General features: G+C 38.3%; 1 protein-coding gene across 1 annotated transcript; it reads left to right on the top strand.

The window, feature by feature from the left end:
* Nucleotides 1-31,335: 31,335 nt before the first annotated feature.
* On the top strand, nt 31,336-254,060 carry csmd2 (CUB and Sushi multiple domains 2). The gene is made up of 73 exons (XM_055058804.1): nt 31,336-32,527; nt 55,527-55,743; nt 77,083-77,195; nt 98,247-98,441; nt 103,547-103,754; nt 139,186-139,298; nt 141,246-141,323; nt 145,543-145,630; nt 146,145-146,269; nt 149,632-149,753; nt 152,688-152,791; nt 154,575-154,687; nt 159,018-159,200; nt 160,406-160,596; nt 160,837-160,972; nt 164,726-164,920; nt 166,904-167,042; nt 168,944-169,131; nt 169,941-170,129; nt 170,696-170,812; nt 171,234-171,449; nt 172,571-172,759; nt 174,010-174,179; nt 174,314-174,470; nt 175,147-175,338; nt 177,331-177,457; nt 186,222-186,424; nt 186,554-186,745; nt 186,964-187,102; nt 187,308-187,495; nt 191,201-191,395; nt 193,337-193,453; nt 195,287-195,400; nt 201,367-201,462; nt 201,889-202,092; nt 203,197-203,321; nt 206,136-206,232; nt 206,604-206,708; nt 206,864-206,982; nt 209,283-209,352; nt 211,279-211,395; nt 211,565-211,774; nt 214,251-214,439; nt 216,616-216,793; nt 218,461-218,606; nt 218,703-218,783; nt 219,329-219,442; nt 224,932-225,120; nt 225,787-225,933; nt 228,554-228,742; nt 229,781-229,966; nt 231,479-231,673; nt 231,847-232,020; nt 232,109-232,282; nt 232,675-232,848; nt 236,975-237,163; nt 237,358-237,531; nt 239,110-239,292; nt 241,063-241,239; nt 242,536-242,715; nt 242,870-243,043; nt 243,241-243,414; nt 245,083-245,156; nt 245,765-245,817; nt 245,909-245,943; nt 246,006-246,185; nt 249,580-249,645; nt 249,791-249,952; nt 250,128-250,240; nt 250,877-250,964; nt 251,982-252,114; nt 253,339-253,516; nt 253,816-254,060. The coding sequence occupies exons 1-72, from the start codon at nt 32,332-32,334 to the stop codon at nt 253,496-253,498; spliced, it is 10,803 nt and encodes a 3,600-aa protein (XP_054914779.1). The 5' UTR covers nt 31,336-32,331; the 3' UTR covers nt 253,499-253,516; nt 253,816-254,060.
* Nucleotides 254,061-273,821: the final 19,761 nt, after the last annotated feature.

The following is a 273,821-nucleotide window of genomic DNA, read 5'->3' as shown; positions in this document are numbered from 1 at the left end:
AAGGCACTGACCTCATTAAGTAATCTATAGTATACAGCATTTCCCTTGATTCCACCACTCTCTTGCTCATGCACTCTCTGTCTCACACACACACACACACACACATCCCCACACACCCCCCCTACACACACACACACACACACACACACACCCCCACACACACACACACACACACACACACCCCACACACACACACACACACATTAAGATACCCATAGTGCCAGCTTGCAGCATTATCTCCAGAGATAAGTGCTTCAGTGCAGTAAAATAGCCACATTGCCTACCTTAGGCGGTGGCAGTGGGGCGTTGGCTCAGTTTGTTCACAGACAATCAAAAGTAAAATGCATCTTTCAATAAATTTCTCATCAAAAAAAAAACTTAACAAACAAAGAAGCCACACAAGTGCTTTATGGCAAATAGAAACGGAGAATGGGTATGTTTCTTTTTTCTTTAAGGGAATAAAGAATCACATTGCCAACAGAAAATTAATGATCACTGCACTTCGTTTTAAGTTAAATGTTTCCTATTTAATTTGCCTGTCCAGGTGGTGACTGTTTTTGGCCAGGAGGAAATAGTGTTTAAGCAATGTGTTTTCCAAGTCTGGCAAATGAACTGGCAGAGTGAAACGAAACAAAAACAATTCAAGATTTTTATTTATTTTTTCGTTTGTTTCTCCCCCTCACATCTAGCATTGTTTTAGAAAAGCCAGACCAAAGAAACAGGCTTCTCAGTCAGCAATGAGTTTTTTAATTGGGGCGTTTCACATTAACAACCGACAATTAACTTGTACATTGTTTAGTTGTTGTTTTGTTTTGTATTTTTGCCAGTGTTTTATCAAAACAAAGCGTCTGTCTCGTCTCAGGGGATGCATCCTTGGAAGGCTGCAGTTGAAGCCCATGATGAAGGCTGTTTATATTCAGAGGCTCATCCAGATGTGGCCTTCAGTTGTGCCCATAAAAGGCTTCCATGCTTCACAAATCTGGTGATTAAGTGTTCTGGGCTAAAGTTGGGGTCTGTTCCAACTGGCTCCCAGCACAGATATTTGATTATTGGACTGATCTTTGCTTTTATCTGGGCGTATTGTCAAAACGTTAAGGTCAGATATTGTCCAAAAGCTAGTTTTTCCTCATTAAGTCAGCCTTTACCAAAAGCATTTTGCCTGCTGTTGCCGACATTGCAAAGCAGGAGCAGCTTGGTCACGAGCTCCCGAAAGTCCCGGTAGCACAGACAATGGATCTTTGCTATTAGCCGGTTGGAATGAAGTATCTGTTAGATTATTAGTCTCCAGATGAGAAGGTTTTTCTTTTGTTGTTTTTTATTTGATGCTGAAGTAGCAGCATTCAGTTTCTATGCACCAGAAATCTGCAGCAAACCTGCAGAAACCTGCAAACCTGCTGAAAGACTGAGCTCGTTAAAATCAAGGCTAACCTCCCACCACCACCTGTTTAGAGCGGCGCTGGTGAATGCAAAATTGATCAACATATCCGATGTGTATTTGCTTGATGATGGCGTTCGAAAAAGTGTAATGCTTATTGCCTGTTTTATGATTGTCTGCACTTGTGCAACAAGTCCAGGTCATAAATTAAGAACATTTTGTGGATGTGCTTAACGTTATGGTAACAGGAAGCTGCAATGAACAACAAAATAAACAAAACTACCAAAAACACGGGACAAGAAGGAACAAATTGGCCACTCTTGGCAACAAGCTACTTATCTTTATATTACTTAAAGCTGAGTTTTCATTTTTCGAGCAGAGGCAGAGGGGGAAGCTTCACAGGCCTGCTCCTACTTCCAATCAAATAAACTAGAGCAAGCCAAACTTCCAGTTCAGAGGCGAATCCTCTCATTAATCAATGGCCCCTGAGCTTTGATGATCTCTGGAATCGATTCCCTGCCTCGCTGATCATTGTCTCAGCATTAACCAATCAAGCATCTATCCAGCAAAACAAAGACTGCAACCACTGAAGGCACCGAAGGAAGACTTGACGACACTCGAGTGATACAGCAAAAAAAAAAAAAAAAAAAAAAAAAACAAAACAAAAAAAAACAATATGGACTGAAATTCCCCTTGGAAGAGAATATGAAAACATAAGAGTGCTTAATATTTAACTGACTTGATGAAAAATGTATTGTAGCCCAGAAAGGAGGAGAAAAAAAATGCAATGATTTAGATGCATTATGTATGAGAAGGTCCACTGGCGAAAATGACACTGCACTACTGAATACTGAATATTCACTATAACCCCCTTCACTGTGAGATTCTCTTATCGCGGCGGAATTCATTTGGAGACTGCGGAGCCTTTGTGTTTCGTAACTGGAAGTTAATTTGCCTTCGTAGACCACACCGACGCCTGCTAATAAATCAAAGCGCTGACTGTATTGCACAACCGTGCCGCAATGTCACTTGTTGAATCTTGCTGTGGTCTGTCCTCCGTAGCACAGAACAGGAGCTGGTGAACGATGCAAGCGTTTATTTCTTTTTCCTTGTTTCTTTTTTTAGAAGAGAAATCATAAAGGCTGATGGGCATCTGAAGAGACAAGGAATGCAGCGTCGAAGGGATTGCTCCGTTATCATAAATAGCCTGGTTTATATGATATACATCCAGCCTGAAAGATTAAAAAATAATTCATTTTGTACTCTTTTAATTTGTTTGACATATATGCAGTCTGAAGGCAACTTCCTATATGAATAGTAGTTCTATATTTCTGTGAGCGCTTTGTGGAGCACAACAGTTTCTCAGTCGACACGTATGGAGGGAAATCAAAGGACACGGCAATACCTGACACACACTTTGTTTCGTACCGATACAGTAGTTCTCATTTTAAATGCATGCTTTGCACACAATTTCCAAAAAGAAAAAAAAAACTTAACGTGTCAACTCTGTCAATCCTTTGGGTGTGCCATAAGTAGTAAAGATAAGACCGACTTCTATGTGCTTCGTGTTTTTGTCACTTCGCGCATCTTATAAAACCTGAACCCTCACGCGGCCCAGACAGCCCCACACTATTCAGCACCGACACCCAGCTGCTGTCAAAAGCAGTCGACGAGTTTCTCTTAAACATGAAGATGAATGTAAAAATAAATACGAATAAAACAGGAGCAATGAAAAGCGTTCAAAAGAAAAAAAAAACTTTTGAATTGAAGCCCAGAAACTCACAGCTTCACAGTTGATGTGTTTCACCTTCAATAAAGAACTTTGAGTCAAACCCAGATGTTCTGTGTTCGCTGAGGAAAACATTAAAGACTTGGGGCCTTTTGCTGGGTCAAAAGGCAGCCGTGTCTTGAGTAACACTTATAATTTTTTCTATTTCTGAATATGTTTGAACGGTTAAACAGTTTTTGCTTTGTTTAAATTCCTATATCAAATTGTGCTGGGAAAACAAAGAGTCCAGACTAAAACATATATCATAGATATATGATAGCTATATATATCTAATATTGGTGAAAGAGACTGGGTTGCGATAATTGCGTGACCTGGTAAAAAGGAACACATTAATTTACCTCAATGCCGCCTCTTGAAGTAAATTAACGATTTGAAAGTGATTCAATTTAGCTCTGAACGTTTTGGGAAGCGACAATGTTGAGCTGAAAAAAAGGACGCCTTCTTGATCCACGAGAGCTCGGTGGAAACCGGGAAAAGGACGGCAGCGCGGAGACACTCAGGCCAACAGCAAAATGACTTTTCATCAGAAAATTAAAAACGCAAGCAAGTGAAGAGTTTCCATGAATTGGCAGCTTGTTGCCAGACTGCCTTCAGCCTGAGTTCAGTTTTCATATGTATTAGTTTCTACTTTGGCCTTGTTTTTCTAGAAACAAACAAAAACAAAAAAACAACCGGTGATGATTAATTTTTGAAATAATCTGATGACATTCATGGCTTCGTAAAAGCAGAAGGCATCATCTCAGAAAACTGTTGATTTTCTTGAATTTTTATTTATTTATCCATTTAGATTTTATCACGTTGCAGCCCCAAATGTCATTGTATTTATATATTGTATATATATGTTAAAGGACCAACACAAAGCAGTGCATAATTATGAGGTAAAGTTTCAACAGGTTTCAGTTTGTGTGGCCCAAGGTGGAGTTTCTGGGTTTCAAAGCCTGTGTGCTAGCAGCGCCCCGTATTTAATTTTGCCTGCTCAGAATCTGACAGGCTTTTGTAAAGCACATTTTGTGATTACGTCAAACTATGCTTATTTGTTTAATTGCTATGTTGCAATATTCATAGCGCTTACGTCAATAAATGTTCTTTTGTATTATAAACTCTCTTCCATCACTGCACATTGTCGTCTTTGATTTTCTCTTTTGTCGATCTGTCCTCTCTGCATTTCTACTCTTCTGTCTCTTCCTTGTTGTTCCTACCAGTCACTTACCAGCCCTCTTTTGTTGTTTTGTTTAGCAGGATTAGCTATGCCTGTTTTGGATTCTAATTTAGCCTTTGTCTGCATTTCTTGCCCCGCAGCTCTATTGTTGCACTTTTTATTCTTTTTTATTTTTAAAGTTTTTCTCTTTTATTGCTTTTGTCCACCTGCCATCTTCTTGTTTGCATTTGAATGTTCCAATAATACAGTGGAAAACTTTAGCATTATCAAAATCAATGAATAAATATACATTTTAAGCATACCCTGCTTTGAAAAACAACGTGGCTGTTGTGCAGTGACTGAAGACTGTTTTTACTTCTTTTTTTTTGCCTTCTGATTTGCAAGAAGTCTCAGCAGATTTATCTCACAAAAGCTGATTTACACGCAAGCGATGAAGTTTGAGCTGCGCTTTTTAGTAGCTTTATGGTCAAGCAGAAAAGAAACCATTTAGAGGTTTGGGTTTTTGTTTTTACATGAGGCTTGCAGTCATGCGATCATTTTGTAACTGCGAAGTACCAGATGATCAGTTTGGCCAAAACTGGATCTTTACAGTGAAAAGGATAAAGCAAAACAGGGCTCTGCTGTTGTTTATCGCTTCTGAGGTGAGAAGCTTTTGACAACATCCAGCAGCGTTTTCACCCTCATGGTTTTTAGGGTGTGTGTGTGTGTATGATTAGCAGATTTACTTAGATCTCCCTCATTCACATTCATGTATGCAGTTGATGTCAAAACAGTCTAAACATTCAGGACACTAGAGGGTAAAGGGAAGAAATATGGAAGAAATATACAGATCCCTCATCGCTGATTGATTGTCCTCGGCGAACTTTGCGCCGAGCCCGAGTCGACGCTTTGCTTTTCGAGATGGTGGTGGAAGTGCCGTGGACGTGGGTGTGCGCGTGTGCACTCAGAGGCAGGTCCGCCGTGCCTTGTTGTGTGCGGCCATGTTCCTCTTTCTCGCACCTAAATGCTGAAGATCTTGTAAAAAAAAATAAAAGTCAAGGCAAAAAATAAATAAGTCACCTGTTTGGGTTAAAGGCAAACATCAGGTTCACTGAGATACTGGCTTTTCTGTTAGAAATTTGATGGGGATTAACAAAAAAACAAAAAAACAAAACAAACTTCTCTCAACAGTCTCTATGTGAACACAAGCTTTCCTGGAAAAGTCTATCCAAAAGAAATCCAAGTGTTATTTGATTTCTCTTTTACTCAGCATCCCAAATTAAGTTCATTGTTGTCTTTCTGCTTCTTTTGATTTAATGTTTTGGACTTTGGCCTTCAGAATTTCTATTTTTTACTTCTTTATTCAATAATTACTGGTGTCTTTATCATCATTTTTCTACCCATTTAATCTTTCTATAACAGGGTGAAAGAGGTAGTCTGTCATGTTTTATTTTTTAAAAGCGTTTCCAGTAATAAAAGGCTATGAGAAGTTAATATCTTACCTGCAATATTAACCTCACTTTGAATCTTTATTTGAGATAAACTCAATTAGATGGTGATGTGTTAAAGTTAATGGGCCCCATTAGTTTTAGCCTAATGGGAGGGAAGGGGTGACGTACTTTCACTCCTTTACTCCAGTTTTAAAAAATGTCCCAATGGTTCAAAAGTAGAACTTGTAAAGTTGTAGCAAAAAAAAAACCCAAAACCTGGATTTGTTTAATTTGGTGAATTTATACTCAGACCACTTCACTTTTCCATTCAGACAGACAGAAAAGTCTGTCTGTCTGAATGGAAACGCTTCACATTTTGAGCTCTCACTGTGGACTACTGTGTAAATTTAACCACTCAATGAAAATATGAAGGTTTAAAGGCTCATAAAATGTGATTCACACAAGCTTCTTTAAAGTTTTTGAGACTGCAGGGTCGGTCTTGGTTCCTCTCAAGCTACCAACCAGGTCCGACTCGCTAAAATTCAAACTTCGCTTTATTATGTCCCCAAAGGGCAACACGTTCACACAAGCCTTGTCCTGCAAGGTTCTACCTCTGGGTCCAACGAATACAAAGTGAAGGTGCTAAGAAAGTTTTGTACTGAAGGTAAAACTTTATCTGCTCATAACAGAAACTTCAACTTAAACACCTGAGCTCTCCCTTTAAGAGCAAAGAAAAAAAAAGAAGCTTTACAAGACGGCCTCACCCATCTACCTTCTCTCTTTAAGAAAAGTCTGTGGCTTGTCAAGGAAACATGAAACAAAAGTCATGCTGGAGGGACTAACTCATTTACAGATCCCATCTTTTTGGTTTGTAGGTATCAAAAGCTAAGCTACACAGTCATTCTGGTGGGCTTTTAGGCCTACCTTTCTTTCAGTCATGGCTCAGAACAACTGAGGATGTGTTGGTTGTTTTGAGATACGGAAGAATAAGAGCTATGTGTGTTTTGTTGCTCTCACACTGCCAGCAGTCATCCCGTTTTTCTCTCTTTGCTATGTCACAGTTTTCTGCTTTGTTCCATCTTCTGTTTTTCTCTCTTTTTTCTTAAAGATGGCCTTCTGGTTTTAAAATGGACTTTGCCGAGTGTTAAAAGAGGGAGTCATGGTCACTTCTTGTCCATTCATGGACAACATTCATACAAGGTAAGTGTCATCAAAAGACAGCATCTATTTTTTGATTCATTTATTTTTTTCACTTTGACCAAAAAAAAAAAGTTTATTATTGCAGCAGTGCTTTCTTAGTTTTGCAAAACCAGATTATTATTATTATTTGATCAAATTTGCATTTACCTGTTCTGTTGGTCCCTAAAGTCTCCATCTTAAACTCATTGATTGAGCTCATTTAATTCAACTTTAATAATTAATTCATCTATTTATCAAATTATAAATATATTTTATCTATGTTATCTATTTTATCTACATTTTGAATTTGTATTTGATCACACTGAATTCCATATTATTTATCTTTAATATTATACACTTGAACTTCCATTAATATTTCAGCCTTTGTTATCTCCTCAGACATTATGATTTTCTCAATTCAACATCTTATATAACCTGCTGTTTGTTTGCTTTTTGTGCTGATAATAAAAACTTGTTTGCGATTGTTTGCGTACCGGTTCTGTGCGTCAGAACAAGTGCATTGAATGTCTTGTTCTGATAAACATCAGATTTATTTTTCTTGTAATTCTTTTGTGCATCTATAGATTGCGTGAAAAAAAAATCAGAATATTAATTTTGAATCACATCGTGGCCCCCAAATTCAGAATCAAATCCAATCTTGAGATAGTAAAAGATTCCCACTCCTAATAAACAACTTTGCAAAGTGCTGTGTATGACATACTTGATTGGTTGATGAGATTCAACTCACACACATATAGGCATGTATATATGCCTCTTTGTATCCCCCACTGCAAGTTCAATGAAAAATTGTACAGTTACATGAATGTGGAGACACATTTTATTCTTTTCTAAAGTGGGAAAAAGAAAAAAACGCAACTGGTGTGGCAGAGGTGTAGAGGTGATAAAAAAGGGTCAGAAGAATGGAGCAGTCAGGAGCAGAGGTTGGGCAAGATTGAGAGGAGCATTAAAAAGGGAGAAAAGAAAGGTCGTCCTTTCACTTTCTTCGGCTTATGTTCCCAAAATGGCAGCGCTGAACCATTCAATTCTGCAGCAGTCACCTCCGACCCCGCCTCGTGTCTGACACAGATCGGAGTGTGGTGGCTTGACACCGGTAGTGGCCCTCACCGTTTGTTGCGGAGAAAATGCCCGCCGCTTTCGAGCCTTCAACCCACGTGTTCACTGGGGACGCGCGCCGGAGAAAAAAAGCAAAAAAACAAGAGGAAGAGAGAAAGCGGCATTTTGGAGAAAACAGAGAGGCACAAAGAGAGCGTGATAAAAAGAGAAAACAAGAACGGCATTGCAGAATTTGTGAAGGATGGGAGAAGGCTGCACTGCTTCATTTGGAATATGTTGTTTTGTTCTCTGCCTTTTGATGCTCAAGAAGACAGCTTTGCTTGATGATGGAGAATAGAATTGATTTCCGGGGTTTCCGTTTCCATGAATAATCCTACGGCTGCAAACAATGCAGCAACATAACAAAGATTATGGAAAAAAATATTAATAAAAATAATAAATGGCCCATTGGATTTTTTTTTTTTCATTTGTTTCTTTGTCTACCTGGCCCATTTATCCTTAAGTAAGAATCTATTTTACAGAAACATTACCTTCTCTTTTCCCTCACTTCAGCTGATGGAGCTGCATACTGGATGAGATTCCTCTATTCCTGGTTTATAGAACAAAATAAAGCCATTTACAATAGCGGCTGTGAATGAGAGTCCTCACTTAGAAAAGTGTTTGCTGATTTTGGATCAGTAGGAAACTGCCAGTCTTACTTTGTATTTCTTTGCAGTGAGTCAGGCTGTTTGTTTCCTCTGTTCCAGTCAGATGGGCTTCATCTAAAGAGTGGAGATCCTGTTTCAGTCAATGTGTTTTACTGTGACTTTTGAGCAAAAACAATCGCATCCGTTCATGATGAAGCAGCCCTGAGAAGTGAAAAGAACTAAAACTTGAATGTGACTTAATCCAGCTTTTGAACCAAGTGTGCTGACATTTGACTTTGCTGTCTTTAAAAGCCACTTTTGCAACACTTACAGTTTATATTTCTCGACACCAGCGGTCTTTTAGATGTTGCTCTGCTTCAGCACACCTGGCTCCAATATTAGCTTACAGCTCTATAGAGATTGACTGCAGGAAACTGAAGCAGTTTCAGGTGTGTGGGTCCAGGGACATGTCTGAAAGATGCAGGCCTCTCAACGTATCTATCGATGCATGTAAAGGGAAACAGACATAAAAACGATTTTGAGGATTTACTTGGTGCTACGAACTGCAAAATTTTAACATCAAGCTCAAGTGTGAGAAAGAGTAGAATGGATACATCTGAGGAAGACTATTCAAGTCTTCCTCAGAAGCAACCAGTTTAAGCGCTGTGAGGTGTCCCCCTTAGTTTGCCGTTTCCATATTTGTAGGAAATGTCCAAAGATTTTCCCACCACTGTATGCAGGTAATTCAGACTGTTAAACTGAATACCAGGTAAAAGCTGTATTCTGTCTCGGCTATAATCCAATTGGACTGAAGACACAGAACAGATACCCGGTACAAATGTTACAGGCAGCAGGAAAAAAAAAAAACATCAGAAGAAACTGTCAGGATCATCTGCATTTGTACCGCGCTCACCTGTTGATCCCCATACTTGCTGCAAAGAAAGCAAATGCTGGGTTTCTTTGACGCGTCTTTTTGAGATGTATTCATACTCTTTCTCCTACCTAAGAGCCGTTTGTTACTTTTTAAACCAATACATCTTTTAGTGATGTCAATATCAGAGTTTGAGCCAGAAAATATTAAAATTGTCAGTAGTTTTAGTTGGTTGTGATTGTATCATTTTGCCTCTCCTTCATGGAAAGCAAAACAGTGACATGTTACATTTGAATGCTTGAAATTATTCAAATTACAGACTGTGTTGTTAAATTTACAATATTATGCCAGGTCTTCCCATTGAGGTGACTGGAGTTCTGACAGGTGTGCCCACAGACACAGCATGTTCTTGTCAAACAATAATAATAATAATAATAATAATTACTCAATTACTCTGAAACTCACGTTGTTGTCAAAGGAGTCAGTAGGGGGTACAATAATAAACAAAATCTTATTCAGTGAGGTAGAAATATGACTTTAAAAAAGGCTCTGTGATTAAATACCAGAAAGTGATAAACATTTATGTGAGCTCGATCAACATGCCTTATATTTTTGCTCTTTTTGAATTCAAAAGCTTTAACGTGAGATTTACAGTATTTTTGGATTCTGTTCTGCTTCATTTGACGACACTATATTTTCCTCAGAATACTTCTCGGTGTGCTACGTTCACCAACGAGTTTAAATATCGTGTTTTTTGACTTGAATGTAAGCTATAATCTGTTTGTGTCGCTGTTTAATTTCATGAGCCAGTAAAATGTATCAAATATTTTACGTTTGCACTGATCATGCGAGAGTCTGGAGTCTTAATTTTAAAAATGCGGGAAGAACATCAGTTGTTATAAAGTTAATGGCGGGAACTCGCCAGGTGGACAGTAAAAGGTTATTTGGGTCGTTCTTTTATAGGGATCGTGCAGCTGTGGTCAAAAGGAAGAAATCCTTCAGTGAAATCTGCTAAATTATTTACCAGTGTTCAGCAAACTGACATGCAATCCAAGAAAAGTGTTTCTATTCTTTGAATAGAAGAACCTTAATGGCACACAAAGCCAAGGGCAACTTGGAGTAACCAGTTCACTTAACAGTCGTGTTTTTGGACTGTCTGAGGAATTGCTAAAGACACAGGGAGTCAAACAGATCATGCATTTCTCAGTCTGGCTGCATGTTTTGAACATGATCCATCATTTAAGCGAGCAAATCTTTGGCCGGGCGAAGCGTCTATCCTGACTGCACACTAAACTCTCTGAGAAAAAGACTCCTTTTTAAAACGTTACAAACATTTAGCGTATTTGGAAGGATCTCTCGATGAATGTTGGTGTTCCTCACTCATTTTTAACTGGGTGTCAAAACCAAAAAAAAACCCCAAAAGCAACACCACTGCAGACCGCAACACCCACCTGCCATTCAGTCTGTCGGCATAAATGTCGGATTTGATGGAACATTTTATTTTTACAACTAAAAACTGCAAATTTGTCTGAGTGTTGATTCTTCTAGACATCCGAATGCAAATGAACCATTGGGTGACAAAATGGCCACACCAAGTAAATAATTTGAGGTGCTGAAATATTTTGGGTTAGAGAATGATGCACAGAAATTAAATGAATTTTTAGTCAATCCTATTTATAGCCACTTATATCCAGTTTTCTTATATACCCTGCTTTCAAGGGTAAATGTGAGTGGCATCTTTAAATATTTTCTGTTTACAGATATGAATACATTTGACCAAAACCAGGCTTCAGTATACCAAAAGTCCTCTTTCAAACCATTATGTCTACTGTAATTGTAGCTTTAAAAAAAAAAACAACAACAACAACAAACTGTACATTTATGTCTCTAATACAACAAATAGACATTTTGTTTTAATTTGTTGCAATGTGTAATTTCATTTATAGAATTTCTTCTGATAATTTACAAAAGTCTCATTGAACAAGTCACATTTTCAGAGAAAGGTACAGTAAGACAAAGAAACAATACATTTTTTAGGTTTACTAGGTTGTAGAATTTGTAAAATAACTTTTCCTTCTGTATTTCCGTTGTAAGATTTATGTAAATGAAAGGGATAACCTTAATGAAGCTCACAAATTCATACCTTCTTTTCGTGCCTCTGCTATTTCATCGCAATTAGATATCAGTGTTTCCTTATACTGCTCCTTTGTGTGTTTTAGACGTGTCACTAGTTCAACACACCTCACTGAAAAAAAATAAAATAAACTGCTTTACAAGCTGTTATTCACAGCAGGAAAGCAAGAAAACATCCAACCTCAATATTAAACATGGGTTTACTATTAAGAAACAAAATGTTGAACTGCATCGATTTAACTGATCTTTCAACGATCTAGGAATCCAGCAGAGACTCCTAAAAATTTTCATTTTCAGTTTCATCTCCTCTTCACCTCCTCCCCCAGTTTTTCCTCAAGAGATTATTTAGATTAAATAAATGTTGCAAATTGAAAAGGTGGTGCAATCTGTTTCCTTCTGGTCTTGTGAGAAGTACTTCTTAACATTTAATGTCCTACCAACACAGCCAGCACACAAGTCTGGAGATATAAAGGCTCATGAAAAAAAATTAATAAATAAACAACTAAAGCCAGCTAAACGACTACCCACAACATTCCTACTACACCAGGCAATCCGCAGTGCTTTACAAGAAATCAAAGGGAAACAAAACATAGCAAAAATAGCAACAAAAAAAAAACCTTTGAGTACTGCTTAAAAAGATATCTCAATTTGTCCAACGGTTAAAACTTCTAAAATGAAGAGACGCATTTTATCTGCAGAGAAAAACAAACCGATAGGGTTTATTTTGCATGAAATTGTTTGCCGCATTTTCTCATGAATTAACAAGGATTGCTTCGTTTCATTAGGTGCAAAGTAGCTGCCAAAAGTATCCAGTAGAAAATAACTTATTTGCAAAGACACGGTGATTTTGTTTTTTTCAAACGTTTTCAGCAGGAAACTAATTACTGTCGGAAAGAACTAATGCAAATGGTGAAACGTATACCTCTGTTTTTATTGTTATTATATAAGTTTTCTTCAATGTGGGCCCCGTTCTAGTAAAGATGTCAATATCCAATAAGAAAAAAGTAAGTAAACATCGAATTATAAGGACTTTCACATGATTCTTTTATTTTATTATTTTTTTCTAAATTAAAAACATCCTTAACCATAAGAAAAAAAAAAGTAAATAAGGTGACCAAGGGCAGGTTGCAAATATAACCTGATGACATAACCTCTATGCTAATTACAGGCAGAGGCCGTTATAGTCCACAAGAAAATTCATGGACAAATGAGAACGAATTAGTAACATAACAGTGAATTTAGTTGCTTAGGTGATGAATTATTAATATGGCATAAATCAGAATTGACCTGTGTGAAGAAGTTCTTGTGAAAAGTCAACTTGATCTCTTCCATTCAAAACTGAGAGGCAGACTGAAATACACGAAAGCCAATGAAAAAAGATTCTCATTCATCCTCATGTGTTTCCGAGTTTTATGCTTTGACTTAAAAGTTGATGACTGCGTGCAGGGGCTAATGCAAATGAGGAAAAAAAAAGAAAAGAAAAGCTCGTTCTAACACATCTTACCGATTTTCCACGAGTTCTTGTTGAAGATCGCACACATCCTCCTTAATTAGAACAAACCAGACGCGACGTGTGGCAGCATGAAATGCACGGCGACGCCAAACAGAGAGAACGGGCAGAAGAAGACTAAGCTCTCGTCTTCGAGGTGGGAAACAAACAAAAAAAGCAGACGAAGAAGGAGGGTGGAGAGAGGGAGCAAAATTGAAGGATGATTCCTGATTGTACTTGTCTTATGAGGGGGATCCATCAAGGTGACACGTGAACAAATGAAAGCCTTTTTTTTAACCCCTATATTTGATTATGCGACGTGAGGCACAGATGGTATCACACACAGAGCTTTTCAGTCCAAAACGTCCTTCACTTTGCGTCATTCTAAAAGATTACAGGCTAATCGTTGCTGAATGACGTCTGCATCTTTAATGACACATCTCATATGGACTGGAGAGAATTCAACAAAAAAATAATGGATAGATATGAGCAGTTCAACAGAAAGTAAAAGTTGAAGCAAGAAAAAGATTTTTTTTAAATACATGCTTGGAGACATGGAGGAATTAGTCAATGTTTGACCAGGCCGAAAGTCAAGAAAGTGTCAGTGAACTGTGGAGCTGGGGTATTTATTTATTTGCAGACAGGCAGCATCACATTAACCGGCCTTGACAAATTAATAATTAATATAAGGACAAGCTCAGTCAAGTTTTTTCTTATTTCCCAACTGCTCAGTCCTAAGGCTTAAAATGCTGACATTGGTTAAAAATAAAAAATAAATAAATGAATTAAAAAAATGTAAAAAATGTTGTGGAAAGCTCTTTCTGAAAAGTAACACAAATATTTAACCTGCAAAATAAGATAAATTCTGAAGTGCCTGAAGGTCTTAACAGATTAATGTCAGTTAAATATTAAATTTAACCTGGTATTTTGTTTGAGGAAGACGTGCTGCGATCTCCATTCAATTCACATTGACAGATTTCTGCTCATTGGGATAATGGAAAGATTTTAAGGAGAGAGAGTCTGCAATATATGATTCTTTGAAAGGCTCTGAAATGACTGTGAGTATTTTAGTATTATTAAAAAACTGACACACTTTATCAGTAATGTGTAGTCTTCTCCACTTATGGGGGGTACTAACTTAACAATATATAAGAGATGACAAAACTGAACCTTTTGAAACATCCACAAACTAATGTCAGTAGATTTTATATATATATATATATATATATATATAAAATTCTCTTCTCACCCACCGCGGGTGGTTCTTATCCTCTGAGCTCGGGTCCTCTACCAGAGGCCTGGGAGCTTGAGGGTTCTGCGCAGTATCTTGGCTGTGCCAAGGACTGCACATTTCTGGACTGAGATGTCTGATGTTGTTCCTGGGATCTGTTGTAGCCACTGCTCCAGTTTGGGGGTTACTGCCCCGAGGGCCCCGATGACCACAGGCACCACTGTGGTCTTCACCTTCCAGGCCCTCTCCAGTTCTTCCCTGAGGCCCTGGTATTTCTCCAGTTTCTCGTGCTCCTTTTTCCTGATGTTGCAATCACTTGGTATTGCTACATCTACCACAACGGCTTTCCTCTGTTGTTTATCCACTACGACAATGTCTGGTTGGTTCGCCATTACCATTTTGTCTGTCTGGATCTGGAAGTCCCACAGGATCTTAGCTCTGGCGTTCTCCACCACCTTTATATATATATATATATATATATATATATATATATATATATATATATATATATATATATATATATATATATATATATATATCCAGGTAATACACTCAGCAGCTCCTTGCAACAGGTTAAGACAAGCTAACTACGAAACGACGGAAATTAAAATTAGACCAACATTAGAAAGAGCGTTGGTATGATATTAGGTGAACACAGCAGCCCCAATTAAACAGACAGATAGACAAAGACTCAGCCGGTTCTGTAGTAATATTAATCCAAAGAAAGAAAACGTGTGTGAACCAGCACTTTTAATAACCCACTAGTGAAAAGAAAAAAGACAAAAAAAAATCCCTCCTAAGATTTGAGTTTTATGCATGTACGCTTTTGCTGGTGGATTTGTCTGATTATGTGTTGTTAAATGTAAAAAAAATAAAAATAAATAAATAAATATGACTCATTATATTGTGTTAACCATATGGTGCACATATGATAGCAAAAAAAAAAAAAACACCCAAAAAAACATTTTATTGCAAATCCTCAACAGAGGAAGTCATTTTCAAGCTTCCAGAAAAATATGATGTGATAGATCATTACTGGGAGTATGCGGATTGATATCACTTAATGTGTACTGTCAGGGCACACGCAATGACCTCTGGGATTCTTCTTAAACCAAAAGCTGAGTTTATGTTGTTAGGACAAAGGTGGGGTAGTTTTAATACCCCACCATCTGCCCAACAAGATGGCAGAGGAATCATTCTACACAGAAGAGTGTTTTAACCGATGCAGCAACCGAATCTAACGATAATTAAATGGATGGTGAAATTACTTATTTCAGAGGGTTTGTGAATAATTATTTTATTTAATAGCAGAGTAAGAGTTGGTTAACTTTGGGTGTAAATTGAATCACAATAGGAGATAAGTGCCGACAACGTTTTGCAAATATAATTAATATATTAATTCTATACTATGAACAGTCAAGCACAGTATAGGACGGTTTTTAACCATTTTCAACATATTCAGTGGACTCCATCCAATTCACAGATCTTTGTGTTGAGCATCACTAAACTATACCAAATCAAATGCTGCTTGGTAAGCTAAAATACCTGGATGTCATGCTATTAGGCAAGCTGTCATGCTATTAGGCAAGCTCCAAGTCGCCATTTTCAGTGAAACACTAAAAGAATGTGCTCCACTGTATTGTCCTTGTATTCATTCCACACGATCCATGTCGTGCATGCTGGTTCATATTTGACCAAAATGTTCCAAAAACAACACAGTTTAAAACTGACTAGTTGCCATTTGACATTGTATTTATTCATGGTATGCAAACCGAAATGATCAACTTCACTAATTGGAGCAGGAATCCAGAATTAGAGTCAATTCATCCTGACTTAAAACCAAATTCCGGTCATAACAATAAGACTTCTTTCTCATTTGTGTTTTGGATTAAGAGAAGTATGTCTCGTGGTGCCAGGCGCTCAGTCACTGCACACACCCTCCTCCATCTTTGTGCATTTTAAAAATGCCAGAATGTGGGTGTTGGTGGGCTGTTGCAAAAATCTCTAAAATCCAAAAAAACCCTCATTTTTTGCTTCGGCTCAACATTTTTAACATCTCCCTTCGCATGGCGGCTGAGAGCGCCTGTGCAGTCAAAATGACTCTCATAATGATGAAATAATGTTCAGCAACATTAACTTCTGTACCATAGAGCCTGGTTTGGTATCGTATGATACCAAACCAGGCTCATTTCTCTGACTATTAGGCCTCCTCTGCACCATCTGGTTTTTCCACCCCCATCATAGCAGCCTCTGCACAGGAAGCCATATTCTTTACAGGCTTTGATGTACATTCTCTTACAGCACATATCACGGAAACATCGAAGTCCCGTTTTGTTGCCGCCTTGCTTTAACGGTTTTGTTGGAAAACTTCTCAACAGTAGAGACCGCATGCCTGTGATGGGATGGACAAAACTGCAATAGGGTTAATGGAAGAATTTTTTATTAACATGATATTGAATACCAATTTAATAAATGCAATCAAATTGAAGGGTGTCCGTCAGTTAAACCTGATTTTGAGTGAAAATAAAAGCTATTTATTTTCCGGTTTACATTTAATTCTTCCGCACATTTTTTTTCAATAGCAAACAAATGCTTTGTTTGAATTCACATGATGGTGCAGTATGAATAAAAATCTTAAAAGTGTGGCAGACCTCTATACATAACAGCATGTTTCCATCAACTTTTCACCTAGAAACTTTACAAAGCTGATTGAAATTAAACAGAGCAGCTAATTGTCATTTTTCAGTTTTCAGTGTCTTGCCACAAATTCTAAGTTAGATTTAAGTCCGGGCTTTGACTAGGTCCATTTTAACACATTAATAATTTATCATTTATCATACAACGTTCTCCCTGACAGATTTGTTAAATGTAACAATGTAACAATGTAAATGTAACATGTCTACTAAACAAGTGACATGGGTCACTTGTTTAGTAGATTTATCCTACTTGTTTGTACCAGACTTTACTTTACTCAGGCATATTAGAGGAAAGAGGATGACTTAACATACAAGCACCTTTTTTTTTTTTGAGATTTTCAATTGTAAAAAAAAATAAAATTCTAATTTTTCTTTAAAATTTTTAAAAAATCATGATTTTCCATTAACGTCTGAATAATGTGCTGCTTTTTTGACCCATCACATCAAATTCCAATAAGATCTAGCTTGTGAATGTAGTGTGTCAAAATGCAATCAAAACACTGTAGGTGTTTCACAGTCTCACAAAATGTTTGAAACACACACAAATATATCATTCTCCAAAGACGGACTTAGACAGAAAAACGGCCACCTGCCAGATAGTGGAAGCAGAAATGTGTAGCCAAGCAACAGCTTGGAGACGGGCTTATTAGATGGAAGAACAAAGAAGGAGCGCAAGAGGGGAAAACTTTGGTCTGCTTCTCTGCCACTCACACATTCGTACAAGCTGCGGGGCACACAGGCTCAAATACGCAATCCTTATCCCTGCCAAACCTCCTCTCACATCCCTCCAAATGTGCCTCGTTTCTGACAGTCCGACATTTTCAGCAGCACATCGATCACAGACGGCTAAACCAAAGGATTTGGCAACGCGCTTTTTTTTGCTCTCTTCTGCCAAGAGTGAAATATTTTGGATTGTTAGTTTTGTTGCTCTGTTTTTCTTTTGCTCAAATACAGTCAGAGGTTTGGCTCATCATTTTGTTGCAATTGCAATTCGAATCCTTGTTGTGTGGTGATGTAAACACGATGTAGCTGCAGAAAGGAAGCGTAGAACCAGTTCAGTTTTATACTCACTTAAATGAGTGACCTCAGTGTTTTCAGAAAAAAAAGATAAAAAAACTCCTTTCACAGTTTATTGTCATTATCGACGCCCTGAACAAAAGCTATGTAGCTCCTCCTTATTTGATTTGTTTCAATGGTTTTTGTGTTCTCTTATTTAAATCAAAAAATATTTCAGAGTTATTTCGTACCAGAAGAAAAAGTGAAACAGGACTCAGCTAAAGTCTGAGAAGAGGATGTTCAAATACCCCAGTGTCTAAAAGAGCTCTCATAACTTTTTCACACTCCTATAAGCATTTACTGACATCTCAGCGTTAGCTGTTTGGCTGGCAAAAATAAAACTCTCTCTCCATCACCTTCACCTATTTTATTGTCTCTTTCTCCTTGTTTCCTTTTCTCCTTATTCTTCCTTTTCTAATTCCAGCATGTGTCTGTGCATCTTATTTATCTGCTGACACTGAGAATCCCCTATTTTGCCACATCCACACTCACACACACATGCACTCAGGGGGGAAGTGTTTGCAGCCTCTGTAATTATCCCGCTGGTTGGGAAGCGATGAGGCCAAAGGGCCAAAGCCTCAGAGTGCAGTAAGCCTCGCTGCCACAGTCACTGCTGTAGAGAGCAGACAAAATTTCAATAGGTCTGAGCTGCAAATGGGGAGATGATAAAGGGCGGTCAAAAATAAGAAGTAGAGGTACTTTGTTTCTATGCGACAAAAAAAAAAAATAGTGATAATCGAAATTTTTAGACAAAATTAAGGCCAAATCTAAAAATCACCAACCAGAGAATTATGGTCCTGCACAAACTGGAGTTTTACACGTCACCCCACGAAGAAGAGCTTGCGGCTGAAAATAGAAAAGTTTTAAAATGCCAAACTCTTTCCTCCGAACTTTTTTCTGAGGGGGTCAGCATTATTCCAGAGAGCCAGCAGCTGCTTAGGTTTGAGTAACAACAGGGAAGTGGAGGGAATCGTTTTCTCCAAAGACAAAATAGCTCGCAAAGGTTTGTCCTAATATTAGCTTCGTATTAACTCATATTAGTTTAATATGAACTAGTCTTTAAATTAAGGTGTTTTATGTCGTGAGGCAACAATGTTTCGCAATAACTGCTATGTCATTTATTTTTAGACATAAAAATCATCTTTTCTAGATTTTTCTTTTTTTTTACTGCCTTGAAATTTTACGTAACAGGAAAAGTTTGGAAGCAAAAATTTGAACTCCATGTGCATTATTAATTTTCAAGAAGTATCAGGTTTTATTAAGGAAATTTAAAGTATTTTACAGCATTTGGCCAATAATATCTGCTTGTAATTCTTGTTCAATTTGCCATTTTGTATTCCTATTGCAGAACTATTCTCTTGCATTCATGCTTTATATATATATATATATATATATATATAATATATATATATATATATATATATACACACTCTGGATTTATCCCGTTTTTTTTGTTTGTTTTTTTTTTCGTCTGTTTGATGATCTGAAACATTGAATTGTGCAAAGAAAGCACAAAATAAAAAATAAATATCTGCAAAGATGAAGGCAAGTTGAAAGTGCAGCAGAGTGCTTTATCAGTTAGCAAGTGGCTGGCCATTGGAAAAATCACTGGACTCCAGCCTTGGACAGTTTTATTACAAGAGTAGGTACTTTTGGGGGAAAAAAAACCCAATAACAACAACAACAAACGTTTAAAAAGTATCACATAAAAAGCTGACAAGACGCAGGATGACTAAAAACTGTTTTTCACATTTTTGACGCCCACTTGAGTCTACTGATGTGTCACTGGACACTTCTGAAAGAGTTTGGTTCTCTATTAAACCAAAACAAACACTAGCAACAATCCTGCTGGCAGATGCTGTGTAATGGCATTTACCAGCTGGTAAATGCCATTTATTTCAAAAAATGAAAATATAAAATTTCCCTCAGTGATGCCCAAAGTGAATTCACAAATTCAGGTTGGGGGTTGCAGAATCCTCTTCAGGAATCAAATTTGTTTGAAAAATTTCGGGGGAAATTAAAAAGAAAAAAAAAAAGAAAAACAAATAATGCTTCCCCCCCCACCCCGAAAAACTGCATTCTGGCAGTGGATGCTGTTTGTGACGTCTTTAAATCCTTCTTTAATTGACTTTGCAGCAATGCTTGTATGCTTAATCCTCAAGCTCCTTTCGCTGTTTTTTAAGTACCTGTGGAGGATTAGCTCAATTTATTGGCCATCCAAATAGATGTAAAAACGTACCCATGCTCTGTACAAGTTAAAGTGCAGATGTCCTTTTTGTTTTTTATCAGATAAAGTTGCAATTATTCAAACATTAATTTTTAATGACAGACCATATTTTGGTTTACTATTTCTTTACCTCCCTTCTCCATCTCGAGGACTTAGTTAGCATGCTTCTTGTTAAAACCATAGTGATTGTTATATACTTGCTTATACATATGTGTAGCAGTAATTCATACCCTCCCTGGTAAACAGAAGGGTTGTCAGGAGTAACAGTGTGGGTTAGGGTGTGGGAGGTGGAGGAACATACTTATAAAGAAATTTTGGCTTGGCCCAATGCTCTGTGTGCACATCTTCACGAATGTAGCCAGGAGGAATCATCCAGACAAACTCAAAAATCTTAAGAGTTTGTCTGTGATCAGAAGGATCAGAGAGATCCTCCTGATCTCTCTGGGCTGATCACAGCAAGCCCCGGAAGCCCGGAGTTGCTTTTTGCAAAAGTGGCACTAAAATCTGAATTAAACGTCCACTGAGAGTGTCAACTTTGCATCAGTCGGTCAAAAGGCTCAATGCAAATTTGCACAAGAAGTCGATCAAAAGTGTCAACTTTGCATTGAAAGTGTCATTATTTACTGAATGACATGTCATGCCAAGAATCATAGACATTCATGAAGACTCCTTCATGTTCAGAACTGTCATTTTTATGACACTCTCGTTTCAGTCTTATGCACCCCTTTAAATAAAGTGTTACCAAAAATGTATCATTTATTTGGCATTTTAATGCAAAAAATACCATTAATATGAGATGATAAGCCTATTTCCTCACGCTCAGCCTGTGTGCATTGACGTGCCTTATTTTAGTGTCGCAGTGAATGGAACATTCCAACGGCAACGAAATCGCCGACACAGCAGAAAGTGATCCAAAGCACGCATTAATTTTTACTGCATTACCCAAACATCTTTTTGGGAGATCGGGTTGCCTTCAAAGCAATTAAATATGCATGACACCTGAAATTTGACCATTGTGTACAAACATTTGCATGCCACAGTAATTTCATAGTGACATGAATAATTGACACGTGAGAAATCTGCACAATGCACATGAGGAACTCAGGGCAACGGGGGGCATTCTCTAGTCTTGTGCTTAGGTGGGATTAAAAAAAAAATGCACTCAACCAGTGATGACCATAATAAATTCTTCATGCACTCCACCAAGAAACGTAATATCCATGAAAGACTCAACATGCATGCACAAGAGACGCTATAACCTTACCTTTGGCTCTGTTAATGCCAACCGGGTGTTGAAAGGTACAAGGGCTGGCTTTCTCCCGGGGGGACAGCTGCTTGCCTCATGCCTGCCTTGGCAGCGCGAGCTCAGGACCTGGCATTAACACCCACACCATCTGTACCTGCAACTGCAACGTGCACAGCAAGGGAGGGGGGTACGGATTAGTGCTTCAGGTATTTCACATGCACGCTGTCTTTTCTCACCTATGTCATGTTAAGTGTGATGCAGAGGGCAGGCTTTAACGAGAGCTCTGCTCCGTTTCCTCTGCGAGGGAATTTTTCAGCAGCCTAGCCCTCGGGGCATCGACAAAATGCTATTGAGTCAACAGAGCTATACTATCAGCGAATAAACTCTATCATATCAGCACTGACTGTAAACCGCTGGAGGTGTGTTGGGAGTATATATCAAATCCTCATTTATTGGGCAGAGCAGAGCAGCCTTCAGCTAAAGTTATACACCTGTTAAGTAGCAAGAAGAAAATCAAACGAACCTAAATATGATGGTACAGGATTCATATATATATATATATATATATATATATATATATATATATATATATTATATATGTGTGTGTATATATATATATATATATATATATATATATAGGAGGTGGATGCCCAATGTAAGGCATGCAAGGGGTACCAAAAGCATCTCTGTGTTCTTGAGTTGATGCTTTTTTTTCATTCTTTTTTTTTTTTTAAATCTATGCCTATTGCTCTGCTCAGCACCAGCGGTTAGGTCTGAAGGCTCGGTGTGTAATTTACTCTGCCACTGCACAATAATCCCCTTATTATGAAAACTTTTTTTTTGCCTTACTGAGCCAAGTCAGGACGCAACAGCAATGCAGAGTCACGGTGTTGACACCCACACAGGAGAGATGCAGAGGGTTCTGCATGTGCACGGTCGTGTGCGTGGGCAGCTGGTTGGCGTCACCCCGACTGACTGATTTTGAAAAGCAGTTTTGCTTAGGCTGTTTTGGGTTTGAAGATACTCTGGATCAAGTCTCGAGGTTTAATGGTTAAGCCGCTGAGCAAGTGCAGTGCTGTGTCACCTGGGTAATGGCGTAAAACATTTATTCAACGAGATCTCCGACATGCCTGTTTTAAATGCACAGCGTCTAAAATGAATATTCATGTCAAATTCAAAGCAAATGCAGTAGTTGTAAAATTTAAACCAAGGAAAAATCTGATGAAAGCCGTTAAGGCTGGAAGCATAAATGAGGACAACTTCTCCAGAAAGAAAGCTTGGTGTATTCGTTAAGTCTATAAATACTACATGCCAATATGAAAGTGCTAAGCTTTTAGCTATTCACGTCCTACAAATACATGCAGCAGTAGCATGCAGTATGTCCTTTGGCTTCCTTGCTTTTTCTTGCGTTATGAATTGCTAATGTCAGTAGCACCAGCATAAAAAAAGCTTATAGAATATTATGATTTATTTACCGACATGGCTGCCACATAACCAAACAATGAATGGATCACAGAAAACCTACAAAACAAGAAGTGGCCGTTGGGAGTGTTGAATTGCTACTGTTCCGACTTCCTGCAAAAGACTAAATAGCTGCAATGCTAGCTAGCTTGTATTAAAATGAGCTAGCTAGAATTGCTAGCTAGACTTTATTTCAGCTGGCTGCATTTCTATTTAGGTGGCAAAGCAGCTAATTAGCTGCAATGCTAGCTAGCGTGTATGGAAAGAAGCTAGCTAGATTTGATTTTAGCTGTTTTTTTTTTTGTTTTTTTCTGCCTTCCTTCATAGCACCACAACAGGAAGTACAAATTTTGTCAGCATCACTACTATTTTTGCTGCAAAGTGAGCAAAGTTTATTTTAGGTTCACGCACCTCGGACAACTTCCATCTTTGTTTCAACAACCTGTTGGTGGAGCCCAAGGTTTCTGTTCTTGTACAGAGTTTGTATTCCTCGCAAGGACACTATTCTGCAAGGTATTGTTCATTTGCTTTTGTTTTGTTTTTCTGTGAACCACTTAGGCAAAGTGGTTTCCTAAGTGGTCGCCTAAGCGGTTAATAGGGGAGAAATTGAACCCTTTCGACTGATGTCATATTTACCTCACTCTTAAAAGTGTACAACAAAGCTGATGAAATGTTTGGTTTCCTGTGACCATGGTGCCCACTCAGTGAGTCCTAGACTGTAATGGGTTGAGAGAGATCCACCTGGTAACAACAGCCTTCAAACCAAGTGAGCATTTGTGAGAGCAGTTGCAAACACAGTAAACCTCAAAGGGAACCTTGAAAGTATTCCTTCCGTACAAGAGCAGGACACAAACTCACGAGAGAGAGACACAACGCTGAGTCACATCTTCCAACCAATACAATGAATAATGTCCTGTTCTTTTAACTAATGAGATCTATGTGATTGGTATATAAACTGTATTTACATATATGTATACTATAAGTCTAATTATGAGACAGACAAATGGCAGATCTATTACCTGTAGGAGGCATGTGGTTGTTGGCCTTCATTTTCTCACAGCTAACTCTGGGGGAGTTGGGCTGGCGAACCAAGCCAAATGTTTCAAGGCCCAGTGCTGATTTTTGATCTCCTGAACAGATGGAGGAGCCCTCACGGGGCACGATTTCCACTCTTCTCTTGTGGGAAACCACACTGTCTTGGCGATGGTTTGGCAAGAGGGTAAGACCTCTTTTTGCTGCTGCCGCTCTGGACCATGGGATTCCCCATGATGCACTTCACCCAGAGCTAAAGTGGTATCTGGGGGGCAGAAGAGGCAGAAAGTCAGCCAGCAGGTCGGAGGCCCTCTGCAGCACCGGCGATGTGTGGGCTGAGGAGTTAGTGTGGAGCTCCTTGCCTTGGACTGGAGCCGGCACAGGGGCACTCGTGCCACTCACCAAAGTGGCCAAAGTGGCAGTGGGAGCATGGCGTGGGTGGAACGAGAAGGGAATCTCCCACTGGCTCTGCACCTTCCTCGAGGCTGAAGGCTCAGTGGGACAGGGTAGGATGCCAGCCTGGTTGGTAGGTAGCTGAGGAAAGTCTGTCTTTGTGTTAAATAGAAAACCGTGCTCTCCGTTAGAGCAGCTCCTTTCAGAAAGGTCTGGCATTTCTTTTTTTTTTTTTTCCCCCTCTCAAGGTTTCTGTCAATCTTTGCTGCAGCCTTCCTGCTATCAGAAGCATAAATTTGTACCCTGAATGGAGTGACAGAATTATCATCATCACTAGAATTAGTGTCAGAGGTTTCTAGTGTCTCAATCACATTCACTTTGACGTGAATCCCGGTGTACTTTCGCAGGACAAAGTGAGAAAGGAAGGATCTTTATATTCTTTTCATGTTCAGAGCTAGTCCACAATTTTCTCCCACTCTTCATATTTTCTTTTTCACATTTCGCCTTACATGACAGAGACATTAAAATATTGAAAATCACTGGACTGAGTTGTTGTTTTTTTTCATGAAAAGCGCAAACTGCTAAAATATGATCAACTTTTATCTTAACTTTTCTGCTGTCTTGTCAGTTTTTCCCAGGCTTCTCTCTGCATTCACCGAAGTGCTCATTACCTGTGCAGGTACGGCAACACGGAGGGAACATGCAGCCAGAGACGGAGGGGCTAGGCAGACTGAACCCAGCGTGGTGTTGTCTCTCGTCCCTCACATGCTGGTTTCTCAGAACCAAACACTTTGTCTTTTTTTGTTCCTCATCATTCCTGAAAAAAGTCACAAAAAAAGAGAGGAGGAGTAGGATTTTTATTTTATTTTTTCAGACACTGCAGAGTGTCTCCCAAAACTATTCACAACTCTTAAATATTTTTCCAGTTTATCAGGTTTCAGCCACAACTTTTTCCAAAGTGAAGTGATTACAATTGTGGTGTTGGGTGACTTTTGAAGGTATTTGACCAAACTAAATTTTATTCACTATGTCAGTCAACTGGTCCGATTGTATGTAAAGTGCACACTTCAGATTTTATTTGAAGAATTAAAATGAAGTAAAATCAAGAAATCAAAATCTGTCGCATAAAATCCTTATACATTAAAGCTGAAGGAATTAGAAGGTTTTGTGAACTTTTGACTATTTCAAAGTTATCTTGAATGCTGTGTATGACATTTCATTTGATAACTGTTGCAAGATTCGTACAGATTTTTTTTTTAAGATTTAGTTTTTAGTTTGCTTGTATTCCAAATATTGTAGTGCAAACAGTGTTAAAAAAAAGTTGGGGCACACATTTCTGCAACAGGATCAAATTACAACAAATAGCTGGAAAAGGAATATAAATGTCCTGCAAAAGTACTAAATATAAAAAAAAAAACATTAAAATCATAAAGTTCAATAAAAACATTTGATCCTTCCGTTGTTATACCCACTTATCCTGGCAGGGTGGAGTGGAGCTGGCCCCTGTCTCCAGCGGTCATTGGGTCAGAAGAGGGGCACGCCCTGCGCAGGTCACCAATCCACCGCAGACAACCACACACGCACAGCTGAGGACAATTTAGAGACATCGACCCAGAGGTTTGTCTTTTGGACAATGGCGGGAATCCATAAGTGGTAAATAGTTCCTTAGCAGGTGATGAGTTCCTCACGACTTTGGCCCTTATTAGGATGTGTTCGAGAACCACAAAATTTGGTGGGATATTACGGATGTAGCAGTTTTTCCAAAGATTCTGTTCCCATTTCTTTGATCGAACATGCAAATAGGAAATGTACCAAAGACTTATTTGTTTTTCTGTCAGCCTTGAAATGATTTACCCCTGTGGTAAAATAATGTTTTCCATGCTTTAGCTGACAGTGATCAAAATATTACCAATGACGCCTTATGTTTGCTAAAGATTATTTTTATTGGAATAATACATATTCAACATTAAACCAACAGATTACAATGTTTTTGGGCTTTTTTTTTGGGGTTCCTTGTTGAATTTTCAGTCTCTCAGTATTATTACTATAATTGGTCTTTTTCTCTCCCTCGATTTTATGTTTATGTTCACATTAATAAATTGACACAACATAAAACAAGTTGCGCTACAACAAGAAAAAGTAGGTCTGAGGTCAATATCTTATAATTTTCTATAATTGTTGCTAAAATATATTAAAATTTTGTATTATTTATCTTTATATTTCAAATGTGTAACACTAAACATTTGCAAAGCATTGTTAAAACAATCAATAGTTTAAAAAAAAAAAAGAATTATGAACTGCAACATTTTTTAACGTACCAAATAGTTTTTTCGCTTTATTTTCTGTGTTAAGATCAGATAAAACAAGTCAGTGCATTTTTTTTTAAATCAACCCTGGATATTTACAACTCCTCCATACTTTGTGGAGCCGAGGCCCGAAAGGTTTGGGCAAAGAAGCGCGAAGTCGCTTCGGTTGTTCTTCTCCTCGTCAGAGTCCATGTTTGACACCAAGTTAACTTTCCCCCTCTGCTGCTCGTCATTCCTGCACAGGAAGACAGAAGTCATGAGTTTATTTTCGTAGAGATTTTTTGTTAACTTTTGCTCTTTTTTTCTGCTTTGTGAATTTTTTTTCTGTTTGATTGTTTCTGTTCCATGACTGAATTGATCAGCATGTCTTGTTTTCACCAGTTTTTCATGTAGTCTGAGTTTAACTTAAACACTGTGATAGTCTGATGCCATGCAGCTACTGTATGTAGGATCAACGTATCAAAAGAAACTAAGCATCTATTTCGTTTTAGCTAAACAATAAATTCAAAGCAAGCACTAGCATTAATGCTCTTGTTTTCAGGTTTGGACTAGGACAAGAGTGTGCACAGGGAGAAGAGGAGAGTAATAAGAAAGCTTTTGATAATTGCTGATATTTTTTGCAATGATTGCTTTCTGGATACTAAATCAGCCTTTTGTGAGGCTATTGCACTGAACAACTATAGACGTCAAAGTTCAGCATTTCTACACCATCGATTTTAAAATTTCATGCTGTTTAAAAATTACATGCAAACCTAAGATAATTCTTGGCTTTCTGCATGGCATTTCTATTTTTCTTCAAGTGGTCTGGGAAAGACTGCAGACTCACACATTACCTGTGGTCCTCCATAGATTGTGTTTCTGGAAGGAGATCATCTTTCTCCTTCTGATTCCCATCAGCTCTAGACAGAAAGAAAAACACTGACATAAGTAATAGAGTGGTGCAGCCAAAGGACAGATATAGATTTAAAAAATCACTCTGAAATTGTTTTTATTTGGGGGCAGGGAGAGGTTGTTCTTTTCCAGTCCACCTATAGAATAATCTCAAATGCATTCCCATATTCTGAAACTGTGTGGTTGCTTTCAAAATATATACAGAAGAAAAGTGTGAAACACAATTTTCCTCATTGGTACAGAACCAACATTTATATAAACACTCTTCGGATGGTAGGTGGACCTTGCTGACCTCCGGTCAAAGACATAAGGATAGGGAAGAGTAAAGTCAGTGGATGCCTTGTTGCTCTCCTGACACAGCGTGTTTGCACCTGAGCAGAGTCTCTGCTTCCTGTGTTCTTTAGCCAAACACACAGACAGGAGAGGGACTGTGATGAACGAACGCATTTAATCATTGTTAATTAGGCCAATTCTTTCCTGGGCTTGCATTTCTAAAACTGTCATTTGCGAAGGAAGTTTTCATTTGGCTTTCACGAAATTGCCGAACGTGAAAAAGCGAAGTTTTCTGCGTGGGGATTATAATGAAATCACAAGAAATTACAGGGATTGTGAACATTTTAGCATGGGTCTTAATTGACATGCAAATTCAAGTTTTTTTTTTCTTTACTTCATAAATACTACATAATCACCCCTCCCCCCCTCCACACACACACACACACAAAAATATATATATATATCGGTTGGACGATAGAGTGCGTTCTAAGTGTCACTATGTGAAATATCCTTGATATTATTATCGACAGGAAAAATAACAATCTAGAGGTCACCGGTGACACTTTCAACATTTTGCTGCATGGCATCATTTTCAAAGCATGGCATTTTAATGGGGCTTCTCCTTCGGCACCAGCCTTTTGACTGTCAAGCTGTCAATGGAGAACAGACGCTCCTGTGAGACCAGGATGCTTATGACAATGGAGACCTCGTGGAACGTCCAGGTGGCTGGTGAGCAGATGGTGTACATTAACATTGTACGGTGGCACTATAAGGAAATTCTTTGATAACTCTTATGGGATGTAGGTCACAGACAGGCTTTAATTTCCACCCACACTTCCTACTATCCAGCTATCTGACCAACCAGATGACTGTATCGGCTCCTAGGGGTGCACTGTAGGCGAAAAAAATCAAAAAGACTTCTGAAGATAACATTTTCATCACATAAAAATTGTTTATTTTGTGGGGTTTTGGTAATCATTACTGTCATATGAATCTTAAGTTGATCAAATGCGAACATGAGAAAGCAATTGCCATCATTTGGAGATGCAACCTTGCATTAAAATAGCAGTTTTGATACATTGCTTTATAGCCATTTTCAATTATTTTGTAAACAAATACATTATTTAACAGACCCTGTTGAACAGCATGTACTGAGAATAGAATAGAATAGAATAGAATAGGACACCGTTTATTGTCTCACAGTGGGGACAATTGGGGCATGTATTCTAGACTGAGATGATGCATCTATATTATTACATAACTCACATAAACAGTAAAAAAAATAAATCCCTAGAAAGGCATATAAGATGCAAAATAATTTACTTTGACATTATCCTCAAGTCGCATACTCTACTGAGATGTACCAGAATTAATTTCCATAATTAAGGTTAGTGAGAACCATTGAGGAGGCCCCCACTACTTTCCTCGGGAGCAAATGAAATGATAACACCCCATAAGAACAAAATGATGCAGCTGCCAGAGCATCGTTTAGGAAGATTTATTAAGCCCTGAAGAGAAATATAAAACCTGATGTATGCTGTGAAAGAAAAAATAAAAAATCAAGAATCAGCCTACACTGAATCACTTATGAGCTATAGTAGGCACACGCATGCTAACACACACGAGTAGGAATCTGGACAAGTACAATACAATGCAAAAGTATCCACACCCCTTGAACTTGCTTTTCCATCATTCGACTTTCTATACTTTAGCTCATTCGACAACAACAACAAAAAAATCCAGCACGACCAATTCCATCCAGACGTTTCCTCTAGGAGCTTCTATTAAGTGTTATTTTTTGTTTCTATCAACAGCATGAATGAAGAAAGAGCATCATGGACACCCAGGAACACACCAGGCAGCTCGGGGGTTGAGTTTTTACAGAGATCCAAAGCGGAAAATGCGTCACACGTCACTATCCAACTTTTTATCTAAAAAGGGAAAAAAGCGCGGTAACCTCTTCAGAAGCATCAAGCGTTGACCATTTACCCTAAACTGGAAGATCAGAGAAGGAAGAACGAGGCCTATCATAAATCTGGGGGAGCAGCAGAGATTCACAGGCACTCTACAAATTTGACTTTTATGTGTGAGAGGTCAGAAGAACAAAAGCCGCCGCTGAAAGAAAGCCACACAGAATCCTGTGTAGACTTTTTTTTTTCCATAAGGAAACATAGTAAACGTGTGGGAGAAGGTGCTTTTGTCAGAAACACTGAAGTTGAGCTTCTAGCGCTGCACATCACAGTCGACTCACCATCCCCACATTGAAACGTGTTGGCGGGCGCATGGTGCTGTGGGCATGCAGGAGCAGCTGAACTGCAGAGCTGATGGGATGATGGAGGGAAAAAAAATAGAGAGCAACTGGAAAAAATAAAGTCAGAACACCCGAAAACTCGGAGTTTTGTTCCCGTGGCAAGAGGAAATGTGTGCGCGTGTGTGGGTGGTGGTGGGGGGCGGGGGACCCTCAAGGGTGTAGATTTTTTTTTTTTTTTTTGCCAGGCACTCTCTCCGCAATTCTCGATTCTGCCTTACACGTTACTCAGCTCGTGGTCAGAGAAGACGTTGTCCGTGTCCACTGGTCGCTGCGCCGAACTTTCACCTTTGGCCCTCTTCAGGTGGGCGGTTCTGCTCCAAATGATCTCACAGACCAGATCAAAGTCATCTCTGGGCGCGTTCGGGTGAATCCATGTGCGGCGCGGGAACGGAGCGAGGGCGCCGAAGCGTGCGCTGGCACTAAGTGGCTTCCAATGATCTTCTACCATTTGTTTGTTTGTTTGTTTGTCTTCTTCTTTTTTTCTGTTTTTTTTTTGTGTTTTTTTTTTTTTGTTCTTTTTAGATTTATATATTTATATATGGGGTGGAGTCCTAGTCTTTTGCGGTTTCGTTGCTATTCTGAGCACGAAGGGAAACAGTCCACCTGGCGCGTTCTTGCTGCCATGGAAACGACATGCAATTCCGGAAGAACTTAACAAGTGCGTGATTTGAGCGGGAGCGTCCCGCGTACATCTCCTCAGACTCGACAGCACGCAGCAAGAATCGCAATCGCAAAACTTAGTGACTCCATGCAGCGTGCAAGTCGGGGAAAAGTCGTTGTCCAAGCGCGTCGAGAACTAATTCTAACCATTTTGTGCAAAAAAAAAAAAAAAAAAAAAAAAAAATAGAAATGAAATTCAAACTTATTGAATGAGGGGGGAGCAACAGTTCCGGGTAGTTAGGCAACAATTTCACGTGTAATAAGCAGAATGTGAACATATAGCAGGTTAAACTGCTGGGCAATCCAATGATTGATCTGAATGGATGGACACGATGGCTCCCAACTCAGGCCTTAACAAAACAGAACAAGATTATTATTATTATTATTATTATTATTATTATTATTATTATTATTATTATTATTTAAGATTTGGTGAGTAGAGTGGAGCACCTTCATTCGTTGACTTCACTGCAAACATTTTCTGAAGTGATCTCAAAGGACAGAGGAGTTAGAAAGTGAGAGAGACAGAGAAGTAGGGAGTGAGGGAGGGAGAGAGAGAGAGAAGGGAAGAGGCGGGTGGGCAGACGCCGAGGAGAGATAGAGGCGCGCAGAGTGGAGAGCAGGTCTGCAGTCTGAGTCTTGGCGTCGCGCAGACCCCGAGACGACGCTTCGTGGCCGATCGCTGCGATAGATGCTGGGATTACCAGGGACAGACCTACCGCATCCTCAGATCACTGACTGTGCACGCTCCGAGGCTGCGGGCTCGGAAACTTCTCCAAGCCGTCGAGGAAAGAGGTTCTCTCTTTTTTTTTTGTTTGTTTTCTTTTGTTTTTTGCTTTTTGTTTCTCTTGTTTTCTTGGATCGTTGGATAATGTCTCCTTGGACGGGGCGCTTTTGGTGAATCTCTTGTCTAACGACGAGCTCAGACGTGGATTTACTGGAAGCGAAATCAACCTGCTGTACAGATTGAAGAAAAGGAGGAACGAGAGAAATTGAGAGAGAAAGAGAGCCGAGCTCTGTTGGATTTGGGTACCATCAGTTTACATTCCTGGAGCGGAGGAGAGATTTTCGTGATCTTATTTATTAATTTCATTTTGGAGGTGGTGGGTAAATCACTGGCCAATTCTCTCTCCCTCTCGTTCTCTCTCTCTCTGACACCCCCCGCCCCCCGTCCACCGACCCCAACCACCACCTTTTGCCTTTTAGGTGTGAAATCTATCTTATCAGAGAGAGACTCTGAACCCCCTTTCGGTCCCCCGCATGACATGGTTCAGTCCAGCTGTGAGATCCGAGCCTCCTCCATGCATTGGGATTTTTCTCAGCTCCGACACCGAGTGAATCTCCCTTTTCTGAGCATCTGAGAACTCATCGTGCCTGCCAGAAAAAAAGAAAAAAAAGAGCGAGAGAGGGAGAGAGAGCGAGCGAGAGAGAGAGAGCCCCTGCCATGACCGCCACTTCAAATCGGGATCGGGACGGCGCACCGGGACTTGGAAGGAGAGCGGGATCCGTATGCAGAAAGGGAGATGATGGCATTGGGATTTTAGTAGCTCTGATGAAAGCTGGAGCTCAGGCGCGCTGCTGTCGGAGCCGGGTGCTGCTGCTCTACATGGGGCTGCTGATGCTGGTCGCCACAGTTGAGGGTGAGTCCCCCCCCCCCCACACACCCTCTTCACATTTCTTCCCCAATCGTTTCAGCTGAAGACGTGTAAAAAAAATACATATATATATATATATATATATATATATATATATATATATATATATATATATATATATATATATATATATATATATATATATATATATATAAATACAGAAATATAAATAAATAAATGCAGCAGGCTTTACCCCCGCACACTCCACCGCCCACTCTTTCCCTCCACCTCATCGGTCCTTGACTGAATGCAAATCACAGCAACCTGCACGCCAGAGAAGCTCTTAAAAAGAAAAAAAAAGTGTTTTACTCGGATCGGTCTCGGTGTGATGTCGCTGTTTGTTCAACCACGAAAAGTTCAGAAAAAAAAAACAAAAAAACAAAAAACAAAACAAAAGCTAGCTAGCTGCTGGAGGTTGGCTGCTTTGGTAGCAGCAGATCCTCAGGATTCGACATCCTTGACTCATCGGATTCTGGTTCCATTACGAAACTGGATGCTTGTTTTGGGGAAGGTTCCTTTTTTTGTTTGTTTGTTTGTTTTTTTCTTTTCTTTTAAAACTCTCTTCCCGTGGTAAAAGAGAGCATGCATTTTTCCTCATGAGGAAATCCCGTTCAGCTGAACAAGAAGGAGGCTGATTATTATGCAGTTCAGAGTCCGAGAGCTTGTGTGTGTGTGTGTGGCAGAAAGAGAGTGTGTGTGAGAGAGCGTGCATATATAAAGCTTACTCTTTTTGTGCTATCTTCTCTCTAAAGTGGCGTTGGTGATGCAAACAGTTTCTTTCGGCCCCTGTCTGTTCAGGTCGGGTCGTCCTGCGCTCTTGTACGTGCGCAATTATCCCAAACCTTGAAGCAACCCGGGTTCGAGCATTCAACAGATTGCCCTTCTTCCCGTTCATCTGCACCTCCGCTCACTGAGTGGGCTCCCTTCAAGGTGATGCTCATCTGCATCAAGAAGAAAGAATGAAAAAAGAAAAGAAAAAAAAAACTCAACTCACCATGTTATTTAAAACCTTCTCCGGGGGAAGAACCGCAATGGATCTGTTTTGGCAGAAAGAAAGGCAGCCGCTCTATCTCTGTCTTGGCTCTGTGCCAATAAACGAGCACTTATTTTAGCAAACAAACAAACAAAAAAAGCAAACAAGATATATTAAGAATACTGCTACAATATGAATCTGACTCTCCTAACCTTTAACTTGACATCCACAGGTGAGTTTAAGGGAAGGGTCTGGAAACTGGAACCTTTCCGGCCTTTCTACGCACATTATTCCCCACATTTCGCTCCACCACGTCACCTGGACTGCTGAAGCTCAGCTCGCTCTTTGATTAGAGCAACACGTTTTCCCTCGACTTGAGTAAATCCCATTCCACGTAATATTGTTTTATTTGTACCCAGGGAGCTTTTTATTGGCTCCACTCTCTACCGGGGGTTTCAGCCAATAAATCGACTCCAACTTATTACACACCTTTTTTTTTTTTAAGGCATGGAGAGCGACAGAGACTTGCAACAACGTGAGCTTGGAGCAGCGGCAGTGAACCGGCTTTTATGTTTCACGCTTCCCCGGTGCCGATGAGGGCTGGCGGTGCTCCTGCAGCCACCAGCAGTTGCCCCTTCCCCCCATTGAGCGGCACCAGAGCCTCGCACTATACAGCGGAGAGGGAATAGGACGGGACCTTTCCTGGTCACTTTTATTAAAGCCGAAGCAGCATTTCTTTCTTTATTATTATTATTATTTTTTTAAGTCCAATGACTGAAAAGAATGCGCCAAAATCACAATGAATCCCAACTGCCCGCCCCCTTTTTTTCAAATCCCTGCTTGCATTTGTTAACTATTCCTCCTTTGATTGCTTCCTTCTTTTCTAAAAGTGTCAACAATTTAGTTTGAATAGTAAGCTGGCCCAGATAACCCCCATCTTAAAATAAATAAATAAATAAAAAAGTCAAATAAGCTTCCATTCATTTAACAGCAAAGTGAAGGGGAAGGGAATTGGTTGAGAGTGACGTGTCTCCCCTCTCCCCCACCCCGTGTGACGCATATTTTAAATTTTTTGTCTCCAACTTCATTCGTCATGACGTTGGTTTACGCCAGACCACGTCGCCTCATCTGTGATTAACCGTAAAGCGCCCTGTTGCCATTATTGTGTAAGTCATGTTGATTTTGTTGAGGGTCTGGATGCTTGAAACAGTTCGCAACTTACTTTCTAACTCTGCGGGCGGCCGCCTGCTAGCTCGCTAGCTTAGCGGCGTTTATTCACTATTTCTCCGACTAACTGTTCCTAGCCACGCGAGCTCGCTAGCCTGGCTTGCTAGCTCGATTAGTTGCTGTGGTGTTAGCGCACACAAGCGTCTCCCGTATTTGAGGCTGACTGAATTTTGTAATTAGTTCAGCCAGCACCGAGTTTCTGGAGTCGTCCGAAGGCGGCTGACATTTTCAACACCCCGGAGAGCGACAGCACGCAGCGGAGTCCGCCGCTCGGATTAGGAAAGTTGCGATCAGCACCGCGGACAGTTCCCCAAGCAGCAGAGTCCGCAGCAGGAGCGAACACGTAATGCGGCTGCAGCGGAAGTGAATCCGTCGCAGAGAGCTATATATATATATATATATATATATATATATATATATATATATATGTATATATATATATATATATATATATATATATATATATATATATATATATATATATATATATATATATGTATATATATATATATATATATGTATATATATATATATATATATATGTATATATATATATATATATGTATATATATATATATATATATATATATATATATATGTATATATATATATATATATATATATATATATATATATATACATATATATATATATATACATATATATATATATATATATATATATATATATATATATACATATATATATATATATATACATATATATATATATATATATATATATATATATATGTATATATATATATATATATATATATATATATATATATATATATAATCAACGAGTTAGTGACTAGGCTTCTTAGATCATATATTTGGTGCGTGTGTGTTTTAGGAGGAAATGTTCTCAAAGCTGTTTTTCCTTTTCAAAATCCAATAACATTATGGCTGTTTAAGGTATTTGGCTTCATTTTCAAAGGGAAAACCTTTTAAAAAAGACCTGAAATACTTTAGACTTTAGATAACTATTTAACTTCTCAACCAAAAAATAAAAAATAAAATAAAAATAGATATGTACATCTGGATCTTATTTCATCAATCATTTGAAGTTAGGTAACACCATTTTTTATTTTGAACAAATATTTTCTCTGGGAGAGTTAAATGCTGCTTAATGCATGTTGGTGAAGCAATAGTATCAACTTCCACTCATGTTGACATAAATAAATTAATTTCGGTCTATTAGTGGTTTATCCAAACTATTGAATTCCCAGAGTGGATTACAACTAGCAACTTCAATGTATTTTAAACAGAAGAGTAGAAGGAAAAGGCTGACTGAATTTTCTAATTAGTTCAGCCAGCACCGAGTTTCTGGAGTTGTCCGAAGTGGGACTCTCGCATGGGGTGACTGTGGTCCAGTGGGTGGAGTAGATTCCTCCTGGTACTTGGCAAGGCTGCAGGTCCAGATAGTGTCAAGACACTCTGACCCAAGTAGTCTACTTATCTGTGTATTGGTCTACAGACACGTGTGATTGGGTGAGAGCTTGTTGAGTAGTCAGTATGACTAGAAAAGCTATTATTAACTTCAATTTGTTTACCACTGGTTTCCCCTCTTCATCCCAAAACATGACTGTCAACAACAACAACAAAAAAAAAGAAAAGTAAATAATGGGACTCGTTTTATGCAAAACTGAAGCGTGCTCAAACATCTCGAAAGTAAGACCTTCTCGTGGCAAATCAGATTCTTTGTCCGCTTGGTGAGAAAAACTACTTATCCAGAGACGACCTGTGACAGAAACAAAAGATGATAGAGATTGTTTGTTTGTCTTGAAGTCAGCTAGAGAGGTCCAAATAATGCCAGCCTCAGGGTCACAGAGGTTTGTGTAGAGCAGCTGTGCGAGATTCTGCAGCACTTCTTCAACCTCAGCCTTACTCAGGAAAGGTTGAAGTGCTGTGGAAGACTAAGTGCCCTGACATCCCACATTATAAATGTAAAGTCATATCTTAATACTGTTAAAGAGTACAAACCCATTGGAAAAGATACAGTTTTAAAGTATTAATGTAAATTTTTCTGTATGTATTTGAGCCTGCATGTATAATTTCAATCCTGTGTGGCTTGCACATTTAATTCTAACTTTTGTGCCCAGTTACTCAAATATTTGTTGTTTTTCCTTTTTTTAAAAAAAAATCTTCCCAACATTTATTTATGATGTTTAACAGTGTAAGTGAATTTCTGACCAGCATCATTAACAGTGGATTAGATGTCATGAAAACAGTGATTTAGGTGGTCTCACTTCCCATCAGCTCTTATAGTTCAAACAAACCTATGATCTGCTTTTCGCAATATTTCAACATAAATTGTGGCTGAGGAAAACCGAGCGCTATCCCTGGTGACATAACTAGATGGGTAATGCTGCCTTGTCATCGTTTCTGTGCTTTAGCAAAAGAACCAAAGTGATCCATTGATAAAGATATTGATCATAAATATTGGTTACTATGAGAGGATACACACAGAGATGGAAAAAAGGGAGGATACTGTTGTAGATGGGTGGTAATCTTCTGGCAGCTGAGCGTTAATTTGACCTCTATGTTTTGGTGGATTTTAGAGCTGGGTGATTCCCCTCACCCCCTCCACCCTTTCTGGGCAAATCATCTATTTGGGGAGCTTATTTTCTTATCAGGAAACAAGCAGGCACCTATTTTAACAACTAACAGCTTGTAAGTAAGCTTGTGGGCACATGTATGCGTGTGGTTGGCTGACTTTGTGAGTTGCCGCCTCCATTCACTCAGAGAGTGATTAGATGAAACTGTCTACAACGGAGGTTGTGAGCTACGCAAAAAAACAAATCTGCAAGCGAACCCACAAAGCTTTTGGATTTCCTTGCCTTAGTTTACCTATCAGCAAGCGGATCTGCCAGTGCACTCCTCCGTCTTTTTCGTTGGACCCTCGTCCCTCTGGGTTGCTGCTCCCTCCTTCGTCGTATAGCTCTGGTGATTCATGCCGTCATCTGTCTCCAGATGGTCTGAGCTCTGTCCCTGCACTCCGTCACGCCGATCACAGCCCCGCATCGGTACACACACATAATTTCACGCACATGCAGACACCCACCGAGATAAAATGCAGCCAAACATCCAACTTTGCCAGTTACGTCACAAAAAAAACATGAAATGAAACAAAGCTTTACATTCGCAAGAAAAAAATAACACAGACATCAGATTTGCTAAAGTTTGACGTTACCCTTCTTTAATTTTACTCCAAACATGTTAACAGACAATTTTTTATGTGCCTGCAGGCATCTGTTATAAAGACAGTACCTTCAAATCTACCACAATTTGAAAAAGTCTTTGTTGGAGAGACACATACATTATATACGTAGCGTATAATTTCCGCTATGCCCCTGAGCTTACGATTAAATTAATACATTTGGATATTGGCAGCTTCATTTCCCCCACCCCCAAGGAATGCAAAAGAAGCCCCACCTAATTGTTCTTGCTGTTCTTCGGCTTCACAACAACCAACTACAACTCACTTCTGAGCCTTTCTGTTAAACGCCTTCTGTTACAGCACATTAGCGTCTCACCTGCATTAAATATGCTGGCTGCTCAGTGGAATACATTTGAGAGTTGTGCTTAAAAGTATGAGGAAAATTATGTGAAAATTGATGACAGTTTTTACTTACAGGCACCATTTTTGGTGCCGTTTTTAGAGTTCTGTTCATTAATTGATCTTGTATTGCAGTATTATAACAAGTACAAATCTTCTTGTGGTAATTATTGACTTGGTTGTAAGTTTTGGATCATCATACTGAAACAACCAAGAAACTTCCTGCCATTTTAAAGGAGCTTCAGATGACTTGTAATCAAACAAGGCCTTTTGAAACAGAACCAAGCCCACAGGATCATAGAGCCCCCATCATGCATGAAAGAGACTATTAATATAATAACTTCTCCAGAGGCTACAATAAATAAATCTGTGTCACGTCATTTTTATATGTCTCAGAATCAAAGGCTCTGGGCTTGCATATTTTAGGTTCCTGGTATCTTTGACTGCTGTTCAAAAGTAGAGCATAAAATGAAGAAAACAGGTAGGTTGATTTCTAATCAAATGTTTTGTCACTGTTTTGTCAAAACAGTGACAAAATTTCTCAGAAATTTATCTTTTTCCCACCTGATCAAATGTGCTCAAATATGACACTTGTGATACTGTAATAAAAATGACGTCGTTTTTATAAGCTGTAGGCGACTTTGTCAAGGATTGTTATATGGATATCTGCATCTTACGTTACAGCTGTGGGGAGCGAGAAAGCCTGAAGCAGCTACTGTAAATCCCTGAAAAGCAAAAGATAGACACAGATGACCCGTCTGTCTTGTCACGACAGAAATTTAACTTGCAGTGTTTCTTTAGTTTCTCGAATTACACTGCTCTTATCAGACACCAGTGATCCAAGAGATTGAAGATTAGATATCATGAAGGAGGTACCTTGTCCTTGTCTTTTTCTTCCCCACTTCTGCCTTTCTCACCATTTGCCGTATAGGCAATCTGTCACTGGCCTTTTTTCCGGGAACAAGGTAGAGTCATCATGTGGAGAGAAGCGTTGAGAGTGTGTGGGAGGCGACTTATACTCCCACACCGGGGAAGACTATTTTGAGATTTGTTCAAGTTTAGATTTTAGACCAGCAGAAGGCAAGCCAAAGATTTAACGATGCTCTGTTTGGATGGCTACTGATGGAAAAGGATTTAATTAACAGGAACAAAAAAGTTGGTACTGTAATTTTGGACGCCAAGTGGATTTTTTTTTTTAATCCAAAGGTTACAAACGGTGGGTTTTAATTTATTGAGAGCAACAACATTTCGAGAAATAAGAATTGTAATTTGGGAACAGGTACATTTCCTAACTAATGCAACACATGGCCATCTGTATGTATTTTAGAAGAGTTGCACAAATGTCCCAAATTCTTGTTCTGTTTTTTTTTCTTTCTTCAAAACAGCAAATAAATATTACAATAATAATTTTTCCTACATTACTGACTAAAACACAACCACATCAAACCAATATCTTTCAGTTTCCTACGCTTGTCTTTATTCACTATTTTGCTTTGTGTTGACAAAAACAACTGTAGATTTAAAATTCAATACAGCCATGTTATATCTGAGTGCATCCATTATCTCTCATCCCCCCAAAAAAACAAACAAAAAAAAACTTACGTGCAAGTCAATGAGTTCATGAGGACTTTGAATCCCATTTAATAATTTACCCGTTTATGTGAATACTTAAATCCAGTAAGCCAGCGTGACTGTTGCTGCAACCAAAAGTCTGCCGAGAGTACTAATTATACATCTGCATCTGCACCGGTTATGGCTTTGTAAATATTTGCAGTAAGAGCCCGTTGCAGCAGCTAGTAATGGCCAACATTCATAACAATGAGAGACACAGCCAGTCATTCAGACTCCAGGTAATACAATCCAAATGTAACAAAAACTATACTTTATATGTGTGTTAATGTGGGTTAAAAAAACAACAACTTTAAAAAGGTTTAATTAGGTGCACATCAGGGTGATAATAATAAAAAAAAGAATGTAGTTCTTGAATAGTTGTCATCCTTTATGTGTGAAACTGCTAAGGCAAACATTTATTTTGTAGCTACGGGGTTAGTCACCGAGGATCTTGTGTTTGGGTCAGTTTAACCTAATTTTATGACACTTGTGTCTTTCTTTAAAACACGGGTTCAGCTGTCCACTAAAAATGGCTCTGTAATATTAAGGGTAGGTACATTAAAAAAACAACCACCTTGGTAAAATACATTCATTGGGTATGTTGCGAGAAAGACCTGCTGCTTAAGATGAATGCTATTGTAACCAGCTTATCATACTGGCTTGTTGAAGTACCTTCACAAATCTTGAAAACTGAAGAAGATCAGCAACCTTCATTAGGCAAAAGGTTGCCAAATGAAAAAACTAAAAAAAGTAACGTATTGATAGGGACTTATTTCTTTTGAAGAAAAGCTTACTGCAGTTTTTAGCTGCTTTTCTATCATCCTGATTGCACCTAGCTGTGCTACAGTGCTTATTATAGTGACCACATAAACATGAGCAGGTGGATATTTGGTTTCTTTTTTTTTTTTTTTCTTTGTACGAATAAAAGATGGAATGTTTGATGCCAATTTACAGCAAAATAACAGTGGAATTCAGCTGGTGTTGCCCACAGTCGCCACCCACTACAATATCACCAGGATTTTGGAAATTATGCGTCTTTGAATCATTGATTACCGCAACTACAGTTGATGTCCGTCAAATCAACATGAACTCTGTTTACCAAATATTTGAAATACATTTTCACTAGACAACACCTTTTGTCAGCTCAGTTGTAGTTTCTTTTTTGTTTTTTTCTTCTTTATATTTACCATAAATCATGTTGTGCTGTTATTTTCTGAGAGTGATTCATATCATTCTAATGAATATTTGTTTTGCTAATTAGTACAAAAAATAAATAAAGCTTCCTGGATTTAGTGTTGATTTTAAAATACATTGAATGGAATAGGAATGAACCCTGTGTCTTACATGGTGGGAATTAAACTCAAGCTGATAGATTATTGAAACTATAAATTACACATTTCTAAGTTAATTGATTCCTGACTTTGTTACGTTTCTGACTCTGGCAAAAAGTTATTTATTTATTTTTTTTAATCTTTTTCTAAAGCGTCAATAATGGATGATGCTTGTTCCACATCCCAAATGGACATGCATGTGGGAATGCAAAGTGCCTGTAACCACACATGTAGCAGGAGCAATATAATTACACATGAAACTCATCACTTGCAACTGTGCATCACAAGCTGACAGTCGAGCCTCCCCTGGGGGCATGGTTGAATCTGAGTTGAAAGGTTAAAGTGTACCATTGCGAGAAGTAACTCAGATTGATCGCCTGCTCATCCAACTCTATGTGATTGATGGAATTGCCCTGCTGGGACAGTCATAGCCTGACCTTTGGATCAGTGCTTACACGCTCTGGCTTTAATTCAAGCTCGTCAAACAGGGAGCACATTCTCACGTCTGATTTTTCGCTTGCGCTTCGCTCGGACCGCTCATCTTTGCCTCAGAGGCACGTCACACGTCAAACACGCGACGCCGTTGACTTAGACTGATTTCTGGTGTAATTTTAGGCGCAAACTTGTGGGAGGTAGCATGTGGCGTTTTTTTTTTTTTTCCTTTTTTCCAAAATGGGAGCAAACTCCAGAAGCTCTGCTCTCGCATGTGAGAAGAATGAAAATGAGGTGATAATTGACTTTCACTGTTTCACACATCAGTGTCACACACAATTGTGATTACAAGCATCAAGGAGGCATGAGGAGGGGGTAGGGTTTGGGGAAAAATAAATTATTTCAGACATCTGAGTAGTGCATTGTAATGCTGCATGCACACCCCGGTGGTGGGTTTGTGTGGAAAAAGCAAAATTCGCACATTAAGCAGACTTAAGTAAAGATAAATGAATGGTCTTGCCTTTTGTATCCGGCTGTATAGTGTTGTCAAGCACCACTTTTTTTTTTTACTCATCTCCCCTTTATCATTAGATAATCCAGGGTTTGCCTGAAATGAAATGCTAAAGATCAGACTTATATGTTTCACCAAGCCTTTGGTCTCATTGAATTATTTTGTGGGAGGCTCATTTCTACTGAGGCTGAATAGAAGCGATGCACAAAGAGAGACGCCTCAAGAAGACTATCTTTGACTGTGAATGAGCTACCTTCTATTGATTAACTCAAAACCTCTGTGAACAGGTTGTGGAAAGGGTTCTGTTGGTCAGAGAGAGGCCCAGCTAATGCATACCTAGTTAAACATTTTCATGCAAATAAGGATACCCCCCCCCACAAAAAAGTTTATTTTAGTGTAACAATTGTTTTTTTTTGTCATCTGTGGGGATAGAATTGGACGCCTTGCATGTCTCTTTGGCAGGAGTGACAGTACCGTGGGTTAAATATGACCCAGCTGGAAGGAAACTGCCCCTCTCCTCCCTTCGCTTCCTCTGTCTGGGAGGACACATGCTCCATTGTGCTCTTTTCACCAGTCCCTGATAACAGATAAGAGTGTGAGCATACATTCATTCAAAATGTGTATTTCTCCCTGCTTCTCATCTGTGTGTGTTATTTTTCTTGTTTTTATTTTAGCATGCTGAGCCGCAAATCTATGGGAATAATCTACGCATGTGGGTTGTTGCTTGCTTTTCCACAACACACATGAGCCCTCCAACCAGATCGAAGCATATTTTTTAAGCTCTTGTGCATGTACGTGTTGCCATAGGCATCATCAGATCCTCGAAAGAAATTCAAGAGACTGTGGATGTCATAACTGGGACATCTGCGCTGTCAGCACGAAGCAGTATACACATGTTCCCTTATTTACAGTTTTATATATGTTTGTCTGAGTGTCTGCTGGGTACATATTGAGTGTCAGCTCTGTCTGCTTTTTTGCTGGAACTTGTGCCGTGTCTTTCTTTGACTAGTTCGTTCAGCGGAATGCCATCTAAACATGACTGTCTTTTTTCTTTTTCTAATTTAAAAGAATATGATTTAAGTTAAGTTTAAGCTAACTGTAGCGATTTTGTTTCATTTTTATTCCCAGAAAAAAAAGTGTCATTTGCCTCACTCAACAGTCACGGATTTCAAAGAGGTTGCATCAAAATTGTGTTAAATAATCCTGTTTAGCCTACTGACTCCGGTCAAATCATAATTTAACTGAGAGAATAACTGAACTGAAATGCAAAACCATTGAGTCTCCCAGCAGAGCTAACTGTGTCAGCTCTCTGTCCTGATGCTAACTCGCGAGTCGGGAAGCACTGAGGTGTGGAGATGAGGCGTAAAAGCACCGCATCCGTCTGTTCCTTAAAAGGGTTGTTGCAGTGCTCCGTCTTTCCCACTGACTGCATCAGACAGAGGGAAATGGAAAACTTTATGTGACATCAGGCTAGTCCGATGGGCACAGCAAAACATTTATGAGTTCATAATTATTGTAACGTTGGTGCCCGTGTGACGCCGAGATGCGGTCATAAAAATGCAGCAAAGGAGCTGCGCAACGCTGCTGGTGGTGACATGCAGCCCCATGCGGGCGCGCACCGCCGAAAAGGTCTGATCTGTTGTCATCTGTATTCACGTAAAGAGTTCTCAACTGTTGTAGCGACTAGATCCTACAGATATTTCCTTGGCTAAATGTGGGTTTACACTGAATACTGGAACACTGGTTTGTTGTTAAATTTGCACGTTTCTCATACTGCGGAGGCAGACTGCAATCCACTGCTAAGTGCAGACTACAACTTCTGTGTATCACCGCGGTCTGTGGCCAGTCATACGAGCATTAATAATAGATCAACAATCATTAAAAATAAAAACAATCCTTGAAACAGAATGTCAAAAGAAAAAAGAAACGGCATTACATCATTTTGAAACGCATGCGCCACTTGGTTTCATCGCTTTCTTCCACATTTTTCTTTCCATTTTTGGACATGACTAGGCATTCAAGAATGTTTGTCCTAATGGAAATGCAAACTCTTTTTTTTCCATTTAAGAAGGGTTTTCTGCGAGACGCCAGGCCGTGAAATAAAACGACATAATATCACATGTCAAAGTAAATTCCGACCCACAACCTGCTATCTATCTCTTTTCTGTCAGTCTAAACCAGTGGGACTCCAACTTGTAAGAACAAGTAGCATCTCAGTAAATACTAATTTCTTCAAGTGATAGGCAGATGAAGCACGCCAGTTTGACAGGAGTTTTACTTTCAGTTTTTGGGGTCCTTCTATAAACTGCATGAAAACCTAAAAATCAGAAGAGTTCTGATCCTGACATCAGCAGTGTAGTTGGTAGACTGTTGCCTTGCAGCAACAAAATCCTCTTGTCCATTGTGAATTTAAACATGTCACATATACTACATATAGATATAGTAAACTTTGTCCTTTCATCGCTGCTTTGCAAATAGCAACTAGCAAAACGAGTAAATCACTGGACACATTTACCAAATTTTACTAAACTTCCATCTTTTGTTTTTCCCAAATCCTTCTTTAGATTTCAAAGGCAAGTAGGACAGAGTTTATGTGGCAACTATACTTTTTTCCTTATTCACTGTTACACAGTTTTGTGTGTAGACTCCTGGGATTTCTTGAACAATTCTCCACCTGCTTTTCCTTTCAAGAGTTTCCCTTTATGGCAAATACTATACTTGACCAGCTGATCTTTTTGGTCTGATTGTTCTTTACTCTGTTATGTAGTTAATTGTCTTGGGGTTTATCATACAATACCAGCGGTTCTCAACCTAGTGTTTTAAGATTGACATGCTTATGAGTCTGTGTTCGAGATTCTTATTTTGAAGTAAGAAGGAGGAAGTTTTCAAGTTTTTCTGTTGTGTTGACAAAACTAGCTAGTAAAAGCTGGGTTTGTTACCAACTATGGACAAGAAACTGTGATCGAGTGATAGACAAGATAAAAATGGTTTGCTAGCATTGTACGAGTGCCGCAAATAGCTGAACGTAAGCTTTGGACTGAGATAAAGCTTAGCTTTATACCATCTGTGCTCAGCTAGTTTTTTTTTAGTTTTTATTGTCCGGACTACATTTGTTTACTACTTGTTCAAAGTCTAATGTGCATTTACCTGGTCTGTATCATTGTACAGTGAGCAAAGATTCAGCAGAATATAGTTTTTATTTCACAAAAAGCTTCATTTCAATTATTTTATGTCATTTAACACGCCGATAATTAGACACCCAAGAAATATACCCATGAATAGCTAAAACGGATTGCTCTTCTCCGAATTCAAATTACTTAAAACACTCATTGTAATCTGTGAATCTTTTGATTTATTTGTGAAATAAAAAAAGGAGGAGTCTTAATTTTAAACATTGGCTTTTTCCTATACTGTCTAAGCTGAGGCTATTATTGCCTCTCTGCTTTTTAAAACTCAACCTTTACAAGAATGCACTGTGAGGAAAATAATCAATAAATTATATATATATATATATATATATATATATATATATATATATATATATATATATATATATATATATAAAATAAAATAAAAAAAACTGGTAAAGAGAGCACAATGCAGAACAAAGCCAATTTCCAGCCCCTTCCACTACATTTGGCTTGTTTGGAATGGCAGCCAGTGCCGTCATAGGCTGGGACATTATCCTAATGCAGGGAGGCGAGCAAGACAGCTAAGCTAACCCATTTCCATTTTAATGGTGGCCATCTCGAGGTTAATTTGGTTATGATGCGGTCAAGGCGGGCATATGCGCTGACACGTCAGGAGACAGATAGTGGTGCTGGGACGATCTATGAGGTGGAGGGGTTTATCTTCCCACCAAGGAGGTAGTTTCTGGTACACTCTCGCACACACAAGTGAGTGCTCTCATACACACACGGACAGGCATAAAAACCAAACATTTCGTTGTTTGAAGTTTACTCATGGGGCAGGCTGTAAGTAACAGTGAATAGCTTTGTTGTTGCTCTATAAACTCTATGGGGACCCTCTTATTAGGCCAGAAAGTAATCCACATCTGCTCATATGAGGTGCTTATTTTCTATGAACATTGCCCCCTGTGGACTGCATATATGCATTCTTTTATGAAGAAAAAAGAGCTGAATGCCGTTTTTCTATGTGATATGGAGACTTATAATGGATTCTAATTTAATGGTGAAAAGTGTGGTCTGTTCTGCACACAATGGCAGCTCCAACTCCAGCAAAGCTGCTTCTTTTGCAACAGCTTTTCATTTTTAACATAATCCTTGCCAAATCCAGACGGTAGGCTTACTCCTATTAACAAAGCCAAAGACTTTATATTTTTTTGTCCATGAGCCTAACTTTTTTCAAAATCCTAACTTCAAAAAGGTGACTTTTGTTATTCCCTTCATGTGTTCATCCTGCACATCATAAGCCACTTCTCTTATTGACCGAAAGTGCAGGTGACTCTTCACATCGACGCCAAACAGGAACCACTGACGAGTGGACAAATTAGAGACAGAGAGGGATAACGAATCAGAACGAAAAGACAGAATCTTTTCTTTGGTATCTTTTTATACCAAAATGCAATTTTGGTATTAAGAGAATAAGATGTTAGGATTATGTTTGACATGGTGAAATGTCTTTCCATTCATAGTCTCTGTAGGGGATGGAGGCTTGTATCTGTCAGACATGATTGCTTCCCAGGGTAAAGATTTTCTGCACATTCTTATTTATTTATTTATTTTTTACATCTTGATCTTTTCTACACTTTGCCATTTAACAACTGCAAACCTTTAATCAACATTTTATACATGATAGACCGACAAAGTAGTGCATTATTGTGACGTGGAAGGAATGGGAACATCGTCGATGTTTTGTTTTTGTGCAAAATGAGATGCATATTTGTATTCAGCTTATTTTTACCCTGTTTTGCCTGTTACCCCTACATTAAATATAGTGAAACCAATTGCCTTCAGAAGGCACTTTTTGAGTAAATACAGTCCAGCTCTCAGTAATGTAATTGCTCACTATCCAAGAATAGAAAGAGTATGACACTAATCAGAGAATCGGTCAAGAGGACTATGGTAGCTTTGGGGGGGTGAGTTGCAGAGAGTCTTTGCTTAGGATGGAGAAGCTGTCTGCAGGCCAGTTATTAATTGTGGACTCTATAAATCTTGTACATTAAAGAGTGGCAAGAAGAAAGCCATAAGAAGTCCTACTTGTAGTTTCTACTATAGCACGAGTCATCTAGGTGACACAGAAGACATTTGAACGGTTCAAACCAAACCAGATTGGAACTTTTTGAGATGCATGCTGTGGTGTGAAACCAACACCAAAGACAACCTAGTGTTGAAACAGGGGTTGGTTTAACAATGTGAAAAAACATAAACAGTCCGCTAATGTTTATAAACCCATATTTTTTGCAAACAGTGCTGATTTAGTGGCCTCTCATGAATGTCACACCTTCTAAACCTCCAATCCCATCCAACCTTAGACTATTCAGTCACCCTCATTCTCTACGGCATTATCTCTTACTGCCCTGACATGTGCTTTCTTACGTTCCAGCACTCCTTGCTCACTTTCTCCCTACAAGCATTAGAGCCTCCAAATCTGTTTCTTCACATGTCCAGACTTACCATTGGCCTCTACCTCCCCATTTCCTTAAAGCCCTGTCTGTTTCGCTGTACTTTACTTTCTTCCTGTCTGTTTCCTCCTCTTTCCCGCCTTAGTGCGGCAACAGTGACCGCCGATTTATCAAACTGTCAGGGCGCACTAGCTCTGCTCTATACGCCCGCTGCTAAACAACTGTCCCTGCAAAGCAAACAATAGCAGCCACACAAAGCCTTGCGCGCACAGTCCATGTACAGGTAAAGTCCTGGAGTTCTGCCCGAGCAAGGTGACACCGTCTCTCTGTACGCTCACTTGGCAGCACGCGCACCAAACACGGCTGGAGCAAAGCGGCTGCTGCCAGCGACACAGTGGGCTGGGCGCTGCACAACATATCTGTTGAACATCCTCAGACGTTGGGCATAAGCAACATTGTGGCGAACGCCAAGTAAACAGGAGCACAAAAACATGCGGCGGGATAAAATATTAAACACTGAAATAAGACAGCAATTACCTTAATTGCTGAAGCAGCATTTATGGTGCTGCTCCATATTCATAATGGCACACCTGTGCAAACACGAGCCAAGAAACTGTAACCTTCTACTTTGCTGGTGGTCTAGCAGGGGCTAAAACAGCATGGCCAGCAGTCTCTTTATGGGGGGGCTTTATGGTTTGTCAGTGGGGTCAACTGCTGGATGGGCTTTTCCCAGCAGATTTACACGGAGGAGCTTTAGAGTAGGTCACAGACTCCCAGCAGTTAATTTCATAATGCACCTTGGGCGAGGCTTAAATAATTCAACCAGGGCTGGAAGTGAAGGATCTACTTAATCAAAGGCTCTTGGCTTTCAAAGAATGGCAAGAATTACAGAGCCTCGGTTACCTCATTTCTCATCCTTTGATGGTGAAATACTTTCAGGGCAACGACTAAAGTTATGAAGATGTAATGCAGCATTCTTGTTGCCAATTAGGAGCGTGGTCTCCAGCTCAAACATGAATGCGTGTTAAGTGAGCCCAGACAGGTAATGTAGACCTCAAACCGAAAGAGATTTACAGAGAGGCTATCGAATTTACCAACTTGAGCAGTATATGTGTATCAAACGAGCGGCTTGACCCCGTGAGTGGTGCCGTTACTTTTGTTGGCAGTTTTCAGAGAGGATTAATTACCATAGCACCAGAACACTGAGGAGGGAAGAGATGTAGAGAACTACAAAGATGGCGGAACTCTCAGTTCCTACAGGGGAGAGCAGAGCTTCCAGTTAGAACTTCACAGACGCCACCTTACTGCAGGAACACTTAACACAGACAAGATGGCAGAAGAGCAAAGGAAGTAAGTTCCATCGGACTCATGAGACTTGATGCACCTAAACTGACAGCCACTTTGGACTGTCAAAATTAGAGCAACACATACCCAACAGATTAAAACTCTTCCTTTTTTTCCCCTACTGCAGGTATTTGCTGTTTTGGGCATTATATGATTGGTTTAACCCAACTACTGTCACACAAGGGATTAGTGAGGCCTTTTGTGGGCGACTGTGGTTGTGTGGCAGAGTTGTCGTCTTGCAATCGGAAGGTTGTAGGTTCATTTCCAGCTTCCTCCTGCCATATGTTGATGTGCCTCTGGGCAAGGCACTTAACCCCAAATTGCCTACCGGTCTGCGTATCGGTGTATGAATGTGTGTGTGAATGGGTGAATGTGACTCTAGTGTAAAGTGCTTTGAGTGGTCAAAATGACTGGAAAAGCGCTATATAAGTTCAGTCCATTTACCATTTAAAATGAAGCTTACTGCAAATGTCAAAATAAAAGCCTGAATATTCCCCTGACAGGGCTGCAGATAATACGTGTGCCTTTAGTAAATTGTATTTTTGTTTAATTATTTTGATGACCTTTTCTTGTTCTATCACATAAAATCTCACTGAAATTTAATATACAATCCCATTGAAATATGCCGACTTTTGTGGCTTTTTCCTAAAAAAAAAAATAAAAGTAAGAAAGATTAAGACACACAGTGTGAAGCACGCCTTGTGTGCTCACTATACTGCAACAACACACAAGCTATAATCCTCTTTCAAAATGTCCTTTCCCTTTTGTTTCCCTTTTCAATTTGCACGGCAAGTAGCCATTGTGAAACAATTTATTTCTTCTCATGTTTCAATTTAATCATGAGACCTATTACTACCAACTAAGTTGCTTTGACCTCTGCAGCATTATTCTGTGGTATTACCCAGTGGACCCAACCACGTACAAGCTTCACGATCAACCCTGACCTCCATCAGCGCCGACCACCAGGCTGAGCCATTGATTGGCATTTGTCTGACAGAGGCTTTGTAATGAAAGAGATGATGAGGGGATTATTGCCCAGACTGCGTTTATGAAAATCAGCTGCGACAGGTGGATGTGAGGCTTTACCTGGATATTGGTATTGACCTGATTGTAATTGCTGGGTGGAGATCCGCTTGTGGAGCCTATTCAACGTGTTTAATGAAAAATCAGATAGCGATTGCTCTCAATTAGATCTGTTTTTTGTGTGCCTTTGTTCTTTTCTCTCATTACTGATTAAAAATTATGATTGAGAATACAAACAAGGAGGGGTCACTAGAGTAAGAGCAGTGTTGTAGTACTTGAAAACGGTCTTGGTCTCGAGACCGGTCTTAAGACCATTTTTTGATAGTCTCGGTCTTGTCTCGGACTCGACCACATTTGGTCTCGGTCTTGTCTCGGTCTCGGACATTGAGGACTCGGTATTTTATTTCAAGACCGGTCAAGACCACAACTGTGAAAATAACGCTAAATCATCAGTATCAATTTCTTTAAGATCCTTCTTTTTATTGGATGCACTCCTGATTCAAATCCAAGCAATAACCCGTCTCATTGGTAAATGCATGTTGTTGTTTTTTTTAACTGCTGTCGCCCCACCCCCTTTCACCTTGAGCTGCGGACTGCAGCACTTCGATTGAAAGTTACAAGTGGTTGTCTGGGAAGGGGATAAGATGTCGGCCAAATCATCGGTTATAAAATTTGGCTATTTAAATCACAAACAATACATTTGTAAAGCAACATTGAGAAAAAAGCATACAGCGCAATGTAAGTTCTGCAGTGCTTCACTATCAGAGACGGTGGGGACTACGTCCAACTTTTATCGACACCTTGAAAGAAAGCACAAAGAAGGTAAGCTGTGTGTAAAAGTGATATTAGGAAAGCTAGCAAGTTAACATAAGCAATTTCCTCGGTATCAAAATTATTCTACCCGGCCATCACACAGTTCTTATTTCAATATTAGCTACACATATTAAGTTAGCTAAAGTTATATATGTATGCTTTATCTTTTAGGGTGAACGTTCTCCTTTCTTATCCGCTATTTGCCACCTAGCTTGATGCACAAGTTGTCACCTAGTAGTAGTGTTTGTGAAAACATGTCGGACATTACTGATTTAATTTAAAGAAGTGTTGATTCGTGTTGTGCATGGACAACGCTGTTTCAATTACAGCTTTCCTGAACATGTCTCCGTATTTCTGTCAGCTTCATGAGTGGATTGCAGCACATAGGTGGAAGCAGAGCAAAAATAAAAGTGAATAGATAATCGTAATATATTTGGGTTCTTGTTCAATACTTCTCATGAAGGAGGAGACTGATGTGGAAGTCTCTACCTATGTTTATTAATAACCATAATAAGGTGACGTACGTAACCATGACAGAACAATGGTTCGTAATGGTTCTGTCAATAAGTAACCATGACAGATCAATCTTTTTTTCAACAAATTATCTGTGTCATAACATATTGTCACAACTTGGTGATAGATATAGATTTATTTAAGAAAAGTTATATAATGTAGCTATAATCTGTATACGAGAGAGAAACGAGAGAAATGATTGGCATTTTTTCAGTTTTACACATGTGCACATGGTTTTGAAATAGCACATTTAAAAACAACATAAATGTATGTACTGTTCATGAAGGCAGGGAAAATACTATTTTGATCGACTTTGATTGTTTGAAATTCTGTGATTACAACATAGAAGTACTAAATAAAGATGTTTGTTTATTCCAGTTCTCTGTGTAAAATATCTAGGTGTTTTTACGTGAATGTGGGTCTTTTAGATCAATTTTAGTGATTTTGATCATGTTTCACATTTTATTGTCACATACTGGCGCTGGTCTTGGTCTTGACTCGGTCTCGACTTCCCTCGGTCTTGGTCTTGACTTGGTCCCGGACCCTAAAAGTCTTGGTCTTGTCTCGGTCTCGATACACTCTGGTCTTGGTCTTGTCTTGGTCTCGGGTTAGGTGGTCTTGAACACAACACTGAGTAAGAGTAAGTGCTGCTGTGTTTAGTTCTTTTCTCTGCGTTTGAGGGGCGAGTGATCTGGTTTTGTCTGCCGCTTTTATTTGGCTTCTTTTCTACTTCCTTTTTTTTTTTTTTCCAGCAATGCAACAAGCTGCCTAAATATATTCAAGTTGTCAGAGTTCAAGCACTCGCACATTAGCATCTTTTGGAAGAGGTCAAGCAGATATGAGGATCTGGAAAGTGACGGCTGAGAGGCTACTGTCGATTTTTTCTTTTTTTTCTTTCTTTTTTGCTGAGACAGGCCTCCAGGAGTCAACAGCACCGTGATGGATATACTCTGACTCGAGATGATACTATTCTTGTGCTGCTGCTTGTGATGCCATGCAGAAACCACATCCACTCTTCATCCTCTCAGGAGTGTATTGTCATTTACTTGCAACCAAAAGTTAATATTATTTTGTTTGCGTGTGTGTCACGGCATGTTTTCCAGCTGCAAGCTGGAATTCACAAAAGGCCTGATGTGCCTTCCTTCAAATGATAAAAGCCTCGAATAAAGCTGGGACAACAAATGCCGAATTTGCTTGTGTGCCTAACCAGGGATTAACGATGTCCATGCTCAATTTGTGGCTCCTTTCTTCTCATTTTCTTTTTTCTGCTTCTTAAAGAAAATATTTATTTCAGTTGTAAGTAATTCTCAGACGACTGTTTTCCTTGTCATCTCGTTTTCATGCCTGCTGTCTTAGTGCCTAGTAATCCATGCACGTGTGTCAGACATGAAAAATATTTCGGAGAGAAAGTTTGGAGGGATTCAGTGCTTTGGGGATTGAGCTAGCCATTAGAGACTGTGGACAAAGTAGCACAAGTAACAACAAATAAATTAGGTGGATTATTTATTTATTTTTTCCAAAGTAGTCTCAAATGAACATATTTTAAAATTGTATTTTATTTATTCAATATTTCCTTCATGCTGTCTTTTAGTTGATCATTTGCATTTTGTTTGAGCACATTTCTTTCACAGACATGTCTACAGTACTCGTAACAAATGCATTTTAGACAATATGGCAATCCATTTATAACTGAGATTTTATAACTCAATACTTTTTAAAACCACTTTTTGTAGCGTTTACAGGTGCAGGTCCTCTAGAGATAGATTTATGCCGATTCCTCTCTTAAAATGGCTGAAAATAGGAAGAAAAGTATCTGTAAAAATCAATTTTCAGTTGCACGTTCTTAACTGTATTAAGGTGCAAACTGTACAGTCTTCCGGTGAATATGCTTTGGACTAAGCCATGTCATTGTAACTTCATCTACAATTCCAGGAATGTAAAATTATGCAACCACTTTCAAGTCTTTTAAAGCCTTTAATTGGTTTTCCTCCATCGCTGCCCTGTGTTTAGCTCTATCCATGCCAATCTGGTCCCATGTGACTGCTGAACAGAATCTTCCCTTTGACATTTTTTCTTCCACTAAGACCAGCTTTTTGGAGAACATGATTAACAGAAGTACCATCAACAGTTGCTGGCACCTGAGCCTCGGTATATGCAGCTGCTGCAGACCTTCCTAAGTGGTTCCCTGATTAGATTCAAGATTCCCTTTGTCATTGTACTGATATATAATTCTTTTTTTCATTGCACTTGGGTAAAAAAGAGCTCACAAAAAATATTACTTGATACCATATTTGCTTGGACTGTTTAATATTGGTTGGACTGTAGTTCAGAAAAGGAATTAATCGGCATCATAAGATATTAAAAGCTGGAAATATTGTCTTATAACCAAACTCTGCATTAAACTGCTCTATTAATTTATCCCTGGCCTGCCAGCTGTGTTTCTTGGTTGTGATGCTGCTGCTTGTTCACTAATGATCTCTGACAAACCTCTGAGGATTTCACAGAGCAGCTGTATTTACTAATGTTATCTCACACATAGTTAGGCTACTACTTCAGTGACTTGCAAGGGGTTTCACCGGATTTTGTTTTGAGATATCAGAGGAATGGGGCCTGAAAAAACATGTACATTTTTCAAATGTTCTTTTTGAAAGAAAGAAAAAAGAAAAAAGTGTAACATTTTCCTCAATCTTCACAATTAATGGAATGCTTTGTAATCACGAGTTTATTGAAATCCCAAATCAATGAATCACTATAGGAAAACAACAAAATGTAAAATTCTTGGAAGGGCTTGAATACATTTGCTGAGCACTGAAACCTTTGCAAAGTGACCTCGAATGTTATGAAAGCCACTTCTAAAAAAAACATTTGTTATTATTAACCTCTTTCATCCATTCGCTGTACTTGATCTGTCTTTCTAGCGTTAGCGAGAAGCAATTCATTCTCCGTGATATTGGTGCTAAACAATCATTTCTAAAGAACAAAACAAGTGGCTGCATTGACCATGTTATTTTCAGAATGCAAATATTATAAGTAATAATTGCATTCTAATTACATTATAGGAAGACTCCAGTTTGATTATATTTTTTATCTAAGACAAAAATAAAACATACATCCCGTGGAAAAATAGGACCCATGTGAGGGTGCTTGTCTGCACAGGCGGCTTTTCTACAGCTTGTATGACAATGCAACAGTCCTGCTGCCAGTCTCTAAAAATCAGATTGTGTCCTCTCTTCACTTGTTGGTAACAGACTGACAGCTGACTGCTCACATTTGCTACAGAGGAGATTTAAACTAGTTACTTCAGTCCACTCTGCTGAGGGGAGATAACCATCGTTACCAAAAAGATATCAAATCACTGCAACATCAGCTAGGGAGCGATACCAAAGCACTTTTATTCATTTGTTCCCTCGCAGTCAGGCATTCACATAACATGGAGACTTGCACAAAACATAAAACAACAGTTCGCACAGTAAAACATTATTTCCTCCCGCAGCGAAATCCATGGAGATGGAGCGCATAGACGCAGAATTCCCATTTTACGTACCCACCTCAGATAGATGGCAACATGTACTATTAAAATTTCATTCCGTACAACCCGATTGGGGGGTGGGGTGAGGAATCAGGAGGTGACATCAATTAAAAAGGCACTCAAGTGTGTCTCTCTGCATCCTCTCCTCCCCCTTGTCTTCTTTGCTTGAGCAACTCTATGTCTTACATTAATATGAGAACCAGTTATTAATGTGGAGCCAGGCCCGGTGGCTGAACATGTGTGTGACGGTAGAAGTGGTAAAGAGGTAAGGAAAGCAGTGGAGACGGTGAGCCATTTAGCACAACAATATTAATAGCTCATGCTGCAAGCTGTGGGTGATAATGGATGTTGCAGCACTTGGTCCAAACAGTTTGACTGTGGGTGTGCGTCTTCTCTAATTTTCTTTCTTCAAAGTATGTTGGTGTAGGCAATAGCATAAGAAAAGAAAATCATCTACACTGTACCTGCTCTAGCATGCCCTCTGGTCTTTTTTTAACAGTCTTCTTTTGTTATTTTTTTCCTCTCTCTGCAGCTCAGAACTGCAGTTATACTCTACACAGTCCCAATGGGACGATAGAGAGTCCTGGATATCCTTACGGTTATCCAAACTATGCCAACTGTACATGGGTCATTGTGGGAGCGGATCATAACCGGATACAGCTGGTGTTTCAAGGCTTCGCCCTGGAGGAGGATTTTGACATCCTGTCTGTGTATGATGGGCCGCCAAGCCCAGGGAACCTGCGAACAAGGTAAACATGCCATCAACGTTCATTACATGTGCTCGTGTTTCATGCAAGCTTTGACAAATGACGATCTTATGATTATGTGACGCTGTGTCAACTCGACAGCGTCCTTTGCTGTCACCTTTAGTCAAAACTGTAGATGCATCATAAAAATGGATGGAACTAAAACTGCTCCAGGTGCTTTGGGAGCAACATTTTTAGTGACTAATCCCACACTGACTCTGTGACATATTCAAGGCGATTCACTGGATTTTCCCTTCAGAGCTGTTGGCACTTGGGTGTAAACACAAAAAACATTTTGTGAGCCAACATTCAGACACTCAGGTAGCAGTATCAAATGTCCAACCCAGAGAGATTACACCAAAATATGAGGCTGGTATTGCTATGCTTATATGTTTGATACCATATACTATGATAAGGTATGTGGTCTCTACCACTACTAGTAGTATGGACTACAGCACTGGTCCACTGTGTTAAAAGTTGACTGGAAACTTAAATATATTAGATAATTATGTATTGTTGGTAGACATTTTTGACAATACCTAAACACCAACAATAAATCTTAAAAAAATTAAATATAAAATCCTACAATTAAATAATATACATATTCTACACTAGTTGAATCCTCATCAAGTATTCACCCAGTGAATCTTAAAATAAGCCAATTAATGCTGGTATTGTTTAAAAGCAAAAATAATAAAAATAATAAGAATAAAAAAAAATATATATATAGATATATTATGGATACAGATTCTTTGTTACTGATAGTTATGGATACTTTGTATCCTTAACTAAGTATTAGAGTACAGAATGAATTGGTTGTTATTTCATAAAAAACATTTTTTTGCTATATCCTACAGTTTTGTTTGTTATTGTCTCCCATTTGATGCAGTGTTTGATTTCGCTGGCTGTGATCAGATATTATTCACTCAAGCAAATGCAGTATTGGCATGGAATGCTCTAAGTGGAAGGAGAAGACTTGTCTGTGTTTGGCTGGTGGTGTGATTCATGTGCATAAGCTTTTTCAAGTTTCAAAATCAGACACAGAGCCAAGCATGTGTGTGACGTTGACATCTGGACTGCTCACAGTAGACTGAAATCATTCAGGAAATGTACCAAACCATTCACCCATCATCTATACCCACTACCTATCTGTAACATGTGATAAGTTTTAACACCATCTGCATAAGTGTCACCAGACTTGGTGAAGTGAAACTCAGGCTTTTCTGAGACAAAAAGGAACAATATTCATTGCACCGATTCCCTGTTGACCTTTTCCTGTCTCTGCTTGCTTCGCATCCCTGTCAACTCTTCTCATCCCCTTCCATATCCTGAGTCTCTCATTTCAAGCCAGTGATGCCTTCACTGCACCTCCCCACAGAAAAGAAATGAAAGTGAGTAGAAAATCCATTATGGATTGCTTCTGGTTTGTCCTCCTCTGCCGTTTTCTTGTTTGGACCCCTGGGCCTTGTTTAGTATGCTCCAGCGGGACTTAGGGAAACTCTCTGCGCGTTGGATAAAAGGGAGAAGAAGAAATGAAGAGTGGACTTGAAAGCCGAAGGAAAAGGGGGTCCATAGAAGAAAGGAGGAAAAAAAAAAAAAAAAAGACCAAAAGGAGATAGACGTAAAAACACAGTAAAGCGATCACAGATTGTTTTTTTTAGATTTTACCAGCTTTCTTTGGCAAGTTTCTTTTTTAAAAGAAAAACGTCCAACTTCATCTCTGTTTGAGCTTTGACAGTCTGAAAATCTGCTAGGATGTCTCTCTTTTGGTGCCAGCAGTCTGACTGAACTTGCAGGAATATTTTCACCAGCAAACACCTCAGCTGAAACCTCACCAACCTCCAAAAACACACGCACACACCAAGATGTAAAACTGATAATTCATCCATCTTTTTCCTCTCATCTCCCAGTTGTCAGAAGTAATTTTCCTTCCATCTTTCTTGCTGCTCTTCTTTCAATTTCTTTTCCACATTTCATTTACGTTCAGTTTTTTTTTTCAGTATCTCATCTTCTTTCAGTATTTCCCAATTTATGCCTTTCCATATCATTTTTTTTATTTTCATTCCTTTTATGTGTACTCTGTGGTAGGTTGTAGAGCTTGGAAATTTTTTCTTTAATCTTGAGCAATCATCAAAAATGTATGTATTTTTTTTTAAACCCAACTTCAAATGGTGAAACTTTATTCACAGCAGTCACATTCCTGTAGATTTGTTTATCCAGTCTGCTCATGCATTCTTTACTGTGCCAAAGAATCTACCAAAATATAATCTGGATAATAACTGCTAAGAAGAAATTAACCAAACGTGTGTTTCTCTACATGTATACACCCCGGGGTGTGTTTGTGGGTGCAGATGCTTTATGAGTCATAGTCTCCACTTTAGATAAGCATATGTGAGTCAGTCTGATGGTGCAGCACTTCATTACACTCTTGATCAAAACCGACGCCTGGAAAGAAGGCAGAAAATACGATGGCAGCTTCTCTGAATAGACGAGGGCAAAAAAAAAAAAAAAATACTTGTTGATGGGAATCCTAGACTGCGAGCACAAGCTGCCGCTCGGCTCTTTGATCGCTGATAATTAAAGACAGCGTTTATCTCCAGAGATGGTGCGGTGATTCGGTGCGTCACAGGCAGGTTGGGGCCCTTTGAGGCGGCTCTGCACACGGTGGAGCAGACGCACAGCAGAACAAAAGCCAAAAGGAAAAGAGTCTGCAAAGCTCAAAGACAATGTTTGAAAAAAAGGATTGTAATAAAAATAGAAATATTTGGCGTGATGTGATAACTGGAATTAGGGAGGAGAATTCTATATAAAATTTCTTTCTAAACTCTTTCTGGAAAAAGTTTTCTTAAATGAGCGTATCTATCTTACCATATTCTTAAGAACATGTAAGGGCTACGTGTTCTTAATAGTGAACATTAGACACTTATATAAGTGTTTATAGACCTACAGTTCTGGTTGAAGATATATATCTACTCATTTTGGAATTTAACATTTTAATAGCTTGTATAAACATTTTCTTTCCCTAGATGGGATAAAATCATACAACTCAAAGAAAAAAAAATGGCTAAGAAGGTGACAGAACAATTTAGAAGATCTCCTTAGGCTTTTTTTATTATTTCAGTCATGTTGTACCAGCTCCATGCTGAGCTGGTAGCCAGGAGCGCCACATGGAACTGCTCTCTCACCGTCTCTTCTCACTTTGCGCATCTCTAACTTTGAGTGAAAAACAGACTGCAGTCATTTGTAGAATTAGTCCGTCAGGACACTGAGGATAGAAAGATGGTGGGCCACTTTGCAGCATGGTGTGGAAACAACCATCTCATTTTGAATGTGAACAAATCCAAGGAGATGATTGTTGATTTCAAGAGAAATCAACAATCTGTTCTCCCGTGACAGAAACACTATTTCCATCGTGGGGAAAGAAATGGAGGTGATGGAGGAATGTAAACACCTGAGTGTTTACCTGGACAACGAACGAGACTGGAGTTGCAATAATAAAGTTGTCTGCAAGAAAGGACAGAGCAGGCTTCTTGAGGAAGTTTTGCTCCTTCATTGTTTGCAGTGAGGTAAATCTGTAGCGAGTGCACTGTCTTCTGCCGTCGTCTGCAGGGACGGCGGCACCAGAGCCAGGAACTTAAAGAGGCTAAACCAGCTGATCAAGAAAGTTGCTTCTGTTCTGGGGACTAATCTCGACTATCTGGAGATTATTGTTCTTTTTGAAATCAGGAAAATCACCTCCTTCAGCCATCAGATAACTTGCAGAGTAATGGCTCTGTAAGGGATTATGATACTACAGTTGCATGACCCTATATTTTTTCACTTTATGATTGTAGTGTAGTTTTTCAATAGGAACATATTATTTGGTTGGATTACCAGCCTGCATACTCTGCTATTTTATAAATATTGCTTTAAATATATAAAAAAATGTCATTTGAGAAAAATAATGCAAAAATTACAAGGACCACATGCATTGTGGATATGGTAAGGTATGCAAAATGACAAGTAATTTATTTCCCTATTAAAATGACATGTAACATGTCTAACTGTGTATTTAACAGAGCTTGTAAAATTGACTGTAGTCAAAGAGGACATGTGACGGCTAAAGCAAAATTCAACTTGACTTCAGGAACGTAACTTTAAGCAGCTCACTGGCTGCCACTGTGGGAGAGAGTACATGTTTTTTAGCATGACAAAAAAAAAAAAAAGATATATTTTTTTTCACTTCTTGTATCACATTTCACCTTGTAGCTGCCAGTCAGGGTACACTAAGTACATCTCAGTGCGGGAGAAAAACTGCTGGGGTGTGCAAAGTCGTCCCTCTCCACATGCCTTCCTCTCACTGATGGAGTGACGGTTCAGAGGGGCTTACAGCCTGGTGGTCTGAGACACGTGGGGTTAGTTGGGGAGAGGCGTGAAGGGGGACAGATTTTCGGCCTGGAGGCAGGATTGGACCTAAATCAGGAACACTAGTGCATAGTGATGGGAGCGGTACTAACTCAACAGCTAGCCTATGGGGCTGCGAGGGAAGGCATTTCAGCGCATATATTTATTTCGTTTTTTTATTTCAGTGTTTTCTGTGTGTTTGTGCGAATGTGTGTGCAGGGAGAGAATTGCAATGTGTTTTCTTGGTGGGTTCTTACTCAAAAGCGATGTGGAGGGAGGGTTACGGTTAACAGCCCATTACACGAAGCCGGTTGATTCTCAGCTAAATCAAGGTTTGTTGTGATTCAGATAAAACGAACCAGACACTCAACTGCACACACGCTTTTAAGGACTAAATACATGGCATTGGGCTGGAAGAGTGTTAATGCTGTACATTTTTAGACACTCAAACATTTTTCTGCTCTCAGCACAGCATTTGTCCCACATTATCCCAGCTGCTCGCATAAAAATATGTGGTTGTTTAATATTTTATGGCCCTTACATTTTACTTAAGATCAGCGCAACAGTATTATTTTATTACATCTGAGTTAAAGCTAGTCATCTCCCGGGGTGGGGGGTTCTCCATAGTAGTTACTGTTAGCACGGAGCATCCGCTGCTTCATCTTTTATCTCTGCTGGCATTTGGAGAGCTAGAGTCTATCTGGAGTTCATGCTGAGTGTGTGAATGACTTGGTCGGTGAGTCATGCTTGTAAAGAGCCAGAGTTCGAGGGTCAGGGTGAAAATGGATGACGTGCAGTGCCACCTCCCTTTTGAAGACTTGCCTGTAGCAATGATTCTTCTGCTGTGAAGGCCTCTGGCATCAATCTCTCAATACGTAAACTCTGGAATATGACAGGAGCATGTGAACACTCTTATTTATTGAATGTGTGTTTGCATATTCGTCCCCCACTTTGTCTGTTCGTTGTGCGGCCGTGAGAGGACTGCGTAAGGAAAATATGTCTAAATCAAGACACTGGGTCCTTGATTCCCAGTGTCAGAGATGTATCACCTGAAGGTTGCGCAGTTTTATTAGTTTGCGGTGCTCATGATTATTCAGGCAATCCAGATCGACGTATGGAGAGATGCATTTGCGCATCCCGCTGCGTGCGTAAGCACATTCATTAATGCATGAACACACACGAACGCGCACTCCCGCAGACGCGCACAATTTTGAATTTATGGCTCCTTTGAGTCTGGGCTGTTAATGGGAAGACTGCCACTTATCAATGCCAGCTTTAACGACAGACTGCTAAAAACAGGACGAAGAGTGATAGTTTGTTTTTCATCATCTTCCCACAGGAGAAAAAGTAAAACGATGCCAAGATTTATAACGTCCACTCACCTGTAAGGCAGAATTATTAGGCCCAGCAACCCAAGATTAGATAAATAATCAAATAGAAGCCTGTAAATTTATACACAGCACCCTTTGTATCACTCATTGTGTGGCATCACTATCGACTTTCTCCCGTGTCAAGGCCTATCAATATACTTATTAGGAACACACAACCGAGAATGCACTGTTTGTTTCTGTCAAAAGTCAAAATCAAACCAAGCAGTGCCTCCCATAGAATGATGAACCTTTTTAACTCCCCCCCAGGTTTGGGTTCATATTCACTTAGATCAATTATAGCAAATTTTGGAGGGTAGCCACTTAAGCCATTTAGGCTTTTACTGATGAAAATGTAACCATTTAAAACACAGGTGTAATTATCCTCCTTTAGAACTCGCTGTTCAAATTTGATCCTTTCTGAGAGCTAAAAAAATGAGAAAAAAGAACATAATTATATGTTTCACTTTGTCCAGGTCCACTGGCATATTTTTTATGTTTTTTAAAGAAGTTCTTTTATGTTGATTTTTAGCTTCAACCTAAAGTAACCTCACTGACTTGGACAATTTAATCCTGAGCTACATAATGATTCCATCTATTAGCATCAATAGTCCTGTTTAACAAAGGGTGGGCAGGACAGGCTGTTTTTCTGATCGACATTCAGTGCCTCGCAAAGTTTGCATTCAGACACCTTGAAGGTTTTTTCTAATTTTGCCACATTCCAACCATGAATGTTGCTTTATACTTTGAAGAATTACTTGACAGATGAATGAAATGCACTGAACGATTGAGCAGCTGCAGGAAAATATATGGCTTTTAAAATGCTTAATGTGGTGGTTGCTGGTTCTGAGACGTTTTTATTCAGGTCATGACTACAAATACTGTAATCTTGTAAATTTAGAGGCAGATTTGCACAGTTTGATTATCTTCAGATAATCTTGTGGTGATTTCTTGCACCTTGTGTTATCTTTGATGTTTGCAGGCATGCGTGTTTGTGTTTCCACAGTTGTGTGTTGATCATTGATTTCATCATTTTCTCCCCCCTTTCTCTTCTTCGTCTCTGGGAGACACAAAGCATGGCGGTCTAATTACTCACCCAAACACCTTGCAAATTTGATCATGGATACAACACATTACATGTAGCACACACACATAGCTGCCCTGTGCCAAACTGATTTTTCTAGCTTGTAATTAAACGCTTACTGCACGTAACCATTTGTGCTTGTGCTTATTTTGCTGTTGGGAAATCAAAGGTTAACTGTGCCGTTCCCGTCCTAAGCATTCCATCATTGATTCCGTCATTAATGATGGGAAGAAGTGAGATGAATATACATACAGTGCAGGGAAGGGATGCTGAAGACTTAATTAGAACACATTGTTCAGGACTTCAAACCAGAAAAGCACATAATTAGGAGACAGGCATTAATATTAAGACCTGCAGACAGAGAGCAACCAAAGCAGAAATCTGCACCGGTATCTCTGTGCTACTGCTACGAATTCCAGATCCAGGGTGTTATTCAGGATACTCATGTGCACACACACGCACACACACACGCATATTTATATTTGCATGCAAGGCAAACACCCTCCTTCTCCTACTCTCTCTTCCCTCTCCATCTTCTTCCTTCTGCTGCTCTTTGATCATCCTTCCCACCGGAGTAAAAGAAGAGTGATGGGTAGAAAGTCAATGGAATTGGTAGGGAGCTCCATCGGTCACTGTGTCCCTTTTAGCTCTGCTGGCTAATCGGATCTTCCACGCAATCTTTTTTTGGGCTTTATTGGTTGCGTTCCTTTGCAGTGGGAAACACAGAGGATCACAACAACGGAGAAACAAGTGCGTATTATGTCATTTCGAATAAAGATTCATAAGGGATTTATAATAAGGTACCGTCGCTTAAATTCTATCATTTATGTTGGAATAATCCATCATGGATTCTGCAGACACCCACATTCCTTATTTACTGAATCATTCGTGAGCAACTAACACTGCGACTAATGGGTGTTTCAAGACCTATTAAGGAATATTACACCTTTTGTCTGTGTAGACTTCTGATAGATTCAGAAACCTGGCTGCAAACGTTTGCTGTTATTCAACCACAAAACATCAGAGACTGACAAGATGTAGCATCATCATATTTGGCTGATGCTGCAGACATTTAGGTTTTCCACTCAAATCAAATAATTTATTTGTGAGCCATGGTTTACCTTATTGCTTCAAATAAGCTCCCTGTCCAAACTGCTTCCTTGAAATGAATGTTAAATGAAACAAAAAAACATTTTGTGAAATGTCAGGCCTTTTGATCTTCTGGATGGGTAAATGATCGGTTCATTACATTTCAGCTCTAATCTTTAAACGTAAAGTGGGTGTATATTACTTTTATTACAGTACAAGTGAAAGATACATTTGTGTTTGTGCACAAACCTGTACATGGTTAACCCAGAAAATAGAAATAATAAAAGTAGAGTTGAATCTGCACACAAAAAAAGCTGACTTGTGAAGGATAGTGTTATGGAAAATTTTAATACAAGTCATTTTGCAAATTAACTGCAGAACTTTTTTTTCCCAGGTCTTTAAATGCTATCCACTCCTGTAGCAATATTTGCTTTTGCCTCCGTGTAAGATAAAATTTTGTTTTGTTGGAGTGTTAACTCCGTCAATATAAATTGCCCTGCTGCTGCTCTATGAAGAAGAGGGCAGGAGGGAGGATTAGTCAGAGTCGGAGCAAAAGCAAAAGCATCAACTTGTGAATAAAGGATTTGGTCTTTTCTCCACGAAGAGGCAAATTGACAGCATTTCATAAAGCTTGCACTCTCGGCTGTCGCCCAAGTGTAGACTATATTTTGGGATTTGTTTATTTCATCCATTTACTGATATGTCCGTCATGTCATACGCACACTAGTACTTTGTTAACCTTGTGTGCCTAACGCCTGAAAAAAATTGATGCTTGCCAGGATTTTGTCTCTTCACAGTGTTTTGTATCACTACTTTATTTACCGATGCAATAAAATATTTGATCATTTGAGCTGAGAGAAGACAAGTCAGAAAACTAAATTCAATTCAAATTCAGTTTAATTCCAAAAGACTTTATTGATGCAGAAACAACAAATCAGAGCCAGGAGGAAGGACCTGGACCTGTTTAGCTGTTTCTGAAGGAGACGACCCTCCCGTCAGTTTGTGACATTAACCTCCGGCACACTCGGGTCACGCGGCACGACAGTGATCTAGAAGCAAGCCAGCAAGTTCACCTCTGAATGACTCAAAACAACCAAAATGAAGAGCGTTCCAAACTTCCTTCACAACGATGTAAAAGATTAATTAACGGCCATTTTTAGGTGGCACAACCATTTATTATGTATGTGAGGGAGTCAATTTTTCTCACAGGAGCAGCTTGGTTTAGACAGTTCTTTCCTTTATAAATGAAATAATCTTTGGAAAACTGCATTTTGTATTCATTAGGTTATCCTTGTCTATTTGTGTTTGTACATAATGTTCTAAAACAAGCAAAGGATGACAAACAAGCAAAAACAGTAGCAGTATGTAGAAGGGAGAACACTTCATCACAGTACTGTCTGTTTCTCCTGCAGTTTTTTTTTTATGTCTTAGTGTATTATTATTTTTATTGAACACATTTTGTATGCGTATATTTGTTTTGTGTGTGCCCCAGTTTATCACATAAATAAAACAGACCGACTTTTTACATTTTTTTTTAGAATTAAAGCCTGAGAATCTCCTGATCTTTCTAATGACTGCCTCGGGACATGGATAAGAGGTTGGATATTTATGCTTGATAATACTGCATGGTAGGACAGGATTCAATGCAATAATGCACAGTGAAGATACAGCCAGCAGATTTTAGAGCACAGATGAGCACAGATCTTCTCTTACAAGTTTAAAAAGTATTGAGTGGAAACAAATCGCATGCAAAGAACTCTACGCCTAGAAAATGCAAAAGCAAATTGTAGCTAGGAATGTACATAATATTTTTTGGGGAAAAAAAACCTAGTTTTATTCGTGTAAGTATGTGTTTTCATTTCACTCAGGAACAGAAGTAAAATGCTGATAGATTGAGATTTGATCTATCAGCATGTGCATTTGTCATTCAAATGGAAAAAAAAAATGTCTGGCACTGGCACATTTTATTAAAAATAAAACCAGCAAAGATGCATTTAATACTCTGCTGTTTTCTGCATCTCTGCAGTAGAGTCGTCCAATGACTGATTCATTTTCCATACCAATGTTTTTGAGACTCAAACCTGATTATAATATTTCCATATTTTACAGACGTTAACACCACTTAAACTTCATCAAAGCACAGTATAAAAACTTTCTACCACCTTGAATATATTCAGCATCTTGTATATTAAAAACGAAGCACTTTTTCACAAACTTAATTTCTACCAATTGCATGAGATTGCAGGAACCACTTTGATTATCCTCTGGACATCTTAGCTTAATGTGACACATTTTTTCCCCACTTTGTTGTTACTTCAATACATACAATTATTGAAGGCAGAAGTTATATAATGGAACTAAAAGCTCTGTATGGTTAAATGCTGGTTAAATGGTCCAACATTAGAAAAACATTTTCTAATGTTTTTTTATTAGAACATTAGGAAATGTTCTAATAACGGCTATATTAGACTTTTTAAGTTGGGAGAGATTTTCTGTGTCGTGCAGTCGGTGTCAAAATCTGTTTCAGCTCGGTTCAAAATTACTCGGTTGATTCGAAAAGAAAAGAACACGTCTAAATGCAGAAAATATAACTACTTATTTTATACACCTGAAACGAAGCATGCATTAAATACTATCCACTCCCTTAGCTTATTTGTCAGTCGTGCAGCATTTCTTTCATCTTGCCTCCTGTTTGATGTCAATGTGATCTCTCATGTCTGCCCTTAGTCTCTCCTTGATCATTTTCCACAGCCTTCTGTGTCATAATTGCTCTGTTCACTTACCCCCACACACACACACACACGCACACATGCCCTAATACACGTATGTTTTCACAAGGAAGCAAACAACTGCATGTCTCATAACTAGTGCTTAGAGTTGTCACTTTGCTGGGGACAAGAGGGGCACAACATTGAATTAATTTTTTTTTATCCCTAATTATTTTCTGCCTGAGGATTATTGCAAAGCGATTTGCGCAGAGCATTGGAAACACCGGGGAGGGAGTACGGACGTCACCTTGTTCCATTTGTCAGCTTTGATTTGTTTGCTGTGGGCATAATTGACTTATGTCTGTACAGAGGGGGCGCAAGTAAACAAAGAATTTAATTCTGGTTTGGTTGTTGAACTTTTCTCAAGTTGGACTGAAGGGTGCACTATTTTAAGGAATAAAAACACTGTGCCTCGCATTCATTTCACGTCAATATTTTCACGGTTCTGTTTCATGACAACAGTAAATTTCAGTATTTTATAAGGGTTTTCGATCAAGCAAAAACAGAGCAATGTATATGGCTGACGCAGAAGCATTGAACTATTTTTTTGTTACTGAAATACAATCAATTAAAACAAGACGCTTTCAAAAGTGTAAACAGAGTCCACCTGTGTTTGTTGTTATCGCAGAATAAATACCGCTGGGAAGTATGAGAGTTTGTTTGCCTCCACAGTTTGTTCTTTGTTAGACAGCATTAGTGAGCAAACACCATCATGAAGACCACGGAGCATTCAGACAACTTTGAGCTGTGCGCTCGACAAATTTGGCCGTAACAGACGAGCGACAAAGACAACCGCTGTTAAAAGTAAATCGGACGAAGACTGAACATACAAAAGTCACGTACAAAACTGATGCTGCACCTCACCCTAAACTATATCCCCGGTGCACAGTAACATAGTACCATACATCACTCTACGGGGATGTTTCTCTTCAGCAAGAGTTGATGTCCTTGCAGTAAAATGAAAAGCCTTAATAAATAGGCATGGCGACATTAAAATTGTTTCGAGTGAAGTATGTTCATGAGGTGGAATACCTCTGAGGATTTGTGCCAAGACTTGTCCACAAACTCCCTCTGGATTAAGTTTGACTGAATGTGAGCTAATTTCAGAAGAAGAATAAGCACAAAAATATGCAACTATAACTATGTTGACAACTATGTTGACAATTATTGCAGACAGTTTTGATTCCAGTGTAATTAATACGAAAGCAGACCACACATTTCAGATTTAAACTTGTGAAACTTTTTCTCATAAATCGTAAATAACATTTGAATGTAATTTGGCATGCAGTAAAGTTTAGGGTGCGCTGCACTAGACTATTATAATTATTTTTAGACCTTGTAGTTTCTTCAGTTTATGTCCTGAGTGGTTTGCATTTGAAAATATGCCATAAAAATTCAATACGAGCAAGTATATCTACTTCTTTTTTTAATCAGACATTCAGGCTAAACTTATGGATAGATTATGCATCTTCTGCACATGTACTAGGCATACTAAGTTGCTTCAGAGGTATTCATAGTACTGGGGAGATGCAGATAACACTGGCACAATCTAATGTGCTGTTTAATGGATTTTAGATGGCTCACAGATAAACCAGACATGCTAACTTGCTGACTGTTGGGCGCAGGAGAAGAACTACATCTATGAGAATGTGTGGAAGCCATTATGCTCCACTTACTGCAAATCCTGGGTGGAATTAGATTTAAGAGACAGATCCGCTCTAAAATGACGGCCCGACTATCTCCAGTAATGCGTTGGTACAATATCCCATAAACCTTCCACTTATTTACACTCATCTTTTAATGTGGAAGGTGATTACTTTTGTCATTCCACAAAGCAAATGATTACTAATTGGCCCTTAGCTGCTGCTCTTGTCTTCTTAAAGACCAAAAACCCAAGGCACTCCATGATTGTTTAGACACTATAAATTGCTCTCCAGTTTTCTTCAGTGCGTTGGTTTTGTTTTTGTGCTCAGCAGCTCAGATTCCATTATTTTTCCATTCTCACATGCAGTTTGTTTTTCACTTCCAGCATCATAACATGCTGTTATTTAGTTGCTCTGATTTTGTCGAGTGTGCCTCATCTGTTTAAAATCTCATCCTGTCTGTGCAAATATGTGTTTCCTTCTCTTCTCGTATCTTCTTCCAACGCCAGCCTTCCGCTCTGGCTTTTCTCTCTCTCTCTCTCTCTCAGCCTGTCTTCGTCCGTGTCTCCCCGCACCCTCCTTCTAGAGAGGCGCTGGTTTCTTAATGACTTCGCTGTGGTTTGACTTTCAGCTTGAACTCACTCACCGTCTACGTTTAGCGTCGGAGAGATCTGAGAAGCTCTCCTCCCCTCACAGGTTGTCCATGCGTTGCTGATATCTTGCGATGTCATGTAGGGATGTGGCTCCGCTCATTGCGGCTTGACTTTCCTCACAAGACAGACCGAAGGAAAAGACCTTTATGAGTCAAAACATGCCGTGAAAGCTGTTTTGTTTTTCAAAGTGTTGTGGCTTCTATCGAGATCCACCTTTACCAAACTGAGAACTTTTCAGAACGGTGACACTGATGCCACTGAAAAATGTACATGCATACAGACAGGTTACATTGAATATGTGCTTTCATGATAGTTTCCATTGTTGAATCAAAATATGCAAGTCTCAGTTATGAATCCTGGTCATCAACCCTAAAATGAGATGGGAATATGTGAGGGAGATCAGATTAGGAAATCTGGCGTTGTTCAAGGAGCTTTATCTCTTCAGATACTGTCAGTCATCAGCCAGAACAGTTATTGCAAGATAATTGTATTTATCAAGAAGGAAGTGAGGTTCTTGGATTAAATCAAAGGAATCAAGTAGGAATTAGTCAGAACAGTTCAAGCCTGAATGGTGCCAATTGATGAGCAGCTGAAAACTAGCACTATGAATACCTCTGAAAATTCCCAAGTCCACTTTAAGACATCTCCCTGCATTTTCGTTTTTTCTTGTGAGCTTCAAAAACAGTGGTTCTTGTGTAGTCAGATGCATCTTGGGAATGAAGGTCAGATGAAGCACCCTAAAGCGAGGGGTGAGGCAGAAAAACGAGTGCAAAGCAAGAGTTACAGTAGTGTATCTGGTTTGCCGACAGTTTGTGGGCAAACAAGCTACTCCACCAAGGGTTGTGGTGCTGTGTCTGCAACGCTAGTAATCACTGGCCCAAGTTGCATGATGGTATATGCAGGATGTTGGGGAACCTTTAAGAAGGATCAGGCTGAAAGAAAGCGATGTTGGGAATAAGCAAAATGCCCAAGTGATGCATCCTGATCATCTGAAAACTTGTCTACTGACATACTGAAAACACCTAGTGAGCCCAGCAAAAAAAAAAAAAAAAATCTAAGTTAAGTTACCTGAACTAGTCTTTGAAAAAGTGGTTCTCTAAAAGTCAGAAGAAGTGATGCATCTCTGTGATCTTCAAAAATATATTTAAAAAAAAAAAAAAGAGAAAACCATCAAAGATTTTAAAATTCCATTTAGGTGGATCATGACATAGCTGTGAAGTTCTCACACTCTTCCAGGACAAGATCTGAAGAAAAAAAGCTTGTTAGAGACAACTGGGAAGATCAGAGTGGATCATGGAAAAAACACACCTTTTAAAAGATCTAAAGAGCTTTAAATTAGTCTGAATCCATTTGGAGTGGGCAGAGCATACGGAATGCTGCATGCAAAAGAAGATCTTTGCTCTCATAGTTATTCAGCAGTCTCTCACTTTTTAGGGAAAGTAAAAGAAAGGAACACCAAGCTCAGTGGAAATGCGGTTTTGGGGATGGGTTGAAGTGAAAGAGCACTGCAGTAAAACCTGACAAAGGGCCCATCATGTGGTGCTTTGCTGCATTTTGTAATAAAAGGAATAATTTATGACAGGGAAATTATGAAATCAGATAAGTAAAAAAAATCATTTTCACACAACTCCGGTACAATTTTTTGTTCAAGAATGTGTAAAACCAGCATTTTGCGTGATTAGGATTGTCTTCGTCTGGTTTTGATGAAGTTGATATTATCTCCCGGCACGGCACAGGATATATAAAACCCTGAATAAAAAAAAAAAAAAAAAACGGTAGAAAAAAAACCCCAGTTTAAAAATATTCCCCCTGCAGTGTTGATGAAGTTTGTATTTCATAATTTTTTAAAGATATATTTTTTTCTTAAGCCATTTAAAATGACATGCTTAAAATCAACAGGTGCCAAAAAGTTTACATCGACTACTGTCATTGTCATTAGCAATTTTTTTATTTGTTGTTTTTCTTTATTGCCTTTGCAAAGCCATTAAGCAGCATAATTAGCGCTTAATACACCAAGAGTTTTAAATGAAACTGAAAGCCCTGAAGGCAACGCTATCAAGGCCAGATCCTGCCTCAGGCAAAATGACGTGGAGCATTATGGTTAGGCCAGGAAAAGAAGAGAGGGCTGATGGGGGTAAAAAATATATATACTTGTAATTGTGTGTTGCTAACTAATTGCGTGTGTGTGTGTGTGTGTGTGTTTGGGGAGGGGCGGGTAGTGAGTGAAGCACCATGATGACCTCTACTTCGCTACATATATATATTTATTTTGTTTAGATGGGGAAAGTGATAAGTTATAGTCATAGATTTTGACGGCAACCGTTTTAAAATTTGGACACAACAGCAATTCCTCTCGAAGCACGCACAAAAAAAGGCGGAGACTGAGAATTTGTTGGGTTTCGTGCGTGCGCGTGTGCTGCAGAGGCGCCGTTCCAGGCAGGATGAGGTTAGCTCACAACATCGCTGCGTGTGTGACAGGCAGTCAGAGGAGAGTTAGAGCTCCAGAGAACAGCTGAACATCAGCCTCCGGCCTTGACCACTGACGAGGTGCACGGGGTCCTGGAAGGGAAGGATGTGCCACACATGAGCTCACGCTCACGCACACGCACACGCGCACGCGCACACGCCCTCACAATAAAAAAAATACACCCGTTCTTCTCCATGCACTTTCCTCCCTTCTCTCTAACCACCCATCATTTATTGGCTAATGTCTCTCCTCGACTCAGCTATCAAAATCTTGCTGCTGTATCTATTTTTTTTTTATCCTCCCTCTTCCCTCCTTTAGGGGAAAAGGAAAAAAATCAGCTGCATCAGCACTGTGCTTACCTTCTACCCTGAGAATACACTCTACACACACACACACATACAGGCACACATTGAGTGAACAAGATTAAAGGATGAATGGCCTGATTTGGTCTATGCTGTTGTAGGCATGCATATATTTTCAAGCGGAGAGCACAAAACATACACAAATGTTTAAATAAGTGAGTCCCTAAAAGCAAAGTATGGGAGGTTTTCCAGAGTAAATGAACCTTTGTCACTCTCTTCTGAGAGGTTTGTACGTTTCCAAAAACATCGGCTTGTAAATCATTTCATAGAGCTTGAATTTTTTTTTACATTTTGTCAAGTTGAAATAGTGTTGATTCATTGAGATTTTATGTAATAAACCAACACAAACTCAGGTCTTTGGAGTCTGGTAGCCCTAATCAAATCCAATATGAGGAAATGCCTTCAGAAGCCACCTAATCAGGAGTTGCAATCTTCTTTGAATATCTCCTGGAAGACTGTTCAATCAACAATGCCAAGTAATGCACGCTTTCCGCTCTGCCAAAACATGGTCGAAAATGAACTGACGGGCCTGGTGAGGACAACATTTTTCACTGACAGAGACAAAAAAAATCCCATGACAACTCCAGAGACGCTGTATTCGCCCGATTGTGTTGGCACCACCTCCACCCTTTTCTCTCCTCTCTCACGGCAACACATTTACTCTCCGACTTCATCTCCCCCATCCGTTCATCCCCTCCTCCCGTCCCCATGGGGCAAGGCTGGACTAATTGGAAGCAGAGGTTCTTCATTGAGATGACTCTGAAGCCAGTCAGGTGAAAACTCTTCTTAATGGACCTCTGGTCTCCCACACACAGCAGGAATGCCTTAATATATATATATATATATATATATATATATATATATATATATATATATATATATATATATATATATATATATATATATATAGATAGATATAGATATATAGATATATATCTATATCTATCTATATATATATAGATAGATATAGATATATAGATATATATCTATATCTATCTATATATATAGATAGATATAGATATATAGATATATATCTATATCTATCTATATATATATAGATAGATAGATATATAGATATAGATATATAGATATATATCTATATCTATCTATCTATCTATATATATAATCAAAGGAATATACATTCCTTTGATTTGATGTTGAACATACAAACACATACGCATATCCTTCTCTCTGGAGTACGTCATTGTTCCTTTTGTTTTTATAATCGAAAAAAGAGTTCTTTATAAATCTCTCTGTGCCTCTTTCCCCCGCCCTTCTCTTCATCAAACTGGCGTTCACTTCAGACACCTGTGCAGAAAATCTTTTCTTTACCATGTCTGTTTCAATATCAACATTTTCTTGCCGCTTTCCTTCGACAACAGCAGACTCCTGTAGCAGTTTTTTTTTTCCCCTCTTCATTTTCACAAATTCACAGATTGCCGTTGCCCGTATTGCATAGCAAAATGTCATCTTTCCAGCCTTCACACATTAAACCGGCGTCTGTGTGTCTCCAATTTTATCTGTGCTTGGCATGTGATTCAGGGCCGGATCTGGCTCATGCCTGACGATCGCGATTTGGACGCTGCGAGAATCCCTCCCAGTTTGTAGACCGCCCCTTCTCCTCGGGCTCTGCATTACACCCTCTATCTAATCCCACACTTTCCTGCAGTGTTGCTGCTGCTGCTGGACCAAGATGGCTGCCTTCCAACTCAATTTGTGGTCAAGTAAAAGGGCTATTTGCGTGAACATGTGTCCCGTCGTTTAACATGTGGCAGTCTTTCTTGGATTCCCTCAGGCGTGCATTTGCAACTCTTCTTTTTAGTTCATCATCCATAGGCGGTGTTTTTTGGGGGGGATTTTTTCCCTGCATTGTGACACTTAAACACATTTCAACGTTTAGAAATAAAAAAAGTGGGATGGAATAAATTGTATAAAATGGAAACATGTAATGAATGAGAGACAGCACATGTTGCAAACGGGAAAAAGAAAATAGAATAAAAGTGACTTTTCAATGGTTAGCCGAGCTTGGCAAGCAATGGCGTCCTCTGTTAGAACATGTGCACAAGGATCTTGATTCTTTATGGCAATCCACAGGCAGAGGCAGATCAGTTTGTGGGGATGTGCGACAAATGAGCGGAGGACACCTGCGTTTCAATTTGCCTGTGTATGTCTGGGTTTGTGACTGATCTCTGCTGCTCTGTGGGTGGTAGATTGTTTTGATTGCTAAAAATGGCAAAGCTGCAACGAAATGCTGTCCCCAAAAAAGGCTCTTTGCCAAAACTACATAATTATTTTTGCCACGCTGTGTAAGATATGCTGATCAATCCTAGTACCTTTTAAAAAAATTGCGATGATACTTTTGTGGCTCTTTCAAGCCTTCCTTTTCAAAACCACAATTAAATTGACAAACTTTATTTTATTGGCCCACTCTTAAATAATCGAAAAGCGTTTATGACATAGTGTTTTACCGGTTATGAACTAGATCTAGTGGCTGTGATAATGCTATGCTATAAGATTTAGAATAATGGACTGCTCTAATTGGGCTGTTGTGCAATTAGCAGCATTATAATGAAAGATAACAGATTTGATTAGTTTTAAACTTAATATAAGACGTATTTCAATTTTTGACTGTAGGATAGCGACGTGAAAGGGGTCTTAATATTTTTTGTGAAAATTGTAGGAACAGTAAAGATGAGTCACACAGGTTGTTTCAGTTCAGGAGGGAGCAGAGTTTTGGAAACGTGGGATACAAATCCAAGAAAAAGCTACAAGATCACCTACCCAGACAACAAAATCTGATAGATACGAGTTAGTTCCCCAGCTATCAAATCATTCATTGACTCAAACAATAATGACTAAGATGCAATGTTTAGAGGAAAGTTCTCTGAGAAAGAGCTGCATTATCGCTTTTTTTACATTTTTTTATTTAGATATGACTAAATTCAGCTTAAATTATGTGAGGTAGACAAAACTGAAACACATCATGAAAGATGCATAAACACGCATGTATTTAAAACGTGTGCAAACTTTGAGTACAGACATGCTAGAAACCCAGTGACAAATCTAATACCATCACATATTAGCTCTGATTCCCAGTGACAACACCTTTAGGTATCCAAATTCTTTTACTGCTGTTTCTCAACAAAATATGCCCTTGAGGTTTGTCCTTTTTCTTGGTTTGAAACATATTATGTAATCATCATGCAAAATAAAGTGAAATAAAAATCACTTTTTCACAAGGGATTCTTGATAAGGATTAGGCCGAATATTGATTTAGCTTTAGAGACGTTTGACTTCAGCAAAAAAAATATAAAATTTTGCAGTAGTTTTTAAGTGTTTCTCATGAAAAATAGACTTTTCTCCTTCTGCTTTTTATAGAGTGGAACAAGTCTAAAAAGTTGAAATGAGGTGTTCAATAAGCTATGTGTTAAGTGAATATTTTCAGGCTGAGTGAAACATGGCCAGAAAGGTTTATTAGGTTGTGGTGTTACCTTAATTATATTGTTTGGCGGTCCTCATTTGAACCAATATCACTGCATTTTACATATGTCTTCTTTTCAGGAGAGTGATGCAATGCCAATGTAGAGGGAATAAAACCTCCAACAATCTGGCATTGCCTTCTACGCATTTGGAACTGTAGCTTACTCAGTTTGGCTGCCACAAGCTAAACATGTTGGAAGTGCCCAATGCATGACGCTGCAGCTCTGATCCACTATGTATAAAACACATGTGCGATATTACAAGTCAGTTAATTCGACGGTGAATCAAAAAATCCCAGTAAAGCCCTAAAAATGCAATTGCTCAGCTGTTGATGTTTCATATGGCTCCCTTCGTGAATGCTAGAAAATAAGTGACTCATGGCACGACTGACTTTGAGGAATTACCTGACCATGTGGGGACATAGAGGATGTAAAAGTTTTTTTTTTCTTTTTTAATCAAACAATTTATCCTTAAATACTAAAAAAGTAATAAGGGAAATGTGAGATGGTGATGTCACAAGAACCAGAAAATTTTGTGGTAATAAAACCTTCATTCAGCTTAGTACCATTCACTGGGCCATGCAACTGATTACAATATATGCAGTCAAGGAGGCAAGAAAATAACACAGTTGTTATTATTATTATTATTAATATTATTTTTTACTTCCAGTGTAATCAATTTGACACAATAATATGTACATTGTCACTAGCTTTGATCTGCTGTCTATGTCTATGTATGATGCACAGATGAGTGACTAGGTTTCAACATCAAAGTTCTAGTTTGCATAATAATATTTACTGACTTGTGGTATGGTTTTATTTGATGCTTTAGCCTGTACTTGGAACAGAATTATCATTTGATGTTTCTTTAGAACATCTGGAACTTGCAAATCAAAGATAGAACAAAAAATAATATATAATTTCTACTGCATGTTCTCAATGTGAAATAAAAAGATAAAAATAGCACTTTTTTCCATCCCTAAATGTAGGTGTTTTTGGATCTTTGATGTGTTATTGGATCTCAGAGGTGTGATGATCGCAGTTTTTATTAGCTGCCCGTTAGTGCTGCAATTGTTTTGTTCCATTTTTAAAAGTGCAGGACGCTCAGACTTTGTTACATTTGAAACTTATTAAATCAATCAAAAAAGAAATGTACATATCGTTTTTCTTTCTACCACCAAATTTAAGAACCTCTAAAATGATAAGAAAGTAATGTTTACCAAAATACCAATTACTTATATCGTGGAAAACAAACAAACAAAAAAATAACTATTTCCTAACACTGTTCAGGTAAAATCACTCAATCAGATCTATTCATGAATTGTGCACAACTCAGAGATCTCGTAGGACAATCAATAATGAAGCAAGTCTGGATGAAAAGCTCTGCCAAAGCATGGGAAGCAGACTGGTTCCATGCAGCTGTGAAACAACTTTCAACCTTGTACATGTAACCCAAATAGCATCATCTTGGTGGGACCACACAAGAAATAATAATTAAAAAAAACATATAACAATTCAACAAGCAGATGTGACCTTATTGTAGTTTTCCCACCACACTTGTGGGATTGGAGCTGAAATTTGTTCTAGAATTAGAAAATTGACACAATCAAATCAGTCGATTTAGCTAGATCTTTTTTTTTTTGTTTAATTGAGAATGTAAAAAGTCTTTAAACATCTCAAAGGCTATTGACCATTGAAAAATCCCATCTAAATATGACACATTGGTAAATTTAAGACTTACTCAATCTTAAATTTTTTGGTATCTGTCTCTGTTGGTTTATGTTTGCAGTAACTGCAGTCACACCATTTGCTAAAGAAATGCTAAATATGTCAAGTTGTCATGTTTTATTTAGAATTTTTTTGACAGTGTATGCATGAATTCAAAGTTTTCTTTACAGTTGTATTGGTAAGTTTGCATTTAGGTGAAAAATACAAAACAAGCTTACTTGAGAGTTGATGTTTTTTTTTTTTTAATACTTTTGCAATTAATTGTATTGTGGCTTGGATCACAAGACTGAATTTTTTCCATGTGTTTTTCCCACCTTAGGTTAACTGGGTTCCAGCTGCCTTCACCTATTGTGAGTACAGGCTCCAGACTCACCTTGTGGCTGCTATCTGATTATGCTGTCAGCGGGCAGGGATTTAAAGCAGTTTATGAAGGTAAGACTGGTTAGATGTTTCATGAATACCGAAGGTTGTTGTTTTTTTTCTTCTCATTGCTGCTGCAGAATACATTTTTTTAGCAAAAGAATTGAACTGATAGGGTCTTGAAAAACACAGTGCAAGTTGCAAATAAATTCTATTTTTTTTATTTACATAATTCTAATCATTTGAACTTTACAAAGTCAAATGTTTTGTCATAGCAGATAAAAGCATGTATATATATATATATATTTATATGTTTAGTGCTCAATATATTTCAAGGTATTTAGTTTTGATCATACATGAAGTAAACATTTTGTCCACACAGTGAATTTTGTGAAATAATAGAGATCTTTACTCCTGTGATAATTTCAGTGCATGCAGCAACAGGAGGAATTTGCACAAAGTCATAATTACCTGCCTCCTTCCTCACATGACACTTGCAAGCCCCACTAGAACGACCTATGCCATAGGGGAAAAGATAAGTGCTCTGCTGTGCTGACATGTGGTGCTGCCCTCTAAGTTACAGTGAATGTTAATTGGATTGTGAAAAATAGAAGTGATATGCAAATAAGAGCCGGCTCTTTTTAGCTGTGCATAGGACTAAATTTATGCACTGATGCTACATGTTTTATCTGAAGCATTTGGCAAAGACATAAAGCTAAGGGGAACGTTTCATTTATGTCTTGCCACAAAGGAACACAATCAGGTCTTTGTAAATTGTGGTTAATTAATATTGGATGGAAGCTGAGAAACCCCAGGATCATATCATGTTGCCTTTCGCTGATCAGTGCAAAGGCTGTCTGACTGGAAGCCACTATCGTTACCTGCTGCTACGCTTTGATTGAATTCAGTTTTCAGTCGGCAACAGTGCAGAATGGTCAACAATGAGCAAGTTAGTGACACAAAAATGTTTACGTATCCTCCATGATACCTAAACATGATACTTTTACTTGATGTTGCTTAGTATTCATACGTACTGCAAACTTGCTCCTTCAGGGCTCATGCTCAGTGTGGGTTAAGTTGTTCATTTCAAACTCGGTGTGAGTCTATTGTTGAGATGATTGATGTTTACTTTTGCAGGTCATTTCATAGCACTAAAGTAAGATGGACAACCACAAGCCTGTTTGCATGCAGGATTTGCACATAACCTCATTTTTGCACATAATCTCTCATTTATGAAAGTAGCAAAACTGCGTAGCGTGGTTCATTCCAAGCATATGTACATCATTGGGTTACTTTATTCACCTTCAGCTTCAGGTGAATGAAGAAACAACTAAGCTGGAGTTTGAACGCTCATGCGTTCGTCCAAAGTGGAACATGTGGGTGCAGAGTGATGGAGGGATTTGCTTGGTCCACTTATCTTACAAGATTGGAAATGTGGTATCAATTCACTGTCAAATATGATGCATGGATATTGCCTGCGGTTATGTGTCGTTCTAAATGTTTTTCATTTTTTGGGTTGTGGGAATCAGACAGGATATCTTATATGCTTATACTTGTCACTTGTATGTTGGCATAACACTAGTCATTGCATCAAATTCTGCTCTGCTGTCTGAATTTTTATTTTGCAGTAGTTCGCATATTGACTTTTACTATATTTCTGCAAATGCTCTAAAAAATTTCAGCAAAAGGTTCCAGTAAATTTTCAGTTAAGACTGCTTCCAGACAGCGTCTTTGGAAACGAAAGACATTTTGGCACTTCAACAAACTGCTTTGCCTTGTTCTGAAGTGTCCAAAAATAATAACCAAGTTTAAGTTTATCTTAAAATTACAGATCTCAGCTGATGAGCATTAAAAAAAACCCCAAAAAACTTAATGGCGCTACTTCCGAATCCTTTGTTTCATGTCTTTACTCTTTGGTATAAATATAGTCCCCCCTCCGGGGAGCTGCATAAGATGTGTGCAGTACAGATGTCATTGTTAAAAAGCACCAGTCCAACCATGAAGGATACCAAAACACTGAGGAACAACTCAGCCGAACGCCTCATCAAGCAATGCCACAGAAACTAAACACAGACTCCAAGCCCAAGCAATTATTTGGGCATCTAACACAAACATGAAAACAGCTCCTGTTCACTGCTCTGCTCAGACTCACATCACCACTGTTAGCAAACCTCACACATTGGAAAGCAAAGACATTGCTCTTTACAAAGAGCTGGTGTCCCATCCCCTGTCTGACAAAAACTTAGCGTTAGCAGTAAAAAGACAGAAATATATATATATATTTGTGGTCCAAATTTCTCTTCAAGTTCTGAATACTGCTGGTACTCCTCTGACCCTGTACTGATTCAAAATACATTTTGATAACTTGCACAAAGAAAATTCTCTTGAGTCTGGCTGGTTGACTCATCAAAATTGACCAGTCAGTGGCTTTAATGAGATTCTGCCTTGCACTTAGGGACAAGCTTATGCAAACTGGAAAATGTTTAGATCTCTGAGTGAAGTGTCAGAGTGAGTCAAAAGCAATTTTATATGAATAGCATGAGAAACTATCAGTAATTAATTTTCTTGTCAGTGTGTGAGAAAGATCAAATGGTAGATACGTTGACAAGATGTAGCCAAAAGGCAAACTGGACATTCTGCCTTCCAAAGCTGTGTTAAAATTTCTGTTAGTCTGTTTAGGCTCACTCTTTTAGCATCTAAAGTACATTTACTGATATTATTTGATATTATTCCATGGATATAACATGATTCAGAGGTGGGTTTAAGAATTTTATTTTCGAGGGAGAGATAAAAATGTAACATTTCTACAGTGGAAATGTTACGCTGTAACAGTGACATTCATCTTATGACTTGCACTTTTATAGTAATCACAAGTCTTAGCTTTACTTTGAGACACAAATTACAAAAAGTAATGCACACACACACACACACACACACACACACACACACACACACATTTCTTGTTTTAAAGAGGTTAATGATGAGTGGTTTTAGTTGGATTTTTTTTTTTTTTTTTGCCTTCAGTATGTTTGGATGCAAATGTCAGAATCTGTTTTCAAGCTAATTGGCTTCTAAAAGTGGAGCTTTTGGCAGTGAAGCCTCAGCACACCAACCTCCTTTTTATATTAGGGCTACGCTTACCAACCACCATTTTGGTGTGAGCTCATCTCGTCTACATTAGACATGTTCAGCCCACACTGCAATAAGCCTAAGTGCTGCACAGTCCATCTCCCGAACGCGCTGCGTAATGGCCGAGACCACTCTGGAATCGCTCCCCTCTTGTCACCATGGCAACCACAAAACTCCTTTTTTTATTTTATTCCACTCCATATTCTTCCTTCCCCCTCTCCTCTGTCTCTTTCCAAACTCTTTACTCATGTTTAATCTGTAGCAATGGAGAAGTAGCTAAGGGAGGCACAGGGAATTGGGAACATTTGCTAAGCCTCAGAAAATATCTGCTGGGAGTGTTAAAGCACCCTTATCTTCTCATATGTTGCTGCAGTCCTTGTGCATAACCACTGCATCTTTCTCTCTTCCCTTATCTCTTATTCTTTTTCCTCCATGCACTCTGCACCTTCTTTCTGATTCTTAGTATTTCCTGATTTGTGTTATCTTCCCTGTTCTGCCTCTTTCTTTAATAACGTGCTGTGATCATCATCAAGCCATGTCTGTCTCTGTTGCATAATCAATGTGCTTCCCAACTGGGTCATGTGAAGCAGAACCTCGGCCAACTCTTCTGCATGTTTCGAGCTTTCTCACTCCCTATCTAGATAATCTTTGTAGGTGTTTGTACAAAGAGGTCCAATATTCATAAGCAGACAAGTAAACATGTTTCTCTTGAATTAAAATCTTAAGGCTGTTAAAACTGGTTTTCTTCTGATAAGTTACTTTTAAAGAAGGCTCAAGGGAGTGTCTGTGCAGCTGTATTGCTTTTTATGCATCCATTAAAGCTGATCCAGATTATTGACCATCTTCTAACTCAACCAGCCTTGGCACTTCTCCTCCACTCCGCTCTGTTTGAGAGAAAGGAAAGTGGGGGCTGACTAAATAAAGGTGATGGAAGAACAGCAGAACGTCGGAGAGTTTAGCGTCTGATTGATGACCGAGCCTTGTCCCTGTAGTGATGTTTTCTCCAAATGAAAGTAATGACGAAGGTTAAGATAAAGATAAATATACTCGGCACCAAGTCTCCAATCTTGCCTTTTTTCTTTTTTTTTTCTTTCAGAAACGCAAGGAATAAGAAACATTTAGTGAAAGATAGTAATTATGACCGCAATTGTGCATTTCTGTTTCACAACCCCCCCCCACAAAAAACAAAAGGTTTCTTTGCATATTGTTACTGGTCGCTTTGTTGAAATTGATTTGGTTAGGCTGAATGTGTAAAAGTAATCGAGGTAATTCCAAACACATTCACGTCTATTATTAACTTTATGCGGACAGCTTTATTTGTCACGGTAGATTTTGCAGATATCTAGCTCACGCATTATCATCATTATGGTCATGTTGGTATTATTGGATTTTTGTGAGTAATAAACTGGGTCAAGACAAATAACTGTTTCCTAATCATTTATCATTATTTAATTTGTATACTGTTCTACATCTCACAACCAATTAAACTAGAGAACCGTTGCGCTGTTTACTAATAAACCCGTACAGGATTCATTCCAAGTAAGCAAATGAGGATTAAATATGCATTTTAGCTCCGGCTATATGTTAAAATCTAAAAACACGGCTGTAATTGTTTTACGTGGCCTCAAACTGCTCGGAACCAGAGTTTGTAAAATTTGAAGTGTATTTGATTATGAAAACACCTCAATACATACGTGATTGGCTTTGATATCTTACTTTAATTCAGACAGGTCGTACAATTACATTATCTAAAAGTTAATTTTGAGTCCAATCTAATTAAACTCTCTTGGAACAGGAATAAACAATGTTTTTCATTTACTAAACCCCCAAAGTAGAGAGACATTGGTAATTATTATTGACTAATTAAAGCTACATTATTCTTGTTTTTATAAAATCATGTAGATGCAGATCATACACATTTTCAGCGTTTTGCAATGTGCATAGAAGTTGCATAATGCACTTTATTATGTATAAGCTGGGCTACAGCAAAACTGTATATCTGCATAAAGAATCTCCTGAGATGGGTTTGAAACCAGAGTAATGATCTGCATTTTGAAGGCAGTGTGAACTATGAAAGCTTGGGATTGGTATTTGAAGATAAGACTTTAGCTTTAGATGCCAGTACCAAAGTGAATATGACACATTTTGTGCTGCGTCTGGACTACAAGTGTTTATTCAACAAATGATACTTCCTGTATTCACCAATAAGAATCTGTAATCCCATAGGTGTTTGTGAAGCTCTGCTCTCTGATGAAAAGAGAGCAGAGCTCTCTGTTCAATACCCAGTCACATTTCTCAGAACCCAAGCAAGAACTGAAATTTATTTCTTTGACTTTTACTGGACTTATACGAATAAGTTCATTTCCTGTGCAGTTGGAAGTCATTTTATTTTTAGTTAACATTCAGATGTCTGTCCTCTACGTTGTTTTAAATCTCCTTTGCAATAAACAACCTCAGAGTACAATCTATTTCTCTGGACATTTGTCTAAATTGTCTGAAGTATGTTTGTCTGTGGCACAGAGACATTGAGAGGCAACATATTTCTGGAAAAGATACAATTTGTATTTTTTTTTAATTGAAGCTAACCATCTTACTCCTATAGCACTTTACAGCACATCCTGAAATACTGAAGCCTGAAATAGAGTTAGTCTGTAACATATATGGTCAGACAACGTTTTATAGGTTCAACAAATTCAAATGTTAAATGTGTGGTAATAAATAAATAAAACATCAAAATTCAGAAAAAGAGGTAAGCAGATAGGGTGAATGCAGGTATTTGACATTTGGTGAAATTACTGAGCATTAGTGAAGCAATAAACCATGATGATGACAGATCAAATTTTGTGAAGTTTTCTGGGGAAACGAGCACAACTAATAAAGATTTTTTAAAGAAAGAACTGTTCCCATGATGCCTTTAAGAAAGGAAGAGATTGTACAATATAGTAGTTTGAAGGTGCTGATTGGTGTGGCAGAATAAAAATGGAAGACATGAGCCACAGTTTCACCAGTGAGTTATTTTTAAGAAAATAAAATCATAAAACTTAAAAAGAACAAACAAACAAACTTGCCTTTATGTACAATAGAAGTAATAAACCAGCTAAATGCTTTAAACCTTGTTAAGGTTTCTAAGCAAAGGTAACGCCTAACTGGCTGTGAATTTAATGCATATTTAAAAAGACGTCAAAGTATTTCTTTAAGTTAGTAATAGAATGTCACTGAAATAATAAACAATCCCTTGATTTAGCTACATCTCCTGACATTCCAACGTCCGAGCACTATGACATTTTCAATAGTGTTCAAGCAAAGCAAAGGTTTTGATGCTCGGCATTCTTTAATTTCACTGCTCATTTTGTTTTGGAAACGGAGACAAATTAAATGCTCTGGTGGTTTTGCGCAGCAGAATGCATTTCTAATGCTTTTCGGCGTCATAGAACTGCTCCGAGGAAAAAGTTCTTTGTGTTCTTGATGCGGTATGTTTATTCATGTGGCGCAATGTTTGCTCTGAGGAGATAATCACAAAAAGAAGTCTATTAGGAAAAAGAGAAGCGCTTACTTTAAAGAAAGCCTCAACTGAGCTACAGTACTGTGTGCCCACATTTGTTGCCGTTTGGAAAAATACAGTGTTTGACTGCGAGTAAGCAGATCACTGTTTGGTAGGTTGTGGTTATTTTTAGTTACTGGAGTCAAAGTCAACTTCTCGGGCGTCTGAGACATCACGTTTGATTATTGTGCTGCGTTTCCTTTTACAGCCTGAAAAACATGTTGCTTCTAAAGTTTCCCAAAAAAGCTCAGGTACTCTCACACATACCATTTCCTGCTAAATTTTTCAAACTTCATTTTCCTGATTTTTATCACAGGATTTGATAAAAGAAAATATGTGTTTATTTTTGTGAGTTCAATGTAATTCTTTTTCTTTTCTTTTTTTTTTTTTACTTCCTGTCTTTGTGAGCCACTTTGTGATTAAACATACTTGAATTACATGGGTGCGGTCACACGATATGGAGGTTTTAGATTGCATCAGTTGAGATGGAGACTTCACAGAGTAGTTTATATTCATCTTGTGATGCTCATTTACGGTAAGCTTTGCAAAAGATCGAAGTGTTTCTGGTGATTTTGAATGCCTTCACTTTTTTTTTTGCAATTTTTTTTGATAGACCTCACAAGTGAAGACCATATTTAACAGTTGCGGTTTCTGCACAAGCCATATGCCAGCTTGTCATTTCTACGACAGGCTAAACAGGACACAGTTTTTATTATGATCTTCTTTCCCTTCCAGAGCTCCATCCCCCTCCCACTGGGTGATTTGGTTGCAAGACATGGTCCGGCCTGTGGTTAGGACAGATAGGAGCATTCCTGCACCGCACTTTCACAAACACTTCACACACACTACACAATCACATCCATTTTCACAAATGGACACACAATTCTCGTTTAGACTTCACATCTGCTGCTCGGTAGAGTGTGCACAAAATGGTCATTATTCCTTGTGACGCGGTTACTTTGGGAAGGTTTCCAGGGTTTCGGGAGCTGTGCAAACGTCCCTTCCTAATAAATCATTCTGCTCTATTACATCTGCCTGGTGTTATATTTTATACATATTTCACTAGGCAATTTGAAAGCACGTGTAAGCTCAGAATAAATTCAACACAACCATGATAAAAGGGATGTTTCAAGCAGATTTTTTTTTTTTTAGGTCAACTGTCGAAAAAGGAAGTCTTACTTGCTTTCGATTCAGTGTGATGAAACAGTGAAAAAATAGAAATTAGAACATCTGCTGCTAGTTATAGTAAAGGTAACACTTCATGTGACTATAAAGAATTTGCACACACTATTTATAATTAAAAAATGTCATACTGTTATCTATTTAGGCAGTGAGAGTGAACTTTAGCTCTGTGCTTCTGTTTTTTCAAATTAAACATTTTGAATCGCACCGTCTCTTAATTATCATGTTTTAAATGTTTCTTGAGTCTGATGGATCAAGATCCTACAAAATGAACAAAATGTGGTTAAATGTGCTCTCAAAATGAACCAAGAGTGTGTTTTGTTTCTTTTTTCCCCCCTTTTAATGTGGGACACATTGTGATGGTGAGTGTAAAATAATCATGACATGCTTTTGTCACTACAGAGATGCGATGATGACAACAATGTCTCGGGTCGTAGATGAAGCTATAGGGAGTCTTTTTGCACCACGTCGATCGAGGTCATCCTAACAACCATATCAGAGAAACACAAGCAACGCCACATGGCAGATTTGCTGTGCCGTTACTCATGCACAGCTCTGTCTCTTCCAGTGCCATGGATCTTTTAGAGGATTAGCTCATCTCCCCAGAAAGCCCCACAAAGCCAAACTGCTTCCTTTTCTTCCTTTTGGGATAAAGGGATCAAATGTAACCTCAAAACCACTTTGCTAGTAAAGTGGTTACCTGCTTTATTTAAACTCGCCAAAAAGTTATCGGTGTGTTAGTCCTGTACAACCCGAGCGCAGTAGTGTGTTCCTTTGTTTAAAGTGGCTTGTGGATTTGCAGCTTGGTAACGTAATTTTTCTCGTCTGTCCTGAGGTAACATTAATTAGTATTTTGTTTCCTTTTTGCCGTCAGATGAGGGGATAATTCTCTTTTTGTTAAGGGAGGACAATTGGTTAAATAAGATTTAATAACAACGCAAATAGAAACTTCAGTTAGTCTGTTTTTTTCAGCAGACGGAGTACATATGAAATGCTGACTTGTTTTCTGCTCCGCTGTAATTAATATGCATTTAAACAGAAATGTTGTTCTACATACAGTACAGAGCTGCACAATAACACATGCTGTAGAAAGTGTTTGTGCTGCCAGGCTATGAAGAGCGATTGTTGAACCCTGAGAAGGTTAAACATGCCGTGGAGGTGTGATAATTGTGTACAATTTGAGGGTAATTTGCCATGCTTGACCTATGTTTGAAAACTTTATCTTTAAAGTCAGTGACCCATGCATTTTCTATGGAGTGAGATAGATTTGTTTCTTTTCTTTTTTTTTTTCTTAGATCATATCTATTTTTGGGTGCACATTCAAGTATGTTTCGGTATGATATGTTATTGGCTTTGTTGTGCTTCTTACAGGCACCCGGAAAGGTGACCATTTTAGGCCCTTATTGGCCTCTTGACACTGGCTGCCTGTTTCATATCAAATACATTTTAAGATTCTTCAACAACTTATAACGTTTTAAATGGGTTAGCTCCTCCTTATCTTCAGGATCTTTTGGAATTTCATTCTGTGTCAAGAACTTTAAGCTCAAATAATCAGCTGCCACTGAAAGTCGCTCGGTGTCGACTCAAGAGAAAAGGAGATCGGGCTTTCTCTGCTGCTGCTCCTAATCTCTGGAATAATCTACTTTTCCAGATTAGATCTGCCCACGACTTGCATCTTTTTCAGTCGCTTCTTAAAACTAATTTTTATTCTTTTGGCATTCAATTGAGGCCTGATACAGTAGCTCTACTGTTATTATTTTATTTATATATACTGAGTTTTTTTTCTTGTATTATTTCTCCTTTTCTTTTTATCAACTTACTTTATTATTGTTTTTGCACAGCAATTTGGTGGAGTTTTACGCCTCATGAATAGATTTGACATTGACGTAAATGGAAAGTATTGTGATTTTTTTGTTGTTGCCCTTTTCATGTTGAACTGAAGATTTCCGTGCAAGGTGTAATCACTATGGGCAGAAAAAGGTTAGGACTTGCAGTGCAATTGTGTCCATTTGTGCTTTGGGACTTGAAATGCTAGCCTAGAAGAATTGTGAGCCTTTTTGAAAGCAAAATGTAATCCCAGTTTCACAGAGAATGGAATTAATGCTATCCGCAACCACGTTTTCCCATAAAAACTTGAGCCATCATATTAAGACGTTGTCTATTACCTTTATGCTTTAAACACCTACATTTTCATGCTTAAGTACAGCACTTTGTGATTACAACAGGTATGTTTTAAGTTCCTACATTTCTCACTGTGGATGTGAAAATATCCTATTTTTACTCCAAAGCTGCAGAGAACCTTGAGCAGATGTATTATATTGCCTAAGAAAATATATATTTTGATCCTTGTGGTGCTCTTTATTAATAATGTTTTAGTGGTTGATAAATTTGTTAACATAATTCTTGTTTGTAGCTCGGGGCTCTTTTATTGTTTGTTCTTTGAAAAATGTAGTGCCCCGGACAATAATTTGTACCTGTTGATTTATTAATTTATTTTAGATTTTGATCAAACGAGATTGGTTTATCTTGTTTGATGAGCCAAGAGAGAGTAAAGCTTCAAGGTGAAGGGGTGACAGTTTTTGCAATAATAAGATCTTAAGCTCTGATACTCTAGAGCTACCGTCCTGCAACCTATGAATTCATTCCTACGTGGACACAATTGAATTAAATTGCTGAATTATCTCCTCAGCATGTCATCACATGCACATTTCTGTCTCCTCTTGCTAAAAAACATTTTAGACATGCTTTCTGTCCTTTACATGACTTTTGGAAAAGAACCAGTTTTGCAAGGTATTCTACTTATAGACTATTTTTAAAAAATTGTCAGACGTGACATGTTATTTGGGATCTAGGAAAATATTAAAATACACTAAGAAACATTTTAATTTTTATTTTAAAAAATACACTCAAATTCTCCTGGTGACACTGTCAACATTAATTGAACACATGAGTAGTTTCTAACCTGATTCTTATAACATTAAATATATTGAATTCTCAAAAGAATTCAATATTAACACAGTCACAGTGAACAGACCGTGCATATTTGAAGTATTGGGTTTTGCATATTCTGTGTGCAAAACCCAATAATTGTTCATTGTACTTCCCAAACTTTCCCATTTCCATAAATCCCATGAACCAGGAAACCCTTGTGTTTCTTTAGTTTCTCATTGTATGGTGTTTTGTTCCTACTTCTCAAAGGTAATTATTTGAGAAAAATAAAGTAAAAGAAGATTCTGTTGGATTCTCTTACCCTGCACTGCACCATTGGCTGAACAAACTCTGGATGGTGTGGAATCCGTTGTTATGATCTAATATACAACTTGAAGTGGCAAAAAGAAAATCTGTTTTTCAAGTTAGTGTGCAACTGGAGAGATACATTTCTGCTGTTAAGGTTTTGTTCTTAGTTTAATTGTATCTGGCTGAGTCAAGTAAACGATGCATTCCTGCCATCTACTGAAGTGCTGACAGGAGATGTGAGTCCAATTGTGCCGTGATGTATGCGTGACACGGCATAGCTTTATTATTCGTGTCAAAATCAATTTTATGATTATTTTTTCTACCATTGGTGTGGCGTTCACCGGCTTGTTTCTAAAAATAGAACACATGAACGTAATCAGTTTTTTATGCTGTTTTTTTTATGGATGTCTTATTTGTTGTATTTCATGGAGCCCTTGATTCCCCTGTGCTGCTGTTGATGTTTTGTTTTTCACTGGGACTGAAGTCAAGTATAAGATGAATTGAATGTGCTACTTTTTATTATTAAACAGCTGTTGAATCTCGTATATCATCAGGATTGCGGTGGTTTCATGTTACCATCCATGATGAAATGCTCAGTGATGGCTATACAGCAACTGGTGCATTGACTCATTAAAATAATTGATGCTAACCAAGTGCCTCCTCCTTCGTTGACGTGTTCAATCTTTTCTGTGTTCACCAGATTGCTTTGATCCGCAACTATTCATCAGACACATTCATTGATGAGCCACGGCCAATTTTCCCCACAAATCCTTTCATACTTTATTGACAGTTCATTATTCACTTGCTGACTCCTTAAATGCTATGGTCAAAATCAACTTCTTTTGTTCAGGCAAGTTGTAATTTTTGTCAAATTATCTGTGGCAGTTTTTCTATGAAATTATTTTCTTTGATTTTTCAGTCTGTGAATTTAATGAACCAACCCTTGCTTTCATTAAACAGATACGCTGTTAAAAGCCACGTCAATGCAATGATTGTTCTTTGCTGGATTGCTGAAGGACTTGGAGTTCTGTGTTGCAACAGAACAGAGCTGAATCTTTACAAATGGCGATCGCGCTGAAAATATGCGTACAAACATGCCGAAGCGATTCACAAAATCTGCACTGGCTTTCCTTTTCATTGACAATGTTTGCCGTGCTCAGCTGCACTTTCACTGTTTGTGAACCGACAGCAGAGACCCGCCCTTTGAATGATTTAATGGAAAAAAAGAGTATGATTTGGAGAGAAAAGAGATACGAGGTGCTGTGGAAAAACAGACATATATTTTTCATTGGCTGATTGCAACTCAGAAATATCTTTACAAGTCAGGTACCTTGAGATGACATCTTGTTGCGAGAGGAACTGAAGCGAACCTGAATTGAACTTGCATAGAACAACTGCAGCATGGGTTTGGATTTGTGTTACATCTTTAACATCAACAAATGCCCAACTGAGGTTAAATATGGATATGCATGGAGGATGTGGGAGAGGGTCTCACAGTTGAAGGTATTGTTATAAATAACAATGGTATTATCTAAAACAGTCAACAATACTTTTATGGATAGCAATACTGCACAGCAATTGTGCCCTGTAGGGTTCCTAAATGACTTAAATAAACAGTTTAATTTACAGCCATATCATGGAGGATATGATTTATTTATACCAGAACAGCTGACACCAGGTCATTTAGAGTGAACAAGCATGCAAACCAACAACACATTCTTAAACTATTAAATCATACGTATTTTCTACATGAAACCCATATTGCATTTCTGGTAATATTTCAGCATGTAATAATAAAGAATGTCAGGGACAAGGTTTCTCTAGGACAACCACCTTTTTGACATAATAGTGATTTTTAAAATTAAATAATATTCGAAAAATATATTTTATCACAGCTTCTTAAGTTAAGAATGAGGTGAGGAAATGGGAAGCTTTAGTCAAAGTTCAGCGCTCAAGGCTTGTAATACCAAAAAAATGGAAGTGACTTGAATTTTACTGTTCTTTTCCCCTTTCAATCCTGTCAGATTTATGAATATTATAAGTAAAATCTATGCACAAAAGATCCTGTCGATTTGAATGTGTCTACAGTTATTTCATGCCCTTCAGTCAAATGTTTTTTTTTGTTTGTTTTTTTTTTTTGTCTGAGAACGCAGGACCCTCTAAGAAAAAGAGATGCACAAACCTTTCTAACGGCACTTTCACACATCAACACTTTATCTACCATAACGTTCTCTCTGGTGAGCCTTTACAGTTTCCAAGGCAACCTGTAAGTGCAGAAAAGAGGATTGGCTTAGAAAATGGCAAAGCAAGACAAATTTAAGAGGCCAGGTGGAGGACTTTTTATGTTTGGCTTCACCTTTTAAACTGGTCCACTTCAGTGTTCGTCCAACCCTGTTTGCATTAAGGGTTTATGTGTTTATCCATACCGGTTAAATTGTAATAAAAAATTAAAGCTGCGAGCGGCGTTAGAGGCCCTCGAAGCGAAGCGAGAAATCTTTTTGATAACTTTTGACCTTCAATGCCTCAAGACTGGGCTGAGTGATTCTGAAGTCTGTATCTGAAAAACCGTGGGACAAGTTCGATCAGATCCGACCTCTGTGAAAAAGAGAAAATGACGGCTTTGATCCAAGATGGCCGACTTCCTTTTGGGTTTAGACCATGACTCTAAGAGACTTTTTTTGACAAGATACACATGTACCAAGTTTTATAATTCAGCCTCAAGCCCACCTGCTTCGATGGTGGGTTCGAAGCAGGTTGGAATCCACAACACACCAACATGTCTTCTGTCTCTGGACGCAGTTTCATCTTGATTAGGTCAAAGGGTATTTTCTATGCATCTTGGGGTGTCTACAAGTAAGGTCACAGCAGAGAGTATTTAGAAAGTTGCAAAGGTGGCGCCATTGAGCCGTTTCTTTCGCAATTTTTTAGACGACCGCAAAATGTGTAAATTTCACACAGGCTTGATGCGTCTGCCAAGTTTGGTGAGTTTTTGAATATGATAAAACCCACAAAAAGCTCCCTCTTTAGGGGGGCAGAATCATAATAAGAAGAACCACTATCATGACAATAGGCCTTCTACAACATACATGTGCTAATCCTAACAATGCTTTGGAAAATACAATGAAACATACATGTTTACTGTGCACTGACAGTCTGGAAAGTATTGTCTGTGGTTTAAGCAAAATTTTTAATTTCAATTAATGTGATGACATTAATTGCTCTCAGCTCATTGTAATGAGCCTCACCTCATATCCTCTATGGAGGTGGCGTAAGACTTTGGCTTTGTATCATCAGGCTGCATTTCTGGACAGCACTCCAAATTACATTTAAAGACAATTATTTGTGGACATTAGAAATGTCCACACCTGATTCAGATTTCAATACTGTGCCAGCTCAAAGCCCCTATATCGACTTTCAGCTTTGTTCTTGGTGAAATTTAATTTCTTAAATTCTTGAAGTGGTTTGATCAAATTATGAACCATGAATGTTGTGTAGTAAAAAATTCTTCCCTGCTGCGATTTGTGGAGCTGTATTCAGAAACTGCACTGATAGGAAACATTAAGCATCTGCATGAAACTCTTTGTATGATCAGTTTCCTCACGGTTGATGATATTATTAAACTTCTAAATTTCCTATTCATACCTCTGACATTTCTAGACTTTTGTTGCCCCAACCAACGTTTTCAAGATGCTGCTGCTACCCATTTTAAAATCAGATTATTTATTTATTTCATTAATTTATTTTTTTTAAATGAAAATACTAAAATTTCATATACAGAATTTATGTGGATGCGATTTTTGATATCCATATTTAAAAAAAATAAAAATATTTAATGTAGTTTTGAACTATAATGCAGCGGTTGTTGATTGCATTTAAACATATATTTGTTTTACTCAATTTTCACCCTAATTAGCAATTACAGCTTTTAAATTTAGCTCCATGTGGCTGATAAGCTTTTCTTTTTCTTAAGTTGTATAAAACAACATACACAATTATGCAATTATGTTGCTATCATTAACTCATAAGTTTGCTTTTGAAGTATTAAAACTCTAGTAGAATCCTAAACACTTTATTGCATCTCGCTATAAATCTGCTCCAGTCCATATTTAAAAAAATATAGTAACAGTCCTTGTACCTGACTTTGAACATTTGTACAGTGGGATTTCCGGGGTTATATGTTTTCTCTGTCAGTAGAGAGATAAGCCTGAAAAGCCATATGGATTTAAATGGGAAAATAAAGAGTCCAGGCTGCGCACACATGCACCCGTCTCCCCTCCAAACTTCCCCGAGACACGTCTCTCATCTGTCTCCCGGCTTTCCTTGAAGTGTCTGATACTCCATGATCCCTCCTAGTTTAGTCTCGAATATAGCGAATGGGTACTGAATGGCACATTATTCCATTTTACAGACAATGTGGAGTGCCATCAGTTCTGTATGAGTTTCCTCAACAGCTTCCACACAGCAATTGGCCCTGTGCTGTGCTGTGTCTGAGTAAGAAAAGACAAGAATTATCTCATTCAGTTTAGAACTTAAATAAGGAAACTATTAACATCCCATTTAATTGCACCAAACAGACACCAGCAATTTTAATGTACTATTTTACTATTCTATTTACTATTTTATTGCTATCAACAATAATATTGTTTGATGACCTTTTTAAGTGGATGTAATGGTAATGACATACTGACACAAGCACATTCTGCCAAAAATAAATACACTTTATTTTCAAGAGAACACTTAACACTGGCACAAGTAAACAAAAAAAGACAACCAAAAACAAAAATGAAATGGACTCTCAGTCTCCGTTCACAAAAAAATGGACTTGAATAAACACTAAACGCATCAAAAAACCAAAGTGGAAAGAAAAACTACATTCAACCAAAAGAGTACAGATTATGAAATCTGTATACTATGTTGCCCTTCAGTAATCTTTGGGTTTAAATATAGAAGATGTGCATATCTGTCTACCTGATGCAATTGTTCACTCCTCCCTTACGTTAAGGAAATGAGGAAGGGAGGGTGAGTGGAGAGCACTGGAGACGAGTCTTTTTATCATCCAGTATCATTTAAAGAAAGAGAAAGAGGCTGGAAGAAACGATAAAGCCGATAAATTAAAATGAGGTCAATAATTTCCCTTTATCACTTGATTAATTGATTTATTATTTATTGCAACAGGCCTACCTACTGGAGCTGAGATTGATGCAGAAGTCCTTACTGGTTCTGATCAGAGTGCACGAGAATACACTGTGCATTAGTTTGTTACATATTAGACTGCAAAGCTGTCCACTCTGTGGTACACATGCAGACTCCTATCTTCTGCCTAACACCACAACAATGAGAACATTGGACCATTGTGAAATGTAAACTGTCCTTTTTTTGTACAGTCCCTTGACAAAACGTTTGTTGTGAATCTGTGGACCATAAATGCTGAATTCAATTGTCATGGTTTAATGAATCATGGATAGCAAAATACCTGTGTCGCTTGCCTGGGAATACCTGGCAAGCGACCAGGAGACACCATGAGAAGAACGCAAGTTGGAAGAGAAGATGTGATACTTTGGACAATATTCTGACAAGCCCTGGTTTCCATAAATGTCTTGTTGCCGGCTGCAAACACACTTTCAAGAAAAGAACATTCCCTAATAGGCCATGGCCTCTATGTGAAGCGGTAATGCACCCCGTCATGAAACAAAGATAGTTCAAGTTTAGTTTATGGAGCACAGCGGCAGGTTTGAGGTTTTGACTTGACCTCCAAATTCCCCGGGTCTCAGTCCAATCAAACATCCCCAGGGTGTGATGAAGAAATGAATCCAATCAATGGAAGGCCCACCTCACAATTTACCAGACTTAAAGGATCTGCTGCAAACATCTTTGTGCCAAATACCACAGCATACCTTCAGGGAGTCCATGCTGTGATGGATTAGGGCTGTTTTTAATGAAGGGTTCAAGAAAATGTAGCTGGTTGTTAACATTCTCCAAAAACCTGTGTAAATAACACATTTATACTTTATAAAAGGCATCGTTGCTTCTTTTAATTAATGTCAAGAAGACACAATTCTTGCAACAAAAAGTCAGTTTTTGGCATTCTGCAGCCTCACTAATCAGAAGCGATCAGAGTTGCCAGCTTTGTCCAGTCCATATGTAGTGAACAGAATGCATTGATTGAACTGCCGCTTGACAAAGCAGAAACTGCTTATTGAGCTAATGCACCTGTGTGTCGGGATCGATCTCGCAATGTCACGTCCAAAGACATGGCAGGAAGAAGTAGAGCAACTCAGAACCGGAGGGACTAGATTGAAGACTCGATGTGCAAGAACTAAGAAAACATTAGTAAGTTAAAAGTTACTGAAAGGTGAAAATACAAAATGTTACAAGCGTTAATTAGACCAGATCATCAAATTTATTTATTTATGGTATTTGTGCTGTGAATGAGAAATAAAGCTAAATAAACTGAGGAGTTTAGAACTGCAGTAAAACATCTGTCAGATGCTCCACAGACCTTTATTATGCACAAGTCTCTGGTTAAGGACAAACATTTTGGACATTGTGCTCATTTTCCTATGTGACTGTAGTCATTTGAAATCAAGAATTGTGTCTTCTTTTCTATTATTACGCATACAGTATCATGTTGATAAACACAATTCCAAACTATGACTAAAGTTGCTTTTCACTTTGATGCTCTATCTTTTATATTGCAGTAAGGTCTGGACCATAAGCCATTTCATTTTTTTTCACATTCTTTGAACACTGTCTTAAACAACGATACAGATCTGCATCAATGGCTTTTTCCACAATTTACCACTCGGTGCAGATGCACAAACATTTCTACCTAAAAAAATCTCTACCTTAGTATTAACTCTGACCTAAACACATCTACATACAGACACTGAACTTTGGTCATTCTTCTTTAATTTTGATGAAAACAAAATTAAATTAAACACGTCTCGCTATTGGGGAGCTAACATCATGCTGAAGAGTTACAGAGAGTTTACTGTGTTGTTGTATTGATGAGATAAGGCTCAAAGTTGAAGCAAGTTGTACTTATTTTTTTCCCCTTTCTTCCTTTCTTTGCTATGGCCTCTATCTGCCAGGAAATGTCCTGTTAAAATTCAATTAAAACAAGAGACAATGAACTTCTAGAACTTCCAGGATTGAGAGCAGCACATTAAAATCCCCTCCAATGACTTTTCTTAATAATGTCAATAAAATGGATATTTACCATCTCTATTTTGCAGCATCGGCTTTTTAAAACTATGTATTATGGTTCGGACAATGAAAAAGTTTCTACAAAGGTCTACAACCTTCACCCCTTTTTCTGGGAAAGGCATTGATAAATAGAGGGACAGACTTGGAAATACCTGGGAAGACAATGTGAGGCTTATGGAGGTCAAGAAGCCTTCCCACGGGAGAAAAGCTCCGTTGTGCCTCCCTCCTTCCTCTGCTCTGTTTTAAGCACCATAAATGGGAGGCAATAAATGGGAGGCAATGGGGATGACACAAGAAATAATGAAATATTATAGCCTGAGAAGGTGACTGATGGATGACATGACGGATGGCACGGCGACTCATTTCTTACAGAAAAAGCTTGCAAGCTCTTGTGTGCGTCTGTATGCCTCTGCCTTTGGCCCATGTGAGGTAGAGCGAGTTGCAATGATGTACAAGAGCATCATTTGCCACTTCAGCAGTAGCATTGCTTATAGGATTCAGACCCCAGGGACAGGCCAAGTCCCCCATTGCTGTGAAATATGAGCCTGCTGCAAAGAGCGCCTCAAGGTTGCTGTTGTTGGGTTAGACATGAGGAGTTGGGGACCAGTCGGATGACAGAGGACACTGTCCCCGGAAAGAATGAGCCTTGAGCCTAATCCATTGTTCAAGCTAGTACATAGAAACTGGTTTGCAAAATTATACATGTGCAAGACCATTTAAGTGTCAGTCAACATGTCTATGTTTAAAAGTTCTGTGTGAGAATATCGTCCTGCACTATTATTAGCATATTTACTTTGAAGCCACTGTTAAAATCGATCAGTTCTTTTTTCTGACTTTGGCTTATTAGATCATGTTAAAACTTTTTTATTTTGCGTAAACACCATCAAAAGTGTTTTCTTTTCCTAAGCTTTCACCGTGAAAATCACCAGTCCATTCCTTATCTGTGGCAACAAAAATGCCTGCTGCTCTTCGTGACAATCATTTTCTGTGTTCTTAAATTTCTCATTGTTTAATTTTTTTCCTTTTTGCTTGGTCTTACTGGGCTTCATTTTCTTTTGGAGCTTTTTCTTCAGACAGTCAGAAATTCTTTCTGAAAGAACAGTCAGTCTAGTCCCAAAAATAAACTCGGCATGTGGTTATCCTGGTAGAGTTTCATGGACGGAAAAATTTGCATCACACAAGCCTCTCATTTGCACGGCATCAACTAAAGAAACCTCAACTGTACGATCTCAAGCAGGAAATACGATGGTACACAAACAGAAAGCCACAAGTGTTCATATTCTGGATTTTCTTTTCTAAACTGAGATGTAAAAATGCTCATTTTTCCCCCCTCACAGTTTTTTATTTCTACATTACTATGCAGCAAAATCTCAAGGGGAATGCTACCTGTGTGCCAGGAGCCTCCAAGTTGCCAAGCTGTAGCATTTGTCCCAGCAGCTAATATGCTAATTTGAGTCCTTGTGCATGTGCTAATCTGGTAGTGATGGAACACAGGCTGTAACAAGGTAGCCTTGGCAGATCAAAATAAAGGCTACAGCACAGTGGAGCTTGAAAGTGACAAGTTACTCTATCATTAGAAATCTGATTAGACCAGAGGGAAAGAACCCAAGTACTAACCAGGTACTTTAAAAGGCAAATCAGTGCTGAGTAATTTAGGGCATCCTTGGTGTGTGAGCAGGTGTTCTGCCTTCAACAGATGATGGAAAACACCTGCTATGAATTCACTAATGGTATAGCTTGCAGCTGGAGTCCTTCACCCCTAGTGAGTTGCTTGTGATTTTTACCCTCTAAAAATCTCATCTCATAAGGTGATGTTGTGACTGATTTGCATCCATGCTTGCCAAACAGGCTCATAAGGAGCTCCTGTCAAAACTGTGAAACGCTCACATACATTAAATGGCAAATTTCCTGAAAATAGGAATGTCTGCAGAAGATTAGCACTGTAACTAGACGAGTTTGCAGTTGCAGTCATTGTATAACCACAACAACCCAGCAGTGAATAGAAGTAGCTTTCAATAATGTTGCTTTACTTTACTTTTGGGATGGACACTTTTGTCTGCCATTTTCTAGGTTATATATAATACAGTAATAAAATTTGATCACTTGAACAAAAGTAGATGCATTTTTCTGGTGGTGTGGAAACCAATTTGCAGAGGAAGGGCAGTGAGACCTAAGATGACAAAATACTCAAATAATTCAGGGACAGAAAGACCTGATCAGAACATCCCTCGGTGCATTCCTAATTATGATGTTTTCTACCTCTGCTTAAATATGAAGAAATGCAAGAAAAGAAGTATTTCTGAGGTTCCTTGTAAATGTTTCTGGCCAAGGTTATGTACTCTTGAGTATATAGTTATGTCACATGTTATTTCTGGTTGGTCATTAGTTCTTATCTGAATTGCATCAGGAACAAAACAATTTAGCTTTGATGGGATTTCTTTTAAATGTGGGTTTTAAAGGGAACTGTAATTAATCACGTCTTTCTATAGTACTTAAGTACCAGAATTAGATGAGGTTCCGTTGAACTTCTTCATTTGCAGGGACAACTGATTGCCGGAGCATTAACTCCCGCGTCGCATTTGCAAAAAAATCCATTTGAAGAGAATTCCATATTGAAGCGTAACACTTTGTCTTTTGCAACACGACGTTTTAGCAGCATTTTCTCCATAGAGGAGACTGCTACACGAGTCACAAATCCGACAACTTGATGCTGTTTTTTAGCTCTCCCTTTTCTTGCTTTCTTCTTTTTTTCACTGTGTCACAAACCTTAAGGTGTTTTTGTTTTTTTTTGTACTCAGTACATTTTGTGTTCTTTCCTTTCTCTCCAGCTCTGCCCAGTTACACTTGTGGTAATCCTGGCCAGCTACTGAATGGCTATCAACAGGGGTCCACTTTCAATATTGGGGATAAAATCCGCTACAGCTGTAGCCCTGGCTATGTGCTGGAGGGTCACACCACACTCTCCTGCCTCGCCACTTCAACTGGGACGGCTGCCTGGGATTTCCCCCTTCCTTACTGCAGAGGTAAGCAGCAAGAAATACATGCAGGCCTACAACTAAAACTAAACTTTGTTAATATTGCTGCTTCTTTTTTACTATTATTATTTTGTTTTTACAGTTTCAAAACACAGAACACAAATTGATTATGTTTTCACTTTTGTTTATCAAAACCCAAAAAACATCTAGTCATATTACAAAATCGGCTTGAAATATTAATTTTTTGTTCCAAGTGACATAATTGCTGATTATTTCTTAACCCTACTAGCAAAATACATTAGTCCACTTAAAAACACACACAATCAGCCCAGCTTTTCTGTTTTGCTGATGGAATTAATCGTCTCACAGACACACATTTGTGTCTATTCACAATGTTTGCTGTGTTCATACTGATATCTTATTTATGATGGCGGGACCTCTTGTGTTTGCTCCCAGTCAGGTACTCGTGCCAATTATTGTTCCCTCAGAGCTAGCAAACACCCCTGCTGCAGTGACACCTGCCAGTGTGCATTGTCTGGCCCAGATTGACAGTTTTCAGATTTGAAAAACATCTAAAACAAACCAAAAGCAACACTCATTGTCAAAAATTTTGCATCATTCATATTCGTAGTCAAATGAATTTCCAGAACCGTACCAGACGCACATGCTAAAGACATGTGAGCTGGCATGTTCGTGAATGTCCATTTGTGTTCGCGTGTGCATGTGTGAGTTCTCTTGTGTCCATGTGGCCAATGGTTTATGTCAGTGTGCCTGCTGAGCAGAGCACTGAGACACTATACCATCTGTAGCCAGGCCGGGAGTCAGGAAGCCCACAAAGGAGCACACATGGCTGGGCACCGAGCGCCAGAACAGTCCCCACCCACCCATCACATGCAGGCACATGCACATGACTGGACAATGCATCTCAGAAGAGACTATTGTTGGTGTTTTTGTCACTGTAATTTTTACAAGCTCGTATTGGAAAAAGTGTTGCTAAAAACAGGATCCATGCACAGTCTGAAAAAGTTTTGAATTTGACTTTTGTGTTTTTGGTTGCGTGGGAGTAGACCACGTAAAACCGAACGGTGCTTGTATTTTTTTTTAGCCATCATATTTCCTATTCTTTCACTCTTCCTCCCCCTGTCTTCTTGTCAGTTGTGGGTTTTACAGATTCTGTCCAAATTAAAATGTCTTAAAATACATTGATGTAATTAGACTACAAGAGAATTTCCAGAATTGCGAATGTGTCAAAATCTTTTAGTCCAACAATGCATGTAACAATGATGTCCTTCTTAAAATGAGTAATAATTTACCAAAACAAATAGTTTTGCTACTTATTTCCCATCAGGCAGAGAAAATCTCCTCCTTTGGAAAGAAAATTCACAAACCCTCGCTGACGTGATTAGGCCATCTTTCCAGCTGAAATTACACGCCAACAAGTTTTAGGAACTAGCAATTTTGCTGTGATTAATCGAGGTCCCTTCGAGGCCACATAAAAGTCAACTTGTACACCTGAGTGCACTTTCATAATGCGCAAGTGTATTGTTAATGTCACTCCAATTATAGTGCCTGCCCATATGTGGAGGTGTAAAGCTCCCACTTTCATTTTTAGCAGGCAGGACATTTTGGCATGGTCACCACTTTGGACTCAGAGCGCCAGCAGTGTTGAGCCAAACATTACACACAGCTAATGATTGTACAGATAATCTTTTATAAGCCCTGCTCCATGCTCATGAAGTTGTTTTATCTGTATTTGTCAATTAAGATATAGACACAGTTCAGCCACAATCTCTTTTAAAGGACACTTTGGATGTGTTTTTTTTCTCTCTCTCTCGTTTTGCACTGTTTTTGATCGAAAACGACATTTTATGAACCCCCAGCAAGAGCGTTTCTATGAAACACGTGAAAGGTGATTTACTAAGAAAATGATCCAGCTAAAAAGCACAAATCACAGATGTCTCGAGAGGCACGTGTGTCACAGAAATAAAACTTTAGGCCCATTTTAGATTTGACCTTGGACTCCTTCTTAGACTGTCAGCAGACGTTTTCTGATGTTTCTCCTACTGACACAACATAAAAAAGTCTAGCTCCTCTCGCGCTACTATTTGGAATGCGTAGTATTGAAAGAGGTGGCACTTATTGCAGATTGTAAATAGTCTTTTATAAGTTGTCACATGTTGTGTTTCTGCTTTGTAGGTCAATGGTGCATCTGAACAACCATTTCTTATTGAATGCCTTTAAAATACTTTTAGCTTGCATGCGTTGCAATATCTGGTTTACAATGGTGCTCACATAAATAAATCAGCCCCCTAAACATGATGGGAAACTATGAAAGTGACAGCGCTAATATGTGCATGCTGCTGTTCAGTCATGGGTTACAGATTCACATATACGTTTTGTAAAAGAAAAAAAAATCACCTTTTTATTATTTTTATATACACCTTTTGGATAATGAAAAATGCATGTTCAATGGGTCCTACCTGGGTTTTATTGCTGTATTTTGTTCCTCTTACATCTGGTGGCCAATAGCAGCAGGAGAGAGCCGAGGGAGTTGAAGAGTCGAGGCAAAGGGGAGAGTTTAGAGTCAAAAAAAAGCTCCTTTCAAGTGTGAAGAAACATTCTTGTGTAGAATGTCAATATATGTCTCTGTGCGCTTTTTTTCTACATTCTACTTCCTGTCTCTCCCTCTGCAACAATCACCTGTCATTCCTTGTGCCATTTTTCTCTTTCTTTATTGTCCACATTCTCTCCACTATATATATATATTTTTGGCCTCTTCCTCTCATGTCACCAGTCATCCTCTTCATCCCCTGTTCTCTTCCCGCTGTCGGGATTTTCCCCCTGTTGAAAATCACACCCCCAGGTTCCGGCTCGTCCGTGCTCGCCCTCCCTTAGGGGGTTTGCCATGGTGACAGTTTGAACGAATGATGGACGGCCTTCTGAGGTCCTCGTCACCGCCGGATGCTCGGCCACTATAATCTCTCCCACTGACACACGTTCTTACATAGGACATAACCGTGGTAAAAGTGCTAAAAAATACAAACTGATGACCCCCCATCGCTTTATTTTTAAGCACACCGGTACTAATCTTCACACATTTCAGTTGCAACAAACATTCTCGGCACAATATGACCAACTGTCTAGCAGTGTACTGGTGAAGCTTTTGCTGCAAAAATATAAAAAAAAGATATACTTCAAATATTAGGTGGGCCCGCCATGGATGAGACTAGTTGGTCTGGGATTTCCTCCTCTTTTTCAAATAGTTTAAACATTGGTTCAAATTCGCCTTTGTCTTTCCCTCTTTTCGAAGAAATTTTAAAAAAGCTTCTTTTTATTTTTTTTATTTTTATTTTTTAAATAACCAAAGTTTAGTTCCTTCTTTGTGTCCACCACTTGGTGAATGAAGCTGTTTCTGATTCTGAACTGAGATCTGGGGAATTGGGGAATAAAATCAACACCTCAAACTCACTCCTTGTACATTTCGTTTTGTGTCGGGGCAAATTATACTGCTGAAATAGGCCATGGCAGTCAATGAAAACAGGCACGAAAGGGAGTACGTGATCTGGAACAGTGTTTTTTTTTTTTTTTTTTTTTTGTAGATTTTAGTATATTTTGACCACTGCTCGCTCCACTGGTGATGCAGTTTCGGAGGCGCTCTGATGCAGTATTAGTTTTCTAAACTTCCTGAGATCTATAGATTTGCAATTTTATTCAGCTTTCAACACTTCAGCTTTGAGGACACATTGAGTATTGTTCCAACATCTAAGACATTATGAGCATTGTCTCAGCACCACATTATGTGAACGACTTATTATTTAAGCTTTAAGCTGAGTCGTTTTGATTAACTAAATCCCGCATTAGTCTGAATTGAATCATGTCCCTCCTTGTTGCATTACTTTGCATCATGGCCTAAACCTTTATTCTTGCTGGCTGTAAAACCAGTGTAAGGGACTTTGAAACTGTAAGACTGCTGCGTTTTGCCCTCTGGCAGACTGTTGGACAATAGAAAGATATTCTGTAATTCACTGCAGTATCTTTTTTTTAGTGGTGAATAAAACAATGCTGTTTAGGTTTCAGCAGATTTCTGTGTGTTCAGAGAACACAAAGATTTGTTTTATTTTATTTTTTTACTTTTTAAATCCACATGATGCTACTTAAAAACGTCCAGAAGCAAGTTTTCACAGAGTTACAGTCTGGTTGAATAAAACTTAGGAATACAATGAGCTGGGAGACAGTGGATGGGCAGCAGAGCAGCTTGCATGGCATGGCCTAAAGCTGAACCACATCAAACAAGACAACCACAGCTCCTAATGTGTTCTCCCTTGAATAACAATATGGATTATTTAGAGCTGCAAGAAAGAGTCTGCTCTGTTTTTCTTCTTTAACTGTCGACATTGGAATCACTAACTGGATTATACCAGTGGCGTTTGAAGCTAACTTCCTTCCTCGCATGTTTTCGGCTACTTGTTGTGGATCTCTGAAGGAAAGCTGTAGAAGTGGTGAGGACTACCACCCAATCTGCTAGAACAACAAGATGCAAAGGAGATTTTGAGTGCAGGGTCTGAAAAAGATACTGTTGACCAATACATTACACTGATTCTCTCTGCTGCTTGGGCAAGTGGAAATGCAATTCTCTGTCAACTTTGCCTCCCCAAAAAAGCTTTAAACATGAAATATTTGTCGTTCTCTAAATGCTAACAGTCTCATTTAGAGGTGGAAAGGCTTGTGGGTTGACACTATCTGAAAAGTTAGTTCCGTTTACTAATAGAGAAAAACTCCTGACGGTCAGAAGTTTGATGCTTATCAAACTTTACCAAATGTATCGGTATATCAGTATTGGTGATACTGATCCTGTATTTAGTTTGCTGGATTGAACCAAAATGTTCAGCTTTTCCCACCTCTAGTCTCCGGGAAAAATACAGTTTTTCCCGCTCTGCAATAGACAGCTCATTTAGGTATTGCAGAGTCCTAACTAAAGGTGAACTTTTAGCTGCATTAAGCTGCAGTTTGCGTTTATTGACCTTTTTACTTTCCCTGCTCTGACGCGCTAATTTTTCTGGACATCAGCAGTTATCGCTGCAGTTCACCGTTGGATCATCATTGTGCTATAACAGTGGTGTGTTGAGACTTTCCTAACTTTCTTTTCCTTACAGCTGATGATGGATGCGGAGGGACACTGCGGGGCCAGAGCGGGGTGATCACCACCCCCAATTATCCAGCCGAGTACAACAACAATGCTGACTGCACCTGGACCGTGCTGGCCGAGCCCGGAGACACCATCGCCTTGGTTTTCTCTGACTTTCAGTTGGAGGACGACTACGACCTGCTGGAGGTCAGCGGTACAGACGGACCTTCACAGTGGTAAGTGTTCTGCCAACAGTGTTTTAATCATGGAAGGAGCTGAATAGTGTAAAAAATAAAATCAAATAATTAATAAACTATCCCGTAGCATCTGGTTGCACATGGGCACCCTGTGTGAGCATGAGCAATGCTTGGAGGTGGGTGGGTGCTAAATATGTTCTGCCAAGCTGGATCGTCCCAGTCATAAGTGTTGTGAGTTGTCTTGAAAACGAAATCGACAGAAAACAGTAATTTATTTGATAGGCACTTCCTAGCTTTCAAACTCCTTTGTGGCGTATCGTGTGTTTGGTGTTTCTAATGTGTCATTTGAACACCCCATCTTGGTTGCACACTCATTCCCTCAATTACCGAGTCTCGCACAAACACACATGCTCAACTCCAATGATGAAGAGGCCGGGTATCCTGGCGTCAGTGTGGGTCTCTCACCATCTGTGACAGCTCCTCCTCTTTCTGACAACTCTCTCAGCTCAGGAAGTAATTAGTGAGCTCAATTACCACCAGCAGCCTTATAGTGGTGTTTTATACACACTACTCTTTTATCTCACAGTAAAACACTATAGTTAATATGGGAATGTGCACAGTAATAACTCTACACTGCTGCCTGTAACCCTAAAAAACACCCTGGGGAAATATTGGTGTATGAATCTCTTCTGATGGACATAATATGTGTGTGTATGTGTGTCCTGACTTTTACTTTGGTATAATCTGTTTAAAGACTCGTATATGGCTAGCAGTAGAGATAAAGAGACAGTGAAAGAGATTTTGAAGTCACAGCCACAGGCAGCAGTTCGCAGAATAATACCACAAAATGAGCTGTTAAACACAAAGAAAAAGGGAAGCAAAGATAACTGTTTAAAAAAGACCTACAAATACGGTACCTTCCGAAAGGATCAACAACCATGAAGAGTAATTTAGTAGATTTGATTTACGGTCATGTTGATTGGTTCAGTAGGAGAGTTTTGTTCATGAGAAACTGCATTGTAAATGAACCGCTAATGTTCCCATTAACTTGAAAAGACAAATTTCTTGAAAAAGTTTGCTTTTTAAAAGAAAAATGAGGGGCTGAACAATTCTAATTACTAAGCAATTCATGCAGCACTGACGCAAGCGAGCCACACGCTCAAATGTGCTTTCTGCTATCGCCATATTTCTAGGGCAGAGTGGGACATTACTCTCTTGAGTTTCTTTTCACCATGCCACCTGATTTATTATTGTTCTTTTTTGTCATATTACACAAAATGTTTGTGAACTCGATGTTCTGAACATGGCCAACAGTTTGGATTCATTGGGCATTTGGAAGTGACCCTTTTGCTCACATACAGAATGCAACATCCAGAGCAGCTCTTAAAGTCCAAACTTCTTTATTTGTTTCTCACTGCAAGACCTTGGTGAGTCATAAGCTGAGAAGAATCTCAATAAATTGGCCCATGCATGTGGTGGTGATTTATTTTTTGGTGGAAAAAAAGATGAGTCGTTGGAGATGTTGGAATGGTTCTGGGAGCAGCAGTCGGCTGTCTCTGCAGCTTTGCCCCCCCGATGTGCAGAGGAATGAAAGCTATCTCTGCACTATGACAGGGGTTGACATAATGTCAGCAGAGATGTGGTGAAAGCTTTCAGGGCTCATGAATGCTGGCGTATCGGGAATATCTGAATATATGTCCATATCCGTGAGAAATATTGTGGTTTTTCTTGTGTAGCTTCTGGAGCAGATAATCTGCGACCCTAAATTCTCTGCGGTCTAATACAAAAAAAAAAAAAAAAAAAAAAACAGCTAAACTTGACTGCCTTAAGTTATAATGGGCAGAATTACATTTACTTTTTTCGACAAGTTCAAAACAATGTTTTATCTTTGTTTAGGCCCATGCAATTTACAATGAACCTTACTAAAACAAAGTAATCTTATTTATCTATCCTGTTTACCCAGGAAAAATTATTAAATAAATTTGAGTTAGTCATCTTGAATTACATCCTAAATTGGGGTTAAAGTAATATAGAAAATGTTATCAAGTTTTCTTATTTTAATTTAAAATATGAGAATCGTCACTGTTGGGATGCTGACAATGAGGTCGGTGGTGGTTTTTCATGACAGTGAATCATCAAAAGATTGAACAATTTCAGAAACTGCAACGTGAGAGGATATAGGATTTAATTTTCTTGTGTTTGTGCCTGGAGGCACCATTAAACATTTATATTTGAAGCAGAGGTTGCATAACGGTTCTTAGTGGAAAAATAGGTTGTTGTAAAGCTGTGTTTTAGTAAAACTTCAAAGGACATGATTAAGAAGTAAAGACATGTAAAACTGGCTTTAACACCTTATAGATTAGCATGGCTAGAACATTCTTCAAAATTTAGAAAATTTTGCAGAATCTTAACTTTATTTTAAATAAAGTTAACATTTATTAATTTCCAGGGAAAGACTAACATTTTTATATCCACAACGTTTCTTACTAAAGGTACATGGCACACAACAGTGCAGTTATGCTGTCATACAGGGGAGTCAAACTCCAGTCCTCAAGGGCCGTTGGCCGGTGTGGTGTCATTAGCAAGGCTCTGGAGAACGTATCTACACAAGAGGGAGGTAATCAAGCCATTTCTTTCCAGTGTTTCGTACCTGTGGCACATCTAAAAACTGCAGGACAGTGGCCCTTGAGGACCGGAGTTTGACACCTGTGCTGTAATTTGTTCTGCCTTTCTGCTACTCTTGCTCTTTCACAGCCTGAACAAACTACAGTCCTATGTTAGCATATTAATCCCTAAATAAGCCACAGCATAGTTTTTTTTTCAGAACCCAATACTCTGCTATGAATATATTGCTGGATCCATAATTGTGAGCTTTGTTTATTTATGAAACATGAACTTCCTGCAACTTTCTTTACACTGTCTGGAGACAGTTGTGTCATGCGTTATCTTTTACTTAAAGACTCCTTCTCTAAATGGAGCTGGTGCATTTTGAGGTGTATAAATAACTTATAAGTACATGAGACAGAGCTCAAAAAGTTATACTTTTTTTTTTTTTCGGAATGATACAACAGCCATTGGATGCTGAGTAACGGAGCTAAGCTATAATAAAACCTCCACAAAAAGTAAATGTCCAACTGAACAGGGTGAGAAAATTGGTGGAAAACAAACAAAACAAAAAAAAAAACTAAGGCAGGTTCAATGAAAATATTACATCCATTTGCTCTGTGTGCAGGACACACTTGATTTCTTAATTATTGGGTTTTTTGGTAACAAGTTTGTAGTCTGCATAGCCTCCTCACATCTAATCTTGTAAACACACTGATGGCCCAAATCAAGCAAGTGTTCGTTCAGGAACAAAACTGCAAAGTAGATCCAATGTCTATTTTGCATGTAAACTTTGTGCTTTGTGATATGACAGCAGGTAGGAGATGAATTGTGAATTGGATCTCCGGTCTCAGAAAATTTCTTTAAAAATGTAGCAGACAGTCTTAAAATTACCGTAAAATAAATACAGCAATAACAGAAACCACAAGCTCGAGGCAGACTGTAAAATGGAATATAACTGTATTATCAGAGGAAGGCTTAACAATTTCAAATTGTTATAGTCTAAACTGTGTTTACCAGTGGAAGAATTAGGGAAAAAAAATCCTCCTCCATTTAGTAACATCCTGATGAGATGGGATGTACAGTGTTTGCACACATTCTTGAGCTATTATACCATCTGTATCCACATTGATTTCTTTCCTCATTCAGTTTAAGGCTTTGTAAATAACACTTATGCACATCAATTGCCAAATCCTCATTTGCCCACTTGCCACTAAGTGAAAATCATAGCTATTTGACTTGCAATTTCCTTGGATGATCACTTGTTTTCCAAGGGAGTGTGATGCATTTTCATCTTCCGGCAGTGTTCCCTTAAGATTTGAAACGCGGCTCCCAAAGCACCTTTGATACTGTAAATAGAGAACATCAAGTGCCTGTACTTGAAAGCATTCTGAATATTGGCAGTATTTCTTTAGTTCCACAAAAGGGAAATGAAAAAAAACTATCAGCAATACCACTTTACAAAAAGTCTTGTACAACAAAACTTTTATATGTTCTCGTTTCCATTCTGGTAACTTTTACAAACTTCATTTCCCCAAAAGTGTTTTTTCTTTCTTTTGTTTCCTGTTTTTGATGCTCTTTTCTCTGACAACACAAAGCTCCCGGGGTCACTGCAGCTTATTTCTCTTTACTAGTAGATCTTAGAGCCCAATGAGTTTTGATCTCTCTAGGTAGCTTCCAATCCTCCCCCCCACCCTTCCTTTAAACACTACGCCGTACAGACTTGAGACACTGACATTTAGTCAGCATATGGATTATCCCTGCTGATGTGCGTCATCTTGTCCCAGTGTGTGTGGGGGTGAGGGAGACCATGGTTGTGTGTGTACGAGAGAGGTAGTGAGAGATAAAGACTTGTATTGGGAGCACAGAACAGTGGATGTATATTGATTGGCTGTTAGGTTTACTCACCTGAGCGTGAATAGTCCATGGAGCAGCAGTTTTTGCTATTTACCTTCACTTTCAAAGAGCGCTGTTGCAATACAAGTAGCATTTCATATTTCTGAAGATTGATTCCAGTACTCGATATGACCTGAATACATGTAGAAAGACAGACCAAGGCTGTAAAACTCTAAGGTAAAACAGACATATTTGTCTGTGGTTTAAAACAACTTTTACTGAGATGCAGATATGATGTCACAGCAATGGCAGTTTGTCCAAAGTTTGTGGAATAATGGATGGGTTGTCCACTCCCCACGTTTCCTACACTTCTTCCGTGGTTAAAAGAAAAAAAGCTAAGATGTTTGGTAATGTTTTTGCCTAGAAAATTGAGGAGTGTAGAAAACTACACCCAGGTAAGGATTTTTTCAAAGCCACATTGTGCAAGATAGAAGCATTATGTCTGTCAATAATCTACCGTAGGTTTAGGGTTAGGGTCAGGGTTAAATGTAGCCCAAATAATCAACCAACTAATATCAGTCGTACTTGTTACTCTTGAAACCTCAGGATGAAGAAAACAACAGCGGCAATGTACGATGTGCTGCACATTCAGCAACTGAAAGGACTCTCTTCCTCATGGCATCTGTCAGTGGGTGGGATGTATTAAGCAGCAAGTGAACTTTTTGCCCTCAAAGTCAGTTGTTTTCGAAGCTGGGAAAATAGACAAGTGTAAGGATTTGAGCAAGTTTGACAAAGGTCATTCTTGGTCTACAAGGTTCATTGTCCATCAAGAGAAGTCCAAAGAAATAAAGAAAGTGAGGTCTGGCCCAGCAGAAGAGCTAATGTAACTCAAATTACCGAAGACATTATTGCCATTTCTGGTAGAAAGCTGGCAGCGTAACAGTGCCTCTTGGGTTGTTGTGTTTGGGTTTTCGTACAGTCCAGTCAGAGTGCCCATGCTGACCCCTTTCCACCTCTAAGAGCCAACAATGAGTAGACACAATTGTTACGTTTCTGAAGAAACATTAGACATTTGGATCTTTTCATTTCCCTGGTCTGAAAATCGAAGACATTTTATCCATGCAAATGTGTGGCAAACCTTGATCTCTGAAAAGATGATCATCCTTCACCCTCTGCTCTGCAGTGGGACTCCACAGTAGTGCTTGTCATATCAAGCTGTTGGCTGGCTGATGTGCTTTCTCTTCCTGTTGTTGTATGGTCACACTGAGAGTGTTTAGAAGTGAGTGATTATGCAGGATGTCCACAGACTGCTTGCCTGGGAGCAAAATTATAGAAAACTGCACATGTGATTACCATACACATGTGCATTCCTGCCCAAAACAGTGCCTTAGTGTACATTTTTATGCTTAGAAAGTAATGTTACCATGCAAATAATCTTTTAATAGTGTATGATGGAGCTATTTTACATAAATGTGTTTTAAACAGCTACATTGCGGTGGTCAGATATGCATTATTCATGGAATAAATGCTGGATATAATCTCACAGTTTGCTTTCTGCACAGTCTGCAGGGATGAAGAAAGTATTTTCCTATATAGCCATACATATAAATCATAAAACATTAAGTTGATCATGCATCTGTGATATTTCCTTTTCCCTTAGATGTCCCAAGTCACACAATCTGTATCACCATGTCATTATGGCATGAGGAAAAATGTTGAGTTGACAGTCTGCCAGCTTCTAAGGTCTAAAAGTGAAATTGAAAATATATAAAAAGAAACCTCACTGCGAGTTAAGAATGAACAACAAGAGAAGCCTAAAGGCTCATGTGGGGGATTGTACTGATGTCACAACACATATCAGAGTCCAATATGTCAAAGAATATTGAAAGAAAAATCCTAAATCAATCTTTGATTGAGAAGAAGTTACCAGTAATTTATCACACCTTACAATTAGCTGTATTTAGAGACGTTTCAGAACTACACTGGGGATTAATGCTTAGCAGGGTCTGAATTCTGGCCTGAAGTTTTTCTGCACGCTATTTGCATGTTCTGCATGTGAATGCGTAGGTTGTCTCCAGGCTTCCTCCTCCCACAGTCCAACAACATGACTGTTAGATTAATTGGTTCCTCGAATTTGCCCTTAGGTCTGTGCGTGTGTGTGTGTGTGTCCTTTGCCGTCTGTCCTGGAAGTCTGTTTTTTGCTCTGTGAGGGACCAGCGACCTGTCTAGAGTGTATGCTGCCTCTCCTCCAATAACCAATGGAGATGGACGCCCTGCAAGTTAAACATGGAGTTGTTTTTCACGTTTGGTTGTATGTGCTTACAAATGGTCTAGTGTTCTTTTTTTTAAAATTATTATTCAAATTCCATTTGCGACAACCCTCTAGTTGGTATTAGACAAACAAAATAAATAAATAAATAATCTAAAGTAACCCAGTTGATTACATGCAGTCCCAGTATTTGCGCCAATCTCTCATACTGAGCCGGGATATGCTGCAGTTTCAAGAAGAACTCAGATTTTAATATAATGTAACCTCCAGAGAAACAAAGCTCAGTTTGACCAGCCAACAGCCATGACTGACTTCATCATGACGTCTTCTATATGTTTAAGAAGACAGTAGACACAATAAACACCAAAGCTCTGGTCCACGAGTAACAAAAATATAATCCAGTTATTTCCTATGACATTGCTTATAAGAGTGTCATCTGGGAGTTTTGAATGCTGGTCAACTCTGGCAATAATGACCCAACAGTAAATGCATTTACTCTTGTTTGTGAAAAGACAAAGAATTTTTTTGTTGCTTTTTTTGCTTTCAGTTCACATGATGAACACTATGTGTAGACAGTTTAGTCTTCTGGTGAGCTATTCGACACCGACCAGAGGTTCTCTTAAGTCAGTCTGTTATTTGTGAAACACGTACGTGGTTGGTGAAAACCAGAAAACAGGATGCATGTTAAAATATAATGTTCTGTGATCTTATCTCATTCCCTGGATCTATGCGGTTCCATCTTGGTGAATAGTTAAAGTGATTGACCGTATGCCACACTCTGCAGGAATGGCAGAAAAATGTTGTTGCTGGGTTTCCCCAGAGTGAAGGCCGATGTCGGTGCCTCAGCTGGGTCACTGCTCAACCACACCGCTAATCTGCACAATCTCCAACAGCTCCTTCTCTCAAATGAAAACAAATCAACATGGAGCACAAACACGCAGGCAGCGCATGCAGAGCGTTTGTGTTGAAAACCTAGTCTTCTTGACAACATAACAAGTGTGTTGCCACATATATTCATTGCAAATCAGCTTTCCCGTATTGATTCAAGTCCCTCTGTACCGATAAGAAGAGATGGAAATAAAAAGATGTTTTTTTTGTTTTTTTCCAAACCCAGCTGGCCTATTTAAGCTTTATTGATTTAGTCTAAAATACAGAGATGTATATTTGGAAACAGTTGAAAATCAAGACTCTGCTCTGACCTTCATAAACAAAACTTAGTACAGGATAGACAAAAACTGTGACTTTGTAAATATCTACAGACATCCATCAAGCATCCAGACATTTTGTGCTTCCAAAGAATGGAGGCAAACAAGGTTTGCATACCGAAATGCTCAGAGGGACACCGACTGACGTATGTTTGTGTTAGTTGACACAAGTAGCAGCTGTTCCCTTCTCATGTCCTGCTTTCTTTGTGCACAGCAATGAAATACTACTCACCTGTCACTTTCTCACACATTGGCTGTCATTGTACACAGTGTGACACCAGGCCAACCTGAATATATTTATAAAGGAACCTTCTGAACTCTAATAAATGCACCATGACTGACCATTACGAGCTGCACTGCAGAGTGCCTCTATGACAATGCTCCCTAACAGCATCATAAACTTGAGAAAACAGGGGTGAGGAGCAATGTCACTGCGGTGAGACAAATTCAAAATAAGAGTTAGAAACCCCACAAAAAAGGTTCTTGTGTTATTTTGAAGAGTCAAATTGCAATTATTGAACCCAAAAATGTTTAACCAAGGCCACTTATTAATTTGAATAATTACTACTGGTTGCACAGGGATGTGTATTCATGAAGGTAGAGTTTGTTATTATTAATTTTAATGGCTGCTAAATGTTTCTCATTTGGTTTTTGTTTTTTTCTGCTCATTACCATCTACAAAAAGAAAACAAACAAACACAAATCCATTCCAATTTTGAGCATTTCGACTACATCTCTTACCGCATTTAAATTGTTACTTTCTAAATGTATTCCTTTGTGAGATTTAGTGAAATAGAAATCTTGCAGCCAAGGTGGGAATTGGCACCTCAAACATTGTGTGGGAGTTTTTCTTTTTTTTTTTTTTTTTTTTTTAGCAAGTGTAGGTGGAAAGATGTGGAGGACTAGTTAGCTTGTTGGAACACCTTCTTCAATTATATCGACTCGGTGTTCTCTATTGAAAACCAAAGGAAGGGAGCTTGAAGGAAAAACTGACATAGCAAACATTATTTTGAGAAGACATTGGGTTTTATAGAAAAACTGTGAAACTGCAAACTCGAGAATTTATAATAAGCTTTCTCAAGTCGTCCCGGGATGCTACTGTTCCAGTAAAGACAGAGAAGAGTCACTGCCTCTGCATAGGTCAGAAATGTGTCTGATCAGAATTTCTTCTGCTCCCTTTCGGATTTGTTTAGGCGTGTTCCCAACGAAAAGTATGCAGTGAGATGATTTTACGTGATGCCCAGGTAGGTATAGGTGGGCATCTCCTCTCCTGTCTTTGGACCGTGTCCTTGTGCATGTTATTGGTTTCTTCCACCAATAGTGTGCATTTGACAAAACACGGAAAAATGTTTTGTACATTTGTCCTTCCTAAAAATGTTCAATGAATTCAGTCAAGTATTTTTTTTGCCACCTTCCTCCATGCCCAAATAAGTCCAAGATCAAATTTAAATATGGATTTTATTGAAATCTGCCTTATAGTCAAAACTTCAGTTCTGTTTCACTAAAATCACAAAAAAAAACGTCTTCTTTAACACTGACATTGTTACTCTCATTCTTTTTAATGCCTCCCTGCTTTCCACTCTCTGTGGTCTTTTAATTAGATGACCTGATTAGAAACCATCGGCGAGGGTTTTATTGGGTGTTAAGAGAAAAAAAAAGTGGGATTAGTCCAGTTTGGGACTCAGGCAAACAGAATTAACAGTTTGTGCAACCAAGCTCTATCTTTTGCAGATCAGTGTTTCTAATATCAAAGCATTATTATAGCTGCTTTATTCTCCCCAACTGTGAGATAACCAAGGATTATTGAAGGTGCCGGGGCCGCTGAACCAGGGAAAACGGTGTTTTGCCGCAGCATCGCTAATTAATGCAATGTTTGCATGAGTGATATGAATCGGGTTTAAAGCCAATCCTTTGACAGAGGGCCAGCATGGAGGCTTTTTGTAGCTCGCTCCAAAATAGTCGTGTGTGACATGCTGCTTTGTTGTGTACAAATACAGCATGCGGTTTCTTTGTTGATCAGAAAATAGAGTTGTCAAAAGACAAAACGACTGTATAATATGGTTAACAATCACACTGTGGTCTAATTGTTGCGATTCCTTGAGTGCTATGTAGTGTAGAAGAAAGACGTTTGATATGCAGTGCCTTGAAGTTATTTCACGTTTTTTTTGTACAACTATTTTGAAATGACCTTTGATTTCACAAGCCAAAGCCACAAGTTTTTTTCCCCCCCTATATTTTCAGTGCTCCAACAATTTTCGGGACTTATCTTGAATCTCACTTAATATTGCATGAAATGATTTATCCTTTCATAAGGCAACCTTTATCATGCGATGCTCTTTTCGCTCCTGTGGGTTCAGTATTTATTGCATATACATCAGTGAACAATATATATGTGAAATGGCTCTCTAATTTCTGGAGTTATGAAGTTGCTGTTAAAACCTTTAGAATAAATTGGTGTTGTTGCTCTCCCATTAACTCCAACAATACTATTGCAAAGAGAAACTCTGCATTGTGGTATCCATTTTATTTTCTAACATTGGATAAAAAGTTGCGATTGTTTTAAATACTGTCCAGTTTTGTCAATTGCAAACTGATAGCCAATCTTAAATGGATTTTTTTTTCTGGTAGTGATGCAAGAATAAATATTTTTCTGCTTGAAGCGATTTTTCTGGGATGTTCTTCCCAATTTTTCATCTACGTAGAATCTGTGACTCTGTTAGGAGTAACTTTTATTGAATTTTTAGGTTTAGTGTCGGAGATGACGGAGAGCCTTTTTACTTATTTAATGAGGTGGAAATGCTGCAGCTCCCTTGCATGCCGGCTGATAGTGTAGACGCTGATTGTCTCTGCCTGAACCTCTTTGTGTGTAAGCTATACGGATAAACTGCAAAATGGCAGCAAGCTCTAATAAAGTCAATTTCACACTCATTCTGTCATGTTGTTGATGTGATTTTCTGTGGTTGGTCTCTCTTATCTTGTTTTTCTTCTTCATTACAGCCACTATCCAGCTTTTGTATGTGCTTCATCGTTCAATGTTTGGTTGATGCTGGGTTCATATATCAGAATCCTACACTGACCTGCTATGAGATGATATCTGTCATTTTTTGTGCTTGCCTGCGGTTCCAAATGATTAGTATATTTTTATCTTTAAGCTTAAACACATCAAATCTTTATCTCAACATCTTTTGCTTTCTGTTGTATTTTTTTTTTAATTCCGTTTTTTTTTTTTTGCTTTCTAATTGTGATTTACTAAGAATTGCAAACCCAAAATATCTGAGCCAAGCTATAGTTGAAAATATTGCAGCATTATTTGCTCACTTTGAATCTGTCCCTTTTTTTTTCCTTCTTCTTTTTTTTTTCCATTCACCCCATGCCATGTTCTTGCTTCCAGCTTCTGGCTTGGTTTGGGCTCAGAAAACCCCACAGCAGATAAGCTCTAGCTTTAGCTGTGGTTCTGACATCAAAGGTGCTGGGAGAGGGCAGGGAACAGCAGAGGAGCAGAGACACAGGACAGCAAACATTGGCATCAGTGCAGAAGGGATGGATAGGGTGGAGGGAATGAAATGAGGTTGAGCATGGAGATGTGAAAGATGAAGAGCTGCATTAACGAAACTGGGGGCAGAAAAAAAAAATTATGATCATTATTGAAGGTGCACCGAATGTTTTGGCTTTGACCTGTTGCATTGGCCTGTTAGTTTAAAATGATGAAAGAACAGCATTAAATGCCTATTTTTCCCACGCCAATAGTAGGCACTAATTATATATATTGGGAGTAGAAGTGGTTTTTGTGAGCGGTCTAGGTAGCATAATTTTGATGGTTTTAAAACAAAGTTGTTTACAATTTGAACTTCCCTATACTTAATCATTTTATGAATAGTAAGCTCAGTGAGTCACAGTTTCAAAAACCACAGCAGATATAAAGCATGCAGAAGTAAAAAAAAAACAAGTATTATTAAACAAATCCTATTTATTTATTTGTTTATTTTTTTTATCTAGGCAGCTGATAGTTGGTAAAAGATGCATACCAAAAATGAAAATGTTTCCCAGCTGAACACAGGACCAACACAAAGTATCTAAAAATGCATTTTTGTCTCTGCACGCGATCTCCGCTGAGAAAGACGTCTGCAGAAGCCAAGGCTAACACTTTTTTTCCTCTCGTCGATGACATGATGTGGTTGATATTTCGGATCGGGGCGTGTTGTCTGTGCTGTTCCACTGAATTGTGTGAGGACACGTCTTCCTGCTTCATAAACAAAGCACTTTGCTTTGCAAGTCATCATAATAACAGTGTTATGGTGCAGTGAGAGCTCCGCGAGGCGGCTGTCTGTCTGAGGTAGAGCTGTGCTTCGGCTGAGCAGGTCACTAAACAGATAGCAGCTTATCTGTTACTCATCTTTCAATGTGGATGTCAGCGTGACTTGCACTTAGCACTGCAATTTGGAGATCTATAATATCAAAAGCACAAATTGCCAAATTCTGTGATATTTCCCAATTTTCTGTATTACAAATCCTGTACAGTCTTCCTGTTATGGGCTTTGACTTGGTCTCTCTCCCTGGCTCACCATCTGAATTAACCTTAGATGCATGCTGTGGAAAATACTGTTTTCTCTGAAATGGCTTTCTGTGCTTTCTTTGGCTTCAACTCCTCTCTAAAAACGATCCTAGGAAAAGAAAACAACAAAAAAAAAACTAATACAGTTTTTTTCTTCCTTATTCAGTAACAAAAGCAGCATCAAAGAGTATTCCTACTCATGCTTAGCTATAGTGTATTCACTGAATGGAAAAGATGAGGTTTTTCCAAACCAGCCGGTCAGTGATCAGGGTCCACCAAGCCGAAAATACTTTGACTCTGGAAAAGAACTGATTTCCTGGTGCATCTTTAACCTTTAATTTCTCTGCAGGTGCCTAGTAAAACTTTTATTTGCCATCCATAAACATCATGTCGAAAATTCATTGCAAATGTGAAAACATGTTTGTTACTAGTTTTTGTTTTTCTCCCCCTCTCTTATTCATTTAATTATTTATTTGTTTGCTTGCACATACACATGATGAACTGTGACTTGGGGAAATTGTACTTCTTATTTTTCCATAACAGCCACTGTTGGAAGACTGATGGGATCCAGCGCCGCAACCCTGTGACACACCATCACATCACTAGGCATGCCCATTCACAGCTGTGTGTTATGCCGAGTGGCCATTAATCTAATGAATGTGTTACTGAAGCACAAAGTCATGAAATACTTATCAGGCCAAGCAAATGCATTTGCTGTTCTGCATTCTCATGGCATATGGTGCGACTCTTTTAATTATATCTCAGTAAAAAAGATGTAGACCTTTGAAGGGCAAAATGGCTTTAGCTCATCACTGTTGTTGACATACTGCTAAACTATCCAGCTCACACCAGCAGTGTAGAGACAGAAATTAGCAAAGTTCTTTTCTTTTTTTTTATTTTGCTTAAATCTATTTCTAAAATTGCATGTGAATAAACAAAGTGTATAAAACTCTAGACTTTAAAAAGGGAATGCTTTCTCTTTCATATGATTGTACAAGATTATTTTTATGTTTTTTTCTGACATGCATAATGCTTTCATGAAACCTAATTTTTGTTCAAATGATTTTTCTTATAACTTTAATTACTTTATTTGTCCTTGGTGTAGAACTATTATTTAACAAAACCTGTTATCTTCTGCTTTAAAGGTTGAACAAATTGTATATATATTCTTTTTTTGAAAAAGCCCATTGCTAAGTTGCTTTGTTTTGTAATAGATTTTTCAAAGAAGGTCAGCAAGAAAGGTTGAACTGAAAATGAGCAAAAACGCAATACAAGTCCAGAGTAAAACCTTGGGAAGAAAATGCATGAGAAATAAACATGATTTTGTGGAAACACAAAAATAAAAAAATTGTTTTGGAAGATCTTCAAAATGAATTAATTATTTGCAAGAAAACAAGGTAATAATGTAACAAACCAATGTTTTTCACAAACTTAGAATGTTAGGCTTCATAGTTTGATCACATCATAAGCACATAATGAACCTTTAAAAATGGGAACAACATACTTTCTTTTCCTTTTTTTTCTACCATTATTTTAGTCTGTGTAAATTAAGTTTCTTCCATCATTTTTTTTCTTCCCTGAAGCAGTTTTCTTTCCGACAGTCAGACTTCTGTCAACAATAGTGACAAATTTGAGAAAAATTGCAAAGAACTCACAATTACTCAATGTAGTTTGTGGAAGATCAGCAGACAAATAGGTGCTCTCACACACAAAGACACGCACACAAACAGGCGACGTACAATATAGTACCTGCAGCTCAGTCGTCATGACTATTTAGTGTTAGCACGCTGTGCAATTTCCATACCTTTATTGTTTCGTTTTTGTTTTAGCTTACATGAAATATGTCACACTTCAAAGTTAGCCTCCTCTCTCTGCCTGCTGTCTTTACACATATATTTTTAGTCTGACGACAGGCACTTGGTTTATTTTTAACCCTAACCCGAGGCAAGACATTGGCAGATGTGAGATTTTCACGCTGGACTAAGATGTATATGGGAAGTCTCTTAAGAGAAGGCCAGAAATTTGGAAGACGTAGTTCATGTGTCTCCACCTTCAAAATTTGTCCCTCTTGTATAGTGGACTAACATGCATTACTTTACCTTCGGTAACTGTGTTACCTGAGGTTCAGCATAAGTCTGACTGATGCTGATTGACAGCTAACACAAGGTCCCTGTCAAAGCCCCTGTAATCACAGCCACCCTGGAAAAGATGAGGCTGACACACTGTTTGATGCTCCGACAGCATCAGATTGTCACTTGCATCTGAACTTTTTAAAATTTTTTATTTATCATAGTGTAGTTAAATATAGCAAAACCAAAATATATGCAGAGCTATGCACCAGGCGTAAATCAGCCAATTGTTTTCTGTTGTGTTGAGAATTAAATTGCTTCCATTAGGCTGCGGTCATACTGAAAAGCACACCTGCTTAAAGGAAGGTTGTGTGCACTTTGCAGGCTTCTTGTGTTTTTGAGACGTATTTGTGTTTTCCTAAAGTTTCCGATCATGACACTTGAGGTGGGAGTCATATGACTGCACAAAGAGGTGGGAGTCATATGACTGCACAAAGACTCTCCGTTTGTGCAGGGACTTGTATTTGTATTTGACTTGTAAATAGTACAGAAAGCAGTTTTTGTATATTTTTTTTCATAATTTGAACCCCAATAAATGCCTTAAATTGCTTAACACTTACAGTGATGCTATGCGTTGTCGATCATCTTGTTCTATTAGGCCGTGATTCGCCTTTTTCTTAACTTATAATACAGCTTTAGTTCTTGTCAAAGTGACTCCATTCGCACTTCCACCCCCACAACCTATTCGATTTCTCTTAAGAACCTACTGCTGGGGGCTCACTATTAATGGGAAGGAAATTAATGGCAGTGCTGCTTTTGTGCTGCCATTAGCCTACTCCTGTCCCAATTATCTGAAGCTACTGCTGTCAGTCGCATTATGGTTTCTTACCAATTGTGTGTTGATGAAATAAATTTCAGTTTCTGTCCATTTTGCGTGAAGCCTTTTTAGGCTATTTTTAGGCTTTTTAGGCATCTATTTAACTGATGAGCGCTGTCAGTTTTTAAAACTGATTAAAACATGAAGCAAGATGAGAAATTGATGTCAAGTGACATATTGTGCACGAGGAAGACCGATTTCACTAAGTGCTATGGCAAGCTTTCTCAGCTGTACATATAAATGAATGTAAATGTTTGCAATGTAAGCTATGAAAATGCACAATTTATTCACTGAGGGTATGTGTGTGCACAGAAATGCAATATAAACTGCATTCTGATGCTTGAAATTGCAGACTTGAAACGATTCCCAGTCAGTGGGATTTGTCAGAGTTGGCATCACTTATGTATTTCTGTTCCAAAATCATGCAAAATTGAATAACTCTACACATCCAGCGAAGTGAAAACAGCTGCTACTCAAACACAAGCATTATTGTTTCAATTTTTAGAGTTTAGGAAGATTTTTCTGCTGTGAGATGAGAAATGGTCAGAAGCTTTATGCTCAGTTTTGTAACTAGGAAAATAAGAAACTCAATGAATCCATTTTATTTCTGCAAAACTGAATACCATGATTACTTAAACAGAACTAGCATGGCTAAATATGAAGCTGCTTTTAGTTTCTGAAAGGGTTGGCTCTTGGAAGCTTGTATAAATTGAGGTGCAGTTTTGGACTTCATGTTGATGCCAATTGACTAATGCATTTGCAGTTTATGACTCAATGGTGTTCACTGAAATAGAAACGTTTACACAAATTTGACTGTCTGCTATATATTCTGTCATTTTAGTCGTACATATAATTGAAATGTGTGACATGTCGGTTTCTCCTTGAATTAGTAAGATATTGTCTCTGAATTGTACATCTTTTGAGAACAGAAAACTATTTTATTCTATCACCGTCCCGTATTCATTCTTTGGTTTATGTCTACAAAATGGCCTGCATTATACATTAATGACAGAATCTCCAGGGCTTTGCAGTCCACTCAGTGACCACCCATCTTAATGACATGGGCTATTAAGGCTTCATTAATCCAAAGTGAGGGAATGGGGATGGAGATAAAGTCTGCCCACATACTGCAACCAATGCAATGCTCTTTCACTCTGCCTTCATTGTCGTCTCCAATGCCGAACCATGGATTCATTCACGCCGAGCTTACATGCAAGCCACTATCGATCTGTACTACTAGATCGATACTTTTCAACTTAAAAGTGGCATCTTTTTCTTCATGTGGTTTGCATGATGAGGGGGTGTGAGTTTGAAGACATCTCTTCGTTGTGCCAGATGCTAACATGTGCTTGTTCTAAATAAAAATGAGGACATTCTTCTTTAATTTGCAATTTTGAGATCCAATGATTCACTTCCTGCTGAAGAGCACCCGAGTGGTTGAAGACAAATCCACAGAAAAGCCGCATCAGGCTCTGAGCCGCATGGTTCAACGTGTGAGAAATATAGTCCACAAAAAAAAAAAAAAAAAAAATGTATATATTTCTTAGACACAAGGGAGCCGTATAGGGGGAAAAGTTATGACAATTCTAAAGGCTCCTGACCAACAGGGGGCCCTCTGCAATTCATTAGAATTTTATTTTATTTTATTTCTTTCATAGAAATAAAAAGAAAATAGGGCCCTGTTAATTACAAAATTAATCATATTGTGTTTTCTAAAATAGTTTTTAGCAATACAAATCAAATGTTGCCCCTCCCAGTTGCCCCCTCCCATTTCTATATATATCTATATATATATATATATCTATATCTATATATATCTATCTATATCTATATCTATATATAAATATCTATATATATATCTATATATAAATATATATATATATATATATATATATATATATATATATATATATATATATATCTACCAGAGGCCTGGGAGCTTGAGGGTCCTGCGCAGTATCTTGGCTGTGCCAAGGACTGCACATTTCTGGACTGAGATGTCTGATGTTGTTCCTGGGATCTGTTGTAGCCACTGCTCCAGTTTGGGGGTTACTGCCCCGAGGGCCCCGATGACCACAGGCACCACTGTGGTCTTCACCTTCCAGGCCCTCTCCAGTTCTTCCCTGAGGCCCTGGTATTTCTCCAGTTTCTCGTGCTCCTTTTTCCTGATGTTGCAATCACTTGGTATTGCTACATCTACCACAACGGCTTTCCTCTGATGTTTATCCACTACGACAATGTCTGGTTGGTTCGCCATTACCATTTTGTCTGTCTGGATCTGGAAGTCCCACAGGATCTTAGCTCTGGCGTTCTCCACCACCTTTGGGGGTTTTTCCCACTTTGATCTCGGGGTTTCCAGTCCATATTCTGCACAGATGTTTCTGTACACTATGCCTGCCACTTGGTTATGTCGCTCCATGTACGCTTTCCCTGCCAGTATCTTGCACCCTGCTGTTATGTGCTGGGCTGTCTCAGGGGCCTCCTTGCACAACCTACACCTTGGGTCTTGTCTGGTGTGGTAGATCTGGGCCTCTATTGCTCTGGTGTTTAGGGCCTGTTCCTGGGCGGCCAGGATGAGGGCCTCTGTGCTGTCCTTGAGTCCAGCTTTTTCCAGCCATTGGTAGGATTTACTGATATCAGCCACTTGGGTTATTTGCTGGTGGTACATCCCATGTAGGGGCTTGTCCTCCCATGATGGTATCTCTGGCACCTCAACCTCCGTTCCCTGTTGTCTGAGACATTCACTGAGCACATTGTCTGTTGAGGCTTTGTCCCTGATGTATTTATGGATCTTAGTTGTTTCGTCCTGGACAGTGGTTCTCACACTCACTAGTCCTCTGCCTCCTTCCTTGCGGCTCGTGTACAGTCTCAGGGTGCTGGATTTGGGGTGGAACCCTCCATGCATGGTTAGTAGCTTTCTAGTCTTAATATCTGTGGCTTTTATCTCCTCCTTTGGCCAGCTAATTATTCCAGCAGGGTATCTGATTACTGGCAGGGCATAGCTGTTTATCGCACGGATTTTGTTCTTGCCATTGAGCTGGCTTCTCAGGACTTGCCTTATTCGTTGGAGGTATTTAGCTGTGGCTCCTTTCCTTGTGGCCTCATCGAGGTTGCCATTTGCTTGTGGTATACCTAGGTACTTGTAACTGTCCTCTATGTCTGCTATTGTTCCTTGTGGGAGTGAGACTCCCTCTGTGCGCATCACCTTCCCCCTCTTTGTGATCAGCCGACCACACTTCTCTAGTCCCTGATGTATTTATGTATTTATTTATATATATATATATATATATAGATAGATATAGATCTATCTATCTATCTATCTATCTATCTATCTATCTATCTATCTATCTATCTATCTATCTATCTATCTATCTATCTATCTATCTATCTATCTATCTATCTATCTATCTATCTATCATCTATCTATCTATCTATCTATCTATCTATCTATCTATCTATCTATCTATCTATCTATCTATCTATCTATCTATCTATCTATCTATCTATCTATCTATCTATCTATCTATCTATCTATCTATCTATCTATCTATCTATCTATCTATCTATCTATATCTATCTATCTATCTATCTATCTATCTATCTATCTATCTATCTATCTATCTATATATATCTATCTATATATATATCTATATATATATATATATATATATATATATATATATATATATATATATATATATATATATATATATACACTTCTGATCAAAATCTTAAGACCAGTCAAAAAATTGCAAGAATTTGCATTTAGCATTATTGGATCTTAAGAAGGTTCTAAGTAGAGCTTCACAATGTTAAAAGAAGAAATCAGCATAAGAGACAAAAACATTTGAGCGGGGAATTAATTGAAAACTGCATTTATACTCAAACATAATTTTTTCAGCTGATCAAAAGTTTAAGACCATAGCTCAAAAAACCTCCAAAACCCCCCAAAACAGAAATCAAAGTGCCAAAAAAAGGACTCAGTAATGAGTAGCTCCACCATTCTTGTTGATGACGTCAAACAATCGTTTAGGCATGCTTGATGCCAGTGTTTCCAGGAGGCTAGTGGGAACATTGCTCCAAGTGTTGAAAATGGCTTCACGAAGGGCATCCACTGTCTGGAACTGATGTCCATTTTCGTAAACTTCCCTTGCCATCCATCCCCAAATGTTCTCAATTGGGTTTAGATCCGGGGAACATGCAGGATGGTCCAAAAGAGTGATGTTATTCTCTTGGAAGAACTGCTTTGTCAGGGCATTGTGAACTGCAGCATTGTCTTGTTGAAAAACCCAATCATTACCACACAGACGAGGGCCCTCAGTCATGAGGGATGCCTGCTGCAACATCTCCACATAGCCAGCTGCTGTTTGACGCCCCTGCACAACCTGAAGCTCCATTGTTCCATTGAAGGAAAACGCACCCCAAATCATGATGGCGCCCCCACCACTGTGCCGTGTAGAAAACATCTCAGGTGGGATCTCCCTGTCATGCCAGTAACGTTGGAAGCCATCAGGATCATCAAGCCAAAACTTTTTCTCATCAGAGAAGACAACTTTCTTCCACCTTTCAATGTCCCATGTTTGGTGCACACTTGCAAAGTCCAAACGGGCAATTCTGTGGCGTTGAACAAGACATGGCCTTTGAAGACGTTTTTTGTTTCTGAAGCCCTTCCCTTGCAGATGCCGTCTGATGGTTATCGGGCTGCAGTCGGCACCAGTAATGGCTTTAATTTGGGTAGAGGATCGTCCCTTGTCTTGACGGACAGCCAATCGGATCCTGCGGTTCAGAGCTGGTGAAATTTTTTTGGGTCTACCGCTTGACTTTTTGTTCCATAACCCTCAGGATCATTTAAAAAATGCAAAATGACTGTCTTACTGCGTCCAACCTCAGCAGCAATGGCACGTTGTGAGAGGCCTTGCTTATGCAGCTCAACAATCCTGCCACGTTCAAAGTCAGTGAACTTTTTTGCTTTTGCCATCTGGAGGTCTTGACAGTGTAAAGACTTCACAGAACATGACATGGAATCCAGATTTTTGCACAGCTTTTGGCTTTTAAAGACTATGGTCTTAAACTTTTGATCAGCTGAAAAAATCATGTTTGAGTGTAAATGCAGTTTTCAGAAAATTCCCTGTTCAAATGTTTTTGTCTCTTGCACTAATATTTTCTTTTAACATTGTGAAGCTCTACTTAGAATCTTCTTAAGATTCAATAGTGCAAAATGCAAATTCTTGCAATTTTTTGACTGGTCTTAAGATTTTGATCAGGAGTGTATATATATATATATATATATATATATATATATATATATATATATATATAGAGAGAGAGAGAGAGAGAGAGAGAGAGAGAGAGAGAGAGAGAGAGAGAGAGAGAGAGAGAGAGAGAGAGAGAGAGAGAGAGAGAGAGAGAGAGAGAGAGAGAGAGAGAGAGATAGATATATATATATATATATATATATATATATATATATATATATATATATATATATATATATATATATATATATATTAGAGATAGATATATAGATATAGAGATAGATATATATAGATATATAAATATTTTTTTTATATGACATAGAGAGAGAAAATAAAAACAAACGTTTCCATTTCTAACCCATTTTTTCTCCAATAGTGGTGGGTACACTGTGTGAGATTATCAATCCATTTAGCATAATTAGCTCAGCTTCAGATTACTGTTTGCCTCCATTTCACTAGGAATTAAGGAAAAATGAATTAAGGAAAAAAAAAACAACATAGTCATATATTTAACTTGGACCTGTAGCTCTTATCATTACTAGTGTATTCCTAACATTTATCCAAAACTGAATTCACACTATACATGTAAACATATCTAGTAGAGCCCATTCTAATTGAAAAAGTGAGGATAAGGGTAACATATTACCTCATTTTGTTGGAGAAAAAGTCTATAATAATGTTGTACATGTAGTATGCATGAACACACAGACATATCTCCCAAATTTTTATTGTTGTAAAAGAATTATTGAACATTTCAGTCGTAAATGGACTAATCTGGAAATATTTCATGTATTTTAATACTGTTGCAAAGAACTTACTGACTTTTTTTTTTTTTTGCCATAGTTCAAGCCTGTATTCAAATCATTTACATATATCCATTTTAATGAGCTGCATGGTACTGCCCTCATGTGCGGTCCTTATAATCTGAATAATTGCTCGTTAAATAAGTGGTGGCATACATCTAAATTAGAAACAAAAGTTCAGCAGAGCAATTTCTTATTATAATAAAGTATAAGCTTGAAGAGTATGCAACAGTCCTCAGCTGAACTGCAGTTGCACTATATATGCTCTTTGCAAAACAGTTTTGTTTTTGTCTTGGGAATAGAACAAGATAGATGCGAATGCAAACAAGATAAAGACAGGGACTGGGAAATGATGCTGAGAGGCACGTTTTTCCTTCTGTGTTCTGGCAGAGATGTGCAGCTTGTTAAAAAAAAAAAACAACAACTATATTTAAATTGAATGCAACACCGGTGCATCTGAAATGGAGCTCAACAAGGACTTGTTAAAGGTAGTGTAAAACTGCACATCTGTTTTTAAGACAGTGTTTATTACATGTATAAACTTCTATTCGATAACTTTCTGATGGTTGCTTCTCACCGTAACATGTGATGGATGCTCCACAGATCAGCTGACAGGTGGGGTGAAGGGTCACTGTTGACTCAGGAGGAAGCAGATTGAGTCATTTTAATTAGATGGTGGTTTTATGACAAATCTATCATAGTTATGGGAGATGTATAAATGAAAGCTCATCTCTTCTACCTTGAGGTGTTTTCCATCCTTGCTGCTGCCACTTTAGTTGATTGATGACGTTAATATTTACCTGCAGTATCCGCTCTACGGTGCAGAGGGTGATAAAAAAGTCTAAAGCGGAAACACGGAAAATAGGTTAATACCTGTTTAAAGTTGAATAAAATATAGGCAATAAAAAAAAAAGGTATATGAGCCATGCTGGTTAAATGTTTTTTTTTTCTTTTTTTGACTGGAAGACCAATAAAAACTAATGGAAAGTGACATCAAGCTGTATCAGCGAGCGTGAATATCTCCGCTCTGTGCCGTCTAATGGAGGAGAACTTGGCCCACTTCCACTTTCCTCAGATAACTTTGAAGTGCAACTCTGCCTGCTTTGTACGGCGTCTGTTGTTAGATATGTGAGTGAAGATCAAACAGTGCTTTAGCGGTTTTAAGATAAAACGCTTCTTTCAACCTGGACTTTAACATGAACGAGATCAGAAATTTAGACGTCAGATAAAATTCCAAGGCATCACAGTTTCTCCGAATTGGGTTGCTGCAACAGCTGGACCTGCTACTTATCATGGTTGATGGACCACTACTTAACTTTGCAAATACTTTTAAAGAATAAATAATAGCAAAAAGATGAGACAGTTTAGGTAAGAAGCTTTTTGGTGGAGGAGTGCAGAAAACCAAGAACGTAACTCAGATTCGCGGCCTTGTTGGACTTCTTGAGTCGGCGCCTGAAAACTCCAATGACCTGTTGTGTTAAAAAAGAGATGCTAACCAAAGGGGCTGACAGGGTTTCCCTATGTTTCCTGAGGCAATTAATATTAGTGGAGTGTATTTTATTTTGCATTGCTGATCAGGTTATATCAAAATTGCTTATTTAAGATGCATCAATTAATTTGCTAAATCAGTCAATTTTCACTTGATTAACTGGTTAGTGTCAAATAATGAAATAATGGAGAACTTTATGGAACATGATTCATTAACTGCATGAATCTAATAATTCCCACCATTTTCTTTCTGCAAAACATCAACCAGCACCAGCAATTTTGACTGTTTCACTTAATGCAACAGAGCTGTATCAGATTTTTCTCTTTTCTGGACTATTGTCCTTAAAAACAAACAAAAAAGGTGTCAATTCCATGCTACTATAACGATTAAGACTTTGTAATGTATGGCACTGATATGAATATGGACGTTTTTGTTTGTTTTGTTGCTAAATCTCATTATATTGTTAAGTGGATACATGTTTCCCTAGAGTTCTTTCTATCTTCTGTCAGCATAAAACTGTGTGACCTAGGCGTGAATTTAATCGGATATCCACTCCTGAGAGGATTGTCAACTTTCTGGACAATTTTCACTAGTGCATAATCACACTCACTGTAGCATGACAGCTTCCAAATTGTTTGGAAATTGCATTGTAATGCTTTGTGGAATGATGGGCAGCAACAATTGCTTTTCGGAGATTATGGCTGACGTCTTTCCTCCCTGGAACCATACTACAGCGGCCTGAAGGCTCCAGAAAGGAGAATTGTTAGAGGTTATTTTCTTAGAGAGGTGCTTAAACTCACTAATGATCGGTTCATCAAACCCGTCTGATTTCCTCAAGTTGCCTGTCGTCTTCTTAATTCGACCAGAAGCAGTTGGTGTGTATTTACCTTTTAGCACTGTCTTTTTACTTTGTAGAGGTTTGTGTGGTATTCATGCACCACACGGACATTTATGATGTTGGTAATTATGCACCAACATTATTAAGTTTTGGTCACAGAATCGTGTTTTATAAACTGCTGGCTTTTACATTAAATCTTAAAAAAAAAAAAAAAAAAAAAAACGTTAGGACAATCATTTCTTTATGTTTTACTTTCTGTGAAGATGGCAGCTTTTGTTAAAAATCAATTATTATAATCAATCATCAATTATTACTACAGCTGGTATTTCGTCCGACCAGCCAAACAAGCTCTTTTATGGACTGTAGCGACTACAGTGACTTTATGCAGAACGTCTTTTCCACAGTTCTGTATTAAGTAGAGGGTTAATGATAGACATGGCTTACAAGATCATTTAATACATGATATTTGGTTTATATAAAAAAAAAAAAAAAACAAGATACAATTTTGGAGAAAACAAATGAGTCTTTTGAATTTTGATATAAGTTTTCACTTGCTTCTGTCACCTGCTTTACTTGCCTCTGGCGCCGCCACCAATTTTCTTTTCACAGAAAAACTTCCTCCGTCAGCTTTGCACACTGGTGCGCCTGTGAAGGTTGCCGTTTCTATTTTGAGCACTTCTGCCACCTGGTGACCGGAGGTTTGTTTGTCATTCACGCATAAATAGGTACTCTCGTGCTAAATAAGTTCTCTTGCCTCTCAATTGTCAGATTGTCCAAAAGCTGTCAGACTGATTCAAAACAAATCACCCTTTAGCCTACCACCTAATGGAAACCCCATACTCAACACAAATGTTAGCCGTTAGCCGCCGGTTGTTACAATATTTTGACGGTATTCACAACCAGCCAGAAAGACATGGATTTTTAAAAGGGTCAAGGACTTGTATATTTCTGAGAACAAGCACAGTGGTAGCTTTCGAGGTGGCTTGATTTTACCCACCTTTTTAACCAGCATATCATCTCTCAGTGTGACATATATCTCTTTTTTGTGTCAGACAAATAATGAAACGAGTGACTATATACCAAGCGCTGCAATTATTTGCAAGCCGTACCCTAAACAAAGCCATGGGGAACTGTACCGACAGAGAGGGAAGGATTACAAGGAGGTTTAGCAATAGAGGGCAATGAATCCCTAATCTCTTCAAAAAAAGGCTGTGAAAATCAGAGGTGTTTGTGAACACTTCCACTGAATAAAGTCGTCCTTTCTCTCACAAATTAGCGGAAATCTTTGAGCTCACAATAGAATCGCTATGTTTGTGACTTTCCAACTAATTAAGAAACAAATGCTCCGAGACCCATTAAAACGAACTCGGAGAGAGCGAGAACAATGGAGACGGAGAAGCAGTGAACACATTTGATGTGGCCTTGTTTTGGAGGCTGCATGAGTGAATCGTTCGTTTCTCTCACAGCAGTTAGTCAATTGTGTATTTCCTCTGAACTTGCATCACTGTGAAACAACTTTTCTCCTTTATAAATTTTGTGAGGACTGGTTAGGGTTGTTGAAATGATTTTGAGGAGTTTGACAGATTTTATCATCTTTAAAATGTTCTGTTTTTCTAAAACAGAAAATGTTTCACTGTGACGTGGATGCAACAGCTATTGATGAAGAAAGCAGTTTGACTCGCTCTTGAACTTAAAACACTTTCAGGCTACATTATTCGTACAGAGGAACATTTTTTTTTTCTTTGCCAACATTCCTTTAGTTTCATTAAAAATACTGTTGCTAATTTGATGGCAAACTTTCTTGCAGATTGTTTCAAACACACCTCTCTTATTTAGAAACGTTTTTGATTTGAGCTATTCTGTGAATCGCATCGAATAACATTTAGTCTCATTAATGCACATCATTAGGATTTTATGTGATTAACCAAACAGAACATGGAACATAAAGATGAACCAAAAGAAAACGACTCGAAGATCTACAAAGTGTGACATTGTAGCGTGATATTCAGTGCAGCAAATTGCCTTCAGAGGTCACCTATTTAGTGATGTTTCTGTCTTTGTGTAACTTGCTCATTATAACTATGATGAGTGTATCATATTTGCTTTCAGAGGCTTGTTGGAGAACAGTTTGAGGCCAAGGAACACAGACAGGTCAGGGATAAAGTTATGAGGTGTTTAGAGCTGATTAACAGACTACGAAAAGGTATCAAAAGATTAAACAAATATTATAAAGCTCCATTCAATTCATGGTTTGAAAATGAAGGGAAAAAAACACAACTGCAAACCAGGGCTGCGGCGATGTAGCCGAAGAACATATCACAATATCAGCAGAATAGGAAATTGATACATTTGTCTTTCTAAGCTTTCAAAATACTGTCAAACTGGCATGTTTATTTATTTTTTATTTATTTATTTATTTAATGTAGCAAAGTCTGCACATGTTGCTCTAACAAAGACAATACTGAAAGAGGAAACTAACTGGGAATAACAATAAAACGGTTTCAGCTCCAAAATGGATTTGATCTCACTTTGCCACCCCAGGCCTCAACTGCGGATTATAATCATCCACAAAAGTCACAGGTTTGTACACTATGAGTTTGGATGCCTTCATGAACTTGCCCTGCTGCATTTCAGTCAATTGTACGTTTTGGCCCATTTTAGATTTTCACCAAATTGTCGCCTCAGTTGTTCTACGGCTAAACTAAAAGATAAAAACAGTCCGTTTGCCTCCTGTTGCTCATCCACTCACGAGGTACTAAACTGTCTTGCTACTTTCTTCTGTCAGGCTTTTGAGCCATTTCAAATTCGTTTTGCTCAATTGCCTACAAGTGCATGACCACTGGCTCTTAGATAAAGATATGAATAGTGGACTTTTTCATGCCTGTGTGTGATTCTTCAAAATGCCACAATAGACAGTGGGAAATACAGATGAAAACAGAAGGCAAAACTACAACAAGTCAGAGTAACAGGAAGTTTATCATTTAACTGCTTGTCGTTTTCCTAAATGACATTTCATGCCATGACTCTCCTGGGGAAATGGCCACTGTATTTTATTCTAGTTTGATAATACTTATTGGTCAGGTTGAGATGTTCTCATTAGCTTTTCAAGTTACACTGGAAGTAATTTTCTGTCATTTTCCCAAGCGTCTTACCTTGTAGATGTTTGTGTGACTTTGCTTTAATCTGATGTTCCTTCTCCACGTGGAAAGCGGCCAGGAAGTTGTGCAGTGGGTAATGAGGAAGGAATCAATGGCAACTACCAGGAAAGATAAGACTACTTAGGGAAATCTAGGAGTAAATGTAGCAAATGGATGGTGGGGTTGGCCATTACGGTTAAAACTTAAGTGTTTAGTTAGAAGCTACTAAATCCACAGTTTGCGGGTTTACACACTCGTACCCACTAATGTCGAATCAATAGAAGTGTCTGACCTTTTGAATGTTACTGTTTCTGCTTCCTCCCTTCCTTCCAGGATCAGTTGGGCTCTCAAATGTTCCTCTCATTAAAGCAGCCTCTTGTAAAAAAAACCCCAAAAACTACTGGACAAATAATCTGACATTAAACATAGACAGACTCTATTACATCATTTAAACACACTGCTGTTTTGCATTTTTATTAAACAGCTTCATGCTCTTGCTTCTATGATATATATTAAGGACTCTACTCTTTAAAACAGTAGAGCCTTGGGGTTTACACTTTCAGGGCTAGCACACTAAGTCTGCACTATTGAGCACTTTTGATATAAAATGTTTACTCTTTTTAAAGCCACATAGGTTTGCATGCCATTAGGTTTTATGATTTCCAGTGCGCTGCAGTTACAGATGGTCTGCTGGCAAATCAATCATACACTAAATGACCACAATGACCTGAAAAAATCTGTGAGAATATAAGAGGCGTTTCTCAATGATGAAATCAACATATGCTACATAAATTTTATAGTTGTTGCATTTTGTTCCTGCAAACACAATCATCTTACCTTTGCACTGTATCCAGCCATATAGTACAGAGACTCTGCTCTCTGTACGATAAACATCCAGCGATAAACATATGGAATATTGTGCTAATAATTTATGCATACTTCTTTAAGATGAAGAACTGAAGTACAGTGATGTTTGGTTGACATCTTGTCTCATTCTAAATGTGATCTATTCTTTTCATTTCGACTGCACCTGTTTGGTGCACTTCAGTTCAGTCCTGCCCACCACGGAGATGCACTTAAAATGTTCAAAACATGGGTCAAAAATATTTCCAGTGAATATTTTGCAACATACAGTGCAACGCTGCAGGAAGATGACTCTGCTTTTTTTTTTCCTGTTTCACCAAGAGAAACACAAAAGTCGCTAGAAGTTTTGAGAAAAAAAAAATAAATCAAATGTTGCTTTCTACAAAAGTATGTTCTCTTTTCTTTTGGCTGTTGCTTTTTAAAAAACTCATATGTTTGTACAGGTAACAGGAATCTGAATGCATTTCACAAAAGTCACTCTCTTGCATGTTGTGAGTCATCCACTCGTCCTAATACAAATTATTAATCATCAGTCACTAAAAGGGATATTAAGGTTCCTTTATCGTGCATAAATGGCTAAATTAAGGAGTAATTTAATGTGTATTGTAAAGAAGTAATTTGTAGATTTTCTGTGTTGCCGAGAGAGGTCTGCAATTTCGGTTTGGTTCTAAGAAAACAATTGTTGAACATGATAAATGGATGCAGACGGTATAAGAAAATGTTATTATTTGTAATTCATAAAATAAATTAAAAAAACAAATAGGCCTGAATTTGAGTCACATCATATGGCAACAGAGAGAGAATTAAATACCTTTTGGTTACCTCTGCTGACAAAGTTGACATTTTCTATTCTCAATTTTGCAACATAGAACAAATGAAGAAACCGCAATATAAAAAGAGTTGCTGAATCTTTACCAGGTTTTTGAGAAAGTGTCCCGTCATTGTCCTATGCACTTTATCAATAACAGAACACATCACCGTAGAAATTCCTTGATGAACCCGGCACGCGTGAGGCAATGCAAGCTTTTAAGGTGTCAAGGAGAAGCTCGATATGACAGACATAATGATCACTTAGAGCTTTGGCAGAATACAGGAAAACAGACAGGGGCGCACGCCCGCGACCTCTCCACAGCAACGTCTGAGTAAACCCTGCCCTTGGTGGGAGCAGTTTATGGATGCCTGCAGAGTTAACAACTTGGCTTTTTACTCTTGTTATTCAAAGCGGTAGGAATGAAGTGGTTATGAATAAACACCACGTAATGATACTGACATAGACGAAAGGTAACATGGGCAAATTAAATCTTGAATCATTAGCAGTGAGTTCAAAGCAGGAAGGCTGAATCGATTCTGTCTCCATTAAAATGTCTTAATGTGGGAGGGCCGACTGAAGTCGAGGACAGTTCGAAAGAAAATTCTGACATCTATGTGCTCGAATGAACAAAGCTCTAAGTTTCTCTTTTAATAAACACAGAATCCCAAGTATCTCATATGTCGTTTATAAAGACTTAATCAAAATCATGCAGAAATAAATCAAAACACAGATACTTCAAAAGCTTGACGCCAAACGTACCGATGTACTTATTTAGGGATGCCGAGACGTCGGGGGAATACAACGAGCCGTGTGTGTGTTTGGGAGGATGTGACAGTTTTGCCAGGTTCAATATCATTAGCATGGTTTCACCTGTCTCCTCGCATACTGCATCATCTGAGAGTCACTTTGAGAAAGCCCCTGCTCCTGAACACCAGTCACAGAGCAACACAAATAAAAACACGGAGAAGACGAGGATGCAAAATTCCCAACATTGTATGAATACCAAACATAAACTGACAGATTCTGAAATTATTAATGTCACCAAAACAACTGTATGAAATCCTGTTTTGAGAAGTTTCAGCATTTCATTTGTTTTACGGTTTTCTTCTCGCACGTTGTTTTGCATGCTTCACCGAACATGACTCGCGAGATGAGCAGTAACGGTGACATGGTTAAATGCTGGAGCTGTTACCGGATTTATTCATTGACACTCGTGGGGAGACGGCTTTGTTTAGAGCCAAATCCTAAATCCAACTAAATAATTCAAAAGTAGTTGTTGAGAATGATGGTATTTCTTCCATTTCATTGCCATTTGTGTTAGCTGCCTTCCCTAGCCACACATTGATGGTTCCTTTGGAGCCCTTTTCTGTCTCTTTATATCTTATGCCTCCTGAAGCAGAGAATTGTAATGTCCCTGTAATCAGCCCCGGGATATTATTGGAGTTTGTTTATTGTTGTGTTTGATAGATCTACATGGAACACTCGCTTATCACAGCTGCTTTTAAGTATGACCTTGGAAGCTCATTTGCGTTTGTTTTTTTTCTCCGTTAACCACGTATTGAATCCTGCCTGTGATTACAGAGAGACACGTTCATTGTTTTATAGCGTCACCCGATTATTGGTGTGTTTACCATGTTTATCAGCTTGGGAGGTGACAACGGTCAATGATGCAGGGTGTGTGATGGATTTGACGGAAATTAACAAAAAAGAAACTGAGGAAATAGTGTGTACTTCAACTGCGAAGGTGATCCACGATATTAGGAGTGTATAATTTCTTCATCAGCTCTCATAAATTTGTATTTGTTAAGGTCTTTTTCTAGCTTTGTTGCGTGTTTCTTTTATTTACTGAGTGATTTTATTCTGATTAAGTCCTTGATCATTCCACTTTTTGGTTAGAATGAAACAGTTTAACTGAATTTTTTTACAGATTTAATATTCTAAGAAATTGACTCAATGTTTTTCTTTAGTTTTAGTTTTTTTTTTCATTTAGTGGCACACCAATCCTTTATGAGCAATGACTTGTGACTAACAGGTGATGTATCATTATACATTGTTTTGAGTTTAGTCAAATCAGAACAGCTTTGAAAATAAGATTTTAGCTTTTTTTATTTTTTATTATGGACTCTGAAGTGCATTTGTATTATTTTATGCTGAATGTATTCCCAATTTCACAGAGAAGGATAAAAAAAATAAAAAATAAAATTGACCTAAATGAAAAATGACTGTAGAAAATGATTGATCTTGAAATGCTAGATTTTACAAGCTTCTTTTTTCCTGCAATATCTGCATAGAATTCACACAGCACACCAACTCATGTATTTATGTAGTTATGATAAATGTATTTATTCATTTGTTTGAAATTTTTCTTTCTTTCCAATTATTGAAATAACTAAATAGACCCTTAGTAAATTTTTATTTCTCACTTTGTACAGTCTTGATTTATTTATTTATTTTTTTTTCTGAAACCTAAAAAAAACAAATAAGCCCAAAAAATAGGATTTTACTTGAGTAGGTATTTCTTTCCTGCAAGGGATCATGTAGGTTTTCTGGCACGAGGTAAAACTTATATCGTAAAAGTGAAGAATAAAATTGCGTTTTGGATAGTAAGTTTGTGTAATTCCAGTGCAATCAGCCTTGACTGATCTTGAGTTTTTAACGTACTTTACCACTTCACTGAAAATGTGTCTTTTTTTTCTTATTCAGTGAAGAGGAAAGAAAATTAATTAAATGGAAAAAGTGAAATTTCATCCAAGGCAACAGCATTTCCTTAAAATATCTGAAATAGAAGTCAGTCTTGGAGTCCTAATATCCATACCACTAACTATGAATTTACCTAGAAAATAAAACATCCGCAGTAGCTTTCAAGCTTTCTTTTTTTTGTGTGTCATATACGTGCTCCAAGCAATTTGACAGAGTAAATGCTTGATCAAAGCACTTTTACCCTCATGTCGTTGCTGTCTTTAAATATGTAGCCCAAGTACTGGATATAAAGCATCTGGTTGTGGACTTAAGGATGCTTGATCGATCAGGCTTTTTACATTCCAGGTTATTTCAAGCCCTGGCGAACAAAGCTTGCGGTTTTTAGATAGCCGCTTTTCACTGATACATTTTTGTGACCGCAGGGAGCCTTTTAGAGGGTGATGAAAAATGATAACAGACAAGCAAGAACTTTTAAAATGGAGTACAAGAGTGGGAGAAAAGATGAAAAGTGTTCTTCCCAAAATCGCGTTCTTCGCAAAAGGAAATATCCTTTAATCAGTGTCCTATTATATGTTCTTTGAGGCCAGGAGATGTTTTGTGGGAAGAGGAAGAAAGGAGTCTCTCAGAAGATTTAACAACTTCTTCTGATGAGGCCAAAGGTCTGCCCATGAATAACACATGAGAAGTGAAAGAGGAGGAAGAAGAGACATATTGGCTCCGTCGAACCAGGGAGCGTATGGTTGGAGTAGACATGTTGGCTCTGAAGGGTCTGTAACATTTCTTTTTTTTTTTTTTCTACTCTGCACTTCATTTCAGGAAAAAAAAAAAAGCAACTCATGAGACATAATTGCCCTCTAGGCCTCTTGTTGTATTTTGGCCTCATCCTCTCGAGTGAGTGAAGGCTTTTATTGATCACTTGGATAATATATGTGTATATATTGTTAAAGTAATAATGATTTGGGTTTCACGTTTGTCGCAGAAGTGGTTTCTTTAAACTCCTTTGTGCTTTCCATGGCTACATCTGAAGGTCACAGCAACTTGTCCATTTCCTTAACATTGCCATTCTGGGCTTTCAAGTCGTCGCTTTGCCTCATAAGGAAGCAATGTTATCTCAGGGAAAAATAGTTTGAAAGAAAGAGTAAAAAGCAGAGTGTCTTTTATTACACTAACTGTTGCCATAGGTGTGGTGGTTTGAACATTTTCGTTTACGGTAATTCATATGATCTCATTAAAATGCTGAAAGTTTTGGCTTTAAAGTCACTGTGACCCTGAGGTCTGCTGCAAGCATCAGTTTCTGCATACTGAGCAGAGCTCTGATTGATCTCCCTAAGTGAGAGCAATTATTGGGAATGTTCTTTACAAAGAAACTGCCTCTCTTTCTTTTAAGCCCAAGCAAAACACCCACACACAAATCTATGTCTCTTCATCACATGGTATATTAAAATGAAACTATATATATAAAAAAAAAAAAAAAACTTTGAAAGACTTTGATCTTGATTTGGAGCCGATGATCTTTGGCTCCTCAACTCTGGCCTTTGCTGATTATGCATAGAATAATTTGACCTCCTAACCTTTGAATGGAGAATAGCAGTCATGAAATGCATAATATAAACTAGAAAATGGACACTTACATCTATAAAGTTTGTAAAACAGGACGAGGGTGGTTTGTCTAAAATCCTTCCAATGAGTCGGAAGTTAATTTATGTCAAATTAAATGGAAATTTTATTGGTGCTTGTGCAGTTTAGTCAGTCAGTTTAATGGATGCCTATGCATTTGCATCCGCTTCTCTTGCTTACTTTGGGCACAAATGACAGCGGGTGTTTTTTTTTTTTTCCAGATTGAGTTAAGGATATCCTTCAATAATGTAGGATAGCGGACAGTTTGGCGTGGAGGGGAAAAGTCCATTAGCAACTTTTGAAGGACGTCACAGTTGGCAGAGTGAAAATGCATGTTGTGTGGTTAGACCTACATACACAGTAGCTCTAGCTACTGTGTATGTATCTAAAGTTCGCCTGAACAATGAGCTTGAAATTTAGCAGGAAAAAGCAAGAAATGAAGAAGAAAATTAAACACTGAGCTCTCTTCATCTGAGATGTATCAATATTTGTTTCATCCTTAACTCTTTTTATCATCTAGAGTTTGCCTTAGGAATCAGTATTTATCTACATCTTCTCTGCCAACAAGATTCCAATTAATTTCACATTATTAACTTTACTGCTTCATGACTCTGTTGTGACCCGGCCATTTGTTCAAGAAAATTGGGTGGATCACCCTGTTCAAGTCATACTCCTGCATTTGCAAATGAAGGCTCATTTCACGTTTTACACTGTTTTTTTCTTTAACATTTTGTTTGGTGTGTACTGATATGGATGTAAAAGACAACTACTTATGTGAACATTGAGTATGAACCATAGCTCTTTTCATATCAAGCCACATTGTGGCGTGGTTATTCTTTACATAAGAATAAGAACAAAAACACTGGCCTTTTATTTTGTGGTGAAAACTTTATCTATTGTAGAAATCCCAAACAATCAGAAAAATGACACATCATGCAGTGAAGCTGATAAAAGTTCTGTGCGCACTGCAGAAGTACAGTTCGTCCTTGACATCTTTATTGAACAGAAGCTGTGTTTGTGCACTTTTTTGTAACAAGGCCTTCATTTAGAAGTCTTCACTGTGAGCGGATGCACTCAGACCCACCTGCTGCCAATATTTAATAAGCTCTACAGTGTTTAGAGCAAGTCCTATAGTTCACTCCTCAAGAGGAGACATGCCTGTAGCTTTGAGGACTCTCTCGGTTGTCCTTAACCCTTTTTCACCTTGAAATTACTAATAAGAAAGACATTTTTTTTTTCAAATGATGGAACAATTTATTTCCAGCATGTTTGAAACATAAAGCACTCCTAGTAAGAAAATATTTAATGGCATAAGATGAATCCGACCTGTGTGCTTTTCTTTGCATTGTTTGGTTTTGTTTGTTTGTTTGTTTGTTTTCACCTGGGGCCATCTGTCACTTTTTGACGAAAAATCTGTTCTGAGAAAAGTGGGTCGTCACATTTCTATTTAACAAACTGAGCACATGTACACGAAGAGTGAGTTATTTCAACAATCTCAAGTGTTATATATTCCTCCCATGGTTACCATTCTGGCATCAATGAAAAATCTAACATCTTATACTGCAAGTATTCAATGTAACCTTGGTTAACATGGGCACCCACTAGTGTAAGCAAATAATACAGTTAAAAGAATGTTTCTTACAAGATGTCCTCTCTAGTTGTATAGATGAATAGTTAAATAAGTTAAATAAGATCAAGAAAAATGTAATTTGCACATCGAGACAAATGCATCTCAATTTTTTTCTGTGAACACAAAATATGTGTTCACAGAAAAATGTGGCTGCATGCTTGTTTTTTCTGCATTTTAAGATAAAACGTGATGTGTCTCCAAATGACTTTGGCTCCAACAACAGAACAAGGGCATGATGTGCAAAATAATTCATTAAAATACAGATGAAGAGGCAGTTTAAGTGTAAAATTCACCATTGCTTCTCCAAAGCAATTAAATAAATTGTTTTTTTTTCTTCAAAAGTCGGTAGTGGTTTGCCTTAGTTCTTTTTAATGTTGGGATCGTAACTTGATTAAAAGTTGCTAATGTTACATTTCCTCTTAAGCACCAAAACATTCACTTTGATAGCTCTTCTAGGAGTACCCCATTACCACCTCTTAAGTTGTGGATGCATTCATTTTCAAGTTTTTGTGTAATTAAGAAAAACAAACAAGGCAATCACTAGGGAAAACTGGCAGTTTCTGCCAAGTGCTATGAGATATTGGGTGTCATTAGGCTTGATTTTATGCAAAACATAATGGATTACATAAATGCCATATGCCACTAAAGCAAAGCACAAGCATCCCCAGTGTCAAGTAGTAGAAGATTGAATGGAAAATAATACATAACATATTGAGCAAGAGAAGCTTGTTAGATTTGTCTGAGTGTCTGAGCTCAGGTAGGATGTATTGATAGACACACGGGGAACTTTGATTCATATCTTCAATTTACCATTTAATTTATGTAGGAAGACGATGACGGTGTTGCTGTAACCTGATAATTGTGGTTAACAGACTTCTTGATGATTTTCTGCGTCTCTGTTTTTCATTTTGCAGGTTTACTGGTCCCAACCTTCCCTCGCCTATCATCAGCAGCAAGAACTGGCTTCGACTTCACTTTACGTCAGACGGCAACCACAGGTTGAGAGGTTTCAGCGCCCAGTACCAGGGTAAGACAAAGAGATGCATTAACAGAACATCAAAAAGTATTATGGACATATTGGTAACTGCGTGTACTGTGCTCACCTTCGTTATAACTTTTTTAATATTATACATAGATGCACAAAATTTTACTATCTGATTTCCAACTTTTGTTAAAACCAAAAATACTAATTCTGACTCAAGTTGTCAGAATTTTAGTCATGACCTTTAACCTTATTTCTGGTTTAGTAAATGTTTATCAAAGGGTTAACGGTAAAAATATTTCACATTTTGATTAGAAGTTTAAAAAAATAAACATAAGTTTATTGGATAAATCTACAAATAGCATAACTAGGGTTAGTGACAACTTTGCTGGGTAATGTCTGTAAAATGGTTTTCTCGTTCACGTGGAACTGTTGCCGATTTACCAATTCTGAGCATTTTTAGGTAGAAGAAGAAGCAAAGCACGTTTTCTGTATTGGCAGAGGACTCAACATTGCTCTGAAAAGATGGCAAGATCCTCACTTCTGAGCCAATTACTTTTGTGCAGAAACACCCAAACACGCACACATGCAGAATCGACACGCACAAACACACACACACACACACACACACACACACCCGCTAAACCTTTCTTTTGCAACGGGCATCCATTTTCTTCCTCATAACTGTTAGCAGCACAGGGGGCACCTCTAAGAGGGGATGAGCTCTGAAAAAGGATTAGATCTTCTACGAAAATGGTCATATGTGAGGATTTTACCTCCAGCCATCCACCGGCAAGATAATTGGAAGCGGGGGGAGTACTGTGAAAATTACAAAATAAAAAAGGAGAAATGCCCAGAATGTAAAATATAATCTTATTCAATTGCAGGTTCGGTGTTTGATAAATGTTGACCAAGATCAGATTCTAACAGAGAACTGATAGGAGATTCTTTTAATTTACCCATGGTGTGCTTAGAAAGTAGAAGAAGAAAAAGAAAAACAGGATTTAACAATTCAATGATTTATAAGCGGCTATATTTATATCATAAAACTTCTTTCAAACTACCTTGTTCTTCAAATCCATTCTTTAATCATCTGAACACCGAAATCAGCTTGATCGCAAGATTCATTTTTATGTGTCAATAACGATGTCAGAAAGCTGGCACATTGCTTTAGAACCAGAATTTGTTGTCAGTTTAGACACCAAATACAAGGAACAAGCTGTTTTTATTTTATTTATTTGTTTCGTTAAGAGAGCACATTGTTTTAATTGTTTTTCTTTTGTCACAACCATCTTAAAAATACTTTTTGACTCATTTATCTTTGAACAAGGAAAACCCCAAATACAAAACAGAACAAAGGTTGTCATTTCAAAAAATAATCCTTAATTCCACTGTCACAAAGAGACAAAACAGTTTATTTGGGTCCTTGATAATGCAGAAGATATATATATATATATATATATATATATATATATATATATATATATATATATATATATATATTTTTTTTTTTTTAAACTGAGGAATAAATGTTAGCTTTTTATACCATCATGACTTCGCTTTAATTCTCTCTGCTGCCAACACAAGGCTCCACTACTTAAACCACATCCTTTGTTTGTACAGTTCCTTCATTAATCATATTATCTGAATAAAAATGTTTTCCTCAAGGACTCCACAGGAATGAAGACGTTTCAGATTGTTGAGATTTCTTCCTCAGTCTAAATTCTTTATTCTTATAAATCAAAATAAACAACACCATCATTCTAAACATAAACCTTTTTACTATTTTGCACATTTTGACAATGATCCAGCTGCTTAGCTGCTTAATAAATTACTTTCCCCAAATCGATGTAAACATAGCTCAGTGGGTAGTGCTATAATCAGCAGCATGGAAGTTATGTGCTGCAGTCATTAAGCTCCTAGATGACTATACTGGTGTCATTATAAACTCCTCTTTTTATGCTTTGTGTCTGTGCTGTGTTTTGTCAACAGTGAAAAAGATGACTGAACTCAAATCTAGAGGTGTGAAGATGTTGCCAAGCAAAGACAACCACCATAAAATATCAGTGTGTAAGTTATAAGTCTTACTTTTTATATTTTGAAATAATTTAATCTGACTGTATTTCTATCACAGTTGTCCTCCATCCACGTGGATGTGAGCTCTTTCTCAAGGCAATCTTTCTACCCAGATCTTTGTTTATTCATTTATTTTTTTATTTTTTTTTTTACCTTCGATGCCCAGTGTCGTGGTCCACTTCATCAAAATGAATCAAAATCAACGATTTTAGAAAAATCATAGTTTGCTTCACTGATCTGTACAAGAGTTTCGCTGCACATTTGCACCTCCCGGAACAAAACGTACTTATGTACGTATTTGTCAGCTGTTCTATATATATAGGTTTGCCATGGCAATACTGTTTTATTCTCAGCACTTATACTGTAACTTTGACAGATCTTGATTAATGGAAGTTAACTTAGGATTTCAGAGTTTTTGCCTCACCCAACACATGGAGAAGGGTGGCAGCATTGACATTGCTTTAGATGAGTGAAATAAAGCTAAAAGTATATATATATATAATTTATTCTCATGACTATTGACATTGTAGATTCACACTGAAGGCATCAAACTATGAATTAACACATGTTGAAATATGTACTAAACAAAAAAGTGTAAAACAACTGAAAATATGTCTTATATTGTAGTTTCTTCAAAGTCGCAACCTTTTGCTGTGATTACTGCATTCTCTTGATGAGCTTCAAGAGTTTGTCACCTGGAATGGTTTTTCACTTCATAGGTGTGCCCTGTCAGGTTAATAAGTGGTTTTATTGCCTTATAAATAGTCATGAAAATAAAGAAAACCCATTGAATGAGAAGGTTGTGTCCAAACTTTTTGTCTGTACTGTATATATCACACTATGATCCATCCTAGTTTAACCCTTAGGATGGATCATAACATCATCCGAGTGCTTGCATATTTTAAGCTAATTAGTGGAGCTATCTGCTTGAGTAACCAGCTTATTGCCACTTTACCACCTGCTTCGTAACAAATCTGCATGCAAAGCTTAATTTTCGAGTAACATTATGGTAATGAGAGCAATAGCTGTTGCTCCTTTCTTTTCCATACCATGACTGTTTTTTCACAGCCAGAAATATTTCCAAAAGCCAAATTTTGCTTCCGTTTGAGCAAGAAAAAAAGTGTCACTCATCCAGCTGACAGACAGTGCGCAGCGATAGGTAGAAGAACGGGGTAATAAGATGCTGTGGATGCCTTTCACTTTGGTGCTTTTTCTGGCATCTCAATAGCAAAAGCTTAACCTGTAGCATGGATCTGATATAAAATGTTAGCAGATTGAAAACTGTGGCTGTAATGCGAATAACCAGCTCATGTTTGATCTTTTTATAGGTTGGTTGCCATTTGCAATTTTGATTCAAATCTTTGCCAAATGTTGGATTTGACAAAGATCAATTCATATGTTCAATGTAAGTTGATAAGAAAGCATTAAAATGGAAAAACGTCGCCACAAAATATTTTGTTGCTCTTAAAATAGATTCAAGTGCCTGGAATTCGATCACTACAAAGTCAAAAGTTTTTGTCTTTGCTCCTTATTCTTTTAAAGTACCCATTATGCATCAAAGTCAGTTAAAAACAGTGATGATGTTTAAATACACACTCGTACCTGTGAAAAGACAGCAATAATTGTCTCCGTTGCTATTTTTACACCTCTCTTGTCCTCTCAGTTTAGCATTAATTTCATTCAGCAATATCTAAACATGTGAACAGTAACAGACTGAGAGGACTAGGTCATCCACAACTACACAAAGTTGCAAGCTGAAAATACTAGAAGATGTCTCTTTGGACACTTCTGTCTGGAAAGCTCCTTTTGTTGTGTTGATTTTTATTTTCTCCAGTTGCTACTGTAAAACTCAGATTTTATTTTTTTATGTATACTGTTTGTATATTTTGATATTTTATCATCATATCTACCGATTTACAATGCAGGAGGTATTTTTTTTACCAATAAATTACACTTTTATTTTTTTTTATGGGATACATTTGCAGACATGTAAATTCGTGACTGTTTGCGAATCATAATTAGTGCCTGTGGGAGTATCCAGTAGAACAGGTGAAACCCCAAATTTGTGCTAATCTTCAAACACAGGTGCAAGCAGCTCATTACTTTAATAGGCCAAGAGGTGTAGAAGGAACAGGCCAAATCAGAGCAGATCCCGAACAGCAGCGTGTGATTTAATGACACTGAGCTTCCCTCATATAAACTCAATTACCTTGTGAGGCATTCCAGATATCCTCATTGGCTCAAATAAAATTAAAAGAAAAAGAGTACTTCTACTGTATATCAAATAGAAGACTGTACGTTGATGATCTCAAAGCAATCTCTTTAAATTGTGAGCAAGTTCTTTAATGGATAAACTGAGTCAATCAGTACTGTAATAGTCTCAGTGAAGAATATGAAGACATGTGAAGAAGTGGTAGTTTTGTTTCAGGTAGCATTAATGGATGCTTCCTTCTGTAAAGTAATAATGTCACTTAAAAGTTGCAATGATAGTCATTTGACTTTTTTCACACATACATCCTATACGTCCAAATGTATTGGGAATCGGCAAAATGATTAAATTCAAGGGTTTCAGTCACATCCATGACGACAGGCCTGTGCAGTCAAACCTTAAAGCATGGAGACTGCGTCTATAGATATTTGTCGCTTTCATATTCCCAACATTGGATGAACGTGTCGAGGATGGAGCCCTCCTGTTTCAACATGACTGCACAGCAGTTCACAAAGCGAGGCTCACGAAGGCGAGGATGCACAAGTCTGCTGTGGAGGAACACGACTGACCTCTACTAGACGGACCAAACGTTTGGGATGAGTTGAAGCAGAGCCTGGAAGCCAAGCCTTCTTGTTTGACATCAACCTCAAAAATGTGCTCCTGAAAAAATGGGGGGACGGCGAGGTGGAAAGAAATCCAATAAACATAATCCTAAACCTTATGAAAAGCCTTCCAGGAAACGCTGAAGCTGGTATAGCAGCAAAATGGGTAGGCTGAAGTCATATTAAAGCCTTTGGATTAAAACTGGGATGTCACTCAAGTGTGTGTGTGTCTGTGAAGACAGGTGAACAAATATTCTTTTGCATTTTGTATTGATATTTTTTTATTGCTAAATAATGCTGCTTTTGGCTGTAAATTGTACAGCACAAAGTTTAGAAGCCCATCTTTAATTCTTTTGAAAAAAAAAAAACATCAATACTAATTCAACAAAAGCACATACAAGATTCAGTAATTTAGTGCTGCTATTCTGTGAAAAATTAAACAAAAGGAGTCACATAATTGCACTAAGAGGGACATTACTGAAGGCACAGCACCTTTGTAAATATGCAGTTAGATCTATCAGGATCTAGTATATTTACAAATCCAGCCTTCAAGCTTTAATTATTGTCTTTTTTCTTTAAATGCGCTGTAATAGTTCACAATTATGTTCTTTTAAAAATTCTCAAAATGTGTTTTTTTTTTCTCCCCAGAAAAGCTTGAAGTAAATTCAATAAACAGCTTTCTTCCAGCTTTATTTATTCAGAGTTTATTACATATTTTAGCACTGGGAAGCTCTGCTGACACTGCCGAGCCTTGTTTTGAATTTATAGCAGTCTCGCATTAGTCTGCGACTCCGGCCAGAGAGCAGGTGTCCCATTGATTGGACCCTGCAGAACTCTGACCCCTGGCAGTCAGTCAGGGCTTACCCACTTTGCCAAGTTTACCTGACCCCTCTTGACACTGAAACTTCACTGTTTTGCCCTCAATGACATGATTAAACAGAGATTTAGAGATTGTGGTTGAAGAAACATTTTTTTTTTGAAGAAACTTGTCTGTAGATAGATAAGCAATTATCGAGATGTTTGATTTGATTTCTTTCCCAGTTTTTTTAAAATACATAAATACATAAAACTTCTACATTTTAATCACAAAGAAAGTGAACCTATACTGGCAAAAGAAATAAAAAAACATAGTGGACAAACAAAACAGAAGATGCATGTATAAAAACTTGAATTCTAAAATGCAAACCATAAAAATAAAAAAAACAAAAAACTGACATTCATTTAATCACATTTACCTTATGGAGAATATTTTTTTAGTGGTTAAGCATTTAGTGTAAAACGAACCATGCATTCTGCAGTATGTTATTTTTGTAACATTTGGCACAGGATTTAAGGAAAATAAATACTTTGTCCTTGACCTGCTGAACAATCAATACTTTTTTTGTTTGTTCTCTGTCAATAGTGTCTCAAATGGGTGTAGCTCAAGGACACAACATGTGTCCAGATCCTGGGATTCCGGATCGGGGAAAAAGAAAAGGCTCTGACTTCAGGTAAACAAGAGGAACACTAACAGCATCAGATAATTTAGTTTTGCCTTTCATTTAAATTAATATGGCTGAAACAAGAAAGAAGCAACATTTCTTTTGATAGCTCATCTGGCTTTGCAACCTCCTGGTGTTTATTTAAAAATGTGCTCCAGTGCCAGACATTTCCTCATGAGAAGCAAACCAAATGACTCAAATGTGTATGCAGATTCAGGTCCCCTCCTATTTTAGCCACAGCACAGCAATAGCTTCCCTCTGGGAGACAGTAATATTGCCTTAGGGGCAATGAAGCCTTGTTTCCTGTTAAAGCAACTGTCTGTATCAGTGGTCACCTGTAACGGAGACAAATGGGCATCATCTGTATCCAGTATTTGTGTCATTTTGTTTTTAAATCAAAGCCAGTAGGGCTAAGAAAATATACATACATACTTTTTTTTTTTTTTTGTATTATCAGTAAATATGTTTTCCTGGTTCTCCAACATTTTAGCTCATTTATTTTCTGTGCTTTCGCTGACTGCAGGCGAGGAGCGACAGTGCATTTCTCCTGCGATGAGGGTTACGAGCTGCAAGGCTCAAAGAGCATCAGCTGCCTCCGAGTGACAGACAGCTATGTGGGCTGGAGTGATGACCGGCCCATCTGCAGAGGTAAGCTTTGACATGTCGTGTCTATGCACGTATGTAATGCAAGCGGGCTGAATTTGACCTCTATTCATTCTTCTGCACCGAGGTGCTCAGCCCGTGTTTGCTTATAAGGCTGCTGTTATTTTGTGTGGGACTGTAGTACACTTCCTTTTCTTCTCTCTATGGAGTTCTCACAAGTTTATGAGTGGCCCGACTTTGACCTTTTCTCAGCATTATTCTGCTTCTGTTGTTTAGCCATGCATGCATTGTCCATGCCCATCAATCATGTCGTTTCTCCTTATAACCTTTTGGTAATAGACGATTTATTGAAATTTTGAGCTTTTTGACATCTGTGCAGTTTTTAAGTATCTGGTGTTGAGTGCATTCTTTCTAAAACAGTATTATGGATTCATCAATAGATTGCTTTACCGTAATGGTAAACTCGGTAGCTCAAAAGACATTCCGGAGTGTTCCTGCACAGTCAGAAAAAAGATGGCATTTGATTTAAAAAATAAAAAAAAGAAGAAATTTTCAGGCACGGAGAAAGAAAATAGAATCTGCAAAGTTATTTATATTTCATTCTTTCTCTAACTTGAGGTAGAGATTTCTGTTCTCTACTTTAAGGGTTTGAGAACTCTAATAAAACTTTAACAGGTAGTTTAATAAAAAAAATAATAAATGAAATAAAACAGCTCACTATATTAGGATGTTCAAAGAATTATAAATTGCTGATTAGATGTGAAAGTGAACCATTTCTCTACAGAGCAGGCAAACAGATTTAATGGAGAAAGATAATTGAATGATAAGCTGTCAAACAAAATAGTTTATAGCTACTTACTCACTAAATGAATTTGAGTTTAAATCCTTAGAAGCAAAATTATTAGGAAACTTATGATGTCCCAAAAAAAAAAAATCCCAGAAAATCAAAAAGCATTTTATGGCAATCGCAATAATTTAGCAAAAGTTTTATTTCTATATTTTTGTCAACAACAGCGATGGTTTTTGCTTTGACTGCGAGAGCTGTCACTGATTTTCTAAGTTTGGTACAACTGGTCTACACTGGAGTATCCACTAAACAAATTTGACTTCTTAGAAGGGCTGTTGGAAATGTGGTGCTAATTAGGTTTGGTTCCATCTGCAGTCTTGTCACCTGCATTTCAGACGATACGTTTGTGACATAGTGAAGCATAACATCTTGTACTGACAGTTTTCTACCAACAACATCCATAATGTGGGTGAGATTTGTCCTGACAAATGTCTTCTTTCAGCAATCAGCAATCCATTATGAACCCTTTCATGCTGCGCCTTTAATCAGACTCACAATGCTTAGATAAAGATGAAACATTCTCAGGGAGCAATTAGAGTATCTTAAATTAGCATCAGTCATCATTACATTTAATTCGGCTATCATTAACACTTTGGGATAAAGTATTTACAAATTGATTTCTTGGCATAAGGTCCATATTTCCAATTTCAATTATATGTTATTTAGCTCTTCAATCTTACTTATTTTCTTCCCTACCAACAGACCCCTGCTAAAGGTGTATAGGACCAAAAAAACAAAGAAGCAAATAACAAGCTTAACTTTCTTGCTATACATTTTTAAACCAGTTCTAATTATCAACAGTATTTGCAGTTGCATGATTTGCTCCTAAATTTGCCAGGTAGATTTAGATGTAAACAGGTTCACATTGGTGATATGAGGATTTTGCATTCAAGTAATTTGTGGTTCTTTAACACCCTAAAGACTTCTTTCAAACAATTTATCAAACTTGTGTTTTAAAGCTCAGGTATTTCCAAATAATGCGTATGTGACATACAGGCAGAGGACTTCCTAAAGTCTTGTTTTTAATTAAATGTTGTTGTTTTTTTAACTGTTCCACCATGCTGATGCCCTCGGCTCTCCCTAAGAAAAGTCACCTTGTGTCTTTTTAAGCCTGATTTGCTAATTCCTCACCTCACTGCGAATATTTAAAGGGAGACTTATACTGTTTCCTTTCCCTGTTGATTAGGTTACATTTTAAATATAGACAGGTGGAATAAGGTCATTAAAAACTTTTTACTGACTTTCCATGAGTTGAGTGGATCTTGATTTCCAAGCAATCTGCTTCCTTTGTTATGAAGTTATAATCAAGGTTTATGTAATGTTCACAGAGAAATATGTTTAGTGCATAGTGGCTACCACATTGTATTAAAGTGATGTTTGGTGTTAGTCTTGTGCCAAACATTTTGCATGTTGGCTAAAATGTTTTGTCATAGGTTTGCTCTGTTCCCTAAATGACTTGTTGCAAACTCCAAGTAGAAGTTCTGATAATTTTCTTAACAATAAGTTTTTTTCTTCTCACTTTTTCATTAAAGCCAGACAAGAGGTCAGACAAGAGCAGCCATGTGGCAAAGGCTCATCTGATTAGGACAGACTTTTTAGATTTTCTTAATTATAACTTCAAAAAGGACTTCCACTTTGTACTTTTGCGACTTTCTATTGTTTATCACATGAAATCTTAGTAAAATATATTGGAATTTCTGATTTTTTGTTGACATAAAGCACTTCTTCCTGCCTTGTTGCTGAAATGTGCTGCACAAATAAACTTAATTCATTGTTACTTTGAAAAAAGGGAAAGAGAGAAAATGAAGTAGTAAAGGGGAAGACAACAGTCCAACATTCATTGGTTACAGCACTAACTATTCGTTGGTTAGTGCTGACTAGCACTAGTCAGACTCCACATCTTTGAAAGTGCATGACATTTGAAATAGATCATTTTATTACTAAGAAAGGCATTGTTTTTAATTAGAATATTATTAAAAAGAACGTTTATTGAAGTAACTCAATTCACTAAGTGAAAATATTTATATAGATTAATAACTCTTGTCTTCAAGCCTTTACTCAGTTAATTGACAGCTTAACAGCAATACATTTCCAGATAAAATAAAATTAGTCCAGCAAAAACATAACTTTCAATACAGAAATGTGGGCTTAATAGAAGTATGTCTTAGCACCTGGATCAAGGTTCCTTTCAAAAGGTTTTATAAACTGACAGGCAAGTCTGATTGAAATGCATATTCCAATTTATTGAGAGTGCAAGTCAATAGGCATAATCAGTTACACAGTCTAAGAGCTAGAGCAACTTTGGTGATTAATTAGTTTTTTTTAATACAGTGTTGAAAGTAGATCCTCTAGAAAATGCAATCAGTAATGTCTTAAATATAAACATGCAATCCAATCCTACACAGATGTGCAGAAATACAGTTTGTCTATAGGAGGATGTCTGACGTTTTTGTCATTTTGGGCAGTGACAATATGAAACACCACCATTTCTGTGATTACACTGTGTGTCTGAACTGGTCTTTAACAAAACATTCGCCTCTTTGTGTCCGTTGTCTTGTAGCGCCAATGTGCGGCGGTCAGCTAAAAGGACCCAGTGGTGTCATCACGTCTCCTAATTATCCCGTTCAGTACGACAACAATGCCAACTGCACTTGGATCATCACAGCAACTGACACGTCTAAGGTACTTCTCACGTCACATGAGATCCGAGTTGAAACCGGTTTGGATTTTCAATTGACTTTTGATTGTTTTCTGTGAAAATGTTAACGTGTGTGAAGCTGTGAAATTCAGCTTACCTGTTTGAAAAGAGGATGCAGCGTTCTGCTGCGCAAGACTCCTTGTGGGGTTTTGACAATCGGTACAGGAAACTTCAGGGGCTTTTCAGCACGCCGAGTGATAGACTGAAACGTAAGATACAAAGAAATTAAACGAGAGAAAATGACTGGATGTGCCCCAACAAAAGCCATAAGCAGGTTGTTAGAATTACCTGTGGTGGCACAAAGAGGGTGAACTGGACAGCAGAATAATGGTTTTTAAGAGCATGCTTAGAAACCATGCTCTCACAGCATTGACTTTGGAGTTGTGTTCAAGGCCATTCAGCTGCTCTTCTGCCAAATACCCCTCTCTAAAACCGAGCAACGTAGTTGTACAAATTGCTTTTTGTCCCTTTCTTCTTTTTTACTGCAACGAGTGAAAGCAGCTTTGTGAACAGAGATAAAGCAGGAATGCAAGTCAGAAACAATATATGTCCACCGATGCCTAACCTTTGTTTGCAACCATGGAAACGCACTCTGTATACCCGAAAGGCTGCACCCGGAAACATAACCTGGTATTTTAGGCAACATCTTTGGTTCGGATGAAGATGGAATGAGGCTGTTGTTTCTGTTTACAGATGTAATGAGCTTCTATTTCTGTCCATCTCCACAGACCCAGCCAGAGGAGGTGTTAGCTGAGGTTCTGCAGAGGGAGCAGAATAGGACATGACAATGATTCCTCTAGGCCTAAATTCAGTTTCAAGACACCGAAACAAATGCGGGTTGTGGTCAGTTCTATTGAAGGTGCAGAGAGTTTATTTTTGAAGTCTTTCAGGTATTAAAGCATCAATATCAAGGACTCTGGTTTTTTATTCCAAAACTAATTGAATGATAAGTGTAGCATTGAAGATTTTCTGCAATGTAAAGTACAGACTGTAAAGTAGAGACTTGTTATTTAACAAGCTACTAATATGGAGTTATTGTATTGGTATCAAAGCATTAATCCAGTATGAATCTAAATTTACAGTGAAGTTGACAAAGGTGTTTGGCTTCGAGCAGTTCAACTCTAAGAATATTTTGTTAGAATTTTTGAACAGCTTGTATCTGCATTAACACTGTCCTCCTTGGACTTTACAGAACTTACCAAAAATATTCATACCCCACAACATTTATCATGTCAGGGCATCGCATATCCATTAAAATTGTATGTGTTAAACCAACAGTGCAAAATTCTAAAGTGGAAGAAAAAGGAAATGTTTTTCTTTTCAAAATACTGTACACCCAAAAATCTGACAAGCATACATGTATTATAGATTCAACTTTTAAATCACATTAATTTGTCAGACCTAAATCTTTTTAAGAATCTGTGGCAGGACATTTTCTTTCACTTGAAACGTTTCACTTCTTTAGGCTGAACTGTCACGTTAAAACCCAATAAAACACACTAGAGCTTGAATTATTAAAGTGGCAAAGTGTGTAAAAATTGAAGGGATATGAATACCTCTAAAAGAGACTCTATTTTCGAAATATTTGGCGTTTTTGTTGAGTAATACTCTCAAGGATTTGTCCTGACAACATGGAGGTTCACAGAATAAAAAAAACATACGGCAGTAAACAGTATTTCAAATTTACGCTTGTTATTGATCCCTTTCAACTGCATAGAGGTATTTCCCATAATAGACTCACGGTGTGGTTGCAAAGATTCTTTTTTTGTTGTTGTTGTTTGTTCCCCCCCTTTGCTTTTTTTTCTCTCCCCTTAACTTAACTTGTTGGCTGACAGACTGGAGAAGAGTTTGTAGTATGAAACTCTATTTATCGAGCGATCTGACCTATTTTGGAACACATCATCAATCTTTTCTCTCCACCTTGGCAATTTTCATTAGGCACAAGGTTTAACATAGTACAGAATGCAATTTGCATTTATATAAGCTTTTTCATTAGTCCTTGCTCTCTCAGCCTTCTGAAAATATTAGGAGTTTGTCAGAAATCAGTGGCACCCAATTTAGGCTAAGAGACAAAATATTGTTCTGTTTTTTGGTGATATCGTACCTATTACCTCTGCTATTCTGTCTGTCATCACTGGCTTTCTTCGTTGGTTAATTAATGTGTTCATTTGTGCTTATCAGAGATGCATTTTAGGACTGAGTTGTTTTTTTATGCTTCAATATCGACCGCATAATATAGAAATATTTCTGTTTTTGTATCTTGTTATAAAATGTTCTGTGTCTTGCAAACCCAGTTGCAAGTCATGTCTGTATTTTATAGAGATTTTATGTGATAACCAATAACAACAACAAAAGAGTGGAGTTTTTAAAGAAATGTTCAGTGGTTATGTTATATGTAGGAAATATTCTACAAAGTGTGTTCAGTCAGTAAATGCTGCTCTAAGTCATTTTACGTCTGGTAAAATGGGCCCAAAAACTGATTGACTACTTCCTGCTTTAAATTTGGAAGAATTTGGATGAGACATCAGATGTTTGATTAGTGGGTGAGGATTAATATATAAAATGAGAAGTAGAAAAGCATACCTAAGGAATTATGTGTAGTTTTAATGCCAAAATCTTAATCTGTACAAACCAAACCAGGGCCATAGGTTCAAAGAAAGTTGATAGAAACTGTCCAAAAAAGAAGGAAAATTGGTAAGGCAAAGTAGAACTTGATATGCAGGTTGCGCAGCTGCATCATAGGTGTCCACTGAAATGTGTCTGAAAAATATTCAAATGAGACTCTTGAATGATGGATTGATGGACGGGGGCATCGGGAATCACAGATGGAAGGAGGTCTCTTCTCTGCGCCTGATCTCGAGATCATTCAAGCATCTGTCAGTTATGCCTCTCTGGGCGATATCTCTGCTGTTGTCTAGGTGATCAAGCTGACATTTGAGGATTTTGACCTGGAGAGAGGTTACGACACCTTGACGGTGGGAGACGGCGAGCTCGTGGGGGACCAGAAGACCATTTTCCACGTGTGAGTGCCTCCTTCTTTGACCTTCGTCTTTCTTGCCTTTAATTTTTTTCCTTTGTTTTCATTTTTGCTCTTTGGGACACGAGTCATTTCTGTTCTGCCAGATGTCTTTTTGTCTTTCCTCATCTTTGTTCTGTGTCGTAGCACTTGCTATTAGTTTTCCTCTCTGCCTCCTCACGCCCAGCAAGAGCCCACTTTCTTCCTTTGCCCCTAGCACTTGTCTCTCATTGGCACAGTCTCTCTTTTATTTCATCAGCACCTGGTGCAGTGGGGTATTAAACATAGATGCCGCACAACATTGTCAATCAGAACTCTTTCCAGTGCTGAAAAACAGTGCAACAATAAAGTGGTGTGGCATTCACACGAGCAGATGTTCTCTTCACAGGATGTTATTATTAATTGTGCGGAACTTTACCACCTTAATAAATTTTTTATAGATCACTTTATATTTGAGGCTGCCTGATTGTTAGAAGTGAGCAGGAAAGTCGATAAATGTTGCAAATGTGTGAATGGCTTCTGCAGTTTAATATTGTTCTCTATGCTGGCAAACAGTTAAACAACAACAAAAAAAAAGCGAGGATAGAAATCCGTTCTTGTGAAGATTTTTGCTCATTCAAACAACATTTTCTCAGGTTAGTCATCTTTGCACACAAGTAAAATGTGAGTAAGAGTAACTGTTTTTAGCCTCCAAATTATTTGAAGATTTCTTTTTTTTTCTTGCAAACTCATTGTGGATATGAGATTTTTACACACAGTCTCACAGAATCTCACCTTAGAAAATCCAAACTGTTCCTTTAAGAATGTCAAAATGAAGAATAATGGAGTAGCAGTATTAGCAGAATTAGATTTATTTATTTATTTTTATCTCTGTGCAGTTTTATGGGTCAAGTCGTGCAACATGGACGTTTATTCCATTCATCTTTAGTTCCTGAAATACAAAACTGAAAAAGTAAAAGGAACAACTAAATATTTTATCCCAGCTCCACTCACAATGCTGACAACCCTCCCCCTCTCCCCGTGTAAAAAAAATATAATGTTTTAAAAGGATACAAATGACACACAAAAACAACTTTGCCAGACACAACCACTCATTTCTCTATTCTCTGTATTCCACCATTAAAATTAGAGCCGTTAATCACTTACTCTGCAGCTATACGCTTCCTAATTAGAGTTGGGTGAAATTACTATTCAAATAGGATTAAATTACTACTGTGACATTGACTGATCTTGCCTTCATTTTCCACTGGTCTCCAGCTGTTTTGCATGAAGGCTTTGAAATTTCTCAGGTTGGAGTTTCTCATTGGAGCTTTAGAGTTCAGTAGTTTTGTACGTAACCCAGGCTTTAATATTCCCCTTCGGGAGTTGAAAGAATACAGAAACACTTAGTCCTTGAGCTATTAACGTGACAACAATTTGGTAATAAAATAACCATTCCTCCATGCAGTCTGCAGCTTGCACGGTGGAGCAGTGGATAGCGCCGTACGAGAGTTGTGGGTTCGAATCCCAGCCCGGTGTCCTTCTAATTGGAGTTTGCATGAGTTTGTTTTCTCAAAAGAAGAAAAAAAAGAAGGATCACTTAGATTATTTGTTCTCTCTAAATAGTTTTTTGGATATGAATGTATACGTGCAAAGTTATTCTGCCCTTGTGTTGCTCTGTGATGATGAACAGGTGTAGATGATGAATGGATGGATAGCTTTCACAAAATAAAGACTGATCTGATGTATTATTCCATCTAAACTGTGCATTTGACCTAACCAAGCAAAATGTGTGTTAATCATTTTGCAGCTTGTCTGGTACGACAACGCCAGACCTGGTGGTGAGCACCAGTCACCAGATGTGGCTGAACTTCAAAACAGATGACACCAGTGGCTCCCTTGGATTTAAAGTGACTTTTGAGGGTAAGAATGGATATCAGTGTGATTGATTAGCAACATTAAATAATAAAAATGTGTTCAGATTAATTTTAAGACTTATTTGATGTGCCAGAAATTCTGCAGAATAGTTTTTTTTATGAACAAAATGTATTCATGAGCGTTAAAAATGGAATCTTCTGCAACTTGAAATTGACTTTCTTTACATATGTATTGTCCACTGTTAAGACTAAATACATTCAATGGAAAACTAATTGCATCCTACCTTTATCTACTGATTCTAGAAAGGCAGGACTTGTGACACTTTGCTGTGCTTAATATAAGACAGAACTGGTGTGAGACGTTTGTGAGGGTTGTCAGGAGAATCTATCCAATGTGAGAACTTTGTCCCAACAGCTAAAGCTTGAAAAATACTTGATCACAAATTTCTGATAAGGTGCTGCTGTGGGCGATCAAGAAAGCTCTTTATGAATAATCAAGTATACCTGTAGTTGTTTAAAGTTCTTGGTGAAGTTTTGAGTGACTAATGAAAGCAAATGAAAACTGCTACTTTTGAAAACACAAGGCCAAGGTGTGGGACGTAAATTGAAGCTTCAGTTCTCGTCGATACCTAGAAAGATTAGAAGACTTTAGCTGAAGGTTTATTCAGCAACTGTGATGCTTCAGAGGAGAACAAAATTACAGACGGTGCCACGTGACAGACATAAAAGGCCAAACACTATTAGTGTTGGGTTTTGTGATAAGGAAAAATAAAGAATGTATTTCGACAGACATCAGACACACCATCCAATGTCCAGTAACTCTCAGAAAAGAAAATATCTGCCATACTTTTCACACATAATACATGTATAAATATGCTGTGTACGGACTTAGTTTGAGTTCTTATGCTAATTTATGAAACCATCTGTGGGATACCTAACCAGCTCTGCTGGAGATTTGCAAATACTGAGAAGTAGTTCAAATAGGGCTCGACTTTGGAGCTATTTGAAGGAACTGTTTTTCTGAGAGAAGTTATTGTCTATACCTACTTTTCTTTCTCATGCATTGGCTGTTTTTCATGGAGAGAGACAGCTGAGTTAATCTGCATAACTAAAGCCTGTTTTGTCTTTCTTTCAATTTAACAAGCTTGATTGAGTTTAGGTCCCAAAACTTATTGAACAGAGAGAGACATTGGCTTTTGAAGCCTTTTTGCATAATAATAAAAGATTGTGGTAATTAAAGGCCTTTGATCTCCATTTGCCACATTCATAGAATATAATGATGGCTTAGGAGGACTTCAAACGCAACACAGGTCCAAGTGATCTCTTAAAACCTGACAGAAAATCTCTGTTGGGTTTAACACTCTTTGGCAATAATAAGTTATAAACTGATTTTTATTCATTGCTAGCATCAAGTTTAATGCATTGAACCTTAATGAGCTCAAACACAATCAGATGGCCTTTAATTCATTAGAAGTGATGTTTTTTTTTTTATTTATTAATTTATTTTTTTGCCCCAATGCTTAATTCCAGTGTTTTCAATCATAATTTCCATTATGTGTCTTGGCTGCATGATATAATAGAAATTAACATGTAAGCAGATGTGTATAAGCTTATGTCTGTTTTTGTAACCAGTGTTTGTTTGTGCGTACGTCTGTCGTACGTCAAGCCTTTTCCTCCGGTCCAAATGTTTGTATATTATCAGTAAAAACAACAGGAAAAGTGGAGCAGCATACTGAACAAAAGTGTAATTAAAACAATGAGTTCTGCCTAATGAAGGGGGAAGAAGCACTCTGGAACACTTCACCTCCTCGATAGGAGCAACCAAAATCTAATTAGCATTTTTCAATTACTTGTATGTTTAAGCCTGATCATCAGGTTTAGTTGCAAATACAGTCAAATCAGTGCACATACGTTAGCGTAGGTCACGCACCTTCAGCGCTGGCCTTCCTTCTGAAAATGTAATGCTTGCAAACGTGATTAGGTGTTGATGCAAGAAAGCAGGTCTCTCGGCGAGTCAGCCACTTCAAAAGTTTATGACGGAGTGACATGAATCAGCGGCATGTATTTATACCTTAAAGCAAATTTATGCTTTGCAGAAAAATGTATGACATTAGGGAAAAAATAATTTTGTCCTTTGTACGTTTTTAGCTAAACACCATCTATACTAATATTATGTTGTGCATCTGGTCAAATGTTTTATTCACAACGCTAGCTCCTGTATTAGCATTTCGACTACTGACAGCCTCTTAAATAGTGCGTGTTGACTTTATATTTGTTACAGCTGATTGAAACAGAAGTAGACTTTAAAGTGATCTGTTGGGTGAAGGATATAGTCCTAACATTTTTCATGGGCTTGATTATGGGCTCATTTTTCACTTAATTTATTCATTAGTAGAGCTACATTTAAAAACCACCTCAAACTAAAGTGTGTTCATGAACAAATTATGAATAAATCCAACAGAATGCTTTCAAAAGAGAAATGCCAACAATAAGACATCAGAAGCTAATAGAAGAAAAATGTTTTTAAAGCCAATAAGTAATGGAAAATAGAAAATGTAAAAATAGAAAAACAAACACACTCTGTCAGAGCAGAAAGCCCGTTTAAAGAAATCTACTTTAAGGGCTCATTAATTTGTAGAGCAGGAGTGCGATTCTGACTCCTGAGCAGCTTTTTATTTAAAATGGGAAGCTGTTCTAAGGTCTGCAACTCTTACTGAAACAAGGTTGAGGTGTTGTTGTTTAAAAGCGTTTTAAGTTACTGCATGAGTCTCTGAGCCATGCCATAAACCTTGACTAGCAGAGTTCCTTTGTTATGAATGGCCTTTGGAGATTGCAGTGTAGTTGCTGATGGAAGGTTGATTCAACAGATAAGAATTATATATATATATATATATATATATATATATATATATATATATATAATATATATATATATATATATATATATATATATATTGATCAAAGTGGGAAACACCCCCAAAGCTGGTAGAGAACACCAGAGCAAAGATTCTGTGGGACTTCCAGATCCAGACAGACAAAATGGTAATGGCGAACCAACCAGACATTGTCGTAGTGGATAAAAATCAGAGGAAAGCCGTTGTGGTAGATGTAGCAATACCAAGTGATTGCAACATCAGGAAAAAGGAGCACGAGAAACTGGAGAAATACCAGGGCCTCAGGGAAGAACTGGAGAGGGCCTGGAAGGTGAAGACCACAGTGGTGCCTGTGGTCATCGGGGCCCTCGGGGCAGTAACCCCCAAACTGGAGCAGTGGCTACAACAGATCCCAGGAACAACATCAGACATCTCAGTCCAGAAATGTGCAGTCCTTGGCACAGCCAAGATACTGCAGGACCCTCAAGCTCCAAGGCCTCTGGTAGAGGACCCGAGCTCAGAGGATAAGAACCACCCGCGGTGGGTGAGAAGGGAATTTTTTATTTTTATATATATATATATATATATATATATATATATATATATATATATATATATATATATATATATATATATATATCATTTTCATAATTTTTGAGTGCTGTTTAATTCTCTGTTTCATAGTAAATGTCTCATTTATATGTGCTCACAGACTTCAAAACGCTCATGTTTAATAGCTTGACCTTGCCTGGTGTTTCAGTTGTAAGGGCCTATATGGTAAGTGTACATCATCTTTATGCTAAAGTGCCTCTGTGTGTGACTTTTTTCTATCTACGTGGACTAATATTTCATATACTCTTAGCTTTGTTTGAGGTATATTTTCTTGTCAGACCTTACATCTTCCCTGAGGATCACTCAAAATTCACCCTTATCCTCGGCCCATGTAAAGACCGCTGTGTTGTCCCTGAAATGAGGCCATGTAAGGACAGCAATGCCTGCAAACAGCACCAAACACCACGTCTTCTAAATTATGATCATCATTAGGGCTGAGTATAAATCTATGGCAAGAATTGCCCCTGGTGCCGCTCAAAGTCATGTTATGCCCTGTTGTCTTTTTTACCTGGATGGATGAGCTTATCCACTCTCTGTTCAGACGCCTAAATAGGATGCCTCAGCAATTCTTTACACAATCTTCAACTTCGGGAGAGTCGAGAGAGCGAGCGAGTGAAAGAATGGTCGATGCATTATTGTGATAATGCAGTTTGCAAAGAGGGGTGTGCAGAAAGGCGCTGATGTGTTTGTGCGCCAGTCAAAAAGTGCTCACGTCAACTTCCCAACAGAGGCGAGAACATTCATCACTCAGTAATCGAATGGATACGATTGCAGTCGGATGAGACAGAGAGATGCTTAGACGTTGACAATAAAATTCAAATAACTTGAAGACAATATTTACTTGACCTTTATTTTAACTTTGCTTTAACTTGTGTGCGCCTCCCTCCACAGAGATCGACCAAGGAAGTTGCGGGGATCCTGGAATTCCGGCCTATGGCAAACGGGAAGGGACAGGTTTTCGTCACGGGGACAGGTTGTACTTTGAGTGTCTGCCTGCCTTCGAGCTCGTGGGAAAGAAGAACATCACCTGTCAGAAGAACAATCAGTGGTCTGCCAAGAAACCCAGCTGTGTTTGTAAGTTATTTTTTGCGTCAGATTTGTCGGCCCTTATTAGTGAATTTATAAACTACTGATGTGGGTGAGTAAATACCGTGCAGATAAGTATGGCTGCATAATAAAGAATGAGATTATCCTCACAGTTTGTCTTGCAGAGACTGTGGATTTAGAAACAATGGGGAGGGATTATTAGCTAATTAAGTTAATAAACAACAAACACGGAAAAGGAGAGGTAAATGATAAGGGTGGAGGAAGAAAGAGCTGACCGCGTAGATAATGTTCCCTGTTTTATTTTCAAAACAACAATATGATGGGCAAATACTGTGATAAATATCAGAGAGCTGAATAACTTCTTTTGTGCCACAAATTTAATTTGGCTTAATAAGTATTTAGTTGAATGTTAACTAAAAAATTGTCGAGTTCTTGGAATTCATTTATATGAACAATATATCTTGTTGACATGCAATGTGAAACAAATTCAAAGTGGAAATTATATGGCTTAAAATATTTGCTGATCTATCATTATTAACATAAAATAATAATAAGTTGGGCAACTTCAATAAAATTGTAATACAATTTGTAAGAGGTTGAAATTCTTTATAGCCACTGTGGTTTAAAAATTCCCTTTAAAAGATACCAGCAATGTCCTTGATCTATGCCACATGGACATGTCAGTGCTCTGTTCAGACTGTCTCACTCAGGCCCCTGACATACAACATGATGTTGGGCTGTTGCCATGAAGGGACATTGTCTGGACTTTGCTGGGATCAAGTAATAATCTTCCCATTTGGTAGACAGAGACAATTCCACTTCTTGTAGGGTGACATGAAGCCTTTCCCATAAATGCACACAATCCATACCAGCTCTGTCTAAAATACCTTAGCCGGCAAGATGAAAAATTGCTATATATTTTTTTTTTCATACTCAGAAGATGTATTAGATTAATGTTGCTCTCACTGTGAATGTAAGTGAGAAATCTTTAATAATTGTCACTGGGCTTGAAATTAATTTTCCTCTCTAAATCATTAAGTGCCTTAAGTATGTTTTTTTTTCTGGATCAGATACATTTCTACAAATTCATTAAAATTGATCATTTTATATTGTCATATAATCAAAGGAAGTAATTTGAACACGTCCGATATATTTCTCCCATCTCCTTGGTTATTGTGTTTCACGTCTTCCTCCTGTCTTCTTTTGTTTGTGTCTCTTTTTACTTCTTCCAGTTTCCTGCTTCTTCAACTTTACTACTCCATCCGGAGTCCTGCTGTCTCCCAACTACCCTCAGGAATATGGGAACAACATGCACTGTGTGTGGCTCATCATCACCAACCCCGAGAGCAGAATCAACCTGGCCTTCAACGACCTTAGCATGGAGAAACAGTTTGACTTCCTTTCCATTAAGGACGGCGGAAAGGTTCTGCTCAATTACGTCTTAATTTCCTCGCTTTCTTTTAATAGCTCTTGGCTTCACTTCTCGTGTTGATCTGTAGATCTGTCAGTGTCTTTAGGAAAATCACACTGTGCAATTATAACTACAAGCCTGCTGTTTTGACTGAATGTTTAAACTTGTGCAATATTTCAGTTTTTTTCTTTTTCTCCTCCTCTGTACAAACTGGAAATCTTTGGTCTCATCAGAAAGTCTTTACTTTTGCAGGCTGAATCTCCCATTCTGGGCACCTTCTCTGGAGACGCTCTGCCTCCCCCCATAACAACGAGCGGTCACGTGGCCCGACTTGAATTCCTGACAGACCATACGTACACGGACAGAGGCTTCAATATCACTTTTACAAGTAAGTCTTTCCTAACAGAGGAGAGAAAATAAGTCTTGACGTTTGACACGGATGGTGTACATTTGTGCGTCTGTATTTGTGCCCGAGTCTGTAATTGGTATTATAAATCACCCCACATGTAGCCGCGCCAAATTTCTCACAGACGGAATAATCTGTTTCTGCATCAAAAACACGCTCTTTATAAAGTCCCACAATATGACAAAAGCACATCTCAGAAAACACAAAACATAAAAAAAAATAGTAATATTGTTACCTGACACATTGCTGGAGTGCTTGTAATAACTCATTTTTGTTAACTGCCAACTTTGGAGGTAATTCAACATGCTTTTTATAGTCAGACACAGTAAACACAGGGTGCATGCTGGTAAACCCATTTCATGGATATACTTCACCGTGAGGATTTTGCCAGCAGGATTATCATGTTTGTTGTCTATGCACTGTTGTGCAGTGAGCCTGAAATTTGAATTTGCCAACATCTCAAATAAATATCAATCTAGCAGACACCACTACTTTGTGAACTACTGATTCTTGGCTGTATTCAAGGTAACGCTTGTTTAATACAGCACCTTATAAACCCCTTAAGCCTTGAGACATTTTGGAACGTTACTAGCACAGATTATATGTCACTCACCAAAAAAAAAAGCAGAGCACTGTAGTTGTAGGACAAAAATACAGGTTTAAAAAGTTTGTACAAATAAAATGAAAAAAGCAGCTTTGAGAGATTTTTTTTGTCTCTTTTTACTTCTTCAAGTGAGACAAATTGCTGTCTATGCTTGCTTAGTCTTTACCCAGGGAAAACAGAGTAAAGCGGTCTCTGATGACCTCAGGAGTCCAGATGTATCACACCTGACCACCGTCTCCGAAATGAATTCAGCCCAAGACGGTTCCATGTCATAAACAATCAAGACAATTTGAAAATCCATGCTTTCACACAGGGAGCCAATGTAGGTATTTAGGGACTGGTATGACGTGATCTATTTTCCTGCTGTTGTTTGGGACTCTGGCAGGTTTATTGAAGATGAGCTGCAGCTGTCTGACTGATTTATTTACACAGACCTGTATGCACACACATTTTTCTAACCTACTGAAAATAAAACATTCATAGGCTTTTTTGCGCTGTTTTGATAGAAAATAATTTGTTCAGGGAATGTTTTAGGGTATACTACTATAATTTGAAATTAAGATGTTTTTGTGTTTTTTTTTAATTAAGATGTAAGCCCATGATGACATTTAGGATTTTACATGTTCTGTTTTCCCCCCTCATTAAAACTAAATGAGAGCCAGTCTGTGACCTTGCTCTTTTGGGTTTTGTTCCTGCAATGAGTTCTAACCAATCCACTCATACATTTTGAGCCCTGACTCAATAAATTCAGTGGACTATAATCAAGTTGAAGCACAGGAAGATAAAGTTGAACATCAATAGATACTGTCAGTGCAGCAAAAGAACAAACTCTATCAGCTATAAAGTTCCAATGAAACTTAAACTCATGTCAGCTTTAGCTTTGGACATCTCACAGCAGACTGATTAATCTTTCATTGAAAATGAACTGAGAACGGCACAACTGCGGTCCGACTTGGTTGTGACCATCCATGTTTTTGGACAGGACAGAAAATTAGAGCATAAATCAGAGAGGCAGCAAACAGACCTATAATTACTATGGAGGAGCTGCATAGCTCTGCACCTCAGGTGGTCATCAGGACAATTATTAGTTATTCATGTTTATGAAAAAGGAAGAAAGCCATCGGATGCCCAATTAGCAGGTTAATACAAGCCATGTAGGGGACACAGCAGAAAACATGGAAGAAGATCCTCTGCTAAAATGAGACTGCAATAGAAAACCTTGAACTACAAGCAAAATACCATATCTGGTTGAAAACAAACTTTATATCTTATTGTGAACACAGCATCCCATTCTGAAACATAGTGGTGCCAGTATCACGCTGTGGGGAAGCCTTTATTTAGTATCGGTATGGAAGCAGGTGTTAGTTGATAGGAAGCTGTATGTTCTAGGGACAGAAATCTCAAAATGTAGGTAATCTTCTAAGACAAGCCGTTAGACGTTTCAGAGCATGTGAGACGGGGTGATGGAGGTTAACCTACAATGGAATAATTTAAATCAGTGCATATCCATGTGTCAGAATCTGTGGCCAGACTTGGAAATTAAATTTCAGAGACACTCTACTTCCAGTATAATGGAGCTTGAGCTATTTTGGAAGGAAAAGTGGAACAATTTTCCTCTCTAGCTGTGAAAAGCTCCCCCCCAAAAAAACTTGCAGCCATAATTGCAGCAAAGGGTAGTTCCATAAAGTATAAATCCCAGAGCTGGATACAAATACACACCAAATTTTTTGATTTTCATGTGAAATCATGACGGAACACAAACATTTTCACGTCGCTGCACTGTGAACTGTTGAACTCTGACGCCGACATGCTCTGCGATTTAACCAAAATCCAGGTATTCCTGTAAGGACATGATGATGACAACACATGGTGGCTAATGAATGATTTATCGAGTCATAAAAATAAAGAGGCAGTGCAGCATAGTGGAAACATGTCAGCAGATGTTAATTGAAGATGACACTCTATTCCTGTGAACAGTGTCATCTGACTGCAAGAGAGTTTTCAGGAGGTCATTGGGCTGAGCACACAGCTTCCATCATTCTTGTTAATTAAGGACATGCCAAACTGTATTGAGGCAATTTCTGGCACCCTAATAAATAAGATATTTGAGATTGATGAAGAGGAGCTGGCACTCTGTTTGGGTCCATTGGCCAGCAAAGAGGGATTCATCAACACCTACATGTGTCACCAATTGCTGTGTGTACAAGACTGAGTGAGAGAGATAGCAGGACAGGTAATGCATTTGTTTACGTTTCTTTTTTCCGGGGCTATGAGTCTTCCTCGAGGGCCTCGCGCTGCCGTGGTCTTTCTATCTTGTCCCCACTTGAATTTTATTGAAAAGCCTGATTTATAGGGCTCTAAAGGTGTGACAACAATGTCCCCTTTTTGTTTACTTTACAAATATCTCAGCAGTGTCATCTGGTGCAAGGAATTTGCATGGCGATGTGGTTGTGACTTAGTAAAAATGAAGTCACTCTCATCTTAAGCTCACATTGAGAAATGCCTTTGGCTAATTGAAAAGAGAAAAGGTTTTGCCAAGGAGCTTTTATCAATATCTTGTCATCTCCCACAGAAAAAAATTAGACCATAGAACAAATAATTAATAATAATTGAAAAAGATAAATAGGTGAAGGTGTTCGTTTTAGCCTGTTTTTATTTTTTGTTTTATTTATTTTTTATTAGCCAGTGGGGAAGATCTGAAATTGTATCTTTACAAAAAATGTAGATATAGGAATATTACTGCAATCATCTAGTTTTTTGCACGATACAGTAAAGTAAACATACATTAAGATGTGCATTGTACATTATATTATAACTAATGATGAACAAGTTTGTAGTAAATAAAAATGACTGTTCTGTGTGTTATCTTGGATCCTATATTTTGGAGTGAGTTTTTAATAAAATAAATAAAAACAGACATCTGGAAACAGTGACACCAAATTTAAGTCCTTCAAGCAAGACCTCAATGTGTATGGACCAAACCATTCATCTGAATTATTCTCATCATTTTTTAAGGAAATTATGTCAATGCTGTGAGCTGAAATGTTTTATTCAGTGGAAGGCAATAACAGTCTCCTCACACCTTTGTTGACCCTCCAAACTAATCACCTCATTGTTTGCATTTTCCAAAGCTTTCCGCCACAACGAATGTCCAGATCCAGGGGTGCCAGTTAACGGAAAGCGTTTTGGCGAGAGTCTTCAGCTGGGCAGCTCCATCTCATTCCTTTGTGAAGAGGGCTTTGTTAAGACCCACGGCTCTCAGACTATCTCCTGCATTCTGAAGGATGGCAACGTCGTGTGGGACAACGCCGTCCCCCGATGCGAAGGTGAGCGAGGCGAAACCGGTGTTGGATTACATGCTCTCCGCTCACAAAGTCAAAAGAAATATTCCGCCAACGTCAATTAACAATTTGGTGGGAGTTTAAATACCAATTCAATATAGCTGTTACAATAATAATCATCTTTGGTTTAACCTTTTGAAAAGTGGCCTTTATTCTCAAGGAATTTTTTTTCATACTCCCAAAAAAAACGCCATAGTAGTTATTGCATTAAAATGACAGGCATGTTGGAAATTCCCTGCATCACACTTTCCTTTCTCAGTACTCTGGGAATATTTGGGGTATTGTGTCTTGTTTTTAGTGTGCCAGAACCTGAAAAGTTTGGGAACCACTTTTAAATGTTGGAAAATCCATTCCAGAATTGGTAAGTCTATGTGTAGCGGACTTTGGAACACAATTGATGAAGTTTGTCCAGAAAAAAAAACAAAAAACAAAAAAACAAACACCCTTTACCACACTTTACAAATGTAAACTACCATAACCATGAGGTTGTGTTTAAATACCTCGTACTTTACATTTGGAACATGGTAAATATGGTAAATATAATCACATTAGCAGAGTGTCATTAGCCTGTTATCTGTCACCCTCACGATGTTTGCATGTAAGTCAATGGGTTCATTAGGACACCAGTGTCATCATGATGGCTTCGGGGTTAAAATCTAGAAACTTTAGTGCAAAAAAGTGTGAAGCTTGAAATGAAAAATTTGCATAAGCCTCAGTGTATGAATTGATGCTACTTGAGGAGATGAGAGCCAAGAAATAACCACATCTTTTATGAGCTAATCAGCAGGAGCCATCAAATTTAACTCCTCCTGGCACAAAGCGATCTTTTGTTCCATGATCTGGATGTCTTTTGATGCAGCATCACTAACAAAATGGTAAATTAGTCTGCTGACTAAAATATTAAAGTCTCTTTAACGTCGTTTAAATGTTTAATAGCTTCAGTGATTTGTCGATCAAAAAAGGCGTGCAACTCTACATCTCCAGTCATGTGGTAGTGAAACTTAACTTCATCCAGAGGCTTTTCCCCCTCACAAACGTCTGAATCAGCGGACATGCTGTGCTTACATGCAGATTGCTGAGCTTTCAATTTACCCCTCCGTGGCTTCATAATCAATAAACTATTTCCAGTAAACCAGAAAAGACCGGCATAGCTGGCAAAGATTAGATAAAGCTTAGCATTTACCAAGGTTTCTTGGACATCTGCAACAAATCAATGTGATTGCAGACATGACAGAAATTCTAAGAGAGCTAATCACGTTCACTATCTGCGATATTCAAAAAGAAAATCAAGTATTAAAGCACGCCCTCTCCTCTGCGTTTCTCAGCAGCTTGATATTCCTTTGAGGCCGTCTATCTCACCCCTGCTTTTGTAGCATAATGCGTTTCATAGATGTCCTTCAGTATGTTGAGCCGACTGATTAAATCATTCCACTTTAGAGAGGGATCAGGGAGCTGGCACTGTTAGAGGAACTCCACCATTTCTGCGAGTTCCAGTTAAGGACAGGCGGTTAAGGACAGTGCCTGGTAAAGTGAGCCGTAACAAAGATGAGAAATATGAAGAGGCCTGTGTGCTTAAGTGCTTTTTTATTTTCTGCACGTCATGAAAGATGTTGTGTTCTCTGGTTTTATTCCTGGTAAAGATCAGCGTGCATGAAACATTTTTACAAGGCATTTAAATCAAGGGAGGAGTTTGAGTGAACATGAACAGCCAGTGCCTGCTTTTAAACACAGACACATAGAGAGTGGCAAACATGTTCGCAAGAGACGTGGTTAACCTTGAAATGAGCCATCATCACCAGTTCATATCAAATATAGACTGGCAGCAAAGGAAATGGGCGGAGCCCCCACTAATGCAAGAAATCATCAATAGACCTCGTCATTCATCACCTGGGACAGACATGCATAATTCAGCCTCTCCCTTTTTTTTTTTCCCCTCTCTCTCTTCATTTCTTCTTCTCCCGCTGTTAGCCCCATGTGGAGGAGATCTGAAGGCTCCCAGTGGGATCATTCTCTCCCCCGGCTGGCCAGAACTGTACAAGGAGGCCCTTAACTGTGAATGGATCATTGAGGCTCCTCCAGGCTATCCCATCAAGATCATCTTCGACAAGTGAGTCACCAGGATAGCAACCGCTTTATTCCCTGACGTTTCATCCACTCTAAACAGTCCGGGATGTTTCTGTTTTCAGCCTCTCGGTTGCGGCAGCTTGCCTTGTGTTTGTCTCTTTATCGGCTCTTTCTTTTTATGGCTTTTATTGGCTGTAAGTGGCAAATCTAGCACACACACACGAACACTGATTATAAACAATTACCTAATATTTAGCAGGTTCTTTTTTCCCCCCCACAAAAACAGACCTGAACATTGGAAAGGTGAATGAGGAACATCTGTTTTTTACACTGTCTGGTACCAAAACGTATGGACTAAAACGATTTTGGATCCTGCGGTTGTTGGCTTACTCTCTAAATATTTCAATTTCAACACCGGTCCAAATCCGGTTTCTAGATGAGGCCAAAGGCCTAGAAAGTAGGATGTACAATTTCCTGTTATTAAATTAGCTTAAGGAAGAAATTGCACTTTATTGCCTCAGCTCTTCTTACCCCACCTTGTGTTAATTTGTCTCTGTTAAAGGTAATGAGCACTCTAATTTCATAGGAAAGCTTAACTTGATTAACTTAATTACTTTTTATGCCTCAGCAATTAAAAGCACCTTTCTTTGCACACAAAAACAGACTAAATAAAGAAACTACGCCTAAAGAGGTAGCTGAGGCTCTAAATAACTGTCAGGTATCTATGTCATCGCAGTTACTTCAGCTGGATTGCACATAGTGATCAGGCAGGACGTACAACACATTTTTTTCAGGTGAAAAATAACATATTCTCATCCTTACCGAAAGATCTTTCACTTGAATAAATATATTTTTTGTGAACAACATTAAACTTCAAAGAAATTACTATAAAATTTGCTTAGAATGCAAAATCCTATCTTGCCATGATGCCATAAATACCTACTAGACAAATCTACACATTATGTTTTCAATGAGCGAATGAGCGAACAAATAGTTGTCATTAATAATTTAGCATAGGAAAACAGACTGCAAAGTATCCTAAATAACACAGTGCATTGCAATTGTTAGTAATCAGCATTGTTTGGGACGCCTGTGTGCTAAAGCTGTTTATACTGGTCTTTCAAAAAGGCTTTGACCATAAATCTGACCTCCCAACCTCCAGCCATCTGCACTCGGTCATATAAAATCCAGTCATCCACACACGGCGGCCACAGAGGTGGAAGAGGAGGCAATTTGTTCTGAAGTAAAAGGACACACAGACTGACAGTTGTAGGATGAAACGCCGCATTAAATGTTTTAAGTAAAACTCATCCTTGCAAAGCCATCATATCCATGCTCCTGCTGCGATGGAATCCTATTCATAACGAATGTTCCATAAATGTTTGTTGCGCTTTAATTTTTATGTAGCATCAATAAAATATCACAAACCATTTCATTTAGATGACATGGCTCTGTAACTAGGCTATTTATTCATGGCTTTGAAGATGAAGTGGCTGCGGCAACAAAAACAGAAATCGCACACGCTCTCGCGTGCACACAGAGAAGAGTTAAACGGAAAGTAAATTGCAAACATCCATCTTAAGTGCTTTTTAGAAAAATTGAGTTTTTTTTATTATGACCTAAAGACAAGCTTTTTTTTTCAGGACTTTGACTGGAGCTGTGTACTTTAGTCATACTGCCTTGTTTTTTTTAACCACAAACATGACAGAAGAGAGAGAAACACCTGGCAATCTCTGCTAAGGATTATGGACGATTTGTGATGCTGTGGAGCCTGATCCTTTTCAAAACACCTGAAATGTATTATATCATAAATACAAAAAAATGTAGTGGACTGAGTGATCACTTCAACAGGAAGATTACCAAAAACATCACCATATTTCCTCTCTTCTGTTCGCATGACTCTTTTACACCGGCAATCTTTAGTCTTCCTTTTATTTCCCGTAGGTTTCGAACTGAGGTCAACTACGATGTTCTCGAGGTGCGGGATGGCCGATTTCCCTCCTCTCCTCTGATTGGCAGTTACCAAGGCACGCAGGTTCCACAGTTCCTCATCAGCACCTCGAACTTCCTGTACCTCCTCTTCACCACCGACAAGAGTCACTCTGACATCGGCTTCCGCATACGTTACGAGAGTAAGGGCCAACGCACGTGATGCTACAAAGTCCAACGTACCTCCAGATAAAACAGGATGATTCATTTTCATTTTTTTTCTTTCGTAGCCTGAGTGAATCAAAAACCCACAGGCAGCCCAAATCAGAGGCAGCGGCCTTCTTTGCATTTTAATGTTACTTAGTCTTGAATGCAAAAATAATTCTTTGTCATTTTGTCAACTTCTTAACAAAACACCTCTAATTTAGATGTAAATGGCTTTCAAAGATTTTGTCAGGAATTTCCATTGTGAGACACACACCCCTACACACACATACGCACACACCTACACACACACACACGCACACACCCACACTGCCAAAGTCTTTCTAAAGAGTGTGTTACGGGCTGCACCCCGTTCCTGCAATTACACCTTTTACCCTTACTCCAGCCTTCGCTAATCATGTAATTTAGTCCTCTGGGCAATCTTACTTTCGTTCCTCCATGTATGGCACACAAGGTAACCTTTTAAACTTTCACTTTGGGTAAATCTCTGTTCAGCTTCAATTATTTACTATGAGCCTCGCCATACTAAAGAATATAGAAGATGGAGGGGGGGAAATAGCTTTGGGAGAGAGCTCACTGGTTCACGTCTGCTGCAGGGAATAATGGTTCTATAAGTGAATAATTTATTTGGGAGGATTTTAGCATCTTGTGACGTATCTTAAGCAACATGCTTCAAGCCTCATTAGAATATTTGCAGCTGCCTATGTAAATTTAAATGATGGCGCTTTCATTTTGATCGCTCGCCCCTTTTTTGATCGCCTGATCTGTCGTCTCCCTCCGTTTCCAGCCCTGCAGCTGCAGTCCGACCACTGCGTGGATCCCGGCATCCCTGTGAACGGGCAGCGGCACGGCAACGACTTCTACGTGGGAGGTTTGGTGACGTTCAGCTGCGACGCCGGATACACGCTAAGCGACGCCGAGCCTTTAGAGTGCGAACCGAATTTCCAGTGGAGTCGCGCCCTGCCGAGCTGTGACGGTACGCCTCCTAATAGTGACCTAGAAACGAAGAGTCGCCTGGCAGATTCACCCCCCCAAGTCACACATAGAAGGGAGAATTTATTGTGCTGAGCTTTTTATGAATGAAACATGATTTCAGCGTTTGCTTCATATTGCATCAGATTGATATTATTAAATATTACCAAGTCATTAGAGAATCTATGACTCTTCAATGACTCTTGTTTTACTCTTGGAAGGATTAATCTATTGAGAAATGTTTTAGATGCTGCAGCAGTAACATGCATCCCCCCCAGCCGCTATCCCCTTTAAGAATTTTATTTTTCTTGCATATATGCACTTTTTTCTTTTTCTTTTGGCCTCTTGAGAACAGTATTGATGTTTGTGCTTTCTATTAATGTTGAAAATACCACTCTCTTTGCTTTTATTCTGTCCTGATGAGAACATCCTTTTTAAATGCATTTTTACGTGAGGGTAAATAACAGCAGTTTGGGAGTGCTTTCAGGAAACTCATCTTCATGTTTCCCTCCACCTCCTCCTCTGTTTCCCTCCACCTCCTCCTCTGTTTCCCTCCGCCTCCATCGTCAGCGTTGTGCGGCGGTTACATCCAGGGCAACACCGGAACCATCCTTTCCCCCGGCTTTCCCGACTTCTACCCGCACAACTTGAACTGCACGTGGACAATCGAGACCTCCCACGGAAAAGGTTAGCAGAGGAAATCCATGTCAAAACATGCAGCAGTCAAATTGAACTTCCTTTAGGGTGTCATTCTCCCCTCCTCCCCCACCGAGTGGCCTTTTTATTTTGCCGAACAAGCTGTCTTTGTAAGAGCAGAGAGCTGAGAGGCTGGCCTGAGGCGACAGTGCCATGGGATGACTCTCCAGTCATGTCCCCTTTGGCCGAGCTCTCACGTCGATTTGACACAGCCTCATTTGCAGATGCTCACTCTCTGTGCAGATGCTTTTGACAAATAGCGGGCGGAGAAGATATAGGAGCATTTCATTCCAAAGTACATTTTGAAAACCTGAAAATGTTGTCTGGTTTAAGTTAGCATTTTACTTTTTCTTAACCCAGAGAAAATGAGATGTTTGTCTAATGTTCTTCTTCTTCTCCTTCTGTAAATCAGGTGTGCAGTTCACCTTCCACACGTTTCACCTCGAGAGTCCCCATGACCATTTGCTGGTGACAGAGAACGGCAGCTTCTCTCAGCCACTCTGGAGGCTGACCGGGTCCACCTTGCCCCCTCCTTTAAGCGCGGGTCTGTTCGGGAACTACACCGCACAGATCCGCTTTCTCTCCGACTTCTCCGTTTCATACGAGGGATTTAACATCACGTTCTCGGGTGAGAACAATGTATATTTCATCTCTTAACCACACTGGCAGAGGAAAACTATGCCGGTGTGCTGAGTCACGCTTATTATGTAGAAGAGAGTCACACAGAGAAGAGAAGGGAGATTAAAGAGCTTGAACGAGAATGTTGCTTTATACAAATACAACTTATTTGATGCTAACAGATGAGCTTGGGAAGAATATAGAGCGTCTCTCTGTTACTGAGGCTGAATCTGAATATGGAGGATATCAACCAGCAATGAGTTCTGCATCAGATCCTGACAAAAAGCCAGAAGTGTGGATTTATTGGGCACAATTTCAAAATGTTCAATCTTGTGAAAAGAGCACTGGAGAAAAAGATGGCAATTTATGTCAGCATTTGGATTGATTACATCAAAAACGACACAAGAATCAAGCTGATAAGGGAGGGTTATTTCAAGAAAATTATAAACAAGTGACTGTTGACAATCTGTGGTACATTTCGAGGCATTCAAGTGACATTGGAATTGCGCAGGAATTTGCAAAGCTGACATAACTGGTAACAACGACAATCCGGAATGCTGTAGTAATTTCCAGTTTGTATTTTTACGTCTGCCTGATTTATTTTCATATTTGTGTCCTAAAAATTTAGTAAATATAATATTCCTTTACATTACCCTAAACAGTAACATGATTTGTCAGTGTAAGTGGACCGGATTCACATCCAAACGTCTGTCTTTCTGCTTTATTCTTTCCTTGGCGGTGGCAACTTTGTCGGGATGGGTTTGAGAAGAGATCATTTAGTTGCATTTAAGCAGAAAATGGTTTGACTCAAAAATCACGCTAGTACCCTGATTACTTGGCTTTGATAAGAGCTTGGCTCAAAATGATATTTACAGATCTTTCATGATCTGGTCTTCTTTCCAAGTTGCTTCCATGCGGCTCATTGTTGACAAGTTTTCCTGAAGGCTGTCTTGTGTTTCTCACGGGGCTGAAAAGATCTGCTGCAGCTATACAGAATACAGTACTTTTGGAGGAAAAATAATTCTTAGTGAAACACGAGAATAAAGATGACAAACAGCACTGCATGAGTGTCATCTCCTTTATAGTCTTGCAGTAAAATTGGCTGACAGTACATCTGCGTCTCTCTTTCAGAGTATGATTTGGAGCCCTGTGAGGATCCTGGAATCCCTCCATACAGCACCAGAAAAGGTCTCCAGTATGGAGTCGGCGATGCCCTCATCTTTTCCTGTTTCCCCGGTTATCGGTTAGAGGGTCCGGCGAGGGTGGTGTGCTTAGGGGGCAGAAGGCGGGTGTGGAGCTCCCCTCTGCCAAGGTGTGTTGGTAGGTGGTCACATGCTTTATTTTTTTTTGCTTTCACCACAACTCCCAGTCCCTTTGTCATCACAGCTAGCTAGCCCACTCATGTAGTCCTGCAAATTAGGAAATTTACCAAACTATCAATTATGTCAGAAAATGAGGCATTTCCTTTTAGTATTTTCCCCATTTACAGCACTCTCCACCTCCTACCTTTTGTCTCTGCGTTGGACGGCTTCCCAGACGCAGCCACTGTGACTTTGTCCAAATTATATAGGGCAGCAGTTTTAATGGGGGAAAGCATCAAAAAGCTGAAATGTGTTAATTATTGATGTGGCTTGTGTTTCTTTTTTTTTTAAATGCCTGGGAAAATGACAGGCTGAGATATAGGTCAGTTTGTTTGTCTTTATGACACAACAAACATTTACTGCTACGTTTATTTGTTAAAATGAGTTTGAATTGGATCCCAATGACCATAATTAGCAGTGAATCACACATCATAGCCACCATTGACCTCCTTGTGTTTGTCCTTCCCTGTAGTTACTGAACTTCTCTCATTGCTTATGAGCAACATGAGGAAGCTATAAAATACTTTATTGGGGCATCTGTACTTTCTCTTAATTGCAGGTTATTTACCTACTTAGTATACTAATTTTTATATTTTACCTTGCAGACAAAACCTCATATTCATAGTACCCTTTTGTGGTGTTATTTTGTTGTCTAGTTTTTAGGTTTCTTGCTGTTTTTTATCTCTATATGAATCCAAGTCTCTGAAGACTGACAGTAAAGAGACATTTTGATATTTTCATACCTCTGTCACTGTCTGCCCTATTTTCGAAACTTCCCACTTTCCTATCAACGGCGTCTAATCCTTTTACCTTATTATACCTTGCTGAATTCCCTGAGTTTAAAGCTCGGGGTGCATTTTGTGGACCTTTTCTATTCCTGCAAGCAATTTTGCTATAGAAAATGTTGTCCTTTTTTGACTCTTCCCCCGATGTGAGCCATGAATAGCAATTTTCAGATAGAGCTGAAATTACAGTTAATCATATTCAGATTGCAGGGTGATTATCATGATATGCCACTCAACATTCAAGGAACACTCAGTGACCATATTCCTCTCACCGTCAACTCACCCGTCCCTCCTTGTGCATGACAACGTGACTAAAACACCCCGAGAGTTTCAAGCATATAGCGATTGACATGTCCTCTGCTCTCTCAAACGCCACTTCCCCTCCGTCTCTGCCTGGATCTCTGCTCCGTCTCCTTTTTTCTAGCTGAATGCGGCTCATCCGTGACTGGCATGCAAGGGGTGCTCCTCTCTCCCAACTACCCTGGTTACTACGGCAACAACCACGAATGCATCTACTCTATCCAGACGCAGCCTGGCAAAGGCATTCAGCTGAGAGCACGGGACTTTCGGCTGGAGGATGACGACGTTCTCAAAGTGAGGGGGTGGTGGGAGTAGCATCTTCCACAACTTCAGACACAGCCTTGTTTGCATATCTGAGTTTGCACACCTGATGCTTCCTCCTACTCATATGCTGTTTTATTTTATTTTTTATTTTCCCTTTCCTCTAGGTTTTTGATGGCAGCAGTAATACGGCTCGTCTCCTGGGGGTGTTTACAGGAAATGAGCTGCTAGACGTAACCTTGAACTCCACCTCCAGCTCCATGTGGCTGGAGTTCATCAGCAATGCTGAAAACACCAGTCAAGGCTTTGAGCTGCACTTCACCAGTAAGGAACAACCTGCCTGAGACAAAGATTTGGATTTTTATTTTTCCCATGACTCCTTTGTCCACATACGTTGCTTGACCCAAGTACAAATATCACTTGAACTTTTTCACATTTTTTGTTACAACCACTAAAACTCGTATTTTGCAGCGAGTTTGTTGGACAGACCGATAAACCATGTCCTTCCGAAAAGCTATTTTTACTCTCAGTCCAGCTAAGTAAACCTTTCAAAAAAGTAAAACTTACAATTTTTGAATTAGTACATTTTTCGCTTTTGAAGAACTCCAATTTTACTTCTACCTTCACAATTTAAATGGAGCAAAACCTTTGGATGTCTATGCATATATTTGTGGAAAAAATGCTTTAAAGAAAAAGATGATAAATGTTTCTAAACATGTGGGGTTGCGGAAATAATTTATAGGTTATTTGTGTGGTGAATAGTCCAAATGAAGCCCAAATGAGAATCTGTGGCAAGACTTGAACACTGACGCTTATCTATAATCTTCATTCAAACCCACTGAGCTTAATTACTGTTACACAAATAAGCAAAAATTTTATAATGTGACAATATGACACAATTCAAGGGGTATAAATACTTTTCCAAAGTACTGTAAATGTTATTCTTTTCCCTTTACCGGTTTGCTCATTCTTGTCCTCACTTCTTTTTTGTTCATTTAAGGTTTTGAGCTGGTTAAATGTGAGGATCCAGGCGTTCCTCAGTTTGGCTACAAGCGGGAGGACAAAGGTCATTTTGCAGGGAGCACCGTGTCGTACAGCTGCGACCCAGGCTACACCTTAAAAGGCCCGGAGATCCTCACCTGCCTCAGGGGGGAGAGAAGGGCGTGGGACAGCCCACTTCCACTCTGTGTTGGTGAGTTACGGTCACTTTTTCTTATAAAAATGCAGTTTTTCTGTTTGAAGGAGTATTTACATTTGTATTCAGAATAAATTAGTTTAATTAGGTAAAATCCTATTTGTATACAAATCTGCATCTTTTGAAATCAGGATGCTGGGACTGACTCCAGTACCACAAAAAGCTTGAATAAATATAGAACATCAAACGTTAACGAACCAGAAACTAAATTGTGTTTTTTTTTTTTTTCCCCCCCAAGGTAACAAGTTTCTAAAACTCTTTGTAGATATGGTCAGATTTTGAAGTTACAAGAATTTATAAGATAGCGTGGCTGGACCAGTACATTATTACCTTTTCTTACATCAGTGCTATTTATGTTTTACAAGAATAACATACCATGTTGCATTATGTTGTTTCATTATTTTTTTTATAGTATTTAGTGTCTTATCTTTACTGTTATCTTTACTGTTAGTAAAGATAAGACACTAAAGACACTTTTTTTTTTTTTTTAACTGACCCAGTCTTAACATGAATATTGCAGATTTTTTTGTTTTTTTTTAAGTCTTTGTTTTAAATCTTCCATTTTATAAGGACGTCATATTTATTTGTACAGCTTTCCCACCTTATTCAGCACATGATCTCACTAAAATATGTTCACTGTTTAACTTTTTACTTTTTCTGTCGTGTCTTGATCAGAAATTGCCGTGTTTTTCTTTGACTAAATCGAGCATTACCATTTAAAATTATTCCTATAATAATAACTCTGCTGTTGTTTTGAGGGTCATAGATTCCATCTGAACAAGAGGACAAGAGATACATTTGTAGTCATATTTATTTCTATAGTGTTCTGCTGGTGTGATGATAATGCTCGCACAGCCAAAGGAACATGTTGGCAGTCGTTCAGAAACCAGCCAGACGAGAGGAATAAAAAACAGCTAGACAGGTGTTCCTTGACACATCGACCAGTGTGATTAGAATAGTATTGCTCAGCTCCCTTTTCAACCTATACTGACAGGTAATTTCATGTCTGGGTGTAAACAACATTCAGCAAACTGTGTATCCCTGAAAACATTTCTCCTTGGCATGACTTCAGTGGAGGTGATATTTTAACAGCCAGGGTGAATTCTAGGGCAGATTAGAGACTATTTTTATCGGCGGGATTTTTTTAGCAGCAGCCAGGACACAAACACAAAACAATAAGCAACTGTAAGGCAAAGTGAGGATAGCGACTAAGACAAATAGTTAGAAAGAGTTGGAAATAAAAATGTCAATGTTTTGACACCTGAAATATGTGATTTATAAAGTTTAATAGGCGGTGACTAATGACAGCATGATATGTGCCTCCAAAGGTATTTTGTACCCAGTTAACAATGCCTTAGCTTCAAATAACATTATTTGGAAATTTTAGGTGATAAACCAACACAAACTTAAAAATAATTGTAAATTGGAAGCATAAATGGAGACTGCTTTAGAAATGTTTGTCACTACAATTCGAAGTGTGGTATATCTTCATATTAAATCCCCTCGAGGTTAATAATTAGATGAACATTTCATCAACTGTTTTAAATGAACATATGTAAGAAGATCAAGTTTTGCTCGGTACTCTGAAAATTTCCTGTCTGTCACTGAGTTTCTGATAGCAAATTACGATTTTAAGCTTGGGACAAAATAAACATGCTGTCCCCTCTGTCCTTTAGCTTTCGAATGCGACAGAACGAGGCCAGACTTGTAACAGCGGTTTGCTTTCTTTGTACTGGAATCACACAGTGTTTATTGAACTGATTGCTTGGCACCCCATCACTCAAACCGCAGACAAGCATATAGAGAGCGAAACATTTGTATTGCGGACTACTGTGTCAATAAGAGAAAAACGGATTGTGTGTAATTTCTTCCAAGTGGGAGCTGTAGTTTGTTTCATTTTAGCTGATATTTCTGCAACATTTATTCATCTCTTTTTAACTCGTTGATTTTTTTCTTTTCCTTCTCGTCTCGCCGTGTTTCTGCCTTTAGCGGAGTGCGGGGGCACCATGAAGGAGGAGCCTTCCGGTCGTATTCTGTCTCCAGGATACCCAGCGCCGTATGAGCACAACTTGCACTGTGTTTGGACCATCGAAGCTGCTCCAGGAAGCACCATCAGGTCTAAACAATAACCTTGGTTTTCTCTTTGTTGACTTCTGTTTTCTGATTACAGTGTTCTGCTTTTTAATTATACTGCTTCTCCATAGATCTCTAGCTTTGTTTAGTCTCCCCATCCCTTTTCGCAGTGGTGTTCATCTCTCTCACACTGCTGTGTAATCAATCTTCAGTGAGTTTCGGTTGGCCCATATCCAAGTCACAAACAAGTGAGAGGAAATATCACCTCCAGGTTTCATACCATGTAAAAGAACAGCGTCTGGGTTGTTCTACAACCAGTTTATATGTTTATACGTTCCATAATGTGTTTGTGGCTGAAAAAGCTTCCATTTCAGAAAAATGGTACCATATAATTTTACTGTATTATTTGTCTAAAAAATGGAAAGCTTTAGTGCAAAAACATAAATAAATAAATAAATGAATAAATAATGTGACCATTACTACAACTGTTAGTTTAAGAGGTCTTGTGGCACTTCAGAATACTACACATAAAATGGGACACTGGTTATAACTCTACATGGCATGCCATGAGCTATCTTAAGGAATATTAACCCAATAGTTAGTGAATTAAACTGCTGCAGTACTCCCAAAAACAACAGGAGGTGCTACTTACTAAATACATTTTGGGTGTATTTTGAATTTTTAGCCTGTAAGACGAGAAAGAAGAAATGTACTGACTTTTCTACTCGAATACTTCTGCATTGAGTGGGCTGAGTTAAGTCTGTCTTCTCAACTCCTATAAATGAGTTAAAAAGCAATAGAAACTCAAAGGTTTTTGTGATGATCCTTTGCTTGTTGTATGTACTTTTTTTTGGACTATAACTTAAGCTCTCCACTTTGGTCTCATTTTTAAGAGGGCTCTGAAAGCCTTTGTTCTTTCAAAAGAGTTTTTCCCTCGACAGTCCTTGCAAAAAAAAAAACTTTTTCTATCCTTTTTTTCTTACTGAGGTCTCATAGGCATTAACATTGTATGTCCCAACTGAGTCTTGTAGAGAGTGATGTGGTCCAGGTAACCCAAAGTTATCAACACCTGAATTTATTACATGTTCATGAGAGTATGAGAATTTATTCTGATATGTAAAAACTTGCATTTGACACAGATCATACTTATTTTAACCATAAATGTGCATATGAAACTCTATAAGACTTTGTTTTCAGTAAAAGCAATGTGCCACCGTTGCACATTGCTATAACAAGGATGAGGACTTTGACTTTTACATGTACATTATGATCATGTTTTGTATTTTTTATATTTTATGTTATTTGTTCATTTGTGATTGCATACCCGTATATCAGATTGTTAAAAAAAAAAAAAATAAGTAAAATGAATCGTTGTGGAGTAATTTTACAAATTATATAAACAGACTTTTCCACTTGGTTATCACTGATTTGTTTCCAATGCACGTTCAGTTGATATTTGCTTCCACAAACAGACAGCCTTTATGATCTTTATGCAATTGTTAATATTTAGCTTATTTGCTTTCCTTCTACAGCATTCTTTTTAAGCATTTAAAGTTGACTTAATATTGTCAGAAACGTCAAAAACTCCTACTGTACAATCTCTTGTTAAGTGCATTTTTTTCATTTTATTTCTATTCAAGTTCCTGTTCTCTCCAATTTAGATTGAGTCGTGCATTCACTGCAGCTGGGTCTGTTTCATTTTTCTAAGTATTCTTCATATGCTTCGTTCTTTGATCCTACGCATGCCATTTATAATTGAAAATAATCTGCAATGCATCAGCACTGGGATTCCTTATGTATTAAAAGCTGCAGCTCAAGATTGCAGGCGTAGCAACAGTTCTGAAAAACACTGCTTTCACGTGAAACAGTGGCGGCTGTGTGAAGGCATCAGTATTGTGACTCCAGGCAACCGAAAACCCTAATGACATATTTGTCAAAACATATTGATGGGGGAATAGAGAAAGACAGGAGTGTGGAAGACTTGCAGACAGAGATAATACAAACATAATAAAATAGTGCTGATGAGGGAGGTAATGAGCCATTTTACTGATCTAAAATCCACTGCCTGCACAAATTAGAGACTAGAGAATGTATATTACAGCATACAGAACAATCAGGTATTAAGTGCTCACATAAAAACTGATATTTGTTTTGTTTGTCTTTTTAAAATAGTTGTCCATTCTTTTAAAGTAATAATATACTTCTAAAAACAAAAAAGATATGAACTGATCAGAGAACTGCAACTGATATCTGATATCTGCATCAGTTTTTATAACAGATACGTATATCTCTTTAAGAACTATTATTATACAACATTCAGAGTACATCTGGCCAGCGTTGCTGCTGTGGGTAGTCATTACATATAATTAAGAGAAGAAAACAGTTTTTTACAAATTCAAATCAAAAGTGATTATACATTCACATTTGAAGCAGTCTTTAGTATCCTATATTAGTGACTGGCTTGATTAACATTATTATACATAACCATCCGTCTCTCTGTGTATTCCCTAGAGAATTAAGATCCCTACCTTAATTTAGATTTCTAAAAGGCTGCCAACATTTACAAATCCCATGCATTCCTTGACAGGCAAAGGTTGAAAAATTGAGGGTTAAACGGGGCCACCGTGCTAAAATATGTTCCGATTTGCTGTGATCTGAGGTTGGCTCTGGGTCAATTTGCTCCTTTGCCAATTCAATGTAAAGACAAAACGGATTAGCTGTCCATAGTAGCAATCAGAATGAACAGCCAGCAGGCAAGAAAGTAGTTCCTTTTAAATAGTTTCTTACATCTTACATTTCCTCTGATGCCAGTTTAATCACTTGACTAAAGGAGAAAATACATAACTTTTATTTTCCCTCTCTCAGTAACAGCTCCTCCGCAGATCAGTGATGTCAATTTGGCTTCATAACATATACATTAGTGCTCACTGATTAGAAAAAAATATATACACTCTATATATTTTTTTGAGTTTCCAATGCAGGTCTTGACTAGAGACATGCTAAAAGTAGAAATTCACCCATTATCATTAGTCCGTTTCCTTTCTGAAGTAAATATTTATCTGTCATTCTATTGTTTAGCACGAATAATACATGCCTCATCTCAAAATCAGGGGCCTCCTACGAGGGCTACTGGCAGGTTTCCGATGGAACACCTTCATTTATTGAGTGGGTCATTCCCAGACACTTGCCAAACTAGATGGCATGCTGAGGAGGTAATTCAGTCACTTGATTCAGTTGTGTTGGATCAGCAATGCATCTAAAACCTGCAATACTGTAGAAATCGAGAAACAGCATTGGAGACTGTTACTCTAATTACAGGGGAGATACAACTGCCTATCAGGATTGATTCACTGAATGATAGAGTGGTAACTCTCCCACCAGAAAATGAAACCACCGTTTCGCACCAGACTACTGATTTGCCCATTTTTCAAATTTTCTGTGACCGATTAACCAAGGTACATCTAACTGACAAAACCTGCAAAACATAGGTGATCTTATTTCCTAACTTTTGTCACTGAGCAGTGCCACAAATATATTAGTTTGTGAAAATACATTTCAATTAGGATGATTCAGTTGCAAAATCATCTTTTATCACTAGTAAGTCTTTTTTTCCATGAGTCTCAGATGTTGATGCAAGTTTGCATCTACTTGCACTTGTAGGTCCATTAAACATCTTTGGACAATAGGATCAGCTTAATCAGAGATGTTTATAATTATGATTTAAAGTTGGGAGTGATGACATGTACAAGGTCTACCAATGATGCTTTCTAGACTTATAGCTGGGTCCCTTAAGCACTGCTTTCGTCTGATGGAGCAACTCTTTCACACCGTATCTAGAACAATTGCAGAATTGCACAGCTTGCTTTGTTATTGCATCATTGACGTCACAGTAAATGGACTGGAAAAAGATTGCTTTGACCACTGTTTGGGCTTGGTCAGGTGTCAAATCAGCTCAGATGTGTCGGCCGTTGTGTCTTTCAAAGCTTTCTGCATGGATGTCTCTGCATCCTGATGATCCGCTGGGCCGCAGACACACATACTGATGCAGTCTGCTCCCACTGTGAGATGTCACACTATCTCAATAAGTTTTAAGAATTCTGGCAGCTGCAAGACTGCGTTTGCTTTACGTATCGTATCTCTCGCTTACCACACACATCCATGCACAATCCCACACTCTTAATTATTTATCATCTTCAGGCACACACACATACCTTCTCGGAGACTCCTCGCAGGACTCCTGATTGCAGCAATACTGTTTTGTATTCATATGAGAGAGCCTCAGCAGTCCCTATTCCTCTCTCCATTTCTCTCATATGAATACAAAATAGTTAAGGCGGAATCAAAAGAGATCCTTAAGATCTGTTTCATCTCTCTCTTCTCCATCTCATCTCCTTACGGCGATATTTTTGACACTTGATTGAACTATTTTATCTTGTTAAGAGGCAACCAAGTGCAAAAGGAGAGCCCTCGGCTGTAAACTCCAAAACATGGTTTCCTGTGAGTCCTCAGAATGTTAACTGCGTGAAGAGGTCAAGATTTTCCTGTCTTTAGTCTGAAGACAAGGAAATCTTCTCTCTTGGAAGAGAGCTGCAGTGTCTTACAGGAACACTGTAATGATGCCCCCTCAAACGTTTTGACATTTTGTCACATCACAGCCATAAACTTTAATGTATCTTTACGTCTTTGTATTATTAAAATCTGACAAAAGGAAACAAATAATGCAAAAATAATGCTTTATGCAACTATATTTAGCCCATCCGACAACTAAATAGTCAGTGTGGATTTTAATCTCAGTGTAAATAGAGCCTGTGCAGGTGTCAGAGATTTGTAAAAGGACATTAGTGTCCAAACAGCATCATAGAGTCCCTGATGCATACAAGATGCATCAAGGACAAAGTTGTGGTGAAGTTAAAAGCAGTTGAGTGCTGAAGCAGTATGCCAAGCTTCAAACATCTCAAAGAACTATGTATGGTCAGTCCCCTGTCCAAACAGAAACAGATGACATTCAAACCCACCAAAACGTGGTCATTTTTCGGCTCCTGGGAGAGACACAGCAATCAAAAAAAAAAAATTACTCCTGCCACTAACTGTGTGTCCTGTTTTTATCCTTTCGATGCAGTACAGTTATTTCATAGCTGCGGTTTCTATCTCCTAAAAATTAACTCTTTACTGATTCTCTACCCTTAAGAAGCACTGCTGGTTCAGCGCTTCAGTGCATGTGTGCTCTATGTTGTCCAATCCCCAGCTGGTCGTGGCAGATGACTGCACCCACTGAGGAAGGTTGTCTCAGAGACTTCTTTCTATCAGCAGTTCTCCTCAGCTGTTGCGATATCCGTGCTCAGCGCACACAACAGTAATCACGGGAACAAAATATTGACTGCTGTAATAAGAGATTCTACTTGTTACATTGAAAGACACAAATACTAGGAACAAATGAAAGCAGCTTAATCTGCAATGTAATGCGTTTTCAACACCCAGACAGAAATGTTTGGTAAAAAAAAAAAAAATAAACTTCAATCTTTTAATTTGCTCAGCGGTAGTCCTAAAAGATTGAAGAAAAAAAAAAAAGCACCAAAGATATTGCTTCTTGCTGCTGCTGTGTAGCATGAAGAAGCAATATCTTGCCGTTGAAATGCATCTATAGCTAATAGTCCCTGAGTTCCTGCTGGTAACTCACATTTTTCATTTTTATTGTCCTAAATGATATAAATGTTTTAAAAAGAAAAAGAAGAAGAAGAAGAAGAAAATGTCAGCCAACCAAAATGTGCTCTGAAAAGGAAAAAAAAAATCTGTTGGCCTTAAATATGTGGTATTGAAATCTTTAAGCTGCAGAATGAGAATTCAGTTTTGTGCCAGTGTTATCATCCTTCCTGACTAATTCACCTGCAACACCTTAACCCTTTTCTATCGTTTTGAGAGTGACAGGCATATAGTGCTATTTAAATGGCGTATAAAAAGAACCATTTATCCCAACATACAACCCACATTGGTTCAACCCGTCCGTCCCCTCAGCCTTTACTCTCGCATTGCGTTTCTTCGGCTCACCGTCAACCTCTTATCCTCCTTCGATCATCCGATGCCGTCAGCAGCCTGGCAGCGATCAACACCGGTCGCTTTTTCATTGCCTTCTTCACCTTCAGGTTTTATTCAACGTACTTCTGCCATTCCACCCACCCTTTCATCCTCCTTCACACATATAAATAAGCTTTCAGAGTATGATGCCTTTCTAAGCCTGACAGTACTGAGAGTTTAACTAGAGCACATGAACACGGACGCAGCACTTGTCCTTGATGCTGACTCTGCTCACGAAAACATCCCCAATTGTTCTCACTCACACATACTGTGCACGTGCACGTCAATATCGGACAAAAAAAAAAAGTAGCCATACACCGTCACTGAAAAACATTTTGGATTTTTGTTTAATTCTGTAAATCTTGTTGGAAGCATCGGGAGATGGAGCATGAAGGACTTCTGGTCCCTAAAGGTTTCATAACAGGATTAGCAAAATATCTGACTGCCTGGGGGACCTCTGTGGGCGAAGACCTTTGAACTCCATGTTTAATTTCTTTAAAATCATCAGAACCGTCAAGATGGTTTTGTGGCTTCTCCTAAGTGATGGAAGTAGTGAAAGCGCCACTTTTCAAAGTCGCCATATAGACTTCTCTTTTGCTCTATCTGCTTCCAACACATGAGTGGTTATGTCAGCCCACATAATGCATTATAACTTCAAAAATACCTTTTGCTGCACATTTATGAAAATATTTTCCAGTGTGACTATCTGCATCGGTTTGCTCTCCGAGCACTTCATTCACAAGCATCTTGACAGGACTTTTCTCGAGGGTTACACTAGTCACACAGAGAGTCTATTGTTGACTCTCTGTATGCCAAAGGCTACTGCTAACACATCAGACAGTAAGGGAATCGGAGTCTGACACCAATTATGCAGAAATGGTGGGAACTTGTTGCTAAAAGCCAACACATCAGTGGGTTGCTGTTTCTCCTCTGTATCATCTATTGCTCAAGGCTTTGAGAGTGCATATGGGTAAGATGATGTGGATACTAAAGGGACCAGGATTTCTCCTCTGTGACTTGGGCAGAGATAAGCATTCAGCTCTCTGACTTTAAGACCTGGGCACTGGACAGATTTATTATTGTCTATCTTAAGCCACAGGGCAAAAACGGTGAAATAAGTCCATCTGTCCAGTCTGATTTGTGTAAAAAGTTAAACTGAAGTGCAAAGGATTGTAATGAGTTTGTCTCAAATACCCTGACCTGTTTTCCATTTTAATTTAAATCACTTAAAATGAGACACTCTGGAAGGAAAATATCTTTGGGCATATTTATAAAAAAAAAAAAAAAAGTGAAATACATTGAATTTTAGTGCAACTTCTTTTTTCAAAAATGGTTCTCTAGTTGTGGTTAACTTAATGATTATCAGCTATTCACTAAATCATTGAAACAATGTCTCAACAATGTTTTTCCTTGTGAATAGTATTTTCAAGGGAATATTATCCACAATGGTGCTAAATACATCAATATTTCTTTTTAAGAATTTTGAAAACCATGTGTCCCTTTACTTTTTCTTCACTGTTAAAGGCTACCTCAATCATACAAAATACCATTAAAACTAATTAAAATTGGGAGACACGGATTGTCCAAGTCATTGCAAAGCATTTGTTGAATGTTTTTGCCTTTTGCATCACATGCAGCTCACCACAGTTACCAGCTAATGATTTATTATCTGCCCGATGTTGCTCTTCACTTGTTAGATCAGACTTTGTTCTGTTCTCAAAGATATAAAAAATAGACAAACAAAAACTACATTTCATAGAAGCTGACGTGAGCAAACCCACTTTTATAATTAGTTGCGGGCATTGCAGACTACTGCTGTGAATGCTGTTTTCAATAAGGGCCCAAAGAAAGAGCACCAGATAAAGTTTTTTTTTTTTTTTTTTTTTTTTTGCCCAGCTGAGCCTGTCCACAGCATCCTTTGAAATGCTCCTGCACAAATACTTAAGCAGCATATTATTACGAATGCACTGCGGTTATGCCAGTGCACGTACACGAACCGGCACAGAGCATTTCAGATCCATAGGACCACCAGCTGGCTGACAGCTGCCTGGGCCAAATTGAATGGGAGATATTTTGACAGCATCATCTTTTTGGCATCTTGACTGACTTTAAAATGCTGCTGCAGACTTGCTGGTTTGACTGACACTGTGGAATCACTGTTGAATGTCCCTAATCTGGTTCCTATGATCCTCCTTATAATAGTATTTGGTTCCCTCATCTGTACTAGGTGTAGACTGGCTTCCTGTCTTCAGTTTTGTTACTTTTACAGTACCTTCACAGTGTCCTTCAAATGTATTACAGGTTTTGAACATTTTTGTGTTTTATGCGGCTAAACCCACAAACTTCAAAGTATGTCATCAACATTTTTTGTCACAATCATGTGACAAAAATATTGTACAAGTTACTCTGTCACGGTTGTTCTATCTCCAAGTCTTTTGAGGTATGTTTTTACCAACTTTGGCCGTTTAAAAGTGAAATATTTTCACTTTCTTCATTGGTAAACAGCTCAAGCTGAGGTAGACTGTATGAGAAGCACCTGCAAACATCAATTTTCAAGTGATTCCACAGGGTCTCAATCGACGTGAAGAAATTCTGCCTGTTTGAGAGAACAATTTAATATAAATTCATACACATGGACATTTGGATTCCGCTTGTCATTAGTGAAATTGGAAAATTACTGTCCAAATTTGTAGCATACTTGACACCTGCTGTGTCTTGTTTATCCCTCTTTTCAGTCTGCATTTTCTGGTCTTCCACACGGAGGAGGTCCACGATGTGCTACGGATCTGGGATGGTCCGCAGGACGGGGGAGTCCTGCTGAGGGAGCTGAGTGGGTCGGCGTTGCCCCCGGACGCTCACAGCACCTTTAACACGATCACTTTGCAGTTCACCACGGACTTTTTTACCAGCAAGCAAGGCTTTGCTTTGCAGTTTTCTGGTGAGTAATGAAAGTTCAGCAAGCGGATCGGAGGTTTATAACTCAAACCATCTTCCACATGATAGTTATGCTAATTCATTAGCTTTTTTCATATTGTTTCAATGATCTAGTCCCTGCTTGCTCTTTCAGTCTCCACGGCGACCTCCTGCAATGACCCGGGCATGCCCACTAACGGTACCCGCGGCGGCGACAGCAGGGAGCCCGGGGACCATGTGGTGTTCCAGTGTGATCCTGGCTACATCCTGCAGGGGGCCACCAGAATCACATGCACAGAGATCAATGGTCGCTTCTTCTGGCAGCCAGACCCCCCAACATGCACAGGTACTCTGTAAACGCAGCATGCAGTAATTAATTATGCTTAACCTCTCTGGATTGACACCAGCACTTACCTGAATGTTGTCACACACTTGTTAAAGCTGTGTAGCGATACCGAACTGTGTTATATTTGCTCATTACACAAATTATAATCACGTTTTAGAATTTATGTCAAGCAAATTATGTCCAGCATTTTGTAAATATTTGTTTTTCTCTTTCCTTAGCTCCATGTGGTGGGAACCTAACAGGTCCAAGTGGGCTGATTCTGTCTCCAGACTATCCTGAACCTTACCCACATGGACGAGAGTGTGACTGGAGAGTTACCGTCACACAGGACTATGTCATTTCGCTCAGCTTTAACCAGTAAGCTTTGACAGCATCAGAAAATATTACATACTATGCAGTATCATATTCCCACAACAGTTGTTCTAACTGCAGGACTTGATAAATGATTACGTTTCTGGGCTACTTGTCCTCAAATGATATAAGTTGGATGTGAGAATTATGCACTACTTATTTATGCAGCAAATGTCCTGATTCCTTTTTAATGTGACTTGTCTCTAACCAGCTTCAGCCTGGAGCCCAGTTATGACTTCTTGCATATCTACGATGGGCCAGACTCCCTGAGCCCCTTGTTGGGTAGTTTCTATGGCACCGATGTTCCAGATCGCATCGAAAGCAGCTCCAACACGCTCTTCATGGCGTTCCGCAGCGACGCCTCCCTCAGCAGTAACGGATTTGTACTGCAGTATACAGGTACAAACCTTTGGTTAGACCAGGACTCTACAACCTGCAGCTGCAGGGCAACATGTAGCTTTTTGGCTTTTACAAAACCAGAAAGAAAATGCAACAAGAAATTGCAATTTTAGGAGTTTTTCTGGAGGTTCTTATGCAAATTCTGCTTGTTATATCTACAACAGGTTTTTAAAAGTAACTAGCTTTGAACTATGAAACTTATTTTTCTTGTTTTCCCCTAAATTTTAAAAAGGCTCGCCTCATGCTACATTTTTCTTCTAAGAGAGGATTTTACTGTTCCAAAAACTGAAGTTAGAAATAAATTTTGATTTAGATTCATTAGCTTTCATGATAAAACATGTTATGTTGTACATAGTTACAGTAGAGCATTGTTGTTGTTTTTTTTGCTGCTCTAGGCATGTTTTACTTTCTAGTAGCAGTGGAAAAAGTGGCTCTTTAAATGGAAATGGTTGCTGACCACTGGGTTTTTCAAACATGGCTATAAACTGTCGCCATGAAGTTTCTCCTCTCTTGTGTCTTAACTAAGCTGTGAATTTTGAATTGGACTGGTGCCCATAGCGCTTGAACAATTCCTGTTGTAAATTCTTCTAGCAGAGTGAGAAATGAGTCTTTTTTGTTCTCTCTCTCTTTGCAGATTCTTTATTTAAACCCTCATCAGAAATCCTCTTCTATAGACCTACATGCCTTTTAAAAATGGGCTAAACACATTTTGAGATCTTTGGAGGTGGAAAAGTTTGTTCCAATTTTAGAAACATGCAACATTCCTGGTCTGCTCAGTGGTGGTGGTATCGATGCACATGCCATAGCCTGCTAACGCATGTAATTATGAAAATTAAAAGCTGACAATCTGCACGGTTAAGCTGTTTTTGATCAGTGCAGCTGCACAAAAGGCTTCTAATAAATTAAAGCGAGCAGCATTTTGTTGTCTCGTGTCAGAGCTTGGCTGACCGCAGCACATTGTTTGGGGAGCTTTAGATTTATGTGCTCATGTAAGGCACGCTGTACTGCTTATCTATTGCAAAATTATAACAGAAGTCCTTGAAAGAGGGCCAGTGTTAGTCTAGCATAGCTCATCAATGTGCTTTGCATTTGTTTCTCATCCTTATTGAAGGGAAGACCTTAGTGACTGAGTGTAAAAAAACATTTCCTTACAAATATACAGATGCTGACCAAGCTTTAAATTAGACAGAGCATCTTTGTTTAGGTCTTCTTGCTTGAGAGAGCAGTATTAAAACTTCCCGAATCTCAATTAGAATAGTTTAAGGTATCAGACATTTAACCGATTCCGAATCAACTCTGAGTTCTCTGCTTATGAACAGGCTTTTGGTCTAAATAAGAAAATAGGGGAGATTTTATGTCAGTATATGTTTGTGCAACACAGTACAGCAAATCATTTGCAGCCCCCCAGCCCCCTTACCCCAAAGAAAAAAAAAACAACAACGAAAAAAAGAAACAGAAAACTATGTTACAGAGCCTGCTTTTTAACTCACTCCCAGCAATATTCACTGCGGTGTGTGATACCGAGTGTGATTATTGTATGGCCAATCTGGAAGAGCAGATGGACCCAGTGTGTTGCACAGGAAAAAAAAAAAGTCCTTCACCGCACTTCCAATTCTCCACACTAATGAACCATAACCAAATAATCCATAAATTACCTCCTCGGTTTCAGAGAAGCAACATGCCACAAAGACACATTTAGCTCAGATTTTTGGGTCAGTTTTGGAAAGAGATCAGCAAGTTGATGCTTTGGCCCAGATAGTTATTGGTCAGGCCACCGCTACAACATAATTATCATAGATCCATGCTGTTCTCTCAGCCACTAGACCACACAACTTTTACAGCTTTTTGTTTCTGTGTTTGGAGGTCTTTCACTGTCGCCAAGGGAACGGTGCGACTGAAATATTTTTCCATCTCTAAGACGAGATTGAATAAAACCCACGTAAATTCAGATATTTTTTATTTTTATGTATTTCTTTTATACCATCCACCATGGATGGTTCAGGGTGTAAATCTGTTAAAATCTGCAACAGGTGCCCGTAGTCACAGACCGCATTCAGTTTTATTACCCTGTATGTCTAAATTATTGGATTGTGCCTGGTCAGCTCCCCAGGCGGGTGTTTAAATAACAGACATTTACCCAGAGTGACATGTCCTCACCTATAAAACTGAATCAGAAATGTGATTCATCATAAAACGTGTGAAACTCACTTTTAACATCTGAAAGTTGCAGCAAGTATCTCTATTAAACTGACTATGTTGCACTGTATTGTAGTTGGTTTGTGATGTACACAGAAGAAAGTCCTGGGATGAATAAAATATTTAGTTTTGCTATTAAGTTGGAACTAAAATCCTTTGAATAATAGTGCTCTGCAAAAATAAAAACCTTCACCTTAGTTTCAGTCATATAATAGCCTCTAACAGGGTTTTCTCCAGAATTGCTCTATATTTACCTTGAAACATTTTCCATCAACTCTAACCAACTTCCCTAACTTTGGCCAATAAAAGCCTCTCATAGCATAATACTGCCTCCCCAATTTTAGGCTCTTTATTTGTGAAATATTTGAGTCTATGTCATTTTGTTTTAGACTCTGACACAATTCAAATAACATACATTGACTTCCTTGGTTGCAACGTGATAAAATGTGAAAATAGGATATTGGAGTCACAATGAATTTGCAAGATGCAGGACAATTAGCGACAATACATCAAGATTATGTGAACGCCACGCCTTTTTAAAGATGTCAGACATGAGACACATAGTCGGTTCACTTTTGTAAAAATATATTTTTCCTTTACTGAAATTCCAGTGATGCCTCACTTCTTTTTTTTTCTATTCGGAGCTTGTGTTCATCAAATTATTGACAGACTGTTTTACATATTTTTGTCTTGTGTTGAGTTGTAGGTGATTTTTTTTTTTTTTTCCCTGACAATTGAAAAACGTTTGACTCACCTCCTCTTTTGTGTGTCAAGTTATCAAATATTAAAGTTTGCTCTGAGAACCAAATCTGCTGTGCTTAGGAGTGAACTAAATGGCTTCGGGCATCTTTCCTATGTTTATCTTAGCTGAAAGGGTGTGAAGTGTGCCAAATTGACAGGCTGCATCTCACATGCACATTTTGCACCTAGAACAATGTGCTGCTAAATTAAGCAAGACATCTATCTTACGACCTCAAGGTTGGTGATTGATATGTGGTTAAATGCAGAGCGTGTGAGAGGGAGCTTTGGCAGGGTAGGCGTGTATGTGTTTGATAATGAAAGCTTGCGTATGTGCATTGTCTTCTCAAGTTAAGAGCACAGAGAAATGTTGTTTGAGAAGCGGTTGTGTACAGTCAGCAGACCTTGGGCCAGAGCCATGCCACTTTCAATCAGCTGCCTGTCTGTTTTCACAACCATACATACCCCGGTAGCCACAGATGAGAGGCTAGTGTCAAGGGCTGAAGAAAAAGTGGCAGTCATTGAGCTATATTTACTGAAAACGGGACAGCACAGAGTTGCAGAAAACTGGAAAACAGGGGAGAAAAGAAGAAAAAAAATCAGCCATAAAGCATAGAAGTTAGAAAACCAAGTGTATAAATACCCTCGGGCGCATAACATTTTCTATTTCAGCATATCTGGTGCAGCAAAAAAAAAAAAATAAAAATCATTATTGAAAACCATGTGCTTCCATCTGTCACAGAATTTCCTCTCTGTTTCTTCTCGCCACAGAAAACCCCAGGGAATCTTGCTTCGAACCTGGCCTCGTTCGTAACGGGACACGGGTGGGCACCGATCTCAAACTGGGCTCCACTGTCACCTACCGCTGCGACAGCGGCTACACGCTGGAGGGAGACCCGACGCTCACTTGCATCATGGGGGGAGATGGCAAGCCGAGCTGGAACAAGCCCAAACCCATCTGCATGGGTAAACAATGACATCTGGAGTTGATTGTTCAGAGCACAAACCATGCCTTGCGCGTATAGATTTATCGCACGTAAACATTCATATGGTTAAATCATCATGTGTTGCGTTTCTACTGAGATATGTCCCGCAGGTACATATTTGCCGAGCTGTGTGGGTTTTGTGAAAATATGCAAGTGTGGTTTTGATTTATTCTGAAGTTTTAGAAGAGCGGCCTGTTTTGCATATCTTCCCCTTACACTCAGAGGGAACTGCGTCACTCTCTGATATTCCTTTGACACAGCTAGCGCACGCAATGCATGAACCCCTGGAAAGCTGGTAAAAGATACCTTGACAGCACAGAACCTGCTTCAGATTCAGCGTGTCGGGTGGAACACTTGCTACACACTTGTACTGGCTGTGCAATCCAGTTCAGTCACACAAATACACTGACATACAGGGACATTCAAATACATCCAAATATGACTGGATGGCTGTAATTCAACTCAGAACGTTCTACATCCTGTTTGTAATTGAGAAACGCTTACAAGAAAATTCTTAAGGCTTGATAGTAAAATAACTTGCATTGGTCTTTCCCACACCTTTATCTGTCTATTTATCTCTGTTAGCTTTGATGATTGTGGCTTACAGTTAATGAAAGACCTGAATTAATTGTGTATTTTTTTATTTTTTTGAGTATTACATTAAAAATTTGAATCCATGAATACAAATGTATGTAATTCGACGAGCCAGTTTGTAAGTTGAAAATACATATTTGAGAACTAAATTCCGAATTGAATATTGTTTCACACCAAAGCATGCGCAGCACTCGTACCCAGTTATTTTCAGCATAATAGTCATTAATTCTATGTTTTAAAAAAAATGGTAAGAGTGTTTTATGGAGAGCATTTTTTTATTTTTCCAACAATATCTGCTTTAAATTTCCTCTTTAGAAAAAATGTGAACTGAGAAAAATATGGACATGATTAATTTCCTTCTGGGATTAACGTAGTATTTTTTTTTTAATTGAATTGAATTCAGTAGGTTCAAGGCATACTTTCGCCACTATACAGACAAAGAAACTTCATTATTACATATTTAATGTAAAGCTGCTGTGTTATTCATCCTTAGGGATTCTGCATTGAGCCCAAAATCCCATGAAACCAAAAAAAAACAAACACTTGGGCATTATTGGCATCAAGATGCCTAGACCAAGTGAAAGAACTCATATCAATCTTTCTGGGCTTGCAGTTGAAAAGAGAATAGTTTTAAGTATTTTGGCTCACACTCCAAAATTAAAAGAAAAAAAATAATAACATCATTGTTTTAGTACAGAGCCATGTTTTGCATGACGCCGTGCACAGAAGCATTGCATTTTTACAAAAATTGCTTTCACACTTTAAGAAGCAGCAGAAAAACAACGCAATACAAACAATGGTAACAGTAACATGAGCACACAGAGTGTGGAGTTTACCAACACAGCAAAGCCAAACTCGTTAGAAGTGTGTCGCGGTCTGGCTTTCACGATTTCTAGCGACACCCTAGACATTTGCACTCGGAGGAAAATTCTATTTATCATACGAGTGTTATAGTGGAAGCAAATTGACCTTTAAGTGATATTCACATTTATTTAGATGCCTCTGGATAGCATCCCTACAAATATCCACGCTAGCACAGAGCATTTTCAGGGGCTTTAACTTGGAGAGGAGGCTCTGGCCTCATCACACCCAGGCTAACCCAGATGGACACTTGGAAAACATGGCAATTTCACTGTGGCAACCACCAGGGACATCTTCCATCCAAACTCCAATCACACAAGAAAAGTAATTTAGGAATGATGGAACAGAGAGGATGGAGAGAAGGAGTAGAAATGGAACCTTCCCCTGTTACTGTTAGACCTCCCTTTATGTCTGCCTGGTCCCACTTTATGGTCTCTCTTCGTGTTTGATCCCTGTTTCTCTGCAGCGCCATGCGGTGGACAGTACTCTGGATTAGAGGGAGTAGTCTTGTCCCCTGGCTTCCCTGGCAACTATACCAGTTCTCGAACCTGTCTGTACTCTGTAGTCGTGCCCAAGGATTATGGTAAGCCATGTTTATTTATTTATTTTTTTTCTTGTGCGCGAGTCTGTAAAGTGGGTTATTTGTGTTTGTTTATAATAAAATCATTCTGCAATCCCCCAAGAAGCCGTGATCAAACAGAAACTATATTCATCTGCCTTACTGAACTCTGTTATTTTCTTTCTACTGGAAAAAAAGCAGAGGGAAACATTATATTTTTTTTTCTGTGGTATCTGAATATTCTCAGTGACAGGAAAGGCAATCTGGTGTTAACCTGTTAAAAGCTCACACAGTCGCTGCTTTTTCAACTCTCGTCATGCTGCTACTCCTGCGAGGTTTTTTGAATGCATGTATCCCACTTTATTTTACTCATAGTAAAATCACACAATGATTGACGGACACATTTTCTTTTCTTTTTTTTTTACTTCACAGTACATTGGTAGAGCTATTTAATCATCACGAAGCACACTCCTTATTCACCGTGTTTATCAAAAACACACCTACACACAGACACAGGCAAAAAAAAATAAAAATAATTGCCACCTGGAAGCTTCATAATTTCTTGAGCTGCACTCCTTTTTTGGCACTTCCATTCTTAAAGGTCATCCTTTCCCTCCAATGTCTTATCAGATACTACACAAGCATCAAATTGTTCGGAAAGCAAAACAATGCTGAATACAGCTCAAATGAATCAATTCAAAATGTCCTTCACTTGCTTGCCCAGGATGTCTCTCTGCATCACATTCTCAAGCTGACTGTTTGCTCTTGCTCGGTTTTTATCTCTACTTTTTTCTCCAACCACAGGCCTTTTTAATGAGTTATCAGCATCAGGTCTCTTCTGGGAAAAGCTCCTGTCATGGTTAAATTACCCCCACAAAAAAAGCATCAGCTTGTGTTTGACTTTTGGGTTTATTTCACCCCGGTCTTCTGACTGTCGAAGCCTTTATGCACCTCTCTTGAACCCAATCATCTGCGTATTTCACTCACTGAGGTCATAGTGAAAAAAAAAATAAAAAATTGAAATGATTAAAATTCACATTTGCATTTTCCTGGATAATGACGGCAAAGCCCAAGGCAGCTCACTTTGTCGTGCAGAAAAGCAAAAGCTTTTTTCCTCATTCTTCCAGCTTCTCATTATGCTCATGCGCCAGGCTAATAATAGGGTATTTTACCCAGTGTGGATGACTGGGTGGGTGTCACTGTGACCAGTGGTTTTACCTTATTGACAATGATGATAGAAATGTGCAAGAACATATTTAAAATTGGGAGAATATTCTAGGTCCTGTTTAAAATAGAAGGCTGTAGGGTTCCACTAGTGGATCCACAAAAAAGTAGCTAACCATTACCCGTACTTCCTTTGTTGCATATCTCTCACTGTTTGTCTTTCACTCTAACCAGTTCCATTCATCACAAGTTAAAAACTAGGTGATTGACTATAAAAAGCCTGACTTTTGTTAAAGGAAAATCAGTACAGTATTACATCTTGGTTGAGACGATGAAAGCTCTGTAGTGGAGTTTTAGCTGCACATTATATGACAGATTGGCTGTCTCTGTAAATTCCTGCAAACTGTCAGGCCGTCAAGCCCAGACAGGTTTCCTGATCCCCCTTGTAATGTCAGTTTTTGGTTTTGTTATTTTAACTCCCAGCATAATCCACCCTGCTTTAAGGAGGGCAACTTGATTGAAATTGCTCTTGATAAAACTCTTTTTTAAAATCTGGATAAAGTAGAGCACTATTTTTATGAGTCTCCAGTCATTTTAAATAAAGTGAAGAGCATTTTCTGTGACTTTTGCAGGCAGCACTTTCAGTTAATTTTTCATCTCTTGTTTCTTGCTCTGTCTGCGTCTCTTACCCAGTGGTGTTCAGCCAGTTCGCCTTCTTCCAGACTGCTCTGAATGACATAGTGGAGGTTTATGATGGACCAACACAACATTCCCGGGTTCTGAGCTCACTTTCTGGAGCACACACAGGTATTGTACATGCATTTTTATAGTGATCTGTATTGAGCCATAGAAACGACATCACTCATGCACATTGAGGTGCATGAGTGACGCTGGACGTTTTAGGTATGGCAGAATTGAACAAAGCGACTGTGATTGTCATCCCAATTTGTTTTTGCTAATATAACCATGATTTCTGCTCATTCAAGACTAACTATACTATAAAAGTTAAAGTTGAAAATATCTAGCTTTGACATTTGTCATGGCTAAGTGGGCTGCTTTCTGAAATGCCGGACATCACGTGCAAAGGTTCAATACCTTGGCACATGCAAGGCAATCCAGGGCGTTTCAAAATGTTTCTACTTTTTGTCAGGTTTCTCTTTGGGAGCTTTATAAGACAAAGCTCCCAACCTGAGCCATATATCTATCCATCTTGTCCATTTCTTCAAAGTGGTGAGGAATTGTATAATATGAAGGGAAATCATTCGTGTCTTTTAATCAAAACAAAAATCTAAAAATGCCTTTTCATTCAGCTGTAGTGATTTGTTCATTTTGTTGTCAAATCTTGTGAGGTTTGTTAACATTAGTTTTTTGCGAATTCAAGCGGTTTCATTGGGTGAATAGTTAACTCTGGCGTTTTTATTTCAGGATCAATAGATGGATGGAATCATGTTCCATGAAATGTTTAAAGCCTTGGATATTGTTTATCAATATAACCTTGCCTTAAAACTTCTTGAGTTTGATCTCAAAAGTGCATCCTTTCCCTTCAACTTCACAATTTTGTGTTGGGTTATCACAAACAATGCAGTGATTTCTTTACATCAGAACACACCTACATGTGGAAAATATTGAGAAGTAGACACTCTATGTAGAGACCCCGCCTCTCGCCCCAAACATTTGCTGTAGATAGGCTCCAGTTCCCCTTGCAAACCCACTCAGATCAAGGTTGTTAGAAAGTGGATGGACGGATGGAGACACTTTGTTGAACATAAAGCATTGGCACATACGTTCCAATGTACTTTACATCAATAAAGTACATATTATAATTTAATAATTAAGTTCTTTGCAACCAAGAACTTATGTTTTATCTAGGCTTATTAAAATGTGTATAAATATACATTAATTGTCATTCAAATTACAATATTTGAGATACATTTGATCCCGATTTTTACTTAGATTGAGAAACTGTTCTTGTTCGCTTCGCTAGCCTTAAGGATGAACATATTTTGGTTTGAGTCTAACACAGTCTTAGAAAAGTCAATTTGCAGTTCAGTAAACAAGACGCTGTAATAACTAAGTACTTTGGGTGACAGGTTCACTGAGTTATCCAACCAAACATGGCAGATCTGAGGTACTTAAGAAAAAGAAACATGTGTTGCACTATACTGCTGTGGAACTGCCATTAAATTTTCTCTATAAACCGATATTCACTAACTGTACCTAGCAAATAGGTGTGAAACCAAGACATGGAATTGCACAGATCTACAATCTTCTAAATCCAGCCACACTTTCTTTCAATATCTAAAATGTGTAATTGAGCACAGTTAATATTTCACTTCATTTTTTTACTGAATGGTTATGTGTTATTTGTCTGGCTGAGAAAATTACTGTAATCAAAACACAAGCCAATTCACTGTTATTAGTTAACCTTGGGAAGCACATTACATTAAATTAGTCAGACTAATGCATTCAGCAATATGTTACTCTCTCTGAGATGCCTAGGAAAGCCAATCTTTGAGAAGAAAGGCAATGATTGTGAATTATTGGGGACAAACAGAATAAAAGAAGAAAAGGGAGAGAAGAATAAATGAACAATAAAAGGTGGGAATTAGAAGAAGGTGACAGCATGTAGGCAAGATTGGATGAAAGGACTGAATAAAGAAATCAAGAAGACTTATCTAAATGCAAATTTTCAAACTCATTGGAAAAAAAAGGCAATTTCCACCCTCTTGGTCATCTAACATAAGGGACTGAGGAGTCTATTAAAGTTTGACCAGTTATATTGCCAATGTGCATTTTCTGCCTCTGTTTTACTGGTAGCATGCTGCTAAATAAATTCAGAACTTTGCTTCCAGAAAATGTAAAATCTGCTTGCTGTAGCTCCCACAGGGCCTTGTCTTTTTTCTTCTTCTTCTTCTTCTCACTCTAAAGCTGATTGAATTGATGCAACAGCTGGAGCAGTGATTTTTCACATTATTTTTCATGATACTCATATCTGAATCAACTGCCTCTGAATTTTGATCACCGACTCCCAGCCAAAGTCAAATCTGTCCTTGTCAGTCCTTCCATCTACCAGAGCAGAAAATCGTTTCAGTGCAAACTTAGTTCACATCTGGAAAGTTGCGCGTGGATGAATACCCACCTTTCAGAGCAAATTATGAAACACCAACTTAAGTACAGCCTTGTTTGAAGTACTTCTTCTAATAAACCTCCCAGCATGCCTCAACAGTCCTGTAGTGAAAGCATAGCTGTAACAATGATGATTTATTATTTGCTATTTGAAATTCAGACCCACTGCATTTAAATTTGCAGAAACAACCACCCCTCCCCCCCAAAAATAAATAAATAAATAAATAAAAAATACACCATGAGCGAAACTTTTGCACAAAATATAGACTCACTAGTTGACACACAGATGCTGCCTCTGGGGTTAACCGCGTCTACCTCCCACTAGAGTGTGACAGCAAGCAGACATAGAGTAATGAGATTCACTGTAGAAAGCCAGTTGGCAACTCAAACAGAGTAAGAAAGAGAAGCAGAGACTGAAGTGCCCACACTTCATATCATGTTTGGAAAAAAAATGTGTTGACTGACAACAATGAAGGGATTGTCTATGTGTAATTACAGGGCAAGCTAATGAGGATCCACAGAGTCACTTCAACATATACATTAAAAACATATTTCCTTCCTATGTCATTGTTTACAGCGAGAAATCTTTTATGTCGTCATGCAGGCATACAGTGTTTTACGAAAGTATTAATATGCCAAGCATTTTTTAATCTGTTCACGACAACACAAAATAGTCCATCCCTGGAAAGGATGGATGCACATGGCTTTAACACTCAGAAAAATATTTTGCAGTCACAACAAGTTGATTTCTTTTGAGGTAGATCTCTCAACATTGCACATTTCTACCAATTCTTAGTTCCAAAGCATCACCAGAGCTGCAGTATTGGATGGCGAGTATCTGCTGAACAGCAATTTTCAAATCTTGACAACTACTCAACCAGACTTAGGTCTGGACTTTGCATATGAATATGTTTTGATCTAAGGCCAGGCAATAAATAAATGATCACTTATTTGAATTTGCTGTTAAGACTATTCAATTAATTAAAAAATCAAGTTGTTGTTTTTTCTTTGTTTTTATTTTCCCACCAATATACTTTTCAGGCTTCCGTAGCTCGGTATGAAGTCGGCCCACCCAACAAGCATGCTTGTAAAACATGGTTGTCTCACAAGCATGCTTCACATGCTGGACTTTGAACTCAGATCAACTCCCTGAGGGAATAATTGAAATAAAAGTAGGTTTTTGAAAATGTTTTTTTTTTCTTTGAATGAAAAGAAAGGGAACTCAGGATGAAAAAATGTATAATTTTATTTTTATACCATATTGCCACAGCCCTACTTTGATCTAAACAACTGCATTATCACTCTGAGTGTGTCTTTATGGTTGCATTTCTCCTGGAAAGTGAACCTCTGGTTCAGTCCTGTTTTTTGTTGTTTGTTCTTTTCCTCTTGGCCTTTAACACACTTCAAGAATTGTGCTGCCTTTGTCTTGATTACCATCAGATGAAAGTAGTTTGCCTGTTTCCGCCAAGGACAAGCTGCCCCTCAGCATGATGCTGTCATTATTACATTTCACCATGGGGATGGTGTGTTCAAGGAGAGGTGCAGCATAATTGATCCCTACAGATAGTCTCCTACATTTTATGTAGAACATTTTTCACATGTTTGCTCTGTAGCAACTTACAAATAGCACTTTAACAGATTTCGTTCAACAAAACTCATTCATAGAGACCAATGATGAGGAGTTTGCTTCAAACAGTTATGTCAGATTCCACCTCTTGAGCTCTGTATGTCTGTAGTCTAGATTTACTACAACCCTGGCCGTTTCTCTGATTAATGCTTCCACTGGTTTGATCTTTATGTGGTTTATGTATTGTATTTGTTTCAAGTCACATATTTTGGCTGAAATGAATTTAATGAGGGCTGAATTTAAATTCTGCATATGCATGTGTGGGCTTTTTGGTAAAGTGTGTACAAACAAGAGCTTCATTGAAATGCTCATTTACAAATGAGCTAATTGCTTGCTTGGATTTTTACAATTGCACACTAAATTGTGGTGTTTTGTAAAACCAGACGAAAAAGAAATGTATTCAAAGTTATTTATTTGACTTTTTGTATCCTTAAAAATCTCATCAGTCCTGGTCAGGGGGGCCCTTGATTTTTGCCTCTGCAATCTGCAGTTAACATAAGAAGGTGCTTGATTGTGGAGGGCCACAGGCAGCAGGTTAAAAAAAAAAATCAACCTTGATCTTGATTACATGGCAGTGAATTACAGCCAACAAGGGATGTAGTCCTTCCAGCCACATCTTGAGCACCTGCCACACTGTTCCTAATCAATGCAGATACATCAGTAATGATCTACTCATTAGGAGATATTGTCAACAAAGACATAGAAAATGAGCCAATATCAGAAATCAGTTTGACCTTACAAGAGGAAGACACAGAGTGAGGTTTAAGCTACAACTTCCCAGCTTCCTAGCGTCGAGCCATGACTAGTTGTAGACTCAACTGTAAGTCTAAGTAATATCCTGATATTAGGTATATCCCAGCCAAGCATACTGGTGAAGCCCTATTCACACATGAGGAACCTCAAGCTGCTTTACTGGAAAAAAAAGGGAAGTACTCTGAAATGGACCGAACATTAAAAACAAGTCATTATATTGATGTTTGAAACTTCTTTGTTGTATTCAGTAGTGCCCTGCAGGCCATTACGTCTGAGAGAGCTGAAACTGTGAGCTTCACTCCTGTGTGACTATTAATAATTCTCTCTTATAAATAATTTGTTTGGTAGAAAAATACGATGTAGCTGCTTCACCTTGTAGAATGTGTTTATTTGACATACAGCTAATAAGACGAGACCATTTAAAATATGGGCTTCACAAGAATGAAACTAGCATGGGTTTCATACTCTAACAATGGTTTCATTATTTTCTCAATTAATTCTAAAGTCTTCACAATGCCAGAACAGTTTAAAAACAAATCTTTTATGCATCCGTGAGTAAAATAAAGGTGTCTTGAACTCAGAGGTTGATTTCTTTATTTTTCTGAAACTTGGCTAGAGATGATCCAATGCAATTTGTTATTTCACATTATCTGTTGAAGTGCAACCTGAAATGGAAACCAATTTTAGTTTTATTTGCATCTACATACATTTAGCCAGATAACCATTTTTGTTTTCATTATTTACAAACCATCTTCATCTTGTTTATACACATTTGTTTTTTCCATAGACTGTCCAAAATGCTGCTATATGAATTGTTTGACCAGTCAGCTGGACAGTTGAGAAAACAAGGCAACTCCAGATGTCCTTAACCTCATTCTTAAAAAAAAAACACATTACCTGCATGGATACAACAAGCTTATGCTTAAATTACTCACTTATCCTAACAGCTTGGAATTACTCCACCAGTCAACTCCACCTACTAGCAACAACTAGATGACTAATTTCCCTTTAAGGTAAAATATTAGGGGATTTTCATATAGAATTATATCGAATTTTACTGAGGTTACAAAATCTGCAGTCTCAAAGTCAGTACATGAAACGATATTCCTTTCTATTTGCATGACTCATAGTTTCTGAAAGGGCCATTAGCATCAACACATAGCAGCAAACGAGGCAAAGTATTACCTAGAAATCTTTTGACAATATGCACCCATTGAAACACAGCCCTCAAGGTTGCCTTTTGCTTAAAACCTGCTTTCTCTCTCAGGTGAGTCGTTGCCGTTGGCGACCTCCAATCAAATCCTGATCCGCTTTACAGCCAAAGGCCAATCCAGCTCCAGAGGATTCCATCTGGCCTACCAGGGTAAGCGTAGAGCCCACTGGCACACAGTCCTTCTCCTGTATTGAGAGACTTGTGAATTATTGACTGAATTAATTAACTTCTGCCATTGTTTTAGTTACTTGTGGTGGTGGGGGAAAAAGGTTGTGGTGTAGAGGGATTTCTATTTTCTGTTATTGTTTTCCTTAAACAATGTACTGTAGCAGTAGTGACATTTACCACAACTATCCAAAGGCAAAGTTAGCGCTTGAGAAAGTTTAATGAATAAATAATTCAATCTTGCATTTCTATTGTAAGTGAAATGATGGACTGGCCAAGACAAGGTGTAACTGTTTTTATATATCATACTAAATATTAACTTGCTTTATAGCAATGTGATCTTGTGTATCCAAAGTAACTTACTAAAACCCATGCACACTTTTTATTTATTTTTTTCCCCCTTGTTCGTAGCGGTGCCAAGGACCAGCGCCACGCAATGCAGTTCAGTCCCTGAGCCACGGAACGGTCGGCGCATGGGCAACAGCTTTGCTGTTGGTGCAGTGATCCGCTTTGAGTGCAGCCCTGGCTACGTCCTGGAGGGGTCGAGTGCCATTGAATGCTTAACAGTCCCCAATGCCCTGGCACAATGGAACAGCTCCATACCCAGCTGCATCGGTAGGAAATCAATGCTAAAATCAAACACTTACTGCGTACAGTTATCTATTTTTAGCACACAGACACACAATGTCTGCGTGTTTTCTCTCTTTTTTTCAGCTTTTCTACTTCCTTTCTTTTTCACTAAGTAGCTTGTTCGCTAACCAGCTTTTTTCTTGTTTGCTATGTGTCTGCTTCTGATGTGACACCCTAAGAGTTAAAACCCCGTCTCCTCACAGATGTCAGCTGCAGGCTATCACCTGCACTGATGCAGAGATTTAGCCGGAGGCACACAGGTGCAGGCCATGTTCGGGGTCAAAAATACACACCGATAGAAACAGACATGGTAACATGGACAGTATTGAAAATAACACATGGTCTTCACACACAGGACGTAACACAAGCAGATGCTGTCACCAGATGTGAATTTGGCACAAAAAGCAGAAAAGACTCATCTGATGAATATAGATGACAATCAGCAGGAGAGGTGCTTGGCCCAACTTTTTCTAGTAGTTATGATTAGGGAATTAAAGGATGTACCCAGCAAGGCTTGTTCATTATAAACTTTATCTAAAAAGTTTGAAATATAGTTCTCAAAAATATAGTGCACTGAAAAATCTTCCATAGCACTTGAACATTACATAATACACCCACAAATCTCCATGCATTTTGTTGGGATTCTACAATGTACATTAAAACCCACACAGTTCGGTATTGCTGTGAAATGGAATACGCAGTACATAGGTTTGTTTTTATTTTTGCCCAAATGTGACCTATATCAGAGTGTTTGACTGCAATCTGAATGACACAATTCTTATCTTTCTGATCTTTAATGAAACTACAATATGTGGCATTAAAGAAGATATATATTCGGTACCTTTCAAAGTGTCTGCTGTCTCATTGGCCAGGGCGCATTTTATCCAACTTTTACATCATTGATATGAGACATGATATCATAATTCTAAATTCATCATAATTCTGATGTCCAAAACACAGAGTGAAGGGCCAATTGAACACAGTGTTTTTAGCACAATGGTAGCTGAAAAATAATATGATGGCAATATTCAGCTATGATGCTGCTTCCATCTTTTAAGCTAATAAAAAATCCTCCTTTTCTTGCCACAGTTCCATGTGGAGGTAATCTGACCCATCGAACTGGCACCATCTTATCTCCAGGCTACCCTGAACCTTACCTCAACAGTCTGAACTGTGTGTGGAAGATTACTGTTCCTGAAGGATCAGGGATCCAGGTTTGTTTGTTGATTTATTTTCTCAGTGTTCTCACGCCTCTCCTGCATGTTGTTATAGTCACACATGAATAGAATGTGATGATTTCTGGCAGTGCAAAATATACAAATCTGCATTTGTTGACCTTTAGATATGATATAGAAAATAAGCCCTTTGAAGTAAGCCCTTTATATTTTCAACAGAGAACTGAATGCACATTTTGGGGGCTGACTCAGAAGAATGTACACTTTTGTGAATCTGTTTTATAAAGTCACACGCAAACCTGTTGCAAAAACAGATTTTGCTGGACAATATGTATTTTTTGTGTCCTAGTAAAGATTGCGGTTAATGATAAAATTGTCGGGTTGTTTACTGATATAATGATAATGTCACAATAATCCAAGAACATCCTCTCAAAGATCAATACTAATTTCCAAAGAACATTTAACCTTGGTACTAGAAGAGATTTTAATTAGCCAATATGAATAAACCTAAAACAAATAAAATGGATTATGAAGTCTCTGTAAAGAAATCTGCCCTTCAAAATATATTAATTAGACTCAGACAGAGAAAACTGTTAGGACTTTCATGGACAAAAAAAAAAAAAAAAAAGGTGTAAATTTGCTCATGTGTACTGGTTGTCAAATGTTTGCAGCATTTTTTTGTAATGAGATTATAGGGCTTGATATCTTGAGCAATTACCAAAATTGGCACTGGCCTCTTTACATTTTGTCAGTGAAACAACCATGTAATTGTGGAGTATCAATGGATCCGGACAGAGACAGCCCATCGGTTGTAGACATTTTTTTTTGTTTCCCACACTGGTAAAACTGCAACTAATGGTTCTGTTTGGGGTTCATGAATAAAAAAATTCTGATCACTGGAGGGATGACAGAAAATAATTAAGCAACACTGATCAAATGTAAGAGAAACAAAAGTGTTTTTTTTAATCAAATTTTAGAAATGCTTATGTATCATGTGGCGGAAGGCTTTGATGTGATTTGTTTTTTTGGTATTCTAAATGGTTACTAATAAATCCATATTCCATCGTATAAAGGATACCATTTTATTTTCTTTGTGTATAAGACAGTGGCTATAAACTGACCTTGCTCAGGCTCCAAATGTGATTCTGAAGATCAATTTTCAAGAAACTTGAGATCCCTCAACTCAAAATGAATTTATATGTCACTGCTTCCTCAATTACCTCGGCTCTCTTTCCTGGGAGTTTACTCGGTTTGCATATTGTTATTCCGTTTGATTCGTTTGTGATGAAACCTTGCTGGAACTCGGGCCAGGTCCCGGCGGAGGCGCCTGCCGGAAAGTTTTTTAGCCCCGTGTTCCAGCCTTTGTGCTTAATGACCTCAGTGGCGTCCCTCAGCTATTAGCTCCCCCGTCCACAGCTCAGTGTCCTTGCAGGTCAAACACACGAGATGGGCCACAGGTCCACTTAGCATTCTGCTTCATTCACGGACCTCGCCAGAGCTCAGATTTTAAATCGAGCAAATGTCCGAACAGACGAGTTACTATGGTGACGCTTTGCACAAATTACAACACGAATAAAAATGCTCATGACTACAAGCTCTGTCCAGTTAAACACACGAGGTCTTACTTTGTTTTCATGCACACAGTAGCAGATGGCGCCCTGTTCCCTAATTGTTCCTTTTTTCACTTTCCTTGTGCTGGCCTCTCTCATTGTTGCACTCTTCTACCAGCGACTAGAAACACATTAGATTGGAGTGTCTTGAGCCAAAAGAGAACTTAGAGGAGCGAGGTGCCTTGTTGGCACATTTGCTGCGGCCCCCTAATGAAAGATCAATCTGTGATCTGCCTCGTCTCCCCAGGAACCCAGTGCACCAGAGCCCCTGCAGCCCCTTTAATTGGCTCATATCCGATCTATAACCATCACGGGCCGCTGAGGAAGGCAGAGGAGTGAGTGTGTGAGACGAACTGAAAGGAAGGCATGGAGGAAGTGTAAAAATGAGGGATGACACAGAGAACACTGCATGAGTGAATATACATTTTAAACCAATGTCCAAGGGTAAATTTGCGACAGCTGACACAGCATGGCTGATGTCAAACATCCATTTTAATCTATTGCTCGGGCAGTTTCACAAATTTTTGGTGGGCATGAAATTCAGTGAGAACCCATCAAATATAAGTTTAAATCCTTCTTCTGGGGGCAACTATTGTGAGCTGCGAGCCTGCAGTTTCCCTCAGACTGGGTACTTTTCATCATCCAAGACAGTTTTTAGTACCTTTATGCTCATTGTGCCTCTGTTGCATATCCCTATGTTGCATTTAATGGACCCTTAGTAATTCTTATTCAAAATTGAATGCTTAAAACTTTAACACAGCTCATCAATGTAGTTCTTAAAGAAAATGAGAAACTAGATACGCTCCCTTGTTAGATTTATTCAATTTCTTCCACAGGTCTAATTATCCGTATGATAATTACACAAGACTTGTGTGTTTAAAGCACTTATACGCAGTGATTTTGTTAGCCGCTCCTATAGTAAAGAGGAAATGGGGAAAAAAAAGATGGATTTCTTTTCTATTGTGGGATTTATTTATTTTTTGCCATTTTATGGTAAAAATGTTGTAGAAGCTGCATGTGTCCTGGTCTGAAAGTTAGAAAAGTTTTCAGCTAACTCACTTCTAAAACTTCTTCGCATACATTTTTTATTGAGTCTTAACCTCATTATTCTTTATCTGTAGCTTTTGCTAGTTGCTTCCTTTTTATTTATTTATGTATTTTTTTGAGGGTACCATTTCTGATCTACTCCCTGAATCCATTCATTCTTTTTAGTATTAAACTAGTGTTTACTTTCGTCTCCTAGATCCAAGTGATCAGCTTTGTCACGGAGCAGAATTGGGACTCACTGGAGGTCTTTGATGGAGGCGACAACACCGACACACTCCTCGGCAGCTTCTCAGGTTAAGCTAATTTTGTCTTTAGCTTGGTAAAAAAAAAAAAAAAACATTTACGTGACAGGCAAAATCATACTCCAGTCAAGTTTTACAACACACATACACTACTTCATGTTGTCTTTCACAATCCCAGGAAAATGCTCAAAAGTTTTCTTGCAACCTGAATACATGAGGAAAAGTTTACGATACACATACTGTTGCAAGGCAATCTATGCTTTATTTGGAGTCGGTTATGCATATAAATTCTCTACAAAAATAATCCCACTGACTGAAGTGAAAAAACTCTCTTTAGCTGTTTGCCAGTGACGCATGCAGTAAGTCATGGCATGCCTGTGGAGATTGCATTGCTGAATTCCACTATTAATCTTCTCTCCCAGGTACAACGGTCCCCGCTCTCCTCAACAGCACCTCAAACCAACTCTACCTTCACTTCTTCTCAGATATAAGCGTGTCTGCCGCCGGATTCAGGCTGGAATACAAAAGTAAGTAGAAACATAAGGCCAGCGTGTGCTAGTGTTGAAGTATACCTGCACTTATTTTCTAAGGTATTTTTCTTTTAAATATCTTATATGAATCGTAATTGTTTGACATATGATTTTTTTTCTTCGTTTTTTCTTTGTCTTCTTGGTCTCTTCAGCTGTCTCTCTGACCAGCTGCCCAGAACCTGTAGTTCCCATGAACGGCATCAAGATTGGGGAGCGTCTTCAGATGAATAACGTGGTGTCTTTTCACTGCGAACCTGGCTATACTCTCCAGGTAAACTCTTCTGCTTTCATATGGAGCTCAGTCGCAAATGACCCTCAAAACTGGCATTTTCAGTGTCATCGCTGTCAGGTTTGCTTTTGAGTTGTTTGTCGAAGCAGCAATGACATCTTTACAGTACTGTATAAATAAAAAATGTCCAAGGAATGTAACAGGAGAACTGGTCAAGGTTCTCATACATTTCAGGTTTTGTTCCCTCTACCTATCCATTTTGACCCATTTAAAGTTACTAACTGAATTTACATTTCGTTATGGTGAAAGTTTTCAATTTGATGTCTTACAACAATAAAAAAAAAAACCCTGATATTTATCAGATCCCTCAAGTAAATACCTAATTTTATAGAAAAAAAGGTTGTCATTATCAACTCAATCAATTCAAGTGTGAACACTGAGTATAATCTATTTAGGTGAGATCATGCAGTGCCAAGAAAACAAGTGAAAAACAAACTTCTTAGATCTCTTCGGTAAAACTTAATACCATCAGTGTGAAAAACCTGTATAGCGTCTGGAATAATGTCTTTAACACAAACAAATCATAAACTTCAAGAAAACCTTTCTGGGTCTCATACAGTACAGGAGTTATACTGATATTGTCTTATGCGTCTCAGTGACTCAGAACATACATTTTAATCCATAAGCAAAAGCCTGAAGAGAAAATGTCTTTGGAATTACCTCATCAGAGTCCAGCAGAAAAGTTTGTTTTTCAAACGTTGTGTCAGCATTTCAGCATTTCAGCTTGATGCTTTCCAAACTGTTTAATACACCATTTTGTTGTGCATCTGAGTTTTTCTTTTAATAGCACAGAGGGGTCATTAGCAAGGTTTTAATGGCTACATTGTAGGTTCTGGGAAACACAAAGGACCAGGATTAGGTCCTTCAGCTGTGGTTTTGAAAATAAAAGCTTTAACTTTAATTTGTCCAACCTAATTTTGAAGCACTTTTATTGTTTTTTGTCTTTTTTTCAAATTAGATTTAGTAGTCAGCTTTGCATTGTGCAATTGATTTTGTTTTCCCAAACCAGCATCGTTTTAACCCTTCACCTGGTTTTTAATGTTGCCACGTTACCAAGCTGTTTGCATCCTGCGTATATGACTGACAGTATCACAAGGCGGCAATGCACACAAGTTGTTTGCAATGAAGCAGCAAAGAAGAAGGTTGTGGTAGATTGCATTACCTTAGCAACAACTGCTGGGCATGGAGCCTCAAACAGCTTTTTGCAGTAAAAAGGAAAAAAAAAAACATCCAATGCTGAAAACCAAGTGAAAGAATAACTTTTAACTAAACTGAATAATTTAACTGAATAAATGGTAAACATGTGAATAAATAATTATCCCCAACATCAAAGGCAAGCCCTTTAAAATTCTTTTTTTTGTTTTTTTTGGGATATTGAGCAAAAACAGGATTTTGGTGTTTTACCACCAGCTCTGTCAGGGATAACATCAATGAGCTGAGAAATTGTATACCTCATCCATGATGTGCAGCATCAAAAGGAAGTTTTTCCAAAGCACCTTACATATTAACAAAATCCAGTTTTTAAAAATGATGAATTATTGCTCGGAGTTTCTTTGGCTGCAGATCTATTGCCTCATATTTTCATCTCTCCTGCTTCTTTAGGATTGTTGTCATCTTTTCTACTTTGCTGAGCTCCTTTTTTTTTTTTTTTTTACTTGAAGTATCATAAATTAGGAAGTTCTATTGTAATAAATGTTTTTCTTGGCTTTGATTACAAATCATTAAATCCGACTTTAAATCAGGAAGCATAGAGAGACAAAATGAAGGTATTATTCCTCAAGCTAAAGATTTTCCGAACATCTTGCGAACCCTTCCAGCAGCAGTAACCCGTTAAAAGAGATGTGGGAACGAGTATATTCCAGAAGTTCACAGACTTGAAGTATAGAGTCTCAACCTTTTGGGTTGCTGTAACAAGCACTTGATCTTAGTGTGACTACACACACATTTTCAGAAATGTCTGCAGAGGTCATGCTTCATCTCCTTTTGAAAGTGGAGCAGTATATATCTTTGTTGCAGAACTTTGAAAGGCAAATTTCAGAGAAAATTGTTAAGCCCATTCTACATAGCCACATTTTATTGGGTCTGTGATTTTTTCATATGTAAGCATCTCAAAAATACAGCTGAACCGGCAATATTTTGTAGCACTTCTGGTTGATATAGTCACATAGCCTCCTTCGATGGTCATCTGGAGAAGAGAAGCTGGCTCAAATAAGTACAGCCTCCAGTGAGTGACAGTTTCACTTATCTGTTTTTCCGTGTATTAACGCGGACTATCCTTGCAGGGGAATTCTCACATCAGCTGTATGCCTGGGACCGTCAGACGATGGAACTATCCTCCTCCTCTCTGTATCGGTAAAACTCTTTTGTCACTATAATCTGGTTTCACCAACTTCTCGCTCGTTGTGGCATGAAATAAATAGCATTGTAAAACTCAACTTTGTTGTTTTGAGTCAGAGCAGTTTGTTAAAATATTGAGCTTTGATCTTTTCCAATATTTTTGCAACTTTCCAATTGAAAACTCAACTCAAAAGTATCACCTACTTGTTAGGAAGGAAAATCATGCGTGTGTTTCAAATAAAAATCCGAAAAGTGTGACCTGCATTCATTTTTAGCTTCTCCTGTGGAAACAAAGATGATTGTTAGCATTGTTGGGAAGATGTATGGAGCTAAATACAAAGTAACTTTGAAAGAAAACCTTTCAGAGGCTATAAAACACTTAAAACAGGGGCGGATATTCAGTGTTCAGCAAAACACAATCAATAAAATTTAGCTCTTGTATCATTGTCTTTTTACTTCCTTTCCATGTTTCTTTTGGTGCTTTTGATAATCTGCTTAATCAAGATCAAGGATATAGGTTTGTCAGCCTTTAAATGGCAGATTTTGATATCTGTCTTAATGTGTTTTTGTCTTTTTTTCTGCCTTTCCTTCATCGTGTTCTGCCAAAAAAAAAAAAAAAAAACACATGCTAGAGATGGCCTTCCTCACACACACACGCACACACGCGTACACCTCCTCTTTTTAAAGCACTCAAAAGGTATAGAAATTGGTTTTTGTTTTGTTTTTTGCATTTGTACCTTCAAATGAATGTAGCATTTAACCTTGCAAAATTGAGTATATTCAATGAAAGAAAATGTATTAGGTTCTCACTCTCTTTTGCAAAGCGTCTCTGCCTGTGAAATAGCCTTGACAAATGAGCTGTGCTTATTGGAACAACCTACTATTGCCTAATTAGTTCCATCTCAACACTGATTGGATGAAACGGGAGGAAGATTCATCGTGTTTACAGGCATCAGCAGTTTTCTGATTACATCTGGCTCCTACAGGATAGCGTTTAACCCTGTACTTATTCTCTATCTGAGAATCACTGCCACAAGCACCCAATTTTCCTGTTTCTTTCTTCCCCCTCTGACGTCTGTACATTTTTTGTCCCATTTAATTCTTGATCTACTATATTGTATTTGCAGGGTTTTTTTTTTTTTTTTTTGTCTGTTATCTCCACAGAGATGGCTGAATGTTCATCCATTTTTTTTCCAAATTAATGTATTAATTTCGGGGCAGGATCTCAGAGCAGAAGATATTCCTGCTTGAGAATCCATGAAGTAATTAATTTTCACAGATGTTCTCATGAATGAAAAGTTGCTTCGTTCATAAGGGCAGTGTTCTGTTTTAATTAAAAATCTTATTTTATTTAATCTGACATAGAACTTTTGTTTATTTATTTTGCTTTTTTATTTACCATTCTTTTTTTTATTTTTATTTTTTATGTGACTGTGTTTCAGTGGTCTCCATAGATCTGCCCTCTAGACACAGTGGAGGGATTTGAGTTCCCTCCCCTGAATCCTGAAAACCCTAAAGCATACTGGTCTTAGCAAAGGGGTCAAGCAAAAAGACATTCAAGGATCTCGATGATACCTGTTGCAGCTTCGACCTAATCTCATATTAAAGAAGGACGATTGGCTTTAATATTTGTGTAATTTTGCCTCCAGTGTGCTTCGTTGTTTTAAATAGTTGATATTTCATTGCTTGTTCACTGATTGACAAGTGTGAGTGTTTGGTGCGCTCTTGCTGGAACAATTTTCCTGTGTGTAATCTATGCAACAAAGAGAAAGGCATTCAATTCAATTACTTATCAAAACACAACAGATTCTAACTTATACTGCCAAACAATTCACTTTGTTACACAGGAATGCATATGTATGCATTTAAATATTTTTTTTTTATTTAAATGGTTTATTTTTTGCGTTATGCTAATGAAATGTGTTGTCTGGACTCCGCCAGCACAATGTGGGGGAATCCGGGAGGATATGGAGGGGATGATTCTCAGTCCTGGTTTCCCTGGCAACTACCCTAGCAACAGTGATTGCACCTGGAGAATATACCTGCCAGTCGGTTACGGTGAGCATCATCAGAGACTTTCAGAGCATATCAAGTTGACTTTTTATGTACCTGCAGAAGACAAATGCGGTCATGCTCTACAAGTCATTCACATTAAAGATGATGTGCAATAGAACTGGGTTTCAGTTTCTAATTCCATAAAACTATTTTTCCACCCTATTTGTCCCAGGAGCCCACATACAGTTCCTTAACTTTTCAACGGAGGCCAACCATGACTTCCTAGAGATACGGAACGGGCCTCTTGAGACTAGTGCTGTGATTGGTCGATTCAGTGGCCAGGACGTCCCGCCACCTCTTCTCACTACTTCCCACGAGACCACAGTTTATTTCCACAGTGACCACTCGCAGAACAAACCAGGTTTCAGGTTCGAGTATCAAGGTAAGAACCCAAGCAAGAAGAAAATGATGTGGTCAAGGGGCTTACAAAAATTTAGATTTTTCTTGACAAAATGCAGGAACTGCTTCTTTCAAAGGGGCTAGTGGATTAATGAATAACCCAAAATAGCCATAATGAAGTTCACTCTGTCATCAAAGAATACAACTACAACGCCAAGGGATTCATATCTCTTAAAGCTATTTACATTTTGTGATGTTACACTTGGCTGTATTATTGAGTTTATGGAATAGACTAACACAAAGAAGAGCGTGATTGTAAAGTGGATGGAAAATGATAGTTTTCCAAACATTTCATGTTTGTTTAGATTCTGTAGTTCTTTCATAGCTTTGCAGGAAGAAAAGCGCTGAACCCTAATAATTGATTGACTTTTAAAAGGAACTATTTGCCATGGATTTTATTTAGGGATATCAGAGTTAGGGAGAGGTTGGTCTGTCACATTGACATTTTGATTTGTGATTAAAAGCATGGAAAAGTTTGGGGAAATTGCATAATTTCCCAAGGCTACATTGCTCATTTATATACAGTCATTCAGATAAACTTAGTTTATTTCTAAATTTATCTTAAAGTGGGGTCTAAGAAATAAGCACACTTAGTTGATTTTTCCATATGTACATTGGAAGAAAAAACTGTTGATCTGATGAGCGAAGGTATTGCTATGTGTAAATTAAAAGCTTTCCATTCATATCTCCATTAGGAAAATTGCCCTTATCTAAACATGCAACAGGCTACCAAAGTTTGTATTTTAATGAGTCAACAAGCGTGCCAGCAAATCGAAAGGTAGCATTGTTCATTTACATAATTATGTGCAAATTAGCATATAAATCAAGCTTTGTGTTTGCAAATTCCCTTTTTCTGCAGTATTTGCATGAGTTATCTTCCACAAAGGGAGGCTGCGATCCATAGAAATCAAATCCTTTAGTCATTTTTATATCCCTACCATCAAGGCTCACTGCCTGCTCTAGTCGCATATCCTGAAGTGGGAAAAGTGACAATTATTTACCTTCAGTACCTCCAGTAACTGCATCATACTCCTGCAGCACAATTCAAATGTGCCTCTTGTGGGTTTTTCCCCCCGCAAGCTCCCCTAGCTGAGGGGAAGAGTGAAGGAAAAGAGATTGGAACAACAATGATATATTGATGGGGAATTGGAAATGTAAAATACAGGTAGGGTGCATTGTATAAAAAAACAAAAGCAAACAGACTGGATGCCAGAGTGTGAACTCCAGCCATTTCTAAACCCACTAGAGTTTAGGAAGTTGTGCCATCTGCTTGATATGTTTTGGGATATAGTTCTCTCTAAAATGATTGTAACTAAAGAACTACTCTTTTTTTTAAATCTTTGCTGTACTCTGAAAACATTTGAGCTTAACTATGTGAGAAGAACAATAACAAAGTGAATATTAATCTTCTAATATTTTATGTGATCAAAGATTTTGGAACTGGTGACTATCAAGTGTTTATGTTCCCACGCTGGTGTCTTGAGGGAAAATGACACATTTTCAGCCCGAGTTAGGCTGTATTTGGGATTAAAGCTGACAAAATCATTGAGATTATGAGAAATTTGTTTATATGGCAAATGGTTTGCAATTCTATGTTTTTTATCAAGTCGAGGACTCCAAAGCAACCCCCTGCTCACAGAACAACTTCTAAAACTACTAAGTAAATACCGTCCTCTTTTTAATGCTTAAAGCAACTAACTTGACAAAATTAAGGACCATTGCAACAGTAGATTAGAATACAAAGTCAAAGAGACGAAAAATATGTGATGAGTTTACCTGGCTAGCATGTAGGCCAAAAAAAGAAAGTGGGGAAATGTGTAAAAAAAAAAGAAAACTATTCTGTGAAATCTCTAAGAACCTTGGTGATATACTGTACTTGAAAGATATACAAGATTAATAACTTTCCAATTCCTTATTTGTGTAGAGCGCTGCAGTTTTGTTAAAAAATGAAATGAATGCCCATTGAACTCATTTGTCCATGTGTCGAACACAGCATTACCACTGGTACAAACATAATACAGGAACTACTTTTTAAATGAGTGTATTTACTTAATGGATAGAGTCTTGTCATAGATTTTGGAATAGAGCTGAATTAAAAATGTTCTTTTCTCAGAGAACAAGAAATAGTCCTTTAGCCCTGCAGTTTTACATTGTTGCTTAATGGAAAGCTTTTGCATAAGACTTCAGAAAAAAAACAAAAAACTGGCAATACATTTTTAGCTAAATCATGTAATGACCAGATTTGGATTTGCCACTGAGATGTTGCTCGAACATCCTGCCTCATTCTGACACAGAGAGATTTCTACCACTGATGAAAAGATTCACATCAAAATAATTTGCAATTATCATCTCAAAACTTAACCTTAAAATAATCAATTTATTTTAAATTTAATATTTTTTTTTTGTTTAACTAAATACTACCATTTTTCCTTGCTTTTTTTTTTTTTTTTTTGCTACAGCGTATGAGCTACAGGAATGCCCCGACCCAGAACCTTTCCGTTATGGAGTGGTGGTCGGCGCAGGCTATAATGTGGGCCAGTCCATTTCCTTTGAGTGTCTGCCTGGATATCAATTGATGGGACATTCCATCCTCACCTGTGAGCATGGCACCACCCGCAACTGGGACCACCCATTTCCTCGCTGCGAAGGTAGGTCACAAAAAAAGAAAAAAAAGTCCTCCGACGCCGCCTTCGTAACATCGAACTAAGTTTTATTTATAAATGAAATGGTAAAATAATTCCAGACATGCATGAATGCAAGACTAACCTCATTACATGATAACTTCCTGTTAGGAATTTATTGAGCTCTTACATCATTAGTGTAAAATGCAGCCATGGAGATAATGATTACCTATTATGAATAATGTAATTACAGTGAGTTATTATCCCCTATTAATGAGGCAAAGTAGTCTTTAATGAAAATCAATACTGTGCTAAAGAGGAGTGGAGACAAATAAAAGATGAATAAAAGAGGATCTAAATTGAAAAGAAAAAGTAATCGGTGCTCTTTCTTTTGCTATGTCCTTGACACACATTCTCACGCTCCAGCTGTCGATTATTCAATAAGCCAGGCAAAATTACAGAAGGAGGTGAAAGCCTGGCCATGAAAGCGGGACTTCAAATAGGGGAACCGGAAGATAAATAGAAGCACACGCACACATATATATATATAAAGTTGCTCTGACTATATGCAATGTAGTTTTGTGTTCTGTTTTGTGCTTCTTTTAAAAGTAAAGGCATTGCAGTTTTAAGAGCTTCACTTGACCCTATAAGAGCAAAACCGGATCTTTCGTCCCCTCTCTGTTGTACTTGAATAGATTTCCTTTAACAGGACACAAATGCATTGATTTTGCCATCTCTGCTGCACTAACCTGCTTGTTGTTGCATTATTATTATTATAGCATGCTTGCTGTGTTCACCCAACCGACCTTTGGCATCTAATTTCCTCCTCTCTCACACTGGCTCTTTTTTTGCTCTTTCATTTTCATATATGGATATAAAAAGTTTTATATGCTTGAACAGAGCTAGTTCACTACAAATTTTGATTTGTTTTATTTTTCTCTCTCAAAACTTAAAAATGGAAAAGCAGAAAGAAGTTGGATTATAAAGACAATTAAGAAAAGGAAAAGTTTATCATACAAGCATTTCTGACTCTATCATATTTTGATGTGCTGCATTGATTTTGAACTTTTTTTTGTACTCGGATACTTGGATACTTGGATTTTGTACTCCACAACTTTAATATTTCCAGTTTTCACCTTGACCTTTTTCAGACATACCCTTGTTTTTACATTAGGCTCAAGTGTCTGTGTACTCAATGCATTGACCAGAGGGATTACTCCTCAAAGTGTTGAGATTCTAATCAATGGATCTGATCAATAGGTCATTTAAAATGTGATACAGAGGTGCCTACTAGCCCGTTGGACTAGAACCCCAAACAGTATATCTAGAACACACACATGAAACAGCGGGGGATGAAACACGAAACATCTTTGAGTTTATACATGCAGCAATCCGAGAGTGTGCCGTGAAGCTCAACACCCTGGCTGGCTTCCTGGAAGTGCCTGCACTGCTGCGATTATTATTCTGCCTGAATTTTCTCTCCCTCCCCCACCGCGGATATGAGGGACACCAGCGGGAATGTCAAGCAACTTTAAACCATTCACTTAGTTAGAACCACCCGAGTTTCAAAGGAATATTTTTAAAAAATGCCCAATTCCTCTGTATGTGGTTTAGAGGCTGTGTGCAGTGATTTCAACTAGTGTGTTTCTCTGTGGCTGTGTCAGTTTGTTACTTTTCTTTTTTGTTTTTGCCCCAAGATATCAATCCTCTGTGTACCTGGAGGTTCAAGTGTTGGCGGTCTTGACATTCTCATTCTGTTACAGCCTTTCTTGCAGTCTAAGTTAACACATCCATATACATCTACTCCTTATATTTATATATATATTTATATCTATATTAGTACAGGCACACATATAAGCACACAAGGAACTTGGCGCTTGCTAACACCCCCTCCCTCATCCTGCGCTCCTTCGCTACAGCCTCAATGGAAAAGGGTTGAGCCCTTATCTTTGCGAAACACTCCATCCAACTCCCCTCTTACTAAAAGGCTTTACTGGCTAATCTTTAGCTCATACAAGTGCCTGGGCAATAGACGAAGAGTGAGGTCGAGAGAGGAAGAGACACCGAGAAGGGAAGCAAAAGAGGTGGAGAGTGAAAAATCGCCACTTTCTGTTTATGTGCCTGCGTAGTTGTACAGTATTCCTGACCCGGTGCATTATGTAAATTTTATCTCCCCCTCTCCCCCTCCTCCATATTCTCTCAGTGCCTTGTGGTGGCAACATCACATCAGACAACAGGACCATCTTCTCCCCAGGATACCCGGAGGAGTACCCAAACTCAGCTGACTGCACCTGGCTCATTTCAGTGGCTCCTGGCTTTGGAATCAAACTCAATTTCACTCTGCTTCAGGTTCATGGGCCGCATGACTTCATAACTGTCTGGTAAGAAATGATAGAAGTATACAGACATTTCAGGGATGACGTATTTGGTATATTGTGGCTATAATAGCTACAAATGCCAAATATTTGCTCAATTTCTGAGATCTTTTTTTTTTTTTAAAGCTGCTTTGAGCTGTAAAAGTGATTTCAAGCCATTTTCTTTTTTTTTTTTTGGTGAACTATGTAGTTCTTATCACAAGTGGTCAAAACGTATTTATACTAGGAGCAAGTTAAATGTCTCACCACTTTTCTGAGTTCTCTGAACTCATTACTTACTGATACTAAAAATAGCTAACTTTGAGTTGTACCAACAAGGTCCACACTGAAGAGTGTTGTGATGATCTCAACCTGGGATTACTCATGCATGATGCTTTAAGTGACCGTAAAAAAATGGATATGTCAAAATGCTTCCTGTACAATCATTAATCAGATCAAGCAAAGCTGAAAATTGGTCAGTTCCACCTTGTAGTTTCTCTTTTCATTTACATTTAATGTTGTTTTCTATATGCAGTTTATTTGTGGGAAATAAATGTCCAAGAGGTTTTGGTGTTGCACTTAATTTCTTGATTAGCTACCTGTGATATGACATTTATAAACTCTGGATGAAATATCAGATGAATAAGTGGTGCATGGCTATTTTCATATGAAAAATGTGCTCATTTGTCAGGAATTTTGGATGACTGATTTTTGTCCTCATGCCTGGCTGATATTCAGACAGATAATTCTTCCTTTCATTGTTTGCAAAAGGCTTGACCTGCCATATTTAACACCAGAGGCAGGATTTTACATGCATGGCGGTTTCCGGTCTTGATTCATCCCCACTCCCCCGCAAAAGCATCCAAAAGTCCCAGCTCTCATGGAGACCAGAGATGTTACTGCCAGTGACCCAGGAAGCTGAACGACCACACAAATTGCTCACAATGTCTGGGCTGACATCTGTTTATTATTTGTATTCATTTTTTTGATCATGGAGGGTTTCATGGAGGTCAAACTCCAAAGACCTGACAGAATGACCATTCTCATTGTTGTCTTTTTCCCTGTCAGTGGCACCAGTTGCAATCTTTCTCAAAAAAGTTCCAGGAGAGTCGCGGTGCAGACTATCACATTCCCCACTTCCAGTTAACGTTGCTGTGTATCTATTCACCGAACCACTGAGCCAAGGAAATGGGCCCCATAATGGTGGCTTGGCTAGACTGCTGTCAGGCAGCATTCCCTAGCCAGTCGTTTCCAGAGCTGCTTGTAATCTCCCATGCCCAGTCTGACAGCCAAAGACAGATGGTTTTTAAGCTGAATGGTTGTGGCTGGAATCTGGGAACTGGCTTAATTGGCCATGCCCACACCAGGGGACTGCCAAGTCAGGGCCACCGCTTCCAGAGGCACTCCCTTTGGACGTCTGTTAACAGGAGCAACGCAACCCAGACCTGTCGTTCCACTCGTATCTGTAATATTTACCTTATTCTGTCCTATTAATCTGAAGCAAGCCAGTGAAATGTGTTTGCGTTTAAAGAAGAGTCAGGCTTTGTGAGACAGATGAAAGCTTAATAATAATAATCTGTCGTGCGGTGTACTCTGGCTTCTTTGTCGGACCCTTTGCACATTTTTAAGGTGCTCTTTTGTGTGCTGCTGTTTCAGGTGTTTGAGGGTCTACCTGTGATATTTCTTCTCTTTAGGGATGGTCCGCAGGAGACAACTCGAAAACTAGGTGTCTTCACAGACGGAGAGCCTAATGACCCACCCAGTAGCACATCCAATCAGGTGCTGATTCGATTCCGCAGCAACACGGAGAAGGGCGGATTATTCCGGATTAGCTATCAAGGTATGGAAATGATCTTATTATATTCAAGAATTTCTGAATAATAATTCTGAATAATCTGTGTTTTCACTCCTTTCAAATCTGCTCCATTGCATAAAGCTTACAGACTTCAGTACTGCCTGCCTCCGCCCATCATTCCTAATGCAGAGATCCTGATGGCAAGCAAAGAATTCAAAATCGGTAGGTGGAAATACTGTCACCTAAATTTCATAGAATGCATGTACAGAGGCAGACACATAATCACTGATATCTCGCCGCAGCTGTCATTTCAGATTGGATTTGGCGTCATTGTGATTTGGGAAAGTGTTGCATTCTGAACCTTTAATCCCAAAGGGAAATAACATCCTGGCATTAACCATTTAAATTGCTTTAGGTTGAGTGAAACTTCCTATCATTTATATTACATGGAGAAGAATGGGAGAAAATAATCAGAACGGGGGATGTGGGACCATTGCTTATAACATATTTCTGTTGTCTTCTGTTAAAATAGAGATGATGTTTGATTATCTCTTTATTTTCATGCCTGTGTGATTACTTGTTATTCTGAACTACATACGCTCCATCCATTGGGAGTTTATTATTATGGTAATTTGTTTCTGCAAATGGTAATTTTCCTCCTTTCTGAGGGAGACCCAGGAATTGCACTATGCTAGGATTGGATTTTGTTGTACCCACCACCTGCACATCTCTGAATTTACCTCCTTCCTTTCCACCTCTCTGATCAGGTGATATAGTTCGCTACAGATGTCTCCCAGGCTACCAGTTAAGTGGAAATAGCATCCTGACATGTCGACTAGGAACACACTTAGAGTTTGAAGGCCCCCCACCGTCATGTGATGGTAAGTGATGGTGTGCAACTCTGAAATGTACAACAGCTCTGCCTTTTTAATCTGTCTGGATGATCATTTGCACCCCATTTGTAACATAATCTAGAGCTTTGGTCTTGTAATCTTCTAGGTAAGATAATTTATTTAGCATTTTCATTTCCTTTCAACAAGTGTTAATGCAGACTCTAACACTGAATGTTATTGTAAACCCTTGGAGTATAACAGAGAAAGGATGAGTTCTAATAGTTTACCGTCAACATGGTAAAATAAAAAAAAAAAGCTTGCAAACTCTCAGAATCACTTTAGGACACCCCCAATCTATATTCAGTTTCAAACGATTGAAATATAATCAATAAATGCCAGAGAACCTGCAGTGTTGAAGAAGACTGGTTTAAAAGTTAACAGGTCTGTCTTGATAGGAAAAACTTGACATTGATGTAAAAACTCTCAACTGGAATGTTGCGACACTTGTTGAGACGGCCATCATCTACTGATTGAGGTTTTTTGTGTATTTATTTTTAATAGTGCTTTGTCTTATCAGACTGGAGCATTAGGCTGTGTTTCGCCATCTTTCTGCCCTCCAAGGGGGATCTGTTGTCGTGATGCAGCACAGGCACCACATTTCTTTGTAGATACCAATTCTTTGGCTTTTGCTCGAGTCCCAGGAGGTTAGGGATGGCTCCTTTAGAGAATGCTACAAATATGGTGGTCCCAAAGGATTCCCCTGCACCCCATGCACAGCCTTAGATTAATACCATCTGTTGTATAAAATGCATCTTTGGGAGTGTCGAGGGGTTTCTCTGCTTTTTTTTTTTTTTTTTTTTTTTAACTTCACAAGATCACAATCGCATACATCTTTTCTGTTCTTGTGGTGATTTTCACACACTAAATGCTTCTTGTCTCTCCCTGCTGGGTAGTAGTAGAAGAGTGAATTTGTGTGTCCTTTGGTCTTGATAACAACTATAACTTACAAGTACCATTTAAATGCTACACATTAGGAGTAAAATAGACAGAAAACATGAAGTGAAAAGATACAGAAAAAACCCAGTGAACAAAAAAGAAAGTATAAAATCTATCTTGACATAAAAACTGGAGTTTATGTGATTTCCAATTTCCTCCAAGTTCTTTTTGTGTCTTACCCTTGGATATTTGAACCTGCTAAAGTTCAAGCTTGATATAACCCTGAGCATCATGTATTACCTTGTAGATTCCCTGACATTTCCCAATTATTTATTATTATTATTATTATTAGTCCTTTGAGAGATAAAGGGTAGCATCGTAAGGTTAAGGTTTTTGGAAGCAGAAAACAAAGAGAAAGAGGATAAAAGAAGTATCAGAACAGTATGAGTCAGCCCTGGATGAGCTGGCCCTCAAAAAGTAAAAGGCTGTTCTTTTCGAGAAAAGGTGGAGAAGTCGCCAGAAATGTAGTGCATAAGGAAAGAATAGGACTGGAGTTTAAAGGTAGGTGAGAAAGAGGGCCGTCAGACACTTAGTTGGAGGGCAGTGAAGAGACGACATGCACAGCTCATTGAAATGCAGGGGACATGTTGGGTGCAGCTGCACCTATCAAATCACCACTTCTAGCTCTGACAGGCACAACCATTTCTGCCCATCTAGGGGCATCCAGCTACTCCACCCCCACAAACACCACCTCACAGATTTTACACACTATATACTGCCGGCCTACACAGCGCATGTTATCATTTAGTGATTGTCTTTCAGATAACCAGTCAGTTCTGTATTCTTAGCACTGATATACCCACTCATCCTGACTCACGAGCATCAGACATCTGTTCTTGCATAACACATGTACCCTTTATATATCCAATTTTTTTCCACTTTGAAATTTGTTGCTGTCTGAGGCTCTTTTGGAAAAAAAAAAAAATAAATAAATATATATAACAATGTCATGCATACCTGGTTACAGTTGGGTGTCTGTCTAAATCCAGATCTGTCTTTTTCTCTCCCTGACTTTTCTGTTCATCAAAGTAGTGGTATACAGACACATAAATACACTTAAAAAGGAATACTTTCAACCTATAAGTTTAAAACATACTTACTTCTTTTGATTTGAATCATACCATTAATTTAAAAAAAAAGTTATTATTTCAGTTATTCAACTACATAACAGTAGCAACCAAAGTTTTCATCACAGTAAGGGACATACTTTTAGGCCATTTATTTTTATTCATTTTGATGACTAAAGAAAGCCTAAAAGAAGCAAACGTAAAACCAACTGAAAAAAAAATAAGAAAATGTTTGGTTCCCAGCAATCATGGGGAAAACGTCTGACTTGACAATTGTCCATCAGTCAGCCACTGGTGTCTTTAGCAGGAGGGTTAAGACCATAAAAGGTAGTTGAGTGGAGCGCTGCATGTAAGTCTGTTAACTGAAAGTCAAGTGAAGGTAAAATGTATGGTTGTAAAAGGAGTGTGAAACAAAACTTCTTCATGAATTTATGACAGAATTCAGATTCACAAGGTGTGAACTCCAATGGTTCAAAACCTATCCCACAGAAATAGTTTGGGCTGTAACAGTTGCATGATGTGTGTTAACCCAGTCCTGAAACACACAAGAGGAAAAGCATTTTGTCATCGCTTCTTTAAGAACCCAAAACACACTGATGTTCTCCACGGCATGCTGCATTCATGCAGTAATTCACTGAACACCAATCAAGTAGTGATTTCACAGATTTAATTTTGAACATGCAATATAACTATTAAAATTAACTGAAATAATTGCTTTCAACATATTACTTTGTGTGTGATGATTCCATAAAATATATGAGCCATGTTTTGAATTGACTATGAAAAATAACTATTTTTAGTGATTTTTATTTGCACTTTATTTGAGTTTGCTGTCTTGTATAAGATCCACTGCCCATTACATTTATTCATGAGCTGGACCTCACAGTATACAGAACTGTGATATATGGTCAACTTTTGTTGTTGTTGTTGAAAACAGCACCGTTTTCCATTTTTGATATTTTTGGTAAAAACCTGCTTCCTCCACAAGAATGGTTTTACAATATCAATGCAACATTAAACGTTATTTTTCAAACTTTCTTCTCCCTGCTGTTTTAGTGTTCATCTAAATGTATTCCTTCTGACACTTTATGAATCTTATGTCCCATCCCCGACTCCGAGTTGTTTTCCGTCTCGACCCAGCCTAATGTTTATGTTGTCCTCAGTTGCCCCTGATTAAATGCCATGCCGAGTAAAATCCAGTTGAATGGAGATAAAAATCAGCATTTGTGCGTATCCATTAACAGAATGTGCATCTATTATTCACAGTGTTTTGTTTCAAAATTGCTAAGTATTAAAAAGTGACCCTGGATTTGCACTCTCAGCTACATCTTTTGTCAGCTCCAAGACAAAGCAAATGTAACCTTAAACTCACTGGTGCTTCCTGAAAGGTCACTGTCCACACATTTCTCCCCAGTGAGTTAATTGTTTAATGAACTTTACGTCTGTATTTTATCTTCTACCTCCAAATCCAAGAGGTTTTATTAATATTGATAAAACCTTTTCTAAGACATATCTAGCTTTTTTTTTTTAAGTTATAAGACATACCTGACTTGGTAAATGTATTTTCAGTCTGAGCAGTTCACTGATACTGAAGAATGAAACCAATAAAAATCTAATTTCAGTTTCTGCATTGATAAGTGTTATACTTACGGTTGGTTGTCACACATTTTTAGGTAATAACTTTTAATTGCATCATAAATTTTTTGTCCTTCCTTTGGATGAATTTTAGGTTTGGATAGTGTTACCTGACATTAGATTTTGTATCTTAGGGGTTGGTTCTTGAACAAGAACATTGAGTTTTTCTCACTTTAATAAGACTGGTAAGTGGTGAGAGCTCCTTTACCTTCAGGCAAAAGAGGCTTAGGTATTCAAACATTGCCTCACAGTGGGGACATTTACATCCCTCAATAGATTTTCTCCAGTCTTGTTTGATAAACACTTTAATCCACGTCTTGGCACATTAACTTTGAGGTAGTTTTACTCTCTTTCTAAAACTTTATGGATTTATTTTTTTCTCTGATTTTATTTGTTATAACCACTTTTGGTCTTTTAAAACGTTTACCGTTCCGCACTTCACTGTGAACTTAATTATATGCCACTGGGATGTGATGTACTAGACACACACAAAGTAGCTTATAATTATGCCGCTTCATTTTTCTAAAACATATTCCCTTATGTTTTATTTACTATCTGGATTAATGCAGACGTTTTGTGATGAGCTCAGGTGTGTGTAAAAGAACCTCAGCGGACAGTTACCATCTTTGAGACCAAGAAAAACACCAGATGTGCTGTTAAACAATATCCCAAAATTTGAGCATGTTTTAGATCACTTCACTTATCCTAAAATGAAAATTACTTAGCATACCTGCAAACCTACCAAGATAAGGTTGTCCACTGAAACAGACAATAATGACAAGAGCAAGATTGACCATACAAGCAGCCAGGATGGAAAATTGTGCTAAAATTTGAACAATTTTTTTTTTTATTTTGAGCTCTTGGTAGGCTACATGTGCCCACCGATATACACTTTTCATATTATATGTATTTGTATTTTATATTTGTGCACAATTTTACTTTGACCTAATTCATAAAACACTATGGAATTTTAAGTTTGTTTGGAAAATGAGAAGAAATAAAAATGATCTGAAAACAAATCCCAATGCTAGAATCATTATGCATCATGAGAAATGCATACTAATTTCTTCTCTTCATTGTGGAATATTTCACAATCTATCATTGCCAGTGCCAGGTGGATACAGTAAAAAAAAAAAAAAAAAAAAAAAAAAACCTCAACAATAGTTGAGTATCACATTGTCTCACTATAACAGTGAGACACATTCTTTGATGCTATAGCTTGTTTTGGGTAGCACCAACCTAATGGCAGATAATGCCATTGTTTTCTTACAGCACTGCAACAAAAACAGATCAGATAGGAACATGGCCGAAACACGACTGAAAAGTCTAGAAAATGTCGAAGGATTTTGAGGAGATGAATTCTGGCAACAGGAAGGAAATGTGATGAGGGGAACGATCTAGTGTGCCCAGATGTGCCACAGCAATAGCGCTTCAAGGCTGACGTGAGACTTACCCCGCCAACTTAGCTTCACATCTGTTTTGTTGACAATGGGCAAAGAGGTGAATATGCTCATAGCGAGTCAATGATATTAAACATAAGCTGTTTAGTAGTCCGAGTTAGCATGCATTGAGTTTGTTTTCCTGTGACAGCACCCAGACGTGAATGACAATTAGCCTTAGCCATGCTTTTAGTTACATTGAATTTCTCTGCAGCCTCAATGTGAACCTAAACAGTCCAATTTATGCTTCAAGGTAAATTGAATTCACTAAAATGAACGAACAATCACTCGACGTGATCTGCAATTATAAAACAATGCTGGCAAAACATAAACAGGATCATTATCTCAATGCTTCAAAATAATAGCTCCTTTTGTCTCGCTCTCTCTTTCCTCTCCCCAGTGACATGTCCAATGAATGAGGTGCTGACGGCTTCCACAGGCGTCATTATGAGCCAGTCACCAGGCACCGGCTTTCCTCATTTCGAGTCTTGCTCCTGGGTTGTTAAAGTGGAGCCCGGCTACAACATCACCTTCACTATCGAACACTTTCAAACCAGCCGTCAGTTTGATGAGCTTGAAGTCTTTGATGGTGGGTCTTGTCACTCTGTCTACAATTTAATCTCATTGACGTTTATGATCTATATCGTTCTCTGAAAAAACTTTCTTAATGTCCATAGTGTTGCGTAAATACTTCTTTTCCCTCAGAAAACCACAGTTAAAGGCTAAATAAACCAAGGCAGCTAAATAAACTGTCTCTAACAAAGCTATCTGCCTCCACTAACAGAAAATCACACACAGTTCCCCTTTCATGGTGGCAGAACATCTGCATCTGCCTTGTACATTTGAATTTGATTAGAGGCAAAGTCAGCAACTCTGCCCGGCAGCTCTGAGAAAATGGTGGTGGGATACACAGCGGCGATGCTGATTAGTACTTTTTATCTTCTGCCGACTGGAGAGGAACAGGCAATTGTTAACCTTGAGGCTGCTAAGCCAATTATGGTCTGCAGTCGTCTCTCTCTCTCTCTCTCTCTCTCTCTCTCTCTCTCTCTCTCTCTCTCTCTCTCTTTTTTCCCACAGTTAAGAGTTCAACAAACTTTTCATTTGCAACTTGACACAATTCATAAAAAATGAAGTATTTCAAGATTTTGAAAAATCTTGATCTACTGGATGACAGATCCAGACTTTTGTAGTTTGTTTTTTCTTCTTTCAGCTTTCTGAAACTTTAATTGTGGTTTGTCGTCATATCTTCATCCAGGTCCATCCAGACAGAGCCCGCTTCTTATTACCCTCAGTGGTAATTATTCCAGCCCGCTGAGCATCACGAGCTCCAGTAACAAAGTCTACCTGCACTGGTCTTTTGATCACACCACCAGCCACAAAGGCTTCCGCATCCGTTATTCAGGTAAGGGACAGACATTCCAGAACACTGCCTCATCACGCCATGATCGATTTGCCGCGCGGAAGCTATTTCGGACTCGTCATTTTTAGGGCCTTGTTGTGAGTTTGATCTCATTAGTCGCGTGTTTAATTTACTTTTCCTTTAAGACCGACATCTGGGCTGCCAACTGTGCCATAGAAAGCCAAAAATATGACCCAGCTCTGTCAGAGCCTAATGGGTGCAGCAGGCATCTGCACAGACATCTTGCCGCATGCCAAGACCTAGGAATTAGCAAGCGCGGTTTCATGCATTGCTTGTTGCTTATTACTCCTCCGTTTTGTCCTGCTCCCATGAAGGATTTGTTCGTATACGACACCTGCATAACTTGCTGTGAATTATGACTGTGTAAATATTTAAAAGGCTCCCCCTGTTCTGTATCAACACCACTCAGCCAGATTGACTAATTGTCTCTCTCCTCCCTTTGGTGGAGCTTTCTTTCTCCCCAGCCGGATGTTCTGTCATCTCTCTCTTCTGCTTTTTCTCCTGCCTCCTTCACTTTTTAATTGTTTGTTTCTAAGACTGACGGTTTTCATCGTGACAGATTAAATGACAGACTAAGTGATCCCTGAGAACCCAGAAGTTACCATGGTCAATATGGAATTGCCTTCTGGTGTGGGAAGAAGAAGAAGAAGAAAAAAAAAAAAACAGATGGCACTGATACATTCAATAAATTCAGCTATGCTACTCATCAATCCGCATTTCCTCTCCAAGGGCAAACCTTCCATTAACGACTTGCAGCAGTGTCTTGTTGCAACTCGCGCGCTCGGTTTTCTACAGTTATTTTCTGTCAATTTCAACTATCACTGTTTCTATCTCTCTGTTTAGGTACATTCATTTTCTCCATCACTTCAATCAACTTTGAGTCAGCCTGACCTTGTCCGCTCAATCTTTCTTTCTGCTGTTGTTTATCTATTTCAATTTAGTCACCACTCTCTGCAGTCAAAGTTATTCAAAGTTGCAGGGCTGATTGCAGAAAAGGCAACTGCTGTTCTGTCTCATGCAAGAGAAAGGAAAGGAAAATAAAAAAAAACAACAAAAAAACAGATGGGCCAATGATTGAGACACCTGCTGGCATTTATTGGTACCTCAGGTGAAGATGTGAAAAAAAAGGCGAACAAATGTTGAGAGAAGCACTTGTTATTGGTACCTGTGCTGCTAATGCTTATTTATTTTTTATTTATTTTTACAACTGTGTTTGGCCATGTTTGGGGAGAATTTAATCTTTACCCATGGCCATGTAAGTTTTAGATATGGAGAACCATTACTGTGTTCATTGTCTATGTTTTGATAATAATCTTATCGAAAGACCAAATGGCAACGCACTGGTGGTTTATTCATAATTCTATGTACTCTAAAGTTTCCGGAACATTTTTTAAAAAAATGCTACAGTATTATAAATCCCCTCCCTTTCTTAGCTCTAGCAGTTGGCATGCCAGTGCTTTTTCACATGTTCTTAATATGTTTTGATTTGTTGTCAAAAGGTTCAATCGATCTGACCGAAGTAAATTCTTTCAGTCTAAGTTTCAGTGGAAGTTGGCAAACTCGTTTACCAGCTAATGATAAAGAAAAAAACGTCTTTACCATCTGGTCTTGCGGATGGTTTTGGTTGTGTAATAATTAAAAATAAAATTGTTGCTTGCTTTTATTCATATGGGCATCTTTGGGGGCATTGAGAATTTGCACTTTGTTCACAGCGTGAACAGTAGGCATTTCAAGAACACTCTTAAATCATTTGCTAAATTGCTACAAATGCACTTAATCCATCTACTGTTGATCTTTTCAGAAAAAAATACAATAAACACAAGTATCACACTCTCAGTCCCCTGAAAGAGTGTTAAAATCTTTTCCTCTGAAAAACATCATATACTGTTAAAATATGTTTTATAGTCATAACTAAACATCTATATTTGGCTTAGTATTTTAACACTATTGGGTATTTTCTTTGGTTATATATTTGATGTTTTAAAAAAATGCAATATTTTAAATTGTCGCTGCAACATGAGAGCTGTAAAATGGCGAATTTGCATTTTTATTGAAATTTGATGTTCTCATAATAATTTTCCACCCATACTGAACACAGCCTTCTCTTCTCATTACACAGTATTTGCAGAGTCTGTGTTCTGTTACCGTCTTTCTGCAGCTGACGTGTTGCGCTGCCCCTTATTGGGAAATCTGCTAAATTCCACTTGGGCTCGTGAATCTTCGTGATCCATTTTGGCACCATTTGCGATGACAAATGATTATTGCCGTTACCAGTTTAACCAAAGTCAGATACTTTGTTCCCATTATTATGTATCCATCACTTTTATGATCCTTATCCACAGCTGCTGACAAACACTCATTTTGCTTTGCAGAACATTAGTTTTCAATAATCAATTTTCCTCATCTCGAGGCAGCAGTGTTTGCTGTAACCTTTCCCTCAGCACAAGAGCAAGTCGCAATAGAGATCTTTGGCTCTGTCAATAAATGGGTATTCATTATTCATCCTCTCAACAACTTCTTACATCACCTTGCATCATTGTTTTTTTTTTAACATGTCACTTTTTTGTGATGATATAATGTGTATTTACTTCTTTTTCCATAGCACCGTACTGCAGCCCTCCTAATAACCCAGTAAATGGGACAGTACACAGCCTAACTGGGTCCAAGTTGGGCAGTACTTTACGCTTCAACTGCGACCAGGGCTTTCGACTTATTGGTCAGACCAGCGCCACGTGCACCCGGACAGCGCAGGGTATCCATCAGTGGAATGCCCCAGTACCTCTTTGTCAAGGTGAAGACCTCTACCATGCACTGTCAGCACTAGACATAGATCAGAGACTGGATGTTTTTCTTTTTATATTTTTTCTTATCATGTCAGTCAAATCTCTTTGCAGGGATTCATTAGAGTAGGATATTTTATCATTTGAATACACATCATTTCAGGATCTGATCAATACATTATGAAATGTCACTTGATGACCTCAAGTGGATTATATCACTTATATCCTGTCTGGCATACTGAACAGAATATCACTGCAAATCCACTTTGTGAGCAGCATCTCTCAGGTTTCAACTGATTGAGGGGAAAAAGTCTTACAGAATCCTTTTGCTGCAGATCAAAGGGTGATTGCGGTTGACAGCGTGGCATCACTAGCAGCTCCTCAGCCTAAGGCATACCTCCAGGAAGTTTACGACACCACTTTTTTGTCCTTTTTAAAGATTCAGTGGAAACTTAGTGACATTTCAATTACTAGCTTTTAGCCCTTTTGTCATACTTCACATATATACTTTTTAGAAGTAGTCATTTGTGGGGGTCCAGAGATTTTATTTGGTCATAAAGAAGATTTAAACTTTTGGTGAAAAATATCTCAAAATAATAATGACTATATGTCAGATAATAACATTTCTTGTTAAATTTAGTTTTAAAAATGATGGCACTGTGTTATTTTAATTGCTTACAAGTACTTTAAATGATTGCTTTTAAATCAAATATTAAAGCATGTAATCTAAAAATGTAGTCCCACTATTTGTTTTCAAGCAAGCACTCACTATTAGAGCAAACATTGAGCATGCATCCACAGTTCCATAACAGGTGTATTCATCTATAAACATTATTTATTCTCTGCCAACTTTGATTGTTTACCGTTGTGCGAATTTTGTTCCATGCTAATGTGCGCAGCACATCCATGCCTTCTGTGAATGTTTTTGAGAACTCAGCACTTTGCATACAAGGATGACAAGTTCATTTTCCTGTATTTTATTTCCTCTTACTATTTTTTTATATTGTATTAAATCTTACTCAACTACCTTTCCATATTTTATTTCATAGTCATGTCCTGTGGGATGCCTGTTGCCCCTGTCAACGGCAGCATTGTCGGCCAAGACTTCTCTCTTGGGGCCAGGGTCACTTACCAGTGTAATCCAGGGTTTCGGCTTGCTGGTCCTCTCACCACCTCAGTGGTCTGTCAAGAATCTGGGCGGTGGAGCTCCATTGAGGCCCCTCCAAGATGCCTTCGTGAGTATTTCCTGAGACTCAGAATCTAAAGAGACTCAGAAAAAAAAAAAGTCACGAAATCTTCAGAAACATGGGAACCGCAGGTGCATTTGACGCTAATACAGGTTCATTTTATAATGAATCCGATAAGAATCTCACTGTGAATTAGTTTTCCATAAGCTCAAATGGAAGGGAGGTAATAATTAGTTCACCGACTATTTTGTGCATTTTTTAACTCTTAAAACATGTGCTTATCTTAGACATTTTGAGAAAACAGTCCAAGTGTCTTCAAGGCCAACACTTAGTGTAATGGTAAACATTTCACTGCTAGAGAAACTCCTTTTGCCATGCTAAGCCAACTTAACATCCATCATCACAGTGATGCAAAAAGGTAGAAATCTAATATTCCCCTCCTAAAAATAATAGAAAGAGTATTTGTAAAAAAGTATCAATGGCACTAACATATATATCAGGCAATAGTTTGACAGGATCCAGTTTTTAATTGGATGAGTTTTCCATGAAAAAAAATGACTGTAATTGCAGTGGATCTACAATTTATCTTTATTGCTCAGGTAAGAAATTGTCCGGTGACAGTACATAGATCATTCAATCCTTCATACACTTAGGATTGTACCACCTCTGATATTGAATGTGTTTTTTGTTTAGTTGTTTTAAATTTTTTAAATGGAGAGAAACAACATGACTTGATTTGCTAAAGCCACTTATGCAATTTTGTCACTGTACACAGCAATTAGAAAGCCCAGTAGAATTTGCAGTTTCTAACAAGAACACAGTTCAGCTGGGTTTTCATGTGCTGTCAAAATCCTAATGTTGGATTTCAGAGATCAATAGAATAAGGCTTAAGTAACGTCAAGCAACTGTTCGCTGTTGTCCACATTAGTTTATACTGGGAGTTCTTGAACAATTATCCTCCTTCTGTTTGTAGAATCTTATCTTTTTAAATCATTGTTCTTGAGCAGATCATTATTTTTGGATGGTTTTGCTTTTTGGACCATGTGAGAGCTAATGATATTTGAATCTCACCTTGTTAACAGTTTACACGAAAAGTTCTTTTGAGTACCACTAAGAACAGGCCAAGTACTATCACTGGTATTAGTACCACATTTTGACACCGGCACTATGGAATTTATTTTATATTCCCTAAATTTAATTGTCTCTTTAAAACTTCATTTGATATTCATGAAACCTCTACTGTTTTGTGAAGACACACCACAAAGACTTTTTGGCAATAGAACTACCATAGTATTAAAGATCGCAATTTAAAAACTTGTCAAACCTGAACTGACTTATATTATCTTGATATTAACTCATGAATACAGTTCGTGATTAAGAACTGTATTCTTAATCACTTTTACTTTTATTCTTGAGAAGAAAATGGGGATTTTTAGTCTTTCTCTGTAAGTTGGATGCATCATTCCACTCTGAGTAAACGTCCAACACAGTTCAGCCTTCAGAAGACGAACTACTGACTGTCAAATATGGATAAAAAATAAATGCTCTCTTACCTCACAGCGGTCACCTGCGCCGACATCAGCCACTCTGCTGTGGAGCATGGAAGATGGAGACTAATCTATGGCACTCAAAACCAATATGATGCTATAATGATGCTCATATGTGACCCGGGATATTACTACAGGGGTCAAAGGATCATTCGCTGCCAAGCAAATGGCACCTGGAATTACCCTGATCCTCGTCCAGTCTGTGACAGTAAGTTAAAGCTGTTGCCTTTCTGCGTCTGTACATTACTAAAGATACATTAAAAAGTAAGCAACATGAATACAACCAAATTAATTCACTTTCATATCCAAATCTTCTAACATGCAAATCTTGTTTTTGAATTGTATTGTCCTAAATAGGTCATATTTGTTCTTTTATTTCAGTTATTTCCTGTGGAGATCTTGGCACTCCTCCAAATGGTCATAAAATAGGAACTTTGACTGTTTATGGAGCCACAGCCATTTTCTCCTGCAACACAGGATATACCCTAGTGGGCTCTCGGGTACGAGAGTGCATGTCCAATGGGCTTTGGAGCGGAACACAAGTTCAATGTCTGGGTGAGATCTTCAGTCCAAAAAATGACAACAGTAAAAAAGTCAGAGCCTATCATATTTAACCGTCTTTTTTTTATTGTTTTGTTTTTAGCTGGCCATTGTGGGACTCCAGACCCAATAGTCAATGGGCAAATAATTGGGGAGAACTTCAACTTTCGGGGCAGTGTTGTGTACCAATGTAACCCAGGGTTTCGTCTTATTGGTGTGTCAGTGCGAATATGCGAGCAGGACCACCGCTGGTCAGGAAACACCCCCGTTTGCGTTCGTAAGTTGCCTCTCCAAACAGCTATATGTATTTGGTCATAAACCTCTGGGAGGTATTGAATAGAGACTTTTGTGGTAGGTATGGTAGGTTGAATGTTAAAAATGTTTTATTTGCATTGTTATGACACTTGACTTAATGTAGTTTTTGATTGTTGATTCTATGTTGCATGACTTTGTGATTTTGTGTTCATTATGTAAAGCACTTTGAAATGCCTTGCTGCTGAAATGTGCTATGCAGATAAAATTTGATTGATTGATTGATTAAGCAATTTGTTCTTTAGATAATTTTTTTTTAATCAGTACTTACTGTGTTGTTCAAAGTGTAAAGCAGTTTGTGGCATCTTTTTTTTACATTGTATATCAACAACTTCTCCTGTTGTTTGACTCTCTCAGCCATCACATGCGGCCACCCTGGAAACCCTACATTTGGCACAACCCAAGGAACCCAGTTCAACTTAAATGATGTTGTGCGTTTCGTCTGCAATACTGGATATGTTCTGCATGGGGCTGTTAAATCTACATGCCAGGCCAATGGACAATGGAACAATGCTCTACCAAGGTGTAAAAGTAAGTGGCAAGAAGATTGTCAGTGCATCTATTTACTGATTTCAGTAGAATTATATAGCTAAGAAATATTTACAAAAGGTTGACGAGGCCCTTATTTTGCTTCTGATAAAAAGTTGTTCAATATGTTAGGAAACATTGCTTTTTCCATTCCTTTAAAAATGTATATTCATGGACATGAGTTTTTTTCTATGTACAGCATGTTTGAAAAACATTCACATCGCTTGAACATTGCCAGATTTTGTCTGTAATGTGAAAATGGAGGGTGTATTTGTTTTCATTCCCCCACGCTCATGCCAGAAGTCACTTATCTAATGAATATAGACCAAAAGAGTGATATTCCAAATGAGTGTAATTGCAGCTACTGTCGTTGAAGAACATTAGTGGAAACATCATCATAAACAAACAAGGAACACAGCTGAGATAAAGTTCTGGAGAAGCTTAAAATAGGGTTAGGTTATGCAACAGTATCCCAGGCTTTCAACATCTCATGGATTATGACACCCGCAATGCAGAAACACCATGATGAAACATGGCAGTGGTAGCATCATTTTGTTAGGATGTTTTTCCAGCAAGGACATAGGAGCTTGTTTGTTTATTTATTGAATAGGACCATGTAGAGGAGCATTAATCTCAAAGGAAAATATGCCTGGTACCACATGTTAGCTCTCAGAGCTAATTTCCATCTGCAGATAAGAATCTGCTTTTCGATCAATCTGACTGAGTTTGAGCTGTTGCGTCAACAAAAAATATCTGACAACACATATTCCTAAAAATTTGCAGCTCCAACAGTAATAAAAGTTTATTTTCCTGAGGCTAACTGCAAATAAATGTTTTAAAAGTACTGAATATTTTCCTCCATTTAATTTTATTTTTCTGTATTGGATCCAAAAGTACAAATACAACCACATTTTAGTATGCAGTTGATGTTTTACAAAATGTAAAGAAAAAAGAAAAAAATCTAAATCATATGAATATCTTTGTATTGCATCATGTGATTAGAGAAACGGCTTCTTATACACCTGAGTTTAATGTTGAATGTTCATCTGAAGGAGGAATCAGATGAAGGGAAATGTCTGAATTACACAGAGTAGCTCGTACACTTAACATTTTCTTTTAATGTTTTCACACATTTGTGTGGGTAAGTGCTAAATTACCTTACATTATGTGTAAAGGGATATCTTCTTTGACCACAAGTGACCTTAATCATAGAGAGTGTGGAGATGAAGCAAAGATGCACCCCGGGGAGAAGGAATTTAACAGACTTAACGTTTAGGGGAAGTTCAAATGAAAAATTAAAGAAGAGTCCAGTTTATTTAATTACATCGGCCTCACTCAAATGGTCCGTGGAGGTTCCACATAATATTTCCAGTTGACTTTTTTTATTTTTTTCCTCTCAGCCTCACTACCTCTTTATCCCCAAAGGCAAACATGCGTGTCAAGGAAACAATGTTAGTTAATAGCCATGCAGAGACAAATCCAAAGACAATCACCAGATTCTTGAGGTTGCATAAAAGACAGCAGTCTGTGGAGACCTGCATTTTGGATTTTGCTCAGAATTACAATTATTCAGTTCTGCTTCGCATGAGTAGGGCAAAGACTCTTAATTTGGCAGTGTTTTTGCAACAAGTAATATATCTCTGCTCCCGTGTCTGTGGATAAGTCGTTTCTGTCTGAAGGCTTTGTGACAGGAACAGACAGCGGCTGCTTGCAAAGTCAGCCCCTAAATGTGACAAGCGGTGACAGAAAACGTGTCTGATTGACTTTCTGAGCTTGTTTTAAATGAGACAAAAAGGGATTTTGTGTTCTTCTAATACTTTGCTGGAGAGATGGGAAGGTTACAAGTCTTGCAGACATCAGTTTTTTTTTCCTGTTTTTCCCTTTTTTTTTTTTTTAAGAAGAGAGTTCATTTTTCTTCTGCATACATTTCCTTCCAGACATTTGTCTTAGAATCTCTTCACTTTAGCAGCGACATCATATTAGCATCAGCCTTGTTTCAGCCCAGATGCTTATTCTCAGGCACAATTTATGTGAAAATTGTGTGTGTTTCTCTAGGGGTGCGTGTGTGTGGATGGATGAATGAGAACAGCATTTTTGATGTCTATTATCCTCACTTTTGATGTGAAGACATAAGCAGCTTACAAGTCGTTTTTGTCAGTCAGATTTATTACATTAATTACAGCCATAGTGACACATTTGGTAAAGTGTGGCCCTCGCTTTTTCTTCCTGAGCAGCAAAACTGCGCTGGCATCCGCTTCATCCATCTCACTCTTAGTCTCAGCTTTGAGTGGGAGAAAAACAAATGGGAAGCAAAAAACATTAGTAAACAAACGCTGTCATGAAGACCGAGGAAAAAAGCAGATATGTCAGCAATAAAGTTGTGGAGAAGTTTAAAATGATAGTACATTGCTAAACAATATAGCATGTTTTTAGGCATTTCATAGAACTGTACTCGGTTCATTGTTCGAAAAAACTGAAAGAGGGTCAAATGAGGCCAAAACACTTCACCTTTTCACATCTGCTTATACTGCCACCATAATGTTTTGTGGGGACATTATGCAATGCAGTGCTTTTCTTATTAAAGCATAGAGGAGTTGATAATAGTTAAAGGGTAAAAAAGAAGGAACTCAATATAAAGCTATCCCGGAAGAAATTTAAAACTAGGGTTACAGAGAAAAGCCCAGAATTGCACTGGGATGATGAGGATCAAAGTCTCTCTGTGTTGCAATACCTCATTGAAAGTCTAGGCCAGAATCCTATGGAAAATCTTTGGCAAGAGTTGAAAACTCCTCTTCACTGTCTAAGGTTAGATCTTTGCTAGCTAATCTTAGACAACATTAAATGGTGAAAATTTGAAAAGAACAAAATTAATATGCAAAACTAGTAGAGGCTAAGGATGCATTGATTTCCTGGCACTAACAGTATCGACCAAAGTTTTTTAACCTGTTGTTGATACGTTATTAACATCAGCCCAAATTTTTGTATTGTCACATCCTTTGTAGATATACACCCCAAAAGAACTGCTGATGTAATGAACTCTACAGTTTAGCTTTAAACTACAAAGTCTATCGGCTTTTATATATGCGTACATATACATATGCGTCAGTGTGAGCAAGTAAGGTGAGAGGAAATAATGTTACGCTTCCGATGCATCACCTACCAAAGGGAGAGAGGTTGACGAGGGTTTCCCACCTTTGATTTGACCTGAAATAAATTACCTCTCTTCTACTTCCCTTCACACCTTCTTTCTTTGGTTTCCTTTTATACCTTCCCTTCTTCCTCACACACTGGACCGCACAGACATTTACCAGGAGGTCAGTCAGTTTAGACAGCCGTCGGAACCCTTTTCAACACACCGTGCACAAGCACATTTGATGAAAGCCGAGTTCCAAGCTCGGAATGCCCCTCTCTCAAGCCGCTCCTGGCTTCAAAGACACTTTGTAGCATTATTATGCAGCAAGTTGTAAATGATGGCACCACAGGTCAGCACTCTTCTGGGAGGAATACATTATAAAACATATTTGGGGGGTTATTTAGCATAGCTGGACAGCTTGGGAGGATGAAAATGATCAAGCTTTTACACACATTAGAATACAGTAGGTTCATTTTGGCTGGAGCAAAAACACATTTATTGGAGTGAGGTTGGCAAGGCAAGCTGGGCTAGAATAGCTGCAGGCAAACTGAGTGTGTTTTGGAAGCCATTAGTGTGTTAGCATCACTCTATATGTGTAGGTATAGGCTAAATGGCAACTCTGACTTTGCTGATTTTACTGAGATATTGGCTGATAAAATGTATGCATGACTTGGTTATGATTGTTACTAGTTATCACTCTGTTAAAATATTAGTTTCTTTCATTCCTTATATTTTCATTCACATTTCCTTCCTCAACTACCTGTGAGGTCTCCGTCACTGTCTCTCAGCCAAAGAGACTTCCGACTATAAGGGAATTTCACAGTGTACAATCTATATAATTTCTTAGTTTACTTATCAGGAATAATGTTTTTATAGTTGTCCCTGAAAACTTTGTGAAAACAGATACATAAATGTGGTTTTTAAACAAAGTCTTGTTCCTAAAAATGTCTTTTTTTCCCTCCATCTGTATTTCCTCTCCCCCATTAATGCCCGCAGTTGTAAACTGCACTGAGCCCGGCCATGTAGAGTACAGCATTAGACAAGTTTTGTCCAGCGGGCCGCATCGGTACAGCTTCCAGACTACGGTGACGTACCGCTGTAACCCTGGCTATTATCTGCTGGGAACCAGCTCCGTCTCCTGCCAAGGGGACGGCACCTGGGACCGCTCCTTACCCAAATGCCTGTGTGAGTAATGGACACAGTTTTCTAAAAGTACTTTGTAAAATATGGTTTAATAGAAAAAAATATGCATACTAGAGATGCACAGATTTGTTGTGTTTTTCCATTTATTAACAGTAGTTAACAGGGTTTAAAATGTGTGTTTCTGTCAGTAATCTGTCTAACACTTGTTTGCTTCCTCCTCTACTGTGATTGGGCAGTGGTTCTTTGCGACCGTCCCAGTATGCCTCCCTACGCGCAGATCTCAGGTGACCGTCGAACAGTGGGCTCAGTCATCCGCTACAGCTGCATGGGCCAGCGTAGCATCATTGGAAACACCACAAGAATGTGTCAGCTGGACGGGCAGTGGAGCGGCTCGCCGCCGCACTGCTCCGGTATGGGGAACCAGTTACCAGTCAATCTGTGTCTGTCCGTGTTCAACCAAATGTCATTTTACTAAAACTTAACATTCAAGATCTTCTCAAATAAGAGTCTGGACCAAGCAGAACTATTACCGTGTCATGACTGAGCCATCATCCTCTGTCAATTCTTGATTTAACGCTTTATTAATTCAGTAGGGACATCAGCTCCGTTTATATAGACGCCTTCACAGAGCATGACCAATGAATGAAGACTTTGAGTGGCATCTGGTGGTAGGATATTTACGAAATAGTTGGACCAAAGATGGAATTACCCGTCTGCTCCGCAGGCCTCAAGGGCAAGCTGAGTCTCCTCTATAAACTTGTTTTAATTTGCTCTCATTAGACTGAGGAACGTCAATGCCGGGTTATGAAGCTGTATAAAAACGCAGGCCCCCGTACTCCTATACCCCAACAACAATTACTTCAGGGCTCCAGTGAGTCACACATTAAATGGCCCACACATCCCCCATATGTGCAAATGCATAGTCACACAGATGGGACAGAAAAGTGAACAAACACAGACAGCGTCAAAGAGCTATAAAATCGTTCGCTTAGGCACGCAAGCTGTGTGACAGTAAAGTGTGACAGTAAAGTTCAATGCCATTATGTGTGATGTTCTCTGCTGTTCTCTCAATGGACAGGTATTGTGTTCATATTTATTTGCATGGCCATCTTTACTACAGTCCCATGTGAAACTTTTTGTGCACTTTGAACTTTTTCACAGTTTGGCCGTAAACATGTAAAAGATTTATTTTATTGAAGTTTTAAGGGAGTTGCCAAACACAAAGTAATGGATAATTATGAAACAGAAGACAATTGGTATGTGGGTTTCAAAACCACATACCAATTGCATGTACTTCAGTTCACTAAGTGACAGTGAACCTCACATCTGATGGAGTTTGTATGTTGGAGGTTTGCACATTTCCCATTTTTTTTTACATTTTAAGGTGATGGATTGAGCACTGCTGTTTGAGATGCTTATAGTGCATCCCAAAAGTATTCACACTTTTTATCTTTATCCAGATTTTATGTTTCAGGCATACTCCATATTAAGTTAAGTTAATCTATTTACACCAAAATCTACGCAAACTTTTGAGATTTTTGTGAATTTTGTAAAAACACAAAAAATCACATTCTGGCATGCATCTGTTTAGAAAAGGTGGCACAGTTGACAGTGCAGTTCACAGCACACATACTAAGGATGAATTCAAAGGAATTGTCTGCAGACCTGAGAGAGAGTTGTCTTGTGGAACTAATCAAGGGAATTGCGTAGAAAAATGAAAATGCTGTGAAAATGTTTCTCTATGCACTGTAAAGTTTGGAATCTTATATAATAACCAAATCCTGAGTTAAAAAAAAAATTGAACTTAAATAGTAAAGTAAAAATTCTTTAGGTTGTAGAAAGATATCATTGGATTATTGGATATTTATGGTATCAGACACTAATAATTATCCTCATTGCACAATTATGCACCAGTCAGCAGAATTCATTTCTGATGCATGCTCATTAACAAATGTCATATGTATGTGATTTTTGCTCTCTCCTTGCAGGGGAGTCAAATGGTCTGTGTGGAGATCCAGGTGTGCCTGTCCACGGCATTCGTCTAGGAGATGAATTTACTGTGAGCAGTGTTGTACGTTTCAGCTGTGAACCTGGTTACATCCTAAAGGGGTCACCAGAGAGAACATGTTTTTCCAATGGTACATGGATGGGAACACAGCCGGAGTGTCATGGTAAGACACTTGTATTGTATTTGTCAAGATTTTTCACTGTGCAGTTACTTGAACTTCCAGTTCTTTTCTATGGCCATGAGTTTTGATCGTGAGGTGATGTTCTAGAAACATCCACAGGAAAACACATTTGAAGACCCACAATCTACAGAAGCATTAAATATTCTGCCTTAGGATTTACTGTCAGAAGAACAAGGGCATCAACAATGATTAATGATTTGGGGGTAAACCAGCATTTGAACATTGCTTTAAAAATGCTGGTAAATTATATAAGGATGTGTAAAAAGGCATTTGTTTTGTTTAGGAATAATTTTACATGCACATTAGTTTCTGTTTTTAATTTTCTTAGTCACTGTTTTACTTTTTTTTTTCTTAAAAAGTTTTTTCATCACTTTAATTTTTTTTAAATCTGGATAACTCAAAACACTTGATTTGACAAGTTGTGAATGAGACTGTCATGACACTGTCATAAACATGACAATAAGCCTATCATAAACATGAGTAAGTCTTCATGAATATGTATGACTGTTGTCTTAAAGTGTCATTTGGTAAATCATAACACTTTAATACAAAGATTACATTATTCAAAGTGTCTTTGTTATGACAACTTGACATTAACCAAGAAATCATGATTTGATATAGAGTTATTAAACAAGTATTACTAATTAAACTTTACCTTCAATTACATAAAGCTACATATTTTTTAAAGTTTAAAAATATATGTAGCTTTGTGAAATAAATCTTTTCAAACTTTATTTCACAACCCATCAAATAGTGTTATCCTCAAAACTTACTGCTATAATATATAGTTTCCCTTTAATAACTGTTAAATTTTTACAACATGTCCAAGTGATGTCATGTTTAGTGTAAGGGAAAATCTAAAATTAAAGTTCCATGGTTATTTCTGTGCATATGTGTGAACAATTTAAAGGAAATTCAGTGGATAAACAGACTGAAAACAAGCCTTTCTTTACAAATTAATGATCTACATAGCAGTTGATACCATGCAATATCAAAAACTTTATTGAAACCTTTTGCACAGCTTTGCATTGTTTTTCATGAAGACAGGAAAAAATATTTATCTGATGTGGGGCCTTCCCACAATCATCTGCTATTTTATAGACCGTGTCCAGTGAAGCTCGCAACAACTCTGTACTCCTTCACCCCCACCCCTACCCCCATCTTACAGCACAACTGCCCCTTGCTTCTCTCTCTGTGTTATGCTCAATAGCCTAGGTTGCCCACCTGTTCTCAGTTGGCAGGGACTTCAAGGGCCAGGCTACATCTGGTCATTATGGGAGGGCGATGCCCCCAGGGCTCTGATGGCCTGGGGCAAACTGGAGACTGTAATGAACAGAACTGTCGCTCGCGGCTGAACAGACGCCAAGGGATTTTCTGTGTAGACGAACGTGTCCGTCAAAGCAGAGTTACTTACAAAGGAGGATGCACAAAAATGTGATTGTGAGAGGAGTTGACAGAGGGAAAAGAAAAGAAAGAGGAAAAACAAACCAAATGAGGAACCTTCTCTGACTGAATTTAGAGCTAATTAAGAATAAATGGCATTGTTGATTAATAAAGACATTATATATAACAAATTCAGTTATATTATGTTATGGCGTTAAGCCTTTAATTTGACTGATGGTTTGACTAAGCAGAGAGATAATTAAAAAAGTCAGTTTCTTTTAAGCATGAGTACCTTTAACATTTACCTTACAGAATTTGTTCCTTCATTTTTGATGATCCTGTCTTCTGGTCTTTTATTTTTCTTAACAGTAATTTCCTGTGGAAACCCAGGAACTCCACGAAATGCCCAGATTCTTGTTCACGATGGACTGACATTTTCCAGATCCATCACTTACAGCTGCAGGGAAGGGTACTACTCTACTGGACTGCTTACCCGACACTGCACTGTAAATGGGACCTGGACAGGCAACATGCCAGAGTGCTCAGGTAATTAACCCTAACCACAATGGATTTCAAAGCTCAGAGTTTCATGACTGTGCAGTTACTTGTTACAACACTGTGACAAAATATTTTTCTGTGATTAAATAATGTCTGTGGATCTGAAAGCATTTTCTAAAGCAAGGCAACCGTGAGGTGGTCAAGGGTCTATATTCTCTTCTGTTTTGACTATGTCAACGTAATGCAACTTAATTTTGCAGTTGATGGACTTGTCACCATAATCGGAGCGTATTGTTAAGCCAGGACAAAGCATGTCTGTGCAGTCTTTTGCACTTTATTGTTACTGCGTAGACAACCTGAGAAAGGCTTTGTGCTTGTTCTAAAAGCATCCAAACACCTTAATAGACAATAAGTGCTTTCTGGTTCAAGGGAAAGTGCAATACTTCAAAAACGCTTAGTTTCCTTGTCCTACTTAGAAGTTTTTTCTTGAACATGTGGGATGTACACATTAACAATTTGCTATTGTCCCAAGGCATCCGTCTGCTAGATGTCAAGTCCCCTGTGTTTTTTTTTTTCTTTGCAGACATTTACCAATAAAGCTGAGTTGCACTACAATTCACTACTTGGCTGCTTGACTGAACATTTTGCACAGTGCAGTTAAAGCTGTGTATTTTTGCAGCAGCTCCATAGAGCAAATGCAAAGTTATACATTTACAAGATTTAGTAGAACATGCTGCTTTTGTAGTATACAGTATGAATAATACATGAAGAATGGGAATTTCTTAAAATAAATGCTAACTGTTAATTAAGACACACAGACATTGATCGGAGTTAGCTTCTTTAGTTGAACTTCTTGGGAAAATTTTATTAAGTAATTATTTAACTTTTCAACGCCATTATTACATAATTATTAATACAGGTATTTGGCATAATGAATTCTTAATAAGATAAGCACAGATATATTTGTGAATCATCCTCTATAGATAACATAAATTCTTCCAACCAGATTTCTATTGTGTTCTTTTTTTTATTTAGAAGAAATCCATACATCAAACTCTCCTAGTTTCCTTCCTTCCTTGCAGCTACTTTTTCTTTCTACAAATCTTTTCCCCTCCCTCCAGCTTGTCCTTCCTTCAGCCCTTCCTCCAGTCCTTCCTCGTTTTCCTATTTGACGAGTGAACAGTAAAAAAAAAAAAAAAAATACTTGCTGTAAATGAAGCAATAAAATATGTGGTCAGCATAATGTGTCTTAGATGCAGTGAGATTGGTAGATGTAGAAAAAGATATGTTATATTTTGCTTTAAGTTTTTACCTGTTCATTTTTCTATTGTTCTGTCGCTGCAGTAATCAACTGTGGCGATCCCGGAGTGCCAGCCAATGGAGTTAGATTCGGGAATGATTTCACCTACAACCGAACCGTCGCTTTCCAGTGTTCTCCTGGGTATACCATGGATGCTGACAGAGCCTCTTCTCTCATCTGCACCAAGGATCGTACCTGGAATGGCACCAAGCCGCTCTGTAAAGGTAGATTAGTGTTGGATGACATGAATAAAATTGGCTGGTTTCTTTCTTGTTTCCATTCCGTTTAGATTTTCCTTTTTTTCCACTACTTTATTCTAGTAGATAGACTAAATCCGAAAAACATATCCATTTAATAAAACATTTTTTCTTCGTGTAGCAATTGTTTGTGGTCCACCACCGCTCATCCCAAATGGACAGATCGTGGGTTCGGACCTAACCTGGGGTTCGAGCATAAGTTACTCCTGCAACCAAGGCTATCAGCTGTCCCTGCCCACTGTGTTAACATGCCAGGGCAACGGCAACTGGAGCGGAGAGAAGCCACAGTGTTTCCGTAAGTGGCACCCCACTGAAATACTTTACATATTTTGATTAGCTTCTGAGATTGTCATCCCCATGTATGCATGTTCATATCCTGCAGGATGTGTCTTACCCTCTTGAGAATCTAATTAAAGCCCAATATGTGTTGCAGGTCACCTAATGTTATGTCTCTCTCTCGCTCCCCTCCGTCTCCCCCATGCTTTGTTACAGCTGTATTCTGTGGAGACCCAGGAATGCCAGACCAAGGCAGAAGGGAGGACCGCGGTTTCACTTATCTTTCATCTGTCTCGTTCTCTTGCAATCCTCCCCTCATCTTGGTTGGCTCAGCCAGGAGGTACTGCCAGTATGATGGCACTTGGAGCGGCACACAGCCCTCCTGCATAGGTAAACTATTAGTTTATTCATCCATTTATGGAAAGAATAATGTCATTGTTTTAAAATGTGATTGCATAAATACACAGAATGAGATTTACAACACTCATTTTCTGTAATGACGTGCATCATTTGGACCTACAACACAGTTATAACTTCTGAACAGTTAGTTCAGCACCTCAAACAAAATGTGTGCGGTTGTATTTATATCTATGTATAAAAATCTGCTTCTTAGTCCTTCAAAGTATTTTCAAAAATACTTTGAAGGACTAAGAAGCAGAACCAGGATGAACCAGGTTGAATATTTTGCCCACATCAACTAGTAGTTAAAAATCTTGGGTGCTATGTATCTTTGTAGCAATAACAGTTTTCTTTTTTGTATTTTTATACTTATTTTCTACTATTTTCACACACACCAGAAAAAGTGGCCTTTTCAAACTCTTTTTCTAAACTGGAGTGAGATACAGTGGCATAGATGAATTAAACAAGCCAGAAAAAAGCCCTATAATATAACAGCTATGAATTATCTCCTGAAAGGAGACAAGTTCTTTTTACAGCTCTCTACTTGAAACTTCAAGGAGGAATTTTATCTCTATTCTCAAACTCAAAATCGATGAGCTTTAAAACACAATTGCTGTAAAGCGCTGGCCCTAGCAAGCATGGAATGGAATTGAATGCCATTGCTTTTACCTGCACATATATGGAGTGATTGAAAAATGGATCTGAATTACTACTCAATAACATGATGTTATTAGAGCTGTACCATAAAAGATGTCTGCAATTATGATGCCATAAAACATGCATAAGCACCTTTTAACAGGGACAAATAATGCTTACTGTATATGAAAAACACTTAAGAAGCGCTGCCTAATGGTAACAATCGAGTTGAAGATGAAATCCAATGAATTTCCCCTCCTTTAATCATGCAATAGTGCTTATCCCAACAGTTTGGATAATATAACATAAGTTACCTAAATTTTACAACCACCATCAAATTGCCTGTGCGACAGTTTTAATGTGACATATTTTGAAAACTCAGCAGGAAAAAAAAAACTTCCTGCAAAGCTTCTAGATTATAACTCCATCAAGTCAAATGAAGTTGTGTCCTTTTACCTTATCGTATGTTGAGTTCATGTTTTGCTTCCAAAAATAATGCATGAAATTGTAAAGTATTCAGATTTTTTTCTCAAATGTGCAAAAACGTTATCCTTTTCTGCCTTATAGGCCTGTAAATTTAAATATCAAAATAAATTTGTGGGGCTTACCAGTTAGAATATACCTTTCAAATTTTACATTGTCATATAAAAAAAATTGAAAAGCTTAAAAAAAAACGTACTGACCACTTAAGCCCTCATGAGCTTGCATCTATCTATCTGTGTAGATCTATATAGATAGATAGATAGATAGATAGATAGATAGATAGATAGATAGATAGATAGATAGATAGATAGATAGATGGATGGATGGATGGATGGATGGATGGATGGATGGTGGATGGATGGATGGATGGATGGATGGATAGATGGATAGATGGATAGATAGATAGATAGATAGATAGATAGATAGATAGATAGATAGATAGATAGATAGATAGATAGATAGATAGATAGATAGATATCAAATGGGTGAACTCACTGCAGTTTATTGGGGTTTTTTTTGTGTTTGTTTTGTTTTTTTCAGATCCAAGTCACACGACCTGTGGTGACCCTGGCATTCCAGTCTTCGGAAATCAGAACAACAGCCAAGGCTACCAGGTGTGAAAATGTTGTCACACTGGAAATTGAGTTTATATATTGAACAAAAAAATCCAATTAAATTTTAAAAGGTCATTCCCCCCCCGCCCCTTCACTCCCTTTGTACTACAGTCTATGCTTCCCCTTTATTTTGTAATGTAAGCTGTTTTTGTCAATTTGGACTGCAAGGATGAAAAGTCAATGATTAATGCATTGATGGTATAAGGAAACACATTGTCCCTCCAGGCCTGCCTTAGACGCCATCAGGAGCCCGGAATATTTTTGCAGAAGGGGCTTTCTGATCATTTAGAAATGCCAGAAACTATTAAAGGGATGCGATTTTAATCTGACAAGAGGTAAAATGGTCATCAACAAAACTATGCCAGACAGTCTGGTGAAGTAACCAGACTACCGTGGGTTTTTAATAATGTGCATAATGAGTTTTCAGATTTGTCTATAGAAATATTCTAAGACGTCCACTGTGTGCTTTTGTATTCAGTGTTCTTTACTGTGAAATCACAAAATAAAATCCGTTTCAATCGATTGCAAAAAAAGTATGCAAATTTTCCTAATTGTTCTAACTGCACACCAATTTCATGTAATCACTTTTCCTATTTTTTCTGCTACAGATTGGCAGCACTGTGTTCTTTAACTGCAGAAAGGGCTACTTATTGCAATTCGCGCACATCTTCGCGACATGATTCAACCCGAGTGCTCAATGCAAAATACATGTGGTAATATTTAACAGCGAATTAATATGCCCTCCATTCAAGCATCACTCACAACCTGCTGCCTACATGTTGCGTTTGTGCTATTTTTAGTGCTTTCTTTTTGTTCCCTTTGAAATTGGATTCCTCTCTCCCTCTCCAGCCCACCACTGCAGCCAGCCAGAGCTACCTGCTCAGTCTGATGTCCGAGCCATTGAACTGCCGTCCCTTGGCTACACATTGATCTATACATGTCAGCCAGGCTTCTATTTGGCTGGGGGTTCAGAACACAGAACCTGCAGGTCCGATGGTAGCTGGTCAGGGAAACCGCCACTGTGTGCAGGTACGGACACGGTTGTATTACATCTGTAAAACAGTACGGAGGCATGCTTGGTTAAATAATTGAAAACATGGGTGCAGTTTTCACTGCTTACTCCAAGGCGGCAATAAAGTGCAGGTGTATGAGCAGTTTACTGAGAGAAGAAAAGGCGTTTGAAGCTGTTGAGGAAAACAGCAGATGTCTGCTCCCTGTATTTTGTTTTAAAAGCAACTGTCATTGTTTCCCTCCTGCTTCTGATCTGAACTGTTTTTGTCTGTTATTGGCTGCGTTTGGTTCCACCATCTGACTGGGAGTATTATAGTTCCTACTGGCACATATTGTCAGGGAACCAAAAAATGCCTTTAAGATCTTAGTTAGCAGTTCACTCCCTGGACAAAATTTACACATGCTTGCCACATTTTTAAACTTTTATTTAAGCATTTTCCCCACAACGGACCATTTTCTAAAAAATGGACAGTCTTTATCGAAGATTTCTAAACATCAACATGATCCATTTTCAGGTTGTTGTTTAATCCATCGTTTGTCTGTTTGTTCACTGGAAAAAAATCTAAACAATACATAATGTTCTGATATTTTTGAAAAATCGAAAATGTAGAACTGACTAATCTAGTTTCAAAAATATAAAAAATGTTTACTGGTTTTCTTGATTGAACTACACTGACCAATATATTTTGCATACTGTTAGCCCTCTGCAAATAGTCAACTTCTATCCCAGCTATTAGCTGCCATGCATTCCTCTGCACCAAATAGGCAGCTCAGAATCATTGCATTTAAAAAAAAAAGTTCCTCAGAAAGCGCATTCCTCATCAAAGCTAATGCTTCACAGTATCCTAATTAAAGTGGTGCCACTCTGAACCAACATTTCACAGCATCCTTCTGCCTCTGATGTCCATGTGGCCTAATGGGTTCTGACTAATGCAAGGTTGTGGCTCTGTGTACTAATATGTTTGAAATGAGCACACTGAGAAGTGTTAATATTTTCTATAAACGTGGAACCTCATAAATTGCTATAGCTTCTGAAGCAAATGCAATATTTTTTTTTATATTCAGCCTTAAAGAAATCAGAGGCGGAAACTCATGCCAACAAATCTGACAGACTATATTGCAAATATGGTGCAGTGATTGAAAGATTTTATTTATTGATGCAGAAAATCCTTTAACAGCTCTTTTTGAGACTAGCTCATAAAAAAAAAGGAAATCGGCAAGCTTTAATGAGTTCGTGTTAGAATTGTGAATTTAAACATTTATAAGTTATGACCCATAAATATGAATTGATAGCTTTAAGCTGTGTGAGCTGGATTTATAACTAGTTTTTTATGAAGGGTGAGCCTGCACAAAATTGATTGTGACGCTGTATGATATAGGAATAATCCTGCTGAAATGATTAAATTGCCCAAATATCTACATTTATAATATTTATTTGACTCTTGGCTTGTTTTTAGTTTCTGTATACTTGGAAGATTCACCAAATATGTTTTTCTTTCTTTTATTTTTTTATGTCCAGTTATGCTTTTGCTGTGTCAGAGTTCAAACTTTCCATAATGACAAAACCGGGGAAGTGTAATGTGAATGTATAGCACTGTTGCTCAATTTGTATTCTGAGACACATGTCAGAGTAGGATGATCCATCCATCATGCTGTTAGACTGCTTGAAGCCCAACACCCTTACAATGATAAACGAATCTACAAGCTTTGAAAGATTAGCAAAGGTGCAAAACCTGATTAGGCCAATGCTTCCTATCGATCTGGTTGAGTAGATGTACGTCTTACAAATGGCACGGCTTCTCTAACAAGTTCTAGCAGGCTAATAGACTGCTATCAGGACTCTGCAGAGCATCAAGCTAAATACATATGAAAGGAGAAAAAAAAAGTAAGAGTAATCAACACACAATTATCTAGGGTAGCAGAATGCTAATGGTTGAATAAGAATGATATAACAGAGGTAGATAACTATGAGATGGATTCCTTGTCAAGTTGTCAGTGAAATATACACGTTTTTTTTTTTTTTTTTTTTTATTATTATTATTTAAGACTGGACCATAAAGAGTAAAGGCAAGGTAGAGACCTGTCCATTGCACATATAGGACATAAACATGTCCGGTGGGCACAATGATGGAAAGGCATCTCAAAAGACTGGCAGCTAATGAAGTTAAAGCGTGGGAGCATGTTTTATATTTATGTGCATCTCAGTGGCTGTTTACAGATGCAAAATGTCATTGGAATAGCTGTCTTTGGTTGCGGTTGTGAGTAAAAGCCTTTTCTTTCTTTTTATCAGTGCGGTGTATGTTTACTACAGTGATGTAGTCTTGTGGTCCCTTGTGAGTGTTAAGGCATTATTAAAGTGCCTCCTTTGAAGCTGTGAAACTGTCTATCTGATTTCGCCGAAACCCTGCGGGGGGTGCTTGAGTTTCTTTCTGACATGAGACAAGCCCTGTCAGAAGCAGCCTTCGCTCTGGCCACCAAAGGTATTATTACTTGTAAGCTGGAGATGCAGGTATTATTGCCTTTTAGCTCTATATTTCACATAAAGTTTATAAAAATATCAACTTTACTTGAACCTTTTTAACCGATAAGAGATGCCTGAAATCCACCTGTTTATCCTCATAAGCTCAAATTTTCAGGCTGTACAGAACCTATAATTAGTGTTGATTATGTCAGAGTTTTTTCTCAGTAAATATATTACTAATATTTCTGTTGACAAGGGGGAAAAAAGTTAGTCAATAACTTATTCAATTATCACCTAGGGGTTACTTAAAGGCACAAGGAAGCAGTCCAAACATATGAACATTAATTCAGATGCAATTACGAAATTAATATCAAAAGCGATGAACAAACAATAATCACCAAGGAATGAGGCAGTGATTAGTTAAAAGTGCTGAAAAACAGTATTTACATCAAATATTTGTACATTATCTGTATAGAAGCAGTAACATTATGAAGTACAACAAAAAAAACAAAAAAACAAGTGCAGTAAAGACCTAAAGCCTAAGATAGATGGAACAAGTATTAAACACTGAAGAAAGTCAAATGCAAAAAAGGCACAGAAAGCTTTTACAGAGCTTCAGGGAATGGGTTTCCACTGCCAAGCAGCTACATCCCGGTCTTTGATTTCAAGCTGTTGGATGCCCTGGTCTAAAGCATGCTGCCAAAAGGCTCTAGAATAATAGAGAGAAACATTTCAGACAAGACAGTCCATCGGTGCACTTGCTCATCCTTGTCCAGATGGATGAGCAAGTTTGATGTAAAACAACATGAATGGTTCGCACAGAATTTACTAAGGACACCTTGGATCGCTGTCAAAACTGTTTTCAGTTTTACTTACTCCAAATTACATGCTACACCATGAGATTTGGCTCATTTCAAGTTTTGTCTTTTGTGTGTGCACTTTTACTTTTAGCTGATAATCGGCCAAGTGGTAGAATCCCAGTGGGCACTGTTCAAGAGCCTCCATCTAAACTGCCAGGTGAGACAATTAAAGGTAGTCGGTTGTTTATGTCATTGAGATAATAAATATACTAATTCAGGTTTATAATATGCTCAGTTTCTCTCCATTTAAGACACCAAAACTGTTAGCTAACGCTTGTTGTTTACTGACATGTTTTATTTAGTCCCCGGTGGTGTGTTTGCTAAAAACTCCCTCTGGAGGGGTTCCTATGAGTACCTGGGAAAGAAGCAGCCAGCCATGCTTAGCATCACTGCCTTTGAACCTTTTAGCAACCGAGTTAATGGGACACTGATCGACCACAGCGGGGTTGAGCTTAAATTAGCAGGTAAGTACCCATTAATTTCTAAAGAAGCATTACAAAAAGGTTCTCTGTAAAATCACTGTTGCAGTTTTAGCTAAATAGCCAATCTCTTCTTATTGTAAAGGCAGATCCTTTTTCTTAAACAATTGTCTTCTCCATCTGTTGTTTTAGTTGTTGCCGTTGTTTTGTTTCCTTGCAGGAACATATAAGAGGGAGGAAGCCCAACTCCTTCTACAAGTTCACCAGATCAGAGGTCCTGTGGAGATCTTTGTGAACAAGTTTAAAATAGACAACTGGGCCCTGGACGGACATGTAAGTGCAAGCCCAAAGTCGGCTTCATTACAACATCATCGTTTGTCTCTGTAAAGATGTTACATCTCACACTTAAACACACATCTTCATAGTGAGCCACGCACAAAGCATACATCCACACTAACCTTGTCACTCTAGGGAGATGGAGGGCCCACTGAGAGTTTTCTCTTTAATTAAAATGTCAGTTAAATTATTGCTTGGTAATCAGGACTTGACAGACCCCCTCACTCCACTCTCCTGTATTACCCCCCAACCCCTGGCACTTCTACACACACACCCCTGTTTTAACAAAAAAAAAAAAAAAAAAAAGGTCACGGTACACATGAATCCGAGTGCCTTTATGTGCTCTTTTATAAGATGTGCACAGAAGTGTTTTAAGGGTTTGTTTTTCTTAATTCAGAGTGTTTCTCTTAAGTGGACCTCTTGTTTGTGTGCCATGTGAAGGAGTGTGTTTGTTTGTGATTTTGAGCAGAAAAACGGCACATGAAGAGCCACCCATAAGAGTACCTCTCAGCTGTTTTTGACACAATATTTCATTTTCTGCGTGCACCAACTGCTGACACTTTGATGATGCTCCCCTTTGTACAGCTGCGATGTGACACATAAAATGTCTCTTCTCCATTCCTCTCTCACTAGGTGTCCTACATCTCCTCGTCCAATGCTTTTGTGTACCAGGGATTTGTCAGAGGAAAAGGCTTTGGCCAATTTGGTCTCCAAAGATTGGGTGAGTGAACTTTCCCCTTAGCTACAGAAGCCTGCGGAAGACTACTTCTGTAATGCATTCCTAGTCCATGCGTGTTTGCATGTGTGTAGGCAGAGACGAGCGGTACATTGGTGCATAGCGTGGTTGTATGTGGTGCTAACACAGATGAAGTGTTTGTATGCTCTGTGGAAAGTGGCTGTGAGAATCTCCTGTAATAAGGAAGTTGCCTGAGCAGCAGGTGCATCCTCCCGCCCCCTGTTGCAGCACACTTATTAAGCAAACAGCCCCGTATTATTACAGGCGGCCGGGGCTGATGCCAGGGTATTCATCTGTATGAGCACGGTGTGTACACAAAAAACACCAGATGTGTGTCTAGAAGGTGGGTTAGACATCTTGGAAGTAATCCTGCTTAATTTGACGACACTTTGTGCTTTCTTTTAACTCGGTGGCGGCGTAACAGTGAAAGCAATTTCTCTGCTTAAGTGTGTTTGTGCATCTGTTTGTGTGTGCCTGCGCTTATGCAGCGGGGGTTGATTGGCAAACACCACAAAAAACCCCTTAATTCAATTCCTTCTTGTTTGTCACCCGCCCTTTATTGGAGCTTTTTGGCACACTGTGGCAAACAGGTGGGCTTGTCACTCGTCCACTGTTGCTTTTGCAGACACAACTTTAGAAATTAGATGACACGTCTGAAATGAGTTAATAGCTGCTGGCCTTTGATGCCAGTAATTAAAAGTCATTGTTGGGATAATGGAATTTGACTTTCTCCAGGGGGGTGAAATGAAATTAACACATAGAAGTGAACATGAAGAAAAGTACATAAATCAGGTTTACTGCCATAGTTTATTGCATGTAAGTGGAGTGGTCCTGGTCGCACTCTTCAGCCGCTAAAAGTTATTTTAATTCATTTTTATGTATAAGTACTTATTATATCACCAGTCAGTCTTGGTAGAAGTTGAGAAAAATTGCTCAATAAGTACTATTAAAAGATTGATTTGGTATAAACTCCTTATATTTTTTGTTCATTTTTTTCTCCAGAGAGCTTAGATCCCAGTAGAGCCAACCCCGGCTACAACTTTGCCTCCAACAGCAGTTCAGTGGCAGCTGCCATTCTAGTGCCTTTTATAGCAATGATCATTGCAGGCTTCGCTCTTTATCTCTATAAACACAGGTAAGACTGCTATACCTTTTTTTTTTCTTTTTCTTGTTCTAATTCTATCTGTACTTTCAATTTAATTCAGGATACATTTTGAGAGTTTGTCCTGCTTTGCATCTAAACTGCTAAATGGTGGATGGCTTGTGTTTGTACTGTTATCAAGTCCAGGAGACCCCAAAGCTCTGAAACCACATTCTGAAACCATCAGCCATAAATTTGAGCTGTAAAGTGGAGCTTGATTAAGTGGAAAGAAAAGGCTCTGTACAGCAGATTTACAAATGTTTTATGAGTAAAAAGTTTGCCTTGGCTTGGATTTATATTTACCCCTTTTTCACTGATATCTATAACTAAAATCCATTGGAACTAATTGTCTACAAAAGTCAACTAATTAAAAAATAAAGTTATCCTGTTTTGAACATTAGCTCACTAAAAATCCAGCTGTTCTGTTGAGGTGGGTTCGAGAACAGTAGTGAACAAACAGCATCCAAAATACCAAGGAATACAAGAAGAGGGATCAAGGATAAAATAATGGGGGGAAAAAAGTAGAACTTCTGGCCAGACAACTAGTGCATTAATCAAAGAAGCTGCCAAGAGGCCCATAGTAAATCTGGAGGAGCTGCAGAAATCCGCAGCACAGCTGGGAGTATCTGTCAACTAAACAACTGTACAACAAATCCTTTTTTTTCTCTCCGTTGAAAAGTAAAGAAGTCTTGGGGAAAAAAGCAAACAGATGGATGGAATCCAGTTGTGGATCTAAGATCTTTGTGTCAAGACCTGAAAATTAAAGTTCCATCGATCTAGTCCGACTGACTAGATTGGATTCGATCTAGACAGCCAGAATTTTATTTTAAAAATTTTCTAACGATTAATTGGGAAAAAAAACCCTCAAAAACTCCAGATGTGAAAAGCATGGTATTTCAAAAGATTTGAAGATGTAATTACAGTGGAAGGTTGTCCCACAAAGTATCGATTCCAGGAGTCTGAATAAAAATGCATGCCGTATCATCAATTTTTTTTATTTGTGAACAATTTTCAAAGCCAATAGTTCTTTTATGTCCCATTTTCTATTATGCTAGCTGAGGCAGCACATGTGTGTTTTCACGGCATGTGTTTATTTCAGAATACATTAACTTAATGACATTATAATCAGTAGAATAAGGCACATCACTAAATCAACATTAATGCTTCAGAAGGAATAAAACGCTCCTGTCGCCTCATGTTTGTTTTTATGCATTTTAGAAGAAGACCCAAAGTTCCCTTCAACGGTTACGTGGGCCACGAGAACACAAACGGTCGGGCGACGTTCGAGAACCCCATGTACGACCGCAACATCCAACCCACTGACATCATGGCTAATGAGACAGAGTTCACAGTCAGCACAGTGTGCACCGCTGTATAGCAACACCATCCTTCACAGGTAAGAATCTGGAAGACTTCACTTTGGTTGACTCACTGCTTTTCTAAACATAGGACAATATTCTACTTCTGAGGTTTGTTTACATTCAGTGCATGTAGTCTATGCTTTCATATTAATCTTATATGTTTTTTTTGTTACATCCATTTTCATTGTCTTCCATCATTCTGGTTATGTTTCTTTTTCTCTCTTTTTATTTTGTGTGGATTCTTTTTTTTTTCTTTGAATTTTATCTCATCGATCATCCATATTTTCAACATCTTCTTACATGTTCATCTTGTTTTGCTGCAACATCCAATCAGTCGAGGAAGGAAAGATGCGCCGCAACCTCCGCTGGCTGCCGGCAGATGACTCCTATAATTCCTTGTGCAGATGGCGAGAAAAAGATTATTTTATTTGCTGAAATACCTTCAAGTAACATCTCCAGTCGAGGAGCCTCGTACCTGCAGGAAACAAGAACAAGAGACTATACGAGAACAACAACTTTCTGTTTTTATCAAAAAAGGTCAACGAGAAACAGCTCTCTGTAACTTTACATGGTTTCTTGATCATGGTTTCTTGATCATGTTCCATATTCTGAGGGGAAAAAAAAGCTTCCATCTGAACCTGCAGCCGGCAGGAGTACTGCTGGAGGCAAAGCTGTGATGACTTTTCTCACCGCCCTTCGCCTAAACCCAAAGGGAAGTTTGTGTAAGTCATAAAATGTACCTGTAGCTTACAAAGAACTCTGTGCACTGTGTGGTGGGCAGCCGCGTGTCGGTCGGTGTGTGTGAGGCTAAGAGAAACTGTCTGAACTGTTGAAATTCATCCATTCCGTTCTCTATTTGTAGTTTGTTTGTTTTTACTGTTTTTTTTTTTTTGTTTGTTTGTCTTTTTCTTTCTTTCCTTCTTCCTTTGTATGTTTGTTTGTTTCTTTCTTTCTTGTGTTTTATGCTGCCAGCTTTCTCGGATGAGTAATTGGGAACACTGTTATCTGTCAGATCTCTGCTATTTGAGGTTGTCAAAAGGTTCCATGGGAGGCTGCAGGTTTAAAGATGTAGTTTTCAAGGCCATGCCGAAAACATACTCTTATCATTACTTTGTGTGCTCTTCCTCCTATTTCTCTTTTTCTGCGGCTGAAAAAAAGGTTAAAAGGTTGCTAGGTGTTTGAAAACAAGTAGAGAGAGCGCCTGTGTGACTGCTACAGGAGGACAGAGTGTCTGTGCACGTAGATGTGTACACATTTGTGGTTTAAACCAAAAACCTGATGATTTTTGTTGTTTTGACAGCATTTCATTTGATTTTAGGAAGGCTAATGATCAGAGACTGTGGATGAATCTAACCCATCAAGAGAAGGTAGAATGAAACAAAAGAACTGAGAATCTAATGTTTAGTCAGCAGCAACATTTACTTTTCTATTTTTAGTTTGTTCCTGGTTCAAACACATTTATATTACAATGTTGTGTTTGAAGACTAATTAGGTGTCAAACGAGCCGAATTATCTGGAGAAGTCAAAGATGATCCCTCTCTCAAACGGGGACAGAATGTGGGATGCGTTTCCATGGACATAAGTCTTTTAGGGACATTACATCTTTCATTTTTTATTCATATCCACATCTCAGGGCGAAGCTGCAGCACCAACTCATGGCTCATTCTGCTGTGAATAGTGCGTTGCAGAAGTACAAAACAAATACTTCCACCTTCTTTCTTTAAAGCCAGGATCAGATTCAGATTATTTTCTGTCTTAAATGTGGCACTATTTGTGTTTATTAATCAAGGGAGTTTGTATTTGTAGGCAAAATTCTGGGGAAAATGTGTTACGGTTATTAGCTCATTTATCTGTAGTGAGTTTGTACAGAAGTGAGGAAATTATTAGCACAGTAAATGGCTAAGAGCTACTAAAAAGAGACCCCTATTTGGCTGATTTTGGCAATTTGAAACATTTTTGTATCCATTGGATACAGCACATTATTAGCACCATAATTATTAGCAAACATTAAAAAGCTGCACTTTCACTAGAGTCACTGCACAAGAGCAATGAGATTTGAAGAACTTCCTTTATGCTAAAATTGAACTACTTCATGCTGCCAGCTGTTTTAATCCATTTCATCAGCGACGATTGACGATAGGGGCAGTAAAGGGCACTCCAAAAACAGAAAATGGGCTATAGTGCAGGGCATTCTGGGTAAATACAACCAAAGCAAACGTATCTAATGCTAGAGGTAGAAATGGCTCATTGTTTTTTACCAAGGACGAAAGAGAAATCCTAGAACCACTAACATCTGAAGATACTCCATTTTTGTTTACACGTCGTGAAGGAGGAAGTTGCACTTGGTGTGTTCTTCAGTATTTTTTTTGGGGGGGGTTTCAGTGGTTCAATGTGCAGCGCCACTACAGACGAGGAGGTGAACAGGCTTTTCAGAAAGTTTGGATCGTTTAACACAGTGAAAGCAAACCGTACCAGAACCAAGTCTCTCAGACTATCAGTAGTGAAAACTCTCTAATCTGTCTTATAAAAGTTTAGCTGGGTTATATGCAGTCATATGGTGTTTTATCTAGCATATGTAACAAATTGCTTAAATCAGTCAAAACAGGGGGTTCCACCTGTTTCCACAATTCTGTCGCAACATTTAATCATCCACTAGAGCGAACTAATTGTGAAAAACACTTCACAGAACCTCCACTGTCCCTTTAAGGTCCAATAGTAGCTCCTTACACCTGGCCTTTGGAAAAGCAAGAACAGAATGTGAAATGTTCCAATGAAGGCGTCAGAGTTTGAAGAGCGGATGAGTGACTGTCGCGTTCCCTGTGGATTACGCTCGGGTCTTTTCCCTCCAAGTTAACTTCTGACAGCCCCGTCCTTTTAAAGAAGAAGAGTGTTTCAATTGTTTTGTTTTCTGCTCATCATAAAAACGTTGAAGGCTGCGTGCCTGGAGGCTGTGACAGCGGGGGAGTCGCCGGCATACTGATTACTGCTGTGCATTAAATTGGAAATGATAAATGTGATATAGGAAAAAAAAAATAGTTTATGCCGTTAATGCTAATACTCCTTATCTGGCACTGCTGGGGGAGAAAATTACATAGAACAAAATATACATATTTTTTTTAGAGTGCAACACACAGCAGAAATGTCATCAGTTATATCTGTGGGAATCTGCTTTGTGTGTTCCAGACTGATGAGAGGAGTTTTATGACTGTTCCGGACTCGATAGTCCTGACGATGATCAGCGGGGTGAATATTGGTTGAATTTCCTTCAAGAAAGTTGAGCTTTTTAAACTGGTAATATTCTTGACCACATATTTATTTTCACAAAAGAGTATCGAAACACTTAAAAAGCAGAAAGAAACATCTACACCAATTATTTTTTTTAGATATATACTTTTTTCCCTAGGCATTGTTACAAAAAAGGAAAATTAAGCAAACAAGAAAATCACCCAGACCGCTTTTTATTTTATTTTTTTTTCACACCTAGAAATCAAGCTTCTTGAAACCAATCACTGCATTGTTCCCTCAGTCATTTTCACTGTGCTTCAGTAATTGCTTTGACAATTTTATTACTTTTAAGACTCTCGTTTATCTCGACCGTTCCAGTGGAATATTTGGCCATTTTCCTCCTCCGGAGTTTGAGCGATAGAAAAGGAAATGATTGAATTACCCTGGAGATTTCACGGAGAGACGAGCAGTTACACTCATATAATCCCGAAGACTCCCAGTGCTGAAGTCTCATAGTTTTGTGAAGCAGTTGCATGGTGCATTACGTTTATTTTGGCTCCGAAGCTGCTCTCAAACATCTCAGCTGAAATTATGGCTTTATTACATGTCAGTTCGGGGCACTTTGGGGGGAGCCTTTCCCCTCAATTTACTCTACAATGGCAACTTTTCACACACTTCTTTAAAATGGCTGAACTGATTTAGGTAACAGTTTTGTCACAGCTAATTTTCCTACATGAAGCGGAATCTGTTTAGGCGTCTGATTCAACAAATGCGACCCACAGAGGATTTCACATGAACGATTGAAGGGCTTGTTCTAAGGAAATTAGAAAAAAATGGTCGTGAAAATGGCCAAATTTTTACTCTTTTCATGATTTTCATGTGGTCCAGTCTTCAATAAGCACTTTATGTTCATTATAGTGCCTTGTCATAACTCATAAGATCACTCTTCAGCTTAGGAAGTTCTCTTTGGTCAATAAACTTTAACCATTCTTACTAGTTTTGGGGTCAACTTATCTTCTTCAGATATTGCAAACTGGAGTCCTTCAGTCACTCCCCAATTATCTCTCTGGCTGAGTGGCCCCGACTGATACAGAAAAACTCCTGGAGCACCGAAGAGATTGTGAGCTGCAGTTTTTGATCTTACCGAGAGGGGAAAAAAAAAAAAGAAAAAGAAACCTCTGAAGATGTCAGAGTAGAGATTCATTTCGCTTTATTAACTTGTACTTTTGTGTGCGAGGATTATTATCCAAAGGTCTGTCTGCTTGCCTAAATAATTCTTTTAAAACCACTTTTTCTGTTGATGGTTTAAAGGCTGCATTGTTAGTCAAAGGAAAAAAACAAACAAACATCTAAAGTCATCAAATAATAATAAAAAAAACAAACATTTAGTTTGTTATTGAAAACTAAAATTTCTTGAAACAATATGCGGGTAAATACGGACAAATCTTTCTTTTCACTTGATATTCAAATCTGTGGAGATGTTTTCCTTCCCACCCGTAATGCTTAGCCCAAAATCTGCTCACTGCATCGCAGTGCTATGAAAATGGAGATCAGTGAGTGTTGGATTGCGCGGAGCTGCAAGTTAGAACTGAGCCTTCCTTGATAGCAGCTGGCGAATTTGTGCTTCGTATTCTTTTTCTTCCTTTTTTTTATTTTTTATTTTTTGCATATTTCAAATCACTAACTCTGTTCATTCTGGCTCATTTTTTGTTATCAGCACCACACAGCTCTGAGTCCCCCTCACCCCCTCCTGCTCACCATCTCCTCTATAATGTAACGCGCCACAGCAATGGTCTTTTGAGTTCACTGAGTTTCCTCTCAGCCAGGGACCAGACCAAAAGCCTCCCACTTCTCTCTCTGCAGCGAGAGCACTGACTTTCCAGCACAGGCCACACTCTGCATGTAGTGAAAAAATAAATAAATAAATGAAAATAAAAACAAGCAATCCATCAGTTATGCTGAGTGACACTTTCTACAGTAGCTATCATTTATAATCTCCCATCTTTCACTGTCACCTCATATTGATGAATCCAAAAGCTCGGCAGCTTCAGTGAAAACCCACGTTTGTTTCTGTGAAATAAAGTGTCTTTGCTTATTTTCTTAGTTCAAAAGCTAAAATTCATACATAGATTATTTGCACTTAGTCATGTATTTCAAGCATTTATTTAATTGTGATGATTATGGCTTATGGTAAATTAAAACCCTAACTGTGTTTTAAAATTTTTTTTAGGACATTCAAATATTATCCAAAGCGTTGACCTACTTAAACATGAATTTATTTAACAGTTAACCTGGGCTTCTGTGTGCAAATTACTGGAATAAATGCGACGGACGTGCCATTTCAAAGCTTGTGAATCTCCCGCAAACTCTTGAATGGACTTCAAGAGTCCACAAACCTCGTTAGGCTGTTTTTCCTGCTGCCTGGGCACCCTTTTCTGCCAGACGTTTTCCATCCACTTAACTTTCCGATAAAATGCATGGATGCAGCACTCTAAAATGCCATCTTTGCATTCTCGAGGTGAGTGCCTCTGAGTTTCTGCTGGACATCTGGCAAGTCGGCAGCCTTTCCCATGATTGTGTAGGTCAAAGCATCCACTTTTAAAATTGTGCTTCAAAGAAAGCGATTGCTTTCGCTGCAAGTCTAAATCATCACAATTATTTGAGGTGCATGCAGTTCATTACAATGTGTGTAATGAATCTGATTTTTTTTTTCTTTTATGAATTACTGAAAGAAACATCTTCTTGACGAGATCATAATTTCTTGAGTTGTACTTGTAAGTAGCAGTAAATAATGGGTTATGGATAAGACTGACTTTGAGTTTAATTTTGAAAAAAGTGGAGTTGGATTATTTCTTTGACCTCTTGAGTTCCCACTCATCCACTGATGAATGTATTTCAATTTTATCAGAGTGTGTCCGATTTGTACTGTGTGCTGTGTTTAATGTTTGGATTTTTTTTTTTTTTTTGCCAGAATGTTTCATTCTTTGAAGAAAGATGTAGGAAGTGAATTCTTAAGGAAAATACTAAAAAATGAAAGAAAGAAAAAATGAGAATGTTATTTTTGAAACCACAAACCTAACATTCCTGTTTGTTGTTCAAAGAAGTTATTTTTTTTCTTTTTTTTTTGTCTTTTTATTAATTAAATTTTTGTTTCGCTCTGTTTACAAGTTGCCCTCTTCATCCAGCTTCTCTCTGAAACTAAACTTGTAAACTCATAGCACCTAAGTGGGATCAACGTGGCTCTTGAATGCCTCAACAAAACGACAACAAAAAAAGTGAAGGGCAAAGAAATCTGTCTTGCTGCACACCAAAAGGGAAACTTGTAAAGAACCCGACAAACATGAACTTCAGCAGACTGTGTATCAACGGAGCAACTGCAGAGGGAAAGTGTCTCTAAGAAAAATATGTTAACAAATAAATAAATAAAAAAAATATATATATATATATATATATATAAAACTTTTTTTGTACAGAGATATATTTTTATGGAAATACATTTGTAATATAAAAAGAGAAAATGGATTTACATATATGTAAATGATTTTCTTTTTCATTATTGTAGTACAAATGCTAGTGGGAAATATATAAAAAAATCTATACATAAATATATATATATATCTATATATATATATATATATATATATATATATATATATATATATATATATATATATATATATATATATATATATATATATATATATATATATATGTACATAGCTATAAAATATAAATATATACAAAGAAAAATAGAAACAAGGCTTTTTGTATTTGTAAAAAAGTGTATATAAAAGTTTACATACATACTGTACATATGTAAGACCCACCATGGCTCGTCTGCAATATATAAAATGTATTTTATCCGTCTGTATATGATGCTTTGCATTGTGTCTAAGCTTATTCTACTTTCTTGAACTTGAAGCTTATTTTGAAAGTTTTTGGAATAAAATATAAAACCGACCCTCCACCAGTGTGTTTTTGAATGTCTGTTAATTATGTAACTGTACACAACATAACTACTTCCCGATAAGCTCCTCTGTACTCGGATAATAACGTAGAATTCACTTCCTGCGAAATGTTCTCACCAGTTCTCTTTTATGCGCAGCATTTACAACAAGTATTTAGTGGTTAAGGAAATACAAAGACATCAATGTGTGTACTTTCCAGCTTCCAAACACTTTCCCCTGCATCTGTTTATTGCAGTGGACCGATAACTGAAGTAAGTAGCACTGAATCTTTGTGGCTTCTTTAAGAGGTAGTTTTGTTTTATGGGCTTATAAACAGATATCAGTGTGTTACAGGTTCTGTAGCATGAAGACCAGGAATATTCTAGAGACTTTGATTATGAAATTTTAATGTAAACATAAGCTGTGTTTCCCTCCCAACAGCCTAAGCCTGAATGATCTCATCACAATAAATTTTATAAACTTTTAGGGCCACAAAAACTTGCAACTTTCTTCTCAGATCCAGTCAGAATCTGGGAGGGTGCATAGAGAAAGGTGCAACCCTCCCTAATGGCATTCTTGGCTTAAAACGATTGTTATAGTTTTAAATGTATATAATTCAGTTTTGCAGCATAATAATCAGTTGTTTTAAAATGCAAACCCAAAAGCCTTATTCTCCCATGGATAAACCCTTGCTGCTTAATTAGCGGAATGTATTGCAATGCGTTGCATAAGTATCCATGAGATTTGCTTTTAAATGTTGTTTTATAAAACAACAATCTTCAATGTATTTCATGGCTTTATGATGATGCAACTCAACGTAGCAAATATCTGTAAAGAGTGTAAAAGTGAAGTTCAAAATGTTTCGAAATAAAATGATGAAAAAAAATGTGGCATGTATTTGTTTTCAGGTCCTTTGAGAGGACAAGACTCAACTTAGCTTTTCAGACAGATACTTGAAATTGTGCCCACTTCACTTTATTAAACAGTTTTAACTCAGTCGAATGTAATTAAGAACATCTGTGAAAATTTAGACCTGGATTCACATGAATATTTTTTTTTTTAATCTCAATTATGCTGTTGTGATTCTGGGCGATGTGTGATGTTGGGTGAAATGTTGGGTGGAATTTGAGTAGAGCTTTATTGTTTACATGTTTGCTGTGTCCCCATTATGGCTCATCCTATAATGTCATATATACGGAAAGCTTTTGGGTGCTTTTTCAAATACGAGTAGACCAGTTTTAGAACTAAATCTACTCTCTTTATGGCTGAAACCAGCTGCGTTTGAAGATGTGTACGGATTTTGGTTTTCATAACTTCCATTTCCCTATCTGCTGTTGACTAGTTTATTTTCAGTATGAATACAGAAATGGGGCAGGGGAAAGTAGGATGCTCAGGCTTTTGCTGTTACTTTGTATCAAACTTGAAACTAACCAAACATAAAAAATGCAAATAGTGACAGTTAAGTACTGCAGCAGATTTTCTTTCTGCTCACATTTTTCCTCATTAGCTGCAGCAACATGGCTGCCATCTCTTTCTAGGTGTTATTGTATAAGTGCTAATGGACTGCTGTGGAAGAGAAAAAAAATGTTCTGGTCTTCTCTTTTATACATATGGAGGAGTGTAACAAATTGTGCGGTAAATCATTTCTTATGAAATAAAAGGTTGAAGTGGTGAGAAAAGTGGATTACTTGCCTACACTTTTGTATTGCATTTAATCTTTTTTCTCTCTCCCTCTCCTGCTTTCACAGATGGTTTCTGCTCTTTGTCCACCTTGCAGGAATGTCATATGAATCTGTCCAAGCAGCTTGCAGAGAAACACAAAATTTCACCGTCTTGTCCAGAGGATTGAAACATATGTGAGCGTGTGTGTGTGTGTCTGTGTTCTGTTTCAACACAGTATTGGCAAGGTTAAAGCCCTTTTTTTGTTGATTGATTAAATCAGCAGTTACACGCTGGTCATTAGTCACTCCTGTTCTCAATCAGGTTCCACACAGTGATTAATCAAACCTTGTCAAGTTGCACCGACCTGTGAGTGGGGCAGTTTACGCTACGTCCACACAAATGGACTTTAGTAAACATCCATTGCCTCTTTGTCTTTGTCCCGAGTCGGTGAGTCGCGTTCACCTTATAGCTGCTCAATTTCTTTTTAACCTTCTAACCCTGCGAGTCAAAAGAAGCCATGAGTTTGTCCACTATGGTGCCTTTTCTTGACAGACTAGAATAGGATTCTGTTTAAATGCTAAGCTTTACTGTAGAACCCCTGAAAGAGCTCAAAGGGTTAGCTACTGACTAAAATGTTTGACTAAAAATTTTTGTTTGGTTTCAAAATATTAAAAAAATAGTGTTTTATCCCCATTTTTCAACATTGATGAAAGACATTTTCAGTAAAACATCTGAAAATGTTCCACCATGCATTTGAACTTAGAATAAAACACAATTTTGTGGACGTTTTAAGCATGTATGCATCAAATTGCACACTCTATTGCTTATAATGATAAATTATTAAAACATTTTTGTTTTTGTTATGATGAAATACTACAGTGACACTAAATATGATGCATTTAACATTACTCTAGTCATTGTGGCATTAAAAATGTCAACTCAGAAAAAGTTTACGTTTTTAAGAGGATTTGCTGTCCCAAAAATTCTGTGTTTGGATTTTTTATTTTTATTTTTTTAGCAATTTGCCATAATTTATCTGCATTACCAATCTCTGTGTGAAGACAGTTTTCTAATTATCCTCTGATCTGATAGCCATGATGCTTCCATTTAGTCTTTTTTAACCAAAAAACATAGGGATTGTTATAATGCGCTAGAAAAACTAGTGTAAAGAACATTTGGGACCAAGCACAGCCCCAGCTCAATTTAATATATATTAATGGATAACTTGATTTCATCTCCAAGAGACTGTTTGTGTCTGAGAAATTCTGGAGTAAATTACTCCAGCCTTAGGCTCGAATAGTAAATAGAGAAAACCATATATATCGGTTGCTGTCAAATCTATAACCCCGTGTATACAGAATGCATACAGTGAAGACGTTTAATGCTTTTATACTGCTTTCACCTTCAGCTCATCAGTTTTTTGTTAATGCCACAATCAAAAGGGACATCTTTAGTAAGTTCTGTCCTCCCCGTTTCCTGCTTCCCATTATTTCTGCGACGTCAAGCTGGGATGTTTAAAGAGACATCAAAGAAAACTTTACAAATCATCAGAGCAAGCTGGCCTGGGTCTTCTCTGAGATCAGGCACAGCCCACACATTGCTGTCCTAGAAGACATTGGAACAAGGATGAGGAGATTGTCTGCAAACACAGAGAGAATATTTCATCTGTGAGTTGACTGTGTCAGCAGGGGGTCTGGCTATGTTCCTGAATGCGGTGGTTAATTCACAGTAATTGCCAGTAAACATCATGGAGCTCGAGCCTAGACTACACTTTCAAATCAGAATCTCCTGCACCTGTCACAAGCCACTTTACATCAAACAAAAAACTTTAGAAAAATTTTATTATTTGAGTCCACTTGCCTAATTTTGGTATAAACATATTCTAAAAAGCTCTATTTGTCCTGTTTCTGTTCTGCTGGATTTGAAAGGTTGCGCTGATGAAAGTTGATTACAGGACTGAAGAAAACACACGGGACTTGGTGAATTAACATCTTAGTCACAAAGAGACTCGTAATGTTGTTGTGAGCCTCAAACTCTGAGAAAACTTTTCATTATGAGGAATAATGAAAGCGCGAAAACAGACAATCCCGTCTTTGTGATGGAAGTCAACAGTGAATTTCTAATTAGCACCATGTAAGGCTCCTAACAATGGGGCAATAACTAATGGGGAGCTGTCAGTGTGCTGTGGTGTGATGGGATAATAAATACCCGGAGCTCATCAGGATGATACGCACCAAATTGGAAGCCTATCTTGATTTTATTCCTTCTCTATATCTCTCGCTTCCTTTTTTGCCTTTTCGGTCAACGTGAAACCAGCCGGCTTCCCATGTGTGACTGTCTAATTGATTCATTAGCACATTTGTCTAATTACCAGGGTAATAAATTTTAAATCAGAGACTAAGAGGGTTATTGATGAGGGAGCTGATTGAGACATTATTTCAATTATTTCACACAGAAGTGGAACAGATACTTATTTTCTGTGCTGCTTGTACTAAACAACAAAGAGGCTCGACTTATAAGAAAAGCTATATCTTAAGAAAACTTTAAGTACCTTATATGAAAACTTAGATATGTTTCAAAGGTGCTTCAATAATCTTGGCTGTCATGTAAATTTAACCCTACAATAGAAGCTATGCAAAGTTTTTTGCAACATAAAATGCATTGTTGCTGTTTACAAAGCTGTGTAGTTTGAGAACAAGATAATTGAGACATTATGAGTAATTTAAAATGAGTTCAATCTTTAAAAATGCAATATTTACTAAAATAAATAAATAAAATAATGATTAAAAAAAGCTTTTACATGAATACATATTGTGAGAAAGTATTCTCAAATTGATCAAAATTTTATTCTGGCCCCAAACTGTATCCATCTAAATAATATTGGACTTAAAATTATCACTTAAATTAAATTCTGATTTTATTTTATTTTTTTTTTCCACTGTGGACTCTGAATCAACAAAAATAATAATTTCAAACTTGGATTATGCGTAAAACAAATTTTATTTCTGTAGTTTGTCAGAATGAAATAAAAATTTTGTCAATGCAACCTTACAATCACAGAACATGGTGTCAGAGCACGTTGTAGAAATTCTCTTTGAATCAGTTCATTTGGATAAAACCCATTTTATATCCACTAAAGAGTGGCTCTGTGTAAACAAGGCCTTAGTGTTGTGTGCAAAGAGGCTACAAAGTTTATTTTTTGGCAATGTAGGGTGGTGGCATGGAGAAAAAATATTACCCTGATGTGAAATGACCACTGAAGACAGGTACTGCCGTCATCTCTGTTGTCCAGAAGCTATGCTAATCCTCACTCTTATCTGGAATACCATCTATTTTGACAACTAAAAACTACTTAACTGCATCCAGCATTAATGTAATTGTTTTTCTGATCTCCAAAGTTCGTTATCACTTTTATATTTTCTTTTTTACAGAAAAGGCTTGTGAGACTGTCTTCTTTCAAAAGAACTGAAACCGCTTGGACCAATCCCAGCTCAGGACTCAGGGAAAGACCTTCTTCACAAATGGCACCGACATAGAACAGTAACGGGCTAGAGATCAGAAGAAGTCTTCTGCGGAAGACGGTGGCCAATGAAGGACCGTTTCTGACCACCAAACAAGGTCAGATTGTCAGGTTCGCTTCTCCTTCAGGCCCATGCGGTACATTCCACATCGTGACAGGCCCCAGCCCTGTCTCGCTAAAGTTGAAGGTGACGAAGGCCCATGATGAAGAGTGTGACAGTGAAAGGTCACAGTAAAAGGTGGGACAATTCAGACGGGCAGAGGCAACCACTGCTGCAAATAGACCCCATACAGTGAGCCTGACTGGAGGAGCAGCCTGGCAGGCTAGCACCGATACATCGAATATGAGAGTCAGGCATGGTCAGGTCACAAAGCACCTTATAATGAGAGAACATGTCATGGACAAAAAAAGCAAAAAACCCTGTTCTTTGTTTTTGAGAAGACCAGAATAAGAGGCGAGGAGATTTCTGCTGCTTTGTAGCTTTGGGATAGAAATCAACCAGATGCATGTAGCCCAGCTAAACATCAGTGAGTTTGACTTGATAGTTCTCTTCCAAAAACATATGACATGCATAATGCTGCTGCAATAAAAGTTACATTCAGCGATAAAATAAAATTTTCTGCCCTTTTGCATTCCTTTACAAAGGCTCACAATTATAGAGGGTTCTCTGTTGGTTGGTTTGTTTTCCCCAATTTGCTGTTGACGTATGTTTTGCAGATTGAAGCAAGGATTTTACTCACTGTGTGACTTTAAGTGAGTACTGTGCTCTTTCATGAAATTTGATGCAAAAAAAGTCTTTATAATAAACCAAAACTATGAACTTGAATTCTTCTTCTAATTTAAAGGAGTACCAATACCTCTACCTTCCCTTTTTCGGTCTCTGTTTGCTCTCTGACATATTGTAAGTGATAAAACACTTTTCCATCAACTCTAGTAACTGAAAGACTAGAGTTAATGTGTTTACATCTATATCACGTGTCCCTGAACCTGCATGAGCAGTGCTCGGCTTTTTTATTTCCCCACAGCCTTTAAACTGTGATTACACGTCTCTTTCTTTTCTCTTCAGGCGCCGTGGTCTAAACATTGATGACAGATGAGTACAGCGCAGAGCAGAGATGAAAGCGACGTCAATTTCTATTGCAATTGTGCAGGATTTTACAAAAGAAGCAGCTGAAACTTAATTGTGTAAAAGAAGAGGAAAAAAAAAGTTGTTTGAACAAAATGTTGCAAAACGTTGTTTTTATGATTTTTTTATTATTATTATTAACTAAGTTGACAGGCTTTATGTTGACTTATATTGGCGCAATAGCTGCAAGGTGATGAATACTGTACATAGTGGCTCCATTTATACACTTCAGAAAGTGATGGAGGAAATACAATCAACTACACTCAGTGTAATGAAAAATCTCCCAGCCAGCTGCTTTTGTGGGAGGCTGGTCGAATCAACAAGCAACATCAATCCCAAAAGGTCCAACGGCTGTTGGATCCTTTTTTTTTTTTTTTCCAGCTTCTCAGGTATTTGTCAAATCAAGCTATCAGTCATGCTTGCTTCAATCATTCTCTGCCAGTCGGTATCCCCCAGAGTGAAGAAAGTTTCAGCACGCCCACACAAACCCCTTATGAGGTTAAGCGACAATTCCCCCTCAAGCTAGAAGTTTTCTTTTCAAATATGCATCGACATTTGGCCTTTTTCTCCCTCTGAATCAGTTTCTGTCAGAAATTTGCATAGTTCTGGACTACAGAGTTCAGTCTACAATTAACTCACACTTTGTGAATAATGTCAGAGTTGCTACCTGTAACCACTTTTGGCGTGTCTGAATCGCCGCCAATAAATGTCCGATTCATCTTCAAGACGAGGAACAAAATATGCTTCCATGTTTTGGCTCTTCCTTGCTCTATTTTTTTCCATCTTTTTCACTTTGCTGCTCCATTCAGCTCCACTCATGTTAACTTAGTCCGTAGAAATGCTCTAGCCATCCATCTGTTGCCAAGTGACTGATGATGACGCTGGTGGACGGCTGGTGACAAGCTTTACCCACAATACACTTGGAGACAATAAGGACGATCCACTTGTAATTTTGTGTGTCATAAAGTTAAATGTAGGAGTGAAAATAAAGTCAGTCATGTAGCGCAACATTTTATTCAATATTTGACACCCTCTATGTCACTAAAATCAGTCGGTCTTGTAAAGCTTTCAGCAATAATGGGTCAACAATGACAGGGCAGCTTACGATATAATCTATAGTCCTGATCAACATTTTGGCTCAAAGGTTCATTTCACTCCATGTTGCCCCACATTTTCCTTTGAACAAAATGTCTCATCCCTTTTCCAAACATTAGTAGTCCATGTTTTACTTATCAGGCTTTGATTTGTACGCGAAGAACATATCTGAGGACCCTCTCTTACATTTAGTTTTCCCATGGCGACATTTAAAGTTCATGCTACATGAATGTGCAAAAAAATTAAAGCAGCCGCAGTTTAAAAAAACCCCAAAAGCAAACCAAAATAAAAAAAGCAGTCAAAGCTAAAGCTAATTCTTGTCGCAGAGCGGGCATAGATATGTAGAATGAGCATTTGTTGATTTCAAACCCACTGTGAAAATGTGTGAAGAGTCCACATAAAAAATTTAAATCCTTGTAAAAGAAAACTATTTCTTCACTAATGATCATTATAGCTAATTTAACGTGCCATAAATTTGCCCTGTGCTTCCAAATGTTTTCATGTCCATGTGGTAAAGAAAATATTTCGAATAAAAAAAATACCTGATTGATCAGGAGAACTCTGTCTTGTTTACTTCCAAGTAAGTACACATTTCTGTAGAAAAACGATTTTCCACATTATTAACAAGAGTCCATACTTACATTTGACATTCATATTATTTAATTTCCCTTTGGGATTAATTAACTATTTTTTTTATTGAATTTGAATTGAATTCTGATTTAAAATGTAATTTCTTCATCAAGAAAACAGTCTGTGTCCTTTCTTCAACAGCGCAAGTAGAGAGGAGACAAGAGAAAGTTACTTACAATTGTGTAAGTAAGACAAGTCATTGTCCTTATATGGTCATCTCTTCCTGTTTTTAGCATGGTCGTTCCTGCCAGGGTTGTTGTAAAAGCAATTACAGCAATTACAATTTATTTATGTTTCATACTTGTGTTTTTTTGGGGGGTTTTATGACTCTAAAATGGGATAATGTTGCCACTCTAGACCCAGCTGAGGCAATAAGAGCTGCTGGGCTGGGATATCCTGAAAAATTAGCTCATTAAACTTTTAATGGTTAGTAAATGTCTAAAAGTCAACACTTTCAATGCATATAAAGCAATCACATAAGCAGTCGTAATATTAAGTAAACATCTGCTGCATCTACAAACCTTTCTTTCAGGAAAAATAAATATATCTTATGCTTTGGATTCTTATTTGGGCCCTGACAGCAAGTGCAGCCTCCTACAGATGATATTCTATGAGCAGCTATGCTTTTTCTTTTTTTCTTCATTTTTTTTTTTTTAATTCAAAACAGCCAATTTCTAAGCAGTAAAATGTAACTGCATATAACATATAATGTGAAGAAATTATCCTGTTACTAGTAAAATCTTGGTTTAATGAGGCAATATAAAGGTTTTAATTCACTTACAATTTTATGGTTCTCATGAAGTCATTAAAAGGACACAAGTGTTCAGTTTCTCCACTTCGCAGAACCTGAAGTAATTTGATGAGCCAGCAGTTTTCCAATCAATGCTTTTAGTCGTTTCATGTTATAAATTAATCACGCAGTTAATCCATCATGGTGCCGCAAACTGGCTTGAGAGAGGCAGTTGTCATAAGTATAAGCCTGAAAATAACAATAAATAAAACATAGTAAGTTGTTTTGCTCAAGTAAATTTATGTAGTTCATTATTAAAAGTGTCGACAATTTAGTCTTGCGTTTTATTGCAATGAAATACTTCAAATCTTTCCCTTTCTCTGTGTGTCTAGAAAAGTGTCCATATTCATTTTCTTTTTCTTTGCTTAAATTGAATAATTCAGTTTCAAGTGAAATGGAAATATAAAGATACATTTACTTAGCTCTCAGACTGTGACTTTACGAACTTTCACCCAGCATCATTGTGGATGCGTATCGGCCTCAGTGCTCACACTGTGTCAGAGCAATGTGGTTCTTCTGCTTCTATACAAAGTGAAGTGTTCTCCAGCCTTTTTGCACCAACGAGAAAAAAACTGCTACGCCCAAAAAACCTTTTGCGGGCTGTCACTCATCAATGTACACCCGAGTGTGCGAATCTGTGGCTTCACATGTGAGAGAACAGCAAAAAACCTCATAATATACATCATTTTAATTTCAATTTTCATTAGTCAGTTAGAGATTGTGTGTTCGCAAACATAAACCGCATTTTTTTATGTTTCAGTGACGTGGACTAAGTAGTGAAATTGACTTATGTGGTGCAATAAGTAAAAGTTTGAGTATCAAGAGGCATTTTTTTATAATCCAACAAAGATTCACAGAAGAAGAGAGCCCACTGTAACATATATGCTGCTTTTGTTTTGGGTTTTTTCCCCCCTGTCTAAGAAACCATGTAGTCCAAACTATAATAACCGCAAAGGAAAACTTTAACTTCTGAGGTAACATTACATACCTGTATCAATCCAAGCATGTGCTCGCCTTTCATGTCTGTCTTCAAGGTTTTTCTGGATGTTGATCCATGTATTTGCTCCCAGCAGGACCCAGGCAGAAAGCACATCTGAAAAAAAACACAGAATAAAACATTGATTTGCAGGCATTGCTCTGCCTCTGTTCACTCCTCTTTTCTCACCCTCTAGCTTCCTGAGCTACTGTGGGGATTTCCCTATCCCGCTCCTTAGAGAGACCTTGCTGAATGAAAAACCGCAGACAAGCCTTGGGCTTGTGTCGTCCCTGTTGTCCTCTGTCTCCACCGTTCACTGTACATCATTCTAAAAGATGAAGCCAACTGGATGAATACAAGTCGTACATCTGCCTGGAACAGAAATCTGACTTTTTGGGATGAAAAACAAACTGGAGCCTGCAGCGTAGAAAAGCCTGAGAATGAAGCATGATGACATTATGATCAGAATGACAGCAATGTCATTACGACTCAAAACGATTCTTCAAGTTGAACTCTGTCTTTAATATTGATTTCAGAAATTGTGATTTTTTTTTTTTTTTTAAGCTTGCTACGCCTCAAACAAAATTCACTGCACAATTAACCCAAATTACATTTGGCATTATTCAGAGAAACGGCTAAAACTGCTTTGATCCAAGCTTGTTCTCGTGAGATCAGAAGTGCCTCAGTACAGTCGCAACAAGTTACTATGCTGCAACCCTTATTCAACAACCCAAAAACCGAATGACTTCTTACAGTACTTTGATGTTGGGCCCCACAAGGCGCAGTGGGTCCTCACAACCTAGTTATTTGTTGGGAAAATTAGCCTTAGAAGGTCAGAAATGCTAAAATGAAACACAAACAAAAGTGATGCGAGAAACATAAATAATCACTCTTTTTTTAAAAAATTGGTACATAATGCCCCCTTGAAATGAAGGAATTCTAACAATTAATTCAACCTTGGAAAGACTCACACAGAAAGAGAGAGAGGTATTAGAAAGTTTAACTGACAAAGCTCTGGCGCTCGGACCCAGGAGGAAGACGGACGCTGGTAACCGCTGGCTGAGAGAATGAGCTGGTGGATGTGAAGATTAAAGCATCTTCCCCCCTTAGGTCCGGACACTGGTGGGGGGAGAGGATGGACCTGACTGAACAGATATTGAAGAAGTAACGAGCTGAAGGCGGAGCAGGGTTGGAGTTCAGCCTGCTTACAGAGCGTAAGCAGACGAACAGCTGGACCTTATCAAGGGAGCGACGGTTAATGATTGGAGGAGGAGACCGTCACCGATATGTTGGAATCGAGACGCATGATGACATTTGGCCGAATAGAGTCCTCCAGTTCGAACTTATCCCTGGGCTCCATGTTTCAAAAATGTCAAAGCACAATTTGCAGCGGTTGCATTAAGAGCTCCTTAGTCTTTCTACTCATACTTGATCAAAAGATGTTGCTTTGTTGAACAAGCAAAGAACATTTCCTCCCCAGTTCCAACATGGGAAGGAAATGGTGAAAACACACGTGGCTCAATGAGAAACAGAATAAATGACCGAAGCACAAAGACAGCCTGACGGAGTGTTTCTGCTGGTCAATTGGTGTATTTAGTGAAGGGATAATGAGCAAAGGAGAAGCAGTCGAAGGGCCTGCAAAGGACAGGTGATGAAGCAGGTGGAAAATTGGAACAGATGGGAACGAAATTAGAAGAGTGCTACTTCCAGGAAAAGGGATAATCAAGCAGACTAAATAAGATATAGATAAAATGTAACACTGCAAAGTGAATCCTATTGAAAGCATTAACTGCATGTGTTCAATCTAATCCTATTTTAAGGATTAAGTCTTCTTTTAATTTTCCTCAATGGGTTTATTGCAGATGCTAATGTCAGAAAGTCTCACTTTCGTTTCCAGTAGTTTTGACTTTTACAAAAGTTTTTCTTTGGTGAATGTCAACCTGTTGACAGAAACAGTTTGCCTTACCTGTTTGCAGCGTTTTGTGCCGTCACCGTTTCGGTCGACACAAACAGAATTTATTGAACTCGAAGGCAAAAAAATATGAAGTTCGTTTTATTTATCTTTTCTTCGATTGCGTCTTTTCTCCCCCGCTTCCATCCTTTATTGTGGTGACCACCCTCAAGCCCACTTTGTGTCTCCTCTTTCTCTCAAATCTGAGCTTACTATATATATATTTTTTTTTTCTTGTCGCCAAAAGCCAGAAAATGTCTCTCATTTCTTTGCGATTCTTTCTTTTCCTTCCTTTTAGCTCAACATCTCATCTGAGGTCTCATCTCATCCTCCTCCTGTGTCCCACCATCTAAATCATCCGAGGCCTGCAGATTAGATTTCCTACCTACTGGAATGCCGTGTATGTCAGAGGGGAGCATTTAGATGAATTGTGGATCATTGGAACACATGAATGCACACAATCTTTATAAATCACCCAGGCATGTAAAGAATTCATGCATACATTTTTTTTTTTTTTTTTTTTTTTTGTCTGTGCTGGGTTGTCTATCAAGTTCTTATTAAACCATATTGCCTTTGACCAAATCGTTGAAGTGACTTGACACTACTCTTTTTTTTTTTTTTTTGTACGCGCACACACACACACACACACACACACACACACCCACACACTCCCACACACAGGAACACCCAATGTCTTTGCAGGTGATCTGCAGATGTAAAATATTTCAACACCCTGACTGGCTAACTTTTAACACTTCACCAAACAACTAAAACTTCTTGAGTGAGCAGCCTTTAAAACTTTGGCTGCATTCCTGAAAAATAGAGTGCTGACCCCCTTCCCTCGTTCCTTATTGTTCATTTGTCTCTAATATTGAAGCAGACTTGGAGAGCGTATTTTTCCCCTATCTCACACATTAGAATCAATCATAATGATGAAACCCGGCTGTAACACCTCCATCATTGTGACTCGTGTCATTGAACAAAGCGGGCATGAATATGAATTTTGTACATCCTTTCATCTCGTCTTGTGTCCTCACTGACATCACTTTCTTTTCTGGTGTCAAGGAGCGATGGACAACAGCCCACCAACGTATCAGGCAACGCAGCATTTTTCTGGAGCTGAAATTCACGTCTTTGCAGATTCTTAAAGTAAATTCAGTTAATTTGACACTTTTTGTCAATCATTAGATAACAATATTTTGGTTGCCTATGGTAGATATGACGGCCCAAATAAATGGAGCAGCATGTGTGGAGTTTTTGTGGGTACAGTAGCCATACCTCTCTGTTGGCTGAAGGCCATATACTGGCAGGAGTCAAGAAAGTCCCATTTTAACACAAGCTGACAAAAAACGTTCTCTGTGTTATCGCTTTTATTGTGTAAAATGGAAATGAAAATGACACAGTTAAAGTCAAAACTC

The sequence above is a fragment of the Poeciliopsis prolifica genome, unplaced genomic scaffold, assembly GCF_027474105.1.
Source record: "Poeciliopsis prolifica strain line A6 unplaced genomic scaffold, Auburn_PproV2 SCAFFOLD052, whole genome shotgun sequence".
Taxonomy (NCBI): Eukaryota; Metazoa; Chordata; class Actinopteri; order Cyprinodontiformes; family Poeciliidae; genus Poeciliopsis; species Poeciliopsis prolifica.
The sequence above is the reverse complement of the archived record's forward strand: the minus strand, read 5'-3'. Positions and strand labels throughout refer to the sequence as shown.

Bases quoted from the DNA above. Each gene is read 5' to 3' on its own strand.
- csmd2 (XM_055058804.1), top strand. From the start codon at position 32,332: ATGACCGCCACTTCAAATCGGGATCGGGACGGCGCACCGGGACTTGGA. The intron at 167,043-168,943 runs GTGAGTCACCAG...TATTTCCCGTAG, and splicing joins ATCAAGATCATCTTCGACAA to GTTTCGAACTGAGGTCAACT. The intron at 170,130-170,695 runs GTACGCCTCCTA...CTCCATCGTCAG, and splicing joins CGCCCTGCCGAGCTGTGACG to CGTTGTGCGGCGGTTACATC.